The sequence below is a fragment of the Sus scrofa genome, chromosome 7 (genome assembly GCF_054392235.1).
Source record: "Sus scrofa isolate SSC_HxYL_T2T_F1_AM1 chromosome 7, Sscrofa_HxYL_maternal_Yorkshire_Landrace_v2.0, whole genome shotgun sequence".
Lineage (NCBI taxonomy): Eukaryota > Metazoa > Chordata > Mammalia > Artiodactyla > Suidae > Sus > Sus scrofa.
In genome coordinates, this window is record NC_139389.1 from 109229009 (window position 1) to 109515225 (window position 286217).

Sequence of the window (286217 nt, forward strand, 5' to 3'; positions counted from 1 at the left end):
GAGCAAAAGAAAAGGACCTTCTAGGACCTAAATTATCTGTGTGGTCAGAGGGACCAGGCAGCTCCTTTCCTACTGTGAGGCTCTGGCCACGGAAGCAGACTTTTCTTCTGGCCTCAGGCTGCTCCCCTGGTCGCTCTCCAGCTCTCTCCAGGGGTGGCTGCTCTGGAAGAGGAGGTGGACCTCCATGCGGGTAATTTTGGAAGCGGAGAGCCTTGGAGATGCTACAAGGGCTGGGCTAGTGTCCCTGAGGCTGTGTCAGAGCCTGACGAAGGGGAAGGGGTGCTCATCTCAGCTTTCAGCCCCCCAGAGGCCACGGCTCAGAAGCGGTGCCGCCCAGGAATGAAGAAGCAGGAGAGAAAGTGCGTTTCTTCCGCCAAGTGTGGGTTCCCTGGGGCTGGCCCACGCCCACCCTGTGATCACCAGCCAGAAGCACCTTCTGACCAGAAAGTCCTGGGGGCCTGGGGGTAGGGGGCGGGCCTCGGTGAACAGCCCACTGGGGGCAGCTGCCTTGGCAGGGCCACCCCGCCCCACCCCACCCTATCCACCCGCTGGACGGGCCATGGCTTCCCTCCAAAGCCTGAGGTGGGCCCCTGGCCCCTGGCCTCTGTGACTTCGTCCTGAGCAGCCTGCAGGGAGAGAGAATGGGGACTCCCCTTCCCACAACACGACATAAAACAAACACACCAGAGGCTTAAGGGAGTCGGACAGTGTGCAGTTTGGACCAAAAAAGAAAAAAAACATCTTCTTTTCTTTCTCATTTCATGCCAAGGTGCTCAGGAGGAAGACAGAGGAAGACGGGAGATAAAAGGAGCAAGAAATCAGTTAACAAACACCTGTCAATCCCTGCCCTCAGCAGCCAGAGCGGGCTGGAGAGCTGCAGTTCAGGCGCTGGGGCCAGGAGGTGTGGAATCTGGGCGCCCCCGTTCAGTTGGGGTCTAGAGGGCCAGGCACGGGGTGGGGTGTAAGGTGGCCCTGTGGGGAGAGGAAGGGGACCATGCTCTTTTTTTTTTTTTTTTTTTTTTTTTTCGCTTTTTAGGGCCATACCACAGCATAGGGAGGTTTCCAGGCTAGGGGTCAAAGCAGAGCTGCAGGGGCTGGCCTACACCACAGCCTCAGCAACTTGGGATCCGAGCTGCGTCTGCGACCTACACCACAGCTCACAGCAACGCTGGATCCGCAACCCACTGAGCAAGGCCAGGGATCGAACCCGCAACCTCATGGTTCCTAGTCGGATTTGTTTCCGCGGTGCCACAACGGGAACTCCGGGACCATGTTCTTGAATTTGAGAGTGTTTGGGGTTGACCGGGGTCAGGTGCCCCCAAGTTTGGGGCCAAGGCTCCATCTTAGGAAACCCTCTTTCTGGGAGGCATGGGCCTCAGGGTGGTGCCTAAAGCAGCTGGAAGAAGAAGGCCAGGGAAGGGCAGGGGCAGGCTGGAGCCGGGCCATGGGCAGCCTTGCGGCCCACGGTTCCTTTTTGTCCCGTACTGCTCCCATTCCCGCTGTTGCCCTCTGCTCTCGTGGTCACACTCACTCCCCTGGAAAGCCGCTTCCAGACTAGAGTACTTTATTCAAGAGAATCTGGCTTGGCGGTCAGACGGCCTCGCGGGGACAGCTTGCTCCATGACCAGCCTGGGCCCTCTCTGCCTGCGTCCCCGAGAGGGGCAGGTGGGGATGCCTTGGCATAAAGAGCAATGTCCCAGCACAAGCGGTGGTAAGATATGAGGCGAGACCTAGGGGACAAGGAGTGGCAAAGGCCCCCAGGCAACCACTGGTCTCCAGAGCTGAACATCCTGTCTCCAGGGCGCGGGGCTGCTGCTTGCCCGCCCTCCCGGCAGGGGCCACGGCGGCCAGAGAAGGCTCCTCCACCCTCATCCCGGCAGGGAGCTCCCCAGGCAAGGGCTGCTGGTCCCGGCAGAGCCCAAGGCCCTGGGGACAGGTGGCATGTCCCCCCCGTCCCTCCCTCTCCAGCACCCTGGAGACCCTCAGGCCTCTGGGGTGTGACACGCCCCTCACAAAGCCACAAGTCTTGCTTCTTCCCCAGATGACGCACGCGTGGATCTGTCTTCTTTCTTTCTCTCACGTTCTGTTTAAGGCACTGAATTCCTGAGGGTCCTGTCCCTTCCTGCCCCTCATCTTGAAGGGAGTGAGTCATTCAGCAGGGATACACTTGGCTAATAAATAGAGGGCAGGTGCCAGCAGGGAGGTAACTGAGAGTGTAACGGTAATAAATACACGAGCCGGGCGTGGGGTCTCCGTCTCTCTCCTCCGAGGGGCTGGTTACCTCCGGGGAACAGTATCACCGCACCTGCCAGAGACCAAACACAGAAAGGGGGTGTTAGCCCAGTGTCGAGGGTGGGGGCCCTCCTATGGGAGGGGTACAAACCCAGAGGGGAAGCTTGGACAGGGAGCACAGGAAGATGGCAGCGGGCCTGGTCTCTGCTTGCACGAGGCCAAGAAGAAGCTGGGAGCTACCCTGCACCAAGCACTTACCCAGCCCTGCGCTAAGCCCTCTCGTTGACCCTTACCAGCCTCCCAGGAGAAGGGCACTGTTACTATCACCCTTTTGCCAAAGAGGAAAGTTGAGGCTCAGAGCGGTTAAGAAACTGGCCCAAAGTCACACAGCTAGTCAATGACAGAGCCAGCTTTGAACCCAGGCTGGCTCCACGCACCACTGCCTCTGGTTACTGAGGGACAGCAGTCTTCAAACGAGGAGGTGGGAACCCCTAGATGTACCTGAAGACTGTCCCAGGGGTGTGTGAGGATTGCTGGTCACAAAGGGATATCATGCGTTTGCAGCCGTCACACGGACTCGGCCTGAAGCCCGTGGGAGGGCTCTGCTTCCCTGCGGTCTGCCCCACCTGAGGTCTGCCTCCCTCCTGCTGTTCCCACCTGCTCTTCTCCCTTAGAAAGGCAGGAAGCATCTAGTCCATTCCCAATCCTGTTAAGGTACTTTGCCCCAAGGTAAAAAGGGTTGGGGGGAGGCCCCCAATAAGAGAACAATTGGGGGCATTGGTGTAGGCATTGAGAAAGGAAGTATGTGCGTGACTGGGTAACCAAGCCTTTTGCAAGGCAGGTGGTTTCCAAGTCTGCTCTCAGCAAAAGTGAAGAACGGCTTAACCAAATTGTCAGCTAATAGGTCACGAGAAGTCATTTTTGTAGCAGAATCACCTTGAGGTTTTTGGCAAATAACTTGGAAGGAGTTCAAGCGATTGAATGACATACGGTCCCATCTGCTTATTCATGCGAACGTGGTTTCGCAACCTTTGCTTCTACTTAAAAAATGCTGAACAGGAATGGAACTCTGTTGAATCCTGTCTCAATCTGGCAGGAAGTAAGATTCAATACCGGGTTCATTAACTAATTGAGAAGAATGGCTAAGCCCGCCTCATTGAGGTGTCTTCCCTATAAGATTGACTGCACTCTTGGGATTAGCAGTTAATAAAATACGGTGTGTCTGTGCTGTTGTGATCAGATGGTACTCCTAATAATTACTGTGATCATTCATTCCACGAGAAAATTTACTTTGGGGTCTTCCGCTCACAGGAAATTGAAGATAATTCAAACTTATATACCACGGTTGTGGCGGATACATCTGACAAGGTGATACATAAAAGACTTTTGAATATTAAAAAAAATATTACATTAGGCTGAATCCTGTGGGGAAAGTAAAATGAAAGACAAGTTCAAGGAAAAAAGAAGCAATGGAAATATGCAATTATTAAAGGAGAGTTCATCCTCTTTTTGCTATTGCTGTTGTTCATTTTTTAAAAACTGGATGATGATAAGTATTAACTTAGGATGCCTTATTCCAAAGGGATACATCTGGAGAGTGATGTAATGGCTTTCTATTAAAATATTAATATTTTTAATAGGCCAGAAATTATATCCTTTGCAACTATTTATAACATTGGTGAAAATTTTAATTTTTTCTTTCTTTTTACTTTTTATTTTTTTGCTTTTTAGGGCTGCACTCGTGGCACATGGAAGTTCCCAGGCTAGGGGCTGCATTGGAGCCACAGCCACAGCAACGTGGGATCTGGGCCAAATCTGCGACCTACACCACAGCTCACGGCAATGCTGGATCCTTGACCCACTGAGTGAGGCCAGGAATCGAACCTGCATCCCCATGTAGACTAATTGGGTTTGTTAACCCCTGAGCCACGACGGGAACTCTGAAAAAGTTTAATGTCAACTTAAAAATGAACAAAGGAGCACATGGGTTTTTGAAGTTCTTTCAAGAGATTCCCGAATGGGACGAATGAAACGTTTGAAGACTGCTGCCTCCAGATAGAGGACCGGCACCCTCTCTCTCTGGGCTGCCTGGTGGGGGAACCCTGCACTGACTACACTGCCAGCCCCCTTGCCCCCCAGTTGCTGCTTGGGCCCAGGGAGAAACAAGGGCCAGGAGCCTGTGGGGGCCCAACCTCCTCAGCCTCCCCATCATCAGGGAGGAGGTGGAAGTCTCCCGTGTGGGCTCAGGGGTCACAACCCCATCCCACAGCGGGAGATGCTTTCCCGCGTCCTGCTGCTGGGAGGAGGCGGGCCCTGAAGGAGAAGCGCTGTGTGACTGAGTTACTGCGCAGGGGAATATTTTTACTATTTACTCTCCCAGATTTGGGGTTTCCCTCCTCAAATCCTTGACTCCCAGGACGCAGGCCTGGACTCCAGCCTAGGCCTCCAGATGTGACGCCAAGTGGGCAGGTAACTCGGAGAAGGAAAGGGAAGCGAGTGGACCCCCAGGCCCAGGAAGGTGGAAGAAACACTGGCCTGGGAGCCAATGGGGGCTGCACCTTCCCCAGGGCCGACAGGAAATGGCTCTGGCTAAGTTTTCAGCTGCTAGGCATTTTCTTTTCTTTTCTTTTCTTTCTTTCTTTTTTTATTTTTTTTTTTAAGGCTGCACCTGTGGCATATAGAAGTTCCTGGGCTAGGGGTCGAATTGGACCCCTACTCCACAGCCATAGCCACGCAGGATCCAAGCCGCGTCTGCGACCTACACCACAGCTCACGGCAATGCCGGATCCTTAACCCACTGAGCAGGGCCAAGGATCGGATCTGCATCCTCATGGATACTAGTCAGGTTCTTAGCCCACTGAACTCCTGTTGGACTATTTATCGCTAGAATGTAAGCACTGAAAGAGCGAGAATCTTGTTGGTTTGCCCACTGAAGTACCTGGCACATAGGAAGTACCTGGAAAATGTTTGTAGAACGACTGAATGCTTGAGGGACCCCCTGACTGCTCATTCTACACAGAGAAAAACTGGGCTCAGAGAGGTGACATGACTTGCTCAAGGCCACACAGAGACTTAGAGCTAAGCCAGGACAAGGACCGAGGCTTCCTGATTCTTGTCCTGGGTCACCTGAGGCTTCCTAGGCCCTAGAATCTCTAGGTGTGCAGCTCGCTGTTCTGGCCCCCACGACTGCCCCAGCCTGGCTCTGCCCCTGCCCGACCACTGGTCCCTGCCAGCAGGGCAGGGCTCCCCTCTGGCCCAGCCTCCTTGCCATCCCTGGGCCCCCGCGCACTCACAGGTGGCAGTCTGTGTGTCTCTGCTTCTCTCTCTTCCTCTTCCCCCTGCCCTTGGGTCTCCTCCTGCAATAAGCCAAAAGCGTCAGGACAGAGTGGCTGGGGGCCCCCATGCTAGGACAGGGGCTGGCAGGCCCGAGAACAGCCCGGTGCCCCAGCCAGGCCACTTACCTTTCTGGCTTCATCTTCTCCCGCAGAGGTCTGGGAAAACAGAGATAAGGGCAGGGGAGAGTCAGAAAAGCAGCAGTGGGGGCTGCCTGGCCCCCCCATCTCCCCTCTGACCTCGCTAGTGCCGATCCTGTAGTTGGCATTGAAGCCACTAGGGGGTAGCATGGAGCCAGTGAGGGAGCGATGCCCAGAAGTCTGGGGCCTGGGGCTCCCACTCTAGGCTCTGGTGACCCCATGCAGAGAGGTGTGAATGCCCTCTTGGGGTCCTCTCCACACCCTCTGCTCTACTCTCCCTCTTGGCGTCAAATCAGGGGACTGACTCTCCTTTCTGCCACCTTTCTTGTTTCACTCTCTTCCCTTGTGCCTGCTCTTCCTTCCAGAATGCCCTCTGGGAGTCTCCTCAGACCATGAAAGAGGGGCAAGGCCACCTGTCAGGGCACAGCTGCACCCCCATCCTGGAGATGTGTGACGCTGCAGGCAACAGCAAGGGGCTCAGGTGAGGAGTGGGGTGAAGGGAGGGGAGCACAGGCCCCACAGTCGCCAAGCTTGTCCTGGCTCTGCCTCTCAGGGCTGTGGCTGTTGACCCCGAGAGAGGAGAAAGGTAGCCCTGTTGCCCAGCCCTCTGAAAGGGGACGGAGCCTCAGTCTTCCCTGGGAACCAGGGTGAGGGCATGGGGCAGTGTGGTGCAGTCAGCTTTAGGGCTGGGGGGAGCCAGGATACGGTACCAGCCCTTCCTGAAACTGCCTGGTCCTGTCTCTGCCATCTGGGACCAGTCAGAGACACTCTAGGGCCCTCAGTCTCCTCATCTACCTGCCCTAATAGACCAACTGTGAGGGCAAAGGTGATGTGGGAGGTGAAAGGTCATTGTCCAGTACTGTGTCTGAAAGGGTTCATTACTGAACTATTGTTACACGGCTAAGGACAGACAGGAGGAAACAGACTGAGGCAGGGCCTCTAACAGTGGTACAGGTCCACGAGGGGTGGCCAGTGTCCTGGACTCTAGGCAGGACCAAGGCCAGGGCAGTCTGGGACTCCTGAAGAGTGAGGCCATGGCCATGACAGGGAGCAGGAAAGGGGCAGGCTTAGGAGTCAGACAGGCTGGGGTTGACTCACTAGCTGTGACAAATCACAGAATCACACCGAGCCTCGGTTTCCTCATCCGCACAATGGGACGCCAATAGTACCTACCTCCTGGGGTTGTTATGAGAGCAGGGACCTGGTGTGTCTTGCTCACTACTGTACCCAGGCATCTGGGACAGTGCCTAGCATACAGTAGGTGCTCCATAGATGTTTGTTAAATAAATGAGAAAACACATTCAAGTGCCTCAAGGCACAGAGTAGGTGCCCCATAAATGGAGATCCTCCCCTCTTCCTGCCCCCCGATAGGGCTTGGGACCTCTGGCCTGGCGCCTCCATCCATGGCTGAGGGGCACCAGGAGAGCACCTGAGCCCATTTTTCTCTTCCCTGAGCCTGGTTGGCAGTGCTGGCCCTGCTGCTCCCGGTAACTAACGTGCAGAGTGCCTTGGGCACCCACAGCAAGACTGGTGCCAATGAGAGGCTCTGCCAGGCAGGGGTGTGACTTGAAAGAAAGCCAGGGCCTTCTTCCCTCTGTCCCTTTCCTCCCACCCAGGCTTGTCGTCTTGTGCTTCTCAGCCCAGCTACCCCTCCTGTAGGCACCAGCCTGGCCTACAACTAAATCCAGGCACCTCTGCTAGGGCTGTGGCAGCCACCTCCTGCTCAGGGTCGGAGAGGGTGGGCCCCGAGCCCCCTGCAAGTCTGGGAGGGACCCCAGCTCCCTTTGTCCCTGTGGCTTCTTGGCAGCTGTGCTCCAGCTGCTGGGACCACTTCCCGGGGCAAAACCAGCTGCTGGGGAGACACAAGGCAACTGCCCCTGGCCCCCGGTCTCCCTGGCCTGCCTCAGCCAGGAAGGAAGTGTGGCCTGAAGCAGGAATGGGCAGCCCCTGGGCTGAAGCTGCCAAGTGCGTGGGGACTGTCCCTGCCACACCCCAGGACCCACCTGCACTCGCAGCGCACGTGCTGAGAGAATGTCAGCTCCACGTAGGAGGGCCGGTCCCCAGAGCGGATCTTCAGGAGCTGCGGGGAGAGAAAGGTTGGCCGCCTGAATTGGGGGGTGGCCCGTGGGTTCCCAATACTCCCTCTACCCTCCTCTGGGGAAGCACCGGACTCCCTATTTCCCACCAGACTTTGAACTGCACACCCTCATCCCGCTTTGAGGGCGAACAGCCCTCCCAGCTGCAGATGGACCTCCCCTTTCTCTCCCTTCCCCGGGGCCACCGCATTGCAATAGTGTAGCCACGGGAGCCCACGCTCTGGAGGCAGTAAGACCTCTGTTCAAATCTTGACCCTTCGACCTGCTGAGCAAGTGAAATAAGATCCTGCACCTCGAGTTCCTCATCTGTGAAATGGGACTATCACTTGGCTCCAGGGCTGAGTGCCGAGGTAACAATACGAAGCACTAGCACAGTGCTTGGCATTACTCGACAAGGACTCAAAACCCCATTGTGTGTGCTGGTGTGTAAGCGAAGCTCAGGAGGACACCGAGTGTTCCTGGTATAAACAAGGACTTCTCTTTTATTTTTGGCCATGCCCATGGCATGTGGAAGCTCCCACACCAGGGATCTAATCCGAGCCATAGTAGGGACCCAAGCCCCAACAGGGACAACCACTGGGCCACGAGGGAACTCCTAAAGAGGGACTCCTGGAATCTGAACGGATTTCTTTTCCAACCTCAACCAGGTATCCCAGCATCTCAGGAAGGAGGGGCCCTGTGGTTAAGAGCATGGACCTGTGACCCTGGCCCGCCCTCCTTCCCTCCCCAGGCCCCCTCTTGGGGCAGGTTCGGTGGCCTTCTGAGCAGGGTGTGGACGTCAGGGCCCAGGGAGGAGAGCCTCGCTACCTGCATGGTGACATTGACCGTCTCCACGGGCACACAGTGCAGGTTCTCGTCGCCACAGCAGCCGGTGCAGCGCAGCAGGGAGACGCAGGACGGGCTGAACATGTGCTCCACCTCACTGGGGTACACAGACACGATGTCCACCAGCCTCTCCAGCGCCCGGCAGTAGCTGCGGCCCCACACCTCCTGGAAGGGCACCACTGCGAGGAGACACACAGAGGGCGAGGTTAGGCCAGGAGGGGCCCTGATCCTTGAAGCCCCAGGCCCGGCTCCCCAGGACCTGCAGGGGCCTTCCAGGTTCTGCCCACATGCCCTCCTCCAGGAAGCCCCCAGCCGCTGTGAACTCCCTCTGTTCTGAACTCCTGATGTGATCCCTCTGGGACAACAGCTGGCCCTTTAGCTCATCTGCTGATGAAAATCCCAGCGGAATAGAATTCCTCAGTGTCTTGAACTCTCGGCTCTACTCTCTGCCATGGTGCCTTGGAGCTGCGAGGAGCGTGCCCTGGCAGCTCCCCAGGCCCTCTGGATCTTTATCAGGCCCCACCTGGTGCTTCCTTGGTCCTGGGGACTTGGCAGAAAACAGGCAGTTCTGCAAGTTCTGCAAGATGGTCTAGCAGAGTCCCACTGGCGGGGTTGGCCTTTCACTTGGTCCTTCTCTCCTGCCCCACTCTGGGCCAACTCCTCTGCCTGGTGGCCAAGACAGGCAGCCAGCAATGTGCCCCGCTGCCGCGCTCCATTTTGGTCGGACTACCCTTGCACGAGCTCGGGCCGCACCACCGTGATGCCCAATTTTGGTCCACAATCCTGGCCCCCTTCTCATTTCTAACCAAATAAAGCCCACCCCCCCACTTCTCAAGGCCCATCTCCCTGACTCCCCCCCGAAGCCTTCTCCTACTTGTCCAGTGTGAACAGATGTTCCTCCTTTGAGCATAACTCAGCCCCAAGGGCCGCCTTATCTCCATCACTGGTGGCTCTTATCGCCTTTACAAGCAAGTTGAGTCTCCTTGAAGACAGGGATCCAAGCACCCAGTAAACACAGGCTGAGCGATTACTGATTGGTTGGATGATGGTTCACTGAAGATTATCAGGGACATCCCCGACCCCCACCAGGTCCTGGTGGTCGTGACTGGGATATTTTGGGGGCTGGTCTGGAGTCTCTCAAAAAACACTGCTCCTTCACTGGAGGGACCGGAGCCTGGCCCCAAACAGGCTCACAGGAAGTCAGGAGACAGAGCCGGGAGACCTGGCTGCTAACCCTAGCCGGGCACTGGCTGTGTGACCTTGGGGAGGTCACTGCACCTTTCCGGGTATATCAGTTTCCTTAGCTGGGGGAATGAGAAGCAGGTTGGGATAGAAGAGCTCTCCCAGCTCGGACAGCCAGCCTATGATTCCAGGCATGCAGCCCAGCCCAGCCTTGAGACGGCGGGCAGAGACACATTTCCAGTCATGGGTCATCCTGCCCTGCGTCTGATGGCTGTTCTCAGCTGGCGGGGGAGGACAGGGAAGCTGGGCCACCTGGGGACCCTGCCGCCTCTGCCCCCGAGCACTGGCCTCTCCTGACAGCCCCTGGCTTCCTTCCCTGGCCTTCCTAGGAGGTGGCTGGGGCCGAAGTCCATTCCACTGAGCCTACGAGGACGTGAGTCTCCGGGTAATCTCAGAGGAAACATAAACTTCAGCCCTAGCAGAGGCCCTTGGGAAAGGCTGCAAGCGGGTGAAAAACACCCGAGAGGCGGTGTGTCCACGTGGAGCTGGCTGCAGCGGCCACAGAGCAATAAACCACGCTTATCTGGGCGTCTGAGGCTCCATTCTGCCCCGTCTGCTTAGGGGGCACGAGGGCTGGGCCCGGGGATGGGAGGGGGACAAGAGGTCTCCCTGGTCCTCCCTCTCCGGGCCCTGGCTCAGCCTTGCTGGACCCCAAGTGGGAAGCAAGGCCCTCTCCCCACAGGCGGCCCAGAGCCCCAGGGAGGCTGGCTTCCGCATGGAGAGGCCGGAGGAGAGCGGCCCTCTCGTAACTGAACTGAGTGCGTGTTCAGTCTAAACTCTCCACGAGCACGATGTAACTCTGAACGTTTCATCTCCGCCTTCGAAAACATAAACAGCGGAAGACGAGCCAGCTGCCAAGGTGCCATAGAAGGATCAGGCTGCTGCCTGGGGTGCAGCCATGTGAGAGCGGGACAGCGGCAGAGAAAGGACAGCCCAGTCCCCTCCCCTCCTCCAGGCCAACTCCCACCCGGCTGGGCTGTGGGGCCTCGGCCAGGTTCAGCGCAGCTGGCAGGGCCGCCTCGGAGGCAGAAAAAAGGATTCCTTCCCCCACACACCCACCATGTGGACTGATGCGTCAACAGGCCCCGGGCTCCAGGGCCCGGAGGTTTGCCCCTTTCTGGGCCACGTGGCCGGGCAGTGTGGGGGAGAGGGCTGAGATGGAGGAGGGCTGGGCCTGCCTCACCTGGCAGCCACCGGGAAAGAGGGCAGCTCCTCCCTGGGGGCTGTTGTCTGGGCGTGTTGGGGAAACAAAGGGGACCAGGTGAAAGGCCTACTGCAGGGGCACCGTGACCCGACCGCTCCCAGATGCAGGCTGAGCCCCTCGGCAAAGAGCTCCGCTCAGCTGCTCCTGAGAGAGCACTTCCTCTGGCCCCAGACCTGCTCGGAGGCCCGGGCTTGGGGACAGGAATGGGAAGCTGTGGCCCAGGCAGGCGCCTGGCTGCTGCTCCTGGGGCTGCTCTCAGCTCCCTTGCCAGCCCTGCGGGTGAGCCTCCTTGTCCGGCTCCAGCTGCCTACTACCCAGGATGAAGGAGACCCCAGGAAGGAAATGTTTTATCCTGAAAGCCAGCACCTGGGGAGGCCAGGGACGAGGGACGGGGCTGGGCAGAGCCGTTGGCCACCAGCCTGAGCCCAGCAGGTGTGTGCTCTGCAGTCCCTGGCAGGGCACCTAGCCAGCCTGCCCCAAGGGACAGCCTGCTCATGCCTGCTCAGCTGCGAGACGTGGGGAGGCTCAGAGCCATGCCCGCCGGCTCTGCCACATGCACTGAGGGGTGTCCGGGGCTTTGGGCCACCCCAAGGGCCTCACTGAGGCTCAGGGCTCTCATGCATAAAGCGAGGAGAATACAAGTGCCTTCCTAGTCTACAGCCTGTGGTCGGCACAGAGTTATAGTAAATGCCCGATACTACTGCCATCGTCATTGTGATAGTAAAAATCAGTGTCTGTGGATGCAAAGTACAGACCATGCTGTCTCTTGTCTGGTGTTAGGAGGGGATGGCATTTTCAGGATTCTGATAACTGGGGTCCAAATCTCTTCCCCTGGTCATGATATGGGTTCCCTAAATGATCAGGATGACAGGTGAGCCTCCCTAATGAATCAGCACCTCCAAGCCTTCTCACTCAGCACCCCAGGATATATATGCTCCTGTGTCCTCTCCGTGGAGTCAGAGAATCCTACAATCTGAGAAAAAGAACCTTCGATATCATGTAGTCTAATGCTCCCATTTACCGATGAGGAAATGGAGGCTCAGACTTTTGGGTAGCTGTTGTCTGAAATATACTAAAAAGTATACTAAAAATATACTAAAAACATCAAAAAGGCCATGGGGTGGGCATAGGTGATGGGTCCCTCCCCAAAACCCAAAGAGCATATTGTGCCCGTCCCAGAAGGCCCAGCAGAGGGAGAGAGAGGGTGTCAGTGAAGTCAAGGATGGCTGCTGTCCCCACCTTCTCAGGGCCCAAGGGGCCTGGGCCTCAGCCTGGAGAGGCTGGCTACCAGGCAGCAGGGGAAGGGTGTTCCCAGCTCGCAGAGGCTACCACGAGTGTGCGTGCGCACGTCCCTACATGCTCCCTTTCTTCCGTGGGAAGTGGTGTGTGGCCTGGCTGCACGTCTCGTAGAGGCAGGGAGGGAGGAGCAAGGCAGGGGGGCCTGGCACGGGCCTCCTGCCTTCTGCACTTTTGTCTCTTTGGCAAATGTCTCACCCTTTGAAGATTCCCTCTTGATGCAACCGCGGGGTGGGGGGGCGAGGGAGGGTGCGACTCATTATGTCTGTTTGTAATCAATGGAAAGGCCGGGTCAGATCCCTGCAGCTCCTCCAGGGCTGGGTTGCTGGGAAGGTTCTCTGGCCCCTCCCTGCTCCTCTTGACTGCTTGCCCACTGCATCCACATCTCCTGGACCCCCAGTCTGGTCCTTGGCACTCACTGCCTGCGCTGCTCTCCAGTATCACATCTGTCCCCTCACATTACATGCTGGGAAGGGGCTCTGAGCCAACCTGACGAGCCCTGGGTACATGAGGCCCAGCCCTGCTGTGCCCGGTGACCCTGGCCCAGGACTATACCTCTCTAAGCCTCTGGGTCTCAATGTGGGACCAGCTTTGTCTGAGTTCCAGGGCATCAGCCAGCTTGCCGACTTTCCCCAGCTTGACATCAGGCTGCACGCACCCTTCATGCCATCCTTTCCAAGCCTCTGCAGAGGCCTGGGGGATGAGGGCCCTGTGAGCTTGTGTACCAACCACTCCCCCCCATGCACCTTCCACCCCAGCAGGCTTACCTTCCACCTCCGATGAGCTGTTCCCAGCAGACAAGGCCCACTGCTGCGGACAGAAAGGTGCAGAGATGAGGGGACCACCTTGGCTGCACACTGGGGCCCAGTGGAAGAGCATAGAGGCTCCTCTGTGCCGCTTCCCACCCGCTGCCCCCACTCTCCATCCCATCTCGGAGCTGGCTCCTCCGGGTGGGTCCTACCGCTGTCTCTGGCCTCAGTTTCCTCATCTGCAAAGGCTAGGAGGCCGGAAGCTTTTGGAGACACTTTGCCTGCTGTGTCCCAAAGATCTCGGGATTCTTTGGGGTCTCCCTTCTACCCCGCCCCCAGGCAGCCCTGCTGGGCCCTGTGCAGCCTGCCTTGGCTGGGTGCCAGAGCCCAGGGGGCGGTGATCAGCTGGTGGGAGCCGAGGCGCTGGAGCCGGTGGCGCCATGAGCCAGTGTGCCGGTAAAGTTACACCTCTGACCAGCCCTGCAGCAGGCAGGCGGGAGGCGGTGGTAGGGCTCTTCCGCCCCCGAGGGACAGCCCGGCCCACCCACTTCTGGGCTGGGGCTGGGGACTCCCAGGGCAGCAGGACATCACAGTGGGAAGGGAGCTCATTGGCTTTGTCAGGATTTCACTGCCCAAGCTGGCTCATGGCCAGACTCACCCAGCTCCTGGGAAAAGGGCCCTGCTCACTTCCCCAGGCCCTGCACTCAGGACCTCCGGCTGCCCACCCGGGAAAGAGGGCACAGTGGGACCCTTGTCTCGCCCCCAGCCCACCCAGGAGTCCTGGGCTCAACCCAGAGCCCTGGTGGGGCAGGGCCCAGCTTTCCCACCACTGGCCTCTTCAGTCAGCTTCCTCTCCATCAGGCCAGGTCAGAGGTCCTGGGGGCGCCTGCCTGGTCATGGGGCCTCGACCCTGACCACAAGGCCAGGGACCCGCCTGGGATTAGTGGAGAGATGCTTTTAGCAAAGCCACCAGGGCTCCAGGGGCCAGACAGGAAACCTCCCTCCCTTCCCTGTGGCTTCCCTGCCCCCGCCAAGACAGACCCCAAAGCTGGAGTCTGAGACAGCGCAGCCTGAGGTCTCTTCCCAGGGGACACGGTCCAGCCTGGCTCCTAGGAAGGGTATGGACATCCCTGGAGGTGCCGCTCCCGGGAGAGGGTCTGCGATTTCAGAGTCCCCTGTTCCCAGTACTGGGAGTGGGAAGATCAGGGAAGCCAGGCTGGGGATGGGGGTCTTACCTGGGGGGGCACAGCCGGCAGTGCCAGCCCAGCCAGAAGCTGCAGGAAGCAAGTGAAGAGCCTCATGGCAGGCATCTGCTCAGACGTACCAAGCCAGGGGGCTCCAAGGGAAAACCACCATGCTCTTCCCCCCGGGGAGGCCCCCGGCCCAAGAGGACAGGAGCTGAATGGGGGGCTGGGTGCCCCCCTCACTGCTGCCCCGAGGTCCCCGTCGGTGGGCTGAGCATCCTCTGGAAGCCCTGAGGATTCTGGAGCCCGTAGGTAAGGCTGCGGCTGGGGAACCTGACGCGGAGCGCCGGGCAAGGCCGGGCGGTGTGGGGCAGGCGAGTCCCTGGGGAGGGTCCGTCGGGCGCCCAGCGCGACCCCAGATCCTCTCGTAGCTGGCCCGCGAAGATGCAGTTTCCTCCTCAGACAGCAGCTCCCTTCTGGGACTGAAGCTTGTCGGCGGCTGGGTTTCAGGGGCCGCGAATGGGGCGGGGCTGCAGGCCCGCCCCGCCCACCGCCCAGACCCAAGTCCCTGGGAGCCGCCGAACGGAGCGCCGAGCGGAGCCTGCGGGCTGCCGCCGGGCGGGGAGAACCTGAGCGCGGCCGGCCCGCAGTGCGTGGAAGGGGCGCTCCCGACGCGGACCTCCTGGCTGCCGGAGCCTGCTGCCCGGGGCGCCGGCTGACCCGGGCAGCACCCAGTGCGGGCCGCGGAGAGGGCTCCGCGGCTCCGCTCCCGCGCTTCCAGGCCGGCCACCTTGCATGGGGGGCAGCCAGGTGTGGAGCCCACGCCTGCCAACAGGGCTCCTGACGTTAGCGGATTCTGCGGAGACTGCAGACCCAGCCTCCCCAGGGCAGCAGCGATTTGGTCTGGCCCTTCCCGTGCCACCTTATGCCATCCCCATAATCCTCAAGGGCGAAAGAATTAGAAACCCTATTTTACAGATGAAGAAACTGACGTTCTGAGAGGGCCTCTGCCTGGTGCACATTTATGTGTACTCTTGAAAAGTGTGTGTGTGTGTGTGCGCACGTGTGTGTGACTAATGGAGACAAAACCCAAGGCATGTGGCTGTCTCTTCAGCCCATCCACCATCCTCCTAGCCGTGCACTTGGACCGCCCGCAGCCCAGCTGCGGGCACCTGGCGGAGGCTTCGGCACCATTTCCTCTTGTGGGAAGCCAGTTTCCCAGGCCCTGCCTGCAAGCCTGCCACATGTGGGTTGGAGTGTGGCCTAGAGCAGCATTTCCTCCTGGTCCCAGGAGGAGGAGGAAGTGCTCCAAGGCTGCGGGGTCTGCCGACAGGGGTCTGGGTGCGCGAACGCGCGTGTCTCTGTGCATGTGTGAGGGCATTGATGTGTAGCCGTGGCGATCCATGCGTGCTGTCCGCCTCTGTGTTGTCTGAGTGTCTGTGTGCCTCTGCTGTGTGTGCAAATGTCGCCTGTGTGAGGGTCTTGGTATCTCTGTATGCCTGTGTGATTACATATGTATGTGTCCGCTTTTTTCTGCTGTGTTTGGAAGTGTGTCTGAATGTGCATTTCGGTGGGCCGGTGAGTTTGTATGCCTGCCTGTGCCTTTGTGTGTGTCTTTGTGTGTGAGTAGCTCAGCCGGCTTCTGTGTGTGCCTGCACATCTCTCCGTGTATTCGTGTGTGCCTTCCATGATCCTGGAGCGTCATTCATCCCCATCACCACCCCCTCGCCACAGTTTTCTGGCTACAAGAACCTGGCAGGATTCCGGGTCATGGGTTGGCCTGGGCCTGGGGCTGGTGGGTGGCTCTGGGAGAGGAGGGAGGCCTGAGAGGCAGTCCCTACAGCTCACATTCCAGCCAGGAAAACGGAGGCCAGGGCAGCCCCGGCTCTCACCCCAGTGACCTCTGAGTCTGCTGCCTGCCCGCCCACCCACGCGGGGCTGCTGGGCTGCCGGAGGCACTGCCTCCTGCCTGGCGGGCCCCAAGCCCGGAGGTCCAGCAGCCCGGAGCCAGTCACCAGCCAGCTAAGTGGGGGTACAAAGAACTTTCTGACAAGCTCCAGCATGCTAGGGCTCAGGGAACAGACAGATTCCTTCCTGGGCCCAAGGTCTTGGTGGAGGATATCTGGGCATCACTGTGCACGTGTATGGGGGTGAGTAGGTGTGTGTTTGTGCATATCTGGACCAGGGATGCTTGCCCGCAATATCTGCATATACATATGCAAGTGTTTTGGTGTGTCTTTCTTTTGGATTTGGATTTGTGAATGTGGGCATGGGTGTGTTTTGTGCATGCGTGTGTGTATTTAGGGATCTGTATTGCATATGCTTGTCTATGACTCAGTGCTTTGAGCACCTCTGCTGGGCACCTTTGCCTATAACTGTGCATGTATAAGAGTGCTGAACTGTGCACGTGTGTGTGTGTATGTGTGTGTGTGTGTGTGTGTGTGTTTGTATTCATTCATTTGCTCTTTCATTCAGCTTGTATTGCTTCGGGCCTACTATGCTCCGGGCACCTGGCAGGTGGTGTAGAGGTTCCCTTGAAGTTTATGGGGGTGGGGCGGGGGGTGGGGGAGGTACTGATGGCTAGGGATGCTGGAGTTCCCTTTCTACTCTCCAGGGTGAGCTCCACGCCTGGGCAGCATCTGGAGTTCCTGCAAGCGCACCTCGGTCTTCTTGTCACTAAACCGGAGACCATGTTCTTCTAAACCTGGCTTCTTGGGCTGTGAGATGAATTGGTGTGGGGGCAGGGGGGACCAGTCAGACTTCCAAATGCCCATGGGTCAGAGAGAGGTTCCCTCTTGCTTCCAGGCCAGGGCAGGGTGCTGGGGGCTCTGCTCCCCTGGACAGTTGTCCTTCCTAGCTGTATTACTTCCAGTAACTTCTTTGACTTCTCAGAGCCTGGACTTCTTCCACCTAAAATGGGAATAATAACAGTGCTTACCTCATGGGTGAGGACGGCTAGAGCCCTTGGGGTACAGGAAATGGTAGCTGTCAGGCATGCTTTCTAAGTCAACTTTTGATTCTTATTAGAGATAGAAAAACACTACCGAGTTGAGTCCTCATCCCGATGAGACAGAAAATGAAGAATTTTATGCTTCTGCCAATTGCAGAGGAGCAAAACAATGCAGGGATTTGCACATGGGAGCGCACATGCACACACACACACACGCACACATTCTCACCATCACCATCCAGGTGACCAGTCCCCAGCTGACCGTGAGGCCTTCTGAGTGGATACAGGTGCTGAGCAGATCCGCTGGTACCATCAGTGTTCGCAGCTCAACCTCTAGCTGTGTATCACTGCAATCATTCATTGTTGTTTCAGGGAGAGAGGTAATGTTTTTCTGAGTGCTTCGTATGTTTCAAGCAGTGTGCCTGGCACGCTAAATGCCTCAAATCATTGAATTCTCATAACTACCATTTCACAGATGGGACCATGGAGGCCCAGGGAGTTTAAATAGTTGGCCCACAGTCATTTAGCTGCCAAGGGAAGAACAGAGGTGGGGATCAGGCTTAGGTCTCTGTCCAGACTCTTCGCAGGGAGCACAAGCGCTCTCTGCCAAGCAGATGGCAAATACCTTGAAGGTAGAGATGATGTCCCAGACCTTTCCTGATGCCCCCTTTGCTGGAGCAGAGTGGCTGGTGGCAGCCTCTGAAGGTCAGTGTGTAGGAGGGAGAAGCGCTCCTTCCAGGCCTGGGGCTGACCCTGTCACAAGAGCCAGGCAAATGCAGGTAAACACAAGGGTCTAGGCCACAGAAACATCGACTGGACTGTGACAACAGTCACCCCAAGCAGCCGCAGGTTCTACATCTGCATGCCAGGCTACCTCGCAAGGCTGCCCCAAAACACAAGTCTCCCCACACCTTGCACTGGTCACGGCCTTAGCCTGAAATACCTGCCTCGGACCATTCCAATTTCTTGGCTTTTGCCTTCCTGACTTATTTTTGCATTTTCATAGTCTGGCTTCTTCATCGTCTTAAACCTCTGTCCCTATTGTGATCTCGTCCTTCTCCCTCGATGACGCTGAGCATCGGCCTCTGAAGCGGTGTCTCAGGTGGCCCTAGGGCAACATACTCCCTCTGACCCTGTCCCTGAGCCCCAGACCTGGGTGTGGCCAGGTGATAAGCAGAGCATCCAAAGGACTAGGCCCTCCTGCCTCCTGGCTGGTACCGGGCAGCTCAGGCCAAAGCCTTTCCAACTTTATAGGCTGGACGTGCCGGAGCCACGGCGAGCTAGCCAGAGTCACCAGCAAGAAGATGCTTGGCTGGCCTCTGTGCCTCTTCTTGCCTCCCGGCCTGGGATTTCCTGTGGACCCAGCCCAGTCTCAACCCTGAGCCCCCTTCCTTTTCTCCAAGCACCTTGTCCAGGCTCCAGAGCTTTCCTGGCCTCCACCACTGCACAAGAGGCTCCTCATCCAGGCCCCCTCCGCATGTGGCATTTCCCTCAGCATCAGCACGGCCCAGCTGCTGGTCTGTCTTCCCTCAGCCTGTGATCTGAGAGGGGGCAGACCCTCGCTCACCCTTGGATCCCCAACACCTTGTGCAGTGCCCGGCACACAGCAGGGGCTTACTTGCTGTTTGTTGAGTTGGGCCCATCCTCGGAGCCCTCTCTCCTCCCCCCACAGGGAAAACGTTCCACGCTTGCTCATTCCTTAGGCAAATGTCCATCGGCCTTCTGAGGGAGCCCTCCTAGACGCCGTGCTCAAGACAACTTGGGTGGGCCTCACTGGTGGGGGGGTCAGTGTGGGAGATCAACCTCCTGTTACTGTGTAATCATGCCCTGGGTTGGTCACCATCGTCCCACCAGCCCCCAGGGGACAAGGCTCATGCCTCGGGCTGGAGACCAGAACCTGGTGGGAGGCCCAGGGTGGGGCTGACTTGGAAGGGAGACAAGAGCCGAGCCCACGGGAGATCAAGTGGTTCCCAGGGGTGGGAACAAGATGGCGCCCACCACAACGCTGCCAACGAGGGAAGCCAGGCGAGGTGCCCAAGGCCTTGTCCCCAGTCCTTTGGGGCGACATGTCATCACCAAAGGACTGGAAACCTGTACTTTGGGAACTTGGCAGCCAGGCCTGGGTTTTTCGTGTTTTCTGTAATTATTTCCCTTTTGTTCTCCCTTGGTATTTAGGAAAGCCCTTTGTGAAAATGCCAGCTGGTCTCAGCTGGGCTAAGCAGAATGACAAAGGGGTACTCTGTGCCTGCTTGGCCCTCTGCTTTAATGGAGGGACCTAGCTTAGTGGTGGCAGCAAAGTCAAGGAGTACCAGAACAGGGCTGCTCTGGGGCCACAGCCAGCACCGTGTGTCCAGCAGCCTCCTTGACCCGGAACTTCCTTCCAGGCTCTTCCAGGCTCTAGCCTAGGCTTTATTAAAACCAGAGGAGCTGGAGCGGCCGGTCACGGCTGCCCGAGGGAAGGCGTTGGTTCAGATCCCAATGTGCCCAAAGCTCTCGAGAAATCAGAGGCCAGGCACCTGCTGTGCTCCGGCCACCCCATGAGGGGCCGTCCTCCCCAGCTGGGGATCCTTGGCAAGCTGCTGGCCAGGAGTCAGGCCCATGAGCTGGCACCACAGCTGCCTCCCCTCCCTGCCCTCACAACTCAGGGCCCTTGCTAAGCCTTGGTCCCCTGCCTGCCCGCTGCTCACCAGAATGGACACAGCGGGTCCCTTCCCAACTGCTGAGACCCTCCACAGCCTGTTTCCCGTGACTACACCCCCCTTCCCCTCCCGGCCCCTCCTCACTTTCCCATTATGTCCCTCAGCTGCCCTGGTGAGGGGCCAGGCAGAGCATCCTCCTCAGGAACAATCTCCCCTTTCTCTCTGTTGTGTAAGTGATACACGAGGAGAGGAAGCAATTTGTAACTAATCGGCTGTGATGTGGAACAGAGCTTTCTGAGAACTGGAGAGCCGGCGACAGCTCGGGGCTGTCCGGCCTCTGCAAGAGCTGGGCAGCTGGGGACGGCAGGTCAGCCTTCTCCTCCCCCACTCCACCCAGGAGGCCTGAGGGATGAGGGCGGGCGGGAGCTCCCGCCCATGGAGTGCCTCTGGTGTGCCAGGCCAGCAGCAGAAGGGAGAGGGTTGGGCAAGGACCGGCGGAGCCTGTGCAAGGAGGCAGCATCAGACAGCGACTAAGTGCCTGTCTCTTTCTAGCTGTGCGACCTGAGGCAAGTCTCGCCAGCTTTCTAGCCCCATCTCAGAGACTGCTTCTGTGGTTTGAGAAAGTGGAAGCTGATCACACAGCACAGGGTCGTGTACACTGCGAGGGGTCCAGCGGTCATGGTCATTTCCTGGGGAGAGGGGAAAGAGGTGGCCGGAGCATCCCTATTACACTTCTCTCTCCGTGGTCACCAGGTCCATGGTCACCATGGTCACCGTGGATGGCAGGAAAGCCACCCCACAGGAGGCAGGGCTTCTGGGTTATTCCTCTGCCCTGAGGGCTGGAGCTGACCTCAGAGACCTCCTTCTCATAGAGTAGGAAAGGAGGGAGAGGAGGGAGGAAGGAGGGTCCCTGCACCCACCGGGCCTCTCCTCTGTGCCATTCAGCAAAGGGGACAGAGGTGCTCCCAGCTTGGAGACAATCACAGACAACCATTGGAAGCTGCAAAGTGCCACGAGAGCATAAAGCGTAGGGACGGGGAGGAGGAGGCTGGGGTGTGTGTGTGTGTGTGCAGGGATGGGGGTCAAAACTGACTTTGAAGTGTCTATGCGAGGGGAAGGGAGAGGGGCCCCAGAACCAGGGCCTTGGGAAAGGAGGTCTTAACGCCCCAGCTGTGTCCCCAAGGTGACACTATGACAAAAAGTCTTCTGCAGGGACTCCCCCAAAGAGAAAAAAAGTCATGCCTGCTTTCTGGGGAGTTACTGAAGGACTCCCGTGAGCACCTGGCCGTGGCGGGGGAACTTGGGGTGAAGGAGAAGGAAACAAAAGCCCCATTCCTGCCCCTCACCCTCAGCTCCATGTTCGGAGTCTGGGGAAGCAGCCAGCCTGTCCTCCGCTGGGCCTCCCCAAGCTGGCAGGGGACGAAGGACCTGGAATCTCGGCTCAGCGCTCTCCCACTGTCAGGAGCCCAGGGGCGGCGAGGGGCTTCTGTTCCCATCAGGAGTGACGCTGTCTCTGTTATGGGTCGAAAGGTTAGTGGAGACAGAATAGACTAAACATCTCATAATTGGAACGGCGTGGATCTGGGTGAGCATGGCTGCGAGGACTTGTATCTGTTCCATTTTAATGTCATCCCTTGGAGTGTTAGGCCCTGGTCAAGCTGTCATTCTGTACTTCAGAGGGAGGGAGCCAGGCCGCTGAATTGGCAGGACTCTGAGCTACAATGAGGGGAGGAGCAGCTGCACCTCCTGTGAGTCCTTCGCTCACTCGGCCCCACTCAGTGCTGGCCCCTGGGCTCACTGCTCAGGACACCAAGATAGCGATGGCACTGGAGCAGCTTCTGGTCCAGCCAGAAAGCCTTAATGCCTTCTTCATACCATCCATGCAAAACAAAGGCCTCCAGGGCCTCTGCTGCAGACCATGGAAGATGTGGGTGAGTAGCGCTGAACCTTGGAATGCTCTCCTCTTGAGAGCATTCAGTCGTGTGAGAGGGTGTTCCAGAGACTTCCAGGAGATCCGCAGAGGAGGCAGGAAGGCTTTGGATGGAGAAGGTAATGCTTGCGCAGCCTCTCACAAGATGAATGGAAGTTTATTAGGAATCAAAGAGCAGAAAGAGCCCTGCAGTCAAGGGGGGGAGCTTGGTGAGGCATGGATGATTTAAAGGACATAGAGGAATCTGGTGGGGCTGGAATGTGTGTAGGATGAGGAGGTGTGCAGCTGTGCTTGGGATACAAGGCTGGGAAGGAAGGTTGGAGTCAGATTGTGAAGAGCTTTGAAGGCCACACTGAGAGTCTATAGTTTATGCCAAGGGCTCCAGGGAGCCATTGCAGGTTCTTGAGCAAGAGAGTGATATGGCCAGAGGTGGAGGGTTTGTCTGGAAGCAGGAAGACCAGGTCTGTGCTTATCCTGGAACCGAGAGTAGCCTGAATCAGGACAGTGGCTGTGTGAGAGAACAGGATGGGACCCAATGCCACCCAGATAAGAGTTTATTTCTCAGCTGTCTTGGGAGCTGTCTATGACCTTATGACTAACTTCTGGGCAATCCTTGCCCCTTCTTACTTCTCAGAGTTTTAAGTGTAAATGAATGTTTGGGGTTTGATCTCGGAACGTCTTCTTGAAGGAAGGAGCATGTCTTCTCTACCTGCCAAGCTGTTACCTGGAACTCAAATATGATGGTAGGAGCTCTTGCAGTCATCTTGGACCATGAGGATGAGTTGGAAAAAAACTGGATCCCTGAACACTTTGCAAGATCTTCATACCAGCCCTGGCTTAGTTACATCCGAAATTATTTTACGTGAGTAGAAAATAAATTTCCATCTTGTTTAAGTCACCATTATGTTGGAGTTCTCTGTTAGCACATGTTAATACATGTTGCCTTATAAAGGTGAGAAAATGATTCCCGCAGTTCTGCATTTTACAGAAAAAAAGGCTGCATTCTTCCACGGCTTATCCTGAACAGTGAGTCAGAGCACTGCTTCCTGGGGAGAACGGGTGCTCTCCCATCCCCTCTCCGTTCAAAGCAGGCATGGGGAGGCCACGGTTAAGGATACAGATGTGGCCCAGCTGAGCCTCCTCCCCAGCCGCATCCCTCTTTTCCCAGTTCTCATCTTCTCCCAGAGAGCACAGGAAGGAAACTGTTGGGGGCAAGGGGTGCAGAGGGGAGCCAGATTTGTTCCTCTTATGGTTGGATTCCCAGGGGTGGAGGAGACAGAAAGTCTAGCGGAGGCTTCAACAGACAGACAGCGGACCTCCAGCTGTCCCCTCGGGCCCCAGGCTCTCCTAGGAGTCAAAGAACACTTGGCTGCTTCTCCAAAGAGCCTCCTCTCTCTCCAGCTCCCCTCATCTTAGAGAACAGGGGCCTCAAATCTATAGCCCAGGAGACTCTAAGGGGCAGAACTGCCTTGGGTATTATGGGGAGGAGGTGGGAGATGGGAGCAGAGGTGGAGCTGGTGGCTGCACTTTTCCTTTCTGACTTTCCATCTCTAGCGTTAGATCAGGGCAGCTTGTGTGTGTGTGTGTGTGTGTGTGTGTGTGGAGTGGGTGGGGGGGTCGTCCAGTTCTCCCCCGTCATGGGAATCAAATGCTCCAGATAACATCATATACCATGAATCACTTCCCTGTCTTTCTTCCAGGAACTTGCAGGAGTCCTCTGGAGCCCACATTTCCTGAGCACTTGCTATGTGTCAGGACTCACGTTCACTCCATCCTCATAATGTCTGAGAGTTGGCATCGCCCCGTGTTAGCAAGGAGACCGATGAGGCATCGACAGGTTTGGTAACTTGCTGCAGCTCAGCCAGCCAGTGAGTCGTCATGTGATACTAGACATTGGACTCCAAAGACCAGGCTTTTGTGCTGGACAGCGCTGGGGAGCCCCAGGGGCAGGGGACTATGCTTGAAGTCACAGAGGGCAGTTTCTAGGTCGTCGAGACCTAGATCAGGTTGTGAAGCAGGGTCCTTGACATCCTCCCTTTCCAGCCCTCCTGCTTCTCACCCCATCTTACCACCCTCTTTCCCTCCAGCCTGGTTCTCACTTCTCTGGATGCAAAAGACTTTGAGTAACACTGGATTTGTGGCTTGACCAATAATAATATTAATGAACTTTACGGAGATGTCTTGATTTCAACCCCCTTTCACATACTTACGGGGCTGAAAACACCTCCTGAGGCAGTCGGACGAGGAGATGGAAAGGACTCATCCAGGGCCGCAGAGCTGTGACTGTAAGGGCAGGACTAGAACTCATTTTCCCAGCTCCCACTAGGTACCTGGAATGTAGCAAATACCGTGTGTCACATGGAGCCTGACCTCTGACCTCAGGCCTGTTAGCACTTTTTGTCTGTCCTGTTCCAGGTCCCGTACTGGGTCCCACGAGGGGAGATTCCAAGACCTAGGACATTCGGCGCCCCTGAGATGTGCAAAACTTGGCAGTACTAGGAAGAAAAGCTGAGGAGTCACCCTTAAGATCAGAGCCAGTAAAGACAGCGGGTGGGGGGGGGCGATTCTCAGAAGAGTCAGTTGGAGAGATGGCTCCCCGAGAGGGTGTCTGCATCCCTCTGGGGACCAAGAACCTTCATAACTGGGCGCTTCCGTCACAGCTCAGTGGTTAACGAACCTGACTAGCATCCCTGAGGATGCACGTTCGATCCCTGGCCTTGCTCAGTGGGTTAAGGATCTGGTGTTGCACGCAACTTGGATATGGCATTGTTGTAGCTGCAGCATAGGCCGGTGGCTACAGCTCCAATTGGACCCCTAGCCTGGGAACCTCCATATGCTGCAGGTGCGACCCTAAAAAGACAAAAAAAAAAAAAAAAAAAACCTTCATAACCATACGCCACATTCATGGAGCTTATCATAACCTCATACTACCCATACTGTTGTTTTTTGTTTAGATTTTTTTACCTTAAAAATATTTTTTCTTTTTTTAAATCACTTAATGAACTTTATTACATGTATAGGTGTACAACAGTCATCACAACCAAATTTTACAGCATTTCCATACCAAACCAAAACTACTTTTAAAGGAAACTTTATATCACTGCCTTAAATAGCAAAGTCACTGTAAAAATAAATTAAATTATAGCTCGATATTGCCAGTGACAACTCTGAGCCTGAAGTCTGCTTTTTTGTTGCTGTTGTTGAAAAGGACATTTAGCAACTGTTATGAAGTGTTAGAGACACATCAGCCCCTAACTGAGGCTTTCTCTTTAACTCATTAGAAGGATGGAAGAAAGATTGGAAAGGGGACCATTTTCTCACTCCATGATTCAATATTATTCAAGGCTAGCTCAAGTCATCTCAAACATACGCCAAATCATCTCATATGCTGTCCATACTTTGAGAACCAGTGGCATAGAAAAATGAGCATTCTAATCCCACAGTCAGGGCAGGTGTCATGTCTGGGGAGCAGACCCTCGCTGGTGAACCCCAGTGGGCAAAACGGAAACATCAAGTCATTTTCTCTCTGACAAAGAACAAAAAGGGGAGATCCTGCTGTGGCGCAATGGGATCGGCAAGGTCGTGGGAGTGCTGGGACGAGGGTTCCATCCCTGGCCTAACACAGTGGGTTGAGGGTCCTGTGTTGCCACAGCTGCGGCTTAGGTCTAGACTGCAGCTCAGATCTGATCCCTGGCCAGGCAGCACCTATGCCACAGGGCAGTCAAAATAGAAAACAAACAAACAAACAAAACAGAATTCTCATGGCAGCTCTTCAGGTTAAGAATCTGATTAGTATCCATGAGCATGTGGGTTAACCCCTGGCTTCAGTGGGTTAAGGATCTGGCATTGCCATGAGCTATGGTGTAGGTCACAGATGCAGCTCAGATCCTGTGTTGCTGTGGCTGTGGTGTAGGCCGGCAGCTGCAGCTCTGATTTGCCCCTAGCCTGGGAACCCCCATATGCAGCCAATGCAGCCCTAAAAAAAAAAAAAGGATAGGCAGGCATCTCAGTTTTGGTACATCCTTTTGCAACTTGCAGAGAGCTTTTTTTTTTTTTTTTCAGGCACATGAGGCCACAGCCTTGGGTAGCCCCCTCTATTATGGCTGAGAAAATTCACATAGAGAAGGTCACAGAGCCCACCCAAGGCCATCCAGCAGGTAACCCCCCAAATTACTGAGCAAATGCTTCATGGTTCTCTTTAACCACCCCATTCCCAGGTAGGAGAACACAGCACCACTTTGTATGGGAAACCTGACCTATGCTGCAGCAAACCCAGACCCTCAGGCTGGACCTAGAAGAAGAGCTTCTGGAAGCTCCCGGATTACCATCCTGGGCATCTGATCTCTGACCTGAAACTGGATTCACCTTGCCCTGGGGGGGTTTCTCTCTACCTGATTCCCACTGCTCCCCCTCTCTTGGTCCCAGTGGGTACTCACCGGCAAGGAGGGCAAAGGAGTTACAAACCCCGAGGGAAGGGGATTGGATCACTGTCCAGAGACTGAGATGTCTGTCAAGGGCCTGGGGTGGGGGCTTCGTTCCCCGCCTGCACCAGCCTCCACATGTGCGGCTCATCTGCAAGCCTCCCACCTGGGCTTCCTCCTACACTTTTCAGCCTCTTCCTAGTTCAGGTCCAAAGATCTCCATTCCTGGACTTCCTTTGCGGTGCAGCAGGTTAAGGATCTGGTGTTGTCACTACAGCAGCGTGGGCGGCTGCTGTGGCGGAAGTTTGGTCCCTGGTCTAGGAACCTCCATAGGATGCGGGTGTGGCCAAAAAAAAAAGAACTCCATTCCCAAGCTTCTGCCTGGCCAGGCCTCAGCTTGGGTCTGGCTCTTGCACCAAGGGACATACTTTTCATAACTGGTCTCTACAATCCTTTGCCTTCCATTGAGACTCACGTCTTGCATTCAGGGTGTCACCTAGAAGTATAAACAATTTGTTTGAATTACACAATACACACAATCAAAAAAAAAAAAAAAAAAAAAAAAGAAGAAGAGTTCCCGTCGCGGCTCAGCGGAAATGAATCTGACTGGTATCCATAAGGATGCAGGTTTGATCCCTGGTCTCACTCAGTGGGTAAAGGATCTGGCGTGAGCTGTGGTGTAGTCACAGATGCAGCTTGGATCCACCATTGCTGTGGCTGTGGCATAGGCTGGCGGAGACAGCTCTGATTCAACCCCTAGCCTGGGTTTGGCCCCCCCAAAAAAGCAATAAATAAAAAAATATGTGAGAAGATGTGCATAAGCGATATGCAAATACTCCTCCATTGTATGTAAGGGACTTGAGCATCTGCAGGGTGTTCTGGAACCGATCCCTGGCAAATACTGAGGGACGACTATATATCCATTGTAGAAGATATGAATTAGCATCAACAATGAAATAAAAATCACCCAACCTTGTCACCTAGAGAAAAACTCTAATAATATTTTGTTTTATTTCCTTCTAGATTTCTTTTCTTTTTTTTGCTTTTTAGGGCCACGCCTGCTGCATATGGAAGTTCCCAGGCTAGGGGTTGAACTGGAGCTACAGCTGCAGGTGTACACCACGGCCACAGAAACACCAGATCCAAGTCTCATCTGCAACCTACACCACAGCTCACAGCAACACCAGATCCTTAACTCACTGAGCGAGGCCAGGGATCAAACTCTTGTCTTCATGGATACTAATCGGGTTAGTTTCCGCTGAGTCACAATGGGAACGCCTAGATTTCTTTTTTTCTATGTATGCATTTTTTTCTATCTTTTTTTCTTACAAAAACAACCTCGTACCTGGACATGTGCTCTGCTCCAATGTTATTGAAATTGCAATGACCAGGGAGTGTTTATTAGCTGTGAGAAGATACCAATAAAAATGTTAAAAGTTAGGTAATATAAAAATGAGTGTGAAGAAGAAAATTGTTCCTGAGGAATCAACTAATGTCATTGCTCCTTTAAAAACATTATATTTCCAATTCCAATGAAATCATGCAGTTAGAAATTTTTAAATGGCATCATACCATTTGTAGCATGCTCTTCTTCATTGTATCATATTTTGGTAATGTTTTTCATGTTAGGAGTAAAAATTATACCACCTTGCTGCTCAAAGTGTGGTCCAGGGAAGAGCAGCATCAACATCCCTGAGGAGCTTGATGGAAATGCGGAATTTTAGGTATCACCTCAGACTGTTGAATCAAAATCTTCATTTTAACAGGATCCCAGGGATATTCTTTTGCACATTAAAGTTTGAGAGTGCTGCTATTTGGCGTCTTTTTTTTTTTTTATGACCGCACCCGTGGCATGTGGAAGGTCCCTGGTCAGGGACTGAATATAAGACGTGGCTGCAAGCTATACCAATGGTTTTACCCAGTGCCCTGGGCCGGGGACTGAACCCAAGCCTCTGCAGCAACCCAAGCTTCTGCAGGCGTATTTTTTTTTTTGTCTTTTTTGTCTTATTAGGGCCGCACCTGCAGCATATGGAGGTTGCCAGGCTAGGGGCCTAATCAGAGCTGTAGCCGCTGGCCTAGGCCAGAGCCACAGCAACTCCGGATCCGAGCCTCATCTGCCACCTACACCACAGCTCACAGCAACGCCGGATCCTTAACCCACTGAGCGAGGCCAGGGTTCGAACCTGCAACCTCATGGTTCCTAGTAGGATTCATTTTCACTGTACCACGATGGGAACTCCCTGCAGTCATATTCTTAACCCACTGTGCCACAGTAGGAAGTTCTATGTGGCAACATTTTTAATGGCTGTAGTCCTAGGGAAGACCTCACTGCAGAGTTAATTTTTCTTTTCAAATCCACCTACAACTGGGCATTTAGGTTTTTTCTAATATTTTCTCCATTATTAACAGTGTTGCCTCTCTATGCATATTTGTTGCTTGCGTCCCTTAAGTTCCAAGAAGCAGAATTTCTGGGCCAAAGGCTTTTCATGTTTATTGTCAACTTTGCTACAGGAAAGCTGTTCCATCCCACCTTGCAAGGTCCAGAACAATGACGTCCCCACACCCTGGCAGTCCTTAGTATCTCCATTTGTTTACATCTTGGTATCAGATCTGGGAAAATTGTGTCTCAGGTTGGTTCTGGATACATTTCACCTGTTCCCGGGTAGCTGAGATGAACATTTCTCCCAATGAGTCCTGGACATTTGCATTTGTTCTGGCAAAGTGTCAGCTGGGGTCTTTTATACCCCCAAGCCCACCGAGATAGTGAGAGATGTTGCCAGTGAGGGCTGTAGGGACCATGGCCCGAGTCCAGTCTTGGCACAGAGTCCCATGTGGAAACTCCTATTGCGGCTGCCGGAGGGCACAGTGGGCTGGATCCAAACTCCAACTCTGCCTGGCCTGCTTGTGGGGCCCCAGCCTTGTTCTATGTCCAGACCCCAGAGCAAATGCCCAGCCAAGTCCCCACCTCCTGGCCTGGTGGGGGCTGGGGGCCGGCTGCCACCCAGGATGGTGCTCTCAGGCCTGGCTGAACACCCTGTGGTTCCCCAGGCAGGCAGGCCTGCCAGGTGTGCTGGGGGAGCCGGCGACAAGGACAATTCAGGGAAGTGACCCTGCCTGTTGCTGAGCGCCTGCCCCAGCAAGCATTGTGAGCCGCCCACTGGCCACAGTGGCTGAAGCTGCTGACGGTGGCAGCAGGAAATGGCGCTTACTCAGCCCTGGCTGCACGTTTACTGTCTCCCTCCACCCAGCCTTCCTCCCAGGCCCTGTCTGCACAGCCAGCAGCTGGGGGAAGCAGTGCACAGGGAGGAAACAGGAGGGACCACCCTCCACATCCCCTGCAAGGCTGCACCTGCGCCCTGCCACCTGTTGCCTGGCTGGGCACAAGGCCTGCATGGGGCAGGGTGTCTGTGACCAGCAAGGCACGGGGTGGGACACGGGGTGGCTCCTGGCCTCAGGGCAGTCAAGCTTGGAGTGGGACCCCAAGTTGACATTTACTGAATACACCACTCACTCCCCACAGCCACTGGCACGTATGTATTAATAACTCCCTCTGACAAACAGGGAAATCAAGTCTCAGAAAATAAGCGTAATTAGTAGTCTAACCTAGAGCCTGATTGTTGGGTGTCAGGAACTCTGCTGGACATTTTGACTCTTTCTAACCTCACAAGAATAGGGGAGTTCTCATCGTGGCTCAGTGGTTAATGAATCTGACTAGGAACCATGAGGTTGCAGGTTCGAACCCTGGCCTCGCTCAGTGGGTTAAGGATCCGGCGTTGCTGTGAGCTGTGGTGTAGGTTGCAGATGCGGCTTGGATCCTGCGTTGCTGCAGCTCTGGCGTAGGCTGGCAGCTACAGCTCTGATTCGACCCCTAGCCTGGGAACCTCCATATGGCGCGGGAGTGGCCCTAGAAAAGGCAAAAAGACCGAAAAAAAAAAAAAAAAAAAAAAAGAATCTCGGCAGGATAGCAGAGCCACTTTCAGCTGAGGGAACTAAGGCAGGGAGTGGTAAAGGTACTTACTCTCGGTCATTTAGCCTGTGAGGGGAAGATCTAAGTGTCTCATTCCAAGGCTCCTGCTCTGAACCTGGCAACCCCGGCCCAGCTGGGGACCCTTCGGGTACCCCAGACCTGGCCCTAGATTAGCAGGGGAGAGGAGCCCGCCCACTCCCTCATTAGACTGTCTAAGCACTGACCCCGCCCAACCCAGGAGCAGCCAAGCTGACCCTCTTGCAGTGGGAGTCACCTGAGCCCAGGACTCTGTATCACCACGCTCTTCTGTGTCTCCTGTGACCATGTGTCCTCAGGGACTGTCCCAGGGGCTGGGTCCTCTGGCTGTCTCTATCCTGCTGCTTGACCCTGCCTCTGGCTTCCTCTGGCTCTTTTTTCTTAGATGGGCAAGGAGCAGAGATGGAATATGCCTGGAATGTGGCAGATCAACTGTGGCACCAGATGCCATGGGCAGCAGAAAAGTGTCTCCTGGCTGGGAGCTGAATGGATGGAGGATAAGGCAGAGGGAAGGGAGCGAGGAGCCTATTAAGGGGCTGGGGGTCTGGGGTGGGGGTGCAGGTGTCTAGAGGATAAGAGGCGCCTGCTCCCCAGAACTAGGGAGGGTGCAGTAGCCCTTCTCCCTGACACATCCAGCCTCCTGACACCTTTCACAGTGGGGCGGTGGCCACAGGCTGCCCCGAGGGCTACAGCAGCTGTTGCTGCTGATGCAAGCTCTTGGCTGCGGGAGGTTGGGAGGGCCGGCAGGAAGGAGGGAGTTATTCTCAGAGTGAGGGTCTCTGCGTAAGCCTGTTGACAAGCCTTCAGATCTGCAAGATGGGACACCAGGTTCTCAACCACATTCACTTCTGTCCCAAGTGAGGCTCAAGGCCAGGCCTCCAGGCCTCTGGCAATCAGGGTGGGGTCCAAACACCAGCTGTCAGGACTAGCCGTATCTCTTAGGAAATGCACAGAAAATTCCAGAGCCTGCAGCCCAGGGGACCAGAGGCTCAGAAGTAAATGGCAATGAGCAAGCCCACGTGCGGACCAAGGGGAGCCCCATGGGGTCAGGACCAGAAAGAGTCCCAACTTGGCCCAACAGCTTCCTTCCAGCCCTTGCCTCTTCCCAGCAATGTCTCCTGGGTCTGGCCTAAGTTAGACTTCAGCCATACTGGCTGGCCTCCAGATGGATTTGGGTCAGACAGCTGGGATGTGGTGTTTCCCGCTCTGAAGAGATGGAGGCTGGACATGGGGCCATGGTGGGGCTGGAGCCCGAAAGGCTGGGCCCCTCGGCCATGGATCTCTGATGGTGGGGTCACAGGTGGGTAGAGGTTGGCCAGCATGTCCTCAGTGAGGTTCCCCAGGGAGGGGATGTGTCAAAGGATCTGGGCCAAGTCATCCCCATACCTTCACCCTGAGAGCTGAGTGGTCCCTTGGGACGGCCAGCCAGCGGGCCCTAAAGGCTCGTCCCGTGTCCTCACCCCGTGGCTCTTGCTCGCTCAGGAGCAGAGTTCCGCTCTTCTCTGAGGTTGAGTCAGCCTGCTCCAAGGTAGCATCAGGCACTATTTATGGGCCTTATTTTGCACGTCCTGGTGGACTTGGTCATAGCTGTCTGGACTTCTGATTCCAGCATAGATGCTGTGTTCGGCTCCTCAAGACAACCTGTGCTTGTCTCTATGTGGCATATGTGAATAATAACACAGCCTTTCCATGCACCCTCCAGCTGCCAGCTTCAGCTCTGGGCCTTCTTCCTGTCCTTCCTTGTCTGGGTGACTGCTCTCCATCCTTGGAGGCCCGTGTCAGGTGTGAAGCTGTTCCCACTCCTCCCCATCGGTTCCAGGCATAATTTCCCCACTCTGGGCTCTCACAGCACAAAACGCTAAGTGAACGAAGCTTCCCAAGGAGCCATTCTGATCTCGACACTCTCCAGCTCAAACATGTTCCATGGCTCCCGTTGCACAAAGCCTTTTGCTCCCTTTGGCTGCATCAGCCTCTAGGACCCGATCAAGCCTTGCCCCAAACTTGGCCTGAAACTCCCCCTCGCTACTGCCTGCTCAGCCCAGTTCCTCTTCTTGGAACTCACACCGCCATGCCTACCTATTGAAATTCTCTCCACTCTGCAAGGTCTGGGGTCTCCTGGTGCCCTGGGAAGCTGATGGCTCTCAAAAGGGCATGAGAGAAACTTCCTTTGGGGGCCCAGGCTTCCTCTTCTACCCCCTTCCATGGTCTCCAGAGCCAATGGGTTTTGGTTGGTTGTTTATTTGCTTTGTCTTTTTAGGGCCGAACCCACGGCATATGGAGGTTCCCAGGCTATGGGTTGAATCAGAGCTGCAGCCACAGCCACAGCCACACCAGATCCAAGAATGTCTGTGACTTATACTGCAGCTCACGGCAACGCCAGATCCTTAATGCACTGAGCAGGTCCAGGGTTTGAACCTGCATCCTCATGGATAACAGTTGTGTTCATTACTGCTGAGCTACAATGGGAAATCCTTTTTTTTTTTTTTTGGTATTTTGTGGCCACACCTCAGAGCCAATAGCTTTTGAACAACTTCCACCATATATTCCAAAATTTGAAGCAGCAGCTGAAAACCTTCCATTAATGTCCCATGTGAGTACTCATGAGGCGTGTCATTGTATGCAGATGAATTCACATAAGGCCATGGGAAGACACAAGGCAGCACGGCTCAGGGAGCTACGTGTGGATTTGGAAATGTGTGGGAATGAATATGCCTCTGCGTGTGCAAATGTGTGTGCACATGAGCCTGTGCTGGCCACCCTGTACTCATGGGCCAGAGCATGGGCTTTGTGCACGTGCATGTGCAGAAGGCCTGTAGATGCAGGAGAATCTGTGCGCACAGGTGTGGGTGTCCTGGCGTGCTTCTCTGTGCTCTGCCCATGAGTAGGGAAGGCCAAGGCCACTGAGTCTGCCTTCTACGCACCCCACCCCCACCCCACCCCGACCTCCAGGGGCAAGAGGAGAGGCTGTGTCCTGACTTCTGACAGAGATAAATGAAGCATTCCTGTGCAGTTGCCCAGCTGTGGCAATGCGCAGCTGTGAGTGGCAGGGGTCTGGCCTCACGGTGACCTGGCCCCTGGCCTCCAGCCCTCAGGAACCCCTGTCTCCCACAAAGCTGGTAACCAGGACTAGGAAGGCTTAGGATGGGTCCAGCAGGAGGTAATGGCTCTGTCCTTGTCCCTGGCAACACGACCCCCCGCCACCGGGCCTGTGAGGAGCTGCATATATTGGATACTGGCCTTGGGGATGGTGACAGGGCCAGCATACCCAGAGAATGCCAGGGCTTTGGTCCTCTTTCCTTTGGGGAGTAAACTCTGGGGAAAAACAAAGCAGCAGGTTAATGCCGAGGGAAGGTCGATTTCTGTGAATGTACTTTAGGTGGAACAGGGAGGCACAGGCTTCAAGTGTAGCCAGGAAGCTTAGGCTAGGCCAAAGGAGGGAGCATCCTTTGTTGACTAAGGCCACAAAATCTACGAGTGCAAAGATGCCCCAGATAGGATCCATGTCCAGCCACGGGGTCGGGGAGAGGGTCACAGGCAGGAGACCGTCTGGCCGGGGTGTCCTCTACATCTTGGAGGGGGCCCGGAGGGGAGTCTGGGGAGAGGATCAGCCAGGCGCACTTCTGGACACTGCTCCCAAGGTCCCTCCCTCCACGCCTCCTGCCAAAACCTTCTTATCCTCCATTTCCTGCCGCCCTCCTCTCACCTCCAAGTGGCTGCCCCAGCCTTGCCCCCAAAGTGGCTTCCTCACGCCCTCCCTGCTGCTCCAGAATTCAGGAAAGAAGCCACAGATTCTCCCAGCAGACCACCCCCAAAGGCCCAGCCCAGCCCCGCCTGGTCCCTGAAGTCCAGCCCTGGGCCTCCCACCCATAGGAATGGTGCTTCAAGGCCCAAACTGGGAGGTGTGCCCAGGGAGGACTGGGAGAGGGCAGGCCTTGGTGGGCACAGTCGCCCACCGGGGTGGTCCTGAGGGAGCCAAGGCTGAAGGAACGTGAGAGTGAGCCCTGCGGCCGCCACCTCTGTGCTGGGTCACCCTCCTCTGAAGGACTTTGGGGCCCCTGCCTTGCCTTTCCTGGTGGCTTCCTCTTGCTCCCGAGGGAGTGGCTGTGGGAGAGGACATGCAGAGGTGCTGGGAGAGGGTGTGGAGGAAGGGCGGGTGCCCCCTAGGCTTTGGGCTCCCCCTTCCTCCTCCTGGAGCTCTGGTGCTTTCCCTGGGAGGTCTGACCTAAACGAGCCCGGGGACATGGAGGAGGCCATTAATCATCATTATTTATTATTCCTTATGTAATGGGTGTTATGAAACATGGGATCTTGTACCAGGCACAACTGGGAATATGCGAAGGAGAGTCACCAGTCACCAGTCAGAGCTTCCCATTGGATCACCAGGTAGGCCTGGAGCACTGGACAACCTGTGAACCAGCCTGAAAGGAGGGACGCGGGCTGGACTGGGCTCGGGGAGGCGGTGGGTTGGCCTGCTGTGATTGCCGGCTACTTCTTGGAGCCTCGAGGTAGAAAGGGAGCTGGGTTTGGGGCCCCCTGCACCACGCAGGCCCAGATCAGCACTGGCTCCAGGGTGGCCTGGGTCACAGCTGGAGTTGTCACAATATTGACCCAGGAGGAGATAACATCCAAAGGGCTTGGAGTCCCAGTCGGACAAGGAGGGGGATGTCGCCGGAAAAGATCCCTGGCCCCCAGGGGGATCAAACTAAATGGGGCTTTAGTAGGTCTCTTCCAGCTCAGATTTCATGGGTAATTGGAAGCAGGTCTTGAGCTGAGCAGAGTGGGCTGGCCCAGTGGCCTGCGAGTGAGCGGGTGCCGCCTCCATGTCACCCCACACATCCCACTGAGGCCTCACTGGGGGCTTCTGGACTCCTTTTACTCTGCTTCGGAAGTGCTGCTGTTTTAACCCCTTCAGGGAAAGAAGGTGGATAATAAGTGGGAGTCAGAGTTAGCTTGGTGGGGGGTGGAAGAGGCATGTCCTGAGCCAGGCATACACCAGGCCTTCGTCCATCATTCATTCATTCAACAAATGTACATTAATATTGAAAGTTAGCAATAGCCCTTCAAGATAGAAGCCTTACCTCTTTTTTTTTTTTTTTTTTTTTTTTTTGCTTTTTAGCGTCGCATGTGTGGCATATGGAAGCTCCCAGGCTAGGGGTTGAAATTGGAGCTGTAGCTGCCGGCCTATACCACAGGCAAGGCAATGTGGGATCCTTAACCCACTGAGGGAGGCCAGGGATCGAACCTGCATCCTCAGGGATACTAGTTGGGTTTGTAACCTGCTGAGCCACAGTGGGAACTTCCCCCTACATTTTTTTTTAATGACAAAAGAGGTACATACTTGTTAAAATAAAATTCAAGCAATATCAAGGCATATTAAGTAAAAAGTAAAAGCAAGCACTCCTGGGGTAACCTGTCTTCAATGCATTCAGTGCTACCTCCTGCTGTTTTCATCCGACAATGCATCATTAATATCCTTCCGAGGCAGTAAGTAGAATGTGGAGATTCCTCACTCCCATTTATTTATGTAGTTATTTATTTTACCTTCCAATTCATTTTTATCAAGGTAAACTATACATAACATAAAGTGTATCCTTTTAACCACTTTTTAAAAGTGTACTTCAGAGCCGTTAAGCGCACTCCTATGGTTGTATAACCCTCACCATTATCCACCCTCCTCAGTTGTAAAACACACGCCACAGCCGCGCAACTTCCTTCTTTTCATTAACCCTGCTTTTGTAACATACTGTGCTTTGGATGCCACAAAAGGTTCAGAAAGTGGGATGAGTGAAGTAGATCCTTCACCGTCCCATTAACGGAATTTTAAAGTTACATGCGCTTCGCCCTCCAGCCTTTTAGGGCAGCAATAACCAAATGGTAACCGTAGCAACACCCACACCTCCCCAAGAATGCAGCCACCAAGTCCCCAACGACAGCTGTCCTTTCCCTTCCTCCTGCAAAGTGAGCAGCAGGAGCTGAGCTCTTTATCCTGCATTGCAGGCTGGAGGTGATAAAGACAGCTGAACTCTCAGCATTCCTTCTCCACCTCCTCGGGTTCGGTTCCTGCATCCTCCACACGCCCAGAACCCAGGCCTTCTGGCTCACTCCCATTTTAAAGATGAGAAAACTGAGGCTCAGAAATATTTAATGGCTGTCCTAGGCTTCACAGCCAGGCCTTATTCTCACCCTGCCACACCTTCCAGTTCCTTCCCTGCACAGGGCAGGTATGACAGAGAAGAGAACCTGGAAACCCCCTGAGGGAGGGTTGGGATGGGAGAGAGGGGCTGCAGAACAAGAAGGAGCAGCAGGCTAGGAGGGGTACAGGGTCTGTTTGAAGTGCCGTGGGGCCCTCCTCCCACGCCCTCTAGGAGCCCATGTTGTACTCATGCCCCGGGGCCCGTGGCCCTGGAGGTCTGGGCTGGGCAAGGCTGGCAGCTGGCAGTGTGGAGGTTTTCAAACCAAACCTAGTAAGAGGGAAGTAAGGATTGCATTTCAGCCCCCAGGATGTCTGGGGCACGAATATTCTAGGCCTTGAGGGGCATTTCTCCCTTGACACCATTGGTGGGTGTGGGCCACTGCCCCTGCCCACTAGTGCCAACCTGACAGTCTCAGTTCTCCCTCTAGGGCTCCAGCTACCTGGGGGGAGGGGGTCACCCCTTATCCCAGCCAAGGCCCTATGGCCAGGACCAGGTCCTACTCACAGTCGGCTTGGGGCATCCTTTTGGGGAGGGGACAGGCAGGTGAGAGGCCAGCCCAGCCTGTGCCTCAGCCTGAAGTATAAATAAGACAGGCTCTGGAAAGGTCGTGACCCAGAGGCCTCCACACCAGATACCTAGCTGTCTGCCTCCCTGCCTGGGACCTCCAAGGGAGGGAGCTGGGAAGCTGACAGAACACAGAGAATGGACAGGAAAGGAACTCCCCGGTGTTCTTTCAGGACAGCACACGTGCTCTCCCCCACCACACGCGTGCATGTCCACACTCCTGCACATGCATACTAATGCAGGAAGGGAGACCTTGGTCGAAATGTAGCCCAACTGTCCATCATAGTGGCTTAAGGGGTGCTGCCTGCAGAAGCAGGGCAGGGACGGGTGGCCTGGAGGGCTCTCTGCGACTGAGACTGTCTGCAAAACTGACCCCACAAGGACCACCTGGACCTGGAAGGGGATCATAGAGATTCTCCCACAAGGCATTCAGGCCAAGCGGGGAAGAAGAAACTGATCCCCCACACACACTTTGCCAACATCCTTGGCAAACCTACTTTCCGTGCCAGGCACCATGCTGGGCCTGGGAGTACAGAATGCACCTGCAAGGCTCGCCTTGCACCAGGCACCCCTGGGCATATGGGAACGAGCATCTTTACCAGCAAGAGATCCCTCCACTTGGGGCTGGCTGAGCGGTCACTGGGGGGCTGCTGAGTGGTCTTTGGCTAAGCTGAGGCCATACCTCAGAGGAAGACTCTCACCCTGGACCCTGCCCCCAATGAAGGCCCAGGTAAAAAGAGCCCCAAAAGATCCATGTCTACTTCCCTCCCTGCCCACAACCCACCCATGCCCACAGTTCTGGTCTTGGCAGGGGGCCCTGGAAGGAAAATCACTGAGGAGGATTGAGTGTCAATTCACAAACTAATCTGATCAGCGCAAACAGCTATAGCACATGCTGTTCCCTGCTCCGCGGCGCTCTCCCCTGCCCCACAGACCCTGGCTGGCAGGCCCGGCCCCTGCCTGGCTGCGAGGCCAATTACAGCGGCCCTTAATCACCACGGTGGCGGCGGCAGCGTTAACAACTGTCTGCCCATCAGTCTCCTTCCCCGGGCGTCGCAGAGGGGATGACCCCTCGCAGCTCTCCTCCAAGGAGCAGCAGCGTGAAACTAGATCCCAACAACAAGCCAGTGGCAGCCGGCCAGGGTAACGCCTGGCTCCTCCCGCTGCCTGCTGGTCTCCTGCGTGTTTGCCTGGCTGCTCCTGGCCCTGGGGTGGAGGGCCCACGCGACAGGCCCGGGGACTGCGCATCTCCCGAGCACTAACGCCATTGCTCCCTCCCAGCCCCAGTGCTGCTGGGGAGGCAGGAGCTCTCTGCCAGCCAGTGGAAATTAGGTGCCCGGACATTGAGGTCTGCTTGGCATTTCCTGTGTTGGCTTTGGCTGGTGAGGCCAGGCCAGTGGGCCGCCCTCTTGACCCGAGCCGAGTCAAACCAGAACGTCCGGGACTCTAGAGCCCACTGACTTCTGCTCTGCGCCCCACAGGGAGTCCTGTTCCGGAAAAAAAGCTCACCCCTCCCAGCCCGGGTTCCCACTAAACTGCCTTCCCTTGCCTTGTAGGGTGCTGTGAGTGCCAGAGGCCTGGCCAGCCCCCAGCCCGGCTCATCTCGATGCATGTTCCTCAGGCTCAGGAATGGAGCCCATGGAATTTGCGGATCTCTGAGCCTCCCGGTGTCTTCAGGATGTGGCAAGGTCTCTCCGCTTGCAGGCCCCCAAGGCCGGGGTTCAGTGAAGGGGTGGCTCTGAGCTCCTCTGATCTCCTGCTCCTATCCGTCTGTGGAATAGTTTCCTTAGTGCAAGGCTCGTCCTTTGGACCCCAAGGAGCCACAGGCAGGGAGGATCCTCCGTGTGTCAGCAGCCGGGTTCAGCTTGGGAACCTGCAGGAGCTCCCATGCCCAGCCCTGGAAGAGCCAGCCTCACCTGTGGCCTTCAGCACTGCTGGCTCCGGTTACTCAGCCCGTGTTTTCTTTGGCTCTGGATCTCTGGGACACCAGATTGGCCAGAACAAGACAACTTTGTGATACTTAATTTCCCAAAGAGCAGAGTCTGCAACACAATCAGGCTGTTTGTGTGCTGTGCGGTCCCCAGCCACTCCCTCCCCAGTTGCCCCCATCTCTGCCCCACCTGGGGCCCCTGGGGGCGCAGAGCACTCTTCATTCCCAGTGGCCAGTGGTCTAGGATTTGACCAGGCTGGGCAGAGAGGGCAGAGCCAAATCCCACCGCATAGATGATCACTGATAGATAGCCCTTCCTCCTCTCCTCCTTGGGGTGCTAGAGGAGCCCCTGTGAGAAGAAGCCGGAATAGTCTAGAGCACAGGCTGTAGAGCTAGAGACACCTGAGTAGAAATCTCCGCTCTACTACACACCGGCTGTGTGCTTTGAACAAGGTACCAAAGGGCTGTGGAACTCAGATGCCTTGTCAGGAAAATGAAGACAACAGAGGTAGCTATGTTGCCTAGGGTCTGTGCGGGGAGTCAATGGGCCTTGCCTACAGCTAATCCCTCAATAAATGGCTATTCTTTTGTGTGTGTGTGTTTGTGTCTTTTTAGGGCCAGGAGTCAAATCAGAGCTGTAGCCCCTGGCCTTCACCACAGCTCACAGCAACACCAGATCCTTAACCCACTGAGCAAAGCCAGGGATTGAACCCGCCTCCTCATGGATACTAGTCGGGATCATTACCACTGAGCCAAACAGGAACTTCCAAGAAGAACATCTTTGCAGAAATTTTTCTGGGCCCTCCTGTCGCCCTTGCCTGACCTCTGACATTTCAGATTATTTCCCAAGGGCGAGTACCAGAAGCAGAATTGCTCATGATGGTGATAAACACTCCTTGGTCTTCTTGATAAATATCATCCCAAACTTTCCAGAAAAATCATGTCTGTGGCTCCTCCCAGGAGCAGCATAGGAAATCCAGAGGCTTTTCCTTCCTTCACCACACATTTAGCAAATTGCTGAGCGCTCATGTGCCTGGTCCTGAGGAGCCAAGGACGCCTGTGCTAGCCCTTCTCTTCCCCTGGAGAAAGGTGGAGGCCTCCACTGGCAGGGATTCAACCATTTTTGAGGGTCCTCGAGACCACACTATCCTGGTGGGCTGGTCTCTCCAGTCAGGATGACAAGTCCTTGATGGCCATGGGGCAGAGCAGTTCAAGAGAGTGCCAGCCTGGGCCTGGAGCCGACTCAGGGAGACTGCAGTGCAGTCAGCCTGGAAGCAAAGAAGCAACTATGGGGAAGAGGTGTGGGGTCTCCACCCTAGGTGTGACCTAACCTTGGCCCAGGACCAATGAGCAGACCCCTTGGTGACTCAGCCTTGCAAAAAAAAATAGCCACTTATTGGAGTTCCCGTCATGGCTCAGGGGAAACGAATCTGTCTAGCATCCATGAGGACGCAGGTTCTATCCCTGGCCTTGCTCATTGGGTTATGTTATGCATATTGCACCATAAGTTTTTTTTAAAAAGAGATCATAAGGAAATATATCAAAATGCTCAGGCATTGCCATGAGCTGCAGTGTAAGGTCGCAGCGCGGCTCGGATCCTGCGTTGCTGTGGCTGTGGTGTAGACTGGCAGCTACCGCTCTGATTTGACCCCTACTCTGGGAACTTCCAGTAAAGTACAAACAAACAAAAAACAAAGATGGTCTTCTCAGTGTCACTTATAATAGCAAGCAAACAAAAACACAAACAGAGAAGATCCTTCACGATCCAGTGGCAGGAGACTGGTTAAGCGTATTATGCGACATCATCCACATAAGGAATTAAGGAGTGAGCACTACAAACTATACTAGGAAAATAGCTGATTTTTGAAAATGTTTAATTAAATTTTTCATTAAAGTATAAGTTGCTTTGTTGTGCCAATGTACAATGTTGTGCCAATTTCTTCTGTACAGCAAAGTGACTCAGACATACATATATATATACGTTCTTTTTTTTTTTTTTATATTATTTTCCATCATGGTCTATCCCAGGAGATTGGATGTAGTTCCCTGTGCTAGACAGGCAGACCTTATTGTTTATCCATTCTAAATGTAATAGTTTGCATCTTTAGGAAAAAATTTTAAGGACATGGCAACATCTGGGTTAAAAAAACAGGATATCTAACTGCTGACAAAGTATTATCTTAACTATGTGAAAAATCGGTGATGAATGGATAAACACAACATAAACTATTTTATTATTATTGCTTTATAAGTAAGTTGTCACTTTCCTTACCTTTTATTTATTTATTTTTTATTTTTGGCCATGCCTGGAAGTTCCTGGGCCAGGGATCAAACCTATGCCACAGCAACAACCTGGGCTGCTGCAGTGATGCCACAGACTTCACTTATTGCACCACAAGGGAACTCCAAATATTTATTATTATTATTATTATTATTATTATTATTCCGCCTTAAAAAGTAATGAATTCTGACATACAATGTGGATGAACCTTGAGGACATTATGCTCACTGAAATGAGCCAGACAGAAAAGGACAATTACTGTGTGATTTATAGGAGGCACCTAGAGTAGTCGAACGCTTAGAGACAGAAAGACTGCGGGGGAGTCGAGAGTTATTGTTTAATGGGTACAGAGTTTCAGTGTAGGAAGATGAAAGATTCTGGAGATGGCGATGGCTGCCTAAAATATGAATAGACATTTAAAAATGGATATACTCTTTAAAATGGTTAAAACGGTAAATTTTATGTTATGCATATTTTACCATAGTATTTTTAAAAAGGAGATCATAAGGAAATATATCAAAATGTTCTTAATGAATATTTTTGAGTGAGGGGATTAAGGGTGATCTTTTTCGTTTCTGACATTTTGCCCCTAGTAAATGAGATTTTTTTTGTTTGTTGTTTGCTTTAAGGAAGCTTGCTCCAGCATCTCCCAGATGTGTGTGGGGGTGGGGGCAGGGGGAGAGGCTTAGTCCAGCTGCAGTTGGAAATGAGGGGAGAAGCACAGCCTGCTGGGGAAGGGCTGGCTCAGAGAAGGCCTGGGGTCCTCTAAGCTCTCACTCCCGCCCGCCCCCGTCCCTCCTCCCCACGTCCTGCTGGCCTTTTCCTCTGCCTTCCCTCCACACTCCTTACCCGGGGGCCTCTCTGTAGGAACAGCACAGTCACTAGCCCGAAGGGGCTGTCCCAGCTCTAGCGGGAATGTGGGCTCAGGGCTTTCTCAGATGGTCAGTACCCACGACGTCTTCCCCCGCTGCTGCTCCGCCCCAGCCCAGCTGCAAAAACAACAGCCCATACCCAAAGTCCTGTTATTGCAGCCCGGAGCAGAGCCTCAGTGTGCAGCGGAAGGAGTGGGGACGGGGCCTGCAAGCCCTAAAGGGACTTAGGGAGGTTGGAGGGTCCCCTCCCACTCTCCTGGGGAAATCTGGCTCCAAGGTGTGGGGGGAAAGGGCTCTGGGAGGCCTGGGGGACTAAGGGCCAACTCTGCCAGTGGCCTCCCTGGCTCCCTGGGGACTGTGGGGGGTGGTGGCGGAGTGGGGGGAGGAAGTCAAGCCACTTGGGAACCAGCTGAGCCAAGCCGTGGGCAGGAGGCGGCACCACCGTGGCTCCCAGGCAGGCCAGGGCCAAGGCTTTCCCACGGGGTGCGACTGGCCACTGGGCTCCATGGTGCCATCACCCCAGGCTGGGAGCTGTGAGCCCTGGGAGGTCTCCATGCAGCCTTCCCTTCACAGGGGAGACGCTGGCAGGGAGAGTCCCCTGTTCAAGCCCCAGCGCCTTCGGGGATGTGCAGGGCACCCTAGCAAGGCCAGGTCACAGCTCTCAGAGGCCCGTCACTCAGCCTTCTCAGCCTCGGCTCCAGTCTCATCCATCAGCTCCTTACTCCATGGGACAGGATAGGGACACAGAGCTTATAGCCCCAAGATCCTGAAGACCTCAGAGGCTGGTGGGAGCCTGGCCCACTTGACCCCTAAAGACCATTCCTCCCACCCTAAGATAAAGGCTATAGATGCTGTGAAGTCAGGAGGCACTGTGGAAGTCTCTGGAGACAGACAAACCTGGGCAGAACCTAAGCTCTGCTTCATTGGCTACATGCCTGGGCATATCACTTAACCTCTCAGAGCCTTGGCTCCTTCCACCATAAAATGTAGAAGTTAACCTTTATCTTGTAGAGTCTTGGAAGGGTTGGCACAATGTAGGTGCTTACTAAGTGGAGGACACTGTAATTCTTACTACTCAAGCACCAAGAAGTGAAATTAGCTGACATTAGAAAGAACTTTCTTAGGCTAGGGGTCCAGTCGGAGCTGTAGCCGCCAGCCTACACCAGAGCCACAGTAACATGGGATCCAAGCATCTGCAACTTACACCGCAGCTCACAGCAACGCCGGATCCTTAACCCACTGAGCAAGGCCAGGGATCGAACCCGAAACCTCATGGTTCCTAGTTGGATTCGTTAACCACTGAGCCATGACGGGAACTCGTAGAAAGAACTTTCTGATCTCAGTGCTCAGCTCAGTTCCCCCCACCAGCCATGTTCTGCACAATGTAGACAGCATGCTGAAGCTCCCCCACCTTTCCTTTTTCCACTCTGGTCAGGAACCAGTTAATCAACTAACCTCTGCAGTTAGACAATGACTGTCTGTTGTTAAAGATGTTTCTGGCCACAGGCCTCAAACCAGGGACAGACACCATTCCAAGGGAAGAAGAAGGGGAGCCAGATGGAAGAGGTTGGGTCTTGGGCCTCTGGGAGCCATCAGTAGCCTCTGCCTGCAGATTGGCTGCTGAGTGTCAGTTATGCACCGAGAGTGGCAGGAAGCTGCTGGGACCCAGTACCTAGGATTCCTGACTGGGCTGCACCACCATGCAAGGTCTGTAGCTGCTCTGAAATGCTCTCAGGTAGTTGCCCTGCCTGATTCATTCTTAAAAGAGAGGAGTTGCAGAAATAAAAGCTAGCACTATTTTTATCTGGACTATCTGGTCTTCAAAGTTACAACCAGATCTTTATTTAAGTACATTAGAATCACCTTTCACGGAGATTTAAAAAATTCTCTTGATTACGTAATGGGTATCCGACCTAGTGCTTTAAAGATCAATAGTAGTATAATGTCTCTAAATCTTTAAGGTCATTACCATTTATCAAATGTCGCTATTACTGTCATCTCCACTGACAGATAATATCCCCAAGTTTAGGAGGGGCAGAACTAAGATCTAAACTGAGATTCCAAACCCAAGCATTTAAACAGTTAAAGCTTCCATTACACTGCCACCATAGTTAAGAGGATAACTGTGGGCCTTGGTCTTCACATTTTCCCCCCAGAATCACAGACTATCTGTTTTTGTTTACCTATGTGCTTGGTACAATTCTCACTTAGGATGGACCCATCAATTGTGGAATAACTGATCTCTTGACCAGAATCAGCCCACTACATAGAGCTCTTTAGAGACCAAGAGAGATAAGGAATATGAGTATCTTTTTTTGGGGGGGGGGGTCTTTTTGCCTTTTCTAAGGCCGCTCCCGTGGCATATGGAGGTTTCCAGGCTATGAGTCTAATCGGAGCTGTTATTGCCAGCCCACCCCACAGCCACAGCAACTCGGGATCTGAACTGTGTCTGCAACCTACACCACAGCTCACAGCAATGCCGGATCCTTAACCACTGAGCAAGGCCAGGGATCGAACCCACACCCTCATGGTTCCTAGTCGGATTTGTTAACCACTGAGCCACAAGGGGAACTCCAGGAATATAAATATCTTTAACTAAAAGGCAAAGTCCTCTAAGTGTAAGGGATGATGTTGTTTGTTATTATTGAGTCTCCCCTACTCTAAGGGGCATAACAAGGGCTGTTTCCAAGATGCACTATGGTGCTCGGGATAAAGCTCAATAACTGTCTGTTGCATATCGAACACGCACTGTGAAGAGCAACTGTTAATACCTAATCCTAACAGTGTAGTATGTTTTTCTAATCACATGCCCTGAGACCACTCCTGTGTCTGTCATTAGAATTTCCCTCCAAATTCCCAGCAATTAACCACGTTTAAGTGGCAGAGAATCTCAAGAATAGAGCCAGCTTCCATGGAAATATAAATTTGCATTTAGACCAACATTAGCTTCTAGTCTAGCAGAGGCATCAAATGATAACAAACTCCTACGCTGGCTAAGAATAGGGTTGGACCCCTGAGAGGACAAAGGAGAAACTTAGTCAAAGTCCTAGCAACTCAAAAAGTTATGCCAAAGGGGAATTTGGTGAGAAGCCCAAGGGTGGCTCTACCTTCAGGTCTGGCTAGATGTAAGGGACATCAGCTCCTGTGCACTTTCCCCTCTCACTCTCGGACTTGGTTCTGCTGACTTCTGCTTCTCCTGGAGCAGCTGCCTGACTTTCTCCTGCAGACATGCTTTCTCCCTGAGGCAGGAAAGCTGGCCACTGATCATCCCAAGCCAAGCAGATGAGGAGAGAAACCTGTTCTCTTTCAGGGTCTGTACAGCAAATCAGAGGGAAGCATTGAGTGGCTTTGCATCACCCGGCAGCGTGGAAGTGGGTGACTGACTAGACCTGGGTGGTGTGTCATCCCTGTGGTGAGCGGCTATGTTGGGCACCACCGGAGGCCCTGGGATTGACAGTTCCACCTGAATGACATGGGATGAGGAGGGGCAGTTCCTGAAGGAAAGGGGGTGCGGGGCAGACAAAAACAACAGGTGTCCACCACAATAGCACTTGTTCTCAGGTTGCATAGAGACATGACTTATCCACCAAAACAATCAGAGAAGGATAAAAACAGTAGTGCATTCACATACCCAAGCATTGAGTCAAAGCCCTTCAGGAAAAGGAAGTGATCTGATGGCCTAAAGGAGATTCTTTAGAACTGGAGGAGAAAGACAAACATTCTGGTCAGCCTAGCGCCCCTAGTTGAGATTTATCATCATAATCACCTGATTCTCCAAATTAGAAACTGTGATTTGATCACTATTCAGCCAATTAGTCAGAACATTTGAAACTGGGATACTTTGGAAGAATCTGGAAGATTTGGTCAACATAATCATGCTCCTGGTTGGGAGAGTGGGCCTGATGAAGGGCTTCTTTTTCTTGTAACTTCTCTTTCTAATTTTAAATGGGATGTGTTTACTGTAGACAGTTTGGAAAATACAGAAGAGTGCCCAAATGGAAATAAAAATCATTCCTATACTTGGCAGGACCAGGTGTGACCGCAAGTGGTAGAAACCCCGTGATAACAATGACCTAATGGGATTGTAATGATCATTGTACAACTACAGGTGTGATAAATTTATTGAGTAATAATAAAAAAAAATAAAAAAACAAAACAAAAAACAATGACTTAAACAACAGAAACCCCAAGACAACAAGGGCTTAAACAAGACTGAAGTTAATTTTGCTTCCAGCTAGATGAAGTCATGGGAGTTCTGCTCCGCAGAGGCCTCAGGGTGGCTAGACCCTTCCAGCTCACTACTCTGTGATCCCTGCAATGAGGCCTGCATCCTCATCATCTAAGCGGGCACAGCAGAAAGGCAGCAAGGAAGAGAAAAAGATAAAGGTGCCAAGGACCCGTGCCAGCTATCTCCTAGGGAAGGTTCTCAGAAATAGCAACACAACATGTCCAGACCGTCTCCTCTGTAAGAACATTGTCACATGGCCACATCTACATGCTGAGGAGACTGGGAAATGTAGTCTTTTTTTCTGGGTGGCTATTTGCCCAGGTTAAACTCTGATACTATAGAAGAGTGGCTTTTGAGGAAATTAGGGATCTCTGATAAACCTGTAATCATGCCACCCAGAGATAACCACTATTATTAACACTTTGGTATGTGTCATTCACACACACATTCAAACATACATACATACACACATACCTGTTCATAGAAAAACAGATATAGGCATATGTAGATATGCAGATAAAGAAATACGGAATATATGTGTGTGTGTCTGTATGTGGGTATATATGTATATTTTTATATAATAATATATTTGAAAAACATATATAAATATTTTATTGTATTACATTTTTTGCTTTTAAGGGTCACACCCACAGCATACAAAAATTCCCAGGCTAGGGGTTGAATCAAAGCTGAGGCTGCCAGCCTAGCACAGCCACAGCAATGCCAGATCCAAGCCATATCTGTGACCTACACCACAGCTCATGGCAACACTGGATCCTTAATCCACTGAGCAGGGCCCAGGATTGAACCCACGTCCTCATGGATACTAGAAGGGTTCTTAACCCACTGAGCCACAAGGGGAACTCCTAAATATTTTAAATGAAATTAGGGTCCCACCAAATACACTGTTTTCACCCTGCCCTTTTTTTTTTTTTTTTTTTTTTTTTTTATGGCCGCACCCACCACTTCTGGAAATTCCTGCGCTAGGGACTGAATCCAAGCTTCAGCTGTGACTTACGCCATGGGTGTGGCAATGCCAGATCCTTAACCCAATGAGCCAGGCAGGGGATTGAACTTGAGCCTCCACAGCCAGCTGGGCTTCTGTAGTTGGATTCTTAACCCACCGAGCCACAACAGGAACTCCTCACCCTGCTTTTTTGAAAAACTGCACACCTTAAAATCATTTATTATCTATTTTAGAATGAGCCATTTAACAATCAGAGTACTGTATGCTTTATGATTTTCTTTTAAGTAGATATTTTTATTTTATAAATCCTCATTTATGAAGTTTTAATTTATTTACTTTGAAACAACTAGGAACGTACATCAAAGCCCAAGCATTCTTCCCCGCCTCCTCCAATGGTTACAACTGTGATACAAGATCAAAAACAAGATATTGATGGAGTTCCCGTGTGGCTCAGTGGTTAACGAATCCGACTAGGAACCATGAGGGTGTGGATTCGATCCCTGGCCTTGTTCAGCGGGTTAAGGATCTGGCGTTGCTGTGAGCTGTGTTGTAGGTTGCAGACTCGGCTCAGATCCCCTGTTGCTGTGGCTCTGGCGTAGGCCGGAGGCTACAGCTCCGATTGGATCCCTAGCCTGGGAACCTCCATACGCTGAGGGAGCGGCCCTAGAAATGGCAAAAAGACAAAAAAAAAACCCAAGATATCAACATTGGTACAGTCCATAGAACTTATTTAGACTTCACTGGTTAAACACGGCCTCCCGTGTAGCTTGCATAACCATTACCACAATCAAGAAACTCAACTCTACTATCCTTTGTGTCACTCCTTTATAGCCATACCCACCCCATTCCCTAACCATCCCTAATTCCTGGCAACTAGGAATCCATTCTTATCTCCATAATTATGTTACTACATGAACGTTACACAAATGGAATTAGACAATACGTATACTTTTGAGACAGGCTTTTTTCTTTTTTTTTATTAATAATTTTTTTAATTTTCCCACTGTACAGCAAGGGGGTCAGGTTATCCTTACATGTATACATTACAATTACATTTTTCCCCCCACCCTTTCTTCTGTTGCAACATGAGTATCTAGACAAAGTTCTCAATGCTATTCAGCAGGATCTTGTAAATCTATTCTAAGTTGGAGACAGGCTTTTTTCACTCTGCGTAATTTCCTTGAGGCTCATCTCATGGTTGCCTATACCAATAGTTTGTTCCTTTTTATTGCTCAGCTGTATTCCATGGTGTGCATGTACCACATTTTGTTTAAACATTAACCAACAGGAGAACATCTGGGTAGTTTTCAGTTCAGGGCTATTATGAAAAGCTGCTATGAATATTCATGTACAAGTTCCTATTTGGACTTAAGTACTCATTTCTCTGGGATAAATGACCAAGAGTGCAATTCTTCCTAGGGTAATTATAAGTCCATTTTCAGTTTTGAAAAGAACTGCCAAATTATTTTCCAGAATGACTGTATGCAATCTGCTTTTTTTTTTTTTTTTTTTTTTTTGGCCGCTCCTCAGCATATGGAGTTCCCCAGACGCTGCCAACCCCACTGCACCACATCGGGAAGTCCACAATCTGCTTTTTAAACTTAACAATTGTTGTCAACAATTCTCCTTATCGTTAAGCACTTCCTAGGTCTAAATGATATTTAATATCTTATTCCCAAACATGATATTCCACAGTATGATTGTACTATATAAATTCTGAGTTTTAGAAATATTTCTTTTTTGTGTGTTATAAATAACAAAGTGGAAAATACTGTAGATGATTTTTTTGCCTATTGATGATTATTTCCTTACGATAAATTTCTAGACATAGACATGCTGGTTTAAAGGGTATGAATGAAAAGTAAAAATGAAAAGTCTTTCACTTTTTTTTCCCCAAATTGTTCTATTAAAGGTTTCAATTTATAATTCTATAGCAATATATGAGAATCTGGAGAAGTTTCTAAAAATACCAATATTTTAACACAAATTGCAGTCAAATAGTATCCTTAATATATAAATTTATAGATTTTATAGTCAACTAGAAAAAATAAATATCCAGGATCAAGATGCTTTGGGCTGTAGATGACAGAAAATTCCAATTAAAATTACATAAACAATAGAGAAATTTATCACTTCATATAATAAGAAGCCTAAAGGTAGGGCAACTTATGAATTTATTGATTTCATACAACTTTAAAAAAAAAAAAAGGCACCAGAGTACACAGACTAGCAGTGTACTCTCTAAAGTTAGATTGTTGGGTTTATACCCAAGCCCCTCCATTTACTGAGTGTGTGACATTGTACAAGTTACTTATCGTATTTATAAACCTTGAGTTCTTCTTTAAACATGTTTATATTGATAGTATCTATCTCATAAGATTGTCTTAAGGATGAAGAGTTAATATATGTAAAATATCCATTAAGCCATGATATTTCGAGAGCCTAGGTTCTGTCTGTTTTTCTGTTCTGGAATCCTCAGTGTGTTAACATTAACTTCAGTCTTGAGACCTCATGGTCACAGGATAGCTACCGTAACTCTGGGAATCTTATCCAAGAAGACCAGAAATAGAAGAGACTAAGTAGTCTTCTCTGTTTCTTTCTTAAGAACAGGGAAACTTTCCAGGAAGTCCCACATTTCCTCACATCCCAATGCCTAGAAAATGGGTTACCCTATGCTAATCTTTAAAAAAAAAAAAAGGAGAATGGAATTACTATGATTGTCTTAGACCAATCAGGATTTATTCATAAGCCAAAACTACCACCCCTGTAAATCAAACAAAATCAGTTCTTTTTAACAAGGAAAAGAAAATGGATATTGAATGAACAACCAGAATGTCTGCTATACATTGTATTAGAAAAATGGGCAAACCACAGGCACCAGCAATTCATAAGAAATGCAAACAGTAAGGAGTTCCCGTTGTGGTGCAGTGGTTAACGAATGTGACTAGGAACCAGGAGGTTGCAGGTTTGATCCCTGGCCTTGCTCAGTGGGTTAAGGATCCGGCGTTGCCATGAGTTGTGGTGTAGGTCGCAGACCTGGCTCAGATCCCGCGTTGCTGTGGCTCTGGTGTAGGCTGGCAGCTACAGCTCCAATTGGACCCCTAGCCTGGGAACCTCCATACGCTGAGGGAGCGGCCCTAGAAAAGGCAAAAAGACAAAAAAAAAAAAAAAATGCAAACAGTAAACAAACATGAAAAAAAAATGCTATCCTGATGAATAAGAAAAGAAATGCAAATTAAAGGGAGTTTCTGTATTTTCTCTATTAATTTAGCAGTGATGAAAAAGATAATCATCTATAACAACAACAAATATATAAGGTGCCCAGGAATAAATTTTATATACAAGATGTGCAAGACCTAAATGGAGAAAATTATAAAATTTTACTGACCAACATTGAATATCTAAATAAATGGACATATATACCACGTCCATGGATGGTAAGACTCAGTATCATAAAGATGTCAATTGTCCTTAAATTTAGAGATTTAAAGCACTGCCAATCAAAATCTCAATAGGGTGAAATTTTTTTTGAGAAACACTTTCTTTCTTTTTTTTTTTTTTTTTGGTCTTTTTGCTATTTCTTGGGCCACTCCCGCGGCATATGGAGGTTCCCAGGCTAGGGGTCAAATCGGAGCTGTAGCCACTGGCCTACGCCAGAGCCACAGCAACGCAGGATCCAAGCCAGGTCTGCGACCTACACCACAGCTCACAGCAACGCCGGATTGTTAACCCACTGAGCAAGGGCAGGGACCCAACCCGAAACCTCATGGTTCCTAGTCAGATTCGTTAACCACTGCGCCACGATTGGAACTCCAGAAACAGTTTATTTCTAAAATACATATGAAAGAGCAAAGGCTCAAAACTAGTCAAGATACTCTTAAAGAAAAGAATAAGGTATGGGAATTTTCCTTACCAGATGGTAAGACTTTTTAAAAAAATAAGACAATAGTAATTAAGATAATACAATATTACTTCAGAGATAAACAAAATAGAGGGAAACAGACTCACACAATATAGAAACTTCACATATTACAATGGTAGCACTGAAAGTCACTGGAAAAAGAGTGGAAAAATAGAATAAAATTGGATTCCCACCTCTCACCCTGTACAGAAAGTAATTCAAAATTATGTGTAAAGGCAAAATTATAAATTATTCAGAAGAAAATACAGGAGATTATTAGGGAAGGATTTTCTAAATAAAACACAAAAAGGATGGAGTTCCTGTTGTGGCTCTGCAGATGCAAATCTGACTAGTATCCACGAGGACATGGGTTCAATCCCTGGCCTTGATCAGTGGATTAAGGATCCAGCATTGAGCTGTGGTGTAGGTCACAGATGCAGCTTGGATCCCATGTTGCTGTGATGATATAGGCCAGTGGATACAGGCTACAGCTGATTTGACCCCTAGCCTGTCCATATGCCATGGCCCTAAAAAGACAAAAACAAACAAACAAACAAAAACACAAAAAGGAGTTCCCTTGTAGCACAGCAGGTTAAGGATCCAGCATTGCTGCTGTAGTGGCTCAGGTTGCTGTTGTGGCACAGGTTGGATCCCTGGCCCTGGAACTTTCACATGCCATAGGTGTGGCCAACAAACAAATAAATAAAATACAAAAAGCATTAACTATAAAAGACAAGGTTGATCATTTTAACCATTATTAAAGTGAAGAACTCTGATTGTGGGAATTCCCGTCCTGGCTCAGCGGTAACAAACCTGACTAGTATCCATGAGGATCCAGGTTTAATCCCTGGCCTCACTCGGTGGGTTAAGGATCCCTCATTGCCCTGAATGAGGTCACAGATGCAGCTCAGATCCAGGAATGCTGTGGCTATGATATAGGCGGGCAGCTATAGCTCCAATTAGACCCCTAGCCTGAGAATTTCCATATGCCATGGGTGCAGCCCTAAAAAGATAAAAAAACAAACAAAAAAAGACTCTGTTCAAAGACATCTCAAAGTTTATAAAAAGACAAGCCATAAACTAAGATAAAAATTAGTATTCAGAATATATAAAGAATTCTTATAAATCTATTAGAAAAAAATGTTAAACCAAAAAAAGTAGGTGAAAACCCCAAAGGAGAAAAAAAACACATGTCCAATAAATATGTGAAAAAAATGAACAACTTCATTACTGATCAGGAAAAGAAATTAATATTCCAATGATACGTCCCTTTAAAAACACCTGATTCTACCCCCCCGCCAATAGTTGATAATACCAAGTATTGGTAAGGAGGTAGATCAGCTAGAACTCTTTAAGCCTTATTGGAGGTAGCGTATATTGACTTAACCACTTTGGAATACTAGCACTATTTGTAAAGCTGAATATTCACATAGCCTATGACCCAGCTGTTCCTCTTGTAGGTATGCCAAGATATACACAGGAATATTTATAGTTGATTCTCCCATCCCCAAAAAGATTGGAAACAACCCAAATATCTGTTGAAGGAAAATGAATACATAAATTTTGGTACAGTCACATGATGGAACATTATGCAGCAGTGCAAACAAGAGAACCACAGATACATGTAACAACATGGATGAATTTTAGAAATGTCATACTGAGTAAAAAAGCAATTTGTAGAAGATAACATTATAATACCATTTGTAAAAACTCCAAAACAAGCAAAATTAAACAGTATGTTGTTTAGGGATTGTAAATATACAATAAATTATTTTTATAAAGTAAACAAATATCAATCAAAATTTAGTTGAGCGGTTATACTTGGGTGCGGTATAAGGCAGGGAAATAGGGTTGGAAAAGAGCACACACACTGACATGATGGTATTGGCAGGATTTGGGCTTTTTTTTCAATATCATTTTTTTTTAATTGTGGCAAAATACACAAAACATAAAATTTACCATTTTAACCCTTTTAAGTGTGCAGTTGTGTTGTAAATATAAATGCACATCCATCATCCATTTCTAGAATTCATCTTGTAAAATTGAAACTCTGTACATTGAAAAATAAGTAACCACTCTCTCAATTCCCACCATGGCTCAGTGGCTAACGAACCCAACTAGAATCCATGAGGATGTAGGTTCAATCCCTGGCCTTCCTCAGTGAGTTAAGGATCTGGTATTGCCATGAGCTGTAGTATAGGTCACAGACGTGGCTCGGATCTGGTGTTTCTCTGGCTGTGGTGTGGGCTGGTGGCTACAGCTCTGACTGGACCCCTAGCCTGGGAACCTCTATATACTATGGGTACAGCCCTAAAAAGACAAAAATAAATAAATAAATAAATAAATAACCCCTCTCTCTAGCCCCTGACAAACACTATTCTACTTTCTGTGTCTATGAATTTGAGATTTTTGCTTTAAAGCTGACAGATGGGTTCATTCTGTTGTCATGCTTCATAACTTGCATATATATATATATAATATACACAGATGCACATATATTTTCTTTTGTATGTATAAAACAGTACGTACCTTATTTTTCAATGGCTTTACACCTGGAAAAATAATGACAATATAAAAAATTGGCCAGAACATGACAAATGCTAACAAGAATGTAAATTGATACAATTTTTAGAATATTTTAAACACACAGTAAAAGTGACAAATATTTTATGGCTTTGGGGAGCTACTGTGTTTTCAATTTTGGTTCCTGATTATTCACTGATAGTATATAGAAATATGATTGATTTTTGTGTGTTGACTTTGTATCCTTGCTAAATTCACTTATAAACTTATAAATAAGGTTAGTGTTTGTTACTATTGTTGAATCTTTGGTTTTTTGTTTTGTTTTGTTTTTTTTCTTATTAGGGCGGAACCCACGGCATTTGGAGATTCCCAGGCTAGGGGCTGAATCAGAGCTGTAGCTGCCAGTCTATGCCACATCCACACAGGATCCGAGCCGCGTCTGTGACCTACACCAGAGCTCATAGCAACATCAGATCCTTAAACCAGAACCCACTGATCGAGGCCAGGGGTCAAACCTGAAACCTCATGGTTCCTAGTGGGATTCATTTCCACTGAGCCACGGGAACTCCAAATCTTTGGGATTTTTAAAATGTAGACAATGATGTTTTCTGTGAATATAAGGACAGTTTTCTTTCCAGTCTGTATGTTCTAAAATTTTCTTTTTCTTGCCTCATTGAACTGGCTAGAACTTTGAGTATAATGTTAAATAGGAGCAGTGAGAGTGAACATTCTTGCCTTGTTCCTTGATCGTAGAGAGAGAAAGCAGTCTTTCTCCACAGAGTATGATGTTAGGAGTAGGATTCTACAGGCGCCCTTACCATACTAAAAAAACTTCCCTTCTATTCCTAGTTTTCTGAGGTTTGTTTTTGTTTTAAATTCTGTTGAATGTTTTCAAATGTTTCTTGTATCAATTGATATGATCATGTGATTTTACTTTTTAGAAATGTTAATAGTTTCTCAAATTGATTTTCAAATATTGAAACAGCTTTGCATTCCAGGTTTAAATTCTACTTGATAATTATACATCAATCTTTTATGTATTGATGGATCTGGTTTGCTAATAATTTGTTGCAGATCTTTGTATCTGCATTCATGACGGACATTGGTCTGTAATTTTCTTTTGTTGTACTATCTTTCTCTGATTTTTGTCTGGATATATTTTTTGGGAGGGCAATTTGTCACCTGTAACAAACGTCTTAGAAATGTGTGTGTCTGTGATGATCACTGTACAACTGTAAATGTAATAAAATTCATTAATTAAAAAAAGAAATGTGTGTGCCTAAGGATTCTACTTCTAAGAATTTAAGGAAATAACTGGCGATTCTCATTATACACAGACTTTAGGTTGGGATACACCTGGATTTAAATACGAACACATTCTCTTACTAATCACTTAAATTCTGTGGGTCTGTTCCTAACCTGTAAAATGAGGATAAGAGGACCTACCTCACAGAGAGGCATTAGATGAGACAATTCACAGTGTCCAACATCTAACTAGCTTTAGAGCCACCTAGTAAATAGTGGCTCTTGGTGTTATGTTATACCCTCCAGCCTCTGTAGTCTGTCCAGACAGAAGGACATTATTTTTGTTCCCAAATTGGCTCCCACTTTGAATCTTCTTATTGGTGGGTATTCGATCTCCTCATCCCTAATTACTGCCTTGTATAAGGCGCGCTTGACGTTTGGAATGCACAGGCAATAGATTCAGGGAGCTGAATCTATTCAAGAGACACAGGGGCGAAGGAACCAGTATCATGTCATACATACAACAGCATTATAATGGAGCGTCTGCCCGAGGGGAAGAGAGCCCTGGACGCGCCTCTGAGCGTCTGTGTCAGGAGGCTGGGAGGTCGCTGGAGCTGAGGGAGCGGAAAAGAGGGCGGCAACTTTTCCAGAGTAGCCTCGGGTCGTGGTGCTGGACGCACAGACTGGCTGTTTCCACAGCAACGGGACTAGCTACCCTCTCGGGAGGCCTCACGGGTCAGCCTTGCTCAGCGTCTAAGTAACCGGGAAAAGCCACTTCCGTTCCTTCAACCTCCCAAGAGCGCGGACGCTTGGCTGTAACCGAATAAATCAAGCTCCAAGTCTCTGATTGGCTCAGGCAGGTGAAGTGGGCGGAGGTGGCAGCGAGGGGCGTGGTCCTGCAGTCTCCCACGCCAGAGTTAGTCCCTCAAAGCGGAAGTCGACCTCTTCTGCCCCGGAAGTGCAAGTTCGGAGGTCTTGCAGGTGGGGATTCCGCCGGCAAGGCGGCTGCTTTCGAGATGCCAGGGGCTGCCGCCAAGAGCTCGGAGTTGTCCGAGAGGATCGAGAGTTTCGTGGAGGCACTGAAACGGGGCAGCGGGCGGCACAGCTCTGAGGACATGGCCCGGGAGACCCTGGGACTGCTGCGCCGGATCATCACGGACTACCGCTGGAGCAACGCAGGTGAGGCAGACCTAGCTCCATCGCCTCCCTCGCACCTTTCTGTTCCCGATCCCCCGGCGGAAGGTCTCCTTGGTCCCACCACATGCTTGCCTCGTTCACCCTCTCTCTTTGGACTGCAGGGGAGCTGATGGAACTGATCCGCAGAGAAGGCCGGAGGATGACGGCCGCGCAGCCCTCAGAGACCACCGTGGGCAACATGGTGCGGAGAGTGCTCAGGATCATCCGGGAGGAGTATGGCAGGTCAGGCCCGCGTCCTGGGCTGGGGTTGGTCCCAGTAACGCTTTTTGCACGGGCCCCTCTCCTTGCTTGGAGCCTTTGTTGGAGCGGAGCAGCTGTTGTTACCTAAACGATCACACCTCTTCCCCACCTTCCTCTTTGGGTCTTGTTGCCTCCATAGACTCCATGGACGCAGCGACGAAAGCGATCAGCAGGAGTCCCTGCACAAACTCTTGACGTCCGGGGGCCTGAGCGAGGATTTCCGCTCTCATTATGCTGAACTCCAGTCCAACATCATTGAGGCAATTAATGAGCTGCTTGTGGAACTGGGTGAGTCCTGATCCCTACATGGACAGGACAGGTTGCAGACAAATGAGGGAACAAAAGACCCCGGAAGCTGTTCATCAGCAGAGGTGGGAGATAACCAGTCTTCTGATTCTCAGAAGTTTGCTCTCATCCTGGTTAGGAAGGGTTGGAGCTGGTGGCAGGACTGAGATAACCTTTTATACACTTCCTTACCATCTAACCCTTTATTGGCTGCAAATCCACTGTAGCAGAGACTCAATTTGGGAAGAGCTTTATTTTTATTTTAAAGAAAATGAACCCCCTAAAACCACAGTTGATAGACCCTCCTTCACTAAACGTGCTCTTGAATTTTTACACGTATACACATACATACAGGCCACCTCCATCCCCCTGTTTTCGCGACCCAGGATAACTGCAGATATTCATTACAATCAGCGTTCCCAGGGGAGGACCGAGCCGGGTCTGTTTGTGCATTGAGCTGCTGCTTCCAAATTCCTCTCCTGTTTTTCTTCTGTGGCTTTCCTTTCAGGTGGGCCATCTTTTGGAGGAGGAGTTCTTTTGGGGGGAAGCTCTATTCACTCTCAGCACTTCAGAATTTCCAATTAGGACCATTTCTTGCCTAAATACATCCTCTTCAAAGTCAGTTGCAAAGAAAGGGCTGGTGTTAGGGTGAGGCAGGAGTGAGGGGAGTAAGTGGTTGAGTAGGAGGACTGCCCGGCAAGACAAAAGGCTGAGCCCTTAGGAGGCAGAAGATCCTGAAGATCGGGGCTTTTAAGAAAGTGTGACATTTCGTATTAAGTCCATCGACCTTGTGTTCCCAGGGTCTGCTCGGTGGGAAATCTATGAAGGGCACACATCCCTGTGTTCTGTCATGTCTGTCCATGTTGTAGCAAGGCAGTCTCATATTTTCCTTGCAAAACTGGCTTCTTGCAGAAGGGACAACCGAGAACATTGCAGCCCAGGCCCTGGAACACATCCACTCCAATGAGGTGATCATGACCATTGGCTTCTCCCGAACAGTAGAGGCCTTCCTCAAAGAGGCAGCCCGAAAGAGGAAATTCCATGTCATTGTGGCAGAGTGTGCTCCTTTCTGTCAGGTATGGGGACTGCTGGAGTTGCTAAGAAAAATGTAAAATAAGGAGGGAATAAAGGAGGGGCCGGTGGGCTTTGAATCTTTGAATTGATAAGCAAGATGTAAATTGAGAAGAAAGAGTAAAACATTTAAGGGAATTTTCAAGTTGTTCATCCTGTGAACATTCTTAAACATTGGCTTAAGAAAGTTGGGTGGGAGTTCCCTGGTGGTGCAGTGGATTCAGGATCTGATGTTGTCACTGCTGTGGTTTGGATCACTGCTGTGGCGAGGGTTCAATCCCTGACCCAGGAACTTCCCCATGCTGTGGGTATAGGCAAAAAAAGAAGAAAGAAAGTTGGGTGAACTGCTAGGCCCAAGGAAAGATAAATATTGATTCTTTTATGAATCAGAATAGGGTAAATTACCTTGGGGATGACTGATTCTTGGTCTGACTTCATTCAATTTTTAGGTTAATAATAGTTCTCAAAAAAGGAAATATGTAAGGGTGCAGGACATTGTACAATAATCAGCCAGAAGCTATCTTGTCAGCTCTGCCTGATTATGCAAGCAAGTCATATTTCCAGTTTTGTGGCTGTTCTAGTGCCGTTCCAGTATAATAATAAACATTTATTAGCTTCCTCTGGGCTTCCTGCTGCTTCCTAGAGAATACCTATCAAATGAGTTAGTGATCTGTTGGAAACGGTGTGTTGGATGTGCCCAGTGTCACAGAATCTCCCAGGTCCAGTTATAGTCGAGAGTGCTTTCACTCTCACTCTTCCTCCCAGCATCAGCCCTTCTCTCCCATTGCAGGGTCATGAGATGGCGGTCAATTTGTCCAAAGCAGGTATTGAGACAACTGTCATGACTGATGCTGCCATTTTTGCTGTTATGTCAAGAGTCAATAAGGTGGGTGTATTTGGGTTATATTATGTCAAATTCATGAAGATTATACTACTTCTAAAATACTCATATCTCCCTCCTCCCATAATATCCATGAGAAGTGAAGGAAGTTTCTAGCACCTTTTGAAAATACATACTTGGGATTTTTTAATCTATTAACTGATTCTCCCCCCCTTTATCTAAATCACTGTTCCTCATTTGGAGGAGCCTCATTCGGGTTACAGCATAGAAAAGAATGAACTGGGACTCAGCCAAGTGTGTCAGCTGCTGGTAGAGGGCTGCCCACTTCTACTCAGAGAGCTTGGTATTGGTGGATGGTGAATGAGAGGCTCCCTGCTTCTCAGGAGGTGTAACAGATTTCCAGGAGAGGCAGGGCTAAGAGCAGTAGTATTGCACTTTCCTTCCTGTATTCCATTCATTCTTTCCTTGGAAACCCACGTTTATGCTAGAACTTACAGTCTGAGCCTAGAATCCCTTTCCTTTTACTGGTGCGTGACCCCCCAGGACACCAAGACTGTTGACTGAGCATTTTGGCTCTGATTAAGGCTCTGGTCCCAGAAGGGCTCACACATTTCTTTCTGTCCCAAAGGTGATCATTGGCACAAAGACCATCCTGGCCAATGGTGCTCTGAGAGCTGTGACAGGAACACATACTTTAGCACTGGCAGCAAAACACCATTCCACCCCACTCATCGTCTGTGCTCCTATGTTCAAACTTTCCCCACAGGTACGTGTGTCTGTCTCCAGCTGCTCTCTACTCTTGTCTCTAGCCAATAAAAGGAAGTTAAAGTGTAGCCTTGAACTTGGGGCCTTCAACCTTCGCACTCTGGGGCTTCTCTTTATCTGCATTTACTCGGTGGATTATAGCTAGTGGAGGATGGAAAAAAACACAGAAATCTCGATCCAGGAAAAGCCATTGATAGTTACAACTTGTCAGCTTCAGGAAGTCAAAATTGTAAGGTCAGGACAGTGTGTAGGTGGAAAAGCCCCCTTGTTTACATTGCCACCACTCCCTGTCACCCCAACCATTTCTGAAAATGCCAAGCAAGTTGAAACCGGAAACATAGAATTGGTTTTATTTGTCATCATTCCAAAGGACTGTCCTCAGTAGTCTAGATAAAAGCAGTTACTAAATGAAGAGCCATTTCACCAGGGATAGAAACTATTTGTTTTAAAAATATCAATCTGTGTATAAATGTCTATTTTTATTTATTTGTTTGTTTATTCATTTGGCATGTGGAAGTTCCCAGGCCAGGAATCAAACCCACACTATAGCAGTTACAGTACAGGATCCTTAATTGCTAGGCCACCAGGGAACTTCTCTACTTTTTTAAATTGAGGTGAAATTCACATAACACACAATTTAACCATTTTAAAATACACAGTTCAGTGGCATTTACTGCATTCACAGCATTGTGCAACTCTCACTCCCTAGTTTTAGAACTTTTTCATCACCCCAGAAAAACACTGTGGACTGACTCAGAAATCACTCGCTATTCCCTTACCTCCTTGCTTCCTAGTAATTGCTAATGTGCTTTCTGTCTCTATGGATTTGCCTATTTTTAATATCACATAAAAGGAGTCATACAATAAATCAACTATATACTCCAATAGAATTAAATTTTTTTTAAAAAGGAGTCATACAGTATGGACTCTTTTGTTTCTGATTTCTTTCACCTGGCATAATGTTTTCAGAGTTTATCCAAGGTGTAGAACAGTACTTTGTTCCTTTTGATGGCTAAGTAATATTCCATTTTATGGATATACCACAGTTTATTTATTTGTTCATCTGCTGATGAATATCTAGGTTATTTTTAGCATCTGGCTTTTGTGAATAATGCTGCTATAAGCCTTTGTGCAGAAGTGTCTATAGAGGTATGTGTTTTATTTCTGTAGGGTATATACCTAGAAGTGGAATTGTTCGATCTCTATTTTTTTTTTTTTTTCTGTTTTTTTCTTTTCCAGTTCCCCAATGAAGAAGATTCATTTCACAAATTTGTGGCCCCTGAAGAAGTCTTGCCTTTCACAGAAGGTAACGGAAGTTACTTGAATGTGTGCGTGCACAGGCACTTGTGTGTTTTGGTTTCAGTTTTGGTTTTGATGGTCAGTGGGATTGAATGCTGTCAGGTTGTATTTTTCTATTACCATACTTCTTGTGGGAAATGTTCTCTTTAGCAGCTTAGAGTGCATGAGATATATCTATATACATTTTTTTCTGAAACTAATATATTTTAGCACAGGTATCAGGACCATGGTGGGTTGGGTCACCCAGCACTGACTGGGTTTGCTTTGCAAGTCCTTTGAGACACAGGCAATAGCCCAGTGGGAAAATGTACTTGTTTTTGGTTGCTGCAGGGAGTCATTTTGGTGACGTGACAGCCAAAGGAAGTAGGTTCTGAAATGTTCCTACCTGTAGAGCTTATTTGTAGCCTGGACACCTTTGTGTGTTTGGGTCCTTTCTCTGGCTTTTTCTGAAGGCAGCAGCTTTGCTCAGTGAGCCTGCTGCCTCTTCAGCAGTAAGCATGGTCTTCAACACTCTCTAGGAGCAAAACATAGTACTTGGGGTGCTGATTCTTCTTGGAAATTGAATAACTTCACCATGTAGTCAACCATTCATTCTTTCAAGAAATATTTATGACTCTTGAGCACCTACTGTGTATCCAGCACTATTCCAGGCTCTAGTAATGTGACAGTGAACATGGCAGATAGGCCCTGTTCCCCTGGAGTTTATATTATGTTGCCAAAGATGGGCAAGAATACTCAGGTCATGGGATGTTTTAGGAAGAAAATGAATAGAATGGATGTGATGGAAAGTGACTAGGAGGCTGCTTTCGACCGGAGAAGACATTTCAGCTGAGTCCTGAAGGAGTAGAATTTGCCATGTGAAGATCAAGGAAAGAGTTTTCCAGGTGTTGGTGCAAAGGGCCTGAGTTAGGCACATGCTTAGCCAGTTGGAAAAGGATGGCTTTGTGGCTGGAGAGCAAGAGAGAAAGGGATCCGAATTATAATTAGTGTCGTGCGGTGGGGAGGGCTAGAGGTTGAAGGTGGCATCCCACATTTGAATTTTATTCTAAGGGCCCCAGAAAGGCATTGGAGAGTTTTAAGCATGGGGCGGATCATGACCCGAAGTCATCGTTTCTGGTTTGCAGCTTGCCGCCGCTTCCCTTCCTTGGGGTAGCAAGAACACCTGCATTACTGAGCTTAGAATCTTTAAGATACCTCATTCTAGAGCAGGATCCTTGGTTTTATCCGTAGCTCCTGTGATTGCCTTTCAGGGGACATTCTGGAGAAGGTCAGTGTTCACTGCCCCGTGTTTGACTACGTCCCCCCAGAGCTCATTACCCTCTTTATCTCCAACATTGGGGGGAATGCGCCGTCCTACATCTACCGCCTGATGAGTGAACTCTACCATCCCGACGATCACGTGCTATGACCAGCGCTCGTCCTAAGCAGAAGCTGCTTAGGCAAACACACAATGGAAAGGAGACTCCGGTGCTACGGCTGGAACGCATCTTCCTTGTCATGGGGGAGTGAGCTAGAGTCAACCTGAGAAAACTTGATACTGTTTCCTGCCATTTTAGTCATCCCGTAACCAGGGCCCACATCCAGGACTGTTTTGCCTTTCGGCTCTTAACAGAGCAGCAGGGCTTGACCTATTGATTTTGGAGCCTCTTACTGACTCGAGGCGTCTGTTTCAGGAACTTAAACTTTCCGGCTCAGTGGAGTGTTACATATAACACTGAAGACCTTGCTGGGCTGCAGGTTTTTGCTCACAACTGACCACCACACCTTTTCCGAGGCTGTGCCAATAAAAGCTGCTCGAAGGCTCCTGAGTTGGTTTATTTATTTTTCTGCTCTGACTGAACTGCCTGGAACAGCAGCAGAGCCCTTTGGTGTTTTCATAGAGGGCAGTAATTAGAGATAACAGCCTAAAAGAGAAATGCAGACAAAGTATTTGTAGTTTTCTTTATAGTTCACTGGACGTAGTCTCAAACAACTTGTGAGTAATCTAAGACAGTGATTGCAAAATCACCGATCATCAGGAGTTCCCATTGTGGTTCAGCGGAAATGAATCTGACTAGTATCTGTGAGAATGCAGGTGCGATCCCTGGCCTTGCTCAGTGGGTTAAGGATCTGGCATTGCTGTGAGCTGTGGTGTAGATTGCAGACACAGCTCGGATCTGGCATGGCTGTGGCGTAGGCCAGCAGCTACAGCTCTGATTTGACCCCTAGCCTGGGAACTTCCAAAGGCTGCAAGTTTGGCCCTAAAAAGACAAAAAACAAAAACAAAACGAAGTCACTGAACATTAGAATCATCTGGGAGCTTGAAAAAATATACACTCTTGGGCTCCATCCCAGACCTACTGCATCTAATCTCTGGGATGGCACCTGGGAATCTACTTAAAGTCCCCAGAAAAGGATCCTCATGTTCTGTTAATAGGATTGTAAATTGGAACAGCCTTTTCTAGGGCAGTTTTGAAACTTCACTTCTAGAATTATTTTTACAAGCCCACAAAGATATATTATAGACCGTGTCCATTGTAGCAGCTATAATGTCACAGCCTAAGTTCCAGCAATATAGCATTTTGTATCCTGTTAGCTAAAAATAGGAGAGGTTTTAAGTAAGTACACTTGTTATTTCCGTACTGTGAAACATTATGTATACGCTGCAGTGGAGGTTTCAAAATGTAGCTTGAGGGCATTTGAACTGGTTCATCCAATATTTAATTTGAATTATTTACACATTAAATTTAGATTTCTTGCTTCGGAAGATTTGGCAACTCTGGGCCTACATTCCAAATGGCAACAGTTGGCTATAGTTGGGTAGCTTCTAATTCCATTAAATGGAAAACCTCCAGTTTTCTGCAGTTCCACTCAGTTGAACTCATTTACGTTGTCTGCCTAACCCTTTTAGGCATTTGAGTTGTGACCTGTGTGTTAATGACGGGGCGAGATTTGTAAACAAGTCTATTTTATATTCTGTTTACGAATCCCAGAAACAAGCTGGGGAAAAAAACCAAGCTGCAACGTGTATGATATGACCTTGACTCACTTCATTAAAACAAAATATATGCATGCCTAGGATAAAAGTCTGGAAGAATAACACCAAAACTGGCAAGCAGGAAGACATTTTCTAATCTTATTTCGTGTGTTTGTATGTTGTTTCCATGTTTTTATGAGTACTGCTTTAGTACTTAATGGTTTCAAAAAGTCTTCCCAGGTCATCTAGAGGGTCTGCCACTTTGGGGAAGTTTGGTCCAAAGCATAGGTTCAAGCTCCACTGAGTGTGCAGGACAAGCCCCTGGGATGCTTGTCTCAAAGCCAGCCTCTTGCAGAAATGTCTATAAGGAAGCACCAGGAATCTGCATATTTAACAAGCATCCCAAGGGATTTTTTTTGGCGACCGGAGTTGGGGCGGTGGGGTTGTGGCCATGCCCACAGCACAGAGAAGTTCCCAGCCAGGGATTGAACCTGTGTCACGGCAGTGGTGACGGTGACGCTGGATCCTTAACCTGCTGAGCCACCAGGGTACTCCCCAAGGGACTTAAACAGGTGATTTGATAACCATGTTTTGGTAACACTGGCCACAGGTAAGCTATGGGGGAAAGGCCTCTACTCTCTGATACCTACTTGATGTGGATAGCTCTCTGCTTACCTCTCTTGTGTTCCCCGAGAGAGGGACAAAACAGGGATCGAAGAGGGTGAGTCTAAAGGACTGACCTAAAAGCTTTCTGACTCAGAAGTCACTCAGGGTCTCTGTCAGTTATTTCCTAAAGCATCTAAGACCCTACACTTTCTCACTGAAGTGGCTTATAGCTACCAATTTCTGGCAGTTGGCTCTTCTGAAGGCACAAGTTCTAACGGCAGTTTACTCGGGAACAATCGTGTGTTCTGGAGTAAGAGCGGCAGTGAATCAAGGAACTTAAATCTGTTTCTGGCACCAAAAATGCTTTATGATACTTGTCCTTTGTGCATCTTAGTCTCTGGATCTAAAATTAGCACCAGCATCCCTCCTGGGCATAACTGGAGCTGGACGTAGGTTAGAAGGGTAGAGGCTCTCTCTCTGGTCATCTCTTGCAGTGCCTAGAAGAGAACTGCTCAAGTGTGTGTTCTTAAAACTCTTTTAGGACCTCAATTAAGTAAATCCCACAAAGCTATTTATATGCCTCGTTTTTCTGTTCCCCTCTCTCCCTTTTCCTGTTTGAGGAAGCATAAATATTGGAAAGAACCTGATCTAACAGGGAAAGGCTAAGGAGCTTGTGTCAGCTTATTACCTATCAGCCTTTGTTTGGGCTTACCTCCCGCCCCTGCCTTAACGGCAGAACCCAGAAGCTCATAAGAAACCGTTATAGCTTGGAGAGAATTAATAGAGGAGTCCATGGATGTGAAAGCCTTCCTGAATATGCTTAGCAAACCAAGTTAGATCACTTACTCAATACAGTTTGTAAAGACACTTTTTCCCACGGTTTCTATCTTCCAATTTGGATGGAGGGCAGGAAAGGCACAATTCTTGGAACTGAAATAAGGAACAGAAATTCCTAATTTGGCCTCTTAAGAGAAGTCCCTGAAAAACACTCTACCAAGGAAAACGTAAGTGTAAAGTGATACCTCAAAGAAAGAAATGCTGGTCCTCATGTTTCACAGATGTGCTTCAAAGCCATTGCTCAGAGGAGTCCGTAGCAGCAGCCTCTGGGTCAATGAAGCCTGCCAGTCTCACCATTGAGCTCCATGACTCTAGTACCACATCTGTAGAACCCTGTACATCAGAACTGCTTTGCCTTAAAGATGGCACCAGGTGGTCATGTAATTATTGTAAAGGCCCCACACTATCCACCTGTCCTCACAAAAACTCCCTCTGCAATGCACACCTAGTTGACAAAAAGGAGCTATTTTGAAATGTGGCTTGGAAGTGTTTTGTATCTGGCCTACTTTGCTTTGAATTATTCTTTCATTCACCAAATGGTTATTCCAGGATGTTGTGCAATGGCTGAGCAGTGACTATTAATAAAGAAGCTATAGTCTAAGCTTTCAGTCTCCCACGACGCACCACGGAGTGCTGCCTTCAAGCCCAATTACACTTGAAGTGATTGCCTGATGTTTATATTAAATACTGTGCTGACAAGAAGGAGCCTTTCAGTAGTGTTTTTGCAGGCATGTTAGTTACATTTAGAATTAAGACCTGCCTAGAGAAGGAAGCTACTTAAAATATTGGACAAGATTCCAAAGATTCATAATTTATACGTAAAATTCTGCAGTTTAGTACAAAAGAGGTGATGAAATACTTAATGACAAACTAATAGCGGTAGCTAGCTCCAAACTCCTTTTTTAAAAAAATCATGATTGGATACTCTTTACTCTTGAAGTAGATAAGAGCAGGCTATTTACGCAGGCAGGTTGTACAAGGAAGTGCAGCCAAATCCAGCTTCTTCACACCGCTGCTTGAGTCACGCTAGCTTACTGGCTCGACAGATTCCAGTGTGTAAGACACTCAGATTCCCACAGACTATGGTCAGGTTGCCTGAACATCATCAGATGTTTCTGGATAAGACTGAGTGCTCTGCGACAAATAGACATGAAGTGAAAATCATCCAAGGGCTTGAAAAATCCTAAACCATAGGATAACTTTTTTCTTTATCTCAGTTTCTGCTGCAGTACATTTAGAAGGAACTCTAAATGTTACTGAAAAATAAATGGAGGGATAGAAGGAAGGAAGGGTCTCTTTGGTGCTGATTATCCAAATTTTTGGTTTACTAGGCTTCCTTTTCCTCTCTTCTGAGCCCACTTTTGCCACCTCATTGCTGAGCAATTTGGGCTGGGAAAGGGTGAAAGTAGGCATGATCCATAGTGGCAAGTGTACCAGGCAGTGGTCATTGTTGGCGAGCTTGTATAAAGGGTTTTGATGGAAGGGGTGGACTTCAGGTGGAAAACAGGTAGGGAGGGTCTGGTTCTTTGTGTCAGAAATTGCTCTTCATTCAGATGTGCCCATGCTGGCCTCCACCTGAAGCTTTGGCTGAGTTTGGCTGTCACTGCTGTCTAGGAACTGAGGGGCTGCATCGGTTCGTAGTTGGCATGGCTTCCTTAGCCCCTACACATCTCTAGAACTTGGCCTTGGGCCCCCTCCTGCTCTCACCTGTTCTGGTTGCCTTGCCCTATCCACCGTCTGTTAGGCTCAGATCCCAGCTTTTCACTTGTGTCTGACCTTTTGCCTCGCTCTGATGTCTGACTGCTAGACCCTTTCCATTCTCGTAGAGTTCCGGATCCCTGGCTGGGTTCTGAACCTTGCCCTGGCCCCCTCCTCTGGCTCTTCTAGCCTCTTCTCCAAGCTCTGCCTTTAGCTTTTTGATACTAGCTCCTGTTGTCATCTGTAGTCTTCATTCTGACAGTAGAATTATCTCCTTTTATTTCAGTAATAGACACCGCTCTAACTCAGAGCGATCCCTGATCCTAGAGGAAGTTACCATAGGCAATCATCAGTTTCCTTGTTTCTCTCCTCGCCTGAAGCTTAGCTTCTTTCCTTTCTTTCTCTCCCTCCCTCCCTCCCTTATTTCCTTTCTCTTTTAAAAGGGCCACACATGCAGCATATGCAAGTTCCCAGGCTAGAGGCTGAGTTTGAACTGCCAGCCTATACCACAGCCATGGCAACACCAGATCGGAGCCATGCCTGCGGCCTACACCACAGCTCATGGCAATGCTGGGTCCTTAACTCACTGAGCAAGACAAGGATCAAACTCGAGTCCTCATGGGTACTGGTCAGGTTCGTTACTGCTGAACCATAATGGGAACTCTAAGCTTAGATTCTTGAAGGTATTAACCTTTATTTTTCAATACAATTCTGATGAGTTTTACTGAAAAAGGAACTCTTTAAGAATGACTTCATTGGAAGTTCCTTTTGTGGCTCAGCGGTTAATGATACCGACTAGGATCCATAAGGATGTGGGTTCGATCCCTGGCCTTGCTCAGTGGATTAAGGATCCAGTGTTGCCATGAGGGAAAAAAAAAAAATGGCTTCATTGCTCCCTTCTTAAGTTTTACTCTGAAGTTAGCAAATCCTCCACCAGCTAGAATCGAATAAAGTTGAACCACTAAGCTTACAAACTGACAAATCCCTAATGAATTAAAAATCTATCCGGCAGTGTGGGGGAATAATGGGAAGGAGCACGCAATGGGAAGTGGCACAGACCTGGGTCTGAATTCTGGCTCTCAGCAAACCAGCTAACATCTCTGAGGGACTTTGTAGTCTCACTGCAAGGGAGAGATACTAGCTTCTTGAGAGGACTGTTGTAGGGATAAGAGATAGTACACACAAAGCATTTGGTTTATAGTGAGCCCTCAGCAAATGGTCGTTATTAGTGTTCTCGGAGCCAGAAAATTTGGATACCTACCACCCTCTGCTTTACTTATTAGCTGTGTGATCTTAGATCACTTAAGATTTTTCATCCTTAGTTTCTCACCTTGTAAAAAGGGGAGAATAATACCACCTTATCTCAGGAGTTGCCAAGAAATTAATAAAGTGAGGCATGCAAAAATTATTTGTAAACCTTAAGACACCACACAGGTGTTAATGATCACCATGATGTATTCAAAAGTTAAATGTACCTTTGCTCGTACAGCACCTGAGTTAAAAAACAAAACAGGCAATAGAAATAATGTTAAATATTTTTGGCTAATTGATTGGTTTTATGCTGATGCATGCTACTGAGTTTATAAATTATTAAGACAGGATAATTATCTCTTGCATTGCTAGAGTCAGGCCGGGTAGGAAGATTTTTGGAGACCTTTTTCTAATCCTCTGCTCTTCTAGAGAACATAGGCACAACCTTATGAAAGTGCACCCCATCATCCTAATATAAAAGGGATCATAACACTTTAATCCCACAAAATCAGTCTGATGTAAAAAGATTTAAAAATTCCCAGGACAGCTGGCCTGCACGGCGCTCTGGAGGACAGAGGCAGAGGTCCCGAGGCCCGGGCACCCCACTGGGCCTGGAGGCAGAGCCCTGGAAAACATCCTCCTTTCTAAGGGCATATCTCCTAGTCTGTGAAACCATTTATATGTATTTAGAAGAATAAAGGCCATTTTTGGACAGTGGTGCCTATTTTTCAGGGTTCCAATTACGTAATCCTACAAGGACCCCCTTGAAAACCACTGAAGGCTTTTCCTGAACCTTCTGTGAGGCACACGCTAATGAATGCACTCCTTCATTGCTCCTCTAAGACTCACTGCAGGGCTGCTCGCAAATGAACTTTTCTTCCATGAGCACAAATTTGCTTCCTGTATTGAAAAACAAAGAAAATCATTCCATTGGCTACAAAGGCCAGTGTGAGCAGGCTGGTCAGTAAATATAAAAAAGTGGAAATTCTCATTGCAACATCTTTCTCATTGTATGGCATCCCAGTTGCAATAAACATTACCAGCTGGTTTTTTGCTTTTTTTCCCCCCTTTTATAAGACTTTAATCTCTTGAGTCTTATTAACCAGAAGTCATCTAAAAAGGTGGGGGAAGGGTTCCTGCTGTGGCTCAGCAGTTTAAGAATCCGACTGGTATCCATGAGCCCCATGAGGCTATTTCTGGTCTCACTCAGTAGGGTTTAAGATCGGGTGTTGCCACAAGCCGAGGTGTAGTTTACAGATGAAGCTTGGACCCGGTATTGCTGTGGCTGTGGTGTAGGCCTGCAGTTCCAATTCCACCCCTTGCAGGGGAACTTCCATATTCTGCGAGTATGGCTGTTAAAAAATAAAATAAAAAGATGGGGGAGGAGTTCCTGTTGTGGAGCAGCAGAAATGAATCCAACTAGGAACCATGAGATTGTGGGTTCGATCCCTGGCTACACTCAGTGGGTTAAGGATCCGGTGTTGCTGTGATCTGTGGTGTAGGTTGCAGACACGGCTCAGATCCTGCATTGCTGTGGCTGTGGTGTAGGCCAGCAGCTGTAGCTCCGATTCCACCCCTAGCCTGGGAACCTCCATGTGCCGCAGGTTCGGTGCTAAAAGAAAAAAAAAAAAAAAAAAAGATAGGGGAAGTGCAGATTAAGAGTGGCTTAACAAGGGACTTCCTCCACCAAAAAAAAAAAAAAAAGAACAACAAAAGTTCCCACTGTGGCACAATGGGATCAGCAGCATCTAAAAAAGGAAAAAGAAAAAAAAAGAGTGGCTTAACAAGCATTTGCAGAAAGGATCACTGCTGGTCCCAAATGAAATTATGAGGCCATTAAATAGGCATAAAAGCAAGATAGAATTTGAAAGGACCAAAATAACACGTCTCCTGAAAAAGAGTAGAGAACATATGTGGGTAGATTAAAAGAATAAATGGTGCTTTTTCTTTTCTTTTTTTTTTTTTTTGTCTTTTTGCCTTTTCTTGGGACGCTTCCTCGGCATATGGAGGTTCCCAGGCTAGGGGTTGAATCGGAGCTGTAGCCACTGGCCTACGCCAGAGCTCCTAAAAAGAGTCCTGTCATGGTTCAGCGGTTAACGAATCCAACTAGGAATCATGAGGTTGCGGGTTCGGTCCCTGCCCCTTGCTCAGTGGGTTAATGATCCGGCGTTGCCGTGAGCTGTGGTGTAGGTTGCAGACGCGGCTCGGATCCCGCGTTGCTGTGGCTCTGGCGTAGGCCAGTGGCTACAGCTCCGATTCAGCCCCTAGCCTGGGAACCTCCATATGCCGAGGGAGCGGCCCAAGAAATGGCAACAACAACAACAACAACAGACAAAAAGACAAAAAAAAAAAAAAAAAAAAAAAAAAAAAGAAAAGAAAATTGCTTTCACATAAAGATACTTTTTAAGCACACACACAAAAAAATTCCATGATGGAAGATAAGGGAATGTATATATATGATGACTGGGTCACTTTGCTGAACAGCAGAAACTGGCACAACATTGTAAATCAATTATAATTTAATAAAAAAATTTTTAAATTTAGAGATCTGAGTTCATTTAAAAGTATCTACGTTTTAAATCTTTAAAAAGACAAATCACTTAAGATTTTAAATCTTTAAATAAAAAGTATTTCGGACCTGACTGATGCTCTCATGTCCGTATTCTAGTTAGTTTTTAATAATTTCATTTTCTATTATTTTAAACTTGAACTGTATTAGCATAGACCACTAATAATAATAAAATTGGTTATTGTTTAAAATTTTTTTTCTAAAACAAGCTCATAGTACTTTCACCATTTTACTGGTTTGCGATATGAATAATATAGGCCTCTGAAAGGGGGTTTTATTTTGTCTTACATCCTTTTATTTATTATATATATGCACATATGTTTTATGCACAGTAATTGGTTCTATCAGATAATCATACCAAGACATTCTACTGGCATTCTTCCCCAGAACAGATTCAGGTGAACTGAGATATTTGTGCACTTCATGGACTAGCAAAACTTGATTGCAGTTTTGAGGTCATACAACAATTCAAAATACACATGAACTGGGTTAAGGTGATAAACGTGGGCTGAAAGAAAGCACACGATTCACAATTAAACTATGTTTTGCTTGCATTTGAGGCACACGATGAACAGTAAGTAGGTATATCTCATAGCTCTTTTACGGTGGGGGGAGGGGAGCAAACAGCTGATACTACCTGGCAGAGGCTTCGCCGAGAATTCCTTTCTTCTCCATCTCTGCCTTCTTGGGTTCCTGCTTCCCTGTGTCATCAGCCAGGGCAGCCTGGACTGCACCCTCCACCAGCAAGGAACAGTGCAGCCGCAGGAGGAAGCCAGAGTTCCTTGGCTGTGTTCCTGTGCTTGATGGTCTAACTAACCTTCCTCTACCGTTTTCCCTTTTACCTACTCGATAGCAAACCAGCTGGAGGCAACTGCAGAACCACAGCCAAATCTTTTTTTTTTTTTTTTTTTGCCATTTCTTGGGCCGCTCCCGCGGCATATGGAGATTCCCAGGCTAGGGGTCGAATCGGAGCTGTAGCCACCGGCCTACGCCAGAGCCACAGCAACACAGGATCCAAGCCATGTCTGCAACCTACACCACAGCTCATGGCAACGCCGGATCATTAACCTACTGAGCAAGGTCAGGGACCGAACCCGCAACCTCATGGTTCCTAGTCGGATTCGTTAACCACTGCGCCACGACGGGAACTCCCCACAGCCAAATCTTAAACCTGACGTCCACAATCCTCCTCTTTTCATCCCCTTGGACCTGTAACTGCATTATGTCACCACAGGCTGGAGCCCCCACTAATTCAGTTCCAACATTTTTAGACTTCTTGTTAAGGGACCTGTTTCTAGAATTTTCATATGATCAACAAGCTTATGGCTGAGCGTGGCCAGGGCTCCCTCATGGGCAGGTGGAGGGCCCATACCCACCTGGGAGCCCACGCTGCTGCCTGCTTGAAAAGTTTTAAGGAAACAAAAAACTAGGAACAGGACTTCATAAGTTTTCTCTATCCCATCCTTGTCCTTGTTTCTCCTTATCATTCATTTTTATCCCTAAAATAATCTAACCTCAGGCCTGGTAGAAGGCTGCAGGGAATGTTTTAAGAGAGGGTGGAGAATTTTTAAGACTGAGATGCGGAGTGTACAGCAGCAGCAGAGGGAAGTGGAGGAGCCCAGAGCGGAAGAAGGGGCTGAGGGCGACAGGCTAGGAAGGCAGGCCCAATTCCTGGGAGCTCAGCATCAGGTACATCACTTCAGTGCAAATGTTGAGGCTCAAAAAAACTGCAAAACAATACCAAAAAACCCCCATCCCACCCACCCCCAAAATCCCACAAATGAACCAACCAGGCAATTAATCATTAAATTTTATCCCCAAGTAAGCTACAAAAAGTAGAGCAACCTCCAGTGTCCATGGATGCCAACTGTCTTGAGGCTTGGATTCCATCTGGTTACTCAACTTAAGGGGTCATGAGAGCAGCCGGCTATGGGGATGGGTGCACAGGGCCTGGGTGGTGCCTGCAGCTCAGGCTCTCTGCTCAGAGGCCTTCAGTCAACATCCCTTTGGTTCCTTAACGACAACAATCTATTCTCATGGAGGCTCACAAGGAGGCAGGGATGCCTGCAGGCTTTGCCTTGTATCAGATCCTTCTGCTTTTCCAAAGAGATGCCAGGCCTGGGTCATTCTGCGAAGTTTAGCAAGATTGGGTTTAATCTATGGGACGAAAGAGAGTAACTCCAATTAGCAGTATGAAAAGCCAAGCAGCATATAAGTATTTCCTAAATGTGGCCATTCAAATCAGTTTCAATTTCTAATTTCTGGATTTGGAACAGATTACAGATTTCCTTAGGATAAGTGGGACTGAAAACTGTAAGTCTAGAGCCCTAACCCTTTAGGAGTGAGGACAAAACTTTTTTTTTTTTTTTCATTTTTTCATTATCATATGAAAGAAAACCTTTTCTTGGTCACACCCACAGCACATGGAATTTCCTGGGGCCAGGGATCAAACCTGAGCCAAAGCATCAACCCAAGTCACTGCAGTGACAGTGCAGGATCCTTAAACCTCTGTGCCCCAAGAGAACTCCAAAACAAAAAGTTCTCAATGTTGTAAAATCTGCTAGATGAGTCAGAAAACATGAGTACCTGAAAACTCCTTGTAAGAAAAGACTAAAGCCCTTAGCAGGCAGGGTGACTAAAGGGAAGGCTTTTGGAAAGCAGCAACACCGACATTCCTATTATGCTCTCATGTTCTGTTTCATGTAAGATTATAACAAGGATAGAAAATGTTCTTTAATTTAAACCACTCGAAGCCTTTATTGCATTATCCACATCATTGTTCCTTGACTGCTGAGTAATCAGGGCCAAAGCATAATGTGAAAATCTCCTAAGCTTGGTTCCCTGCCCGATGATCCTCAAATCATTACTCTAGAGAATCTTGGCGATGGCTACCATTTCCAGCAAGTACTACCAAGCAACTGGCTGTTGAGGCTGTATTTGCCAGCAGTGAATTTGCTGTGCTTCTACCAACTTTCTGTAGCCCCAGAGAGAACTTCTGCATCTTATCAAACCTAGAGCTTGTAGGCAACAGGTGTTCAGGACACATCAGTCCGTTTGTGTGTTAAGCTTAAAAATACAAAGCCGGAGTTCCCGTCATGGCGCAGTGGTTAACGAATCCGACTAGGAACCATGAGGTTGCGGGTTCGATCCCTGCCCTTGCTCAGTGGGTTAACAATCCGGCGTTGCCGTGAGCTGTGGTGTAGGTTGCAGACGAGGCTTGGATCCGGCGTTGCTGTGGCTGTGGTGTAGGCCGGTGGCTGCAGCTCCGATTGGACCCCTAGCCTGGGAACCTCCATATGCCGCGGGAGCAGCCCAAGAAAAGACAAAAAAAAAAAAAAAAAAAAAATACAAAGCCATGATGTGTCTAATGAGACATCTGAATTTGAGCTAGAAGACGAAACGGTGAGACTTTATATAAAACTTCCAAGGCATAGTTTCCAAAACTTGTATTTGGGAAAGGATTAAGACAGATGACATTTGGCTGTCAAAGGAGCTGTTAGTCATTACTGTACCTGCTTTTCTTGCTCCAGGTGGTCAACGTCAGCTAACGGTAGCATGGAGGGCCTGCCATGAGCACACTGGAATGGCAGCTGGCACCAGGACAGAGCTTCAATAAGGCGACAGCTCTCCTCTAGGCTCAGACTGTCATTAAACTTAATGGCCCCTAAAAAAAAGAAACAAGAGGGCATGTGTACGGTGGGAAACCAATGCTGACCCTGGGTCAGGGCCAAATATCCGAGAAGAGAAAGGTAGTTCTTAGGCTTCTTTTATGTGACTTTAATTCTGCTTGAAGTTGGCTTTAGGACTGACCTGCCTCTCAGCTTTTCCTTATGCAATGGTTGTCTTTCTAATCCCTATAGCAGACATTCCTTAACTTGTTAGAATTTTGTTTTCAGAGTTTTTTTTTAAATGAAACATGAGCAGTATTTTTGCCTACCTCTTAGGTTTGTGAAATTGAGGTCATCTTTCATCCAGAGCCATTTTATCACCAAGACTTCTATTTCCCTGCAATGTCCGTTTCATTTGCTGCTTTCTTCTGTTTCGGTCATCATCTTTCTAAACTTTCATATTGTCAGAACCTGCCTTTCTGCATATATTAACTCACTCAGTCAACAAATATTAAGTCTCTACTCTGTGTTGGAGCTATGCCAGGCAGTGAATGAGATGGATGCTCTCCACCCACATGGAGCTTACAGTCTAATAGTTGAGACGAACATTACCCAAATAATTACACGGTGATTTAATTATAAGTACTATCAAATATCAAATAATATACAATTGGAAGACCAAACACAGTTTAGGAGGATCAGGAAAGGCTTTCCGACAGAATGATATTTAATCTGAGACCTTAGGTTAAGAAAAACATGGCTAATAGAAGAAGGGAATGAGCAGAAAGGCATTTCAGACAGAGGAAAAAGCAAGTACGGAGTTTAGCACACAAGCCCAAGACCAAGGGGGCAGGCTGGGCCATGAAGGGCGAGGTGGGGAGTGATGTGAGAAGACACTGGAGAGGCAGGCAGGGGCCAGACCATGACGACCCCTGCAGGCCAGGGGAAAGAAGGAAAAAAATGTTTATCCTGAGAGCAGGGGGTAGGCATTGCCATGTGTGTTTCAGAAAAAGGACGCGCTCAGAGGAATGTTTGAAAACGATTTCTCTGGATGCTGAAGGAAGAACCACTGGAAGGGGAGCCAGAATAGATGTGGGGAGACTGAGGAAAAGGACTCCGAAGTGGCAAGAACGAGGGAGGCGGCAGTAGGAACAGACCACACCAGAGACATTTAAGATACAGTTTGAAGGCAGAGGTGATGAAATTTGGGAATGGATTAGCGAGGAGGAGTAAAGATAAGATAAAGGAGTGAAGGAGTGTGTGATATTTGCAGAAGACAAACTAATGAGGGGCTGAGGTTACAGAGCCAGAAAAGACAAGAAGGAAGAGAGAAGGTTAGGTTAATGGAGGAATATCGCATGGAGGGGGGATGTCAGTGAAGTGGAGACCCCAGTGTGGTCAAATGATAGTTGCAGGGGACTCTGGAGCTATCACGATCCCAAAGAAGTTCCTCCAGTGCCATTTTCTGTATTGTATCACATGACTCTACTCAAGAACCCTCAATGATTCTTGCTTTCTGTATAACATCTAAAGGTTTTGTGGTGAACTTCTGGGAATCTATGCTTCCTTACCTTCCTTACCAGCCTAATTTCTTGCTCTTCTTTGCTGCTCCTTATGTAACTAATTTGTTTCTGTCTTTAGATCCCTGCACAGGCTCTTTATTTTTTTGTCTTTTTGCCTTTTTTTTTTTTTTTTCCTAGGGCTGCTCCCTCGGCATATAGAGGTTCCCAGGCTAGGGATCTAATTGGAGCTGTAGCCACCGGCCTATGCCACAGCCACAGCAATGAGCCTCATCTTTGACGTATAGCACAGCTCAGGGCAACGCTGGATCCTTAACCCACTGAGCAAGGCCAGGGATTGAACCCCCAACCCCATGGTTCCTAGTCGGATTCGTTAACCACTGCACCACAACGGGAACTCCCCACAGGCTATTTCTTTCCCATGTGGTAAATTTTCTCATCCTTCCTCTGAATCCATGTCCTTCAGCTTATTCAAAACTTCACTCAAAATGCCTCTCTTCTAGGAGTTATTCCTCCACTCCTATCACTCAGTCTGCATTATAATCAAATGTATATGCTTGTATTCTGCTTTGTAATTTTTCAGTGTTCATTTTTAGTGTATTCGGTTTCTTGATCTAAACCGTACCCTCCAAGAGACTGGTAGTACCGTGCCTTCTACTTCTTTTGGAGCTGCTGCACCCTGCCAGTGCTTAGCATGCAGGGTCCTCAATGGCTGGTGTGTTGAGAGTCTTACCATGGCAGGCTTGGGATGCCAACACCTTCTGGACAGTCAGTGGCAAAGTACCTTGGATGCCTCCTGTGGTCTGGAGTAGCTAATACATAAACACATTATTAATGAAAAAGCAAACGGGACAATGAAGGCTTTTATGCGTGGTGCCTCTGTGTGAAACCTCAAAATAAGAGAAAAGCTCACCTCCACTTGTTCTCGAATAAATTCCTACAAAGAGAAAAGGAAAACAGGCATTAATCTACTGTTATAACTGCCCTCTGATAATTTACAAAATATTCCAAGTTTCTTCTTTAAAATATGCTTCTTAAGAGAGTTCCAGCAATACAGCACTTGGGTACAAATCATGTATTTGTTGTAAGGCACGCTGAATATAAAATACCAGGATAACTGAAAGAACTCTTGCTGAACAGAGAATATATTTAGCTACTGAAGTTTCCTCTAGAGAAGCTCATCAACGCATGAGATTATGTAACTGGCGGCCTTAATGACTCAACTAAATATCAGGGAGGTTTCTCACTAAGAAGCTGTCTGTTTGTATTTTATAACCTTAGCCAGAACACATGTAATACTGCACAAAAACAGCATAAATACACAACAACCATCACTTGCGTAAATATCATAAACAGAAGCAGTCACTTAGTTCCTGCAGGCCTTTTTTTTTTTTTTTTAGTGACAATTCCCTTCAAGTCAAAAAGCTTATTCTCTGAGGCACTTTGTTGAGACATTTTTTCCTCCTTTGCGTATCTCTGTCCCTAGGGTAGCCTTTTCAATAGTTATATTTCTGCAGATTTTTTTTTTTTTTTTGCTTTTTAGGGCCTCACTTGAGGCATATGGAGGTTCCCAGACTAGGGGTCGAATCAGAGCTATAGCTGCTGCCTGTGCCACAGCCACAGCAATAGCAACGCAGGATCCAAGCTGCATCTGCGACCTACGCCACAGCTCACAGCAATGCTGGACTGCTGACCCACTGAGCAAGGCCAGGGATCGAACCCACATCCTCATGGATACTAGTCAGATTTGTTTTTGCTGTGCCATGAAGGGAACTCCTTCCTGCAGATGTTAATATTTACAAAAGAACTAAAGAAATTTAAAGCAGACACTATTTCATGCTGCTAATTTGTTTGACCTCTGGAGGTTAAAAATTGTTTTGAGATATGGCACATTTAATCATTTCTTTATAAGAAAACAGGATTTCTTTACTTCTGGGAATCTCTCTGTGTAAGTTAGTTTCCTAAGATTGCGACATGATAGACTTCTTTTTAAACCGGACTCTGAAAATTCCCTCCCATCCCTCATTTACACGCTAGTCCACCATACTTATAAGTGAGCACAGTCACCAAAAGCTAGGGGGTAGATACTATATTTTTTAAGTTGTATTTTCCCAAACAAACCTAAACAGAAAGACATCTCAGAATACCTGACCCACTAACGAAGTTTAGTGTAGGTAGAGATCAAACCTAACTTCTTTGCTGTTCTCTCTTGTGCTCATTGTCTGGGACTTGTAAAACATCAGTCTGTAAGCCTGGAGAAAGGGAGACCCATTTATTCTCTGTTCATTTCATTTCTTTTCTTTCTTTCTTTTTTTTTTTTTTTGTCTTTTTGCCTTTTTCTAGGGCCACTCCCGCGGCATATGGAGGTTCCCAGGCTAGGGGTCTAATCGGAGCTGTAGCTGTCAGCCTAGGCCAGAGCCACAGCAACTCCGGATCCGAGCCTCATCTGCCACCTACACCCCAGCTCATGGCAACACCGGATCCTTAACCCACTGAGTGAGGCCAGGGATCAAACCTGCAACCTCATGGTTCCTAGTTGGATTCGTTAACCACTGAGCCATGACGGGAACTCCTCATTTCATATTTCAATCATTCAATTAATGCTTGATAACTTAATATTAATGCTCATTCATTAGGCTGGAGGACAGAACCTTATAGAAAGATGTCTTAGTGATCTTTCAACTGCTAGGATCCAAGTAACTACCTCTTCTTCAAGATGCCAGAACTGTTCCGGCTGCCCTCAGAATCAACAAAATCTCTCCTGATCAGCCTGACTTAACATAATCAAGATTTTCTGAAACCTTAAGTCTTGTTTCAATTTGAGGTAAACTTCTTACCAGTAGGCTTTGAAGTCACTTTAGGAAAAGTTTTCATTATAATTTTCTGGTTAAATACTTAAGGATTGAATTACAATAAAAGATTCTAACAGATCCTATCTTTTGGATTTAAGACAATTTAAAGGAGGAGGCTTGGAGAAAATAAGCCCTGTTGGGAAAAGAGAGCACAGCTGAAAGCCAAGCAGAGGTGGTCTGATCAAAGCCATGTATATTGGTAGTTCCCTAAAGACAGGATCTGCTTCAAGTCTCTGATATTTGTTATTCTGTCTAGAATGACCTTCTCCCCTCTTCTGTACCTAATAGGCTCCTACTGTTCTACAAGACTTTTCCTTAAAAAAAAAAAAAAAAAAAAATAGCTTTTCTGTGACGGTTTTCTTGACCTTCATTCTCCTAGGCACAGTAAACATTCTGCGTTTCCATAATACTTTGTTTTATTTGTTTGTTTTTGTCTCTTTAGGGCCTCACCTGCAGCATATGGAGGTTCCCAGGGCAAGTGGTCGAATCGGAGCTGTAGCTGCCAGCCGATGCCACAGCGACACTGGATCCAAGCTGTGTCTGCAACCTACACCACAGGTCATGGCAATGCCAGATCCCTTACCCAATGAGTGAGGCCAGGGATTAAACCCACATCCTCATGGATACTAGTCGGGTTCATTACTGCTGAGCCATGACGGGAACTCCCATAACACCTCTACCGGCCAAATTTCACTGTAGTATAACTATTTAAATGGGCTTCTTCCTCACCTCGAGCTAATTCATCTTTTAATCTCTAGCACATGGCACTCAGCAGGTATTTCACAAATGCTTGCTGAATAAAAGGTGAATATGGAGAATTTCTAAACAAACTAGGAGGTTATTAGCACTCAGCAGTTTTCTCAGCATCTGCAGCTGTGTCTTACCTCCACAATGCTCTTGGTCACAGTAGATCTTCCTCTTCGAAGTTCATTGGCTTCTCTTTCTACAAAACAGAGTGGAACTTTTCCTACAAGGACCAGACGATCGCTAGTGTCTGGAAATATAATTTCAAGGCCCAGATCTTCCAGATTTTTGTGGTAACACCTGAAGAGATAACCTCAAATGTAAAAAAAACTACTTTATTCACATTTCAGTATTGGTTCCAAATACTTGATAGTTTCTCAAAAGCTGCCCCAAGCTTTGAAAATTGTACTGTTTTTCTCACATTATGATTGTTTGTTTAGGATTTTAGTATCAATTTCCTCCCTGAATTATAGTAACATTCATTTTTTTTTTTTTTCCACTGAGAGAATCAATTTGTTTCTGTGTCTTGTTCCTAAATTTTCATTCTTCACTGAGAAATCGCTAACTTCTTGCTGGCACTTATAGAAGTTTGGCAAAAGTAAAAGGACTGAGAATGTTTTGAATCAGCATTAAAGCCAGGAGGTAATTAACAGCCCCAGGAACTGAGAAGTCCTGATGAACGGGATGTAAATAAATGGATCTGCCTCTAATATAAATTATGCCCCAGGGAAAAAGATGTATTGGCAGTGGCATATTCCCAAACCTTAAATAAATTCAGAGACAATTCTCTTTTTCATTTTCAATAATTTGTGCTGCCCCTCCCCCAAAGGGGATACATCCTATCTTGTGACTCACTACATGATTTGCCCCTTCCTTGTGGCCCAGTGTTTTACTTTCTTCCCAGTATGATTATGGTAGTGAAAACTAAGAATCTAGAATGCACCAAGGCAAGGCAGAATGGAAGCAATTACTGCAGCAACCCTGCTTTCAGAAACAGCACGGCATAAATACAGACTGTTCCAAGAAATGCTAAGAGGATTCTAAGCCAACTGCTGGAAAAAATTATCAGGGAAATGCTATCCTATACTCAACAGCTGTGATATAGTGGAAAGATCAACATTTAGAGTCAGAAGACCTGCATCTGAGTGCCTGCTCTACCTCTTAATATTTGTTATGACCTTGAACAAGTCATATAATCTCTTGGTCTCAGTGCCTCATCCGAACAAAGGAACAACAGTTATGCTCACACCTCACAGAATTATTGTGCAAATGTACATTAGCAACATCACATCCTCGTGGTGGCACTAACCGTAAGAGTCTCCTTTGTTCCTCAGTCACTGGTATCTCTAGCGGAGGATTTACAGTGGAAGACAATAATTTTTTCCGACCAGAGCCTTGTGCCTGTTGCTTCTCATAGGAATCTATTGAGAGAAAGTTGAATGGGTTAAGGGCAGGAGGTGAAGTCTTCTAGATTCAGATAAAAATGAAGACACAGTCATGGAATTATTACAGTGCTTAGCGGTGTTCAGTTCAATGTTCAATTTTTGGCTTTGAATTTCCATTAAAGTCAGACTAATAACTATCTAGTTTGTTTATTCATTTTAGCAGTATTTTCTTTTTCTTTTTTTTTTTTTTTTTGTCTTTTTGCCTTTTCTGGGGCCACTCCCGTGGCATATGGAGGTTCCCAGGCTAGGGGTCGAATCAGAGCTGTAGCCACCAGCCTACACCACAGCCACAGCAACACGGGATCTGAGCTGCGTCTGCGACCTACACCACAGCTCACGGCAATGCCAGATCCTCAACCCACTGAGCAAGGCCAGGGATCGAACCTGCAACCCTATGGTTCCTAGTCGGATTCATTAACTACTGCGCCACCACAGGAAATCCTAGCAGTATTTTCTTAAATAAGAAATATAAGACTTAAATCTTACATTCAAATGAACAAATGCAATGTTCCTACAGATAGGCGACAGATGTAGTATCAGTAACAAAGGCTGACTATGGTGGATTACTGGGGAGATACGAGGGGTTTACTACACAACCCAATGGCTCAAGAAGCCTTCCCCATTCCTTTAGAGGGATTTCCCAGTCTCTGAAGAAAACTGGTCAGTACTGTTCTCAAATGGCCCAGGGCCTATAGCAAGGAAGCTTTTCTAACCCTGCTTTTACTGTATCTTTCCCAACTTATTTTACAAGGAAAAATGAGGACGGAAGTAACATCATTGCCATTCTACTGCTATACCTCCCTAGGTCCTCACCTAACTCTTTAACATTCCAGGGTTTTGTTATTTTTATTTTTTATTATTTGACCACAGGAATAAAGATTTTTCTTGGCATTTTACATCTTGGGGAAACACTACCTCATGATGAGAAAAAAAGGGTGGCAAAGGTTAAAAAGCACACATTGACTTTGGAAGAATACATAATGAATTAGTGATACAGGTTACCTCTGGGGAGAGAAACTGGGTGGGATGAAGGACAAAGGTAGAAAGGAGACTTTATTATATTCTTCTGCACCTTTCCGATTGGAACCGATTTGATTATACTACCTATTCAAAAACAATTACATTTTAAGATAAAAACAAAAATGTTGGGCCTTCTGAGGTACTGGTGGTCTCTACTTGATGAACTGTGAAGAAGGGAGATCCCACGGGCATACTGTCGTAATAAAGTAGCCTGATCCTTAGGGCTGATGATAAATAGATGGCAAATATGCCTCTGCCCACATAAGTAAGGCCCATGTGTTTGAATGAGTAAAGTGAATTACTGTGTACTTTCAGTTATAAAAGAACCTGAGCCAGCAGACTCCAGCTTAATTTTTTCATTAATTTTTTAAAACTATAATTAATCTTTTTTCTCAATAGTCACAGTTGGAAAAACTCCTTCAGGTACATTAATTCTGCCGGGGAGTCTCCAAGCTTTCCTAGACCTCAGGAGATTCTTACCAGCAATCAGCTGCTCCAGGCGGATGCGCTCATGGGCGGCGTGCTGGTCCACTAAGACTAGCAGGTTTCCACCTAGAAGACCAGCAAGGAGGACCAGGATTTCAAATTCTCAGCTCAAGATTAAAATAATCATGTTGTGGTGAGGGAGCAAAAGGTTAATTCAAACTATTTAACAACATGAGCTAAGAGAAGCACACAAACTGAAGAGTCACAACTATTTCTTTTGTTTCCTAAAAAGTTGAAACTATAGGAAAAACTACAACAAATGTATCCCCTGATGAAAAACTCATTAGTTCATTAGTATTTCATTTCTTTTTTTCTTTTCTTTTTTTTTTTTTTTTGCCATTTCTTGGGCCGCTCCCGCGGCATATGGAGTTTTCCCAGGCTAGGGGTCTAATCAGAGCTGTAGCTGCCAGCCTTCGCCAGACCACAGCAACGCAGGATCTGAGCCGCGTCTGCGACCTATACCACAGCTCACGGCAACGCCGGATTGTTAACCCACTGAGCAAGGCCAGGGATCGAACCCACAACCTCATGGTTCCTAGTCGGATTCATTAACCACTGAGCCACGATGGGAACTAGTATTTCATTTCTAAAACAAGGTGAAAACCCCACATTCTTAATGTTTATATCCTGATTTTGCTTTATTAATTCAACTTTGATACCATGAAGGTTCATTAAACCACACATTTTATAATCAGCTGACTTTGATTCACAAGCTACTCTGAAACCCATGAAGACTGTAATTGTATTACACTTTAGATCAGAGGTCAGCACTCTTTTTCTGTCAAAGGCCAGGCAGTAAATGATTTAGGCTGTTGGGACACATGGTTTCTGTCACAACTATTCAATTACTCATTCTTAATCATGGACAGTATGTGAGTGTTGTAGCTGTGTTCCAATGAAACTTTACTTACAGACACCAAAATATTAATTTCATGTAATTTTAATCTCCCAAGAAATATTATCTTCCTTTGCCTTTTGTTCAACTATTTTAAAATGTAGTATACCTGAAACTAAGGTAACATTGTAAATCAACTATATATCAATTTAAAAAAAGAGTAAAAACCATTCTTATCTCCCTGACTGTACAAAAACCAGTGATGGCTACTAGATCTGGCCCTAGGTCATAGTTTGCCATGCTTTAGACTCAAGCTTCCCAAACTCTGATGAGCAGACAGTCACCTAGGGATCTTGATAATTTTTTTTGGCAGCGCCTGCAACATGTGGAATTTTCCAGGCCAGAGATCAAACCTGCACCACAGCAGCAACCCAAGCCATAGCAGTGACAAGGTTGGATCCTTAACCCACTGCCACCAGGAAACTCCTATTGATCTTATTAGATTCAGATTCTGATTCAGTAGATTAGGGATGAGACACAAGATTGTGCAATTCTCACAAACTCCTGGGTGACATTATTTACAGACCATGATTTTGAGTAGCAAGGCTATAAACTCTCAAGTGTGAAAGAGAAGCAGAATGTCCTGACCCCAAAGCCAAACCTATCAGGAAATCTCTTTCTCACTGACAGGATGACTGATTCTCAATTATATTATTACATATTTTTAGCTTATAACTTTAATATTTTTGGCCAAAGAATTGACATTTATTGTTATTGATTATACTGAAATAAAAGTTCTCCTCTTGAATTTGATCAAAATAGATAATGCCTGTTGTTCCTATTTCTACTAAAGATTAAAAAGCTGTTTCTATGACACCATCAAATTCATGGCATGAGAGCTTCAGACTTAAAAATGGATTATAATTTTTCTGACAGCATGTGTAACCACAGAACAGGCCCCAAAATGCTGAATTTTAAACTCCTTTGAGGTTAGGAGGAGTTGCAGCTGGTTGTGATGAATACCGAACATCCTGTATCGGGCAAAACAATGGAATAAATAATAAATTATGAGGGAGTAACCTCAAACTTGAAACTAGAGCCAATGTGAATTACCAAGAGTTAGGAATCCTAAGAAATCAATCCTGCACCTGATTCTAGAGGATTATATAATCCATAACAAAGTTCATGATGTTGTCCATTCCTTGAATGAAGCAGAATATATGAAAGTAATTTACTCATGTCAGGGCTGTATTTTTGATATTTCAAAACAACACATAGAAACTTCATAAGGGCGAGGATTTTTGTTATGTTCCCAGCATGCACCAGGCACATAACAGGTGCTCAAAAAATATTGCTGAATAAATACTTATGCTATCCTAGTTTTAGCTTAACATTCATAGCTTATTCTTTATGCTATCATAACTGAACAGTTATATTTTTTGTAGGTGGAAACATGCCATAAAAAGTGCTATTAGATGGCATTAATTTCACCATAATTTAAATCAGTAATATATTTGTCCATTACAAAAATATGTACAAACATTAAGTCAATTATAGGAATAGATTGCTTTTGGTATTCAAGAGTAACAAAAACATATCTTGACTTAGAAAAGTGCTTTTATCTAAAAATCTCCTTGGTGGCAGCTAACCAACAGAGTGACAATCTAGAATATCGAGAAATTTAAATATGTCCCCTCTATTTCTCTGAACATCTGCAGATCTTGTGGCTATTCTCATCTCAGATGCCATTAGTGAGATTTTGGTATTAAACAATAAAGAATTCCAGGTAAATACAATTTTAGGAACAAATCTATTTGTTTTCTGGAAATAGTAAAACTACCAAAATTTGACCTTCATGAATTATACTTCTGTGATAATTATGATAGAACTTTGCCTTTGATCCATTATGACATTTACAAAATAAACTTACATTGTAAACAGGATAAAAGGGCATATTTTGAAAATCAAAGAAGATGAACGGCTTTCAGATTTCAGAGGCTCTGAAGGTCTACAATGCACATCTACAATGGGGATCCAAGTCCCTCAGTGATGCTCAGGGCTCTCAGCCATCTGGCCTTTTCCAGGCCTGACAGGATCAAGCATCCCTTGTAAATGGTTCAAGAGTCTCCCAGTTTAAAAAATAAAATTAGGAGTTCCCGTGTGGCTCAGTGGTTAATGAATCTGACTAGGAACTGTGAGGTTGCAGGTTCAATCCCTGGCCTTGCTCAGTTGGTTAAGGATCCGGCATTGCCATGAGCTGTGGTGTAGGTTGTAGATGTGGCTCAGATCCCACATTACTGTGGCTCTGTGTAGGTCGGCAGCTATAGCTCCGATTAGACTCCTAGCCTGGGAACCTCCATATGCTGAGGGAGAAAAGGCAAAAAGACAAAAATAAAATTAAATTAAATTAAAAAAAAAAAAACCTTCTTACACCATCACCCTCCTGTAGTCCCTTTTCCATGTCACAGATTTCTGAGCCTGTCCACCTGTCTACCTGTCCTGTTGGGGGCTGTCATCCCACCCTGTCTCTTCTCTGAAACACCTCTTATTTGCTGAAGTTCCTGACCTCCACTGTTGGGAAATCCAAGGGATGTTTTTGGTCCTCATCTCACTTAACCACTCGGCAGCATTTTGTACAAAGTCTTGGCTTTGCAACACAGCCTTTGCCTGTGTTCTTCCTATTTTTCTGTTCCTTCACAGTCTCTCTTGCTGATTCACCCTTTTCTACCCAGCTATTAAATGGTGGAATTAGTCTAAATTCAGAATTTCTCTTCTTCTCATCCACGACTTCAAAGACCAACGTTATGCTGACCACTCAGATTTAGATCTCTATATCAGAATGTTTCTCGAGTCCTAACCTGTAATATCCAACCCATTCTTGACACTTCTTGAACATTTCAAAGGGATTTCAGACTGAACTCATGATTTTCACCCTCCCTGCCTGCTTCTCTTCCAACCTGGTCCTGCAACATTGTCCACTCAGTAACAGAGGTCAAAAAAAACCAGAAGTCATCTTTGATATACCTTCCCCACATCCACTCCACCAACAAGTCCTGTTGACTTTATCTCCTAAATATCTTTCTCCCTAGGCCACTCTGGTCCCCTCTAGTTATCATTTCTTAGATATGGCAATATCCTCCTAACAGTCTCTCTGCAGTTACTAGGACTCCACCTCCACGCCCGATCCATGCTCCACACTGCTGCCAGAGCAGAATTTTCAAAATGCAAATGTGATGTGACAAGTGCCACTATGAAAACAAACATTAAAAAAGAAAACAAAAAGCTTTCATGGAGTTCCCACTGTGGCTCAGCGGTAACGAACCCAACTAGGAACCATGAGGATATGGGTTCGATCCCTGGCCCACTTCAGTGGGTTAAGGATCTGGCGTTTCTGTGAGCTGCAGTGTAGGTCACAGACACAGCTCAGATCTGGCATTGCTGTGGCTGTGGTGTAGGCCAGTAACTACGGTTCTGATTTGACCCCTAGCCTGTGAACTTCCACATGCCCAGAAAACTTTCAGTTGTTTCCAACTGAACCTACCTCTACTCTAGCCTGGTCTCCTTGCTCTCACACAGGAAGGGCTTGCCCTGCTTCCTCTCACTGAAGGAGAGGAAGGCATAAACTGCATGTTACTGCCGCTGCCCAGAATATCCCTCCCTCCCCTTTACCTAGTTCAACACTTCAGATCTCACTTTACCAAGAAAATCTTCCCTAACCTCGCTACTCAATCAAATCTCCCAAAGCAGATTCTTACAGCCTCTCGTCTTTCTCCTCCATAACACTAGAGTTAAAATTTTAACGTTTGTGTAATTATCTGCTCTCTTGCATGTATTTTTTTCTGAACATTGTATTCTGAGCAGTCCCTGGCGTGCAGTAGGCACTCAGTCAATATTTGTTGAATGAGTTAATATTATTATTTACAAACTATTGTTTTATTAAAGCAGGTCACCAAGAGATTACATGTAACTCTTGGTAAACCTTACATAAGGAGTTCCCGTCGTGGCACAGTGGTTAACGAATCCGACTAGGAACCATGAGGTTGCGGGTTCGGTCCCTGCCCTTGCTCAGTGGGTTAACGATCCGGCGTTGCCGTGAGCTGTGGTGTAGGTTGCAGACGCGGCTCGGATCCCGCGTTGCTGTGGCTCTGGCGTAGGCTGGTGGCTACAGCTCCGATTCAACCCCTAGCCTGGGAACCTCCATATGCTGCGGGAGCGGCCCAAGAAATAGCAACAACAACAGCAACAAAAGACAAAAGACAAAAAAAAAAAACAAAACAAAACAAAAACAAAAACCTTACGTAAGAGTTCATTACGTAAAATTTCTATTATTATAAAAGGAACATATTAAGACATTATTAAAAAGTCAAACAATATAAAATATTTTAAAGAGTAAAAGATCAAATTTCCCCTCTGCCACTTCCATTCTTACTCCCACTATTATTAACCACTAATAATAATTTAACAGGCATCATATGTGTGTATGTATATAAAACTTTATTATAATATCAATATTTAAATATAAATAAATGTATTTTATTTAAAAAATTTTTTTTTACCGGCTGCATCCATGGCATACAGAAGTTCCTGGGCCGAGGACTGAAGCTGCACCACAGCTGTGACAACACCAGATTCTTAACCTGCTGAGCCACAAGGGAACTCCAAAACTAAATGTAAATTAAAAACTGTTGTTTCATAATATTAATTTAGATTGGTTTTCCCTAATCTGTAAAAATCATTGAAATTGTATTTATAAAAAAAATAAATAACCTTAAAAGGAAGCTTGCAGAAGACCAGCTGATTATTGAGGCTCCATTCTTACCTGCTTCACCATCCTCTTCAGTCTTAGTGCTCATTAAACAGGCAATAAACTTGTTATCCACTTGCTGGAGAACCTGTCATACATTCAAATAAGTGGTATAACACTAAATAAAAATTAACAAAGGCTTATCTATATATAGAGAGACAAAGCTATACTTAATTTAAAGTCAGTTGCTCTATAACATTCATATCCAAGACTGAGGACAAGGGCTGATTAACCTGAGGGAGTCATTAGGAAGAATAAAAGAATGGGCAAGAAGAGTGATCAGTGATCAGAAGACAAAAGGAGAGACTACAAGAGAACCAAATGAGGCATCTAGGAGGGTTATGCTAATAAAACTTCTGAGGAGCCTTGAAATGTTCCCAACAGAATGTTTTTTTTTTTTTTTTTTTTTTTTTTGCTTTTTAGGGCCACACCCAAAGCATAAGGAGGAGGCTCCCAGGCTAGGGGTCAAATAGCTACAGCTGCCGACCTACACCACAGCTCACGGCAATGCCAGATCCTTAACCCAGGGATCGAACCCTCAACCTCATGGTTACTAGTCGGATTTGTTTCCACTGCACCACAATGGGAACTTCAGGCTGACTCATTAATGGGTAATATGACCAGAGAAAACTTTTTTCCTCTTTTCCTTTTTTTTTTTTTTAAAGCCACCTGCCTACACTGCAGCCACAGCAACTCCAGATCTGAGCCTCATCTGCGACTTATGCTGCAGTTCACAGCAACACCGTATCCTCAACCTACTGAGGGAGGCCAGGGATCAAACCTACATCCTCATAGATACTAGTTGGGTTTGTTACTGCTGAGCCACAATGAGAACTCCTAGAGAATTATTAGTATGACCAGAGACTGCTAACAAATAGGGCTGGAAAGAAAACTGAGAAGTGTATGCAAAAGCAAGGAAAACCATCTTGGAGGAGTTAGTCCTTCATTAAAGCAGTAAATTAAAAGCGACCAGTGGCTTTAGACCTTGGTGGTTCCTCTCTAGCTAGATCAGTCTAAGCTCCAAATTTGTTTCCATACTGCAATCAGGGAGACAGAGAGAGCCTTAGTGGTGTAGAGAGAGGGCAAACTAGAAGAGCAGATGAGACAAACGGTCCTTTCAATTAATGGAACTCCTCAATCTGGGGTCTCTAAGCTGTGCCATCTAAAGCCTCATACAATACAGGATCATTTTAAAAGGGACACTATTGCACATTTAAGGACAATGTCTCTAACGTATTCAGTTGACTTATAAATTATTGTCAAAATGTAATCTTTGAAACCATGAGCTTGAATCCACAATTCATTCCTCCAGACTTGCTCACACCATTAAGGACGTTTTTTTCTTTGTATTTATAATTAGTCCTTTGCATTTTCTCCTGATGATAAAAGTTACAGCAAGATTTAAAAACAAACAAACCAACAAAAAATAGCATGGGCCTTGACCAGAGTGATCTATGTCATCAAACAATTTCACAAGAGTTAGTCTAGCTTAGGTCTTATATATACATATCTTAATGAGATTTCAAAGTCAATCTTTTACCTGCATTGAATGAATCATTTCTTTGGTAAAACGATAAGGATACAAGATGTTGTGAATTTTAACTGCTAGGCTCTCAGCCTGGCCACTGCTTACGTCAACAGCAACCTAGAAAGACCCAGCACAAACATAATTTACATTGTAATCTTTTATGTCTGCAGAAATGTTTTACCAAAGATCTCAAAGTGCTTTAAAAACATTCATTTTCACAGAACATATTAGAGGTGGGTTGAATTCAGGGAACTTATAAAAATTCAAAAGGCTCTATGAGTTATTACTCAAATAATTATTTTTGTTTATAAGCAAAATTACTGACAGAATAACAACTTCCTGTGCTCCCTGGGCAAGTCTTTGAAGACAATTTAACTGATGAATCAGTAATCAAATGCTCATCTACTCTACACCCTCATTACAACACACAAAGCACATTCTGTGATAACTCACTGAGGAGAGAACAGACACTTGGGTCCAATGATGAACTGTTCCTCCAGAAGATTCACTGCTTCATCTTAAGATAATGCTTTTTATTACCACCACCCTAAATTCTTTGCCAAAGCTGCAAGGCAGGATTTCTGAGAGTGGTAAACACAGTGATTGCACATGTCTAGTCCAAAGCTTCCAAAATGCTATGAGTTCTGATTCCTCCTCTCTACATTTAATATTCATTTCCAGCTAAATTATTTGGAAACATGCTCACTTTCTATTCATAATTACAAATCAATATAGTCATTCATGCCCATACTCAATTTAAATGAAATTCAAAATTTTAAAGAACAAGCGAACCTACCTCTGGATAACGGGCAAATACTGGATTTTCCCATTCTGAGAACAAAGACTGAAGTGATTCGTGACCAAAAGCATCACCCCCAGTATCTAGGGCAAAAGGGGATATGTTGACATCAAGAGCCTGGGAAGAGGGTGAATGGCATCTCATGCACCCTCAAGACCAAAGATCAGACACATTGTTCCAATATGCTACAAATGCACAGTGTTGCCTGTATCTCTAGATTGTTTTGATCTGTTACTTTTTAAACTAGAATCAATGACTGTATCTTCTGGCATTATCTGCTTCTTCTCTAAGCTATTTTCAAGAGATATTTCAGAATACAAGTCCAGAAGAAACTGGACTGGGTTCAAATTAGCAGCCTTACTTCCTTTAGGTAAAAATATACATTATCAATTTTTAGAAACAAAGAAAAGAAAAATAATAAATGTCTGTAGCTTTTTCTGAAGATAAGAATTTTGCTTATATAAATTGACTGCAAAATGGAGTCAACTCCGATCTTTAAAAATAAGAAGTATTTTCTTAATCACAAGACACCACAGACTGTGCCTAATCACCCAGTATTGACCCCGTCTGGAAAAGTAATTTCTGATCTAAATGCATGCACTGAATGACTTAGTTCTGCTGTTCAGCGAGACCGTGGGGACGTCCTGGTTCCAGGAAGGCACAGCTGGCACTGATCAAGCTTAATAATACACCCTGCTTTGTTTTCTTTGCGCTGGGTGGCACAGTTTGTACTAGGTGTCCCAAGAGGCTCCATTAATGCCCTACCTCTGTTATTCTGTCTCATCACTGTCCTCTCTTCCCGAGCTCTAGGGAGGAAAGGAAGAACAAGGTCGCTTCTAAAAGGATGACACCTGTACTGAGATCCTAAATATAAAAAAGAAAAACCTAGACATTTGAACTCAAAAAACAAATGATTACAAAATTAAGTTACACGAAAATCTCTTTCTGTACCAATTAAGACATGAGGCAGACTACTAAACAAACACTAGACTGAGTCAGATATTCTTTAATGAAATTTTTCTAACTTAGGAATTAGTATTAATGCTCAGTCCTTTTATCTATACCAGACAGAATGAGGACCTAAAACAGATCCCCATTTTACATGTCTCTTATCCACAACATATGTGTGTCCCCAGTATTATAACATTTATCTCATCATATTATAATTATGTTTAGATGGCTTTCCTCCCTAATAGACTGTGGACTCCTGAAAGCAAAGCCAATTAATTGGCAATGTGGCAGCCCCAAGGAGAGTGTGAATGATCAACAAATGAGTGAGAGTGAATGAACAGACAAGTGGAGAAAAGTTTTCAGGAGTTCCCATCATGGCGCAGTGGAACCATGAGGTTGTGGGTTTGATCCCTGGCCTCGCTCAGTGGGTTGAAGATCTGGCATTGCCGTAAGCCGTGGTGTGGGTCACAGACACAACTCGGATCCCCACTTGCTATGGCTGTGGCCAGCAGCTGTAGCTCCAATTAGACCCCTAGTCTGGGAACCTCCATATGCCATGGGTGCACCCCTGAAAAGCAAAAAAAAAAAGGGAGAGAAAGAGAGAAGTTTTCAATTTAAATTCCAAAGTCCAATAAGATCTGGCCTAAATTCTACCCTCACTTCTGAAGGATGATCAGATTTGAGTTTTAGACAGTTTTGAACAAGGGCAAAACATGATGAAACTTATTTCCAAAAAATCTGTTGGACAACTGTGCCCAGTCTCTTGAATTAGAACACGATGGAAGATAGTATTAAAAAAACAAAAACAAAAACAAAAAACAAAACTTGGAGTTCCCATTGTGGTTCAGGGGTAATGAACCCAACTAGTATCTATGAGGATGTGGGTTTGATCCCTGGCCCTGCTCAGTGGGTTAAGGATCTAGTGTTGCCGTGAGCTGTGGTGTAGGTCACAGATGTGGCTTGGATCCCGTGTCACTATGGCTGTGGTGTGGGCCGGCAGCTGTAGCTCCGATTTGACCCCTAGCCCAGGACCCGTAGCCTGGGAACTTCCATATGCTGTGGGTGCAGCCTGGGGGAAAAAAAAAAAATGAAAAAAAAAAATCTGTTGGACAAAAATTGGAGAGGGATTAATTCAGAGCGATAAAATTAAAGTGTGAGGTGAAATAAGGTTGTGTGAAGTAATATAAAGGACAGAGTTCAAGACATTTTAAAGAAAAAAACTACCAGGGCTTGGAGACTTGACACTACTCCTTAAAATTACCTTTACAGATCCTCTCTCTCTCTCTCTCTCTCTCTCTCTTTTTTTTAACAGATCCTCTCTTTTGTGCAATAAAAGTAAACTTACTTCTTAACAGTTCTTACGTGGCATTTTATGTGTGGTTCAACAATGTCCTGATTGGCCTGCTACACATGAGCCATTTCCAGAAAGGAAGCCTTCCCTATGAATGGAGGCTGCTCAGGGGCCATCTTTTCTTAGAACTAGTTTCTAGACCCCAATACTCTATTTTTCATTATGAATCTCTGACTTAACATGACCCTCAAAAGTTCACTAGAAGAACTTGCTGATCTAAAAGTTACGTGGGCTGAAGCATTTTAAGCATCTAAATTTATTTAACAAGAGCAGATGCTTATGCTGAGCATGGCAGCCCAGATTTCCACCCCCCTTGTTTTAGCAACAACCATCTCAGTTTAATGTAATCGTTATTTTTTGTCACCATATCAGAAGCAGCTGCATTTCCGGAAGATGAGGTGCCAGGGCCTTAGATTTACCTTTCATAAACATTCAGTATGAGTCAGGAAATAAAAACTACATATGGTGAAAAACACAAGTGTCTTTAAGAGCCACCTGATAGTCTCAGGAGCATTATTGAAAGGAAAGAGTTTTCTCCTATTTAATACTTTGAAAGTTACTGCAGTGATTATTTTCTTTTTTACAAGGAGAAAAAAAAACTGGAAAATTGAAAAATAAAAGTCTTACTTAACTTTAAATACATCAGACTCCTGCTAAAGATATTTATCCCAAGGAAAAAATTATAAGATAATTTGCAATTACCTTCTTACAATTTACATTCTTTTGCAACATTCAGGACTTTTAATACAGATGCACATTTAATGTTTATCCTCCTGATGCAAAACCAAGATTACTGCCAGATGGAAATCAGCTCTACCATCTCCCAACATCTGGCTCTCAACACACTGCCAAAACAATGTCACTTTTAATGCTGACTTAGACCTGGAAACTCAGAGTCCTAGCCTAGGCTCTGATGTGGCCTTTTGGTCCCATCTAAAAGCCACACTATTGTCGTGCTGAATAACAGCCACTTACACAAATCAAGAGTATTAGCATATGTACATATAGTACATATAAAGTATATTTGAAAAGTATGTTTATAAAAATACACACTTAACCTATATTCCAAAGATTTATGATCAAGTCCTATTTTCTTAAAAAAAAAAAAGTTCATAAATATAGTATTGTCCTGGGCCATAGATTTTACTGGGAAATCTAGGATGATGACAGGATCATTCTGGCCATTAACCTGGGAGCTGCATAGAGCAATTTCTAGAAAAATACCACACTGGCATTGCAGGTGCCTTTAAAGACAAATTTCTAGGAGAGTTGTGTGTTTGGGACAGAGGGGAAAGTGGGGAAGGGAAGCACTGTGGATCTTCTCAACTATCAATGGCACCATTTTCATTAAAAACTCTCGCCCTCTTGTATATACACACCCCCAGAGATGCCATACATACACTTACATTTTATGTTGTTCTTTCATGGTATTTCTAGATTTAAATAGTGCTGGACCTGAATAATCTTCATATACCATAAAACCTGTTTTATTAATTAAACTTCAAAATGTTCTATCTTCTGAGATCATCTCTTTGAACAATGACTACTATGCCTACCTTCAAAACCATTCATGCCAGTTACCATTTACTTACCATTCTCAAGTAGAACATCCACAGCCATAGTTGTCAGGTCTTTAGTACAAGCAGCCCGAACGTCCTCAGTAGGAGCAACGAATGTGCTCAGTCCGGTGAGCTTGTTGATGTAAACCATTCTTCCCAAGGCGCCATCGAAATGTTGCTGCCAATCCAAAGAACACGGGTTGGAGTCTTCATTTTCACAATCAGTTTTTGCTAAAGATTCCTCACTCTGAACACAAGTTCCACTTTGGTCAGCTGTGGAATCTTCTACATGACTCATTAACATTCTCTTTGGAGAGTCGAGACTTCCAATCTGTTGTTCTGAAGCTCTAAGAACATCTGCATCCTTACTGATAACTGTAGAATTGTCAGAGGGCAATACCAAAGGCGTTTCTGACATCACAGAGGGCTCTGTGGTACTGTTGTTAGAATGCATCTCACTGTCTTTATTGAAGGGACTACTCTGTGTGATAGAGTTTGACATTGGCTGGATGCCACTTTCTGGTTTTTCATGTTCATTTTTAAATAACTTACCAGAATCTAGGGTTAACGCACTGTACAAGCCACTGTCTTGCCTACTGGAACCTGACTGTGGACATTCGTCACAATGACCCATCATCTCCATTGTTTGAGTCTCTCTTTCAGAACCCTTCAATCTGGATAATTTAGAGGCTAGTGATTCAGGTGACTTCTCAACATCCAAAGGCTTTCTGTTAAAATGAGATAACTCATTTAGAGTTATAGGGCTCTCTCTTAAGCAAGGCATCTGTTGTTCCAAACAGTCTTCTTCCTTGGAGAATGGAAACTTTTCTGAATAAAACATGTGACTTGCTGGTTGACAACTACTCCTTGAATCATTATGTTTCAAGGTAGTGATTTTACAAATACCAGAGTTATCTAAGTGGTTTTCGTCTTTCCATGGAATGTCAGGTTCACCCTGGGGACTGAGATTGGTAGTGATTTCTAAAGTATTATTTTCCTCTACTTCTGTACTCAGAGGATTTTTAACTTTCCCATATTGCCTCTTAAACTTCTCTAAAGATCCTAGTTGTGAACTTAAGCTTAGCTTCTTATGAGCTATAGGTTTGGTGGATCCAATCAATTTATCTGTTCTCTTACTACTATTCGAAACTTGTCTACCCCAAGAGAAAGATGACGTGTCAGGTAATAAGCAACCTGTGTGTGGTTTTTTACTACCTTCCTGGAAAACGGAAAATTTTTTATAAGTTGCTATAGGTTTATTCTCTAGCCCATGACTTATATTTGCTCTACATAATTTTTTGTTGGGCAGCTGAGCAAATTCTTTACTTAAAGTGCTGGTTAAGTCTTTAATGTTTGGAATCTCAACTGAATGACATGTTCTACTTCCAAATGTTTCTTTGGCACTCACAGGACCAGGTTGAACACGGTTCTTAAATAAATGCTCTGTTTTGGTTGATTTAGTTTGCTCATTTTGTACCACGTGAGTTATGAAGCCAGTGGAACATAAGTTAACTTGTCCGTAACTAAAAACATTTATCCGTCCACAATTACTAGGTTCTTTTTTTCTTTCCTCTTCCTTTCTCGGAGTGCCATTTGCTCCCAATAATGTCTCAAAAGGCAGAGGCTGGCATTCCATTTCAGTAGCATCTTTAAATCTCTCTAGTTGATTCTGAATTCTATTACTTTTCAGGATGTTGGCATTTGTGTCATTCGCAGTAGTACTTACTTTCTGTATTTCTGAGTTGTCTCCACTCCGCTCAAAGTGATGTGTTTGAAAAGGGCTTGCAAACATTTCTGAACTGGTTCCACATGGATTTTCTGAAGAGTTAAGTTCCAAGCAAGATTTTTTATCTTTCTCATTCTCTCCTGGTTCTGATGCTTCAACTGTCTCTTGTTCTAAGATCCTTGACTCTGAGCAAGCACTATCTTCATTTTGTAAAGATGACTCTGTCATTTTACTATGGGCTAGTCCACTGGATTCAAAAGTATACAAAAATGAATCATTTGTCTTTTTTCTGATAGCTTCTGAATCCCTAGAATTCTGTGTGTTTATGTTTTCTACAGTAGCTTTTCTTTTCACAGCTTTTGATTGCAAATTAAACATTTCATATGAATCCAAAATATTATTACATGCTTCCTGGAAATTGACCTGGTCATACTTCTCATCAGAGGACACTTGCTTCTGAAGAGTGGTGCTAAATAAACTAAAATCATTATCTTCACTAAATTCCTTTATGTCCTCATTTGATAATTCCACAAATAATTTTTCTTTCTTTAAAAACATTTTTACTCCTTCTTGAATGCAAACCAAAAGAGTATCCCAGTTCTGAAACTCAATCAGTGTTTTTGCCGGTTCCAGGCACACGTCATACTCACAAAACTGGCACTGCATATTAATGACATATATACCATGGAGTTCTGGGTTAGGCCGAGGCCGAGGACCACAATTCATTTGCCTACTGGCAGAGCCGTTCTTTGGCTTGCATATAATACTTTCTTTCCTTAGTAAAAAGTCAATGAGTTTATGCAACTTTGTCCTTAAAATGAGCCTCTTGTTCACAAACAAAAACTGCATATTCTTATTATAATGTGCTTCAGCGCTAATAAAGCCATTAAGCTCAAACTCCTTATATTTAAAATTGATCTCTCTTAACTTTTGGGACTTACCTAGTCCATAAATTTGACAAAATCGGGAACATATGTCTTTAGTTTTAGGGAGCTGAAGAACCATGGAACCAGAAACATCATTTCTCAAAGAGAAAGAAACGGAAGGGTGCATGAGTGAGAGTGCTTCTACCCTCTGCCTAACCTTCTCAAATTCCAGTCTAGGATCCATGCATTTCCTCCTTACAGGTAACTGATAAAATAGGTTATATACTGTAACTGTTGTCCCAGCACTTGGCCTAGTCAAGTCAGCTTCACAAGCTTTTAGGGCTTTTCCATTTTGAAACAGTTTCACAAAAGTTTTCATTGACTTGTTTCTCCTGGATGAAATTTCCACAGCACTGGCCATGTCAGCGATACTGGCCAAGGCCTCCCCTCGGAAACCATAAAACCTTGGGTTCTCCAAGTCCTGTATGGAGTTGCATTTACTAGTGAAATAACGATTTCCCACCTTGTCTACATCTTCACTCCCCATTCCAATTCCATTGTCTATCACTTGAACTTGAAAGGTTTCCATGTTCACCCTGACAGCCACACATTTTGCTTCTGCATCGATACTGTTGAGGGCAAGCTCCTCAACACACTGACCTAAGGAGCATATAGCCAAACCAGAACGCAATCTGGCTTGTACTTCAACTGACAAGCACTTGATCATGGCAGGCAGAAAGCCGGTAAGAATGCCAGGCACTGGATCCCTTTCAGACTGGAAATAATTGCCTATGGGAGAAAACAACAACAACACACACAGAGAGACAAATTAAAGCTTCAGAGTGACATGACATCACCCATTTCTCTCAAGCATTATAGAGAAATATTTGAGGTAAATGAAGTCTCTTATTAAATCACATTGTAAAACAAAACAAATTACGGCTCCAATCTCTCGACAGATCACACAGCTCATGTTCGATACAGCAGGTTTAATAGCAAAACACCGAACACTATAACGGCATCCGTAATTTCACAATTTTTATTGCTCCTCTCTAAATCCCTTATGCCCTAAAGTGAAATCATAATTATGCTTGAGGCTGACCCCTGAAGACAGTGTTCAAATTCTAATCACTTCACCAAAAACAGATGCCTAAACTCCGCTAAGAAACGTTAGTTAGAAATTACTCATGAAAATGTCCAAGCTAGCTTCATAACATTTATACACAATAACTATGACTTTTAGAAAAAACTTACAATGAAGTGTTAAGACACTCTAATAAGTAAGATGTAAGAACAGAAAGAAATTAAATTAAATTGTTATATCAAGAAGAAATGGGTAATAAGATTAATAATAATTACTAATATTATTATTGGTTAAATGTAATTATCTCACCGGAAAGAGACTAATAATGGGAAAGGATAGGGCAGGAAAATTCATTTTCATTATAATCCTTTCTGTACCATTTGACTTTTAAATCTTGTTCATGAATTAATTTGATAAGTTTTCAGAAGGTCCCTACTATTACTTTGTATTAATATTCTTTGGTCTTTACAGATGGCTTCAAACTATCGTGGCAATAATAATGATGGCAGGAGTCTGTCTGAACTTCAAGTTTTCTTGCAGGTAAAAAACAAAAACAATATTATAGTGCAATTAAAGGTCTTCATAGCTGAGGGGAGCATGGGCTGGACATCTCGCAACTTGTAAGGATAGTTTTACAAACCCGGGAAAATCAAAGTTATAATTGCGGACCTAATTTCTTTCTTTCTTTCTTTTTTTTTTTTTTTTTTTTTTTTTTTTGTCTTATCTAGTGGTACCCGCGGCATGTGGAGATTCCCAGGCTACGGGTCTAACCGGAGCTGTAGCCGCTGGCTTATACCACAGACACAGGCACACGGGATCCGAGCCGCGTCTGCCATCTACACCACAGGTCACGGCAACACCAGATCCTTAACCCACTGAGCAAGGCCAGGGATCGAACCCGCAATCTCATAGGTCCTAGTCGGATTCGCTAACCACTGAGCCACGACGGGAACTCCCGGGAGCTGATGATTTCTAAGATAATGAACTTTGCAGCCAGCAAAAAACGAGAGGTGAACGTTTAATAAGCATTCCAATGGGTACCCAGCTAAGGGATTTCCTGATTGCATCCCAGTCCTGAGACAAATGGTACGATTCGATCCGGGTTTTGAACTAAGAACACTGGGGGAGCAGGGCTGCGGCCACAGACCCCGCCGCCAAGCTCAGGCTCCACCCCGTCCCCTCCCCCAGCCAGCAACCCGAAACCCCCGCCTGCCCAGGTTTGGGCTCCCTGCTGAAGGCAGGCCGAGGCCTCCCGGAGCCCTTGCGCAGCGGCTCGGTAAAGCTGGCTCGCAGCGGTCGCAACGGCCCTTCTGGTGTCTAGAAGAGCTCCCAGAATCATCTTTTCGTCGCGTGCTTTCCCCCAAGTCACCTCGAATCGCATTTCACCAACTCCCACATACCAACCGCCTCAGACGCCAGACGCGCGCACGTTGGTGCGCGAGGCTCGTGCGCGCGAGGTTCATGCACGCGCGAGCCCGCGAGCATGCGCTTCTGAGCCTTCCCACCAAGAACACGCTTTCGTCCCTGACACCCCAATGCGCATGCGCACTAGGTATTGCCGGCTTGGGAATTCAGAAGTGCCAAGGTCTTTTCTGACAGCGCAGGTTCTCAGTTTTTATCCTGTTTCAGCACGGTGTTAAAAACTGTTTCTTGCAATTTTTACTTTTGTTTTTTCCTCTTTCCCCTTCTTTCATTTCTCCTTTGCACGTACTACTATTTAATTTAATGTATATTTTATTTGCTTATCTTGTGTCCTCTCTCACTAGAAATGTTAAGTTGTATGACGGTAGGGATTTTGTCTGTTTTTGTTTGCTGCTGTATCCCCATGGCAAGAACAGTGCCAGGCTTGTGTTAGGCACGCAATGAAGTTCAGAGCCTTCCATCTTAGAGATTTATAGCATTTCAGAGCTGGAAAAATCAGAGAAACTATTTCCAGCTCAATTCTTAATTTATACGTGAGGACTTTTTTGGTATTGTCCCCAAATCGCTCTTTTCTAAAGGAATGAGTATGAAAGGACATTGAGTTTTGAGAAAAATAGGTGTTTTGAGAATTGTTAACCAACTTTGTTTTTGCTTTGTCTCGTTTTCTTTTTTTGTCTTTTTAGGGCTGCACCTGTGGCATATGAAGTCCCCAGGCTAGGGGTCTAATCCGAGCAGCACTTGATGGCTTACACCACAGTCACAGCAACTCTAGATCCCAGCCACGTCTATGACCTACACCACAGCCCATCGCAATGTCCGATCCTTAACCCACTGAGCAAGGCCAGGGATTGAACCCATGTCCTCATGGATACTAGCAGGGTTCACTGATGAGCCACTATGGGAACTCCTGCTTTGTCTCATATTCATTGAAAGCTTATATTTTTAAAAATTGGAAATTTATGACAAAATTGTCAAACCCAGTAAGCATTTGATACATACTTTTTTAATGGCTAACCAAACCAAATCAGGAGATATTTATATCTGATGAAGCGAAATGCTTATTGCCTTATTAGTTTAAGGCTGCCATGATGAAATAGCAGACTGAGTGGTTTAAGCAACAGAAATTAATTTTGTCATAGTTCTGGAGGCTAGAAATCTACAATTAAGATATTGAAATGATGTCTTCTGTTGCCTCTCTCCTTGGCTGGTAAATCAATGTCTTCTTCTGCCTTCACATGTTCTTTCTTCTGTGCACACACATCTGTGTCCAAATTTCCTCTTCTTATAAGGACACTCTCTGGCATATTGGATTAGGGCCCACCCTAATGACCTCATTCAACCTTAATTACCTCTATAAAGGCCCTATCTCTAAATGCAGTCACAGTTCTGGAGTTCCCATCGTGGCGCAGTGGTTAACGAATCTGACTAGGAACCATGAGGTTGCGGGTTCGATCCCTGGCCTTGCTCAGTGGGTTAAGGGTCCGGCGTTGCCGTGGGCTGTGGTGAAGGTTGCAGACGCGGCTTGGATCCCGCGTTGCTGTGGCTCAGGCGTAGGCCGGTGGCTACAACTCCGATTTGACCCCTAGCATGGGAACCTCCATATGCCGCGGGAGAGGCCCTGGAAAAGGCAAAAAGACAAAAAAAAAAAGAAAGAAAGAAAGAAAAGAAAAGAAATGAATCCGACTAGGAACCATGAGGTTTCAGGTGCAATCCCTGGCCTCGCTCAGTGGGTGCTCAGTGGGTTAAGGATCTGGCATTGCCATGAGCTGTGGTGTAGGTCGCAGACAAGGCTTGGATCTGGCGTTGCTGTGGCTGTGGTGTAGGCTGGCAGCTACAGCTGAGATTGGACCCCTAGCCTGGGAACCTCCACATGCCAGGGGTGTGGCCTTAAAAAGACAAAAGACAAAACAAACAAACAAAAAACAAAAACAAAAAAAGCCCCCCTGGAGTTCCCGTCGTGGCTCAGTGGTTAACGAATCGGACTAGGAACCATGAGGTTGCGGGTTCAATCCCGGGCCTCGCTCAGTGGGTTAAGGTTCTGGCATTGCCATGAGCTGTGGTGTAGTTCAAAGACGTGGCTCGGATCCTGTGTTGCTGTGGCTGTGGTGTAGGCCGGCGGCTACAGCTCCGATTAGACCCCTAGCCTGGGAACCTCCATATGCAGCGGGAGCAGCCCTAGAAAAGGCAAAAAGACAAGAAAAAAAAAAAAAAAAAAAAAAAAAAGCCCCTAAATGCAGTTGCATTCTAAGATAATGGGAGTTAGGACCCTGGGGGGGGGGTAACCCAACATAATTTAGCCCATAACATCAATTAATGGGAATTGCTTGCTCAAAGGACAAGAATGACAGCAGAAACTAGAAAAATGAAAAACAATTAGTCCAAAATATCATTTGAATAGCTAACAGATTGAACTTATGGTATTTGTTCTTATTAGCTATGCAATTTCCTGAAGACAATTTCATGGAAACTATTTAAAAGAAATGATTAAAAGTAACTGGTAACTTTTTCTTTCCAACTTCTTTAAATTACTTCAAAGTTCTCTTCTCTGAGTAAATGCTTCTTATTTTGCCCAAAATGAAGTTCACCAGAGAAAATAAGTATCCTACACAGAATGTCCTGTGTGTTTATTGATTAGAATTGTGTACAGTTGTAATCCTTCCATCATACACATAATATACAGTAACTATCAAATATCTGACACTAAAATAACTTACTGACAAATTCTAATACTGAAACAGAAGCATTCTATCTCTATTAACAATAAGAAAACAAAACCACTGAGTATCTTGGAAAATTTAAATTCAGATCATTATTTCACAATTTGAAAATCTGAGTAATCCAACTTTGAGATGACTTTCTCGTTGTTGAAGCTTGCTCTGTCGATGTGCGATTTGGGACTTCCCCTTGTCTCAAGCCATTCCTGCATATGACGTACTTTGGAAGTGGGACCTTGCAGTTGTCCCTGCACTGTGCCCTGGTCAGTGTTCTGGACCCAGCCTACTAATCCAAGCTTTTTACCCTCAGCCTAAAGGAAAGAAAAAGACAAGAGAGAAATCCAGTGAGACTGAACAAAACAAAGTGAGACTAAAATCTCTTGCCAGAATCTTGGCCTAGCATCAAGCCACTGAAACTAATTTGATATTGTCCAGAACAGTCAAAACAGAACTACACCAGGGAGAATCTCACTGCTGATCTTAACATGAAGTGTTGGCCACTTGACTCCATTACCTTCTTCCACCCTATAAAACCCAGGCACCAGATTTTTTCACTGTGTAGTCAATTTGGTTAAATACTAAAGACTTAAGACCAAAGCAGATATTTTCAATGATTCCCTAAGGCTGACTGTTGTTAGGATACTGGACTATATCTTGTTCCTTTTCCTTCTCCTAATCAAGAATCTACTGGGCATACTAAATAGAAAGAGCATGAAGTTATCTGATCCTCTCTTGCTCTTTAAGCAGAACCATACCTAAGCAAATCCAGATGATTAAGTGTCTATTATATCTTTAAAGATCATTAGAGAGTATTTCACAATTTCCTGGGCAACTAATTCCATTGTTCTCACTGTAGAGAAACTCTCTAATCTTTATGTTTCATCCCAAGCTCACTTTCTGTCATCCTCCTGGAGAATAAAAAAACAGCTGGTATCAGCTTCCGAATACCAAAGTTTCATGAAACTACATTAATAGTGGTTTTCACTTGACTTTCTCCTCTTCTAAGTAACCACAATGCCTTTAATGTTGAATAAGCTTATGAAAACTATCTAATCATTGTACTTGCTCTCTTCTTAGCCTTTCTAATGTTCTTTCCTTTAAATCATTAACCATGAACTGATTGAAAACTGGGGAAAAGTAGTAATGTTTTAGAGGCAATTTTATTTTTGTAAAAATTTCCAAATAAGAATATTAAAAGTTATTGATTGTTAAATTTTATTTAAATAGAAGGGGTTGGATTACAAAAGAAAATGGGAGTTAACATGATTGCATGTCCAAATGCCAGACGAGTGATCTAGTGAATGTGGGAAATTGCTGGAGTTGGCCAAAGAAAATGTTATGCATAGCAAAACTATGTTTGATGAGGAACTGAAGGATCCATCAAACGGGTTATGTTCAAAGCAAAGATATGTTTGCATATGAACAAAAGGGACTTTGGTCAAATAAATAACAGTTTAAAGGATACAGAGGAAATTAAGGAATAAAAATAAGAGATAGCTACAGCATGCATTGTGTTAAAGATTTTGGCATTAAAAAGGAATGCAGACAGGAGTTCCCGTTATGGCTCAGTGGGTTAAGAATGCAACTAGTATCCTGAGGATGCGGGTTCTCTGCAGCTGCTCTGATTGGACCCCTAGCCTGGGAACTTTCATGTGCCTCAGGTGTGGCACTAAAAAAATAAAAAATAAAGAGGAATGCAGAGAGTGGATTTTGAGTAAGACTCCACATCCATTTGCTTTGTGTAATGATGATACTCTTCTACTCCAAATTAACCTGAGGGATGGGATATCCCTAGTTCTTAGTTACCTTATATGGTAATTAGCTAATAAGAATGATGGTGTTGGAGTTCCCGTCGTGGCTCAGTGGTTAATGAATCCGACTAGGAACCATGAGGTTATGGGTTCGATCCCTGGCCTCGCTCAGTGGGTTAAGGATCCGGCGTTGCCGTGAGCTGTGGTGTAGGTCGCAGATGCAGCTCAGATCCTGCGTTGCTGTGGCTCTGCAGTAGGCCAGCAGCTACAGCTCCAATTAGACCCCTAGCCTGGGAACCTCCATATGCCACAGGTGTGGCCCTAAAAAGACCAAACAAACAAACAAACAAACAAAAAAACTGATGGTGTTGAGTTTTGAGCAGGAGGTTATCTCATTCAAATACATTTTAAATTGCCATATAATTTATTTAAACACTTGAGCATGAACAAAACACTCCCAACTTTGACTGGTGATAAGAATGAGAATTTCTTATGGGTTTTATTTGTGCACTCCATTCTGTTCTTATTTTTTAAATGACAGAATAATGTTGCTGAGTCATGCCCAGTTTTGGATATGTCTGAACAAGTAAGCAGTATTTTCTCCTAAGAAAATTCCAAAAAGCTAATTCTCCCTCATAACCATATTTCTGCTTGGAGAGTCATCTGGAAACATTTTAAGGAATATAATCACCAACTCTAGTCTCAATCTAAAAAGAAAGTCCCCTCAAACTAATTACCTAGACTTCTACCTTAGGAAACTAGAAAAAGAGAAGCAAACTAAACCCAAAACAAGCAGAAAAAAGGAAATAATAAATATTAAAGCAGGAGATAATAAAAAGGAGATGGGGAAAAAAAGTGAAAAAAAGGAAACCAATGGTTGCTTCTTTGAAAAGATCAACAAAATCGTCAACACTAAGCTAGCCTAATTAATGAAAAAAGAAAGCTCAAATTACTAAAATCAGAAATAAAAGAGGAAGTTCCCCTGTGGCACAGTGGGTTAAGGATCTGATGTTGCACAGCTGTGGCACAGAGTGCAGCTGTGGCTTGGGTTCAAGCCCTGGCCCAGGAACTTCCACATGTCACAGGAGCAGCCAAAAAATAAAAAAGGAAAGAAATGAAAGAGGGGACATTACCACCAACCTTACAAGAATAAAAAGGATAATAATAAGAAAAATAAAAAGGAATACTATGAACAATTGTATTCCAACAAATTAGATAATTTAAAGGGGAAGATAACTAGAAACTCAAAAACTATAGAAATCAAATCAAGAAGAAATAGAGGAGTTCCCGTCGTGGCGCAGTGGTTAACGAATCCGACTAGGAACCATGAGGTTGGGGGTTTGGTCCCTGCCCTTGCTCAATGGGTTAACAATCCGGCATTGCCCTGAGTTGTGGTGTAGGTTGCAGACACTGCTTGGATCCTGCGTTGCTGTGGCTCTGGCATAGGCTGGCGGCTACAGCTCCGATTTGACCCCTAGCCTGGGAACCTCCATATGCCACGGGAGCGGCCCAAGAAATAGCAAAAAAAACAAAAACAAAAACAAAAAAAAAAAAAAAAAAGAAGAAGAAATAGAAAATCTGATAGACCTATCAAGAGATTGATTAGTAGACAAAAACTTCCTGCAAAGAAAAGCTGAGAACTAGATGGCTTTGCAGGTGAATTCTACCAAATCTATTTATTTATTTATTTTAAATCTACTTGATAAAAATTTCTACTTTATTTTATTTTTTGCTTTTTAGGGCTTCACCCTTGGCATATGGAAATTCGCAGGCTAGGGGTCGAATCAGAGCTGTAGCTGCCAGCCTACACCACAGCCACAGCAATGAGGGTTTTAAGGCGCATCTGTGATCCACACCACAGCTCGTGCAATGCAGGATCCCTAACCTGCTGAACGAGGCCAGGGATCAAACCCAGGTCCTCATGGATATTAGTGGGATTCATTTTAACAGGGACTCTATCTACAAAATAGTTAAAGTAAAAGCTTTCACCAAGGCTTCACAAACTCTTCTAAAAGACAAAAGCGGAGGAAACATTCCCCAAATCATTCTATTAGGCCAGGATTGTTTTCATGTCAAAAAAAGACAAAAGATACCACAGGAAAAAAAAACTGCAGAGGAATATCCCTCATGAACACAAAGTGAAACAATAAAATATGAGCAAACCAAATCCAGCAACATATAAAAAAGATTCTACATCATGAACAATTGAAATTTATTCTTAGAATGCAATGATCCAACATACAAAACAATACAGCCTTGGACGTATTGCAGGTGCAGTTCCAAACCACTGCAATAAAGTGACTCACACAAACTTTTTGGGTTCCCAGGGCGTAAAAGACCTATATTTAGATTATACCGTAGTCTATTAAGTGTGACATAGCAATGTGTCTTGAAAAACCAATGTATATACCTTAATTAAAAAATAAAAAACAAACAAAAACATGATAGTAACATCAAAGATCACTGAGTGCAGATAACCATAACAAAAATAATGATGATGAAAAAGCTTGAAATAGTGTGAGAATTACCAAAATGTGACACAGGCACAAAGTGAGCAAATGCTGTTGGGCAAATGGCACAGAGACAATTGCTTGATCCAAGGTTGCCACAAACCTTCAGTTTATTAAAAAAAAAAAAAAAAAAAAACTTTACCTGTGAAGTACAATAAAATAAGGTATGCCCATACACCATATAAACATCATACTAATAAATAAAGCAAGATGAAGAGTTCTATCACAACAAAATCAACGTACTTAAGGTCACTGAACTGCACATTTAAAATGGTTAAAAAGGCAAACTTTATTTTTTAAATTTAAGAAATTTAAAAAAATTTTTTTCCTTTTTGGAGTTCCTGTCGTAGCGCAGTGGAAATGAATCCAACTAGGACCCATAAGGATCCGGCATTACCGTGAGCTGTGCTGTGGGTCCCAGACTCAGCTTGGATCTGATGTTGCTGTGGCTGTGGGGTAGGCCGGCAGCTGTAGCTGTGACTGGACCCCTAGCCTGGGAACCTATATATGCTGCAGGTGTGGCCCTAAAAAGCAAAAATAAATAAATAAATAAATACAATTTAAAAAAATTTTTTTCCTTTTTAGGGCCACATATGCAGCATATGGAAGTTCCCAGGCTAGGGGTCGAAATCAGAGCTGCAGCTGCCAGCCTACACTACAGCCACAGCAATGCCAGATCCTTAACCCACTGAGGGAGGCCAAGGATCAAACCTGCATCCTCATGGAAACTAGTCGGGTTTCTTACCACTGAACCACAATGGAAACTCCAAAATGGCAAATTTTAGATTATGTATATTTTACCACAAGTTTATTTAAAAAGTGTGTTATATAGTTTCCAAATATTTGGGGATTTTCCAGTTATCTGGTTTTTTTGTTTGTTTTTGTCTTTTTTTTGCCATTTCTTGGGCCGCTCTAGCGGCATATAGAGGTTCCCAGGCTAGGAACCTGGGAGCTATAGCCACCTGCCTACGCCAGAGCCACAGCAACATGGGGAACCGAGCCGTGTCTGCAACCTACACCACAGCTCACGGCAACTCGAATCCTCAACTCAACCCACTGAGCAAGGTCAGGGATCGAACCCGCAACCTCATGGTTCCTAGTCAGATTCGTTAATCACTGCACCACGATGGCAACTCCTATCTTTCTGTTTTTGATGGCAGTTTAGTCTCATTAAAGGGGAACATGCTTTATAGGACTTAAATCCTTTTTTTTTTTTTGACTACACCCACAGCATACAGAAGTTCCCAGGCCAGGGATCAAACCCACACTACAGCAGTGACCAGAGCCACAGCAGTGACAATGACAGATCCTTAACCCAGTGAGCCACCAGGGAACCCCATGGACTTATATCCTTTTAAATTCATTGATACCTCAAATCAAAACAAAAAAACAAAACACACCCACCAGTACAGCTATAATAAAAAAGGCGGACAATAACAACTGTTGACAAGGATATGGAGAAATTGAAATTCTCATACATTAATTGTAGGAGTGTAAGATGGTGTAGCTACTTTGAAAAGTAGTTTGGCAGTTCCTTAAGAACTTATACGTGGAGTTACCATGTGACCCAGCAATGCACTCCTAGGTGTGTGTGTGTATCAAGGGAATTGAAAACAATGTTTACATAAAAACAGCTACATAAACATTCACAGCATTATTCATAATAGCTAAAAGGTGGAAACAATCTAAATGTCTATGAATTGATGATTGGATATATACAGTGTGGTATATCCATATAATGCAATATTACTCAGCCATAAAAAGGAATGAAGTACTAGTATCAGCTACAATATGGATAAATCTTGAAAACACATCAAGTGAAAGAAACCAAACTCAAAAGGCCACAAAATGCGTAATTCCATTTACTTTAAATGTCCAGAATAGGTAAATTCATAGAGATAGTAATGAGGTTAGTAGTTGCCAGGGGCTGGGAGGATGAAGAATGTGCTAATGAACATGGGGTTTCTTTTTGGGGTGATGAAGTGTTCTGGAATTAGTGTGCATCTTTAGGAATATACTAAAATCCACTGTATTATACACTTAAAGAGGGTAAATTTTATGGAATGTGAATTATAGTCCAATTTTTTTAAAAAGTCCCTCTGAGGGAGTTCTCTGATGGCCTAGTGGGTTAAAGCTCCTGTGTTTTCACCACTATGGCTTGGGTTGCTGCTGTGGCGTAAGTTCAACCCTTGGCCTGGGAATTGCCACATGCTGCAGGTGTGGCAAAAAGAAAAAAAAGAGAGAGAGAGAGAGAGAACCTGAAATAAACATTGCAACTCTCATTTTTTTAAAAAGTCCCTTTGGGTATTCTCATCACTCATTTTAGTAGTGATGGAATTTAATTAATAGGCTAGATGATATTAACATGTAAACAGAGGGTAGCAAAACAAAATAACTGTTAAAGTGAACATATATATTTAAATGATTATAAGTAGTCAAGAATAAACTACAAGGAGGTCCCATGTGGCTCAGTGGATTAAGAATCTGGTGTTGTAAATGCAGTGGATTGATGCTATGTTGTGGGTTCGATCCCTGACCCAGGAACTTACACATGCTGCTGACATGGCAAAAAAAAAAAAAAAAAAAGATAAACCACAAATCTAATAATTACAAAAAAGACTGACATTTCCCCTGCAGTTTTCCAAACAAATATTTGTGTTTTTTTTGTTTTTTTTTTTTTTTTATTTTATTTTATTTATTTATTTATTTATTTTTGTCTTTTTGGTCTCTTGTTGTTGTTGTTGTTGTTGCTATTTCTTGGGCCGCTCCCGCGGCATACGGAGGTTCCCAGGCTAGGGGTTGAATCGGAGCTGTAGCCACCGGCCTACGCCAGAGCCACAGCAACGTGGGATCCGAGCCGCGTCTGCAACCTACACCACAGCTCACGGCAACGCCGGATCGTTAACCCACTGAGCAAGGGCAGGGACCGAACCCGCAACCTCATGGTTCCTAGTCGGATTCGTTAACCACTGCACCATGACGGGAACTCCCAAACAAATATTTGTTTTTCTGAATTCTTTTATTCTCTTTAATTTGAAGGGTGGAAGGTGCAGTAGAGAAAGAGGGGCTATACTGCCAACTGGTCTTTTTCCCTCAACAACTTTAATTAATCTTTGAAGCTGTCACCTCCATTTACTAAATCACAGGAACTTATCCTACATAATTGGTAGCAAAACTAATTGGAATATAGCTCTTGCTATGACTTTCTAATTTTTTTTTTTTTCCCCAACAGGCACTTTTTTCTTTTCTTTCTTTTTTTTTTTGTCTTTTTGACTTTTCTAGGACCACTACCATGGCATAGGGAGGTTCCCAGGCGAGGGGTCGAATCAGAGATGTAGCCACCGGCCTAAGCCAGAGCCACAGCAACACGGGATCCGAGCCTCATCTGCAACCTACACCACAGCTCACGGCAACACCGGTTCCTTAACCCACTGAGCAAGACTAGGGATAGAACTGGCATCCTCATGGTTCCTAGTCGGATTCCTTAACCACTGCACCACAATGGGAACTCCCAATAGGCGCTTTGAATGTGAGTATGAACCAGGAAGAAATGACTTGCAAGTAATTGGAAAGAGAAATAATGGCATTTAACATTCATGTTTCAAAGATTCGGGGTTGAATTTTAAGTACCACAGTCTTAGGAACGTGACACTTGGTAAGTTCTGCAGTGTTAACTCATTAACTTAGGGTTAGAAATTCCTTGGGAAGGCAACAGCCTGACTGATAACCAACCCCGTATAGAAGACAGAAAGCAAACTGAGATGGCATCTGTGTGTGCATACTGAGGGAAGATTAGTGCCGTTAAGGCAGAGGTGGTCAATAGTTTGTTCATGGCCTCAACTAGTCCCTGATACTCTCATAGGAACACCAGGGTCCATGTTCAATGTTACCATTACTTATCCTACAACAGACAAAGCATTTTCATTAGAAAAGCTACACCTGGAAAATGTGCTCATTCTTAAAGTTAAAATGGGAGTTCCCGTCGTGGCTCAGCGGTTAACAAACCAGACTAGTATCCATGAGGACACAGGTTCAATCCCCGGCCTTACTCAGTGGGTTAAGGACCCGGTGTTGCTGTGAGCTGTGGTGTAGGCTGAAGACATTGCTGTGGGTGTAGCTGTGGCTGGCAGCTATAGCTCTGATTCGACCCTCAGCCTGGGAACTTCCATATGCCTCCGATATAGCCCTAAAAAGACTAAATAAATAAATAAAACAAAAGCTAAAATGAGTAGAGAGGAATCAAATGGGAGAAGGTTGAAGAGGGAAACAGGTCTGAAGAGAATGCACCAGCTACAAAGGAGGCAATTGCATAAATGTTATGAATTCATCTAAATGCCATCTCTTTAATCAATGCTAACTTTCCTACAGGAACGGTGACTTGGTTTGATGATGCCACAACAGAGAGAACTGCGGAAGCCTTCCATTTCCCTTTGGAAAAGAAGCTCATCCATATATGTCTCGGTACTCAAGTAACACTGTTAGAAAAGACCAGTAACAGCAGAGGAATCTTACCCGGCGTTTTGCCCACTGCAAAGTATTTTTATAGCCACTGCTCTATATACCAACGCTTTGCCAAGCAGCTACCAAATAGCCAGCTTCTCCCAATGCATATTTGTCAGGAACATGTCTCTTGTCACCATGCTCATAACCTAGGGATGTCCCCTTGCTCATTACCTAAGGATGTCCCCAAAGCCTGTAGGTCACATACCTGAGTGTACTTGCGGAAAAACACTCCTTGCACCTTTCCAAAAACTTCATAATCCACTGATATCAAGGTGTCCCCTTCTGCCATGCTCATGCTCAAACCTGCCAGAGACCAGGAAAGTAAGAAAGTAAAGGATTGGAGTTCCCGTCGTGGCGCAGTGGTTAACGAATCCAACTAAGAACCATGAGGTTGCGGGTTCGGTCCCTGCCCTTGCTCACTGGGTTAACGATCCGGCGTTGCCGTGAGCTGTAGTGTAGGTTGCAGACGCGGCTCGGATCCCGCGTTGCTGTGGCTCTGGCGTAGGCCGGTGTCTGCAGCTCCGATTCAACCCCTAGCCTGGGAACCTCCATATGCCGCGGGAGCGGCCCAAGAAATAGCAAAAAAAGACAAAAAAAAGAAAGTAAAGGATTCATTCATTATCCTATTCCAGGGCCTCCAATCCTGAGGCAGAAAGGGTCACATCCGTACCTCTCCATTCTTAACCACTGCGACCTCTTCCTGACCATAAGATGCCCGAACCTCAGAATAAGTAAACGATTATGTGTATGTGCGGGTGTGTGAAGTAACAGGAAGACACCTGGGCAAGGGAGCTTCGGGTCGTGACTGCCCACAGAGGCCTCTTTTGGGGCAATTACCTGTTTATCCAATTACCTCCCTACACCCATCCCCGGTCCCTCTACATCCTTCCCTCTTCCCACGGTCCTGGCTTCCACGCGGCCGCCAGAATCCCCTCCGACTAACATTTTAAGGTTAACTGAGCTGATGGGCACGCCCCGGGGCCCGGTCGCAGGCTCGCTCACCCTTCTCGTCCACTTCTCCAGCGGCCTGGACTATCCCAGAGACCACCAGGCCAACGGTACCCCAGCGGCGTAACCGCCGCGCCCGGAAGCTTAGAATGCAGATCCTCCTTCGCTATCTCCCATGCCCATCAACTCCTGCGACCAATCATAGACCGCGGGCTCGACCCAGAGCCCGCCCAGAGGGTGGGATTACTGGACGCGGTCATCTGGTAGCCTCAGAGCGTCGGATTGGGGGTATCTGTCTGGGGGATCTGTCTAGGGTCTCTGCCACGATTCTACAGATGGAGTTCTCACTCCACCTCGCTCACTAAGCGCACCCCTTGTTTCATTTTCTCACGGGGAGAAAGAAATAGACGAAGAAGCACTTGAGATAAATCCAGTTATTCTCTATTTACTGAGAGCATCTGTGTGCCAGGCACAATTCTAGGTTTTAGACACATGTTAGTGAACATAAAAAGATCCCTGGTCTGCAGGAGCTTAAATTATGGAGATAGAGACATCATAAACAAACAAACAAAAAAATATTAAATATATGACATACAACTTTTCTGACCTTTTTCTCAGTTCTTGAATTCTGGGTCATGCCTAAATCTGGAATTGGTAGCAGCAGAGGTTAGTGTGTAGGAGGTTCTAGTGATTTCTTCCTCTGTGATTCTGGAGGCTTCCCACTAGTGTCTGCCTTACTAAGAAAACTCCCAACAGTGCTTATATAAAGCAGTCAATCAATCACAAGGGAAATAATCCAGGGCTCCAGAATCAACTTGAATCAGTCAGTCTAGGCCAAATGACCAAGTTGCATAAATTTCTTTTGGCAGAGGGAATAGTCAAGAAGAGATGCAGGTGGTGATTGTTAAAAGTAAGGTCACCTTGCAGGCACTTCAATTCAGATGCCCTTATGATTAAGAATATGTACAAAGTGGTACAACCACTACAGAGAAGTGTATGGAGGTTGCTTAAAAAACTAAATGTAGAACTACCATATGACAGCAATCCCACTCCTGGGCTATTTCCAGACAAAACTATAATTCAAAAAGATACATGCACCCCAATGTTCAATGCAACACTATTTACAATAGCCAAGACAAGGAAACAACCTAAATGTCAATTCGCAGAAGAATGGATAAGTGGTACATATATTCAAAGGAATATTACTCAGCAATGAAAAAAATGAAATGATACCATTTGCAGCAATGTGGATGGACCTAGAGCTTATCATTCTGAGTGAAGTAAGTCAAACAAAGAAAATAAAATATGCTATCACTTATATGTAGAATCTTAAAAAAACCCGATACAAATGAACTTATTTACAAAACAGAAGCAGACTCACAGACTTTAAAAACAAACTTATAGTTATCGAAGGGAAAATATTGAGAGGGGCAAGTTAGAAGTTTGGGATTAATATATAAACACTACTATATATGAGAGATAATCAAGGAGTTCCCACTGTGGCACAGTGGGTTAAAAATCTGACTGTAGCAGCTCAGGTTGCTGCAGAGGCTCAGGATTGATCTCCCAGCACAGTGGGTTAGAGGGTCCAGTATTGCTGCAGCTGTGGCTTGGATTCAATTCCTGACCCAGGAAGTTCCACATGCTGTGGGTGCAGCCATAAAAAAAGAGAGAGAGAGAGAGAATCAACAAGGACCTACTGTATAGCACAGGGAACTCTACTCAATATTCTGTATTAACCTATATGGAAAAGGAATCTGAAAAAGAATGGATACATGTATATCTATGGCTGAATCACTTTGTGGTATAACTGAAACTTAATATTGTAAATCAACTATACTCAAATATAAAGTAAAAGTTAAATTGAAAAAATAAAAAAATTTAAAAAGAAGTGGTGTATGAACAAAAACTGTAGTGTTTATTGCTCCTCTTTGGATTGCTTGTGTATATTACATCTCTTTATAACATAAGACTCTGTATGTGAATATGCCTGGTTGGCAGACTTGGCAAGGTGAGATGTCAATGGAATCTCACCTTTACAACGGAAACCATGGAGATTCATTATTCCACTATTTCCCGACTACAAAGTGAGGATCCAGATCCTGGAGAATCATATAACTCAGTGCTGGCATGGGGTGGGAGTGGGAGTGGGGTGGGAAGCTTGGTTGAATGTGATGCTTGGCAATGTTTGAAAATGATGCAGAACAGAGTACCTGGCTGATGTTCTTTCTCTAAAATTTATTTTCTAAGAACTAGTTTCTCTGTAGAATTAACCTACTGAGTACCTACTATGTATGGGACACCATAGGATATACAAAGATGAAGTTATATAATCTTTGTCCTCGAAGAGCTTTTTATTTAGTGTAAGGGAGAAATATGCATGCAAATAATGACAATAAATGCACAACAGGCTAATTCAACTCCATGAGCATTCACTGAGAGCTCATCACAAGCCAGCCCTGTGCCATAACAAGGACAGAAAATATTATGAGAGCACAAAGGAGCAAAGAGATTCATTCTGACTGAGAAGATTGGGAAAGTGTTCTTGGAGGAAACAGTATATTACCCAGGGTTACACAACCACAAACAGTAAGTGAGGGAGCTGGGATTTAATTCCAGGCAGTCTGAGTCCAGAGCCTACTCCCATGAATGCTATGCTCTACCACCTGCCAGTACATGGACCTTGGAGTAAGGCGGTACCACTGAGGTATGAAAGTGCAAGTAATCACGTGCGGACGGACCAGGGATTCTCAACCCTGGCTGCACATTAGAACTTCGGGGGAAGCTTTTCAAAATACAGATATCCAGGCTTCATCCCCAGAAATTGCTTTCCCTGTAGTTCTAAAGCATAGCCAGGGCGGAGATCCTCAGGGCTAGATTCTGGGTAGGCAAGGCTGGAGAGGCGGGCTGGACCTAACCTGGAAAGTTGAAATACCATGCTAAATTACACATTTCAAGTTTATTCTTTAGGTAGAGAAGAAGCCATTGGAGTAGGAGAATGACAGGATCGACAGCAGTTTTGGGTTTTTTGTTTTTTGTCTTTTTAGCGCCGCACCTGCGGGGCACATGGAGATTCCCAGGTTAGGGTCTAATCTGAGTTACAGCTGCCGACCTACACCACAGCCACAGCAACACCAGAACCTTAACCCGCTGAGCGAGGCCAGGGATTGAACCTGCAACCTCACGGTTCCTAGTTGGATTGTTTCCACTGTGCCACGACAGGAACTCCAGGATCAACAGTATTTAGGATAATTAATTATTCTAGCAGCAGCATGAAGGATGGGCTTGGGGAGCAGATGAACAGCAGTTAGAAGAGTGGTGCTGTCCCAATGAGAAGTGAGGAAGGACTCACCTAGGGCAGCAGAAGTGTAAAGGAAGGGACGCATATAAGAGACATTGCAGAGTAAATTCAACAGAGCCTGCTGACCAGTTAGAGAGAAGCGATGACCAAGAGGGAGGAGTGGAAGATGACTGTTGACTTCAGCATGAGCGGGAACGCTGGAGAAGTGGATTGGGGGAATGGGGAGGTGATCGTGAGTTTACTTTTTGTCATATTGAGTTTGAAGTTCCTGAGAAATATTCATGTGGAGGTGCTACATGGGCATTTGGAAATCTGAGTCTGTAACTAAGCAGAGAGAACGAAGCTAGAGAGCAATTAAACATAGGTGAGATTTGAAATTTGAGTATCTGGTTGAAATCATTAAGGAAGAGAATGTCTGAAACTGCATTTATATGAGAAATAAGAGGGCTTGTTTTGGAGAAGACCTACATTGAGGGGCAGGTGAAGAAATACGTAAATGTAAGGGACACGAAAGAAGATGGAGCAAGGACATGAAAGAAGCAACCAAGATGGCACACAGGAGCAAGTGAGAAGAGAGTTCCAGTGAAGAGAAACATCAGTAATGTCAAATGAGTAAGCTGAAGAAATAGCAGCTTTTGTTTTTGGGTCAGTGGAAGGTCACTGGTAGCCTGGTGGTTAAATAAAGTGGAGAGGGGGGAGCCAGACCACAATGGACTAAGCAATGAGGGAGCATCAAGGCAGCAAATGAAAAACTTTCTATCAAGAATCTAATTTTTCTATTAAAAATCTTTTCTATTAAGAGAAAGGAATGGAATCCTCAGGTGAGAGTTCAGGTCAAGGGAAATGAGGTTAGTTTTGCAGCGGAAAGTTAAGCATATTTTAAAACCCAAAGAGAAGCAGTGTATGGATAGATACAATCTGAAGTCAAGGTGTAGGGGTAAAGTGAGTCAATGCCTGGAGGGTACTTTAAGGGACTAATTCAAGAGAACTCATGAAGGAGTTCCCCTCCTGGCTCAGTAGTAATGAAGCCGACTAGTATCCATATGGATGCGGGTTCGATCCCTGGCCTCACTCAGTGGGTTAAGAATCTGGCGTTGCTGTGAGCTGTGGTGTAGGTCGCAGACGTAGCTCAGATCAGATCCCGCGTTGCTGTGGCTGTTGCGGAGGCCAGCAGCTACAACTCTGACTTGACCCCTAGCCTGGGAACAGCCATGTGCTGCGTATGCAGCCCTAAAAAGACAAAACAAAACAAAACAAAAGAGAGAGAGAGACTTCATGGAAAGACAAAAGATTCTTCTTCCTCAGAAACAGGAGCGAAAGAAGTTAAAATGGAGGGAGGCACCCTGGGAAATTCGGCCAGACTGGAGGGGAGCTTAGGGAGTTGATGACAGACAAGCCCCATGCTGAGATAATTAGGGCCTTGAGAAGAGTGGGAAATGTCTGGAAATGCATACATAGAGAAGGCAGTGGAGAGTCAATTAGAAAAGAAAACAAGGCATAAAAGTACTGCCCTTGGAGTGCCACCAAGGAATTTCTTCGTAACATGTAAAAACTGTAATATGACATATTAAAGTATTAACACCGACCACTGCTGTCCGTATTGTTCTCCATGGGCATGAATCTTTTAAGCAGTTACAGGGAAAAAAGTAAGCTGCTTGTTCCAAGTAGCTTACACAAATGAATTGAAGCATAAAGACAAACAAACCTTCTTCTGATGTTAACAAGTTACAGAGCATCTTTAGTGTTGAAACCAGGTTATATTGAGTATTTTGGATCTGGTAGTTAACTTTATTATCATTACACTTGGTTGAGTCACTCTTTGGCCGCAAGAAGAGAGGATCAGAGTTACCACGTGAGAGTAAAACATTATATCCAAATAATTAGATTGGCTACGAAAACGTCCCCGGAAAGATACTGCAAAAGACACCGCGTAGCAAAACCTAGCCGATTTGCTAAAATTTGACGCAAGCTCCAAACTATTTGCAAGGAAAGCCATGGACAGTATACAGCCGTACCTGGGGCCCGTACAAAGCAGCCGAGCGTGCTAAGAAAAGCTATCAGTATGCCCACGGCGGCTAAGAGGGCGGACACCGGAATCCTGCGGCAGGTCTTGAGGACACATCTAAGGCGCTCCATCTTTTGCCAGAGAAGGACACACCCCAGGACCTGAAAGCATCGCTCTGAGAAAAAAAAAAAAATACAAGCCCTTTGATGGAGCCCCAGAAAAGCCTCTCCCACCCTCTTCTCCCGTTCCCTAAGGGCAGGGCTGGACGGAGCTGCAGAGTTGGTGGGACACCGGGTCAAATGACACTCGTGTTGACCGCGCCCGCGACCGGGCGACTCCCGGGTGTGCGGACTGCGGCTGCGCACGCTTCTCCGGTGGAATTCGGGGCGTGGCGGGACTGGGTGCGCATGCGCTTCGGTCTCCAGGCAACAGGAATAACAGAGGCCCGCCAACAGCGCCTGCACGGCGGCGGGCGGTTGGGAGGGTGGTGTGTGGTCTGGAAAACTAAATTCTGGGGTTTCCCCTGAGCAGGAGCCGTCTGCTAGAACAGGTACGCGGAAGGGCGGGAAGATATGGGGTCAGCACCTCGACCTCCCAAGGGCCCGAGAGACTGAAGAGCGAGCACTTGTCCCTAAAGCAGAGTTTCCAGTGGGGCTACCCGGCTGACCCTCCAGGACAGAACAGGACTTATGCGTTCCGGATATGAACCCCGCCAGATCAGGTGTTCTCCGCCTCTCAGGTTACCGACCTTCCGCCATCTGCGCTGCGAGGACACCTTGCGAGAGGGTTTGCCAGCCAGGCACTTGCTGCAGGCCTTGAGCCGGCTCTCTGCACTTTGGGGTCCAGCACGGTTCCAGCAGGCGGGAAGTCCTGAGAGCAGTTTGTGCCAGTTGCTTACCAACAGGCTGAAGTTTTCTACCTGTAAAATGGTGGAGCGGGACTTGGAGTCCTAAGGTCCCTAAGTTCCAGCCATCTAACTCTTAAGTGAACCCCTCAGTTTACTGGTGAAGAAACTGGAGCCGGCGAGGGGATGCTGCTTGTCCTGACTGAAAACTGACTTTCAGCCCAATAGCTCATTCCGCCTGCTACGGAGTATACTGTGTAAGCAGGAGCATCACTATGTATGATATATATAAAGGAAAGCTAGGTGGCAGGAACACCTGTATCACATTCCCTTTTTCTATCCTTAGGACCTAATAAGCACCCATAGGACATAATAAGCGCTTATCAAATGCTAGACCTAGCAGCACTGTCCCTAAAAAGTCTAAGGGAAACTGTGGGTAAGACAAGTGTAGAAATAGTTTACTTTCACAGCTGAGATGAACCTCAGACAAACTCCTCACATATGTCTGGTTTAAATCTCCCCTAGGCTTCTGTCCAAGCCCTGAATGGCTGGCCTCCAGTTGGCACTGACTCTGCCTGTGGGCATTATGTTCCCATATAATAAAAGGGAAGCTCCAGAGCTCCATTCAGTTAAGCAAGATCCCTATGAAAAAGGTGACTCTTCCCAGCGGTCTTCTATGGGGCACCTGAGGAATAATTTCCAGCAGGAGCTTTTGAGCAACAAAGAGCTGACACTAGATAAGCTCTACACTCACCCCAAATGGAACACCAGCATGAAAGCCTGGAGCTGCTCCTATCCCCACTGTGCTGAAATAAGCCAGCAAGATTCGAGAAAAGGTTTGTTTTACTCATCAGGCCCTCAATCCCAGTATCCCAAAGCAAATATCCAGGAATTCATCCCCTTTACAAAGAAGCGAGTTGGGGTGGACCGAGCATACCCACTGAAACCTGTGTTTCACCGGAAGTCCCGTAGTACAGGTGAGGCTGGCACTGATGGGGACCAGAATGTCTCTCTAAGATCCCATCAGCCAAGAAAGCTCTCATACAGCAGTTTTGGTTCAAGGAACTGGGTGAATTCATCTGTGGTTGGTTCCGTTGCTGCCACTCAGGAGGAGAGGGTTGTGGCAAACCCCAGCAGGATGGAATGGATGCAGATCCAAAGACTAGAAGCTGCAGGGGAGAGTTTAGAGGAGGAAATCCGAAGAAAAGAGACTCTCCTGAGGGAAAAGCTGAAGAAGACAGAGGAGGAACTCAGAAGGATCCAGAAGAAGAAAGAACAGGCTGAAGAAAATGAAAAAAGAGAGCTACAGAGGAGAATGGCACTACCCAGGAGGAGAGTTAAAGGCAAGAGTAACACCTCACACAAACCTATCTTCTCCCCAGAATTCAAGTCTGCGGAGGTCTTCAGTAGAGATGTAGGAGACGATGAAACTTGGGGACGGTCTCAAGAAAATTCTAGTCCATTCCAGTTCTCTGATCATGGAATTCAGAAGCTCAAAAGGGAAGGACTGATGGCAAGCAATAACCAAATCCGAGACCGAGTCTCAGGGCCGCTGAAGGAGAAGTTTTCTCAGGCTTCAGAAATGCCACCCAGTGCTTTGCAGAGATCTACCTGCCATTCTAGCTTGTCTAGGGCCCCAGACTCCTTGGGTTCCAGCTGTTCCACTGAAGAGCCAGAACTGGGTGCGTGCAGCCACTGTGGACGGAAATTTCTCTTGCTCAGACTTGAGAGACACTCCAATGTCTGCAGCAGGATGCGGGGTTCCAAGAGGAAAGTCTTTGACTCCTCCAGGGCCCGGGCTAAGGGCACAGAACTAGAGCAGTACTTGAACTGGAAGGGATCGGCCTCAGTCAAGGTAACAAGGGCCTTTAATGATTTGCCTTTGAATGGGGGTGTGAGCCTGTTATATCCTCATCTGTTTTCTTTAGAAAAATGTCATGTGTCATGCGTCATGTGGGGAGAAAGCGAGAATTAACATTTATTGATTACTACTGTGTGCCAGTCACTGTGATATTGTCACCACAACCCTGGGAAGATTTCAGTATCTCTTTATCAGTTTCAAAATTTAGTCTCAGGTTAACTTGTCTGAGTTCACAAATAGCTTTTAATGGCAGAGTCAGCATGTAAATCTGGGTCAGAATGACTCCAAAATGTAGAATTAAAAAATATGTCCTTTTGATTATAAAAGTAGTAAACATTTTAGAAAATTTAAGACATGAAAAATATAAAGAAAAAAATTATGCAGTGTTTCAGCACTCCCAGAGAATTCCTCACACTTTGCAATATACCCTGCCACCTCCCAAGATTAGGACCTGTTACCACTCCTAGAACTATACTTTTTCAATTAACTTTGATGAAACTTCTTAGTAAATATATGAGGTACCATTAAGTTTGGGACTCTTTTTCTCCCCATTTCGAGTGTCAACACCTTAAAGGTAGAGGACTTTATTTTGGGTTAACATTTCTAGCTATGGAAAAACTAGATTGTAAAAAGTAAGGACTTGGAGACACTTTCATAAGTTTGGGGGAACTTCATAGGCACATTTGGACAGTCATGTCTGGAGATGGTTGTCTGAAGAATAAGCCTACCATTCTGTTAAGGTAATATGCCACTTGGGTTGTACATGAGTGTTTCTCAAAGTGTGACATGCTGACAAACATTTCTCATCTTAGTAACTTAAGGTGTATTAGAAAAATATTGCGTAGTAAGCCCTTGATTTCCAGGAACCATGAATTTAAAGAAAAACTATAATGGGGGATAAAGTGAGAGTGGTATGCAAATGATTAAAGTGTGGGAAAGCCTAGACCACGTAATCTCGAAGCCCCATCCAGTTTTAGAGTTTCATAAACTACCAGAGCGTTATTCTTTTTTTTTTTTTTTTTTTGTGCTTTTTAGGGCCGCACCCAAAGCATATGGAGGTTCCCAGGCTAGGGGTTGAATCGGAGCTACAGCTGCCAGTCACGGCCACAGACACAGCAACTCGGGATCCCAGCCCAACCTTGTGGTTCCTAGTCAGATTGTTTCTGCTGCGCCATGACCGGAACTCCGAGAGTGTTCTATTTTCCTTTCTTTCCAACCCTCCCACAGCTATGCTAGCACCTCTGGTCTGTTAGCACTTTACAGGTTATGTGTGTATTTGCAGGGCCTTTAAAAACTCACATTTATGTGATGGCTGTTAGGAGAAGTCCTTTGCAGTTATATTTCTTTGCGTACAATATGGGGGAATAACTACAAGAAAGTCCCTTCCATGGTCAGCGATGATCTCCATGAAATCCAGTTTCCAACATTTTGCTTTTGCAGATAATGTGATCACCAGTTCCTGTTCTTTCCTGTTTTCTTTCTGGTCGACCCAATAATCTACTGGAGTATTCTTTGTCCCACTACAGTGATTTATTTCTGGCCAGAACCTAAAAGACGCTTGTATTTCTTAAATTTCCAAATATAGTAGCAGTGGAACAAAAGAATTGGATTCCTGAGGTCAGATGCCCCAGCTTTGCCGAAACATGTCAGCAAAGCTAAGGACACCAAGGCAGAAAGGATCTGGACTGAGATGCACTCTCCTCCTTGGAATGTCCCAAGTCTTATTCCAAAGCTTTGCACCTTTGGAAGCTGAGTGTCTCTCTGTCACTCCTTCAGTGTACCCAGAAGAACAGGTGATTGTTCTTATTTCCTTTAAGATTCATGTAACTTCCAGCAGACTGGTACTCTCTACTGGACCTTAGGCATTTGAGCGCAGACTTACATCTTCGTGCTTTGTGATGAATAAGTGTTAGTTTAATAAATTTCAATACAATGAAGAATTAAAGGTGTTCCCATTGTGGAGCAGGGGAAAGGAATCTGACTGAGAACCATGAGGTTGCAGGTTCGATCCCTGGCCTCACTCAGTGGGTTAAGGATCCAGTGTTGCTGTGAGCTGTGGTGTAGGTCGCAGATGTGGCTTGGATCTGGCATTGCTGTGGCTGTGGCGTAGGTGGTGGCTACAGCTCTGATTTGACCCCTAGCCTGGGAACCTCCATATGCCCGTGGGTGCGGCCCTAAAAAGACAAAAAGATTAAAAAAAAAAAAGGATTAAAGAATAAGTATCATATATAGGTGAGGAAATTCCCCCTAATTCAAGTCTCAAGGTTCCTAACACTCTGGTTCTCTTGCTTTGTCTGTTTCAGTAAGATTCTCCTGATGGATCCTTCCTTTTCCTTTGGTAAAAATCTCTTCCTACATTTATCATCATGCAGCTACCTGCTTTCTTTCTTTTTCCTTCTTTTTAAGGTTAACTTTATCTTCATCTAAATAACATTTGGATACATTAACAAGTCATGTAGTACTTAGTGGTCTATCAGCAGTGTTCTGCCCCATCCCCTCTGACCCCTCATCCAGCCCCCAGGAGTAGCCTTCAGGTCTGACTCTTCTGGTATGCATTTCCATGTTTCTAAATAATATGCTTATTTTTTTGTGTTAGCAGTTTTGCACATTGTCTGTACAAACTGACTTCCTCTTATGGATGCTGTGGGTTTATAGCCCCTCCTCCCACTTTTCTCGTTCTCCTATATCCCACCGTAGTGGAATCACAGTTTTAGTAGTCACGTTACATCATAACCATATAAGTTTTTTTCACTGTGGAGTGAAACAGGTTCTGCCCCACCCATACTTAATAACTGACTTGTTTTTATTTGCTTGTTTTCCTACATACCTCTTCTGATTTTTTTTCCCCTAAATGCTCTGTCTGATCTTAGGTACCTGTTAAAGTTTTTGTAAATGCTCAAACATCTCTCATATTCTTTCAGGTGGTTTTTTTTTTTTTTTGGCTGCTCCTGGTGGATGTGGAAGCTTCCGAGCCAGGGATCAAACCCTCCTCATAGCAGTGATCTGAGCCACAGCAGTGAAAATGCTGGATCCTTAACCACTAGACTAGGGAACTCCTACAACTAGCTTTTTAGCATCCAATGTGCCATTTTGTTTTCTGCTCTATTACGTGAAATCTCTTTTTTTTCTTGCTTTTTTTTTTTAGGGCCTCACCTGTGGCATATGGAAGTTCTCAGGCTAGGGGTCAAATTGGAGCTACAGCTGCTGGCCTATGTCACAGCCACAGCAATTCGGGATCCTAGCTGCATCTTTGACCTATACCACAGCTCACTGCAATGCTGGATCCTTAGCCCGCTGAGCGAGGCCAGGGATCGAACTTGCATCCTCATAGCGAGGCCAGGGATCGAACTTTCATCCTCATGTTTCCGCTGAGCAACAACAGGAACTCCCTTTTTATTATTTTTATAGTTGATTTACAAAAATCTTTTTTTTTTTTTTAAAGCTTACAGGATACTCTGTCTTTATTCTGAGATTCTACAGTGACTATGTCAGATTGTGGGTAGGCCATTTCAATCAAGGGAGTGATCTTTAATTCTAGAAATGTTTATTGTCTTATTTCTTTAATAATTTCTTCCTTGTGCTGTTTTTTTGTTTTGTTTTGTTTTTGTTTTTTGAACTCCTATTGAGTCAAATGTTGGACTTACTGGATTTTCTAATCTTTCCTATTTTCCATCTTGATCCTTTTTTCCATTCTGGATAATTTTTCTGACACTATTTACAACATTTTTTATTTCTATTTTTACTTTTAGCTATTGCAGTATTTATAAAAGTTCTTTCTCATTCCTTTTTCACAGTATATATATTGTTTTTGTTTCATTAGACACACTCTTCAAATACTCTGTTATTGATATTACGTTTTTTTTGGTCTGCTACTTGCCTTGTTGCTGCTTCCTGAGTGTGTGTGCATGTGCATTCTCATGTACTTGTTTTGATCTTTCCCTTGTTAGAGTTTTACTCAAATATCTGGGTATCCTTGACTGTCCATTCATATTTAAGCTCAGGTGGGGCTTGTTGACTGAGGGTTTTCATCTTAAGGTTATCAAACTGTGAGGTTTTTTTTTTTTTGTTTTTTGTTTTTGTCTTTTTGCCTTTTCTAGGGCCACTTCCCGTGGCATATGGAGTTTCCCAGGCTAAGGGTCCAATCAGAGCTGTAGCTGCTGGCCTATGCTAGAGCCATAGCAATGCGGGATCCGAGCTGCATCTGCTACCTACACCACAGCTCATGGCAACGCTGGATCCTTAACCCACTGAGCAATGCCAGGGATCGAACCCACAATCCCATGGTTCCTAGTCGGACTTGCCAACCACTGTGCCACGATGGGAACTCCAAACTGTGAGCCTTTTAATTGGGGTACCTCAGAGTCAGCATCTGATGGCTTTCTCTCAACTGCTTAGTGCATCCAGAGAACTCTTGTCTCCTGTGAGGGTGCTGAGTGGGATAAGGAGGCTGACAGTTAATTCCATAATTCATCATGTATGCTTGTCCTTAATCCCCATTTTCAGGGGTGCCTGCTGTGGTGCAGCAGGTTAAGGATCTGGCACTGCCTGGGGAACTTTCATGTGCTGTGGGTGTGTCACACCCGGCTCCCTGAAAAAAAAATCTCCATTTTTCAGCTCCTAGATTAACCCCGTTCTCCACTGTGCCTGGATGTGCTGAGTCTGAAACCTGTTTGGTTCAGTTCCTCCCGAGGGAGTTCTGGGAGGACTGGACACCTGGATGTGGAAGGTGGGAGAGGAGCCCTGCAGGCCAGCCTCTTCTCAGCCCTGCCCCTCCCCTCTTCCCACCACCTCTGTTTCTAAGCACTGAACCTCTCAGGGGTTCTGCTGGGAAGACCAGCTTGCCTCTCAGGACTTTGAAGGCCCTTAGTTTACGTGTCTCCACTCTGGCAAGTCAGTTATCCTTGTTGCTCCTTTCCTGTTTTCTTTGACCTTGTGTCTTAACATCCTTTTTTTTTAGGGCAGCATATGGAAGTTCCTGGGCTAGGCATCCAATCGGAGCTGCAGCCGCCAGCCTACACCACAGCCACAGCAACGCAAGATCCGAGCCGCATCTGTGACCTACACCACAGCTCACACAACACCAGATCCTTAACCCACTGAGTGAGGCCAGGGATCGAACCTGCACCCTCATGGATCCTAGTGGGGTTCATTAATTATTGAGCCATGACGATGATGGGAATTCCCCTTCCGGTCATTCTAACGGAGACTTAGGAAGAGGATGAGATAGACACCAAGTTAAATGATTCTCTTCCTTCAACTCAGGCTGAACCTCCTCGGAAGAGCAACTGGAGACAGAAGCATGAATCTTTCATCCGTACCCTCCGTCAGGCTCGGCAGATACAACATGTAATTGCCAAAGGGGGAAACCCCTCAGACCTGCCTCCCATCCTGCCTGCAGAAAATCCAGACTACATTCAGTGTCCTCACTGTAGCCGCCACTTTGCTCCTAAGGTGGCTGAGCGGCACATTCCCAAGTGTAAGACCATCAAGAGCCGTCCTCCGCCTCCAAGGAAGTATGACAGTTGAGCAGACAACAGTGGAAACCTCCTCTGTAGTCCAGAAGGCTCTGCTTCTCTGAAGCAGTAAATGGGAGTAGAATAATTTGATGCAGAGCAGAAAGACCTGAACTGTTATATTTCTGAGATCTGCCTGCAGAGCTGAAATCAGTGAGGAGAGATCATTGCCAAGCAGCAGGAGGCAGAAGGAAGCCTTGGCTTCCCACTAAATCATCACCTCAGGCTAGTATGCCTGATGTCCTTGCCCTGGGAACTGATGGATGAAGACACGTAAGAGCAGCCAGTAGGCAACATTAAAGCTCTCTTCTTCAAAGCCTGACTTGTGGTTTGTGCTAGTGAAGTGTCTGCATTTGCTTTTTTTTTTTTTTTTTTTGAGGGTCAGACCCACAGCATATGTAAGTTCCCAGGCCAGGGATTGAATCAGAGCCTCAGTTACAACCTATGTCACAGCAGCAGCAATGCTGGATTCTTAACCCACTGTGCCACAGCAGGAACTCCCTGCTGTGTCTTCTTGCCACGGCTCTGCATGTATGCTTGTGGTTCCTGTTAACTCTTCTTGTTCTTGCAAGAATTTGGCTCGTTAGAATGAACTGGTATCAGAGGACCATGGTATCTCTTATAAAAAAACAAAACAAAACGCTTTTGTTGTAAGGCAAATTACCTCCCTGGTACATGGTCCTGGCCAAGTCAGTATAATTTTGGAAGGTCAGGGCGCCAGTATGTCCTAAAGCCTCCCCATGGTATACTGTGTACTAAAGGGAACCTAATCTTTGTGTACTTTCAGGGTAGGGATGGGAAAAGCACACCATGTCTCTGCAGTTTTTTCCCAAAGGATTTCATATGTTTAAAAAAAAAAAAAAAAAAAAAGGAAGAACTTCAGTTTCAGCTACTTCTAGCATTCTGCTCTCAAATCAGATGACTTTTTAAATGAGGCAGCAAAATGTACCATCCAAGCAAAATGGGACATGGCAGTGTCACATGTTTCTGCTGATGATACCATGGTAAACTTTTATTTTAGAAAGTAAACTCTGAAAGGAAAGAAAGGTACCAGATCTTTAAAATTTTCTTTAGGCAGAATCATGTCTACTGCAAGTAACATTCCTAATGAGGCCAACAATAAATGGGTCTTGGTACTTTAAACAAATAATAAAAGGAGTGAGTCCTAAGACTTGTTAGATGGGAGAAGTGATAAGGGAAATGTCTGTTGAGGGTAGTATCAGTTCCGGTGGGATGAAGCTTGCAGAACAGATCTGAAATACTAGTAAGATTTATTGTCCTGAGAGCATCAATGAAATTGTTAGTTTAAAATACTGGAGAAAAAACACCCAACCTGGCCTGGGCAAAGGGGATTGGGCAGACCACAAAACCACACTTACCAAACTACAGATGGCCACTCTTGTTCCATTTCTTCTGCAGCTTCTGCTGAGTGGCTGAACTAATAGATCAGACCAATCTGCTATGTAAGTTTAAGGCTTTAGCTGTGATACTGCTAGACACTAGACTGAAAAAAAAAATCATGTTTAAAAACCAGCATACCTGCTTTATGCTCTTCTTAGCTGTTAGAAAAAGAATTATTACATAATGGGCCTTTTGGTTGGCCATTTGAAGAAAGCTTGCAGAGACACTGATTTTTTTTTTTTTTTCTTTTTAGGACTATACCTGCAGTATATGGAAGTTTCCAGGCCAGGTGTTGAATTGGAGCTACAGCTGCCAACCTACACCACAGCTCACAGCAACACCAGATCCTTAACCCACTTAGTGAGGCCAGGGATCAAACCTGCATCCTCATGGTTACTCATTGGGTTTGTCACCACTGAGCCACAATGGGAACTCCCAAGACAATGGATTTTTAACCCAATTATCCATTCCCCAATCAAGTTTAATGAGGTACCCACTCTAAGTTTCACACTTGATGGTAAAAGCAATAGCTGACTAGAAGGAGCAGTGGCCAAGGTCACAAAGTGATAGCCTGTGGACTTCTTTGCCCCACAGATATTGTTTTATTTGATTGACAAAGCATTAAACATATATGGAGCTAAAAGTTTTGGAAACCCTGGACCTGCAGCCCTACAGAGTACCAACTGAGTGGGGGTCAGAATCAGTTGTTCCTTCCACATGGGGTGGAGCACACAGAACACCACATCCCTGCCTGGCCTGCTTCACTTATTTGCTTTGTCTGCCTGGTTTGGAACTCCTGGATGATGTTATAAAGGACACAGACCAGGGCGCTCCAGGGAGAACAAATGTGTGTGGGGGGAGTGCTTTCTATAGACATAGGAAGGATTATTCTTATGCTGCTAGAGAAATAAATCAATGCCATGGTGTTCCCTTTGACCTCAACATGCCTGGAGGGTATCAAGAATATCTATTAGCCTTTTAAATTTAGCTTTATTGGACCCGTGGGAAGAAGTAAGAACCCCCTTTTTTTTTTTTTTTTTTTTTTTTTTGTCTTTTTAGGGCTGCCCCAGTAGTACATGGAGATTCCCAGGCTAGGGGTCCAATTGGAGCTATAGCTGGTGGCCTACACCAGAGCCACAGCAATTTGGGATCCGAGCCCTGTGACCTACACCACAGCTCACAGCAGCGCTGGATCCTTAACCCAGTGAGCAAGGTCACAGATCGAACCCTTGTCCTCATGGGTGCTAGTCGGGTTCGTTAACCGCTGAGCCACGACGGGAACTCCTAGAACCCCTTTTCTATCTAAGAGCCCCCTTTCCTTTTCTATCTAAGTCTCTTCCTGGATAGTAGACAATGAGAGAGGATAAATAAATGCTGCTTGTTAATGTCCATGTGTTATACTACTTTAACCAAAAAACTTTAGTGCAATTAGATGCTATAAATTCTAAAGTTCAAAAGGTTAAGCAATGGGAAAAATCTCATGGTGAAACCCACTTCATTGAAAGGTATTCATAGACACGCTGAGACAGTATTTCTTAAGAGCAGTGTATTGAATGCAGCAGAGCACCGTTGGCCAACATTTGCTGTAGGTCATCAATTTATCACTTTTCACAACTACACAGGAGGAAGCAGAGATGTGATATAGTGTTTTTCTCCCTAACATTCATGATCTGGGAGGTTTAGTCATCAGCATGTTTATTTCCATAGTTAATCATTGAAGCAATAAATGATGCTTGGCTTTCTGGTACGAAGGGACATGTTTTGTAGTCCTGACTACAAGCCCACTCTGCCCTGACACTATCATGAATAATACTTCTTTGGAGGCCCAGGGACGCTCATTTAAAAGCATTTATTTACAATACATTCTTGCTCCAGAGTTGTTCTACTATGAATGTTTCCAAAAATATGGCAAAACCAAATGAAATGTGAGTTTAAGGCTGTTCTTGCTTTAAACTATAGTGAAATGTTCTGCCAAGTTGTAACTTGGCTGTGCTATGCCAGGGAGACCAAATACAGTTCAACCTTTTCAAGGGAAAACAGTTTTACAAACATAAACTGGCATTATCACTTGAAAAAACCCACTGTGACTGAGGAGACGAGTACGAGACACGACTCTTCCTCTTTTAATGGCTCATTTTCTTCTCCCTCTGCAGTTTAAGCAAAATATTTTAGACGTTTGGGGGGAAATAAAGTTGTAGCAGCAAAAATGATTGTTAGCAAGAAAAGGTGGAAAGAAGCAAAGATTATTTCTAGGCAAATATCCCTTGCACTGTTTCTGTTATAAGACCACCTATTTATTTATATAAAGACTCACTGAATCGAAGATTCCTGAAGGCCTAGAGTCTGCGTGTTTTCTCCCCAGTGACTAAGGTCCATGCATAGGCTCACTGAGGCATACAACTGACTGAGAGTTTAAATGTTTATTTAAAACAGAAATGCCAAACCACTCCACCCTCAACCTTTCAAACATGTGGCTAACAATAAGCTAATTCTTTAGCAACAATGCCAGAGTAGAGGAGCGTCAGGTTATACTATAACTCAAAAGCAATACTACGGGAAAACTTCAAACACCTAGCACTACATAAAGAAGAAAATTACGACACAATTGAGAGTTAGCTCAGAACACCATTCAAAGACATTTCTGCTGCCTCACTTTTCACTTTTAATCTGATGCATGGCTGCCACCTTTGAACTGGTTTCTGTTTGCATAGCTTTTTGGTGGGAAAAATTCATATGGTTGTCCCAGGCACAATTTGAGAAAGTGCAAATTGTCTCTAAGGCACAGAACTTAAGATTCTCAGCCAGATTAACCGCAAACCTAGACTTCCTAAGGGAACATGCTAGAGAAACGACCCCAGTGTTCCACTTCTAGAGTAACTCCCCTCCAGAGCAAGAGCCAGGCTCTCACCCTCCCTTCAGTGCTCACTTCCATCCCGCGATCTCAGCAACATGCCCATGTTCCTTGTTCCCTGGCAGAAGCAATACTCATGATTCACACCCAAACTGACCCTGCCTCTCAGGCCTGCTGAGATGGTGAGCATGAAGGATACAGAACATGAAAGGCCAGTCAGTCCTTTAAAAAAAAAAAAAAAAAAAATCAAAGTTTCATTTACATGATGAACCAAAATCCATTGTTAGGGTTTATAGCAAACCCCCAAGTCCCCTGAACTTGTAACTTTAGTCCAAGGTTGGCCCCTTCCCTTATTTTAAGAAAAGGCTTCAGTGATTACATTAGTACCATTGTACTAGGCTTCCCAGAATTGAGAAAACAATGGGAATATCAAACCAAAGACGGTCCCATTGAATAGAGTTGCCCATCCCCAGCTGTAGGGTTTTCTTGGAGCAGCAACCTTTACATAACCAATTTTACCGAAGTGGCAAAACTTCCATGGCACAGGTCCTTCCAAAATATTACACAGATATCAAACATTCATTTTTTTTGGTTAAGGAAAATGAAACAAAAATTAATTTAGCTCCTTCTAGGGAGGCAGGATGTGAGACTCATCAAGGCAGCTCCTGCGACCCCAAATACTAAGGCCCAGGAGAAACACAAAGCTCACATCCTTAAGTAAGATCATCAAACCTTTCTAGGATACTCTTTCTCCTTGGGAAAACTAGCTTGCTCCTGTCTACAAGGACATGAAGACACAGGGATTAGAAGGGAGTTTTCAGCCAAATTCCTCTCACTTGGCAGGTTCCTCCTGTTCTGTTACGCTTCAGGGACTATCAGGTCTCGGTGCTGGCTTTGGGCCACTCAAGTAGGAAAGATGATAGAGATTCACTGATACGGCTTCATAAAACATCAAAAGGGGGAAAATACTGACTAGACATACAGAAATAGAGTGGTTGGGGCTGCTGATGTCAGGATTAGAACCCTAAGAGCCACGAAGGCAGAGGCAGAAGAAGCCTTCTCAGGGGCAGAAGACTCAGTCACTCTAGGTCCTCTCGAAGGTACCAAGTAGAGGCAGCTGAAGGAGGATCGCCCCTCACAGTTTCTCCTCTGAAGTCCATTCCTACTGCCCTAAGGACTCAGTTCTCTCCGAGATGCCTCATCTCAGAGGAATCTTTCAAAGCTAGGAAGTCCCACCCTGCACTGGCCACAGCCTGACACTCCTGCTGTGAGATGAGGAGGGGCCTGCCCTTCTTTCTCTACTCAATGAAGAAGTTTCACTCAACCCTCAGAGGAAAAGCAATCTAAGCCCACTGTTCCTCCTAAAGCATTTAGCTGCACAAAGTAATTGAACTTCCTGAAAACAAGCCCAAGACTGACTCCACCGGGACATACTTTCCTGGACTCAGGCTCCTGAGAAGGCTTAGAATACTTCACCATTCTCCAGATGAACCTGGTTGGGCCACATCTGGTTCCAGCCCACTCCAGCTTTACACTTGAACCTCCTCCACCCAGAGGTGCAATGACTCGTGCTGAATTTCCAAGGCAGCTTCCAATTAATGGTGAAAATGATAAATGAGATATAAGCTGCTACCAGCAAAATTAAGGTGAGCATTGTGTCTCCTCTTCAAAGGTGGAAATCACCAGATGTGGTACAGAGCTGCTGTTGCTATGGCAGTCACTGAGGACCAAGCCAGGGCCATGGGGCCCTTCCATTTTCCAACACAAAACCACTCCTAGATCCTATCTAATAGGCAACGCTACTCTCCAAGTGTACATGGAAAGTGCTTCAGAGCCTCCGCCTTGCGCTCCTTGTCTGCAAGTGAACAAAGCCAGGAAAGCGCTCTCTGCATTCAGTAAGTGTGCTGTGAAGGTCTCTGGATCCAAGGTTCCTGGAGGCTATACAGGCTCAGGAGACTAGAGGCTGGGTCGACAGGAGTCTGTTCCCAGAAGGCACCAGGAATCTGAATCTAAGTCAGGCTTTGGATCCATTTCCATCTCTTCCTTTGCTGTCTGAGTTCCTTTGGAATGCATCCCGACCTGTCCAGATAAAACACAGTTCCACGTTAACAATACCCACCTAAGTTAGAGCAGTTCAGGACTGGATTTTCCTTTCTTTAAATTCTTTTCTTTGCTTTTTACAGCTGCACCTGCAGCATATGGAAGTTCCCAGGCTAGGGGCTGAAGTGGAGCTGCAGATGCTGGCCTATGCCACAGCTATAGCAACGCTGGATCTGAGCCACATCTGTGACATATGCAGCATCTTGTAGCAATGCTGGGTCCTTAACCCAATGAGCAAGGCCAGGGATTGAACCTGCATCCTCATGGCCCCCATGCCGGTTCTTAACCTGCTGAGCCATAAGGGGGACTCCAGGACTAGACTTTCAATGCCAACCTCTAAGAATGTGTAGCCACAGTTTTATAAGAAGCTTATAACACTACCTTAATAACAGGACTTAGGTAAGTCCTCACCTGTACATTTGCTGCAGGTAAGGTGACCAACTGTTCTGGATTTCTCAGGACTATAGGATTTTCTGGGAGGCAGAACTCTCTTTTAAAACCCAAACAGCCCTAGGCAAAATAATCCTGTCTGCTTCAGCTGACAATCACCTCATGCTTACCTCAAGTGTATATATTACTTTTCGAAGTACTTTCGCAGGCATTATTTCATCTAATCCACACAAGGTGGGTGCTACTATTTTCTTTTTTTAGGTGAAAACTAGGGCTCACAGAAACATTATTTGTCCAAATACATAAAGCTGGTAAATGGCAAAGCCAAGGGTGGACAGTATTTCCCTATCCTAGTTCACTCTATATAGAGTAATACTGTGGCCCTTTAGAAACAATGCAAGCAGCATCACTGCTGAAGCATTTTTACTAAAACGTTTGACTTCAATCTAATCAAGCTTAAGTCTAACTTCCAGTTTACAGAAATGACAGGGTGACAAAAGAACAGGTTAAGCAATGTCTCAAGGAAATAAAACAAATTCAGACTGTAGGACATTCTGTTAAGCAACTGACCTGGCTTCTTTAAGCCAATGCCATGAAAAATTTTTTTAAGAAAGGAGGAGTGGTGGAGTTCCCGTTGTGGCGCAGTGGTTAACGAATCCGACTAGGAACCATGAGGTTGCGGGTTCGGTCCCTGCCCTTGCTCAGTGGGTTAACAATCCGGCGTTGCCTCGAGCTGTGGTGTAGGTTGCATATGTGGCTCAGATCCTGTGTTGCTGTGGCTCTGGCATAGGCTGGCAGCTGCAGCTCCGATTAGACCCCTAGCCTGGGAACCTCCATATGCCACGGCAGCAGCCCAAGAAATAGCAAAAAAAAAAAAAAAAAAAAAAAAAAAAAAAAAAAAAAAAGAAAGAAAGGAGGAGTGGTGGTGGTGGTAGAGGCAAATGTTCTAGATTAAAACCAAACCAAACCAAACCAAACAAAAACACGAGAGATAGAACAATGTAACAAGGAGTTCTTGACAGGTTTCTGGTCTGATGAAAAAGTTATTAAGGGAATTCCCGTCATGGCTCAGCAGAAACAAATCTGACTAGCATCCGTGAGAACATAGGTTTGATCCCTGGCCTTGCTCAGTGGGTTAAGGATCCGGTGTTGCCGTGAGCTGTGGTGTAGGTCACAGACATGGCTTGGATTTGGCATTGCTGTGGCTGTGGCATACACTAGCAGCTATTCAGCCCCTAGCTGGGAACCTCCATATGCCGTGGGTGAGGCCCTAAAAAAAAAAAGACCAAAAAAAAAAAAAAAAAAAGCTATAAAGGACATGTTTGTGGGAAAATTTGAGTATCGACTGGGTACTAGATGAGAATTGAGAATATTAGTGTTATTTGTGTTGTAATAATCGTACTGTGATAATCCTAGAGAATGAATGTCTTATTTTTTCTCCCTTTTTTTCACCCTTTTTTTGGCTGCCCTCCAATATGTGGAGCTCCCTGGCCAGGGATCAGATCTATGCCACAATTGTGGCAATGCTGGATCCTTAACCCAGTGTGCCGTGCCAGAGATCAAACCTGCATCTCAGTGCTCCAGAGACATTGCTCTGAGGCTGATCCTGTTGCGCCACAGAGAGAACTTCAATTGTCTTTATTTTTGGATATGTGTAATAAAGCATTTAGAGAGGCTCTTTCATAATTTACTTGAAAATGGTTTAGCAAGAAAGGAAAGAGAAAAAAATACACACACAAATACCTCACCCATCATTTAAATAACGCAGATATATACCTACACATATTTTAAGCATACACATACATACATACACACACACGCACACATGAACCAAATACAGCAACTGTTAACCTAGATGGTGGATCTATTGGTGTTTGCTGAATTGTAATGTTTAAAGTTTTTCATAGTAAGTAAAAGAAAAAACAAAGGTAACAAACAGAAGTTAGGTGATGAAAATGATTCAATCCAGGTGCCTAACAAGGCCCAAGGCTTCTGGAATTAATTACAAAAGTTAGATCATCAAACAGTAAGTACTTGCAAGGAATAAGTCTATTTCAGTCCTTGGTGTTTTGTTTCTGTGATTCTTCAAAAGAGAATTAGAAATTGAATTATTCTTTTAGTGCTCTCACCTGCTGCCCTCCTTCTAATTTCTTGTTCAGCTTCTGCAGTTGGGTAAAAATCTGAAGGTTTTCTTGCTGGAGCTTCTGTTGTTCAGCCAGACACTTCAACACCAAACCTTGCAATCTCTCAACCTCCACCTGCAGAGCGCTGCATGCACAGGCAGGAGTGGTCAAAGGTGTTCCCTTCCCAGTGCATGCTCCTGTTCCTCCTGCATTCAGCCGAGGTGGCTAAGAGAGAGGTGAGAAGGGTCATAGGAGGTTCTTCCAGATGCTACGGCTCCCCAGTCCAAATGTCCTCTAAGTGCTGTCAGATTTTACTTTTAAATTAACAAGATAAAACACATATGCACATGAAGTAAACGCAAAAGAAACAGAAAACTGTTGGGATTACAACAGAACCTGGCTCTAACTTAACAGAGCAAGAGAACTCCCAGTGCCTCAGTCTCCATTATGGTAAGGATAAAGAATAATCATCTATTTTGGAGGAATCTGAGAAAAATTTTAGTCACTGGTATCTTCCTATTTAAAATGCTGAAGTAGGGGAAAGCCCAATTTGATTGGAATAAATCTTTCTGATCACAGTGAGGATAATGTGATTCAAAGTGTCCATATTCATGAAATGTGGATCACACCTTAGAAGAGATTTGAGAGGTGTTCATTAAACAAGATTGCCAAAACAATTCAAGGCTAACTGGAGTTCCCACTATGACTCAGCAGGTAACAAACCCAACTAGTATCCACGAGGATGCAGATTCAATCCCTGCCCTCGCTTAGTGGATCCTCAGTTTCCTTGAGCTGTGGTGTGGGTTGAAGACATGGCTCAGATCCCAAGTTTTGCTGTGGCTATGGCGTAGGCCGGCAGCTGCAGCTCTGATTCAACCCCTAGCCTAGGAACTTCTATATGCCATCGGTGCGGCCATAAAAGCCAAAAAAAAAAAAAAAAAAAAAAAAAAAGTGGCTAATTGACAGAGGAATTTATTTTATTTATTTATTTTTTTAGGGCCACACCTGTGACATAGAGAAGTTCCCAGGCTATGGGTCGAATCGGAGCTGAAGTGCCAGCCTATGCCATAGCCACAGCAACTCGGGATCCGAATCTCATCTGAGACCTACTACGCTGCAGCTCATGCAGCGATGCCAGGGATCGAACCCATGTTCTCATGGATTCCCACTGAGCCACAATGGGAACTCCCTGACACAGAAATTTAAATTTAGTTTATCTTGAAGTCTCAAAGGTTTTATTTCCTCTTATAGGAAGCTTTTCAATTACCCTAGCCTGGTTTTTTCTCCCTTCTTCTACTGTACTTTGTTTATAGCAAGGGTCAACAAATGATAGCCCATGGGCCAAATCCAGCCTATTGCCAATTTTTGTAAATAAAGCTTTATTGGAACATCAGCATGCCCATTCAATATGTATTACCTATGACTGCTTTTGTGCTACAATGTTAGTGCTGAGTTGGTTGCAAGAGATGTATGATCCTCAAAGCCTGAAATAATTACTATGTAGCCCTTTAGAAAAAGTTTGTTTAACCCTTGGTTTACAGTTTTATTCAGATATTTAGCATAATTTGATTTCTACCAAAGTTAGATATACATGTGTTGCTCCTCACTACACTACAAGTATAATTGCTTACTTAATTAAGATAATCACCAGAGTTCCTGTCATGGCTCAGCGGAAACGAATCTGACTAGTATCCGTGAGGATACAGGTTTGATTCCCCGGCCTTGCTCAGTGGGTTAAGGATCCAGCATTGCCACAAGCTGTGGTATAGGTCGAAGTCAGGGCTCGGATCTGGCATGGCTGTGGCGTAGTCCAGTGGCTACAGCTCCGATTTGACCCCTAGCCTGGGAACCTCCATATGCCATGGGTGGGTGCACGCTAAAAGATTAAAAAAAAAAAGAATCACCAACCTACCCTAGCAGTGTCATGAAAAATTGTACTTGAATTTTGGCATTTCAATCTTGGTACTTCTGAGGTAGAGAGAAAAGAAAGACAATCACATGGTGTAGAAAGGTGTGTACCTATCACAAATGTAAAAGAATAAATACTTTTCCACAGAAAGCAGCTTGGCCTTGGGTAGAGGTTTTAGGCATTACTGAACAGACAGTATGAGTCGATGCAGGGCAACTGGGAAACCAATGAAGCTAGAGGAGGAGACAGGGAGGCCTGGAGGACTGGGCAGAGCTAGTAGCCAGTTTACCTAGTTGTGATTTAAAGGTAAAAACTCAGTTACCCAAGCTCCTGCTGGGGGCCTGTATTCCAAAGGAGCTTCAGGGGCCACCTTGAATCCTTGCAGCTCTTCGTAGGGCAGAGTATCTTTCTCAGATTCTGAAAAAGCTGCACTTAGGGGAGACGGGCTGTCAGGCATAGGGATGAATTCTGCATTTTCCAGCTCCTATGTATAAGAAAGAATCTCATCAGTTCTATGTAAGACATTTATATATAGCTATAGCCTTCACTCTGTTGTGACATCAGCACCCTCTAGTGGGACAGGACAGTTGTGGCTACAACACAACTCACCCTACCTGTCAACATCGGGCCATCCCTTCCTCAGAGGAGTAAATTCAAACTCAAAAACAGTCTAGAGTGTCTGGTCTGTTTCCGCAACATACTTAGTCTTCACAGGCTATTCAGTTAAATTAGGAAGCTCCAAGGTGATGCTACTGAGACCAACTGCCAGGCTGTTAAAGGCGGAGGCTGAAGCTTTAGATAGAACTCTGTGCTGCTTTCTCCATTCATATTCCTAAGGAGCTATCAAATTTAATCTTATTATAGAGGGACATTAAACCTATGAGTTTTTTTTTTTTTTTTGGTAAAAAATTTTAAATTTCTCTAAATGTTAACTGTAGAAAATACGAAAATACAAAGGAAAATGATAAAAATCCCAGTAATTACATTACTCACAGACAACTGCTGTTAAAATGATCAGTATATAGCCTTCGTGGTAAATATTCCTCTATGCACTGCATATTTTCTAAAACAATAGGTCATGCTGCACAGGTATTCCATCCTTTTCTATACAGCCATATGTTGTAACCACCTTTCCATACAAATACACTCCAACATTTTTACTGTCTGTACTTCAACACTCATAAAGCATTTCTCTACTGTACGGGATTCCAATTCCCCAATATTTTACTTCTATGAACCACAGTACAAAATCTCTATAAGCTTGATCCTTGCACGCATGCATGACAAAAACTGCCTTCAAGAAAGGTTGCGTTAATTTCCATTCATTTAAGTAACATGAACATCTTATATCTTTTCTTGTCAGGAAGAAAAAGGATTAGAGATTAGGTGATTTCGGTTCAGGCTGAAATCAGAAACCTAGATGCCTGCTGCAAAGCACTTGAACAGGACATGGGAAACAGAAGATCCTTTCTAGTCCCTGCAAAGGTAATTCTACGGAAGGAATTACCTTTCGAAGCCAGCCAGGACAGGAGCTGCTGGCCCCACTACTGATCCTCATGGCCTCTGTGGGACTGACTAAACCTTCCATTCCTCGGTCTGCTTCCATTGTTCCTCGGAAGCCTCCACTTGGATCAGGAGTTTCAGATTCCTGCCGACTGTCCTCCTCTTCTCCACCGCCACCGCCACCACCACCACCACCACCACCGCCTGGGCTAGAGCTCTGAACCACTGACAGACACACGGCACAAAAACAGAGATTTACTGAGCAGCAAGGAAAACTTACCATCTGAGAGCCCCACTGGCCCCTGGGGAGGTTCCTACAGTGGCATGAAGTGCAATAGCAACAGGGTCAGTCAAGTACTTGGGATTAAATTTTGAATTTTTACACAAGGTATTGTACATCAATACCTTTATAACAATACTCACTCCTACTTCCCAAACTTGCTTATCTTACGTCCACAGCAGATTAACAAGGTTCTACAGCATTACTGAATACTCATCCCAACCACTGCGTCCACCCCTGAATGGATGTATCAACTCCACCGTCCTTCAAACATTCATCTTGTATACAAAGTTCTTCTACATTTAAGCCAAAACACCTCTTAAAAGTTGCCAAATATGCTCACCATTAACTCCTTTTCTGGGGAAACACCCAAACGGAGAAGTCTCAACTATTAAATTCATTAAATTCTTTTTTTTTTTTTTAAAAAGATCATTTTATTTATTTATTTATTTTTTGGGTCTTTTTGCCTTTTCTAGGGCCACTTCCCACGGCATATGGAGGTTCCCAGACTAGGGGTCTAATTGGAGCTGTAGCCGCCGGCCTATGCCAGAGCCACAGCAACTTGGGATCCGAGCCGTGTCTGCGACCTACACCACAGCTCACGGCAACGCCGGATCGTTAACCCACTGAGCAAGGGCAGGGACCGAACCCGCAACCTCATGGTTCCTAGTCGGATTCGTTAACCACTGCGCTGCGACGGGAACTCCCATTAAATTCTTTAATGACTATTTGTAAGAACTTTAAAAATATGATGGCTGGCTCTTTTAATATCATGCAGCATATTCCAAGTTACCTTTAATGAAAGTGAGCTGATGTGCAGTCAGGAAATGAAACTGAATTTTAACATTGGCCAAAAAAAAAAAAAAAAAAGTGTGTATATATATATATATATATATATATATATATATATATATGTATATTTAACTAAGAAGTAATTTGCCAAAGCATAAAAAAAAAAGAAAAGAAAGAATTGCATGGTGTACAGTGTATTGGCTTGAGGACTGATGGTGCCACACTGGGATCCTACCAAAGCAGCAGAACTATAGATGCCAAAATAAGCTCTGAAGCTTGCTTTTTTGTTTTAAATGCCTTCTACAAATTATGTTACATTTAACATATACATTGACTATTTTTAACATATGAGTAAGTACAGATGCCTAACAAAATCAACATATATGAATCTACTATGTGAAAGTACAATTACTTTCTAATATGAGAGCCACTAGCCATACATGGCTATTTAAATTTAAATAAAATTTAAAAATCAGTTCCTTAGTTACAAGAGCCACTTCTCAAGTGTTCAACAGCCACTTGTGGCTGGTGGCTATTATACTGGACAGCACAGATATAGAACGTTACCAACGCTGCAGAAAAAGCTATGGGACAGTGCTGACCTAGGATATTACCTATTATTGCTTTGTCTGCCTTGCAAAGTTCTTCCTCTGGCCTCCTACCCAGATGGAACTACTCTGATTTATTGTGTGTTTTCAATGTTTCTTAAAAATTTTTTTATCACATATTTATGTATCTTTAAGCAAAATATATTTTGCTTATTTTTGAACTTTATAAAAGGGCATTTAGTCTGCTGCAACCTGCTTTTCACATTTCACACTATGGAAATATTTATAGATGATGTACTTCCTCCCCCACCCCTTCCTTCCTTTCTTTCTACAGCTGCACTATAGCATATGAAAGTTCTTGAGCTAGGGGTTGAATTGGAGCTGCAGATGCTGGCCTACACTACAGCAACGCCAGATCCGAGCTGTGTCTGTGACCAATGCCACCGCTTGTGGTGATACTGGATCCTTAATCCATTGAGCAATGCCAGGGATCGAACCCACATCCTCACGGATACTATGTTGAGTTCTTTTTTTTTTTTTTTGTCTTTTTTTTTGCTATTTCTTGGGCCGCTCCCGTGGCATATGGAGGTTTCCAGGCTCGGGGTCGAATCGGAGCTGTAGTCTCCGGCCTACGCCAGAGCCACAGCAACGCAGGATCCGAGCCGCATCTGCAACCTACACCACAGCTCATGGCAACGCCGGATCGTTAACCCACTGAGCAAGCACAGGGACCGAACCCGCAACCTCATGGTTCCTAGTCGGATTCGTTAACCACTGCGCCACGACGGGAACTCCCTATGTTGAGTTCTTAATCAGCTTAGCCACAACAAGAACTCCAGATGATGCCCATTTTAACTCACAATATCCCACTAGATGGTTATAACACATTCAACCAGTAAATATTTACTGAGCACTTGCCATTTCCCAGGCTCTCTTCTAGATAATGTGGATAAAGTTAATGAATAAAAAAGACAGAAATCCCTGCCCTTATAGTTTACATTTTCCAGACAATGGACATGTGCTTTTAATCTTATGTTTTTCCTTAATAGGTGCTTTCAGCAAAACAAAGTTGTAATATACCAGCTATACTTAGAAAAGAGGTATTTTATCATTTAACAGATATTAATATGCACAAATAGATATTGAGCAATGGATTACTAAAGGATACTAATAAAAGGCATGATGTGTGTGTGTGTGTGTGTGTAAACTAGAGTTTGACAAGTCTAGATCAGATTTCCAACGGTCTTTCTGGAGAATAAATTTGCTTTCATTCTGGTTCTTCAACTGTTTTCACTCCATAAAATATCAGCATCCATTTCTGTCACATCAAAAACTGTAGGTACTCTAGGAGTTCCCGTTATGACTCAGTGGTTAACGAATCCGACTAGGAACCATGGGGTTGTGGGTTCGATCCCTGGCCTTGCTCAGTGGGTTAAGGATCCGGCGTTGCCGTGAGCTGTGGTGTAGGCCGGCGGCTACAGCTCCGAATCGACCCCTAGCCTGAGAACCTCCATATGCTGAGGGAGTGGCCCAAGAAATGGCAAAAAAGACAAAACAAACAAACAAACAAACAAACAAACTATAGGTACTCTAGCAAATAGAAAATCAAAAGGAACACAGATTTGATTTCCTGACATGGTCCCAAACAACTGAGAACCATGAAGAGAGCAGCCAAAGTATTAGAGGGCTTTGGGCTGATTTTCCTAACCATATTTAAAGTTTAGCCAGCTTTTAATTCTGAGGGCCTGTTTAGAAGGACTATTTCTATAGATTGGAATACCCCTGGGTATATCATGGACGTAAAGGATAGACAGAACCCATAGCAGCCTAGCATTTTAAGGACAGGAACAGTAGTACATAAGTAATATTACAATTTGGGGCAAGCCACTTAATTACCTCCATATGCAAGTGGCAAAGATGTACTCTCCCTCTGACCGTGATGTAAAAGTCGTAACTTACTGTGAAACCTACCAAAACATGATCCTCCCTCTTTATTGTTGTATTCCTCATTTCCCAAAGATATTTCCTGTTTCCTTTTTTGGGAGACTGCCCAGAATTCAATCCAAAGACTCACACCTCAGAAAACTACTGGTACCTGAGACATTGTTACTTACCAGTTCCAATGGATAAGCCACTGCTATTGGAACGGATGGTCTTAGAATTCAATACTTTCTCTGAGGAAAAATGTTCAATAGGTAAGTGTTGTTTACAGCTAGAGACAGGAAAAATCAGAAGACTAGGACAGGGAGTTAATCTAGGAGATGACTGCTATCCCTCACACCAGATATGATTACAGCTTTAGATATAAATATTATATCTAAAGCCAAGCACTACTGGCTACTTTAACTATATTCACTATGTAAAGTAGCAATTCATCTTAACTACTAATATCTCTGGAATCACTTGGGAAACCTTAGAAAGTAATAATGCCGAGATCCCACCCCAAAGGTTCTGATTTAACTAGTCAGGGCAATGGGATTCCTAAAGACTCCTCAAAGGATTCTAATGTGCAGCCAAGGTGGTAAATCACTGACCTAAAGAATAAACTTGTAAACCTTCACATAGGCCTTTATAATTTAGTTCATAACAGAGGAATTTCTATACAGAAAGTAGTTATAATTTAGTTTCTTTTTAAAGGTATACTAAATGTTTCTCAAAAAAGCATGAGCACATTTCAACTAATTAGTGGACAGCTAGAAGTAACAAATTCTATGGCAGGGTGGGCAAAGCCCAAGGTTACCCTGAGATGGCTGATAACAAAGCTCAGGAAAGGACAATGTTCTGTTCCTACCACTAGATATGGTACAACTGACCAAAGACTTCCAGAGTTGCTTCTTTTTTTCTTCAGGACACTTCTGTTTGCAAGAATGTAACCATCAGTAACTTAGATGCAGGTCTATCTTCTGTCAAAGCCAACCCAACCCACACATATGGAACCCTTACCAACAATGAGAATGGTGTGCCAGCCACGGCAAGATAAGTCCGGGACGTGATGCAGAGATCCAAAGATAGGCCGAGGCCAGGAAGTGCAGATATCAGAGCCATGCGGTCTCTCTGTGGGGGTCATTGCTAGGCGACCATTACCGCCATTGCCCCAGGCAAAAATGTGATTATCTAGACAAAAAAAAATTAAATTAAACAACAGATAGTTTAAGAGAACAGCTTCCCAACTCTTTTGAGTCCCTCACATTTATGCCCTAGAGCTAGAATGATTTTCTACCATGCACAAAACAAGGGAAAGCTAGTTGTTCCCTTACATAAAACCTAACAATTCCTGATTGTCACCCAGGTAAAAATGACCACTGCTCCTACAAAATACCATCCATCCATTCACACATTTGACATTATTGAGCATTCATTCATTTTGGTCATCAAATGTCTACTTCATGACAGGCACTGCTTGAGGTGCTAGAAAGAGAGCAATGAACAAAACAAAGTAGCTGCCTTGCGGTACTGACATTCTAGAGGGGAGAGATTGATAAATAAATTACTTCTGGTAGTGGTAAGTGCTTTGAAGGAAGATAAAAGGTAAAGAAAAGTGGTAATAAAGAACAATAGTGGGGTATCATTATTTTAGATAGGGTAGTCAGAGAAGCACTTTTGATACTTGAGCAGAGACCTGACTACAGTGAGAGAGAACAGGTGGATATTTAGGGGAAGAGCTTTCCAGGCAGAGAGAAGAGCAAGTACTAAGGGCCTGTGTAGGTCATGTAAGTGTCACGAACACAGATCAAGAAGTCTCCTGTGGTGTTCCTGTTGTGGCTCAGCAGGTTAAGAATCTGACTAGTATCCATGCGGACGCAGGTTCAATCCCTGGCCTTGCTCAGTGGATTAAAGGATCTGGCATTGCCGTGAACTGTGGTGTAGGTCGCAGATGTGGCTTGGATTCCATGTTGCTGTGGCTGTGGTGTAGGCCGGCAGCTGCAGCTCCAATTTGACCCCTGGCCTGGGATCTTCCACATGTCGCAGTGTGGTCTTAAAAAAGAAGAAAAAGAAAAGAAGTCTCCTGTAGCTGGAGTTAAGTAAAGGAGGGGACAGTGGTCACTGAAGAGGTCAGGACATAGGAAGTACCTGAAGTCTGTGTCAACGCAGACGATTGCAATGACTTTGGTTTTACTGACTGAGACAGGAAACCATTAGAGATTCTGAACAGTAAGTATTTAAAAAGATCCCTCAGGCTGCCATGAGGAGAACTGATTACAGGGGACCAAGGGTGGAAGCATGGAGACCAGCTGTAGTACTGAAGATGATAAAAAGTGGCTGGATATATTCTGAAGATAATCTATAGAACTTGCTAATGGATGGGATGTGGGGTGTAGAATAGAGCTACCATATACTGAGATAGGAAGGCCACAGGAGGAACAGGTTTGAACAGAAAATCAGAAAGTAGATTTTGAATAGACTAAATTTGCTTGAGATGCCCATTACAAATCAGGACTTTTTTTTTTTGGTCTAGGGCTGTACCTGCGGCATATGGAAGTTCCCAGGCTAGGGATCAAATTGGAGCTTCAGCTGCCAGCCACAGCCACATGAGATTCAAGCCACATCTGCAACCTACACCACAGCTCATGGCAACACCAGACACTTAACCCACTAAGCGGGGCCAGTGATCGAACCCATGTCCCCATGGATACTAGTCAGGTTTGTAACCCGCTTAGCCACAGTGGGAACTCCAGCACATTTTTTTAATGAAAAGGGGGTGCTATTAATGATTAAGCCACAATAATAGGCACAATTTAGAATGATCTGGGAAGACCAGGCTATAAAGCCACCTTAACTTGAGACATCCAAGTCAAGGGACTGACTGTTGAATAAGCGAGTCTGGAAGTCGGGTAAGGTAATATAAAGCTCTCAGTTTACAGGAGGATTTAAGGTAATGAGTTCACTTAGAAAGTGAAGAGAGACGGTGGAGAGCCCTGGACACTGCTCTCATGGCACTGAGCCTATCTGCCTGTACTAATCTGTATATGTGTATGTCCCCACTACCCTACTAGACTGTGAGTGCCCTGAGGACAGTGCTTTCTGACACACACCCACCTTTTTAACTGAAGTGTAGTAGTTTGTATCTCTTAATCCCATACCCCTATCCTGCCCCTCTCACTGGTAACCACTAGTTGTTCTCTATATTTGTGAGTCTCTTTCTATTTTGTTACATTCACTCATTTGTTGCACTTTTTAGATTTCACATATAAGTGATAACAAAGTATTTGTCTCTGACTTATTTCGTTAAACATAACATCCTCTAGGGTCCATCTACACTGTTGAAAATGGCAGAATTTCATTCTTTCATGGCTGAGCAATATCCTATTGTATATATACATCATTTTTATTCATCTGTTTATGAACACTTAGGGTGCTTCTATATCTTGGCTATTACACAGTAAAAAGTGCTGGTATGAACACTGGGGTGCATGTTATGGAAAGGAATTCCTAGATCATATAGTAATTCTATTTTTACTGAGACTCACTCTTATATTCCCAGAGCCTAAAAGAGAACCTGGAGGAGACACTCAGTTTATGTTTGCCATATGAATGAGGCACACGGTTCAGAGGAGTAGAGGAACATGTATCAGGAGGTACATGTCACAGAATCTAATTCTACACGTGTTGGGAAGTCCAACTTCAGAAGTATACAGATCTTGAAAACCACACACTGAACTACCACATGACTCAGCGATTCCATTCTTGGGCATATATCTGGACAAAAACTTTCCTTGAAAAAGACACATACACCCGCATGTTCACCGCAGCACTATACACAATAGCCAAGGCATGGAAAAAACCCAAATGTCCATCGACAGATGATTAGATTAGGAAGATGTGGTATATATGCACAATGTAATACTACTCAGCCATAAAAAAAGAACGAAATAATGCCATTTGTAGCAATACGGATGGAACTAGAGACTCTCATACTGAGTGAAGTAAGTCAGAAAGAGAAAGACAAATATCATATGATATCACTTATATCTGGAATCTAATATATGGCACAAATGAACCTTTCCACAGAAAAGAAAATCAGGGACTTGGAGAATAGACTTGTGGTTGCCAAGGGAGAGGGGGAGGGAGTGGGATGGACTGGGAGTCTGGGGTTAATAGATGCAAACTATTGCATTTGGAGTGGATTAGCAATGAGATCCTGCTGTGTAGCACTGGGAAATATGTCTAGTCACTGATGATGGAGCACGATGATATGAGAAAATAGAATGTGTACATGCATGTGTAACTGGGACACCATGCTGTACGGCAGAAAAAAAAAATTGTATTGGGGAATTAACATCAAAAAAAAAAAAAAAGGAGTTCCCGTCATGGCGCAGTGGTTAACGAATCCGACTAGGAACCATGAGGTTGTGGGTTCGGTCCTTGCCCTTGCTCAGTGGGTTGAGGAGCCGGCGTTGCTGTGAGCTGTGGTGTAGGTCGCAGACATGGCTTGGATCCTGCGTTGCTGTGGCTCTGGCGTAGGCTGACAGCTACAGCTCCGATTAGACCCCTAGCCTGGGAACCTCCATATGCCTCGAGAGCGGCCCAAGAAATGGCAAAAAAAAAAAAAAAAACAAAAACAACAACAACAAAAAAAGAAGTATATAGATCTATTGAGAAAACATTACCTCTTTGAGGCCCTCTTAGGAAGTGCTGCTGAACTTATGCACTACATTTAATTCTCAATGACATCCTGATTCTGTCTTTCTAGGTGACATTTCCATTTATCTAGCCTGAACTAACCAGTCTGTTTCCTAAAACCACTTGTTTTGGGACAAAAAGGGAAGGTTACTGTGCCACTCTGAAGGCTGGTTCACTTAAATACAGTAACAGATCATTTATCTGACACCATCCCTGGACCTCTCCCATTCTTGTATATAATATGCACAGACCAAAAGAAAACTACTTGCCAGAGCAGGAGCAATAACAAAAAAAAACCCAAATGAGTCAAAAGGAGATGAAATGTGATTCGGTGTTTACCAGTTACAAAGAAAGAAGTGGATACAAAAATAAAGAAAAAAGTCTAGAAGGTGATACAGGAAGAGAGAAAAAAAAGGAAAGAGAAGAAAAGGGGGAAGGGAGTGAAGGCTAGCAGCAAAGAAGGTGATACAGGAAGAGGAAAAAAAAAAAAAAGGAAGCAGAAGAAAGGGGGAAGGGAGTGAAGGCTAGCAGTAAAGAAGTAACAGAAGTAGGAAGATGCTGAGAAGAAATAGCTCGAGAGAGAGAAGAAAATTCCATTGGACCAATATAGAAAACCAAGACACCTGGTGTATGCCCTCAAGCTTAGCAGCCCCTAAGGACGTCACTGCAGTGCAACTGACTCCAACAAAGCGGCCAGATTAAACTATGTTGTTCCCAGCCACCCGGCCAACATTTATTGGAACCAACATGGTGCTAGGCAAGAGGTGTGTGTGTGTGTGTGTGTGTGTGTGTGTGCACGTGTATTTAATAATTCTTAAAACACTGCACCAAAAAAGTTAAAGAAAAAAAAGTAGGAACTTAGAGTACTAACTTGCCATTATCTAGAAATCTGTCCTTTTTACAACTGTCATGTTGGACACATGAAAAGTTAATGAAACTCCATATGCTCCATAAAAACTGGCCACCGATTTAACACAAATAAAAAAGTAAACATACAGGGAATCCCTGGTGGTACAACAGGTTAAGGATCAGGCATTGGCACTGCTGCAGTGCAAGTTTGATGCCTGGCCTAGAAACTTCCGCACGCTGAGAGCTCCGTCAAAAAGAAAAAAAAAAAGTAAACATATGATCCAACTATACAAATAACCAGTCCACCTCTTTCACAACCAAAAGTTAAAGCATAACCATCTGTCCAGAAATTTTGAAATAATGTGCACAGACTCACCATCAGTGGCAGCAATGGTAAACTCATCACCGCAGGAGACCCTGATCACTTGCTTCCCACCCAGGGGTCCCCCCAACAGGTTGATTCCTAGACGCTTCTTATAATTCCCAACGCCCAGCTGTCCACACTTGTTGCAGCCAAAGGTCAGCAGCCGGCCTCGCTCTGAGACAGAAGCAAAAATAATCAGGTACAAACAGGTCATGAAACAGAGGGAAAATGCAGCCAATGCAGAGCCTCACAGACTAGCTTCTGGTTGTTAAAGAGTATATAACTAGAAAGCTAGCCACACAATCCTGGGCCTAGGACAGCTAGGGTATGGAGAACTATGACCATTTAGATTGAGGAAGAGATTCGATGTTAGATATTCTATTTTAAATGTGGAAAATGAGTATTATGTAACTTAGAAAACTTACAGATGGTGCTGATTAGAGATAGTAGTCGTCAGGAATTATAGTTGTGGTGTTCTCATTAAGGGATGTTTGATTATGCATTTATAATGATTACCAACAAAACATTTACTTGAATGCCCAGTCTGTTAATGAGATAATACTGGATGAAAGAGGGAAATCAGGAGAATACACATGTAGTTAAGAAGAGCTACTACTTGATAGAATAAAAGAGCCTGAAATACTAAGACCTGCATACACAGTTTAAATCAACTCACCATCAATAGCAGCAGTGTGAGTCTTGCCTGGGGCAACTGTACGGATCTTATAAAAGGACAACTGTTTAGCCAAGGTAAAGGAGGTTGTGTAGGGAACTTCATGGTATGCCTGGAATAAGGTAAAACACAAAGCAAAAACTCTTAAGGTAAAAAATGGAAGGGAAAGAGGCTGAAAATGCTGTTATGGGGACAAGAAGGCCTTCCAAGAAAATCACGTTACTAAGAAGGTGCCAGAGTAGCTTTTCATCTCCAATAGAATAAAAGAAGAAACTCAATATGTAATCAAGAAAATCTAATTAATATGAGGTGTTCTGACAATAAAAGTTTTAGATTCCTAAATCAGATTATGTAAAACACAAGCTCTCCATTCCAGAAGGCATCTGTATAAAGATGGAATCATTGACATTTGTCCTGGTTATACGCTCTGCATAGCTAACAAAAACATCTTGAAGACTCTCTCCAGTCCATAAAGCAATCAGTCTACTGCGATCTAATTTGACTATAATGTGTTCTTGACTTATTAAAACCCATGTTTCCTTTAGATTAGCATAAAAATAAGTGTTCTCATGTAAGCTTAAAATTTCACAACAAATACAGTGTTGTAACAAACACAAATCAAGTAATGATAATTCTGAACATGACTTTTCAAACTACACAGACACCCTCCCCAGACTTGCTCCAAATTTGTCCTTAGGAGTTCCCAGTGTGGCTCAGCGTGTTAAGAATCTGACTAGCATCTGTGAGGATGTGGGTTCAATCCCTGGCCTCGATCTCTGAGTTAAGGATCTGAAGTTGCTGTGAGCTGCACTGTAGGCTGCAGATGCAGCTTGGATCCAGTGTTGCTGTGGCTGTAGCTATGGCATGAGCTGGCAGCTGTAGCTCCAATTTGACCCCTAGCCTGGGAACTTCCATATGCTACAGGTGTGGCCATAAAAAGCAAAAAAAATAAATAAAATAAAATAAAAATAAAAAAATACTCTTGCCATTTCATAATCTACTTTATTTTTTTTTAATTATTATTTTATTTATTTATTTTTTTTGTCTTTTTGCCATTTCTTGGGCCACTCCCACGGCACATGGGGGTTTAATCGGAGCTGTAGCCACTGGCCTATGCCAGAGCTACAGCAACACGGGATCCGAGCCGAGTCTGCAACCTACACCACAGCTCACGGCAACGCCGGATTGTTAACCCACTGAGCAAGGGCAGGGACCGAACCCGCAACCTCATGGTTCCTAGTCGGATTCGTTAACCATTGCGCCACGACGGGAACTCCTACTTTAGAGACTGCTCAAAAATTAATTCTTATCAGAGTTCCCATTGTGGCACAGAGAAAACAAATCCAACTAGGAGCCATGAGGCTGAGGGTTCGATCCCTGGCCTTGCTCAGTGGGTTAAGGATCTGGCGTTACCGTAAGCTGTGGTGTAGGTTGCAGACTCGGCTTGGATCTGGCATTGCTGTGGCTGTGGCTGGCAGCTGTAGCTCCAATTAGACCCCTAGCCTGGTAATCTCCATATGCTTTGGGTGTGGCCCTAAAAAGAAAAAAACAAAAAACAAAAAAAAACCTAATTCTCATCTTTTCCATATGCTTTGGGTGCGGCCCTAAAAAGAAAAAAAAAAAATTAATTCTTATCTTTTCCATTGAGTCAGTAAACTTTTGTCTCCATTTGGAGTTCCTGTCATAGCTTAGCGGTTAACAAACCTGACTGGCATCCATGAGGATGCAGGTTCAATCCCTGGCCTTGCTCAGTGGGTTAAGGATCTGGGGTTGCTGTGAGCTGTGGTGTAGGTTTCAGATGCAGCTTGGATCCCGTGTTGCTGTGGCCCTGGTGTAGGCTGGCGGCTACAGCTCTGACTGGACCCCTAGCCTGAGAACCTGCATATGCTGCAGGTGTGGCCCTAAAAAAAGAAAGACAAACACACACACACACACAAATAAAAAAACCTTTTGTCTCAATTTGATTCTTTACAAAATAATGAAAACTCATCATACTAACACAAAGAGGAGACTAGGACTTAGTATCAGTAGTGATTTTTTTTTTTTTTTTTTTTTTTGCCTTTTTAGGGCAGCCCCTGTGGCATATGGAGGTTCCCAGGCTAGGGTCGAATTAGAACTGCAGCGGCCAGCCTATACCATAGCCACAGTAACTTGGGATCTGAGCCACATCTGCGACCTACACCACAGCTCACGGCAACGCTGGATCCTTAATAAACTGAGCAAGGCCAGGGATCGAACCTGAATCCTCATGGATCCTAGTTGGGTTCGTTAACCGCTGAACCATGAAGGGAACTCCTCAGGGGTGAATTTTGTGACATCCTTGAAGGAGGTGAATGGTAATTTGGTAGTTCTGTATAGAATCAGTAATTTGAGAGCAATAAATCTAAAAAACTCTCCAGGGAGTTTTCATAATGTTAGTTCTCTTGTACCTGTTTCAGTGATAAGGTAGAATATGAATTCCATTACTTGACTGTAATTTATTTATTGATGTATAACAAACCGCAGAGTATTGTACACCCTGACACATTTTTCTATAGATATATACATGTAAAACTACCACCCACAGCAAGATACAGACCCTTCCCATCACTCCAGGACCCTTCCTGCCCTTTCTGCTAATACCGATGCTCCTACTCCCAAAAGTAATCACTATTTTGACCTCTGCCATCGTAAGGTAATTTTGCCTATTCTTAAACTTCATATAATGGGGATCATATAGTATGCACTCTTTGGAGGCTGGCTTCTTTTTTTCTTGGCCACACCTGCAGCACGTGGAAGTTCCCGGGCCAGGGATCAAACTCATGCCACAGCAACTGCTACAGTGACAACACCAGGTCCTTAACCTGTTGTACCACAAGAGAACTCCGTGGCTGGCTTCTTTTGCTGAACACAATGGCTGTGAATCCTTACTTTATTCTTAAGTCAAATTCCATGGTCACAAATAATAGCATTCCCAAAGAAATTCCAACCCAGAGAAGTTCTGCTAGGTATTTAGGATACCAAAGGCGGTACTCACTTCATGGTTGATGATTCCAGACATGCACTGATTCAGACCCAGTTTGTTGAACTCATTGAGTCCACAGGCCAGCACTTTGCCTGACTGGGTCAGCAGAAATGTCCCATCACAGCCACACTGAACAGCAACAATAATCAAGGCTTTGGGAACATCCACCTAAAAGAAAAAAAAATCCCCCAAACGTAACCTGTAATACGAAAACCCCCTCAAATTCTTTCAAAAGCAACATTCTGCACTTAGCAGAATGACTTCAGGGAAGCAAAGGTTGCCCTATTCCTGCCTAGCAGCTTAGAGAGGATACTATTTTCAACAAGGAGCCCAGGATATTTTTTGGATGCACCCATGGCTTGCAGAAGTTCCTGGGCCAGGGATCAAACCTGCTTCACAGCTGTAAACAGAACCAGAACTAGTGACAACGTTAGATCCTTAACCCGCTGAGTCATGAACTCCATCAGGTTTTATAATAAAGTAAAAGAAGGCAATCCTAGGTTAGCTAAACAGCTCCTGTTAAAGTTTGTTTTAGCAACAGGTCCTACTTAGGAAGACCTCTCGGAAAACAGCAGAAAAGAAGCAGCTTTGATCCATTACTGATTTTGTCCTCTGAGATGGAATACCCCATGACAGCTACAGAAAAAACTCAGTAGCCTTGTGGGGGCCCAGTCTGGTCACACTGTAAGTGAGATGACTGAGGTAGCAGCCACAACTGTCGAAGGCTCACACCCCCCTGTAGCTAGCTAGATAGGGCTGAAGAATGACGGGGGGTGGGGTGGGGGGGCATGATGGATGTCTGTGAAACCTGAAAACTCAAACCGTCTACTAGCCTTTTCAGAAGAGGAACAGCCATAAATCCTACTGAGTAAGAATGATCCCACAAATATATAAGTTAATTTAAAAAATGTAAATAAACATTGTTAGCAGTGAATGCTGTCATCAATTACAATCAACCCTCCAGTGGGTGAGCCCAAGTCCTAGGGTGGATGTGTGAGAGATGTGACTGTGCTCTCCCTCAGCTGGTTTCGGCTCCTGGGGCAGCTCTTACACTTGCCGTGCTGAGAGGAACTGCATATTACGTTTTGTGTAACAGGCCCCCCTAAATACAAACAGCTGTATCATCTGGTGTCCAACCGGAATGAAGAGGAGAAAATGGCTGTGCTGGGTGAAGGGACAGTACATCTTTCCAAGGAATTTTCTGGGATGTATTTAGCTTGATGTGACTTTTTCACTGTACATGCTGATTTTGGTGCTGATCCTCAAACAAGATGTGACTCCAGAGTGTCCACAGTGGCTGTATCTTCTTTCTCAACTTTTTATGATTTAGTCAGATGATAAGACTGCACAGTGCTAAATTAGGAATCCTGGATTGGCAGTCTCCCAGACAGGAAATATTACAGGCATAAACACCTTGACCATGAGGAGTCAAGGAAAGAGGACATATTACTGAAGTCTGTGTGATCTAGACAGGCATTACAAAGAAGCTGCCTCTGATTTTACCTTTTGTGGTGTATAATAATCCTCTTCTGAATCCAAACCCAGTCGTCCTGAGACACACATAAGAAAGAAAATCATTAAAATAAGGGCTTCCTTCCCCAAGAAAATGTGCTCTAAGATTCTCTTTTATAGAATTAACACTTGTCAAGTAGAGGCTGCATTATGTGTTAGAGGCACGGACGCCTGAAGTCAGGTTGTGCGCCTGGGAATGAGTGGACAGACACAAGGCTCCACCTACCATATTCACCACAGCCCCAGGAGTAGACTTCTTTATTTCGTGTCAAAACTACCACATGATTATCTCCACAGGAGACCTGCTCCACTGGATTGTTCGAGAAGAAGTTCAGCTGCATGGGCTCTAACACTTCAGGGCCAGCAACCTTGTCCACCCCCATGCAGCCATAATAGTCAGATCCAAAGGCATAGAGCTGACCTTCATCTGTGAAAGGAAGGAAAGCAGTACCCAATAAGGAACGCTGTCTAATCAGAGAGCTGGGCAGGGCTGGAAAGAGGTGACCTCAGCCAATGATCCTCATATGGGATGATGTTATCAGAGAAATCCAATAGACTGTGGAAGTCGATAGAGTTGTTTGTATTTGGGAGTCACGTATATTATCACAGTAACAGTTTAAAAAAAGGTGGTAGGATTATCATGTTAAAATGGCTTAAATTTTTACTGGGGCCATCTCTATTTTATAAAGAAAAAGGGGAGCACCAAGGAACCATAAAGTAAAGGCAAGACCAAAACTAAATTTTAGCTCCTGATTCTTGATTTAGTGTTATCTACACCTAAGTAGTGAGGTTTTCTCCCCCTAACTAGGACATACAACATATTTCTCCTAATTCCGCCTCTTCTGTGTTTTCCACCCACCTTCTCCTTGCTCATCACTCTATACTACAGCAGGTTGGGCATCTTGTTATTAATGTGTATATTTTCTCACTGTCTTTGGTTCTTTGGAGACCATCTTTTGTTGTAAAACCTCAACTAAAACTGTATATCCCACATTAAATGCACCTGAATGCTTTCTGCTGATGGCTTACCTGTCACACAGACAGTGAAATCATCACCACAAGACACCTGACGGATAGCTTTGCCTTGCAACTTTTCCACATGCTTCGGCTGTCGGTAGGAAGCTTTGTCTCCATGACCCAGCTGACCATGGAGTTTAGTACCCCCTTGCATGTTCTGTGAAATAAATAGGTCTTGTAAAGTTTCAACTTTTCATGTCAAAGCTAATCTTTAATATCCCTTCTTATTAAGAAAAAGAGTAGGGAAAAAATCAGCTGGAAATTTAGAAATGAAAAAGATTAAACCTTTTAATGGTAGGTAGTAAAAAAACTCCTGCCACAGGTAAAGATTTTTAAAGTATCCAGACTGATATCCATCAGACCTTAAAAGGATGCATTTCCGGAGTTCCTGTTGTGGCTCAGCGGTTAATGAACCTGACTAGCATCCATGAGGATGCGGGTTCGACCTCTGGCCTCACTCCATGGGTTAAGGATCCAGCGTTGATGTGAGCTGTGGCACAGGTTGCAGATGCGGCTCGGATCCCGAATTTCTGTGGCTGTGGCGTAGGCCAGCAGCTACAGCTTCAATCGGACCCCTAGTCTGGGAACCTCCATGTGCGGCCCTAAAAAGACAGAAAGACAAAAAAAAAAAAAAAAAAAAAGGATATATTTCCAATTTTGTCTTTCTCCTTCAAGTCTAAGGTGAACCACCTATTTAATTATGGGTAATGGTGAAAAAATTCTTTATATAGTCTAATTTTATTTTATTTATTTACTTATTTTTTGTCTTTTTGCTATTTCTTGGGCCGCTCCCGCGGCATATGGAGGTTCCCAAGCTAGGGGTCCAATCAGAGCTGCAGCCACTGGCCTATGCCAGAGCCACAGCAACATGGAGCTGCATCTGCGACCTACATCACAGCTCATGGCAACGCCGGATCGTTAACCCACTGAGCAAGGGCAGGGACCGAACCCGCAACGTCATGGTTCCTAGTCAGATTTGTTAACCACTGCGCCACGACGGGAACTCCTGATTTTTTTTTTTTTTTTTTTTTGTCTTTTTTTTTTTTTTTTTTTGTCTTTTTGTCTTGTTGTTGTTGTTGTTGTTGCTATTTCTTGGGCCACTCCCGCAGCATATGGAGGTTCCCAGGCTAGGGGTTGAATCGGAGCTGTAGCCACCGGCCTACGCCAGAGCCACAGCAACGTGGGATCCGAGCCGCGTCTGCAACCTACACCACAGCTCACGGCAACGCCGGATCGTTAACCCACTGAGCAAGGGCAGGGACCGAACCCGCAACCTCATGGTTCCTAGTCGGATTCGTTAACCACTGCGCCACGACGGGAACTCCTGATTTTTTTTTAAATAGGAGTAGAGCTTCTTGGAAATCCTTATAAAAATTTTACAAATTCTGGTCACAGTTTCCTTGAAACAGGAAACAGTTATAATGGAATCTGGCTATATCAAAGAAGCTGCTAGAGGAGTTCCTGTTGTGGCTCAGCAGGTTAAGAACCCAACTAGTACCCATGAGGATGCAGGTTCGATCCCTGGCCTTGCTCACTGGGTTAAGGATCCAGCATTGCTCCAAACGGTGATGTAGGCCACAGATGCAGCTCGGATCTGGCATTGCTGTGGCTGTGGTATAGGCTGGCAGCTGCAGCTCTGACTCAAGCCCTAGCTTGGGAACTTCCATGTGCCACAGGTGTGGCCCTAAAACAACAACAACAACAAAAAAAAAGCGAGTGATTGAAGGGTGGGGGTGGGGGATGCCATAAAGCACTGAGAATAGTCCTAAGTGACTTTTCAACAGTTTTCTAGAGAAAGTACTCTTCCCATTCCATAACTTAACTCTAAGTCCTTATTAAAATTTTTTTTTAATTTTTTTTAACAAATTGAGCATGTGCTTTATTGGGTTGACCTCTTTAGGTTAAACTCCTTTATTTTTTTAATTTTTAAATTTTTTTTTTTATCTTTTCAGGGCTGCACCTGCATCCTGGAGGTTTCCAGGCTAGGCGTCAAATCGGAGCAGTAGCCTCCAGCCTACACCACAACCACAGCAATACAGGATCTGAGCCTTGTCTTCAACCTATATATACCACAGCTCACAGCAATGCCGGATCCTTAACCCACTGAGTGAGGCCAGGGATCAAACCTGCGTCCTCACGGATGCTAGTCAGGTTTGTTTCCACCGAGCCACCAAGGGAATTCCTTCAAATGTTTTTTTAAGACATTAGTTTCACTCCACCTCTGGCAGCCCCCTAGAAGCTAGTTCTGTAAGCAAGATGCTTTTAGGAAATAACAGCAAGTTAACACTCTATAGCAGAGGCCAAATCACTCATTCTCCCTCTCAAGAATCAATAGTTGAGTGTCTACCGCTGTTGCACACTAGGAATAAAGCCCATTCTCATGGAGAAATTGTCTGAAACCACTGGAAAAAAATGAGCTCCCTCAGAAGAGTGGGAAGGAAAAGCAGCCTGAAGTGAGCCACAGCCTCTAAAGAACTTAGCTTTCACTTACCACCCAGGTGTAGAGTTCCTTCTCCACTGTGACCACAGCAAAGTGGGTATTCCCTGCACACACCTGCCGGGCACTACAGCCACTCTTGATGACATCCAGTTTCTGGGGAGTGGATTTCCCACCACCCCAAACATAGACTTCACTGGTTCGGGATGTTACCACAGCAATGGGTGTTTCAGTCACAGTGCTTGACCTGCCAACAACCCCCAGAACAAAGGCACATTTAACATAAAAATTGTATCAAAGAAAAATGTTTCCAGTCTGTTCCCTGAGAAGAACTGCCAATTATGGTATGAGAAACTATGTTCTTTCTCGACAACTTATTTCAACCCTCTATCATAGCAGGCTTTGCAATTCCTGCCTCAGGGCTTCATCATAGCCTGGCCAGCTCAGATTCCAGTCTGATCCATAACACCTACACTTTTCAACTTTGCAACATTCATCATGGTAATGATGTCCACTTTAGCATGAGGGTGAAATTACAGCTTTCTTTTTCTCCAAAATGACTATCTGACATTTAAGCAGATGTTGGCTTCTGAAAGGATGCCAAAGGCTACTTGCTAGGATCAAACAATGTCCAAACCCAAGGAAGAAAGACCCCCTGGTGGTAATTTAAGGTAAATTACTTTCCAAGAGTCTTGAGCATTACCTTGGTCTCTTTGTAGGTGCATTAAGCAGTGTGACTTTTTCTTCCATCTCTCTAACGAAAGAAAAGCAAAAATACATGAGAAAAAAATAATCGGTTTCTATATTAAAGGTCTCTCTAATACCTTTCACAGATTTAATCTTCTATAAACCATATTCCTCCTCCAACGTTACAATACTTTTAGGAAAGTACTTTGATACAACTAAGTTACATAGGCCTTGCATTAGTTAAGGACAAGAGGGCCAGCAGTCTGGGGCCATTTGCCTTCTGTCTCTGAGAAATGTTCCAGGCTGGAACAGAGAGCCTTGAGAACTTCTGATGCGCATTTTAGGAACAGACTAACACCTCTATCTAGTCCGCCCACTGAGTCCCTAAACTCAACATCTCTAAAACTCAGTTTATTATCTATCTGTCATACAGCTTTTCTTTCTGACTCTCCTAATTCTATAACTGGTACCCTCTGTTCTCCCAGTGAACTAGGCTTAAAATGAAAACTTCAGTGACCTTGGACTTAGCCATCTCCCTTTCTTCCATATTCAGGTTCTACAGATCTCACTTATACAATGCGCTTTATTCTCATCTCTCCTTCCCCGTCTCACCACCTTAGTTCTGGGCGGCTTTACTTCCGACCTGGCCTGTGGTAGCACCTAATTAGTCGCACCACAGTTCCAATTTATTTTATCAGTCTTTTAGTGATTTAACACTGATACTAGCATTGCTAAATAACTCTTCCTAAGGCATGTCTCTCATCACATGAACTGACTTTTCCTAAATATCCAACACATCTGTACTGTTTTATTTCTTTTTTTTTTTTTTTAGGGCAGCACCGATGGCATGTGAACGTTCCAAGGCTAGGGGTCGAATTGGAGCTGCAGCTGTTGCCTGCACCACAGCCACAGCAACGCCTGATCTGAGCCACGTCTGCAAACTACACCACAGCTTGCAGCAACACCGGATCCTTAATCCAATGAGCGAGGCCAGGAATTGAACCTGCGTCCTCATGGATACTAGTTGGGTTCATAAACCATGAGCCACAATGGGAACTCTAGCATTTCAGTATTTTTTTTTTTTTTTTTTTTGTCTTTTTGTCTTTTGTTGTTGTTGCTATTTCTTGGGCCGCTCCCGTGGCATATGGAGGTTCCCAGGCTAGGGGTTGAATCGGAGCTGTAGCCACCGGCCTACGCCAGAGCCACAGCAACGCGGGATCCGAGCCGCGTCTGCAACCTTCACCACAGCTCACGGCAACGCCGGATCGTTAACCCACTGAGCAAGGGCAGGGACCGAACCCGCAACCTCATGGTTCCTAGTCGGATTCGTTAACCACTGCGCCACGACGGGAACTCCTCAGTATTTTTTTGAAAGTACCTGAGGTGTTGCTATTGAGAGCACCAGGTCTAGAACCACTAATCCAGCCAAAAAAGACTTAGTACTTCCTGAATATTTCTACAATTTCCTGCATCTGTGCTTTACCTGGAAAACTCTGTCCTATGTTTTTCCATCAAAGAACAAAATTCTAACAAAGTATACATGTTAATCTCCAATTATCTCAATAAAAACTACAATTAAAAACTATCAATGGGAGTTCCCGTCGTGGCACAGTGGTTAACGAATCCGACTAGGAACCATGAGGTTGCGGGTTCGATCCCTGCCCTTGCTCAGTGGGTTAACGATCTGGCTTTGCCGTGAGCTGTGGTGTAGGTTGCAGACGCGGCTCGGATCCCTCGTTGCTGTGGCTCTGGCATAGGCCGGTGGCTACAGCTCCGATTCAACCCCTAGCCTGGGAACCTCCATATGTCGCGGGAGCGGCCCAAGAAATAGCAACAACAACAACAACAAAAAGACAAAAGACAAAAGACAAAAAAAAAAAAAAAAAAAAAAAAAACTATCAATGGAAATATTTAAAGGAGAGATTTAAATAGTAATATATTTTTGGAAAATAAGCCAGATAAAGAACTTAAATATGCTTAACCAGGCCTTAAAGGGTGATATTGTCTGAACATTCATAGATCATAAAGTGAAGGTCACAGGGCTGTATCTGGAGTATTACACGTAATTCTAGATGCTAAAACACTGGCTAAAGATCAACTAGAGAGGAATTCCCTAGTGGCCTAGCAGTTAAGGATCTGGTGTTGTCACTGCTGTGGCAAAGGTCTGACTTCCACATGCCATGGGCACAGCCAAAAAAAAAAAAAAAAAAAGAAAGAAAGATCAACTAGATAATCAGAAAAGATTAATTTAATACAACAGAATAAAAAGCACTAACCAAAGAGCAGAAATTATGGAATTAGGTATATACATTATGCAACTAAAGGCGAGACCTGAAAAACTACATGGTTTTAATATTGGGATGATATAGAAACAAAGAAATGGTAGGGGAGGAAGAAGGGTAATAAGGCAAAAACAGTGAAACAGGATGAAATAGCGACTGAAACAATTTAGAAGGACAAAGAACATGTCATCTTCTGTGTTATGATTTGAAGCCTCCTACCAAAAGGAGGGATAAAGGACATTCTTCCTACCTCTAGAGAATTCTAAGGCTGCATAAATCTCAGGAAATAACCAGTCAGGAATTAATTAAGCTCAACTACTGGAAATGGGCAGAAGATACCTGAAGCAGACTCCTCCAACTGCAACCTACCACCTTAAACAATGCACTAAAAATTAAAGGTACTATCCAACAACTGTTGAGCACCTTGTGCCAAGCCCTGGGCTGAGTACTTTATATGCATTATCTCCTTTAATCCTCACCCTACCTTACTTCAGAGGTGAAAACTAAGGGACAGAGATATTAAATAACTTGACAAAGGTAATGACAGAACTCAGACATAAACATAAGGATGTCTGAGTCCAGAGCCCTTCTCTCTTAATTCTTATACTCTAATGCCTCAACTCTAGATTAGAACTCACAGATGAGCGAGTGAGGGTTTAGGGTCTCATCAGTACAAACTTAGAATGAAACAGTACAGGCTAAGGAGATGAGAGTCAAGAGCTACATGAAGCAATGAAAGCAGAGATGCTGGTAGAAAATAGCACCAGAGTGGCCAGGCCAGGAAACACCACCTTCTCTTTGTGGTACTCTGATCAGGCCTCTAACAGTCAGCCAACCATCTACAGAAAGACAAAGAAATGACTTCTTTGTTCTTTACCTTCTGCGTTTTCTGAGAAGGGGGCGATCTAGAAGTTCATCTGCAGTGGGTCTCTGCTCAGGATCCTAAAAAGTACCAGAGCTGAGTTTTATTTTGGTTACTTATTTATTTTTTTTGTCTTTTCTAGGGCCGCACCCAAGGCATATGAAGGTTCCCAGGCTAGGGGTTGAATTGAAGCTGTAACCGCTGGCCTGCGCCAGAGCCACAGCAACGCCAGATCCGAGACTCATCTGCAATCTACACCACAGCTCACCAAAACACCGGATCCTTAACCCACTGAGCGGGGCCAGGGATCGAACCTGCAATCTCATGGCTCCTAGTCAGATTTGTTACTCACTGAGCCACAATGGGAACTCTGAGTTGAGTTTTAATTTAAAGGAAATGGACAGAGTTCCCGTTGTGGAGCAGTGTAAACGAATCCAACTAGGAACCATGAGATTTCGGGTCTGATCCCTGGCCTCGCTCAGTGGGTTAACGATCTAATGTTGCTGTGAGCTGTGGTGTAGGTTGCGGATGCAGCTTGGATCCTGCGTTGTTGTGGCTGTGGTGTAGGCCGGCAGCTGTAGTTCTGATTAGACCCCTAGTCTGGGAACCTCCAGGTGCAGCCCTAAAAAGCAAAAAATAAAATTAAATCTAAAAAAATAAAAAAATAAAGGAAATGGGCAAGATGAAATCAAAAGAGGGATTTTTTTTTTTTTTTTTTTTTTTTGTCTTTTTGCCTTTTTTAGGGCCACTCCCGCAGCATATGGAGGTTCCCAGGCTAGGGGTCTATCGGAGCCGTACCTGCCGGCCTACGCCAGAGCCACAGCAATGCGGGATCCAAGCCACATCTTCGACCCACACCACAGCTCACAGCAACGCCAGATCCCTAACCCACAGAGCAAGGCCAGGGATCGAACCCGCAACCTCATGGTTCCTAGTCGGATTCATTAACCACTGAGCCACGATGGGAACTCCCCAAAAGAGGGATTTTGCTTCCTCTCAAGACCACTATTTATCATCCTTTTTTTCTGAAAAAACACAATTTCTTATGTCACGTTCTTTGCTTCATGCTTAGCATCTCATTATCACCAACTTATACGCGAATAAAAACACACCTTCCTCACTTGTTCTAAAGGCAAGGCAGTGGTTCTAAATTTTAATATATACAGCAAATAAGAATCTCCTGGAGTGATTTCTATGCTTTATCCACAGAGATTCTGATCCAGGTGGTCTGGTGTGGGGCCTAGGAATCTTCATTTTCCTGTAAAATTCCCCTCATCCCCAGGTGATTCTAATGCCTATGGTTCTTTGACCACTGGTGAACAATACTACCTAGTGCTACACTGCAAGGCAACTGTGAGATTTAGAACTATACACATTAGGAATTCTAAATTATCTCTGTTATTTCATAAAGTCAATTTATAAGAATTAATCTTGATCATGAAAAATGGAACACAATTTAGATGGTAAAATCATTTCATAAATCTGTAAATTAAATCTGTTGGCTAAAAAAACAAACAAAAAAACAGGAGTTCCTATTGGGGCTCAGGTTACAAACCTGGTTAGTATCCATGAGGATGTGGGTTTGATCCCTGGCCTTGCTCGGTGGGTTAAGGGTCCAGCATTGCTGTGAGCTGTGGTGTAGTCTGTAGACTCGCATTGGATCCTGGGTTGCTGTGGCTGTGGCGTAGGCCAGCAGCTGCAGCTCTGATTCAATCCCTAGCGTGGGAGCTTCCATATGCCATGGATGCAGTCCTAAAAAGCAAAACAAACAAACAAACCAAACAAAAACAAAACCCCAAAACCCAAAGAATTTGTTAGCTGAAGCACACAACTATCATGAATTAGCAGTTATCCTGCATACAGCCTAGGGAAGTGGATGTGGTTTTGTGTAGATTCATCTATACCATACTGCAAACACTAGGCTAGAAGGGTAAAACAATGAATGGAAACCAGTATGCATGCTTACCTGGTCAAGGCATGCATGGACCATCTGGATCAGTTCCAAAGAGTACTGTCTAGAATCAACTTCCATGGCCCGGATTCCTTGTACAATCTTCACACATAAGTTGAGTGGATTCTATAAGAAAATGATTATTAGACAAAAAAAAAAAAAAGAAAAGAAAAAGAAAAAACTACTGGACTTGCTGTAGTGGCACAGGGGAAATGAATCCAACTAGGAACCATGAGGTTTTGGGTTGAATCCCTGGCCTTGCTCAGTGGGTTAAAGATCCGGCTTTGCCATGAACTGTGGTGTAGGTCGCAGACTCGGCTTGGATCTGGCATTGCTGTGGCTCTGGCGTAGGCTGGCGGCAACAGTGCCACTTAGACCCCTAGCCTGGGAACCTTCATGTGCTGCGGGTATGGCCCTAAAAAAAAGACAAAAGACAAAAGAAACAAACAAAAAAAGAAAATGATTATTGTATTGTCCTTGGTTATATAAAGATGATATAATCTACCAGTAGGGATTCTGAGATGTCTTCAACTGTTATTTAAAGTAGTGGGAGGAGGAGTTTCCGTTGTGGCCCAGTGGAAACAAATACAACTGGTATCCATGAGGATGCGGGTTCGATCCCTGGCCTCGCTCAGTGAGTTAAGGATCCAGTGTTGCTGTGAGCTGTGGTGTAGACCAGCAGCTGTAGCACTGATTCGACCCCTAGCCTGGGAACTTCCATATGCTGCAGGTGTGGACCTAAAAAGCTAAATAAATAAATAAATAAAAATAAAGAAGTAGCAGGAGTTCCTTTGTGGCTCAGCAGGTTAAGGACCTGGCATCGTCACTGCTGTGGCATGGATTCAATCCCTGGCCCGGGAATTTCTGCATGCCATGGGTGCAGCCCAAAAATGAATTAATAAATTAATTTTTAAAAATAAGTGGCAATAGTTCTGAAACAGGTCTGACTTCTTTTCATAACTATTACTACATGTCAGCAAGAAACAGGGATGTACTACTACCATGAGAGAAAATAAAGCCAACTGGTCAGCAGCGAGGTATGACTATGTGGGCAACAGAATAATAGTTAAGGGTATGTTATTATCTGATCCTTCAAATGAATTCCAAGAAAAAAGAAAGCAAGGTTAGCTGTGCTTCTTGGCTTTAAGTATCTACTTTGACAACTAATTTGCCTCCTAACTTATATATTCTAATAGTGATTATATAGGTGATACTGTGCTACGATAGACAAGACAATAAATAATAAGTTGATAATGATAATAAATTATAATAATGCTACCACCACTTTTACTGAGAGACCACTATGTAACATAAGCTGCACATATAATTTGTTTTTTTTGCTACGCCTGCAGCATGTAGAAGTTCCTAAGCCAGAGACTGAATCTGTGCCACAGTAGCAACCCAAGCCACTGCAGTGACAACACCAAGACCCTTAAACCACTGCACAAGGGAACTCCACATATGATGGTTTTTAACCCTTGCAAACACCACACAAGATTATCATTACCAATTCAGAGATGTAAAGTAACTTATGCAAGATTACACAGACAATAAAAAATGGAGCCGTAATTCCAACCAAAGTCTATCTAACTACAAAACTCATTTTCCTTCTACTATATTATTTAAGAAAATTGGAAAAACTTTAGGTCTCATTAAAGTCCAATTAGTTTTACATTATCTTACATTTGCATTTTCCATATACATTAGCAGAGAATCTATAACAAGGATCAAGTGATTTGATCCTTGTTATAGAGGATCAAAGAGATGAAGTGACTTGCTTAAGTTCTCACATCTGGTTTGTAAAGGATATTGGATGTGAATCACTTTTGCTACTCAAATTGCGGTCCATGGACTAGCAGCATCAGCATCATCTGGAAGTTTGTTAGAAATGCAAAGTATCAGGCCTGGCTCCAGACACACTAAAATAGTCTGCATTTTAACAAGACGCCAAGGTGATTTCCAATGCATATTAAAGCTTGAGAAGGAATCCGACCAGGAACTGGACTTTACTTAAGAAGAAAAGAAAAGAGACTTAACGGGATCTGTTGTCTACAAAACAGTAACAATCTTTTAATAAGAGTCAGTGTGTATGTAATTTTTCATAAAAAAGATCAAAATAATAAGTATTATATAATTTGCCTTAGCTTTAAAAAAAAAGTAGAAGCATGAGAAATGAAATGGCTTATCCCAACTGCTGCATCACAGAGTCAATCCTAGAGCCAGTTTAAAAATTATAGTCAACAGGAGTTCCTTTCATGGCTCAGTGGTTAACGAATCCGACTAGGAACCATGAGGTTTCGGGTTTGATCCCTGGCCTCACACTGTGGGTTAAGGACCTGGCGTTGTCATGAGCTGTGGTGTAGGCTGCAGATGCGGCTCAGATCCCAAGTTGCTCTGGCATAGGCTGGTGACTACAGCTCCCCTAGCCTGGGAACCTCCATATGCGGCAGGTACGGCCCTAGAAAAGACAAAAAGTCAAAAAAAAAAATTACAGTCAATGGATTTAAGTACCATGCTCAAACTACTTGATATGATTATTTTAATGGGTAATTCAAAGTGGAGATAAATCTAGTCTATAGCATTTCAATAATGCACTACTAAGCCAGTGCCTGAATACTGGTTATTTTTGCCTACAGCTGATCTCTGTTGAAGAAATCAGAAGCTCAGGGATAAATGAAGTTGATTCTCTTAACCAAGTCATACCATTCGCAAGGACAATATAGGAATAATACATTAACTTACTGTAGCATCGAATGTTCTCTTTAGCGTAAGCAGTTCGAAAATGACACAGCCTACCGCCCAGATATCGGACTTGAAATTGTATTTTACTCCTTGGCAGAGCTCTGGAGACATGTAATATGGAGTTCCCACAAGCTGAACAACAAAGAAAATAATCACAGAATAACTTCTTCTGAGGTAACTTAACTGTATTAGTATTTCAAAACCAAATTGAATTTCCTAGGAATTACTGATAACAACTATAAAACATTCATCAGCATATCCCAAAATGTTTATGAGATGATGCCACCACGGAGAGAAATCTTATTCGTCAGATCTTTGGGGCAAATTATAAAAGGCCAATCTCTGTGGTAAAGGCCTGTGGCAATTTGCGAGAGGAAGAAGAGCTCTGTGGTTTGTGGATCACAGAGGCTTTAGGCATTCAAGGCCACTGAAGACTTCAGAGATAAAGCATTCTTGGTAAAAGCTCACCAATGGAAAAAAACAAAAAAACTGGTAGTGGAGATGGTAACTGAATAAAGGGGTTAAAAGTCATAACTGAAACTCATAGTAGTGAAACTTTGTAAACAGCTTAATTTAACATTTGTCATATCAATACTGTTAGTGAACTACTTTCAAATTTAAAAAGATTTTCTGGAGTTCCCCGGTGGCTCAATGGGTTAAGGATATGGCATTATCATTGCTGAGGCTCAGGCCTCTGCTGTGGCACGGGTTCAACTCCTGGACCAGGAACTTCCACATGCTATGGGTACAGCCAAAAAAAAAAATTTTTTTTTTTTAAATTAAAAAAAAGGGAGTTCCCGTCATGGCGCAGAGGAAATGAATCCAATTAGGAACCATGAAGCCTAATTGGATTTGATCCCTGGCCTCACTCAATGGGTTAAGGATCCAGCATTGCCGTGAGCTGTATTTGTGTGCTGTGGGGTAGGTCGGCGGCTGTAGCTGCAATTGGACCCCTAGCCTGGGAAACTCCATGTGCCATGGGTGTGGTCCTAAAAATAAATAAATAAATAAAAAAATAAAGATCTGCGTTCAAGAATGTGTTTGGGAATAAAAAAATGTCCTGAATGGAGCTCATGTCTCTCCAAAGATTAGAGACAATGAGTACCCTATTATTCAGAGGTAATAAAACTGATAGCCATCTTTAAGTCAGCAAAGCAAAGCAATTTTTCAGATGGCTTATACAGCATTTATAAGTTTTCATATCACTCCTCCTTTGCATTTAAATGGCTGAAAAAAAGTTAAATCTTGGTTTTTATCAGAATACTCTTGAAGGGAAAAATCCAGGCAAGGACATGACTACTTCCTCAGAAGCTCAATATGGCCCCATCATACAAGCACAATGGGTCCCAGAAGCAAACTCCCAACCTGGCTATCCGTATTCTTGGATATCTCTAAATTGCTGGCAGGCATATCTCAACATTATCAAAAGAAACATCAACAGGACAAAATTAACTCATATTTTCAAGTTCTTTTAAAGACAGAGCACCGTAAAAACCAGAAGAGTAATAATTGGGTTTTATAAGTCTTAAAAGGATCAGATCATTGTCCTTAAAGATCCGTTTGTGTTGGAGTTCCCGTCGTGGCGCAGTGGTTAACGAATCCGACTAGGAACCATGAGGTTGCGGGTTCGGTCCCTGCCCTTGCTCAGTGGGTTAACGATCCGGCGTTGCCGTGAGCTGTGGTGTAGGTTGCAGACGCGGCTCGGATCCCGCGTTGCTGTGGCTCTGGCGTAGGCCAGTGGCTACAGCTCCGATTCGACCCCTAGCCTGGGAACCTCCATATGCCGCGGGAGCGGCCCAAGAAATAGCAAAAAGACAAAAAAAAAAAAAAAAAAGATCCGTTTGTGTCTACTCTTTACCAAAGGTCTTTCATAGGATCAGGTGAGAAGGGAGCCCTGTGGTTCAGACTGCATGTGATATTAAAGAGCAAACTGTTCCCTGGGCATCAGCCTTTATTTGTAATACAGGACTTCTGAACTAGAGAAATTCAAAGGAAACACAACAGAGAAGTCCAACATCCTAAGCTTGAACATTAAATAAGAGATAAAGTGAAATCTACTAAAGATCCTAGGCTAGAAAAAAAGATGAAGCATTTTACTGCTTTCAGAAAAGTCTTTAGTCAGTGCTGGAAAGGGCAATGATGTCAGAACTGTTACATGGACAATGACTAAAAAAAAAAAAAATTAGGGATGTAAATGCCTGTTAGTGAGTCTTGGAAAAAGACTCCTGAAGACCTGCTTTGTAAGTATGGGGAACTTGTAAGAATACTGAGAAAAGTATGCAAGATTTAAGGGGTAAATTTATATCTCATGGGGCAGGAAAGGAAAAGAAAAAAAATTAAGTCAAGAGCAACACATACTTACCGTCTCAGCCATAGAATACTCAGAATTAAGTTTCTTTGCTAAGCCATAATCCCCAAGTTTTATCAGGTTTGCTTTGGTCAGAAAAATATTTAATGTCTTTATATCTCTGAAAAAAAAAAAGATTCTATATATCAAACCCATATACTCACCCTTTCTGCCTAAGATTAGTACAAAATAAAAAAGAATGTTATCACTGCTCACACTGTTATGGGATCCCAAAGAATGGTATCACTTTCTCACATACTTTAATACTGAAAAGGGGACTTGGGGGAGTGAGGGCACAGAATTAAATCCAACCTCCAGGGCTGCATAGAACAGGCATGTCCCCCAAACCAATGAAGGCAATAGGAAAAGTTGAGAGGGTCAGATAAAAAAACAAAAACAATGCCCTAGGTAATCATAACTCCTATAAGGTACACTGTCTGTACAATTACCACTTATGCCTTGAATTAAGTGATATCAGGGCATTTGACCACTTAGTTGTTGTCAAAGGTTGAAATCTGTTAAGGCAAGAGAAGACTGCACATCCCAACAGCAAAATGATCAGGCTATGTAGATCACCTTAATAAAATCACTGGCTATTTTTCTAAAGATGAACTGACCGTAAGTAACACAAACTGTGCCTGGTTTACACTCTGACTTCCTTTACTGAAAGATGTGAAAAAACTAGAACAATGTTCTTTGTTAATTTCTGAAAAGAAAATAACAATATACAACTGTAGCCACTCAATATCTATCAAGAAATGTATGTTAACCAAATGGACAAACCAACAACAAAAAAAGAAATACTAATGTATTAACAATTATTTCTAGCAATGGTCCATGACTCACTTAAGGATATAACAATATGGAAATGTTCTTATAAGGGTTCTCTCCTATAGCTAGAAATGCATAGAAAGCTGTCCCCTCAGCCTCCTTCCAAAGATGTGGGAAAACTGCATAATTAATTGTACAAAATGAATAAGTTTTTACTTACATTAAAAGACTTAATTATAAAAGTAAAAACAATTGCCAATTATTGCTCAGAGAAAACATTTACTGTGAATTCCAACTAATCTAATACCACTTTTACAGTGGCTTCCAAGCTTAACTGATGAATTAATGAACTCATCTCTAAAATATTTCTTTAAGACGGGAGTTCCTGTCGTGGCTCAGTGGTAACAAAACCAACTAGTATCCATGAGGACCTGGGTTTGATCCCTGGCCTTGCTCAGAGGGTTAAGGATCCAGCATTGCTGTGAGCTGTGGTGTAGGCTGGCAGCTGCAGCTCTGATTCAACCCCTAGCCAGGGAACTTCCATATGCCTTGGGTGCGGCCCTAAAAAAAGCAACCCCCCCAAAAAAAATTTTTCTTTAGGAGATGACTGAGCAGTACCTAGCTATTGAGGAGATTCTTCCTAGATCACAAACACAGTTTAACTTCAGGAAGTGAAGATAATGCCCTTCATTACTCACTCTTTCCTTCCTAAATTATATCAACGGAAGAGCCTTGACTGCTTAATCAAGAAAATAATAGTGCTGACAGGAGGTGCCCAAGGTGGGGGTTGGATGGGTGAAATGGAATCCATCCCATATTATTTCACTCTTACCTATGAAGGATTCCAGCTTTATGGATACAGCTCACTGCTGAAACAATCTGAAATAGGTACCACACTACCATCTGCGGAGAAAAAATAAATTATATTTGGACTGGAAACAAACAAACTTCCATTTAAATACATACACATACATACACACTTGAACACACAAAACAAAGGAAACTGCAATCAGAGGTTATGATTCAACATGACTTGACATTTCTTGCTTGTAGGTTGAGTAGGCAAAGAAAAGAGATAGGGGTAAAAAAAAAAAGAAAGAAAGCAGATCATCATAAAATAGTTCCAATGTTGTTATAAAATATAGTATGGTGAAGCAGACTTGTGGAAAGAAATCCAGGAAGAATGCAAAGGTATAGAAAACTGGGCATACCAGTATGCAGTAATAGAACCGGGAAAGAAAGCCCATAGAGAATCATGATGTTGAGGTAAACCGTTTAGGAAGCAGCTAAAGACAGCTTCCTTGTTAGAGGTTTCCTTTCTCATGAATATCAACCAGGGCCTGGAAGGAGTCTGAACAAAAGGAAAAAAAACACTCTTCATTGTTGGAAGAGTATAAATACAGAACTAGAATGCAAGAATCACAATACTACAATTCTAGCTTCCTTCCACAGAAATGTGAGTTACCTCTTCCTCAAACAACTTGTCCTTTTGACGAAGGATTTTGTCATAAAGGTTACCTCCTGCAATTAAACAAGAAACAGGTTTGAATTAATTAATAGAGATCAAAGGTACTATGGTTTTAACAGGTGACACAGGAAGCGAAGGATTTTGCTTCTGCTCCAAAGGAAATCCATTCTTCCCTCTTGCCTCTTTACATGGATACAAAACTCTTCCCATCTGTCAAAGCCTATATCTGAAATATTCTTCAAAAATTCCCCTCCCTGGAGTTCCTGTCGTGGCTCAGCGGAAACAAATCTGACTAGCATCCATGACGAGGCAGGTTCGATCCCTGGCCTCACTCAGTGGGTTAAGGATCCAGCATTGCTGTGGGCTGTGGTGTTGGCCAGCAGGTACAGCTCCAATTTGACCCCTAGCCTAGGAACCTCTATATGCCACGGGTGCAGCCCTAAAAAGCCAAAAAGCCAAAAAGCAAAAAAAAAAAAAAAAAAGTAGATTAGAGCTATATTTAAGTTATATGGGAAACAAATATTAAAATGATTAAAAAAAAAAAAAAAGGATTCCCCTCCCTAACAGAAGAGACTCAAAAAAACAAAAACTGAAAAACAGGAAGTATGGCATTTTTAGAAAAGATGAGAGTAAAGACCATTTCTATAGTACCCTAATTAGCGAAATTACTTTGAAAGTCTTCAAAATCAGATGATTTTCTTTTTTCAGAACTCCCTTTAAAGGAATCTGCAATGTTTTGGTCACATCTCTCTCATTTGACTATTAGAACCTGCCAGGTACTCCTGTGATGGGATGTTTTGTATATACAGGTGTATATATCACCTTCTTTTTCTTTCCATTTCATATTGAAAAGGTTTCCCAAAATTTAGGGTAGACTCTAGATTGTTTCCAGTCTTGACCCCCTTTACTAACTCCTTGCTGCAGAGTAAGTCTGATTTTGCTTCTCCTCTCATTATAAAGTAATACAGACCGCAAATGATGATGACTCACTGTATTTCCTACCTGCAACTATAACTTACACTGTAGTCCTGGCTAAGTTTCACAACTTCTTTGCTTCTGCAATTTAGTAACTCTGTGTTTCAATAAATGTACTATTTGTTCTAGTTCCTCCTAACCACAAAGGAAGTTAACTACTAGAGGCTTTTGCTACTTCAAAAATCGCTAATATAATCTCACATATTTAGGGTTGATCAGAACAAGGAACAATCATGATATCCAAGAAGCTAGTAAGAAAGTTAGAAATCTAGGAGCTTTCTCTTAGAGATTTTTTTTTTTGGCCACACCTGTCACAGGTGGAAGTTCCTGGGTCAGGGATTGAACCTGTACCACAGCAGGGACCTAATTTGCTGTAGTGACAAGGGTGGATCCTTAACCCACTGTGTCACAAGGGAACTCCTCTCTTAGAGATTTAAGTGAAGAATATGCTGGAACCTCTCTAACATGCAGCTCAAGAAAGGGCTTTCAGGGTTCTCTGTGTAGTAAGAAGGATAAGAGCTAGCACAGTAATTACTAAAAATTTGCTACATATCAAGCACTATGCTAGGGGCTTTACACATTCATTTAATACAACCCTATGAGCTTAACTACTGCTTATCTGCAATCTCACTTAAGATAAGAAAACTGAGGCACAGAGAAGTTAGGCTGCTTGTGCAAGATTATAGAGCTAAAAAGTAGTGGAGCTTGGGATATGGGTTCAGGGTCTATTTTTTTTTAACAACTAGGCTAGACTGCTCTTTTACAAGCAAAAGGGCTCAAAGAAATCAGAGACCAGATAAGGCCATGCTTTGCTATATATCATTTTCAGTCAGCTATGATCTTTGGACCACTTTTCAATACGACAGCTTTAGCTGAAGCCAAGATAAATAAATATCAGCTATAAGATTTCATTAAATATTACATCACTCAGTGCCAAACCATGCTATGTCTCTAACGCCTGACTAATGTCATTTCGTGAAAAAAACCTTGGAAAATGAATGTAAAATTTAACTGATCAAATAATATGACGATGGAATTATAATCACAAAGGAGAATTTAGGTATTCAGGGGAAAATCCCTCCCTTCATTTTGTAGATCACTTCAAAACACTGCAGGGCCTGAACTAGTTCTCTTAAACTCTAGAAATCCATCTAGTTTTTTTTTTTTTTTTTTAATCACTGTATATGCACCTTCTTTTTCTTTCCCCCTCAAGGTAAGTATAAGCACAAGAATGTCTAGCTGGAAGAAGTCCCACTGAGTTCTACCTTACCATTACAATACTCCAGCTCAATCAGCAGGGTGGTATTGTCCAGGAAGTGATTGTAGTAGGCAATAATATTGTCATGCTGCAGCAACGCCAGAATAACGATCTCATTCAAGGCATCACGACGTTCCTTCTCAGACAGTCGGGTCAAATCAACTTCCTTCCACACGACCAATGAGTCATCCTACAACACAGTAATAGAGGTATCGTGCTTTCCTCTTGCCTGGCAGAGAATGACTCCATACCCGGATCTGTAAGCCTAGAAAGAGAACTTCCTAGATGGGCAGAGACTGACTCCTTTTCTGCCTTTAAACAAAACATGAACAGACTTGAAAGGTTCTGCATAAAATTAAGTATCATAACACTGCAGGACTGGGAAAAGCATTATGATGCTGTTACAGGTTTTTACACCTAATTTACATGATGTCAATTTCAGGTAAAAACATGGGTTGGAGGCAGATCTCAAAGATTCTATTGAGGGACATTAAGACAGACTGCTAGTCATGATTAGGACAGTAATATGGCTAGAGTATTGGGGGAACAGAGAACTGGAGAGTGGTTATCCATAGCTGACCACTGTTTCTTGTAAAATGGAAATATTAAAGTTGCCTCTAATTTTATAAATTTAGATTTCTCTAGTGATTTTCATTTATCCTTTCTGGATTAAGAACAGTCACGTCTGGGAGTTCCCATCATGGCGCAGTGGAAACGAATCCGACTAGGAACCATGAGGTGGCAGGTTCCATCCCTGACCTTGCTCAGTGGATTAAGGATCCGGTGTTGCCGTGAGCTGTGCTGCAGATCGCAGTCTCAGCTAAGATCTGGTGTCGCTGTGGCTGTGGTGTAGGCCAGTGGCTACAGCTCTGATTAGACCTCTAGCCTGGGAACCTCCATATGCCACAGGTTCAGCCCTAAAAAGACAAAAAAAAAAAAAAAAAGAAAGAAAGAAAAGAAAAAAAAGAATAAATCATGTTTAAGGATTTTTAGTGCACTTCCCTCACTCTGATTTTGCAACTGTTTCTCTGTCACTTTTCTCATTCTATGTCTTCCTCTACTCAGGAAAACTTACCTGCAGCTGCTAATGTCTGCTCTCTTTCATACTGTCTTTTACTGATACTGCTCCCCAGCCCAGGAGCATCCTACCTAAATAACCATGCATATCCTTTAGACTGGCTCTACTGGGCCTTTAGAACTTCTGAGGAGGGAGTTCCCATCATGGCAGAAACGAACCCGACTCGTACCAATGAAGATGTGGGTTTGATCGCTGGCCTTACTCAGTGGGTTTGGGACATGGAACTGCCATGAGCTGCGAGGTAGGTCACAGATGCAGCTCAGATCCTGAGTTGCTGTGGCTGTGGTGTACGCCTGCAGCTGTAGCTCTGATTTGACCCCTAGCCTTGGAACTTCCATATGCGGCTAGTGCAGCCCTTAAAAAGAAAAATAACAACAACAACAAACCAAAAAAACCTTTTGAGGAAGATGGATAAACCTTCTACTGTGCATTTATTCAATGCAACCATTCCCTTAATTTTTAGTGCTCATACACTGAAATATTTGTCCATTCTTTTTTATTTATGTACATGTATAACTTATATGTTATTTGCTAAAGAACAAATCTAACTGGTCTTCCCACTGAAATATAAGCTTCTTGAGGGAAAGGGCTGCTTCAAGTTAATCCTTTATACTCAGAGATGTAATAAATATTTGGTGTTACAGATAATACTATATAGTTTTGGGGAAGTGTAATATAATTTAAAATAATTTCAGAATCAAGTTCAACATGATAATAATGGAAAGGCATGGACAAGAAGATGTGAAACTCTGTCCCAGCCCAGGATTTGCTTCTAATTAAAAGTGGCAAGTTACACAAATATACTGTCTTAGTTGCTTTAACTATAAAATAGGAATATTAATGCTCATCTCTTCTTTCTCATAGTGCATTTGGAAAACCGAATTTTAACAGTAACTCTATATATTAATTTTGCAACCACTTCTCTCCTCCTCCATCTTTTAGCCTTAAAAGTATGCTAGCTTGGAACACAAAACAGCACTGCAGATAATCATCTTCAGCAACCCCATAAGGTTCTGATTGATGCTTAACTATTCCAAGACTACAGTTTTAAGCCTTTAGTGATCAAATCGAGTTTATGGTTAGCTTTTGGAAGGAGAGTCACCACTACAGGGTTTTAATCAGTACACATTCTGAATCTGAGGATCAATAATCCACGAATCTCTTCAATGGATGTGTATATGTGTAATAATGGATTGGTGGGAGGCAATGTTTACATTAGATTCTCAAAGAAGTCCTTATCCCTGGCAAAGTTAAGAACTAATGGCTTAGAATACACCAAAAAAAAAAAAAAAAAAAAAAAAAATCCCATGCATAAACGCTGCTGGATGAGGAAGAAACCGACACAAGACAATCTTCCCAGCGACATTCGAGAAAAATCTCGAACTCAATGTTCACATCTAAACTCAAAGCTATGGCAAAGATAGCGGGGTTGACATGGATGTGGGAAATTTGAAGCTATCCCCTCCTCTCCACCCCGACCTTGGAGAGCTGTACAGAATGAGAGGGGAAGGAAGTTTTGACGAGATCTAACACTCGTATACCATTTTAATATACAATTTGGAAAGAATCCCCGTTCGATTCTCAAAACAACCTTAAAAAAATAAACATTACTTTTAAGGCAGATAGTTACCACTAACTCCAACTTACAGATGGGGAAACTAAGGCTTAGAGAAGGTTCAATGACTTGCGTTTAAGAAAAAAAAAAAATGACCAGTTAGTAAAACCAGCGATCCAACCAACTCTGAGGGCAAGTGAGGTGGCCGAGTGGTGAGGACCCCGAGACACATAACTGCGGGCGCCCTGACACTAAGTAAGGACGAGGCGCGGGGAGAGCCGGGCCGCGCAGGCGGGACGGGGGCGGCTACCTCGGTGCGGCGGTACAGCGTGGCTTCCCCGAAGGCGCCGCGTCCCAGGACGCGGATGGGGATGTAGTGCAGCTCCTCCTGCTCCGCCGCGCCGCCGCCGGCTCGCGGCCCCGGACCCGCGTTGGGCCCCGGGCCCGCGTCCCCGCCACCCCCCGACTCGCTCCCAAAGTCCGAGTTGAGGGAATCGCAGTGTCGCTCGTACTCGCCCAGCACCGACATGGCGGCGGCGGCGGCGGCGGCGGGACCGGCCTGCGTGTCCCCGGCGGTGCTGGCGGCGCTGCGCCGCTCCCGCTTCAGACACCGACCCGCGGCTTCGCCAGCCCCGCCACCCCGCGAGGCTCCATGGTGGCTCCTTCCCCCCTGACCCGGAAGCAGCTGCGGGTGCTTCCGGCCCGGCGGGGGTTTCCTCCGCCTTCGCCCGCCAGCTCGCTTAGCCTCGGGGCCAAGACTTCTCTCCTTCCCGGTTGTGAGGAAAACGAGGCCTCGGGCGGAGTTGGTAGCACTTCGTGGGGGCTGCATGGAGCCAAAGGGCTCTGGCAGGGGCAGGGACATCACCGACCGGTCTAAAGACCCCTCGGCTGAGCCCTGGCCAGGTCCCCAGACAGTTTTGAGGTGCAAAGGTTGTTCAGTCTCATCTTGGCCACAGACCTATTTCAACGGCAGTGGCTGGGGAAGCAGTCTCTTTCAACGTCAGATAGCGCCCTTTGTTTAGAAAGAGGTTATAGTAAAGACACACGAAGAGTAAAGATAAGCAGAAATACTTGCCCCCCCACCCCCACCCCACCCTGTCATCTCAGTCAGTGCACCGGTTACTTCTTCCAGAACTACCCTGGGTCCTTCCCTTTTCCACACAATTCTAGGTGTTTTAAGTCAACTATCATGACAATCTCCCCCTCTTTTTCAGATTTCACATTCTTCCATGTCTTTAAAAATCTTTGCCCATCTAGTCCCGCGATTCTTCGAACACCAGGTGCAAGATACTGCATTTGGAGGTGGGGATCTGCAAAGAGATGCTTCCTGCTCTCAAGTCACTAAGAAAATTGTGATAGAGTGGAAACATGTTCCATCCGTTTTGTGACCGTGGGCAAGTTACATCTCCAAGGTTGTCTTTCAGTCGTAAAGTTGTGGGACTATGAGGTTGTCTTTCAATTGTAAGGTTGTGGCAATATGACCTACAGAGGTAACAGCTAACATTTATTATGTTCCTGGCACTATGCTAAAGGTTTTTGTTGTTGTTGTTGTTGTTTTTGTTTTTGCCATTTCTTGGGCTGCTCCCGTGGCATATGGAGGTTCCCAGGCTTGGGGTTCAATCTGAGCTGCAGCCGCTGGCCTACGTCAGAGCCACAGCAACGCGGGATCCGAACCGAGTCTGTAACCTACACCACAGCTCACGGCAAAGCCGGATCCTTGACCCACTGAGCAAGGCCAGGGATCGAACCCAAAACCTCATGGTTCCTAGTCTGATTCGTTAACCACTGAGCCACGACGGGAACTCTGCTAAAGGTTTTCTTTTCATGTATCATCCCATTTAATCCTCGTAGCATACAGAAGGAACTGAGAGGGGTTAAGTAACCTGCTGTGTTACACAGCTAGTGAGGGAGCCAAAGCCAGCAACATGGCAGTGGAAAATTGGAGATTTTTAAGCAGGGGAGTGTATTATTTTTGTGACTATATGTCCCGGTTTGCTGGGGCAAGTCACAATTTGTACCTTTTCCTCTAGCATAATAGTCTCCTTTTGCTCACGTGCCCAGCTCAGACAATAAACAATATGGTTACTTTATATAATACCAAAGCTATATTTTACCAAGAACTCTGATGGCAAAATGAAAGACAAAGACTGGAGGCCAGAAGACAGGCACTGAGGTACTATCAGTGTGAATGGAGATGGGGCCCAATTTAAGAAATCCGAACTGAGGGAGTTCCTGCTGTGGCAAGCAATTAAAGGATCTGGCATTGTCTCTGAGGTGGATCCTGTCGCTGCGGAGATGTGGGTTCAATCCCCAGCATCCCCTGGTGCAGTGGGTTAAGGATCTGGCATTGCTGCAGCTGTGGCAAAGATTAAAGCTGCAGCTCAGATTTGATTCCTGGCCTGGAAACTTTCATATGCTGCAGTTGTGGCCAAAAAAGGAAAAAAAGATGAAGAAAGCCATCTGAAGAACATTTAGAACCCTACGATCAGCTAGGTATAGTTGGTGAGGCAAATCTGTGTCCAGGAGACTCACATCTAGCTTTTAAGTGGGTGGATAGTGCCAGCAGGTATAGGAGGAAGAGAATTGGTGGAATGGGGTAAAGGGTGTCACATTCCTCTGACCTCTCCAAAAAAAAAATTTTTTTTAAGAGTTCACCAACATTCCTTTTTAAAATACGATATCCGGCACTCTGCATAACATTCCACATGGGGTCTGAATAGGAGAGTACAAGGGACTTCTGTCTTCCTTGATCTGGATTCATTTTTTCTCTTAGTGTACCAGACGTCATTATGGTCTGCTTTTATACTTACTTATATTTAACCAAACTTCTCTTTTTCACACCCAATCTGATCCAAAATAACACAGTTTTCCCACCAGATTACATTACTCCTTATTTCCTTCACAATACTTATCTATAAAATTGATGTCTTGTTTATATTTACTTTATTATCTCCATTCATTAGAATAAAGCTCCATGAGAAACTGGATTTTGCCCTCTTGTTCACAACTATATAACACTGGTGCCTAGAAAAGTGCTTGATATTATAGGCTTAAAAATTATTTGTTGGAGTTCCCATTGTGGCGCAGTGGTTAACAAATCCAAGTGGGAACCATGAGGTTGTGGGTTCGATCCCTGGCCTTGCTCAGTGGGTTGAGGATCCGGCATTGCCGTGAGCTGTGGTGTAGGTCGCAGACACGGCTCAGATCCCATATTGCTGTGGCTCTGGCATAGGCCGGTGGCTATGGCTCTGATTTGACACCTAGCTTGGGAACCTCCACATGCCTTGGGAGCGGCCCTAGAAAAGGCAAAAAGACAAAAAAAAAAAAAAAAAAAAAAAAAAAAAAAAAAAATTATTTGTTGAGAGAGCATCAGGTTGTTATTCTTTTATGTATATAACATTTTAAAAATGTAAATGTAAGACTGACTGAGGAGTTCCTGTCGTGGCTCGGTGGTTGACGAATCCGACTAGGAACCATGAGGTTGCAGGTTCGATCCCTGGCCTTGCTCAGTGGGTTAAGGATCTGGCATTGCCGTGAACTGTGGTGTAGTTCGGAGACATGGCTTGGATCCTGTGTTGCTGTGGCTGTGGTGTAGGCTGGCCGCCACAGCTCGGATTCGACCCCCAGTCTGGGAACCTCCATGTGCCGTGGGAGCGGCCCTAGAAAAGGCAAAAAGATTAAAAAAAAAAAAAAAAAGACTGACTGATAACCCCCATTAAATATTATTTTGTTGGTTTCATTCTAGGTTTCTAGCTTTTACAGATAGTTTTGAATTTTCAACTCATTCATTCAACACTTGAGTAGCAACTTGTGCCAGGTGCTGAGTTACAACCGAGAACAAAATAAACATAGTTCTTCTTACTCTCCTGGAACCTATAGTCTAACAGACTAACCAGGCAATTACAGCCGTGTTTAAGTGCTATGATAAAGAAAGTACAATCTTTTAGAAAGGCATTTTAGAGGGGCAACTTCCCAAGGCAAACTAGCTAAGTTAGTGAAGGCTTCCTAAAGGAATATCCAAAATGTTAAGTCAGTGATGACTAAAGAAAGTAGGGAGATCATGCTGGATAGAGGCCATTCTATTTCCTCCTATTAACTAGAAGGCACTTTGAGGATAGGTACTGCTTATTTGTCTGGGTCTACACCAGAGTTTAGTTCAGCATATTAAACAGAACAGATCATCAATAAATGTTTTTTTGTCTTTTTGCCTTTTCTAGGACCACTCCCGCGGCGTGTGGAGGTTCCCAGGCTAGAGGTCAGATCAGTTGCAGCTGCCGGCCTACACCACAGCCACAGCAACGCATTATCTTCTGCGACTTACACCACAGCTCACAGTAACGGCTAGATCCTTAACCCACTGAGTAAGGCCAGGGATCGAACCGGCAACCTCATGGTTCCTACTCGCATTTGTTAACCACTGAGCCATGACAGGAACTCCAATAAATGTTTTTTTGAGTTGAATGGAAGAAACAATTAAAACCAGAAGTGCTGGAGTTCCCTTGGGTGCAGCAAGTTAAGGATCCAGCATTCTTAGTGCAGTGGCTTGGGTTGCTGCTGCAGTGCAGTTTCAATCCCTAGCCCAGGAACCTACATGTGCTGTGGGCGTAGCTGAAAAAATAAAGTGCCTTTGGTAAAAAAACAGACTGTTCCCATTTCATTTTTAACAAATGAGGAGTTTGGATGCTATAGAGTGACTGGTAACATTAAAGAAATTACCAGAGTACTAAGCAAAGGCTATAGCGTTCACTATCCAATACGGTGGCCACTAGCTACATGAAACTATTGAGCACTTGAATTATTGTAGCTAATCTGAATGGAGATGTAGCTATAAAATGTACACCGGATTTCAAAGATTTTATGTGCAAACAAGAATGTAAGGTATCAATGACTTGAGAGTCATTTTTACATTGACTACATGCTGAAATTCCATTTTGGATATATTAAATGTATTATTTAAGAATAATTTCATTGGTTCCTTTTTACTTTTTAATGTGGCACTAGAAAAAATTATATTATTCATGGGGCTCATATCATGTGAGGTAAACCACAGTAGCAGCCTGAATAGATAATAATACGCAAAACATGTACAACTGTTTAACATGTATTTGATACTGCTGAGACAAACCTAAATTCTTATATTTTGCTGAATTCATTATTTATATTCACATTGGTGAGAAATGTTATTTTTGATGTTAAAATATTTATACTCAAATGTTGGGAACGACTACTTTATAGATTACAAATTCACTGAGATATTAACTATTTTGGGGAGGAATGGAGGTAGACAGTAAATAAGAGGCCACTTAGTCAATGTACAAAAAGCCCTACAGGTCACTCTTAGAAAGAAGCTTTATGGAAAATGTTCAAGTGCAAGTAAAAAGGAGAAATTGGCCTTTACCTGCTGGAGTGGGGTTTTGCATAGATGCGATGGGACAAAAAAGAAAGTCCCTAGGGAATCTAAATTAGGAGGGATATTTTAAGAATGGAGGGAAAGGGAGAAGCCTCTCTGTAATTCCAATAGCAGTTTCCAAAAGAGAGAAGCTGCAAAGAATTCCTGACTTACAGAATCCTATTTAGCCTTTCTGAAGATGTGTAATTAAGTATTATCACTTTTATATTCACATTATATATAGTTTATACCTTTATACGTAAAGTATAAACTTTTACTAGCTCACATAAACTCATCTGGAGTAAATCATGGACATTTTTTTCCCTCTACTTTGTCACATATAACTTACCATACTTTATTATTATTATTATTATTTTGTCTTTTGTCTTTTTAGGGCTGCACCTGGGGCATGTGGAGGTTCCCAGGCTAGGGGTTGAATCAGATCCTTCACCCAATGAGTGAGGCCAGGGATCGAACCTGCAACCTCGTGGTTCCTAGTTAGGTTCGTTAACCACTGAGCCACGATGGGAACTCCTAATTTGCCATCCTTTAAAACTGAGGAACACAGAAGAATTATTCCCAATCCAGGCAGAGATACTCAAGAGTAACAGAAAAATACGCCTAAAATGGTTTCTGCTAGCTTTTATTTGAGAAAATTTACACAAAAATCCCCAATCCAACACTTACAAGTCAATCTGTATAAATCCCACATGCCTCTTTCCATTAAACAAACAGAAAAATGGCTTATGACAGGGGTTTATGACAATAGTATAACAAAGTTTACTTAAACTGTGTTATTCTCATCAATAATTTACAGACTGTGTTAAATAACAGGTTCAAAAACAGAGGAAAGCAGATAACATCCTTGTTTTCAAAGCTGATTTGCTCTTACACCAGTCCTGTCAAAGACAAAAAAATTTTACTTTCCAGATAAAATCAAGGAGTAATATCAATGAAATTGTAAACCAAAAGCACAAATGTCCAAGTTAGTAGTTTCAGCATGAGTAAAAGAAAGGACATGAAAGAATTTGTTTCACAAAGTCACACTTGGGAACAAAACATCAGCAAAATAAAATATTCTCCTCTCCTCTATTTTTTTTTTTATTTGACATTTTGTCAGAACAGAAGATTATAACCAACTGAGTAGCTTTCATTGCTTCTAAAAAGGGGAAAGGCACCAGTCAGAAATATGAAAGAGTATCTTGTTAGGCTAACCATACATAACAGAATTTCACCTTTAAGTGCCTAAAGATAGAGAGCTTAACTCACAGATTTGGTTATTCTCTTCCCCACTTGGATGTATTCTCTGTTGTTTATTATATGTAATACCACAGACAGACTCTCAATACATCTGCTGCCCTTTATGGTGAGGATTTGGCGGCCAGGTTCTTGGAAGCAGTAGTTATCATTTCTTAACAGCAGATGGCAATGTTGCGCAAATTAATGAAACCACTTTTATGCCACACCAGAGGACTTCATACAGGGAGTCAAAAGAAGAGGGCAGGGGGGAAGCCTTTGGGTTCACAGTAGCTGGAACATTAACAGAACAGCCTGTGATTTTAACAACATAACTCGGTCCCTCCTCCCAACCTCTGTACCTTATCCAGGTCATCACAGCAGTGTGCTCTATTAAATTCCAACATGCTGCTGCTTCTCTGAAAGCTGCAAGGCCTAAGTCCTGTAATTCTTGCTATGGCCATTAGACAAGCCCTATAATGGTCAGCAGGGTTAAAAAAGAGATTACAGAAAGGATAAACTCCCACCCACTTTACTAGGAGAAGTGGGGAAAATTTCAAGTGATGTATTTTTCACAATTGTTTATGAACATGGTCATTTACTAATATTTACATTAGTATTGGCCTTTAGGCATTTTATTCCCACAGCGATTCTTAGCTTTGTTTTTACAACGTATATTTTCAAGTATTTACTCTATTCATGATCCTTCCACATGTGTTATTTCTTAATATCTTAATTCTCTAGATGGAACATGTAAGAATAGAAGTCAGTGACTTGCCATGTAAGACTTGGTAAATTTTACTTATTTTTTCTTCTGTATATTTTAAAAATTTAAGCAACCACATTGACAAATGACTTATATCTAGGACATATAAGGACTTCTCGAACACAATAGTATAAATCAACTATATGTCAATTTTAAAAAAAACCCTCAATAATAAAAAGAACACACACAATCTAATCATAAAATGGGCAAAGGAACAGATATTTCATTGAGGAAGATATACAGATGGCAAATAAACACATGAAAAGATATTCAACATCATTAGCTATTAGGAAAATGCAAATTAAAAGCACAATGAAGTATCATTACACTCATCTCTCAAAATGACTAAAAAATAAAAAACAATAATTTAGCAAATACTGATGAAGATGTGGAGAAAATGGATTGGACACAGATGGCTGATGGGGATGCAAAACAAGAATCACTGAAAAAAGAGCAGGACGGTTTCTTACAAAAATAAACATGTGTTTCCCATACAACCCAGCAACTGCTCTCTTGGGGACTTAGCTCAAAGAAATGAAAATTCATGTTCACATAAAGACCTGCACATGAATGTTCACAGCAGCTGTATTAATCATGACCCCAAACTGAAAACGAACCCGATGTCCTTCAATGGATGAATAGCCAAACTGTGGTACATCCACACCATGAAATATTACTGAGCAAGAAAGAGGAAAAACTATTGACATGCAACAACCTGGATGGATTTCTAAAGCATTATGCTGAGTGAAAAAAGTCAATCCCAAAAAGTTACATTCTTTATGATTCCATTTATATCACATTGCTGAAAGGACAAAATTAGAGAGATGGTGAATAGATCAGTGGCTACCAGAGGTTGGGGCTTGAAGGTAAGCAAGGAGGTGACTGTGAGTATAAAAGGGTAGCAAAAGAGATGTGATGGAGCAGTTCTGCATCCTGTGGTCACATGAATCTACACATGTGATAAAGCTGCATGGGACTAAACACACATCAATACACAAAAAGGAAAAAGGTCAAGCAGTTGAGCACAAATATTTTAATTCTCTAAAATGTAATTTTCTTTAAGAGTTATCTACAGTTCAAAGCTCATTTCTATCAGGTGTCACATCCATCGCCCTTTATAAGAGACATAAAATGATGAAAGGGTATCATCAGAAGCTACCTAAACATTTCAGCTAAGGGTCAAGAGAAAGTTAAAGGTTGCCACAGAGAAACCCAAAGAGACAATCAAAGAGACAATCAGAATGAAACAAGTTCAACATGGTCACACAAATCTTGGTAAAGGAACTAGAGTGGAAGCCCAAGCTGGTGAGTAAGTGGGAGAAGGAAAGAAAACATGGTTTACACAGATCATTTGAGGAAACCCAGTACACATGCTGGCTTTGGCATTATCTAGGTAACCCCTATTTTTTGTTGTAGGTGACTCTAGTAATAGTCCTACTGTTGCAAAACCAGTCCAAATCCTACCAAGTTAAAAAAAAGTCCATCTTTAACATGTTGGGTGTAGGTGGTAACCCACATCCACCCACATCCTCCCACACCAAAAGAGACCAGTTCTGGCAAGAAAGCTCCAACGTGCCTTGATGGTGCTGTTGGTAGGATGCCTTAAGCCAGGCACGTCCCAGCGATGTTCTGCTGGCTAAGATACAAGTGGGAGGAGACTGGGCTTTATTACTCAATCAACTTCTTGGCTTTGAAGAAACGACGCAGGTAGAAGACCTGCCAGGTGGCTAGTCCAATGAGGCAGAACATTGAAAAGATGCTGAAGTACAGGACCCGAGTGTTTGTGGATTCTAAAAAAAAAAAACAAAGGCAGTGTAAATGTAATGAAGTAAGGCTTCGCAGGCTAAACAATGGCCAGCGGGAAAGAGCCAGTTAATTAGCTTCACTCTGTTCTCAGGGCTTACAGTAGGATTTCAGATAGTTTTTTCTTAAATTTTCATTATTCTATATATAAATGTTAAAAATTACAAAGATTAGTACTATCAATTTTTTTTTGCTTTTTAGGGTTGCACCCATGGCATATGGAGGTTCCCAGTCTAGGGGTCCAACTGGAGCTTCTGCTGCCAGCCTACACCATAGCCATGGCAATGCAGGATCCGAGCCACCTCTGCTACCTATACCACAGCTCATGGCAATGCAGGATCCTTAACTCACTGAGAGAGGCCAGGGATTGAATCCACAACCTCTTGGTTCCTAGTTGGATTCGTTTCCGCTGCGCCATGATGGGAACTACTAGTACCATCAGTTTGATACTATAAGCTGACTGAGAATATGGTCAACTGCTTATCACAGAAAAAAAATAAACCTATTTCCTTAAAAACCTAACAAGGCTCTCAATAGCAACAAAACTGTAGCAACAACAGCACTGAGGTAAGCAATTATCCGTCCATACTGCCCCCGTTGGCAAAGCTGAGAAAAGGGTATTCCAGAATTTGAATCTGGTATTTGGGGATCTGTCTCCTTTACAGCACTTATTGAGAAACAGCTGCCTTCCCCTCACCATTGGTATCACGCATCTCTTCCTCTCGCTTCTTCATATAGGCAAAATCATTAACAATAGACTCTGAAAGGTCTTCTAGGCGTCGTAGCTCCACCTCCAAAGGTTTGAGCTTCTCAACTTTTGCAATCTGGAAAAGAAAGGAATTATGAAGCCACTCTGAAAAAATTGCTCCAGTCAAGAACACAATGTCAAAAAAATAAAAAATAAAAATAAAACACACACACATGCAACATGTAACAGAGGAATATCTTCAAAAGATTCACCAAACTTAAAATCTCTTCTCTCATTCTAACACATTTAAAATTTAGGGAGTTCTGGAGTTCCCATCGTGGCACAGCGCAAACAAATCCAACTAGGAACCATGAGGTTTCAGGTTCGATCCCTGGCCTTGCTCAGTGGGTCAAGGATCTGGCACTGCTTTGAGCTATGGTGTAGGTCAAAGATGCGGCTCAGATCTGACATTGCTGTGGCTGTGGTATATAGGCCGGCAGCTGTAGCTGTGACTGGACCCCTAGTCTGGGAACCTCCATGTGCCACAGGTGCGGCCTAAAAAAAAAAAAAAGGCAAAATAATAATAATAATAATAAAACTTAGGGAGTTCCCACTGTGGCACAACAGGATTGATAATGTCTCTGGAGTGCTGGGAAACAGGTTCAATCACCTACCTGGCACAGTGGGTCAAGGATCTGGCATTGCCAAAGTCACAGTGTAGGCTGCGGCTGTGGCTCAGATCTGATCCTTGGCCCAGGAACTCCATATGCCACGGGGCAGCCCCCCCAAAAAAATTCCCTTCCCTACTATGTTTCCATCTCAGACTTTTTTTTTTTCCCCCATCTCAGAAGCACTATAATATGGTAGCCTATAAGATGTACTATTTCTCCAAGATTTCTGAGTTTAATAAAACACTTTATTTTGTCCTTCCACTTATGTATAAGGAATAAGTAGTATTATTAGCATAAGCATAATTAAGATTCATAGTATTAGTCAAATGTAGTCTTAAGAAGAAAGCATACCAAATTCCCAATAGAGAATAGGAGTTCCCTTGGTGCAGTGGGTTAAGAATCCAGTATTGTCATTGCAGTGGCTTGGGTCACTGCTATGGCCTAGGTTCAACCCCTTGCCTGGAAACTTCCATAGGCCACAGGTCCAGCCAAAAATAAATAAGTAAATGAAAAATAAAAAATTCCCAAAAGGGAATATAAAGGAATGAGAAACTACATATAATTATAGCATTAAGATAATAACTCAAACTGCAAAATGAGAGAATTGTGGTTTGCTGATTTAAATCATCAGAACTCGGAGTTCCTGTCGTGACTCAGTGGTTAATGAATCCGACTAGGAACCATGAGGTTGTGGGTTCGATCCCTGGCCTTGCTCAGTGGGTTAAGGATATGGCGTTACTGTGAGCTGTGGTGTAGGCCGGCGGCTACAGCTCCGATTAGACCCCTAGCCTGGGAACCTCCATATGCTGCAGGTGTGGCCCTAGAAAAGACAAAAAGACAAAAATTAAGAACAAAACCAAAAAAACATCAGAGCTCAAGAGCCCAGATGAATCCTAGGTCCAATACTAAAAATAAAAATTTGCATCTTGTCATTTAATTACATAGCCATTTATCACAAGAAATCTCCAAGGACTTCCCTGTGTGCTACAGAATGAATTGCGTAAAAATAAATTGTCTTCTTTTTCAACGCAGACCTCTGTGAAACCTCCAAGAGTATTTATTTAGCACCTAAAGGCATATGATATATGACCATAGAGAGGATTTCATTATTCTATTTGTTTTTATCAACCTTAGATTATGATTTGTGGTTTTTTTCCTTTTTACAGCTGTACCTACGGCATACAGAAGTTAATGGGCCAGGGGTCAAACTGGAGCTGCAGCTGAGGCCTCCATCACAGCCACCCCAAAACCAGATGTGAGCCGCATCTATGACCTACGCTGCAGCTACGGCAGCTACGGCAGCTACTGGCCATGCTGGATGCTTAATCCACTGAGCCAGGGCAAAGATCAAACCTGCATCCTCAAGGATACTAGTTGGGTTCCTAACCAGCTAAGCCACAATGGGAATTTCATGATTTGCTTTAAAATGGAAATAAACAACCAGAGCTTTCCATATCTTAAAAACTCATATACTAGTTGCTCCTAATTTTTTTTCCACAGAGAATTCTTGAAAAAATGTTTCTCTATCTGTTAACTCCTTATTTATCATACATTCCCTACAGAACTCCCTGCTTTTTCTTTTCTTTTGTCTAATTTACCTTCCTTGTTCTTCTTCTCTGTTAAATGTTAACAACAGTTAACATGGAATGAATGAGAGCAGTTTGAGGGTGTTCTTGTGATCTCTTGCTGAACTATATATTCTTCATTGAACATAATACGAAGAATAATACAAAGTTATTTAAAATAAAACTAGAAAGTGTTGTTAAGACAGGGATATAAACACTGAGATTATATTTAAGGTACCTAAAATATGGTGATGGATTTGCAATGATCAGTCTAAGTTTTGTTTCACTGGATACCTTTTCTTACAATTTTAAAATGTTGGATAGAGTTAATGGTATGACTCACAGCTGCAGAACAGAATAAAGCTAACTGGGTACAAGAATTGCCCAATGCTTAGTTAGTTACTACACTGAGCTTAACTCTCCTAGCTAAATGCCCAAATGCCAGGTTTTGCCATTAATCTAGAATATATATTTGTTAGTTGATTCCATATGAAGGAGCAGAGCAAAGAAAGTCCCCAGGAAAAAGATACAAGAGATATATAATAAGCTGAACCTTAGGCTGTTCAACATTTCCCCTCCTCATATATACTTTCCCCTCCGAAGCTTCCTGTGTGAAATAGTTTAAAGCCAACAGTATGATACACCTTTAGAGATAGGTGATTTAAAGCTCCCTAAACAGAAACTGGAAGGGAAACTATGGTTGTACTTCTGCAGCTGAAAAAAAAAAAAAATTGTATATGTATATACATGTGTGTGTACCTATGTATGTGTATATATATGTGTACATATGCATATGTATATATTTTGCTTTTTAGGGCTGCACCTGCAGCATATGGACATTCCCAGGCTAGGGGATGAATCAGAGCTACAGCTGCCAGCCTACGCCACAGCCACAGCAATACGGGATCCCAGCCGAATCTGCAACCTACATCACAGCTCACGGCAGTGCCGGATCCCAACCCACTGAGCAAGGCCAGGGATCAAACCCACATCCTCATGGAGACCAGTTGGGTTCTTAAGCTGCTGAGCCATGATGGGAACCCCACTACCTTTATTCTTGACATTAGTTTAAAATCTAGCAAACTTAAAGAATTGCAGAAAGACTAAAACAATAATGAAAACCAACCTGCTATTTCAGTTATCCAACACATCCTGGATACTCAGTGGTATGTAACAAAAATCGTGAATGAATGTATTTCTACATTTAATCTAAACCTATATATCAAAACAAATGTATTTTTTTCAACATTTTAAGACCCTAACAATGCTTTTTGAGTGCTTATTAAGTGCAAAGCACCAAGGTAAATTAGTATGTCCTCTACTCCTACGAAGCTCACAGTCCCAGTAGAGAGGCTCATGTAAAGAGCTGTAACCATAATATAAAGCATTATGTATTAACTTCTACAACTAAGGTACACATTAGGAGTTCCTGTTGTGGCTCAGCAGTAATGAACCCAACTAGTCTCCACGAGGATGTGGGTTCTATGCCTTGCCTCGCTCAGTGGGTTAAGGATCTGATGTTGCTGTGGTGTAGGCTGGCAGCTATAGCTCTGATTCAACCCCTAGCCCAGGAACTTTCATATGCTGTGAATGCAGCCCTAAAAAGACACACACACACACACACACACACACACACACACACAGCCCAGGAACTTTCATATGCTGTGACTGCAGCCCTAAAAAGACACACACACACACAGCCCAGGAACTTTCATGTGCTGTGAATGCAGCCCTAAAAAGACACACACACACACACACACACACACACACACACACACACACACACACACACACACACAGAGCCCAGGAACTTTCATATGCTGTGACTGCAGCCCTAAAAAGACACACACACACACAGCCCAGGAACTTTCATGTGCTGTGAATGCAGCCCTAAAAAGACACACACACACACAAAAGGTACACATTAAAATTGGAATGTAACAAAAGTAGCACGAGATTAATTATGGTTAGAAGGAGAAAATGGGTGAGCTGGGTCTCACACATTGTATAGGATTTAAAGAGATAAGACAGATATTTAATGCTGAGGGGATCCTATAAACCAAAACATGGAGGGAGGAAAGTGCAGGCCCTGTTTAGGAGGCCATGAATAGTCTGGTTATAAGCAGGCTGGTGTATGTGTGTGTGTGTGTGTGAGTACATACTCACATGTGTGCACTTGCACACTTACTTGCTTGGGGGTGGGTGGTAGGTAATAGCAAATATAAGGCAAAAAAGTTAGGCTGGAACTAAACTGAGGAAGAGGATGAAGAAGGTAGTATAATGAACTAGACCTATTAGTATATATCCAGACTGTGATCCATATTTTATATCCTCTACTCTCACTAATCCTCTAAACCCTATATAGAGTAAATAATATTACTCCTAAATTTCTCAGATGAAGAAATTAAGGCTCAGAGTGTTAGATAACTTGCCCGAGGTCTCAGAGCTTGGTGGAGCAGGGATTGCAATGCAAGTCTGAGTTTACGTTTTATTCTGTGGGTATAAAAATTAGGTGAAGAAAGCCAGATGACTACACTAAGTTTTTTCTGGATCAAAGGTAAAGTTAATGATATATATGAGGCTGCAAGGATCTGGGTAAGTTGTCTAGTTTATCAATCAAACTTCTAGGTTCCATACTGCTATTACTCTAATTTTTAGAGACTAATAGAGTAAAATTTAAAAACAAATTAGCCATGTATTTTCAGGTAGGCGCTCTTCACTTGCCTAGGATGAAGCATTCGAAGACTTTATATCGTAGGCAGTATAAAAAGCTAACAAGAAAACTTCTATCAGCATTCCTACTGACTACTATTCACTACTCTAAACATCTGATTTAATGTTCAAAGTGTCTGTAAGAATGCAAGATTATACATGTTTCATGAAGGCAGGCCATTATTCTTCTAGTCTACTTTTCTCTTCCATGGCTAGAAGGATGACTTGTGTTTTGCCAACAGTTTGATCAAAGCAAAGCCTATCTGACAATGAGCACCACAGGTTCCCCACTAGGAGGCAGCATTCCCCTTGTGGGCTGCATTTAGCCATTCAGTAGGCAAAGAATGTCAAGAGCCTTCATTTTACAAATGAGGAAACTGTCGATTCCATAAAGTTACTTAGTCCTTTGGGTGGAAGACCAAGACTAGCAGAACCATGGTCTCTTGACTACCTAATCCAGGGTCACCGAAGCATTTATTCAGCATCAAAACTTCAAAGCTCTGCTGTAAAATGCAAGCAAAAACAAATCTGACTTTCAAAAGCATGCACACTCAAAGGTAGCCAAATCCTACTGATCTTCCCAGCCTTAACCATGAAGTCTCCTTTAACTACTCCTGTCCACATTGATTCCCTCGTTCCCAAAGGCCTAAGACATGCAGACTGTGCCACACAGCTAACACTCAATTACATATTGTCACAGTCACACTGTTTTGCTTTTATCCTTTCCCCCCACACTAGTTTGGATCTTGAATTCAACAGAATTAAAACGATGTATATTTTGTATAGTCCCACATGCCTGACACACGGTACACACACTCGTCACAGACCCGTTATGTCCATTCTACGCCTTCTTCAAAGGAGCCAACTTTCTCATAGCAGAGAGTAAGGGTTGCGGGTGCCCTGTATGTTAGGAGCACTCCCTGTATGTTAGGAGCACTCTGCAACTACTTTCACTCAGCATTCTTTTTCACAAGGCCCACGACCTAGGAGAAAGTTTTCTCTACCACAGTAACTATCACGCTCATCTGTAGCAGCAGCAGGTACTGTTTGGAAAGCTTGCCCTGCACATCTACAACACCTCCAAAATAACTGTACAATTACTCTTCTTAAACCATATCCAAATCTGCCATTCTTCTCCTGATGCCATGAATCTAAAGAGTTCAGAGTTATATGGAATTGTACACAGGAAAGGTGTTAGATCTGAAAAACTGCTTCTTAAAACATACATGCGAAACCAAGCCCCTTAGAGAATCGCTACTAGATCCTTTGCCCTGGGGAACACTAAGAAACTCAAGAGAAGCTTCTTGAGCTAAGCCAGATTCGGTCAAATTACTCTGTTATCTCCATGCTCTGTTCTGCAGCCCCTGTGAACTGTCGAAGCACAGCAATAAAAGTGAAGACCACTAACACAATCAAGATAATGAAGACAGACCTACATCCAAAGACAAGTCTACTTATGGGGGGGCAGGGGGCCACGTGCGAATCACAGGCGTCTTCACAGAGGGTCAAAAGGTCAACTATGTGCAAAATAAGTCCAGATAATACTGCCAATCTTAGGGCTAAACGAATGAAATTTAGCAAGATCCTATTTACTCTGTCATAGCCACTTGGCAGTTTCCAGAAAGGGAGGAGAAAGGAGCTAAAATCTACTGAACTGATCACCTATGTGTCAGATGGCTTACCCATGTTATTTCATTTAACCCACGTCAATAAAGGAATTTTTGATCTCGTATATAGAAACAGAGTTCTTCCTTCCTGAGGGTATTCAGAGAAACAGAACTCTTGAAAAGTCTTCAGCTGTCGTTCAAACAAGGGCAACTGTGTTTTTGGTGTGTATGTTAGTAGCAAATAGCAGACTAATGGCACCCCTAGGCAAAACAGGATTTCAGTTGTGCTGAAAATGCTGCCATCCAAGCCAAGAGGGGATACACATAGCCCAAGAGCCTGCACATATGTCAGACAACTCCTTCTGGTGGGGTAATAATTGCTTTCATTCCCACAACTGTAAGATTAGACAGTAAGTCCCTGAAGACAGCTGTTCTAGTTCAGAGACCAGAAACGAAAAAGAAATGGCTTAATTCACATACTGATTCTACAGAGATGTTCCCCTCTGAGGGGCAAATGATAGTGGCGAAAGGTCTTAAAATACAACAGAGAGAACCAAGAGTGCTTTATGTCTCAGGACATAAACATTCTTTCTCTTTAAAAATTTCAAACTACAAAAAAGACTATGCTTCTCATCACAAAATAACAACCGTTCTGCCTTTAAATAAGATCACCTTACATTCTGTACTGTTTTTATAGAAGTTACAGGCATTAACTAATCCTCCATAACAACTTAGTAGGTAGCGTAGTGCTCTGCCCAGCTATTAAGACACTGATTACTACTGAATTTTTTTTTTTTTTTTGCTTTTTAGGGCTGTACCCGCAACATATGGAGGTTCCCAGGCTAGGGGTCTAACTGGCGCTGTAGCCGCCGGCCCTAGCCACAGCCACAGCCACACCATATCCGAGCCTCGTCTGCAACTTACACCACAGCTCACGGCAACAACGGATCCTAAACCTGCTGAGTGAGGCCAGGGATCGAACCTGCAACCTCACGGTTCCTAGTCGGATTCGTTTCTGCTGCACCACAACGGGAACTCCACTACTGAATTTTAAAGGACCACGTGGGATTTTAGAATTATGAAGTCCGCAAATGTGAGGAGAGAGATGCTGAATGAGAAAAAAATTAAAAGAAACGTACCACTTTCCTGAATTTAAATACCGACACAGAAGGGCTCCATCCTCTGGAGATAAAGGCTCTCCTTTGCCTCAAGGGCCTGAAACTAAATGCTTCGAAACCTCTACTTATGCTCAGTGCTCTCTGGTAATTAACCAAGGAACAAGTGCTTTCTATTATTCATGTTCTTGTCATAGGCATTAGCCCAGAGACAAGTAACAGATATTTTTTTTAAAAAAATTTTAGGTAGTTCCCGTTGTGGTGCAGCAGAAACGAATCTGACTAGGAACCATGAGGTTGTGGGTTTGATCCCTTGCTTCTCTTATCAGGCTAAGGATGTGGCGTTGCCATGAGCTGTGGTATAGGTCACAGAGGTGGCTCAGATCCCACACTGCTGTGGCTGTGGCGTAGGCCAGCAGCTGTAGCTCCGATTTGACCCCCAGCCTGGGAATGTCCGTATGCTACAGATGCAGCCCTAAAAAGTGGGGGAAAAAATTTACTATAGGTGATTTACAATGTTCTGCCAATTTTTGAGCAAGGTTAAGGGAACCTAGCCACAGACTGAGAAAAGGGCTGGGTTTTGGCCTATGTCAAAACCACTTCCTTTCTGCCTCAGTTTGATCTGCTTTTTTGGGGGGTGGGGGAATGGGGAGGTAGGTCACTGAAGAAAGTATTGGGAGGAGTTTCTTGGTTAAGAAAAAGACTTTAGAGCTGTGTTGTAACCATGTGCGTAAAGAAAGGCTTAGGACGCGACAGACTTCCGAAGCAGGAAGCAGGCAAAGGAAGCACTGTGGTTTCCTTTCTGCTAGGGATTCCCCTCCTGGGTTAAGTAAAAGGTCAGGAAAAATAAAGGACTTTTCCCAGTGTTAACAAAGTCCAAGGATGATGGCAATTCCAGGAGGTATAGGTTCTAAAATGCTATCTGACAGCCCACATCATTCTATATGTAAACTCACCATAATACCATCTATTTTAGAGAAGAACAAACTATGTCTAATATAAACCAAGTGTCCTGTTATTTAATATATAACACCTACTGATGGCCATCATATTAGAGGGGAAAAGTCACAAAAGGCAAAATTCCACATAAAAGCAACTCAATGAATGCTTGCCTAGAGAATTGTCTGAGGTGGATGATACAGCAGCAGTACTCAAAAACTGAAAATCATTTCACCTACTCTTCTACTTCATAATAATATAACATTTTTCTTAGTGTTTTAGACCTTACAACAGCACTTTAACATATTATATTGTTTAAATATAATCAGGATTCTCCTGAATCATAAACACTTAAAAGGATTTTTCGATTTACTCCTAAATTCATCAGACAAAGAGGCTCTTGCTTTAACTCTTTTAACTAAACTATCCTGAAGCCAGAAACAAGCAAGAGTCTCCACTAGGAACTGTCTTCCACTCACAGCTCCATCAATTGCTCCTGTTTCCTGCCTACAAATAACTCAGTCTAGTTTTGTTCAACTGAACCCATGAACTAGGAAAAAGAGGCAAGACCTGGAGAGCTGCAATTATTGCAGTACTACTTCCTGTTGAAGAAGCAGCCAGTGGCTTCCAGTCTTCTTCCATTTTAGGATATTTCCCTTCTAAGTTCTGACCAAAGATAGAACAATTTCTCCCGCTCCATCATTTCTAGAGAATTTGCTTAAATCACTTAAAGCAACTTTCCTTTGTTTATTCAGTTTACCTTCTTCAAAAGCCATTTGTATTTCCTACACCCCATCTTTTCTTCATGCCTTCGGGTACTGTTGTAGAAAGACTCTGATCTGGGTAAAAACATGCTAATCTTTCTATAAAGATCAATCCTCCAATCTTAAATAGTTCTTGTGGTTTTTCAAAGGTGCTCTTCATTTGAAGAGCCTTTTTTGTGCTGCCTCCAGAGTCTCTCATGAAAGGGATAGGAAGGGCTCAGTCCCCCTTCCCCTTATTCTATGCACACTTCCACCTTCCTACCACCCAAATAAAGGTCTGTTTTTGTTCTCTACGATACTTCTGGTTAGCAAAAATCCTAATCTCGGAGTTCCTGCTGTGGCGCAGTGGAAGCAAATCTGACTAGGAACCATGAGGTGGGTTCGATCCCTGGCCTCACTTGGTGGGCTAGGGATCTAGCGTTGCCATGAGCTGTGGTGTAGGTCACAGATGTGGCTCAGATCTGGCGTTGCTGTGGCTGTGGGGTAGGCTGGCAGCTGTATCTCAGATTCAATCCTTAGCATGGGAACGTCCATTCGCCGAGGGTAAAAAAGCAAAACAAAAACAAAGCAAAACAAAACACACCTAATCTCTTGCAGTTTTTCTTCCATCTTGCTCTCTTTCTGAAAAATTTGAAATTGAAATTATTTTAACTAAAAGCTACTTTTGACTACTACATTTCTCAAAGACAGCACAGTTGTTCAAGTCTAAATAGCAATGAATCCATGCCCTAGTTTTATACATAGCTGTCACTCTGGGAATAAAAGCCATAGGGATTAAAACCAAATCACTTCTCTTAACCTTGAACATTAACATATAAATGAATTCCGGCTTTAAAAAATTACAACTATATATCTGGTTTCTGTCTCAAGAGCACTAATAGCATATACTTAAGTGTTTCATCATACCAACATTTCTATGGGACAGTTGGTCCAGTCACTTGGCTGACAGCACAGCCAGAATTATTGTTCAAGGCTGTTAACATAACTTTTTATATCAAGCTGGTTGTCACATGACTGCTGAGAAAACCACAGCCTTCTGGGCAAAGCACAGCCTGCTGGCCTGACTAGGTCACAGAAACCTCACAGACCAGCATGCTGCTGCCTCTACTGGCTGTTACAGCAGGACATACCTCTTCGTAATTTTTTGCCTCCACTCCATGCTTCATGTCTAGGATCACGAGTTGGTCAGGTATCCGCCCTGTTCCTGAGAAAGAAATCAAAGGATTCATTGTGCGGAATATTTAAAATTCCGGGAAATCACCCACCCACCCTCTCTCTCCCTCCCTAACCCCTACCCTCTCAATAGAGGGAAATAGCCTCAACTCCTCCCCCTACTCAGCTGCAGAAAATTCCTGGCTCTGGCTAAAAATCACAAGCATTCCAGACAAAGCCTCTATCTGTGAGGGGGGCCAGAAAGCAACGAGAACACGCTGCTGGCAAACATCTCTGAGGGAGCAGCACACAAGATATGTAGTTGGCACCACAGAGGAATAGAACCAGAGAAGAGAAAACACACTGGCTTATTGGATTAGGAAATAAAACTCCAAAGTCAAAACATCATACAACTGACTGGCATACAAACCCGGAGGTAGTGGGCACCAGCTTAGGCCGAAAAGTACATTTCCACATCTAAAAAGGCTGACCCATGAAATTCTGAGAGAAGGATTACTGCATACACGCTAAGCCTGAATTTACTTAATACAAATACAAGTACTGAAAAGACCACAGCATTTATCTAATATTTTATAGGACTAAAGTATTTTGGTCAATGTAAGGCCATTTCAATAAGTAAACAAAATGTTATAGAACTAGTCCCACAAAACCCTTACAAGAGAAGAGCCCAAGAAGAAACTTGACAAAAAGAGTACAGTTCTTGGAGATACTTCTTAAAAGAGGAATGTTAATTTGGGATAGTAGGATCAACAGAGCAATGTTCATATTAGAAAAGGCAATCTGCCTTTTTTGGGGGGGTGGATCTTTTTAGGGGCACACCCATGGCATATGGAAGTTCCCAGGCTGGGGCTGAATCAGGGCTGCTGCTGGCCTATGCCACAGTCACAGCAACGCCAAATACGAGATGGGTCTGCATCCTACACCACAGCTCACACTAACACCAGATACTTAACCCATTGAGCAAGGCCAGGGATTGAACCTGCATCCTCATGGATACTAGTTGGGTGCGTTACCACTGAGCCACCACAGGAACTCTAGGAAAAAGTAATCTGATTCAGCTTGATCAGAAAGAATTCTAATCTTAAATCATCAAGTGGGAGTAAAGGGACTGGAGTGGTTCAAAAGAGCCCCAGAAAATTGCTCAGTCCCAATTCCCTGGAATTTACCCGATTACTTATAAATTTCAAAACTGCCTGCATGAAATTAGGAGTTTTGGAAACGGTGCCACTTAAGCACTTGGGTTCCTAAGACCATAAGCCAGAGAATGCACTGAACACTGAGAGACACTGGAGATTTTCTGAGATGGACTGAAGCCAAATCAATAACTACTCATTTAGAGCTCACTAGGAACTAGAACTGTGCTAGATATTTCAATCTCTGCCTTCAAATAATACAATGGGCATCTAATACATAAATATGCATAACAGCTACAGTGAAAATGCAAAGCAGTATAAAACTTTAAGGGTAAAAAAAAAAAAAAAGGTTCAGATAATCCCAGCTATGAAGCAAAAGTTAGAGGAGGTGAGAGATTAGTTGTGGACAGACTTTACTCAAGAGGTAGCACCTGAAGGCAGACAAGGTATGGTAGGCAGAAGGAAACACATGAGCAAAGACTTACTGAAAGGAGTGTGTGGCATGTTTAAAAGACAGTAAAGAAATCCTTCTTGGAGTTCCTGTCATGGCTCATCGGTTAGCAAACCTGACTAGCATCCATGAGGACACAGGTTCGATCCCTGGCCTCTCTCAGTGGGTTAAGGATCCAGCATTGCTGTGAGCTGTGGTGTAGGTTGCAGACACAGTTCGGATCTGGCGTGGCTGTGGCTGTGGTATGGGCTGGCGGCTACAGCTCCAATTAGACTCCTAGCCTGGGAACTTCCATATGCCATGGGTGTGGACCTAAAAAGACAAAAAAAGACCAAAAAAAAAAAAAAAAAAAAGAAAGAAATTCTTCTGGATAGACTAGAAAGATAAATTTGAGAGCAATAAAATAAGAAAGAACAGTAGGATCAAGAAATTAAGACAAGTCACAGATAGCTTCTGAGCACTGAACCAATGTTTCCCAAAGAAAACAAAAAACGACACCCAGAGAGTTCTCTTCTCCCAAATCCAATGTGCAGTGCTGATCATAACATCGCCCATAAGAGATTCAATACAAAAATTTTGATTCTCCTTCCTCATTTAAAAAACTGTGAAATCCAAGCAGCTCACAGCTCCACCTGGTCCAAACAGATTCTTCCCACTGTCTGTTCACCACAGCACAGCTTCAGCATTATTCAAACACGAGTGAAACCACAAAACCACAGACCACCTGAGTCCAGACCATATAGTCTCTTGCACAGAAGAGACAGCCCATCCCATTGGTTGGTATCGTGGCCCTCAAGGGTTTCCTTTGTAAAAAGATGTTTTAGTAATTTCTCTCCGCATTTGCCTGGCAATGTTTTAAAAGGTCCTCCAAAGACTACAAGGTATAAGGTCTTCTTATCAGAATAAAGAGAGAATACAAACTAAAAATTGAGTGCTGACTATTTCTGTGTGTGTATACAAACATTTATACATGTGTATACACATACATACAAATATATACACACTTTTTTTTTTTTTTTTTTGCTTTTCAGGGCCACACCTGTGACGCATAGAAGCTCCCAGGCTAGGAGTCGAATTGGACCTGTAGCTGCTGTCCTACACTATAGCGATAGCACGCCAGACCCAGACTGCATCCTCGACCTACACCAGCTCATGGCAATGCCAGATCTTTAACCGCACTGAGCGAGGCCAGGGATCAAACCCACATCCTCATGGATACCAGTTGAGTTTGTCACAGCTGAGCCACGACGGGAACTCCTTATACACACATTTTAATACCAGTTCCTGAGCAATTACATGGATAGTACCAGCACAAAAGATACTCATGGCTCGGCAGGTTAAGTATCTAGCATCGTCACTGCCATGGCTGTGATACACACACACACACACGTATATATGCCAATCAGTAAGTGATGCACTATTCAGAGGAAACCACACTGACCTCCTTGCTGTTTCTGAGACACGCTCAGCATCTTGAGGCATTTGCTTTTTCTCCAAAGCCCTCATTACCACTGGACTTATACTTGTCTACTGTCTGTTTGCTCCAATGAAAATGTAAGCTCCATTGAGAGCACAGACTTCTGTTTTATTCACTGCTATAATATCCTCAACACCAAGAACAGTGCTAGATGAATCAACTGATGGAGATATTGAGCAGACTAGAATGGTTGAGAAATGTATGGATATGGGAATATACATATATGGGAAGAGAGCGTTTTGTTTTAGCAAATGAATAAATGCGACATGTTTAGAGGATGGGGCAGAATGGCTGGGGCCTGATGAGCAGTGGAAGATATGGTTGGATGGAGCAAGAGTATAAAGACTACTAAATGCATGATGCCTAAAGTCCCTTCCAGTTAGAAAATTCTGTGATTCTGGGATTCATTCTATCGAACAGGAATATTTCTACCCCAAGGAAGGTGGGGCAGTGCGTTAAGGATACGGCATTGCCATGGCTGGGTCGTAGGCCATAGCTGCAGCTCAGGTTTGATCCCTGGCCCAGGAACTTCCATATGCTGTGGGTATAGCTGAAAAAGGGGAGGGATAGGATAGGAAGGGAAAGCTGAAAAACGACAGACATGATAAAAGATGTGTTTTAGGAGATAAACGTGATAGCAATATTTGAACATATTAAAAGCAGGGATATCAGAAGCTTAATGACACCATCCATGATTTAAGATTAGAATTCAGATTTGTGTGGTGACAGATACAGGAGGTATTTTGAAAGAAGTACCAGCATAACTTAATGAGAGGCTGGAAAAGACAAACACCAGTAATTTCAAAAACATTAGCCCGAGTAATTGGGGAGGTGGTGGTAATACTGATGAGTGAAGGGAACTAATTTGAAAGAGAAGATCATGGATACAGTCTTAGATGCCTGAGTTCTGAAGTAAGAACGCACAACTATATGGAAATGTCTAGAATACCGCTGAGATATCCAGGTACTGGCAGGAGTGAGGGAGGCAGAAAAGTATCGGTCATGAAATCACTATTAAAGCCCTTAATTTTCTATTTTTAATCTGTTATTCCATTTACTTCATGAGACCTCCTTTAGCTTTTAGGCTAAATTGACTCATTTTAGATCATGGGGTCAATTCTTGTTTTTTTAAAGGTCACATTTGTGGCATATGGAAGTTCCCCAGCTAGGGGTCGAATCAGAGCCATGGCTGCTGGCCTACACCACAGCCACAGCAACGCCAGATCTGAGCCACGTCTGCGACTTACACCACAGCTCAGGGCAACGCCGGATCCTTAACCCACCAAGTGAGGCCACGGATTGAACCTGCATCTTCATGGATACTAGTCGGGTTTGTTACTGCTGAGCCATGATGGGAACTCCATGGGGTCAATTCTTGGTTAACTGTCAAAAGCAGCTAGTTCACCTGTTATTCCTGGGAATCTACTGGTGTCATCAGCAAAAGTGCTTGCTCTTCTAGGATTGCTATGTTCTGAATATTCTATAAATGTAAAACTGCCAGGATTCCTTTTGCTACCTACCATACAGAGAAAGCCTAAGAATAAAATCAGATGGAGGCAAAAAAAGAGGGTGGGGCATCTCTAAAAACGAGGTAAGGTTCCAATGATATTGCTAAAAACCCTAAGATCCAGCTGTACCTGAAGTCAGCCCTAAACTGTAAACTTCCTGGTTCAGAATCACACTTTCTCTTCATCCTCTTTAGCAAGTTTGAGTTATGTTTTTGTGTCCTGTAGCCCCAAACCATCCCAACTAAATATAACAGGTATAAATGCATGGATTAGAATCTCGTGTCCTTGAAGCTGAAGAATAAGGAGTGGAAAGGTACCTACCACTGAGCCAGAAGCCATCAGGTAATCAGCCTAAAAATTACTACGGGCTCTTGGCCTTGAGATGCACAGAAGATGCCACAGCAAGATATTAGGACTAGGAAATAGCAAATGCCTTGGAGACCAAAACTGTCTCTGGGCGCTCCTCACTGGTGAGGATATCTACACTCTTCTCTGAGTGTGTGACTTTGACTTCTGCCACTACTTTTTTGTTCTTTTTGCATACACTGTGCTTCCAATCAACTGTGCTTGCTTTACAAAAAAAAACCCCAAAACAAACAAAAAAACCCCCAAATACCTTGCTGTATGTTATTTGTCAGGGAGACCCTACTTCTAATCTCCAAGAAAACATGTCACTAGCATATAAATGCGCTATTTTTAGCATCTATACCAAATTAACTCTACCATTCAGGCCAAGTATAACATAGCACGCAAAAGACGCCTGCTCCTGCACATGAAGAACTCTACTGACGAGCCAACTTTCACTGACAAGTGTGTGCACCCCAGCAAATGGAGTTTTCACTTCCACTTTCCATCCAGTGCAGGAGAGAAAGTTCATGCTCTAACCTGCTTAGAAGATGATGCTTAATTCAGGGAGAACACTCTGATTTACTTACCCTTGCTCTCAAAACACACTTCAAACATGTCATAATCTTCAGTGGTAAAGGCAAACTTCCCCTTGGTTGCATCCTCCTTGGAGTACAGAATATGGCCAGCAGAATCTGTTATCTAAAATTTAAAAAAGTTAAGTAAGAATAGGCAGCAATAATAAATAGCAGTAATAGTAAGCCAGGATCTCCTGCCACGAACGACATTGATCGTTCATTATTTTGTCAAGCATTTAAGGTCCCTGGATCTGCACCGGTCACTAGGGAAACAAGGAAGTGTAAGATGGTTCCTTCAAAGGGCTTAAGAGCATAAATGAGGAGAAGAATAAGAAATGGGACAACTTTGCTGCAGTGTAGAGAGTGCACTGCTAAAGGCATGCTCAGGTGTCACCAGATTATGGAGGGTCACAGAGTGTATCGTGAAGGAGGAGACTCAAAAGCCAAGTCCTGAAGGATGAGCTGCAATCAAGGGACGAATAGGGGTAAAGAATAGCGGTAAAGAAGAAAGCAAATGTGAAGGCTGGGTCCAGAAAAACACAAAGCAAACAAACAAAAAAAGAGGGTACTATCATAACACTAATAGCTAACATTTATTAAGCGCTAACTGTTGAGTGCTATGCCAAGTGCTTTACATGCATTTTTTTTTTTTTTTGGTCTTTTGTCCTTTTAAGGCCACACCCGCAGCTTACGGAGGTTCCCAGGTTAGGGGTCTAATCAGGGCTGTTGCTGCCAGCCTACGCCAGAGCCACAGCAACACTAGATCTGAGCCATGTCTGCAACCTACACCACAGCTCATGGCAGTGCTGGATCCTTAACCCACTGAGCGAGGTCAGGGATTGAACCTGCAACCTGACGGTTCCTAGTCAGATTCGTTTCTGCTGCACCACGACAGGAACTCCTACATGCAATTTTTAATTTAATCTTCACTTTAACCCTATAGGTAAGAAGTATTATTCCTCCCATGTTCCACAGGAGGAAACTAAGGCACAGAGCGGTTAAGTGACTGGATCATGTAGAACCACGACATCATGCTAAGGAGTTTATTTTGTACAAAGTGGGAAGGCGACGAAGAATTTGAAATGAGGTGATGTGATTCAATTTGCAGTTTGGAAAGATGCATCTGATAACACTGTGATGATAGACTTAATTAAGAGGGACAAACTAGAGATAAGATGGGCTAGGACACTATTCCAATACTCCAGGTTAGACATGATGAAGGCTTTGGATATGAACAGAAGGGGTCAGATTTGAGGGATTTTAAAATGGGAAAGCCCACAAGAAAAGACCAAAAAGTGAATGCCCACAAGGATCGAGTAAGCAGCATAACCAAGTCTAATGGGCCAGTACAAGTCCACAGGGTGTGGAGAACAATGCGGTGAAACAGGGAAGATAGGAGTGTCTCAAGGGAGAAACCAATTACTACCTACCATGGCATGTCAGGTTTTTAGATCATCCAATTTCCTAAAAGAACCTAAAAGTTTTAACTTTTATTTGAAATCTTCTAGTTTTAAAATCCTTGCAACCAATCCCAACATTTGAAAAACTATCTCAAGGCCAAACAAAAGATGTCTAGGAGCTCCTGCTGTGGCTCAGAGGGAACGAATCTGACTTAGTATCCACAAGGATGAAGGTTTGATCCCTGGCCTCGCTCAGTGGGTAAAGGATCTGGAGTTGCCGTGAGCTGTGGTGTAGGCTGAAGACACGGCTCGGATCTGGTGCTGCTGTGGCTGTGGTGTAGGCCAGTAGCTACAGTTCTGATTTGACCCCTAGCCTGGTAACCTCCGTATGCCGAAGGTGCGGCCCTAAAAAGACAAAAAAAAAAAAAAAAAAAAAAAAATGTCTACAGAACAACTTCTTCTGGGCCACCAATATCTGACCTCTGCACAAGACAGGAAGAAAGACTAAAATCATATAGAAGAACTGCTGGAGAGCACTGAGGTCTCACCTGAGATCAGGGACCATGGACTTCTAGTGGTCACACCTAGCAGCCAAGATATAGGAGCAAAGAAAAGTAGTAAGTGATTTAGGTCTGGGGTTTTGCACCTGAGTGGTTTGGAAGAATAAAGGGAGTAAGGGGAGTTCCTGCTGTGGCACAGTAGGTTAAAGGATCCAGCATTGCCACAGCCACGGTGTTATGTTGCAGCTGCAGCTTGGATTCAATCCCTGGCCCAGGAACTTTCATATGCTACAGGTGCAGCCATAAAAAAAGGAAAGATTCTTTTAAAAAGGGATTAAAGAATTATTTTATAAACTTTACCTACGCAGTCTTTAATCCTCACAACAATCCTGGAGAAGCCAGTCTTATTATCCCCATTTTATTGATGCAAAAATGTAGTAATCCATCCATTACCACAGAGTTAAAAACTGTGTGTGTGGATTTGAAGATAGGGTCTAAAACCCATGTTCTTTCCACATTCCATCTTGCCTCCCCACAAAAAGAATGGCTGAAAGAAATGGAATGCACAGAAGCCAAGAAAGACTAACAGAATCTGATGGATTCTTTGGGTCAATGCAAGTCAGACAGCCTGAGAGTCCTCCTGAGTGGGGACAGAGCAGTGTTCAGTCTGCGTTCTCTACCTTAGAGGGATTAGCAGGCAGCCACAAGGTAGAGGTCTTGAAGTTAGCAATAAATAAAACAATTTGCACGGGAACGCTTAGCCCTGAAGACTCCTAAAGGCCTCTTTTTATGGGATATTTTTCCTGAATTACCAACTAAAAGAAAAAGCAAAACAAAGGACTACTTGAGAACTTTATTATAGGGCAAAAATGTCTGGGAACTAATCATTAAATCCCAAAGTACTGTGTAGTCACCAGGGTAGTGCCATTCTTTCTTCAGAACCTGCTCACCATCAGATACTCACACTTCCCCATTCCCTAGCCCCCCAAAGACAATGATAATTCTTAAGAGCAAACAGGAAGTCAAACATCAGGAATAACAAATTTTCATATTCTAAGCTTATCTAAAAACTCTAATTTGGATTTGGCTCCTATGAATAAAGTTGTAAAGATGTAGAATTTCTCCAAGGCATAGGTGGATAAAAATAAGCTTCCAGATTTGCTCATTGTATTAGTTTAATTCTTAAGGGAGAAGGAAAGGATTAAATGAAAGCAGCAGAGGATATCAGGAAATAAGCACCAAGGGTACAGCATGGAACAGTCATCCCAGATGTCATCATGCCCAAGGTCAAGGAAGGAAAGAGGCCAGGTCACTGGCCTATGACAAACAACCAAACTTATTCAGGCTTACAAGATTTGGCACACATTTGCCTAACCAACTTGTTTCCTAGAAGAATTGCTTATGATCTCTTTGTATTCTCTTAAGATCTCAAGAGTTTAAAAAAAAAAAATTATTTATTTAAGGGCAGGAGTCTCTTTAGATGATAAAGGAGCCTAGAAACAGGTCAGAAAAGACTTATTAAGGCACTGGCAAAAATCCTTCATTGAGTACTTTGCAAAATGAATTAAGAAATCTGCCATGTTCTTCTGAAAGACTCAGATACAACCCCCCCCCCAATTGGTATTGAGTGGTATAAAATTTGTTTAAATTGTTTTCCACATTATACTGAGGAACTACAACTATGGCAGAATACCTGTGTTGTTGATTCTATGACATCTGAGAATGTTATTAACCATTCAAATGCTTTACAAGAGGCTGAAGGCAAAGAATCTCTCACTGTCTGTGCCTTTTATTAGCATGAAATCTACCTCCTAGAAATTGTGATAATATCACAATTCCCTCAGTAGAGGGAAACGTGGAGATGTTATTTCTATACTCCTTATGATATTCAGTTGACACAGCTATATAAGAGCATATATCCAGATATGTGGAAATTTAGGCAGACCACTTGACAACTTAACCTTGATGTTATGCTCTTAGAGACTGTTGAGCATTCTAACAGATCCTAGAGTTTTTCTGAAAATCAGTACATTTCCCATGTAGTTCATTACTTTGCAGCTATTTAGGAGCCAAGCCATTGATCTTAAGAAGAAGAACAACAAAAAAATCACATGCCCAGCATAATTACATAAATCAGCAGGTAGCTAAATTTAGGGAACAGAAAACTAGGCCAATCTCAGTGATTAGCCAGAACTGGCAAAGTCTAACAGGCTGAAATGATGGTTTTAAATTTCTTTAATTAAAATGCTCTGATTATAGATCACCTTAAAAGGTTATCTGGTGGAGTTCCCGTTATGGCTCAGTGGTAATGAACCCAACTAGTAACTATGGGGACCTGGATTCAATCCCTTGCCTCGATCAGTGGATTGAGGATCTGGCCTGGGCCGTAAACTGAGGTGTACGATGCAGACACGGCTCGGTCCCTGAGTTGCTGTGGCTGTAGTGTAGGCTGGCAGATGCAGCTCCGATTCAACCCCCCTAGCCTGGGAACTTCTATACGCTGTGGGTGAGGCCCTAAAAAAGCAGAAAAAAAAAAAAACAAAAAAAAAAACACCTGGTTTCTCAAAAATTGAGATTTTCTTTTTTCCTCTTAAATTCTACTGAGAACTACCTTGGTAATATGATAAATAACTGCCACTTTTATCTACTCTAACAGCAAGCCCTCAAAGGATTCCTGCCTTCCCTTTTAACCATAAAAAACAAGGAGTTCCCACAGTGGCTCAGCAGAAACAAATCCGACTAGGAACCATGAGGCTGTGGGTTCGATCCCTGGCCTCGCTCAGTGGGTTAAAGATCCAGCGTTGCTGTGAGCTGTGGTGTAGGTCGAAGACGCGGCTGGAATCTAGCATTGGTGTGGCTGTGCTGTAGGCCAGCAGCTGTAGCTCCAATTAGACCCCTAGCCTGGGAACCTCCATATGCAGCAGATGTGGCCCTAAAAAGCAAAGCAAAACAAAACATAAAAAAAGCCCAATAAAAAACACTTATAAAATTTACTGTAAAGTTCTTAATTAAACAAAGGTAATATTAAGCCATAAAATCTGCCCATATGACATCAAGGAATGGGAAGTAATAAAGATTTGTTTCTAGATAACACCTTCTGAAGAAAAGCAAAGTTCACAACTTATAAAGTAGTAAAGTGTTAATTGTATATGCACAGTAGCTGATGTCAAGAATATGTGAATACTTGCACTGAAACTGTCAGATAAGTGAGATTACAGGTCCGCTGGGAAAAAGAGACATTTAGAATTGGATTTTCTTGGACTATTCTAGGCAGCATCCAAAAAACATGATCTTTTTTTTTTTTTTTGGTCTTTTGTCTTTTTAGGATTGCACCGGGGGCATATGGAGGTTCCCAGGCTAGGGGTCCAATTGGAGCTGCTGCTGCCAGCCTACACCATGGCCATAGCAACACCATTTCCGAGCCGCGTCTGCAACCTACACCACAGCCCACAGCAATGCCGGATCCTTAACCCACTGAGCGAGGCAAGGATGGAACCCGCAACCTCATGGCTCCTAGCCGGATTCATTTCCCCTGTGCCACGACGGGAACACCCGAAAAACATGATCTCAAGCAGCTTCTGCTCCTGAAGCCTGCCCCTCTTCCTTTACCAAACATTCAATACCCCCTCTACTTCAAAAGGATCTTTTAAGTAGCTTAGGCCCAAATACTAGGTAAACAGCAATTAGGAATTAAAGAAGAGAGTTCACCTGGAGGAAGAAACAACCAGGCACTAGCAAACACTTGAACTGAGCAAATGATATCTGCACAACAAATTTGGCTCTCAGTTTTCTGGAAGCCAAGATTAAGAAACAAGTTGGGTTACACATCATTTGTTTTCTGATGAAAGCTTGCAAATTTATCTTCGGAGATAGTTTTCCTGGAACTAAACAAGAAGAACCATTTATCAGGAAGGTCCTTGTGAAAGAATGGTGACCAATAGCAGTCTCTCCACTAGCAACCATGGCCTTGCTAAAGATACAAATACAGTTCAAATGAATGCTTTTAGTGACCCACTGCAGAAGCAGGAACTGAAGGAAGTGGATGAGAGCTCCCGTGTCCCAGGCCTTTGCCCTTTAGCACCACTACTTCTCTCCCCATCCTGCCTCCTCTAGCTGCTCAGGGAATTCCTAGCCTTCCTCTAAAGTTGCAAGAAGGCTGAGACTACTTCCACTTGCTACCACCACGAGTATGTTTGGAAAAAAAAGCATCAGGAAAAGATGTTTTAAAAATAATACCATCAGGGAGTTGCTGCTGTGGCGTCAAGAATCTGAATGCAAAGGCTCAGGTTGCTGCAGAGGTGCAGGTTTGCTCACAGCATAGTGGGTTAAAGGGTTTGCAGCTGGGGCTCAGATTCAGTTCCTGGACTGAGAACTTCCATATGCCACAGGTGTGGCCATAAAATGAAAATAATAATAACAACAACAACAATAATATCCACCCAGATCCTGGTTTCTAATACCACTCTCCAATAAAAGGAACCAGGGCTCCTTGGAGAAAGGGCTGATCCTAGGACTGGGGCAAGAAATATACAAGATGAGCCTGGAGCACCTTGTAGTATGAGACAGTAGTGCTGAAAAACAAAACAAGACAAAAAATAAGAATGGGTTATGTCAAAGGGACACAGGAGCCAAGTGAAAGAGCTCCAAAGAGGCAAAGCTGAAACAATTTGAACAATGAATTAAAGTAGTACTGGATTATAATCCAAAGTATAAAATAAATACCCACAAGTCCATACCGGTATAAATAATTAAACAAACGGGGGCAAAGAGACAAATCTCTTATGCAGAAGGCTCTCAAGTAATTTATGCAGAAGTAGCAGCCTCAAGGAGGTCAAGAATTAACTCCCCACGCCTTAAATGTGGGCTGTACAGAGTGATTTCCTTCCAAAGTACTCAACATAGAAAGAGGGAAAAAAGTACTTTACAGTGAAGAAACCTGATAAACACTACCTCAGCCCGATGACCAAGGTCAATGCAAGTGCTAATTCATGCTGTCAGTATGCTCCTTTGGCATGGTATGATGAAAATGACACTTGGAGTTCCTGTCGCGATGCAATGGTTAACGAATCCAACTAGGAACCATGAGTGTGCAGGTTCAATCCCTGGCCTTGCTCAGTGGGTTAAGGATCTGGCATTGCCGTGAGCTGTGGTGTAGGTCACAGACTTGGCTCGGATCCCATGTTGCCGTGGCTGTGGTGTGGGCTGGTGGCTACAGCTCCAATTAGACCCCTAGCCTGGGAACCTCCAGACGCTGCGGGTGCGGCCGTAGACAAGGCAAAAAGATAAAAAAAAAAAAAAAAAAAAGGAAACAACACTTTACCTCTGTAGTCTTTTTTGCCAAAACCCATAATCCCCATCGGATCATGGAAAACATCAGACAAATCCCAACAGAAAGGCAGCCTACAAAATACTTGACCAGTTCTCCTCAAAACTCAAACGGTTCTCAAAAATAGGGAAAGTGTCACACTGGTTCACTCATGGTGACGAATGTGCCACAGAGATGTAAGATGTTAACAACAGGGGAATGATGTGGGCTATATGGGAACTGTACTATCTTTACTACTTTTCTGTATATCTAAAACTGTTCTAAAATAAAAACTTTATTTAAAAAACACTATGCAGATGGATAAAGTCAAACGTACACACAACCCTCCAGATCCTCAAGAAATGTACAGTCATCAAAGCCAAGCAAGCAAATAAGCATTTTTACACACTTTCCATGTTGTAAATACAAATAGTTAATTTGGACAAGTCTATAGCTAGGCCTATAAAAGGAGAGATTACCCACGAGGGAGGTGGCACGTCTGTGTCTTTCTACAGGCACAGGTCTCACAGTGCTTTTACTTGCTGTATCAGCTCCATACCCCACCAGTGCAATGTGATAAAAACCGAGAGCCAAATCCACATCTTTCCAGGTGTGCCACCACAGCAGCAGTGGTCAATCAGCCTGGGGCTTTGGTGCAGTTGGTGAAACTCTGAAGAAGTAATTTCCTTCAAATAGGCTCCTACCTGCACTCCATCCTCCTCAGGTTTATGATCAGTCTGTGGTATAACACTGAGTATACAATGTGCACATATTATTTTAAGGACAACCATCAACTATGTAGTTCCTGAATGACTAACTCAGGAATTAAGACAGAGCAAGTCTGTCGCAGAAGCTCTATACACTGAATAAAAATAACCCAACAGAAACACCTATCATTTTCTCCATGTGAGAGACAGTACAGCATACTCGTGAGACTGAAGGCTCTAGAGTCAGACCTCTAGCTGGAAAGCCCTGGTAATGTTCCTTAACCTCTCTGTGCCCCATATGTAAAGTAAGGACCAGAGTATGTACTTCATGAGGTTGATTCGAGGATTGAATTTAACATAAGCAAAGCGCCTGGAACAGGGTTTGGCATCTGGCAAGCCCTCAGTAAGTGTTACGATCACTGCTGTTGTTACTGCTAGCATTGCTGTTGTCATAACTGCTTGTTAGTGGTAACTCAGAACTCCGGAACATTTAGTCACTAAGCATACCTCCAATCTAAAAGCGCTAAAGGATGGCAAACTAGATAAAGCAGTCTACGCTAACTAAACCCACGGATGACAAGGGCCTAAATGATTCCTGCATGCAAAAGGAAAAGACAGATAAGCCTCAAGGAAGCAGCCGTAGGATTCAGAAACAGAGGGATACAGAATGCCTCACAAAGCAGGCATCCAATGAATTGTTTTAACTGCTAACAGGGGGTAGTAAGAAATACGAGGTGACTTTAGCATGTCCTGCATGGGTTTTACTTCATAAGTAATAAACTACATGAAAGACCCAACAACATTAGGTGTGGGAGGTGGGAAAAGAAAAAAGAAGACTGTGGGTGCACATAGAATGATCATGGTTGCAGGTATCTACACTTCTTAGGTAAGAGTTCACAATGAATCTTAAGCTGTGAGGTCTACTACTCTAAGACTAAAAAAAAAAAGAACTCCAAATCACTGAAGATGCTGTAGTTTTAGACTAGAATAATAGTATTGGAAATTCCTTTTTTTTTTTTTTTTTTTTTGCTTTTTATCTTTTAGGGTCACATCCATGGCATATGGAGGTTCCCGGGCTAGAGGTCGAATTGGAGCTACACCTGCCGGCCAACACCACAGCCACAGTAACGCCAGATCCAAGCCTCGTCTGTGACCTACACCACAGTTCATGGCCACATTGGATCCTTAACCCACCGAGTGAGGCCAGGGATGGAACCGGTGTTCTCATAGATACTAGTCAGATTCGTTTCTCTGAGCCATGACGGGAACTCCTGGAAATACTTTCAAAAGGCTACCACAAGCCCCCACTGTCCTCAGACATGAAGAACATGGACAACTCTGATAGCCTAGAAGCTACATTTAATCGCCATAAAACAAATTTACCCTGATCTTTCAAACAAGAGCCAAGTACTGAGTCTACCAATGGCACCCCTGGAATCAGGGAATTATATCTAGATTTCACCCAGAACGAAGTCAAACTCAGAAAAGCCCTAAGCAGCAATTAGCAACACTAAATTCTTTCAAATTTCCAACATAATTCAGCAATGGCATAGCATAGCACAGAAGTCCTGATTAAGGAGGCTTGTAGAAATGTTGAAAACTAGACATGGAAAATTTCCAGGCACTGGTATGATAATGGATAGATGCTCTCTTCCTGCTTCTATCAGCATTTACTACATTAACTCGACAAAGCCAATGCGTCACACTTGACTGGGGGGCAAGAGTGAGGGAATTTCGGCGGGGGGGGGGAGGTGAGGAGGAGAAAGCTGGAGAAAGAGAGGGAGGAAGGGAGGGGAATGAGAAGGAAAGACCAGTTGCTGCTCTAACAATACTACTGCGGGGGTGAAGCCAGATCAAATGTTTTTTTTCATACTGTTCCAAAGTTATTTACGGTAAAAAACCTCCAGCGTGACCCTTTTAGACACAAACAAAGCCTTGTTCTTTCTTAACAACTAGTCCCTTGATTTCCCACACGTTGTGTTGAACAATGAGGTTGGGGGCACAGGATAAAGCAGATGACATCAACCTCCCTCAAGTCGTAGGCTTGTTTGGGAGCCCAAATTCTGGTCTGTGGCCAGCTGGCTGATTACACAGAGGGCTCTACTGTCCAGGCAGCCAGGCTGCATATGTACATGGGGGCCAGGGCTCACAATCAACCACCAGTCAGCAAATCACACAGGAAACAGCACAGAAGTCACTGTACCCCACTAGACTACCTTCATAAATCTGTCCCCTTTTCCTAGAAACTAGACTCAGTCTTCAGAAGTCATCATAAAAATATGGTATAACAATTTCAAATTCTAAGCAGCCCTGTTCTCTAGATCAGCTGAAAATAGAGAAGGCTGTGGACAACTGCTGAACAAGAGAGATTTAAATAAAGTAACATACTGTTTAACTTTTCTGGAGAAGGAAACATATGGTCAGGTTTTAATTTAAAGCTAGAAATTTGTATACAATACAAAAATAAACCAGATGTTAGTATTATTAAATTTCCATGTATCCAACCATTAGTATATTATTAAATCATCAGTACATTAGATGTGTTAAACCACCTATTTACTGACCTGTTTCTAACCCACTGGACAAGAGTCCACATCAAATGTAAATTTGAAAATGGGATATTTTTCTTAATAGAAAAAGATCAGCCCTCAATACACCAACAGCAATCATGAGCTAAGTATAAGAGCTCCAAACAAAATTGATCGAAACTATAGTGTGCACGCATGTGTACACACACACACACAATCTTTTAATATAGCTTTTAGTGGGGAAAAAAAATATAAGCCAATGGTTTCCCAACTGCCAAAATATTTCTTGATGATTTTGAGGCTTAACACGTGATAGGCCTATGACTCAAGGCTGAACTCTTCAAATGATCTGTTTGGCTTTCTCATCTGTAAGCTAGCTGGGAAACACAGGGACCATAACTGAGTGTAATATCCAAATAACAAATAATCCCATTTAGCAAAATGAATTATTAATTAGCAATAGCACTCTTGCAAAATGACAATGAAAAAAAAGTTAAACCAATTAGATGATTTCATTACCATCAGACTTTTCTTTTCTTTCTGGGGATGATAATGGCATCTCCTCACAACTGCTTTTTTTCTTTCTGTAATATTTCCAAAAGCTAAATCATCCTTAGCAATATCTCATCCCCCAAAATTAATTCATCCTCCAATTTTCACTATTAACAAGCATTCTAAATAATAAATGGTACTGGAGTCCATTAAACTATTATGGTATCATCTAGTCTTTATAAAAATGTGGTTTTTCACAGATTCTGAGTCCCTACAACAGGCTTTTATTATAGGCCTAAAGTAATGAGGAAACATCTATATTCACTATGGATGATTAATTGATATGCCCTGCTTCAATTCTGTGCAGCAGTCTTTTTTCTTTTTTCAGGCCTGCACCTATGGCATATGGAAGTTCCCAGGCTAGGGGTCCAACCAGAGCAGCAGTTGCCAGCCTACAACGCAACCACAGCAACCCAGAATCTGAGCCTCGTCTGTGACCTACACCACAGCTCGTGGCAACACTGGATCCCCCACCCACTGAGCAAGGCCAGGGACTGAACCGGCATCCACATGGATACCAGTCAGATTCATTACCGCTGAGCCGAAACAGGAACTCCATAAAATATAGGACATTCTTTAAGGACTACCGACCAACAATACAATTGGAGGCATATAAAAAAGGGGGAGGAGGGAAAGAATGGACTGCTCTAGATTATAAAGAGACTTGAGAGATGCAACTTAATTTTAAATAGATATTTTTGAGACAAGTGGAGAAATCTGAATATGAAGTGGGTATCATTAGATGACATTAAGGAATTACTGCTAATTTTTCGAGGTATGATTATAGCCACAGAACACTGTGATTAAATTCACATTTTTAAAAGAAAGTCAGGCTGAAGTATGCAGGACTGAAATACCATGACATCTAGGATTTACTTTAAAACCAAATGAGAAGAAAGAGGCAGTTAAGATGAAATAAGTGTGGCAAGATTCTAAAAACCAGGAGCTTTCACATCAAAATCAGGATTTCTGGGAGTTCCCAGTGTGGCTCAGTAGAAACAAATCTGACTAGTATTGGTGAGGACCCAAGTTCGATCCCTGGCCTCTCTCAGTGGGTTAAGGATTCAGTGTTGCTGTGAGCTGTGCTGTAGGTCCCAGACATGGCTCAGATCTGATGTTGCTGTGGCTGTGGTGTAGGCCAGCAGCTGCAGCTCTGATTCAACCCCTAGCCTGGGAACTTCCATATGCTGCGGTGTGGCCCTGAAAAGACAAAAACAAACAAACAAAAAACAGGATTTCTGGTTTTTTGAAAAATCAGATATGGCAACAAGGCCCACATAAAGAGATGAGTACTAACTACTTCAAATTGAGTTTTCACAACTTCCAATTATCCCCCATTTATCATCACTGCTGTCTGTCTGTCTTTCTCTCTCTCTCTCTTCTTTTTAGAGCTGTATGCACGGCATATGCCAAGTTCCCAGGCTAGGGGTCAAATCTGAGCTAGAGCTGCCAACCTACACCACAGCTCACGGCAATGCCAGATCCATAACTCACTGAGCAAGGCCAGGGACTGAACCTGAGTCCTCATGGATACTAGTCAGGTTTGTTAACCGCTGAGCCAAGAAGAGAACTCCCACTCCTGCTGTTTTTCTTATAGCTGGCCCAAATCATTCATTTATGTTACCGACTTAGCATTTGAGTTAAGGCCCCAGGAGTAGTCCAATTAAGCTGGTTGGTAGCAGAAGAAAAGAGCAGACATAACTGATGGCAAAATGCCTGCAATGCAGGTGCACAGACTTCTGCTGCTTAAGTCCTTCAGCAGCCTCGGATACAGACGTAACACCCATAAGACCATGCTACACTATGTGCTCCCTGTATTAAGAGCTTCCTGGAAGCAAGGTGGTATGTTTGACATTCTGAAAAATATGAACATGAATAAAATTCTTGCCCTCAGGATACTAATGGTCTAATAAGGAAGACAAGATACAAGTAATTACAATTTAAGATGAAAATATGTTGAGTTTAGGGTACTGTTCAGGATGGCGCATATGTAAAATGCAAAGCGGGGAGCGGCAAAGCAGTTACAGTTTCAGGAACAGATAATGAGCACTACAGAGTATACCGGGAAATCTATTTATTTTTTTTTTTTTGCTTTTTATTTAGGGCCACATCTGTGGCATATGGAGGTTCTCAGGCTAGGGATCAAATAACATATGCTGCTGGCCTATGCCACAGCCACAACAATGGATCTGAGCCACGTCTGCAACCTACACCACAGCTCACAGCAATCCTGGATCCCCAACCCACTGAGTGAGGCCAAGGATCGAACCTGCATCCTCATGGATACTAGTGGATTGTTTCCACTGCGCCACAACGGGAACTCCTATTGAGAAATTTAAACTTTACCAGATAAGGAATAGTGAGCCTCTGGAAGGTTTTAAAATGTAAGTACAAATCAGAGGGGGCAACACGAGAGATGAGAATAAAGTCTCTTTCACTGCTAAAATTCTCTGATCCTATGCACTACATACATAGAATCGAGCCAGAAGCGTGATCCCCAAATTGTTGCACCTAAGCCTCTAAAATCACGCCATCATGGTTTTCTTGGCTAGACAGAAATAAAAGCCTCAGTCATTATGCAACAGTCCTATAATTTTTCATCTCTCAAAGTTTAAGTAAGAAATTGCATCTATTATGACTATTGCATTCCAATACCTTAAGCTTTTTTTTTTTTAGCTTCTTAGGGCTGCACCTGCTGCATATGGAGGTTCCCAAGCTAGGGGTCTAATTGGAGCCACAGCTGCCGGCCTAAGCCACATCAAATCCGAGCCACATCTGCGACCTATACCATCGCTCACAGCAACTCCAGATCCTTAACCCACTGAGCAAGGCCAGGTATCGAACCACAACCTCATGGTTCCTAGTCAGATTCATTTCCGTTGCGCCACGATGGGAATTCCTCCAATACTTTAAGCTTATGTACTTAAAGCTCTATTAAAACGTAAAAATGTTTCTTCCTATTTAGTTCAAGACCCGTACTGTTAAAAACAAACAAAAAAAAACCCCATATGGGGTTCCCTTGTGGCACAGCTGGTTAAGGATCCAGCTGTTGTCACTGCAGTGGCTCTGTTACAGCTTTGTCTGGAGGGTTTGATCCCTGGCCCAGAAACTTCCACATGCCCCAGCAGGCCAAACAAACAAAACCCCCACATGCTTACTGCAAATGAATAAAACCACCTAAAACAAAACCCAATCTTAAGAGATATCAAATCATGTTAAGGTTTCAAAGAGGAGGCCTGGTCATTCTAACTGCAATATGGGACCAAAGTGACATAATTGGTAATAGCTGTCCAAGAGTATAGTTAAAATTTACACAAAACTTGGCCAAGTCCAGATTCTGGGGTACGGGAAAGAAAAGTACAAGAGACTGAGACCATTTCGTGACCAATAATGGACTTGAATCAATCACAGGAATTACAAATAAAAGGCAAGGAGAGTCTAAGATTGCAGCACTTTTCCGTCACTTTACTCAACTCCTAAACTAAGAATCACCAGTTTGTTCTCCAACTTCTGAGCCTCAATTGTGTAAAATGAGGTCAATAGTACCTACTACACAGGGTAATGTACGAACTAAATGTATGTACAGTACAGAACCTGACACACGGCTAATGCTCAAGAAATAACAGCTTTTACTATTCACAGCTCGCTTAAATGCTTCCATTATTTTCCTGCAGGTATCAATGTGTCTTAGGATGCTGGTCCCCACAAACACTCGGCATCCATAGATTTCTTTGGAGAACCAAGTTACAGTTCAAGGTACTTAAGACCAAAACAGGTATAGGGCCACGACAACGACCCAAAGTCGAAGCCACTGCAGCTCAACTGTCACCACATCCGCCAAGGCCTGGCGGCCCTTCAATGGGTTCCCGGCTTTGGCGCCCAGCCCCGCCCAGCGAACGCCAACGAGGAGGATGAGGGGGCGGTCTCGGCGGCTCGCCCCGAGCGCTCGGGGAGGCCAGGCCGCCCTCCAGACCTCAATCTGCAAGACTCCCCAGGTTCTCCGCCACCGCGCCGACGCCTGTGGTGTATCCTCCCCGCCCCTCGCCCCCGACGGTCGCACCTTGAGGTGGGTGCGCGGGCCGCCAGCGCCCCCAGACTGGTCGGTGATCTCGTACGCGCCCGTCACCAGCAGGTCCTTGTGGATCTCCTCGCGGAGGCACTTGCGGGAATTAACGGGCAGATGGAAGGAGATCGTGAGGACGGAGCTGGGGCCGAGCAGGAATAAAAGCAGCAACGCTAGCGGGCAAGGGCCACGCAGGGCTTGTGGATCAGACAAGCCAGACATGGTGCCGGAGACTGTTCACCACCGTGGGCCTGTATCGCGCCGGAACCGGGAGGGCCCACGTAACTCACCTCTGACCTTTCAATACTGCCGGCGCCATTTTGGAGGCTGGCAAATAGATTAAAAATGTACAGTAAGTCTTTTAAAGGGAAGTGGGGATATGATAACATATCGTACTCACAGATTAACGTGGTTAAATGAGATTTCCCAGACGTTTCCCCGAAAAGTTTCGTTTTTGTTAAGCTCAGTCAGCCATAGCAAGTATGGGCAGCCCTGGAAGTAATTCTCCTTTAAATTCCGGAAGTAGTGCCCTGAAGTTTTAATGGTCTGTGATACCATAGCAACTAAGCCCCAATAGGAAACAGCCACAATGCCAATTGCTGGGCCCGCCTTCCGACCTCCGGAGAGCACCCGGAGGGGGCGGAGATGCAGGCAGAGTAGGTGCCGTCCCAGTGACGTGGTGACCGTTGGGACTTTGAGCGCTCGAGAGGAAGACCTCAAGAGGCCGAGGAAAATTTGCAATCTGGCTATTAAGCGAGCAGGAGCCAGAACCTCAGAGAAGGAGTAGAGGTCGCCTGGTGAATGTGAGCTGGAACCGTCCAGTTCATGCCCCTGAGCTGGGGTATTTGGGCTGGAGTAACTGATTTCTGAATATGCATCTTATGTAACAGACATTAAGCACCTACTATGCTAGGTGGTATTCAAACTAAATTTGGATTCTGTATTTAAATTGAATAAAACACGCTTTTAGTCCAGTGTTGGAGATGGACCTAATGTGTTTTACCAGATAAGCATTGTCCAGGGAAGCCAAGTATTGATGTGTTTTAAATGTTTAAAACACTTTAGGGATCAAATTGGCAAGTCCGTAGTAAGGAAACCTACATGGTAATCATGCATGCTTTTGTTTAACAAATATTTATTGACTACCTACTATGTGCCAGACACTATCCCATGCATGCCTACTGACATGTTTATTGAGTCAACAAACCATTAGGGGGATGCTATAAAATATTCAGAGCTGAAGAAAGTAGGAAGTTGAAAAAGTACTCATCAGCCTATGTTTAGAATTATCTACTTTGATTCATGTTTATTGAGCATCTACAGAAATACCAAGAAGATGGACTGTATGCTTTTAACAAATTAAACAGTTGTTCTGTGTTTATAACTCCTTTCAGACTATTTCCTGGAACTGAAATCCCACAAACAAAACAAGAACAAACAAAAGAGCTGTAAAGCATTTTAAAATTTGACAAATGTCATATAATAATTATTTTATGAGGTGTCCACTTAGGAACATTTAGTTTGACTATTTTATCCCTCATCTAAGATACCGATGGTAATTTATTCAGAACACCCTGGTAATTTGCATTGGCCATTAGCTTTTTCCCTGGGGAGGGTGGGGGGAGGATCAATACCAAGCAGTTATCTAATTCCCTGTTTACTCTCAGTCCTGAGGCTTTGCCGACCATCAGCAAGAGATTTGCAAACCCATGAAATACCTGTGTGGTTTTTACCTTTAAATTACTTTTTTTTTTTTTTTTTTTTTTAGGGCCACACCCAGGGCATATGGAAGTTCCCAGGCTACGGGTGAATTGGAGCTACAGCTGTTGGCTTACGCCACAGCCACAGCAACGCCAGATCCAGATCCGAGGCAACCTACACCACAGCTCAGGGCAACATTGGATCCTTAACCCACTGAGCAAGGCCAGAGATCCAACACGCATCCTCGTGGATTCTAGTCAGGTTTGTTTACCATTGAGCCACGAGGGGAACTCCTAAATTTCTATTTTATATTTAAATGACAGCTTATATGTTTTAAAATATTTTCACATATATTAGTTATCTCATTTGGCATTTTCAAAAACCATGTGATGTAGGCTGGGCAAATCTGTTCATTTTACAGATGAGGAGAAGTTCTGAGAGGCCAAAGAACTTTCATACCCAAAGTCCCATAGTTTAAAAGTGACAAAGTCGGTCTAAGGGCCTGAGCCTTCTTCAGAAAGGCACTATTATTTTATAAGTGAAGAAACAGAAAAATTGAGTTACTTTCCTAAATTACAGCTCTCAGGTCCTGATCCTGTGTCCTCACTTACCCTGGCCTGCAGCTCTTTCCTTTCCCCCTTCCTTCCTTCTGTTTTTCTTCTTAGTACTCACCACTGTCTAAGCCTCATGCATTTTACTTACACACTTATTAATCTGTCTCCCTGACTGGGATTTCTTTTTTGTGAGGGACAGGGATTTTTGTCTGTTTTGTTCACTGCTTTATCTTCTAAATCTAAAATAGTGCCTGGTGCTTAGAAGGCACAATAAATAATGGTTCAATGAATGCAAGAATAATTCCTTAGCTCCTAACAAAGTCTAATAGTAAAATTCTTCTGTTATTCCTTTGCTGTTTTCACACAAATTTATTTAACCCACAATGTATCCAAAGTGTAGGTACTATTTCATTTTCACCAACAATATGCAAATCTTTATTTTTTGTCTTTTTAGGGCTGCATCCATGGCATATGGAGGTACCCAGGCTAGGGGTCCAATTGGAGCTGTAGCCACCGGCTTAAACCACAGCTCACGGCAACGCCGGATCCTTAACTCACTGAGTGAGGCCAGGTATTGAACCCACATCCTCATGGATACTAGTGGTGTTCGTTAACTGCTGAGCCACGATGGGAATGCCACAAATCTTTTTTTTAAATTGAAAAATGGGAGTTCCTGTTGCAGCGCAGCCGAAACAAATCCGACTAGGAAATATGAGGTTGCAGGTTCCATCCCTAGCCTCGCTCAGTGGGTTCAATGAGCAGTGAGCTGTGGTGTAGGTAGCAGACATGTCTCAGATCTAGCGTTGCTGTGGCTTTGGCATAGGCCGGTGGCTACAGCTCCGATTAGACCCCTAGCCTGGGAAGCTCCATATACCGAGAGTGCGGCCCTAAAAGGACAAAGGGCAGAAAAAAAAAAAAAAAATTGAAAAGTGTGTCCTTATTTCTATATAAGGACATACACATACAAAAATCTCCCCTCTAGGTTGTAGTACTAGAGGGCAGAGTAGATCCTAGCAACTAGAATTTTTCCTGTCTTTTTAGGGCCACACTCATGGAAGTTTCCAGGCCAGAGGTTGAATTGGAGCTGCAGCCACCGGCCTACACCGCAGTCCCAGCAACACTAGATCCGAGCCGTGTCTGTGACCTACACCACAGCTCACAGCATCACTGGATCCTTAACCCACTGAGCAAGGCCAGGGATCAAACCTGTGTCCTCATGGATACTCATCAGATTCATTTCCCAGGAACTCCCAAAATAGAATTCTTAAACTCTGCATCTGCATTAAACAAGGTACCATTTGAAATCTGGAGAAAAGGCCTCATTCTGAATTGGAGAGCGAATGGAAAGTATCCTGCAACTAGAGAAGTTGTTTTTTCCTGGACTGTCTTCTGCCATCTCATCATCCTGAAGCTCCCCCGGCCTGACCTACCTAAGATTCCTGGAGCCTCTGGAGGTGAAGAGATGTTACCAGGACACACCCTTTACCCAGTCTCTCCCTAAGCCACAGGTTTCCCAACACACCTCACTCCAGACAGTGAATCAGGAGCTCTTATTGAACATCTGCATTTGTAATAAACTTGCTGGGCAGTCCTGTGGTTGGGAGGCCTTGGAAGCACTTCAGCCCTCCCGATACCTCCTTTAAGCAGCCTAATCCCCAGGTGTGGCTTGAGGCTCCCCAGCTCCAACGCAAAAGCAGTCAAGGATTTCTAACTTCAGTGTCCCTGCCCATTCTTGTGTACAGTCCCACCCCCACTCACAGTGTGTATTTAAATAGCTAAAACAAGATGGGTTCTGTGAAGATACAAAAGACCCTTTGGGAAAGCAGTTTAGTAATATTTGTCATGCGTCACACTCTTTGAGCCAGAGAGTGATGCCAAAGACCTTTTCTATGGGTCCTCTGAGTTCTGGCGTCCCCCAGGAGCTGGTCCTGGAACCTCTGTGCTGCACTCTGGGTGATCTCATCCAGTCTATGACTTTAAATGCATCCATGGACCCAAAACTCCCAAATGTGAATCTCCAACCCTGACCTCTCCCCTAAACTCCAGGGTCTATATCAGGCTCCCTACTTGACATCTCCCCTTGGATGACTAATAGACAACTCATACTTAACTCTTGATTTCCTCTTTCCCCCCAGCCCCCAAATCTGCTTCTTCCCCATCTCAGCAAAGGACACCACCTGCGACTTCTTCAATGAGCCCATCCCTGTTTCCTCTTTCTCTTACCCCCACCCCACACAGAGCCAGTTCACCAGCCAGTCCTACCAGTTTTGTGTCCTAAATATATGCCAATCGGTTTGTACTTCACTCTAAGCCAGGGGCAGGCAAACTACGGCTTAGCTGGGCAGGCCAAATCTGGCAGACAGCCTCCTATTTTTGTATCATCCAAGAGCTAAGAATGGTTTCTACATTTGTAGAGAGTTGTTGAAGAAAAAAGAGGATGGGGAGGTGGCGGGGGAGAAGAGTATGTGACAGAGAGCTTAGTGGCTCACAAAACCTAACATATTTACTATCTGAGCCTTTACAGAAAAGCTTGCTTCTCTCACCTAAGTTTTCCTCTCTCACTAAGACATAAGTCTCCTGACTATTGTCTCTGCTTCCATTCTTGCACCTCTATAATCATGCTCCTTAATACACCTCAAGTGATTTTCTTAAAATGTGTAAATCCACCAGAATTAAGCCCAAATACCTTACCACAGCCCCCAAACCTATGTGGGCCAATTCCAGCCTACCTTTCTAATATCATCTTTTTTTTTTTTTTTTTTTTTCCCTTTTTACAGACTTGCCTGTGGCATATGGAAGTTCCTGGGCTAGGGGTTAAATCAGAGCTGCGGCTGCAGGCCTACACCACAGCCATAGCCACACCACATCTGAGCCACATTTGTGACCTGTGCCACAGCTTGCCACAATGGTGGATTCTTAACACACTGAGCGAGGTCAGGGATCAAAGCTGCATCTTCACAGAGATTATGTCGGGTCCTTAACCTGTTGAGCCACAATGGGAACTCCTCTCTAATCTCACCTTACCCAATAATCACTTCCTCCCATCACTCATCCATTCATTCTCCTATAGTCATTTGGCTTTCCAAGCAGTTTAAGCTTCTACCTGGAGCTCTCTTCTTGACATCTTGTCCTGTGGACTCTGGACTCTGCAGGCTGCTCCTGATGTTTAGGTCCCAACTCCAACATCACATCCCAGAGAGCCCACCTTACATAAGTCACCCATGTGATCCGGTTTAATTATCTATAGAGTATTTGCCACTATTTGAGAGCATCTTGTTATTTCTTTCTTTTCCTGTTTTAAAATTTATTACCACCTGGGGTTCCCTTTCTGGCTCAGCATTTAACAAACTGAACTAGGATCCATGAGGATGTGGGTTCTATCCTTGGCCTCGCTCAGTGGATTAAGGATCTGGTGTCACTGTGAGCTGAGGTGCTGTTCGCAGGTGTGGCTCAGATCCCGAGTTGCCATGGCTGTGGTGTAGGCCATCAGCTATAGCTCTGATTTGACCCCTATTCTGGGAACTTCCATATGCTGCAGGTTCAGCCCTAAAAAGCAAAAAGCAAAAAAATAAAAAATAAAATAAATTATCCCTCAACCCAACTGGAACTTAAGGTTTAAGAAAGCAAGGTGTGAGGCCAGGCACAATATTCTGTACATACTGGGTGGTCAACAAATACTTGCTGAATGAATGAATGAAATAATATAATGTAAAGCATTTAGCACATCAACATAGAGCAGTTGCTCAATACATGCTAGTTCCTCTAGCTAGTGTTTTAATTACCATTTTTCATATGGAGAAGCTGAGGTCCAACATTGTGTAGTGACTTGCTTCAAGCCATACAATGAGTCATTGTTAGAGCTGAGAATAGAAATGAGAGTTCCTAACTGCAGACAGACTTTCAGACGTAACTGTCATTACACTTGACAAAAGATGATATTTATTATTTAGTTCCCACTCTATTAAGAAGTTTTAGATTCATCCATGTACTCTTTTCTACCCTTGCTTGTATTCGTAATACAACTTTTGTGGGGTTTAAGTAAATTTCAGTCTTTCAGAACATCCATGAAGATATTAATAGTTAATGCAAAACCTGTGGCATCTATTAGCATCTCCCCTCAATTCACTTTGCTTGAAAAAAAAAAAATCAAGATTTATCTTCCTCTCCATATTTCCATGATGCTGAATTTTTATCTTCCTAGGTGGGAAGTATAAACTCCTCACCAACTCTTCATCACAATGCCCTCCAGCAGTGATGTCTATAGTATTTTGCTGAGTTAAACTAGCAGGACTTGGCCTTTATGTTACAGCTTATAAATAAATCCTTTTTGCCAGGATCAAAGTTCTTCTAGTGATGTATGTGAGCTGAGAGCACTAAGAAGTATGGATTTAACAAAAAAATTTTAGGAAGAATTCTAGAAATGATGCAAGCAAAAGATACAAAGTGTGTTCCCAACGAAGTTTCAGAAAACATAAGAACCACCACCACTATCTACATGCCTTGGGAGCAAACCAAAGCTGAAAAGAACAGGAATAGAAGAGAGGTGTCCCTTCTGCCCCATCAGCACTGTTTGCATATGAAGAACCTTGGCCCTAGAGCCTAGGGCAGGGAAATGAAGTCCTGGAGGCCAGGAAGGTAGAATCCTAAGGCAGGAATGAGATGAGAATAAATCCACTGGATCAGTTGAATTGGAGGGACCAAGGGACAAAAAAGAAGAGCTGTGAAGGTGAGACTCTAGGGAGAAGGAAGTAGGGTCAGGGAGGTAAGATGGGAACCACAGGGGCCTCTGTTTACCTTATGTGTGTAGCCACTTATGCTTCAGAGAAGAAGAAAACTATTGAGAAAGAAAGCTACAAATGTAGAAATTTCTCAGTGCTTTGTGAAATAGCCCTGGAGTGGAGGCCTTCCAAAGGGGGATTAATAAAGTATCAAGTGGCACCTACTCCAAACCCCTGGACATAGCCATGCCTGAAGCCTGTACACATGCAGATCTTAAGAGCACTTGGAATTACTTCAAAAGTGATCTAAGACCTTAAAGCTGGGTGATCTAGAGAAGATGACTATACTGTTTTTGGCCTTCACTCCTGGTTCTGAGAAAATTTTGTTTGCTCTCCAATGCATTTTCCCAGATAGGCCACTCAGCGTTCTGTATCTTATGTCCACCATCACCAGCTGTCTCTGAAATCCATGAAAACTCATTCTCCTTCAACAAAACCTCCATCTTGTGAACAATATGGACCATACAGATGGAAAATGGCCATAGGCTGTGGGCACCTTGGTAAAGCCTATGTGACTTTCCCTTTATTCTTTATTTGAATCACCTCTGCACACTGGAATCACCTAGCCACCATTTATTTATTTGATTTATTATTATTATATTTTGGGTTTTTTAGGGCCATACCCTCAGCATAAGAAGTTCCCAGGCTAATGGGCAAATTGGAGCTGTAGATGCCAGCCTATGCCACAGCCACAGCAATTAGGGATATGAACCCCACCTGTGACCTACACCGCAGCTCATGGCAACTCCAGATCCTTAACCCACTAAGCGAGGCCAGAGATCCAACCCATGTCCACATGGATACTAGTCAGGTTCCTTACTACTGAGCCATGATGGGAATTTCTAGCCACCTTTTAAAAACTACCAATACCTAGGACCCACCTAGGATCCAGCACAGACCACTGAAAACAGAATATCTGGGTACATTCCAGGGAATAGCATGTTTCAGTGGTTCCCTACCTTTTGCTGTGTGCTGGAACCCCCTGGGGATCTTTAATAAATATTGATGCCTGACTCCACACCCCACCCCACCCTGTGCATTCTGGTGCAAATGATATGCAGGCAACCTTGGCATTAGGATTTTGAGGGCTGAACTCGCAGCATATGGAGGTCCCCAGGCTAAGGGGTCGAATGGGAGCGCTAGCTGCTGGCCTATGCCACAGCCACAGCAATGCCAGATCCAAGTCACATCTGCAACCTACACCATAGCTCATGGCAACACCGGATCCTTAACCCACTGCATGGGGCCAGGAATTGAACCTGAGCCCTCATGGATGCTAGTCAGATTCATTTCTGCTGAGCCATGATGGGAACTCCCCGGCACTGGAATTTTTAAAAACTTGCCTATGATCCAATATGCATCCAGGGTTGAAAACGAATGGCTCCATCGAACCCTTGGCTATTCCTTTTTCAGCAGCTAACCTTTCCACACCTTCCAAGGAGCATGCTCTCAATAACTATTTCTCAGTCTGGTTTACATCCCTGATTTCTCCTCCGAAAGCACTGCTCCTTGCTCCTAGAACTTGACACGAAATCAGACCTCTGGTAAGGAGAACACCTGGAACCCCAGCTTAGGGACAAGGTTCATTCCTGGACCAACCACGTGCTGCCAGCTCAAATGTTAGGCAAGGAGCAGGAATGGGAAGCAAGGGCTGCAGATGAGGAGGAAGCTCTCTCCGCAGGCACATGAAGGAGGCTTCTTCTTTCTTGCAGATCATTGTGGCACGTGGACAAAGGAAGTATTAATAACCTTCCTAAAGAGGTACTTCTCCAAGATTTGGTGTTTCACAGACCACAGCCAGTGCTGTCAGTTCTACAGATGGCCAACTTCCACATTTTGGATAGTGGCTTCTGAAGATAGTTCAACTTGCATCCCTAAAGCAGAAGACCCAGCCATGGGGAAGGGAACCCTCAGAGTCTCCAAGCCAGAGGTCAAAAGCCACTACCCATGTATTGATCAGGGGCAAGAAGACTGACCATCAAGCTGAATCGTCAGAGAGAGTTGACTCTGGAGTGAAATTAAAGTAACAACATTACAGCATTATAATACCCAGGGCGTCACAGCAAGCCCACACTGAGAGCTGTGTACTGGGCAACCCACAGGAGATGTGTGCTCTAAACAGGGGCTCTGGCTCTGCCCTGTCACCCACTCACTGGGTGACCTTGGGCTGGAAATTAGGCCATCTGGATATTGACTTCCTCCTTTGTAAAATGTGAAGCCAGAGGCTGAGGACCAAGCCTTCCTTTGACTTATAAGCCTGCATCCAAAACAAAGTCGTAGGCTCGCAAAGGTGATGGTTCTATAGCATTCACAGCTGACCTTCCTTCCTGCCTGGTGTCCTGGCTGGGGGTTCAGGACCTCCACAGCTCAGCATCGAACTGCAAAAACCTCTCCAGGGCAAATGGTGTGATTGGGATGAAAGCCTTTGTCTGAGTGTCCCAGTGCTGCCATAGTGCGTGACCACAAGCTTGGTGGCTTAAAACAACAAAAATGTATTCTCCCATAGTTTTGGAGGCCCAAAGTCTGAAATCAGGATAACAACTGGGATGTGCTTCATCTGAGGTCTCTTTTCTTGCCCCTTCCAGCTTCTGGTGGCTGCAGGGATTCCTTGGCTTGTGGCAGCATCATTCCAATCTCTGTCTGTCTTCATACGCACTTCCTTTCTGTATGTCTCCTCTGTCTCTCTCTTTCTTTTTTTTCTTTTTTTCTTTTTTTTTGCTTTTTAGAGTTGCACCCACGGCATATGGAGGTTCCCAGGCTAGGGGTCGAATTGGAGCTACAGCTGCTGGCCTATGCCACAACCACAGCAACTCAGGATCTGAGCCGCCTCTTTGACCTACTCCACAGCTCACGGCAACGGTGGATTCTTAACCCACTGAGCAAGGCCAGGGATTGAACCCGAAACCTCATAGTTACTAGTTGGGTTTGTTAACCACTGAGCCACAATGGAAACTCCTCTCTCTTTTTTTCTTTTTTGGCCACCCCACCTTGGAAGTTCCCAGGCCAGGGATCAAATTTCAGTGGCCACAGCTACAGTAACACTGGATCCTTAACTCACTGCACCAGACCAGATATCAAATTGGTGTTTCCACAGAGCCAAGCCAGATCATTAACCCACTGCACCACTGCGGTGTCTCTTCTAAGGACCCTTGTTATTAGATACACCCACATAATCCAGGAGGATCTCACCTCAAGATCCTTAACTTAACTACATGGGCAGAGATCCTGTTACCAATTACAGTCACACAGGTTCCAGGGATTTCCACATCAACATATCTTTTGGGGGACACAGTTCCACCTGATATAGCCCCCAAATGGAGAAGGATAGAAGGCGGGACAAAATCCTATCCATTCTTAAAGCCCAGGTCATCATTTTGCAGCATCTATGACTATTGAATCATTATGTTGTACACCTGAAACTAATATAATGTATATGTCAGTTATACCTCAGTTAAAAAGAAAAGCCCAGGAGTTCCTGTTGTGGCGCAGCGGAAACAAATCCAACTAGGAAACGTGAAGTTGCGAGTCCGATCCCTGGCCTCGCTCAGTGGGTTAAGGATCCCGTGTTGCTGTGGTGTAGCTCACAGACATGACTTGGATCTGGTGTTGCTGTGGCTGTGGCATAGCTTGGCAGCTGTAGCTCCGATTTGAGTCCTAGCTTGAGAACCGCCATATGCCGCAGGTGCGGCCCTAAAAAGCAAAAAATAGATAGATAGATAAATAAATAAATAAATAAATAAATAAATAAAAAGCAAAGCCCAGGTTACATGCCAGCTTATCCAGGAGAACTTGCCATTTCACAGCACCCAGATCTTATCCCCATGGGGCCATCTAGTTAGTCTTGTGCTGTGTTCCCCTCCTGCCTCTAGACCACCTGCATCAGAATCACCTATGGAGCTGGTTAAAAATACAAATTTCTGGAGTTCCTGCCATGGCATAATGGGATCAGCAGTGTCTTGGGAGTGCTGGGGCGCAGGTTTGATCCCTGGCCTGGCACAGTGTGTTAAGGAGCCGCGTTGCCGAAGCTTCGACTTGGGTCACGACTGTGGCCCAGATCTGATCTCTAGCCCAGGAACGCCATATGCCTCGGGAGTCCAAAAAAGAAAAGAAAAGAAAAGAAAGAAAGAAAGAAAGAAAGAAAGAAAGAAAGAAAGAAAGAAAGAAAAATTTCTGGGAGTTCCCTGGTGGCCTAGTGGTTAAGGATCTGGCTTTGTTACTGTGGTGGCGTGGGTTCCATTCCTGGCCCAGGAACTTCCACCTGCTGCAGGCATGGCTAACACCCCACCCAAACAAAAAACACAAACTTCTGTCCTCTCTGCTCCAGTCCTACCACTGTTACTGCTGCCAGAGTCAGGCTTTCAGAGTGTGGGACCTCAACATGTTTTTTATTTTATTTTATTTTATTTATTTATTTTGATAGGCAAGAAATAGATTTATTAGGATGCTTGTGAGAGATACAAGTGGGCAGGCAAGGAATCTCTGCCCCAAGGATCCAGTGGGCTATAGTTTAATCATCCAAAGTGAGTGGGTGTCGGAAAAGACCGCCTCTTTCTATTTTATTTTATTTATTTTTTCATTTTAGGGCCACGCCTGCAGCATATGCAAGTTCCCAGGCTAGGGGCTGAATTGGAGCTGTAGCTGCCAGCCTATGCCACAGCCACAGACACTCAGGATCCGAGCCAAGTCTGTGACCTACACCACAGCTCACAGCAATGCTGAATCCTTAACCCACTGAGAGAGGTCTGGGATCGAACCCGCATCCTCATGGATACTAGTTGGGTCTGTAACCTGCTGAGCCACAGCGGGACCTCTTCGGCATTCCGATGTACATTTGGACCATCACCTTGGGAGATTCTGCTGCAGCAGAAGCTTGAGAAGCCCCATGCCATGCTGTGTACTCGTGCCCAGTTCTCTGCTGTATCTCTAGATGTATTACATGTGTTTGAGCTGATGAGAGACAAGAGGGAAGTGTGTGGTCCTGGGGTCAGAGTGCCTGCGTTCTGTTATCCACTAACTGTGTGATTTTAGGCTAGTTACCTAAACCCTCTGTGCTTCTGCTTCCTTGAGTAAATGAGGGAAATGATTGTGCCTACCTCTTAAGACTGTGGTGAGGATTAAATGAAATAAAATCTTCAAACCGTTGAAAAGAGCGTCTAGCATGTAGCATACACTCAGTAAATTAAGCTGTCACGAAACGAGAACAGGCTGAAACTGAACAGACTGGCAGTGGCTGATTATTTCAGTTTTCCTAGATCCCTCCATCCAGGAACACACCCCATTATCACCAATTATTGCTAATGTTTATTGAATCTTTGTCTTTTCTGGGCACTGTGCCAAGCTCAGTATGTGCTTTATCTCATTTCACCCTCGCAGCAATGGTACGAGACAGTGGTATTATCTCCCATTTTATGGATGTGGAAACTGAGGGTCAGGCAGGTTCAGGAACTTGTCTGATGTCCCAGAGTCAGTGCACAGTGAGGTCGCGTGGTTAGTATCAGCTTAGGTCGGGCTCCGACCACTACCCTGCCCTGCTATGATCCCACTGAAGCTTTTCCCTGTGCCCTCACCCGGCCCAGCTGTCTCCATTAACCAGCTTCCCCACATCAAGCTCCACCTTTTCTGATCCCTCCAAACCATGCTTTTCCATGCTTTGCCTCCTTGGTCTGGGACCCTCCAAGAAAAAGTCCTCTTCTCAGAGGGGTTGGAATCAAACTGTATTTCTCCTCCACCTTCCTGGAGTGCTCCTTCAAATCCTAAATCGCCTCCAGTGTCGCTCAAACCCAAAGCCCTGGCCCCACACACAGTCACCCTCGTTAGTTTCGCCCTCAACCCCGGGGTGGCCCTGGTATCCACAGAGAGCTTGCCCGCCTCTTCCTTCCCTGGCTCGGTAGCTCCTTCGGGTGGAGGGAACCTGTAGGCCTGGACGTCGGGGAAGGAAAGCCAGTCAGCCTTCCAAGCACAGCTCCCACCCTCCACTAAATCCCTCCTCCCGCCTCCCTTCAGCCACTGCCAGGGAGGGGCCTCTCACCCTGCCCCCCTCTGCTGCCCACCCTCCGACTTCTTGTCCCTGGCCCAGGGCCACCCTCAGGCGTAGAGGCTTTATCACTACACAAACACTTCCTCTTTCCCCCAATACCATTTCTCATACAATAGCTTATCAGGGTAAACTTCCTGCAACAATTTACTGAGCAAACACTGCCTCTGCCCTATGCTAAGGCTTATAGGGGAACCCCAGCCTGGTCTCCACCTTGAGAAGCCTTGTTATTATTATTATTATTATTATTGCTTTTTAGGACCACACCCAAGGCATACGGATGTTCCCAGGCTAGGGTAGAATCAGAGCTACAGCTGCCGGCCTACACCGCAGCCACAGCAACACAGGATCTGAGCTGCATCTGTGACCTACACCACAGCTCATGGAAACGCTGGATCCTGGCCCACTGAATGAGGCCAGGGATCGAAACTGCCTCCTCATGGATACTAGTCAGGTTTGTTTCCACTGCACCACGATGGAAAGTCCTTTGAGGAGCCTTGAATCTGGTCAAAAAGCACACCCAGGAGGATCAGGTGCCCCAGTGCTTTGTGGCCCAGCACGCCTGGGTTCTAATCCCATCTCTGCTCCGTACTATCTTTCTGCGCCCTGGAGCAAGTGACTTACCCTTTTTGATCCTGAGTTTTCTTAGCTGTGAAATGGGAATCATTCTGCCCAGGTTGGCTGGGAATAAACTAAGACCCACATATAGCTGGCAGAGCCCCTGATAATGATGTTAGCATCTGAGTTCCCAGGGGAGGCGAGGGAGGGTCTTCAGGAGCTGGAGGAGGCTTCTTTCAGGTGGGAGAGGACCATGGTTAAAGACTGAGTTCTGCCTTGAAAGCAAAACACCATCAAGAAAGGCTTCTTGGGAGTTCCCGTCATGGCTCAGTGGTTAACGAATCCGACTAGGAACTACGAGGTTTTGGGTTCGATCCCTGGCCTCACTCATCAGGTTAAGGGTTCTGCGTTGCCGTGAGCTGTGGTGGAGGTTGCAGACGCAGCTCCGATCCCATGTTGCTGTGGCTATGGTGTAGGCCGGCAGCTACAGCTCCAATTAGACCCCTAGCCTGGGAACCTCCATATAACACGAGTGCGGCCCTAGAAAAGACAAAAAAAAAAAAAAAAAAAAAAAAAAGAAAGAAAAGAAAAAAGAAAGGCTCCTTGGAGTTACTTTGTGGCTCAGCGGGTTAAGGATCTGGTGGCTCTTTTCACTGCTGTGTGATGGGTTCAAGCCCTGACCCAGGAACTTCCATGTGCTGTGAGTGTGGCCAAAAAAAAAAAAAAAAGAATGGCTTCTTTTTCTCTTGCCCCTGCTCTTTTGAGGTCCAGAGTAGGTGTGGTGCTATCTTTCAGGTTTCATTTGAGTGGTCCCTGCATACAGGGCAGCCAATGAGTCCACAAGGATGCATTAGTAACTCACTTGTTGGGGGACAGATGGAATGTAGAACAAAGGCCCTCAGTTTACCATGGGGTCGTGGCAGTGGTTGGTCATAACATGTCCACATTCAACAGTAAGAGAACATCATAGGATAGGATAAGCTGATTTACTAGGTGAGTGTTAACTCTGTGGGCACAGTCTACACGGGAGAGCTCACCGGAGGCCTGGAGTGGTTAGGAAATTTCTCATGGCTGAGGAATCAGTATGCAACATCACAGCAACCCAGGCAAAGCAACTGGCTACATGTCCAAACACAGGAGTGAGGAGTTCCCTGGTGGCCTAGTGGTTAAGGATTCAGCATTGTCACTGCTATGGCTTGGGTTTCATCCCTGGCCTGGGACCTTCTGCATGCCAAGGTTGCAGCCAAAAAACAAGTTCAAAACACAGGAGTGAAAGGAGTTTCCTTCCTACCCCCACTCCATCAAAACATGCAAGCAAAATGGACAACCTTTCAAACTCAAAGTTTGGTGTTTTTTTTTTCTTAATACTTTAGAGTTTCTTTGGGCTCTGGACTGGGTTTGTCATGGAAACATGGTTGAAAAAGAGGAGAGAGGGCCCAGAAGAAGCTAAGCCTTGGTAGAGGGCACCCAGGGGACAGGGCTCCTACAGTGATGGGCAGTGGGCAGCAGGAATTGGAGAGCTGGCTCCCGGCCTCAAACTGGGTGACATGGCTGATTATCCCTCTACTGAAGGAAGACGGTAGAAAAGGACACCAAGGAGTTCCCATCGTGGTGCCGTGGTTAACGAATCCGACTAGGAACCATGAGGTTGCAGGTTCCATCCCTGGCCTTGCTCAGTGGGTTAAGGATCTGGTGTTACCGTGAGCTGTGGTGTAGGTTGCAGACGCAGCTGCATTGCTGGGGCTCTGGCCTAGGCCAGCAGCTAGAGCTCCAATTAGACCCCTAGCCTGGGAACCTCCATATGCCATGGGTGCAGCCCTCGAAAAAGACCAAAAAAAAAAAGGACACCAAGAGGAAGTGGTGGACGAAGACTGAGCTGTGGTGAGAAGCCAACTGGGTTTTCATTAAGCCCCAGGATCTGATCGGCCGTGAGAACTTGGCCAAGTTGCTTTACTGCTTTGAGTAAAGTTGCCCAATCCCTCAAGGAGAGCAGCATCTGCTCCATGGAGCTTTTGTGAGGACTGTAAATTACAGAACACCAAGGCTGCCAGAATGTAGTTGATCAAGTTCCCCCTTCTCAAGCTTCTAGGAATGCCCCAAAAATACAAGACAGACTATATTTAGTGCCTGGCTCCCTCCTCCGCCCACCCATGGTTCAGTTAGAATTAAACTACTTATGCTAAAGCCCCTTCCTGTTCTCACATTCTCTGGTAGCTCGTGAGGACTGGGTGGGAGAGGACAGGCAGCAATTCATCTCCTGGGGACGTGTTGGCCTCTGCTGCCCCAAGGCTTGGCTCTGAGCAGCCCACCCAGTGGCCCTGGATGCAAGAACCTCGTAGATGAGGCCTGCAGCGGTGAGAGGGCTGCCCCAAAGCTGACAGCTTCTCCTTCCCTAGCCTGGGTTCCTGTGTCTGGAGTCCTCCACTCCCTTTGCCACAATTCACCTTGGGTGATGGTGGGTGTGACAATGGGGGTGAAGGTGGGGGTTGGCACTGTAATTGTAGTAGAAGAAAGAGCTGCTGGCTGGCCCCACAGCGGTGGGTGTACAGGGAAGCCACCCAGAGGCTGATTTTAGTCCACTCTGAAAAAGAACACTGAAGTAATGGGATGTCCAACACTGGAAAGCTATCTCTGGCGGCAGTCAGAGCTTGCACCCTGGAGAGTTCACCCAGACCTAAGGATTCTCAACTCTCAAGGGAGTTTGTTTTTTATTTTTTTAATTTTTAAATTTTTAAAAATTTTTGGTCTTTTTTGTCTTTTTAGGACTGCACCCCTGGCATATGGAGGTTCCCAGGGTAGGGGGCCAACTGGAGCTGTTGCTGCCAGCCTACACCAGAGCCACAGCAATGCCAGATCCAAGCCTCGTCTTCGACCTACACCACAGCTCATGGCAACGTCGAATCCTTAACCCTCTGAGCGAGGCCAGAGCTCCTCCGCCCTCGTCTCCTTCTCTGGGCATCCAGGTGTCAGGTGTGCTGTGTTGTGGACTTGCTTCCATCCTGGCCTCTTGTAGTTCACTGAGACATCAGAGACACTGAGTAGCCAGTGATCCTTTTTTTTCTTTTTACTGCCATACCTGTGGCACATGGAAGTTCTTAGGCCAGAGGTCAAATGGGAGCTGCAGCTCCCAGCCTACACTACAGCCATAGCAACACCCTATCTGAGGTGCATCGGTGACCTATGCCAAAGGTTGCAGCAAGGGCGGATCCTTAACCCACTGAGAGAGGCCAGGGATCGAACCCACATCCTCATGGAGGCAACGTTGGGTCCTTAACCCACTGAGCTACAGAAGGATACTTTTTACACAGATCTGAGCTCATCCTTTTCCAGCTTCAACATTTCTGCCCTCTGCCTGGGGTTCTCTTGCCTAACTTCTGGTGGGCTCCTCCTCGTCCTCTGGATCTCACAGGCCTCCTCTTCAGAGAAGCCTTCCTTACTTGCCTGGTCTGCATGGCACGCTTGCCCGTCCTTATCACATAACCCCCTCCTAGATAGTAAGACCCATGAGAACAGGAAACTTGTCTAACTGGTTTAATCACAGTGCCTGGCACAAATGGATTCTCAAGAGCTATTTGTTAAACAAATGAATGACTATGTGCATAGGATATGTTGCTGTATTAAAATCACGTGTGTTGGGAGTTCCCCTCTTGGCGCAGTGGTTAACGAATCCGACTAGGAACCATGAGGTTGCGGGTTCGATCCCTGGCCTCACTCAGTGGGTTAAGGATCTGGCGTTGCTGTGAGCTGTGGTGTAGGTCGAAGATGTGGCTCGGATCCCACATTGCTATGGTGTAGGCCGGGGTCCATGAGCTGTGGTGTAGTTCGCAGACACGACTTGGATCTGGTGTTGCTTGCTGTGGCTGTGGCTGGTGGCTGTAGCTCCAATTCGATCCCTAGCCTGGGAATCTCCATATGCCATGAGTGTGGTCCTAAAAGGCAAAAAAAAAAAAAGGAAAAAAAAAGAATTTGCATTCCTTTCCCTTAGTTAAAAAAAAAAAAAAATTAGGAGTTCCCTGGTGACCCAGTAGGTTAGGTATCTAGTGGTGTTGCTATGGTGCGGGTTCGATCCCTAGCCTGGGAATTTCCACATGCCACAGGCATGGCCAAAACAATTATAATCTTTTTTTTTTTTTTTTGTCTTTTTAGGGTCCCACCTGTGGTATATGGCTAGGGGTTGAATCAGAGCTGTAGCTGCTGGCCTACACCACAGCCACAACAACATGGGATCCGAGCTGTGTATGTGACCTACACCACAACTCACAGAAACGCTGGATCCTTAGTCCAATGAACAAGGCCAGGGATTGAACCCGAGCCCGATGACGTCCTGAGGGTGCAAATAACCTTCCTGAACGTCCAAATGCATAATCCAGAGGTTTATAATATGTAAATCTGGGGGCTTTTGGCTTCATTGAGCAGAGCTGAGCCGTCTCTCTTAAACTTCCAAATCTAATTTCTAGCCAAAGGAAGAGAATATACCCTTTAGAACTTACTTTTAAAAGTACCTGTAGTGGTTGGAATTCCCCTGTTGCGCAGAGGGTTGCATATCTGGCCTTGTCACTGGAGTGGCCAGGGTTGCTGCCGTGGTACAGGGTCCAATCTCTGGCCTGGGAACTTCTACATGCCAAGGGCGCAGCCAAAAAAAAAAATCCCTAGTGGGAATTCCCTGGTGACCTAATGGTTAGGACTCAGAGCATTCACTGCTGCAGCGTGGGTTCAATCCCACGTCAAGCCGCTGTACGCTCTGGCAAACAAACGAACAAACAAAAATCCCTAGAATTTGTTTGATACCCAGATTCTCTGTAATCTTAGTCTGGGAACCATTTCTGCTCTGAGCCACAGGATACTTTTTCTTATTTTTAATGTCAGAGCTGGTTCTTAATTACATCTGATGGAAATACATCAAGCCATCTGGCATGGGACAGAAATGAGTTAGACCTCCTCCTTGCCCATAAAATGCAAACAGTCTAATGGCTAGCTCCCAGGGGCTTAAGCTTAGTTAGGGAAGGGCCATCAAGTGAGATATAAACACAATGTGGAGAATCTGTAACACAGGAGTTCCCTGGTAGCCTAATGGGTTAAGGATCTGGTATTGTCTCTGCTCTGTCCTGGGTGGCATGAGTTCCATCCCTGGCCTGGAAATTTCTGCATGCTGTTGTCGTGGCCCAATAAATAAATAAATAAATAAATAAATAAGAATCTGTAACACAGGATGAGAAGTTTGCATGCTTCATTCTGCAGATGATGGAGAGCTGTATCAGTTAGCGCTCTTTAGTTTGGGAAGATAGGAGTCAATTCTAGGTTAGCTGAAATGAGAAAGAGGGTCATTTGTCAGAGGGATATTGGGAAGTTGACAGAAGTGAAGAAAGACCTGACTAGTGAGAGAGGCTCACCAGAGGATGAATTCATAACTCAACATCAAATCTCTCATTCCTGTATCCCCATTCAGAGTTCAAATTCCCAGAGTTCCCATTGTAGCTCAGTGGTAATGAACCTGACTAGTACCCATAAAGATGTGGGTTCAATCCCTGGCCTTGCTGAATGGGTTAAGGATCCAGCATTGCTGTGAGTTGTGGTGTATGTTGCAGATGCGTCTCAGATCCTGCAGTTGCTGTGGCTGTGGTATAGGCTGGCAGCTGCAGCTGCAATTCGACCCCTAGCCTAGGAAATTCCATATGCCGTGGATGGGGTCCTAAAAAAGCAAAAAACCCAAAAAACCCCCAAAATAAAAAAAACAAAGAATTCAGATTTCCAGGAGAGCGTCTGATTGGCTTATCTTGGGTCATGTGCCCATCGCAGAGGCTCTGGGATTGACTGTTCTGCAGAATCCTGCAGAACACGGAAAAGGAGACAGTTCTCAAAGGAAGAGTTGCTGGCTAGACAGGCAAGACATGCTGGGTCTTGCAGTCACTGGATGCTTCTGAGCACAGAAATAATATGATTAACTTAGATCACATGCCACTATGTGCTTGAGTCAATAGATTTGTTTGATCCTTATACCAGCTCAGTAATGAGGGCACATTTATTAACTTTTCTTTTCTTTCTTTTCTTTTTTTTTTTTAAAGGACTGCACCCGCAGTATATGGAGGTTCCCAGACTAAAGGTCTAATCGGAGCTACAGCTGCTGGCCTATGCCAGAACCATAGCAACTCGGGATCTGAGCCGCGTCTGCGACTTATACCACAGCTCACAGCAACGCCAGATGGTTAACCCCACTGAGCAAGGGCAGGGACCGAACCCGCAACCTCATGGTTCCTACCCGGATTCGTTTCTGCCGTGCCATGACAGGAACTCCTATTAACTCTTCTTTTTAACCCCTATTTTTAAAGGAGGAAAAGTGAAGTTTTAAAAGGTTACATGACTTTTCCCAAGAGGAAAAGCTCTTTGGAGACAGTAAATAACTATTTCTCTTTACTGTATGATTTTCCTGTTTTGTAGAATCATTGGTTTGGCTCTAAAGTGTTTAAAGATAAGAAAGGAGCAGGAGATGGGTTATCAAGCTGTTGATGTCAACCAACGTGGAACAAGTGAACCTGGCTGGGCCTGTGAGGAACGAAAGGAAGCAATAAGACATGAATCACGAGGGCTCAAAAAGTAGTTTGAAAACTTGACGGAACAACAGAACTGTCAGGGCAGGGAGTTCCCGCTGTGGCTCAGCAATAACAAACCTGAATCCTTGAGAACTTGGGTTCGATCCCTGGCCCTGCCCTGAGCTCTGGGGTAGGTCCCAGACTAGGCTCGGATCTGGCATTGCTGTGGCTGTGGCGTAGGCTGGCAGCGCAGCCCTGATTCAACACCTTACCTGGGAACGTCCCTACGCCTCAGGTGCGGCCCTAAAAAGAAAAGGGGGGAGTTCCCGTTGTGGCGCAGTGGTTAGCGAATCCGACTAGGAACCACGAGTTTGCGGGTTCGATCCCAGCCCTTGCTCAGTGGGTTAATGATCGGGCATTGCCGTGAGCTGTGGCGTAGGTCGCAGACGCGGCTCGGATCCTGCGTTGCTGTGGCTCTGGCGTAGGCTGGCGGCTACAGCTCCGATTAGACCGCTAGCCTGGGAACCTCCATATGCCGTGGGAGCAGCCCAAGAAATGGCAAAAAGACGAAAAAAAAAAAAAAAAAAAGAAAAGGGGAAAAAGAAAAAGAACTGCGTCAGGGCAGTTTGTGAAAAACACCAATCCCAAGAGTCCATTTCTGACCTGAACCACAATACTCTCTGGGTGGTGACTGGAGATGGACAATTTTAAAGCACACACCCATCCTGTGGTAGCAATCATTTTGCAATACATAAGAATATAAATCTACTCTTGTACACCTTCAACGTACACAATGTTATATGTCAATTATATCGCAATAAAGCTTGAAAAAAATTTTAAACACACGCCCATCCCCCATGCAGGTGATTCTTGTGCGGTCAGCGGGCCACTGGTTGATAGACTGGCATATGGAACTCATTGACCTATCAGACCCTTTTTTGTAAATGTCCTCTAGTCCAGTTTCCTGTCTTATCTCTCTGCTGTTGCAGTTAAGCTTTATCAAAGTATAGGTTTGGAGTAGTTGCAATTTGTACTCATTACATTTAGTGTCATATATCTGCAGTATCTCTCCTAAGGTCTGGGAGATGAAAACAGACAGAGAGGTAGGGTGGCTCCTGGCTGTTCCCTTATTTTGTTAGAGCGTCTGGGGTTCGTGGCTTTTGACAGGGACTCTTGGGAGATGACTTTGCCAGCTTTCCCCTCGAGAATAATCCTGGGTTCTTACCCTCCTTTGCTGTAGTAAGTCTCCATAAGCAACACACCCAAGGCTGGTATTTCTGAACTTATGGCTCTGTGCTGAATACATGCTGTTCCTGGAGACGGGCTCATTCTGCAGTTTCTCCTCCCCACCCCACCCTTTGGTCCCACTAATGGGCTGATCCAGCCCTGGCACGTGATAACCCGAAGGTTCTGGGTGTTCTCTCTGCGACATTCCAGAGAAGTATAGACTTTAGTCGCATCTGGAGTTAAGAAAGAGTGGTAATCTTTGGAATGGGGTCTGGTACAGGTGGGCGAACAGGATTTATGGCTCAAGTTTCTTCCCCTCATTCATGGAGTGAGGGGACTCACACAAATACGTCACTAGGAAATAAGTATATAAATCAACATGTTCATTTAGGAAATTGTTTTCCAAACCTCAGTCACTTGAATACCAGCTCCACGGTTCCTGCCAAATCTGTGTCCCATCTATCTGTTATTTACCTCATGTTTTTCATTACATTAATTAACATGTTTTGCTGGAGGACTCATACCCCACGCTAACCTTCTCAAAAACAGTAATATTTATGAGGTCACGGATTCATGAGATCAGGTCTGATATGCTACCAGTCAATTTTCTTCTAGAACATATTAAAATCAATATGCATTTATTAAAACTGTGTAAATGTTCACCCATGTTCTATCTAAAATCCTCCCATAGAGGGAGGTATGTATATCATTGAAGGTATACGCATCACACCTTCGGAACATTAGGCTAGAAAAGCTTATGGCTAAGAGGCACGAAGTTCTAGATCACTCAGAGTACCACAGTTTGGCTATCAACTCTGAGAATATTTTTTTGAGAGTTCATTCAGTGAAAAACTATGCTTTTATAGCCTCTTACTGAAGAAGTTCAAGTTCAGAGCAAGAAGTAGAAGCCACTCAAGGTATTTTAAGCAAGAAGAAAATTATAATTGTCAGAAAGCTTGGAGGACTGAGCTCCATTTTGTTTTTTGATTTTTTGCTTTTTAGGGCCAAACCCGTGGCATATGGAGGTTCCCAGCCTAGGGGTTGAATCGGAGCTGCCAGCGGCTGGCCAACACCACAGCCACAGCAATGCAAGATTCCAGCCATGTCTGTGGCCTACACCACGGCTCATGGCAACACCGGATTCTCAACCCACTGAGTGAGGCCAGGGATCGAACCCGCATCCTCATGGTTTCTAGTCGGATTCGTTAACCACTGCACCACGACGGGAACTCCTGGGCTCCTTTTGGAATGAAAACCAGAAAGCACTATAGAACTAAACTGCCAGGGGAACTGCAACTCCTCCATAAGCAGGAAGCTACTAATGAGACTGCGTGATTTAAGAATTCATCACCATGGCTATATCCTGGGATCAGGTACCACCTCTGCCCCCTCTGCCACAAGTTCCTCTTGACGTCATGGGTCTGGAAATTGAACACTGGACTGCTGCTGTAGATGTCCACGTGGCTTTGACATTGCCTGTCAGCAGACATAACCAAAGCATCAGAAAGGTGCCCCCTGACTCTCTTATGCCATTTAAATGTCTCATGAGTGCTTTTAATTGGTGAAGCCTAATTTGCATCATCCAGAACCCCAGCCACAAGGGATTCTCAGCAACATAGTTTATAGCTCTCTAGCTTTTAAGAGGGCCCAGTAAAAAGGGAGACTGAATGCTGAAAGCTACTTAATCTCATCTGATATATTGCCTGTCAGTGGTAATACTCTGCTGCTGATTCCCCGTGAAGTAAAGAATCATTAAGCCAAAGAGAAAAAAACAAGATCAAAGCAGGTTCTTAACAAACAGTTTCTCTTTGTGAAGTGTGTGTGTGTGTGTGTGTGTGTGTGTGTATGTGTGTAAAGGTGTGTTTGTGTAATCGGAAAGTATACACCTGCAAACATACTTCCCTCGTCACTGCACCACAGGGAGCCAGCATTGTTCAGCAGAGGCTTGTGTCGCTGCAGTGGCACGGTTCGATCCCTGGCCTGGGAACTTCGACAGGCTTCGGGCTCGGCAAAAGCAAACCAACAAAAACCCCAACCAAAAAACTCCCGTACTGGCTAAGTTGATAAAAGTGACCTTGGTAGCACACATCGGCATGCCATGCCTCAAACCTCAGTGGTATGGACAGGGAAGTCCAGTAATAGCCCTTGTCCGAGGCCTTTTATCCGTTGGCCTTAAAAGCCAGCCTGATCTGCGACAGTATCCTCTCCAGTCAGAAAGTTCTAGTAACTGACAAGAAGCCCTCAAACTGTCTATGCTCCTTTTTGCCTTTCTTGTCAACAGGGCCATGCTTGGAAAGCCGGTTTTTCCTCTTCTCCATGTTCTTGAATCTTCATCTTCCTTCAAGGTCCAATTCTGTGCTTCTTCCCTCTCACTCTCTGCACCCTCTTTAGTAAAAACTGTTCCCCTCACCTGGGACCTGGTGTCAGGTCTTCCTTTCCTGTAACTTGCTAGGGGAGGGGCTCCAGCCCTGTGTGCCCCCTTTCCTGGGCACTCCCCCCAGAATGTGAAGTCGGAAGAAGGAAACCTGCTTCACCCTCACTCCCCTGGAAAGACAAAGGCTTAGGAAAAAGGGTCCTGAGTTCAGGGTCTGGTGACACCAAAGCTTTAGTCAAATCATCCACCGTGCAAAAAAAAATCTGGGAGTTCTTCTCATGGCTCTGTGGGTTAACCTAACTAGGAACCATGAGGTTGCGGGTTTGATCCCTGGCCTTGCTCAGTGGGTTAAGGATCCAGCATTGCCCTGAGCTGTGCTGTAGGTCACAGACGTGGTGTTGCTGTGGCTGTGGAATAGGCCGGCAGCTACAGCTCTGATTAGACCCCTAGCCTGGGAACCTCCATATGCCAAGAGTGCAGCCCTAAAAAGATAAAAAACAAAAAAAAAAAAAGAAAGAAAGAAAATCTGGAGCTGGGGAAAATGAGATTGCTCTGGGGTACATATAGTTTCTGGAGGCATGAGCCTGCTGTGTCACCCCTTGCCTGGCAAAGCAACAAAGCTATTCTTTTCTCCTTCATCCTCACACCAAAATTGCTCTGTGTATGATAAAGGGAGGAATGGAGCTGACTTCTGAGCATCAGGAAGAGGTGAAGTAGCGCAGGATGGGGAAGTTGGAGAGAGGAGAGAGGGGAGAGAAGCAGTCATCACAAAGGGAGTTCCCGTCATGGCTCAGTGGTAACAAACCCGACCAGTATCCATGGGGATTCGGGTTGATCCCAGGCCTCCCTCAGCGGGTTAAGGATCCAATATCCCAGTGAGGTGTGGTATAGGTCACAGATGTGGCTCAGATATGGTGTGGCTGTGGCTGTGGTGTAGGCTGGCAGCTGCAGCTCTGATTCAACCCCTAGCCTGGGAAATTTCATGTGTCGCGGGTGCGGCCCTAAATGAAAAAATCATCACGAAGGATCTCTAAGGAGAGAGATGCTTATACTCTCAGGGGACCCTAAGGTGCCTCTCTCACACCTTGCTAAGGTCTGCTGCTTCCACCACAGCCATAGTGAGTGGCTTTGGGGGCCAGGACGGAAATGAGACTGAGCTCCTGATCTGGGCTGTCATGGAACAGAACAGAGACCCTGCGTGGGAACGGCAAGAAGATTCACAGCCTGACCTAATTCAGAGGAAGAAGCTTGGCTCCAGAAGTAATCATGATCACCAGAATCCCACAAGAGCTCAGATAAACCTCAGGGGTCATCTGTGTGCCATCTCTGGCTGTGTGTATTCAGATCATTGGCATGAGGGCACGCCTCCTGGGGACTCATGAGAATGCAGACTCCACTTCTTCTGTCCTCACTGTAAGCCTCATGTGGAACCGAAGCCTGCCAATTAGGATTCCCAAACGCCGTCTGATTCCTAGCTCCTGGCAGCAGAATTTCTAAAATGGTCCCTGACCCCCACCCCCACTCCCACCCCCACAGCTCGCCTAACCCCAGAACCTTTGCATATATGATGACATATGAGTCCCATGAGGATGGTATGTTATAGGGCACAGTTGACCTTAAGGGAGGGAGATTATCCAGGTGGGCCTGATCTAATCACACAGCCCTTTAGAAGCAGAGAGCTTTGCAGAGGGCAGCAGAAGAAGTTGGAGATTCAGAGCATGAGGGGGATTTGAGACATCATTGTTTTTTGTTTGTTTAAATGGCTGCACCCACAGTGTATGAAAGTTGCTGGGCCAGGGACTTACACCACAGCTCTGGCAATGCTGGATTTTTTTTTTTTTTTTTTTTGGCTTTTAAGGCTGCCCCCGAAGCATATGGAGGTTCCCAGGCTAGGGGTCAAATCAGAACTGTAGCCCCTGGCCTACACCACAGCCACAGCAACACCAGATCTGAGCCATGTCTGTGATCCTTAACCCACAGAATGAAGCCAGAGATCGAACCTGCCTCCCATGGATGCTAGTCAAATTCATTTCATTTTTTTTAAAGGGCTGTACCCAAGGCGTATGGGGGCTCTCAGGCTAGGGGTCCAATCGGAGCTGTAGCCACAGGCTTACGCACAGCTACAGCCACACCAATGCCAGATCCTAGGCGTGTCTGCTACTACACCACAGCTCACGGCAACGCCGGATCCTTAACCCACTGACCGAAGTCAGAGATTGAACCGCAAACCTCATGGTTGCTAGTCACATTCGTTTCTGCTGTGCCACAACGGGAACTCTGAATTCCTAGATCTTTTAACCCACTGTGCCAGGCCAGGGATTGAACCTACTCCTCTGCAGCAACCGGAGCCACTGCAGGCAGATTCTTAACCTGCTGCCACATAGGAAGTCCTTGATACATTGTTGACAGCTTTGAAGATATAAGGGCCACTTGAAAGAGAATGTGGGTGGCGTCTAGGAACAGAAAGTGATGGACCCTGACTGGAAGCCAGCAAGGAAATAGAAACCTCAGTTCCATAGCCACAAGGAACTGGACTTTGCCAATATCTGGATGAATTTCCAACCGAGTTCCTCTCCAGGGCTTCCAAATAAGGGTCCAGGCTGGTCGATACCTTGACTTCAGCCTTGTGAGAACCTAAGCAGAGAGCCCAAGTGAGCCTGCTGGACTTCTGATGTACAGAACTGTCAGCTAATATGTGGCTTTCATTTTAAACCACTAAGTTTGTGGTGATTTGTTATGTAGAAACAAAAAACGAATACACCATCTCTCCCCTGCCTAATGTTGACCTCAGCATTGCCTTCTGGCCCTGTGGGACTCATATATCCTTTTATTACAGGATGCTTTGGTTGGGACTCCTCCTCTTAGCCCTTCGATATGTGTCAGGCTCTACTGATCCTATCTGAACACAGGCCTAGTCTCCCTTGGACTGTTCCATCTGGAGCATCCTTGATGTATCCTGCAAGGCCCCTCTGGTGTATTGTGCATCTTTCCCCTCCAATTGTTTGGGGAATTACAACATTTAAGTGACCTGGACTGGAGTCCCGTATCTAATGGGACCATGGTATTTATGGCCCATATCCCCAGTCCCTTGCGGGGTGCCTAGTGTGTAGGTGGTGCTCAATAACATGTGTTGATGATGCTGATGATTACAGAGAGAAGGAACTCTCTGGATCATCCGCGTCATGTATTCCCAGTGTTGGCATTTGATGCTCTAGCTGTGTTGCCCTCTGTGCAATTCCTAAGAGATGCCATCGTCTCTCTTGTTTCTGAGTTCCTCCAACCCTACCCTGCTTTTCCTCCACCCTCACCCCTCCCCTCCTTCCCCCTTTGAACTGGCTAAATCTTCTCATTCTTCAGTGCTCAGCTTAAATATGACATTTCCTTTGTAATTGTAGTTGTCATTTGGCTTGTCTGGAATCCCTACGAGGTGGATGGTATGGTTTATGATGGTGAGATATGCTTCCTTTTTTCCTTTGAGACTCCAGCAGCTTTACAGGGCCGGTTTTCAATAAACATCTGTGGAAGGGCTATGCATCTTCATCCCCTGGGAATCCTCTGAAAGTGCAGACTCTGGAGTTCCCATCATGCCTCAGCGGTTAAGGAACCCAACTAGTATCCATGAGGATGCGGGTTTGATCCCTGGCCTCACTCAGTAGGTTAGTGATCTGGTGTTGCTATGGCTGTGGTGCAGGCCAGCAGCTATAGGTCTGATTCGACCCCCTAGCTGGGAACCTCATATATGCTGAGGATGAGGCCCTAAAAAGACAAAAAAAAAAAAGGGGTGCAGATTCTGACTCTTAGATCTGGGTGGGGCCTGAGAGTCTGTACGTCTCACAAGCTCCAGGGGATGCTGATGCTTCTGGTCCCTGGGCCACACTTTCAGTAGCAAGGTAAGAGGATAGACACTCCCACCCCTACCCCACCGTGGCATAAAGTCTGCATTTCAGAGAAGGCAAACAATGTTTAGGGTGCAAATAATGGCCAGAAGACAAAATTTCCCCTGTCATTGCTAAGCCGGCTGACTCATTTACCAAGATGAAGCTAATAACCTTGGCCTTATTAACAACCGAACTAACTGCCACAAACCAATAAATAACATTTGGCTGATTTGCATTTCAAAATTGTTTCCTTCCCTTCTTCACACCCTACAGCAGGTGCTAATGAACCATGAAATGTCTGAAGCATTGGCAGCGAGGAGGAAAGGAAGTAGAGATGACCCATGTCTGACGAATAATGATCCTCAAAAATCGAGAGCTACAAAATGCACCGTGGTACGCTGGATTGGATCCTGGAACAGAAAAAGGATATTAGCAGAAAAACTGGTCAAATCAGAACAAAGAAGGGAGTTTAGTTAATAATAATGTACCAACGTCGGTTTCTTAGTTTTGCCAAATGTATTCGGAGGAGAAACTGGGTAAGGGGGTATTTGGAAAGTCTCTGTATTATCTTTGCAACTTTTCTGTAAATCAAAATTATTCAAAAATTAAAAGTTTGTTAAAGGAATCAGGCGCTAGACTCTATGAGTTTTCTTCACTTTGTGTGATGGTATTACAAGGCTCTGAACATGTAAAACAATTGCCATTGACTTAAGAAGAAAAAATTGGAACTATGCGTTAATGGGAAGAAACGTCTACAAATGAAAACTCAGTAGCAGTCAAGGAAGGAGTTAGAGGATGGCTGGTCCCAAGGTCATACCTGCAAGGTAGCAGACCAGTGATAACCACACTCCAAATCGCTTTGTCATGTAGCACGATTCCAAGATATCCTGACTGCTATTTGCTCTGGGAACATATAGTCAGCATATCAGGAATTTCTTCCATTCTTGAGAATCTCTTCATTCGATACTCAGGATTCAGGGTTTCTTTTGTTTGTTTTTATTATATTATTTTATTAAGATTTATACTGATACTTATATTTATTTTATTATAATTTATATTTATTGTATTAAGATAACAATATTATCTTAAAGACTTGGTCATGGGAATTCCCATCGTGGCTCAGCGGAAATGAATCTGACTAGTATCCATGAGGTTGCAGGTTCGATCCCTGGCCTCCCTCAGTGGGTTAAGGATATGGCACTGCCATGAGCTGTGGTGTAGGTCACAGATGCGGCTTGGATCCCATGTTGCTGTGGCTGTGGTGTAGGCTGGCAGCTGTAGCTCCATTTAGACCCCTAGCCTGGGAACCTCTGCACATTGTGAGTGAGTCCCTAAAAAGACAAAAAGAAAATAAATAAATAAATAAATAAAAACATTACAAAGGGGATTTCATTTTGATTTCCCAGAATGGGAACCAAGGTATGAAGACTGCATCCATGGCACATGGAAGTTCGCAGGCTAGGGGTCCAATCAGAGCTACAGCTGCCGGCCTACGCCAGAGCCACAGCAAGGCAAGATCCAAGCCACGTCTGCAACCTACACCACAGCTCATGGCAATGCCGGATCCTTAATCCACTGAGTAAGGCCAGGGATTGAACCCGCAACCTCATGGTTCCTAGTTGGATTCGCTTCTGCTGTACCACAACAGGAACTCTTTTGCAGATTCTTAAGAATTATTTGTTGGATGGTAAAAGAGGTGAAGTGAAACTTGAATTTGAAACTAGCATTTGAAATGAAACTTGCCTGAAAAAACACATGCTTTTCTGAGGATATTTCATTATGTAAATATATCTGTTTGATGGAACTTGATGGAACTCACAAAGCCTTCAGGTCTTATGAAAAATCGTCAGGCTTTTTCCAACTCTGGTGAATTCATGGAAAGCCACGAAGCTCTTATAAACTACTATGGAAAGTATAGCTTTAACTAAAAGTGTATGGAGCGAATGTGCTCTGCTCGCAGGGGTTGCTCCCTGGGTCCCGCATGGAGGTCTGGCGTCTGGGCTGGCCACAGAGATATGGTCAGAGGCTGCGCGGTCTAAGGTTTATGTACGTATTGCTCTGTATGTCCTGCAGAACCTGATTCCCTCAGGAAGCTGCTCCTGTCCCACTCCAATGTGTGGGGACGGAACTCACAGGCCGTCTGTCTCCCTGGTAGGCCTGTGGCTCCTGCCAGCCAATCAGAACCTTCTCTGTGGTTATAGCACAGAGCTGCTGGAGACGGGCCTGGGTCTTTTAGAGCATGGAATTGGGAGGGGTGACTCAAGGGCAGCTGTCAGCCTCTTTCCCTGCCACAGGGAGAAGATCTTCAGAAGCATAGAGGGGCCTCAGTCAAGATATAGAAATGGAGAGAGAAAGAGAAACCTAAAACCCATGGCTAAGGGTCTGGATCCAGCTGCATTTTAGGCCACCTCATCCCCCTGCCCTTCTCAATTAGGAGAACCAATAAATGACCTTTTTTTCTTAGGCTGATTTGGGTTTTTGTCGGTTGCCATGGAGAGCTCTATAATCCTGGAGAAAAATGTGCAATTTCCTTCCCACACTTAATGGGGACTCGTGCTGGTTCAGCCCGGGAAAGCATTCTGCGGGCCTCTGCTTGGATAAGGTGCAGTGGCAGAGAAGGCCAGCTGCCCTCCCCAAACTCAGCCTCTCCCTTCCATTGCAGACACTCATTTGGGGGCGGTACCTCACCCCCAGACTGCACTTCCCATCCTCTTACATTAGGTGGGAACTCATGGCATGCTCTCACCAAGGGAATGTGAGTGGAAACGACACGTGTCAATTCCAGGCTGAAAGGCAGCGAAGAAGGAGGGGTCCCTCACCATTCTCTCCTTTTTGCTGCCCATTAGCTGGACACAGAGGATTCTGAGGAGCCTGGATCCTGCCTTCAGGCCACGAAAACTCTCATTTGGCTGTTGTGGGAGAGAGAAGTAAATGTTTTCGCCTTAGGCCACTGAAATGTTGGGGATTTTTTTGTTAAAGCAGCTAACACTACACTGACTAACACATTTCCAAGAGCTGGAGCTGGGTTCAGGGGAAGATTTCTTTTTAGGGCCCAACCTGCAGCATCTGGAAGTTCCCAGACTGCAGGTTGAATCAGAACTGCAGCTGCTAGTCTATACCACAGCCACAGCAAGACTGGATCCAAGCCACATCTGCCAGCTATGCCGCGGCTCACAGGAACGCTGGATCCTTAACTCATTGAGTGGGGCCAAGGATTGAACCCACATTCTCATGGATACTAGTTGGGCTCTTAACCCACTAAGCCGCAATGGGAACTCCCCAGTGGAAGATTTTGTAAGTAGGAAGAGTTACAAGCAAAGCTTAAGAGAAAGAAGCTTAGGGAGTTCCCATTGTGACGCAGCAGAAATGAATTTCACTGGTATCCATGCAGGTGCGGGTTCAACCCCTGGCCTTGCTCAGTGGGTCAAAAATCCTGCATTATCGTGAGCTGTGGTGCAGCTCACAGACTTGGCTTGGATCCTGTGTTGCTGTGGCTGTGGCGAACGCCAGCACCTGCAGCTCCAATTCAGCCCCTAGCCTGGGAACTTCCATATTCCCTTCCAAAAAAAAAGGGAGAGAGAGAGAGAAAGCTCAGAATTGAAGCAGGTACTGAACTCTATGGTCAAGTCCAAGGGATGATTTCAGGGATGGAAACAGGAGATAGTCAGAGGGTCAACAACTGGGAGTGGGGGGGCCTTAAAGAAGTAGTGAGTGAGAAATCAGAGCGGGACAGATACGAAGCAAACCACACGAGGTGCCTCTGGCTTGGTTTTTGTAGCCACCAACAGCATGGGACATGGGTGGGTCTTCCTGGTTTAGAGGGATAGAGGCAGGGGGGGCAGGAAGCACAGGTAGCCTGAGGGAATGGTGCCAGGTGCTGGACCAGGGGGATGAGTCAAATCCACAAACAGGAAATCAGCCATGACATCAGAACCTCCATGTCTTGGAAACATGTTGGGGTGTAGAACAGGAAGGAGGTGAAGGCAAGTGGTCTAGAACTAATGACCAAGGTATTTTGCAGGCCTCCTTCTCTGTGAAGTTGTGGGATGGGCCTGGTAATTAAAGTAAAGGGAGGTCGCGGGCCAGGTGGGACTGGGGCCAGGGAAGAGCACATGGCTTGTCCGAAAGGGGCAGATGCTGCTCAGCTCCTGTGGCTCATTGCCATGTGGACATGCAACCCTAATGTCTTCAGATCCTCCAATTTTTCAAGAAAAGCAGGAAATCCGGAATTTTTTTTTTTTTTTTAAGGGGGATGAAATCTAATTTTTAAATGCTGGCCACTAATTCAAAATTTTGAAAAACACTCTGTAGGCCAAAGAAAACACATTCACAGGCTGAACTGGCTCACAGGCTGCCAGCTTTTGGCCTCTGGCTTAAAGGAAATGGGCAGAAACAGAAACATGTAAAAAAAAACAAAAACAGAAAACATGAAAATCATTCATAATTTCCCGATTTCCAAACACCATAAGATACTACTGGAAAAAGAGCTTTGGGACAACCACTCACAAAACCACAATATGTTTGGTCTTCAGAAAAGCTCTGGGCTTCTGGAAGTTGTCAGAGAGGTACCTTGTAGTTCCCCATATCTTTTGCAGTTTCCTCAAAGTCGGATCTATAGCTTTTGATGGAGTGAGTTAATTTTCTTTCATCTTTCTTTCAGGTACATCACGGTTTTTTGTTTGTTTGTCTGAGGGTTTTTTTTTGGGGGGGGGGGTTGTACATCATTTTTTTAGGTTTACTTTCTTTTCTGAAAGGCCATCGACTCTATCTTGACAGCTGAGTTTCAGTAAAAGCAATGCCTGGAGTGAAGGCAATTTAGAGAAATGGTACTTCAGCCAAATAAGAGTTTGGCTAACGAAACTTTATGATAGGAAATGCTTGCAGGCCAAAACTCTCAAAAAGTGATCAAAGGTTTTCAAAGACTGGATCAAACTCATTCAGTTTGTTAACCTTAGCCTGTGTCTGAGCCAGGGTCATGCCTAGAGGATGTGGCGAATACAGGATCTGATTTTTAAAAATATGGTTTCTTAGAGGATACGTATCTACATGACTGGCTGCTGAGCGCCTCATTTTTGGTGCCCCAATTTAGTATCTAGCTTAAGGTTTGGCGCATCACAACCGTTCGCTTTGCCCAGGACTGAGATGTTTCCTGGGATGTAGGACTTTCAAGTAACGAAACTGGGATAGTCTTGGGCAAACCAGGGCAGCTGGTCACCCTATATCCCAGTGTTCTTGGGGTTCATGATATAAAGTTTTGGTACCTTTTGACTGGCCCTTTAAAAAAAAAAAACCAAAAAAACTCTCGCTCCTCCACTATAACAGTGCTGTGCTCTCTTGAGTTTCTTCCTATTTCTCTAATTGCTCTTACTCATCCATCTCCTTTGCTGCTTTCTCTTCCTCCTCCTACCCCTCAACCAGGAATTGCACCTCAAGGTCCAGCCCTTGGGCTTCTGTTCTATTTTCTGCCCGTCTCTGTGGACTCATCTTTATGTGGAAGATTTCCACATTTAGAACTTGAGCTCATATTCCTACCTGAGATCCAACCCTCCAGCTCCAAAAATTTCATGAACATTTTCCACTGGGATGTGCTTGATCATCTGATGCTGAGTCATTATCTTCCAGCCTAATCCAACTCCCACTCACTCACCTAGTATTCTTTTCCTTTAGAAGCAAGAGCATATTTTCAAACCTTCAGTCTCAGCTCTAGAGATGCTAATCCTAAATTAGCATCCATGCATTGTACTATGTATCCACAGCAGCTACCATACTGTAGGGCACATGGGAAGAAGTCTAGTCGTGGTGAGTCAAATCAGATCTTGGGAAAGGAGTCTAAGGAGAAGGATATATAACAGCATCCTACTAAAAGGCTCAAGATACCTACGGAAGTACCCAAGATTCCCAGGGAGAAACTAAGCAAACATCTGGCAAATGTGATCCCTGCAAACATAGTTAATCCAAATCTTTGCTGGAACAACTTCGACCTCAGACATTTGACCACCAACCTACAAGTTAAGTGCTATTAAACTTACAGGTCACTTTGTATTATATATATATATATACATATAGTATTATATATATAGTATATATATTGTATTTTATATATATAGTATATATATTGTATTATATATAGTATATATAGTATTATATATATATATTTTTTATATATATATAGTATTTTTGTCCTTTTTAGGGCCCCACCTGCAGCATATGGAAATTTCCAGGCTAGGGATCTAATCGGAGCTACAGCTGCTGGCCTACGCCAGAGACACAGCAATGCCAGATTCGAGCCATGTCTGCAACCTACACCACAGCTCATGGCAACACTGGATCCCCAACCCACTGAACGAGGCCAGGGATTGAACCCGCAACCTCATGGTTCCTATCCGGATTCATTTCCGCTGTGCCACGACTCCTACGCTAATATATTTTTTAAGGGCGGTCAAGAATATTTCCAAGATTGCAATTATAATCATTGACATGACAAATAAGGATTCTATTCTTTTGCTTTATTTCCTGGGTTTCTGACAAAGAAGTCTAGCTTTAATTATCAAATGCTCAGAACAGTGTAAGCTAGTGCCTTACCCTGCCCTTTCCCATATTATTTTTATTTCTTAAAAAAAAAAAAAAAAAAGAGTTCCTGTTGTGGCTCAGCAGTAACTAACCCAGCTAGTACCCATGAGGACATGAGGTCAATCCCTGGCCTCGTTCAGTGGGTTAAGGATCCGGCATTGCTGTGAGCTGTGGTGTAGGTCACAGATGCAGCTTGGATCCTGAGTTGCTGTGGCTGTGGTGTAGGCTGGCAGCTGCAGCTCTGATTCAACCCCTGGCCTGGGAACTTCCATGTGCTGTGGGTGAGGCCCTCAAAAGACCTAAATAAATAAATAAAGATAAGTATTTAAGACAATCACGTCTTTAAAACACACTTTTGAAATAGAGCTATACCATGTTTTAAGGAGGGTCAGTAGCTTGGAAACATTTATCTTCAGGAAAACCCTTCTCCCAGTGGGGTTTCCTTTTCAGATGTCCCGAAGTCTGGGGATCCCCCAGAGCCCTTTTTCTTTGTTTCTATAAAGCAAAGAACACCCCTTGGACCTGAGTTTCCCAACCTCAGCACTATTGACATTTGGGGCTGGATAAGTCTTTGATGGGGGAGGGTGCTATTCTGTGCATTCTGAGATGCTTCCAGATCTCAGGCTGTACTTGTGTGAGCGCGCATGTGCCAAATGTCTCCCCAGGGGCAAGTTGTCCATGGTTGAGAATCACTCTACTTGATTCTTTCTTAATTTTTTTTGGTCTTTTTGCCATTTCTTGGGCCGCTCCAGCGGCATATGGAGGTTCCCAGGCTAGGGGTCTAATCAGAGCTGTAGCCACCGGCCTATACCACAGCCACAGCAACGTGGGATCCGAGCCGCATCTGCAACCTACACCACAGCTCACAGCAATGCCAGATCCTTAATCCACTGAGCAAGGCCAGGGATTGAAGCTGCGACCTGGTGGTTCCTAGTCGGATTCGTTAACCTCTGAGCCACGACGGCAACTCCCCTTTACTTGATTCTTTGACTCAGAACTGAAAGGGGGTCTATTTACCTGCACTCCTGCAATGTCTCTTTGAGTGTCTCCGGGCCAGGCCTCAGCCAGCTGCATTCCCAGAGCTGGGAGGAGAGGATTACCTGTGGGCAAGACTCAAGGCTGGACCTGGCAGCCATGTCAATCTAGGAGGCTCTCCTTGGACCCATTACCTTATCTGAGCAAATCCTCCTTTGGAAGATCACCCCAATCAGTGTACCCCTAGGATAATTTGCGTTTTCTTAGGGGGCTGGGATGGATGGGGGTGCTGGAGAAGGGCTGGGATCTGAGGCGTCATCAAATGGGGGGCCTGAGTCAGCAGAGCTGCTCTGGGCCACGGGGATTTCCAGGGGGAACTGTGTGGACAGAATTCCCCCTGGATGATGGTCTAGACAGGGCTCACCCTTCCCTCTCTCTGCTCACCAGGGGCTTCTGCTTCCCCTTTAGGAAGAGGAAACACCCTGGCTGTTTATTTTGAGGCCGAGGATCTGCTGTGAATAAGCCTCAGGATGGGCAGCAGAACAAGTCCTCCTGCACGTGGGGCATTTCAGGAAACAGACAGCCCTTGCCACAGAGCTCCGGGGGGACCATTGATCCATTAGGAAAATAAAGGAAGAACGATGCCTGAGATTAAGTCCAATAAATAAGAAAAAGTGATTTAAAGCACATAGATTTCTTGCTAATATTCCCAAATCTTAAAACCAATCTGGAGTTCCCATTGTGGCTCGGTGGGTTAAGAACCCAACATAGTGTCCACAAGGATGTGGGTTTGATCCCTGGCTTCCCTCAGTGGGTTAAGGATACAGCACTGCGGCAAGCTGCAGCACAGGTCACACATGTGGCTCAGATCTGGCATTGCTGTGACTGGCAATGCCACACAGGCTGACATAGGCTGGCAGCTGCAGTTCTGATTCGACCCCTAACCTGGGAACTTCCATATGCCACAGGTGTGGCCCTAAAAAGAAAAAAAAAATCTATTTATTGAAAAATGCAATCCCAAAGTCATTGACAGCCATTATTGAAATACCTCCCATGTGCAAATTAACATAAAGAGATGGACTCATATTATATGTACTATTACATAATATTTTTTTCTCACCTAAAAACACTTCTACTGGGGAGTTCCCTGGTGGTCTAAGTATTAGGACTCAGTGTTTTCACCACTGCAGCTTGGGTTCAATCCCTGATCTGGCAACTGAGATCCCACATCACGCTGTTGCACGCTGTGGCCAAAAGAAAGAAAGAAAAAAGAAAAAAGTGTCTTTTAAACACTATTTCGAGTTGCTAATTATGTATACTTTCTATGTACGAAGATGCCATAACTATTTTAAGTAAAATCTATACCTAAGCATTTTAGTTGTTCAGCCATTCCAAAGTATACCTGCAGCAAACATATTTGTATATACATTTTTAGGCTTTTGCCAACTGCCTTCTCTGACATTTTTAACTTGTTTTCTTTCTTCTTTTTTCCTCCTCCCTTCTTTTTCCAGCACCCTCCTCCACCCAAATGAATGCTGACAGCATGGTATACATTTTTCTACACATTTCTCTAGACCCAAACAATGATGTACAGCCTATACACACATAATTTACCTGCTTATGAGTAATGGAATGCGGCTCTTGATAAGAAACCCTCTGTTTCTATCCAGAGGCTCTTTTCTAGATGGAACACCGATGCGATCAGGAGATCTGAGAACCTACTCTTTCCTTATCACCTGCTGCTGCTTAGAGGCCTTCGGTAGAAGCCGTAACCTCCTCAGACTTTTAGTTTCCCTGCCGAAGCGACGGGAACTGCTGCTGCTCAATTTACTTCCCAGGATTAATCTGAGCAAAACTCTTAAGAATAGAAAATAAGGAGTTCCCGTCATGGCACAGTGGTTAACAATTCTGACTAGGAACCATGAAGTTGCAGGTTCGATCCCTGGCCTTGCTCAGTGGGTTGAGGATCTGGCGTTGCCTTGAGCTGTGGTGTAGGTCGCAGACGAGGCTCAGATCCTGCATTGCTGTGGCTGTGGTGTAGGCCGGCAGCTACAGCTCCAATTCGACCCCTAGCGTGGGAACCTCCATATGCCCCAGGAGCGGCGCTAGAAAAGACAAAAAAAAAAAAAAAAAAAAAGAATAGAAAATAAGCCTTGAGAGTTCCCTGGTGGCTCTGCTGGTTAAGGATCCAATTGTCACTGATTGTCACTGATTATCACTGCTGTGGGGTGTGTTCAGTCCTTGGTCTGGGAACTTTCCCATGCTGCAGGCATGGCCAAAACATCCCCCCTCCAACCCCAAACCTTTACTTGGTAGCTGTTGGAGGCTAAGACACACAGTGTGCTTTATTTGCTGTTTTTAAATTAATTAATTAATTATTATTCTTTTCTTTTTAGGGCCGCACTTGAGGCATATGGATGTTCCCAGGCTAGGGGTCTAATTGGAGCTGTATCCGCAGGCCTACGCCAGAGCCACAGCAAAGCCAGATCTGAGTCAGGTCTGCGACCTACGTCACAGCTTACAGCAACGCTGGATCCTTAACCCACTGAACAAGGCCAGGCATTGAACTCAAGTCCTCATGGATACCAGTCAGGTTTGTCACTGCTGAGCCACAATGGGAACTCCTAATGTATATCTCTTTAGTCTTTCTATGCATATACATACAGATAAAATATGACATATGTGCATGTCACCTCACCTCATACATATAAAACTCAAAAAAAAAAAAAAAAGATTTAGCACTTGTGTTCTGTGGGGAGATGTGGGAGGTGGGAGGTGCTCTCTTGGAAGCCCTGGGGGTTGCTCAAGGGTTCTAGTTCTGGGATGTCTAGAAGCATTTCCAGTAAAGGCAAGTGGAAGCAAATTCGTGGGGCCTTTTGTGCTCATTGAGTCATTGGTGGGGGGAGGGAGCCTGAGCAGAGAACAGTGAATCCCTGGGGGTCCTTTGACCCTGTGTCCCACACAGGACAGGGGAGCAGAGTATACAGTCCCCCTCTCCTATCCTCCCTCTCATTCTTATCCCTCTAGGGGGAGTCCAGGTCCCCCAGAAGTTCTGGGTCTCACTCATCCGAGGAAAACTCAGCCCTGGGGCCAAGATTTCCCGCTGCTTGTTCCAGCCCTTCCTACTGGAAGCGCCAAATTGGCAAGAATTACCCAAGATGTGAATGGATGAATTGGTTCTCCCTGGGAATTGTGACACTCCCAGAGGAGGGCGGGACGTACACCCACTCCCCAGATGGCCCCTCGGACAGACTGCGGCTGGTGGGTGGAGGGCGTGTTGGGGGAGGGGCTGGTGGGTGGAGGGCGTGTTGGGGGAGGGGCGGAGGAGACGAGCTCTCATTCATTGTGCCTCGACTCTGTGCCAGACACTGCTGGCTCTTTACATATTTCCTTTTCCTTTTGTTTGTCTTTTTAGGGCTGTACCCTCTGCATATGGAGGTTCCCAGGCTAGGGGTCAAATCGGAACTGCAGCTGCCAGCCTACACCACAGCCACAGCAACGTGGGATCTGAGCTGCCTCTGCGACCTACACTCCAGGAATGAAACCTGCATCCTCAGGGATACTAGTCAGGTTTGTTACCACTGAGCCACAGGGGAACTCCCATACTTTCTTCTTTAACCTTCAAAAGAAACCCTCAAGATGGTATCATCATGCCCACTTGACGGAAGAGGAAACTGAGGCTGATGCCGAAGCCTCTAAGCCTCCTGTGAGCTTAGCTGACTCCACCTGGTGTCATGTATGAACACACTGCTGTTCACTCGCTGGCTGATACTTCCTGGTCACCTCCTCCCCGCCCCGGATGCCTCCCTCTTTTGTAAGAGTGACCTTTCTCCTCCTCCCAGGAATATCCCTGACTCTTCTCTCACCTCTGCATCCAGGCCCCAAGTAGGTCCTCTGGGCTCTGGCTCCAAAGCATCTCCTGTCACAGTCACTGTCACAGTCAAAACAATCTTATTTTTGGGGGGGTGGGGCACACCGGCGGCATATGGAGATTCCATGCCAGGGGTTGAATTGGAGCTGTAGCCGCTGGCCTATGCCACAACCACAGCAATGTCAGATCCTCAGATCCAAGCTGCGTCTGCAACCTACACTGTAGCTCACAGAAACGCCGGATCCTTAACCACTGAACGATGCCAGGGATCGAACCTGCATCCTCATGGATGCTAGTCAGATTTGTTTCCACTGAGCCATAATGGGAACTCTACGATCTTTTATTTTATTTTTATTTTTTTCGTCACACCTGCTGCATATGGAATTCCAGGCGGGTGGTCGAATCCCAACGGCAGTTTGACCTAAACTGCAGCTGCGGCAATGCTGAATCCTTAACCTACTGCACTGGACCAGGAATGGAACGTGCACCCTAGCAGAGATCCAAGCTGCTTCAGCTGGGTTCTTAACCCACTGCACCACATCGAGAACTCCCAAAATGATCTTTTAAACAGATTATATCAGCCAGTCTCAAATAGATTCCCTACAAACCTTCAATAAAACCCCAGACTCCTCGCCTTGGCTTGTAAAAGAAAAAATGTAGCCTGCTTGCTGCTGCTGCTTTTCCCAGCCTCTTTGTTTCAGCCACACTGCCATTTCCCCATTCCTCCAGCAGCCTGGCCGGCTCCCTCCTCAGGGACACTACAGCTGCTTTTCTTCACATCTCGACCTCTGGCTCTTTCTCCCCTCAGCTACTCATGTGGCTGTTTCTTTCTTGTCATTCAGAACTTGGTTAAATGTCACCTCCTCTGAGAGGTTTTCCCCAACCACCTGTTCCAAGTAGCTACTTAATCACCTGCTATCACACTGCCCTTTTTTTTTTTTTGGGTCTTTTCTAGGTCCACACCCGCCGCATATGGAGGTTCCCAGGCTAAGGGTCAAATCAGAGATACAGATACCAGCCTACGCCAGAGCCACTACAATGTGGGATCTGAGCTGCATCTGCAGCCTACACCACAGCTCATGGCAACGCTGGATCCTTAACCCACTGAGTGAGGCCAGGAATCCAACTTCAACCTCATGGTTCTTAGTCAGATTCCCTAACCACTGAGCCACGACAGGAACTCCCACCCTGTCCTCTTTTAATGATCTGCATAGTGCTTATGACTGTAGGGCAATTTTAAAATGTTCATTCATTTGTTCATTCCCTGTGTCCTCCCACTAGAACTCACTCCAGTGCCATCAGTGCCTGGCATATACTGGCTGCTCAGTAAGTCTTTGTTCAAGGAATCTGTGAATGAATGAAAGAAGCTTTCCTCTAATTAATTAGTTCAATTACCATTTATCATCTATTAGAGGCCAGATACTAAGTAAAGGGTTACGTGAAAAATAAAGGTGAGCAAGACACATCGACTCTCAGGAAATGTTTGATTTATGATGTCTTTTAATAATCTGGGGGGTGGAGAAGAGAGAAGAGATGAACCAAAGCTGGTTAAGTGTTGATGACTGTTGAGGCAGCATGATGGGAAAAGGGGGGAGTTATTATTCTCTTGACTTTTGTGTATATTGGAAAATGTCCAAAATAAGAAAGGTTTTGCTTCATTTTGTTTTTAGGGCCATAGGTGAGGCATATGGGAGTTCCCAGGCTAGGGGTCAAATTGGAGCTACAGCTGCTGGCCTACACCACAACCACAGCAACATAGCAACCAAGCCATGTCTACAACCTACACCACAGTTCACGGGCAACGCCGGATCCTTAATGCACTGAACAAGGCCTTGGGTCGAACCCAAATCCTCATGGATACTGGTCAGATTCTTTTCCTCTGTTCCACAACAGGAAGTCCCTGTTTTGTTTTTTTTAAAGAAACTTAGGATCAAGAATGGGAGAAGTGGAGTTCCCATTGCGGCTCAGTGGGTTAAGACCCCAACTAGTATCCGTGAGGATGCAGGTTGGATCCCTGGCCTTGCTCAGTGGGTTAAAGGATCTGGTGGTGCCACAAGCTGCTGTGTAGGTTGCAGATGTGGCTTGAATCTGGTGTTGCTGTGGCTGTGGTGTAGGCCAGCAGCTATAGCTCCAAATCCACTCCTAGCCTGGGAACCTCCATATTGCAGCAGCAAGTTCAGCCCTAAACACACACACACACACAAAGAATGGAAGAACTGTACACAAATAACTTTGCTGCAGACTGCTGAGAATTAGATAAATGAAGGAGCTCGTGAGAGGATAAACACTTTTGATAATGACAGAGCATCAGGCCCTGTGCTAAGTATAGTGATACACGTGATACATGCGGGGCCCACTTTCACGCAGCGTTCAATCTGGCCCATAGATGTAGTGACAGGAGCCGCAAAAAAGGGTAAACCCCACGTGTGGGGAGAGTGCGTAACAGAGAACACAAACTTGGTCTGGGATTCAGGAAATTGAGGGCAGGAATGGCCTTCTGGGAGGAGGGAACAGCTTGTGCAATGGCTCAGCAGCATGAGAAAGCATGGCTCATCCCAGGACCAGCAAAAGCTGGCATTCCAGGGCAGACAGAGCAAGGAGGAAAATGGAAGGAGGAAAGGTTGGGCCAGTGAACAGGGGCCAGAACAGGGATACCAAGGGTCCTGTTGAACCTTTGGCACTTTATCCTCCACTGCTCAAGGAGGAGCAGAAAGGTTTCTTGCAACAGGTGAACTATGGACGAGACTTTGAAGGTTGGGGACAATTGCAACGTGCAAAGGTGGCCCCAAAAGGCACTCCTGGTGAAGGTAAGAGCATGAACTCTGATCTGGAGGGTAAGAGTTCAGGGTATTAAGGAAAGAGTGGGTGGCCTGGCCTGGGAGGGGCACAGGTGCGTGCAGGGGTGTAGAGGGCAATCAGCCTAGACAGGAAGGTCAGAGACAAGCGCCAGATGTGGTACACAAAGGAGTTTGGACTTTATTCCTCAGACAATGGGGAGCCATGGCAGATTTTTTGATTATCAGACAGGTATGATCAGGAGTTCCCATCATGGTGTGGCGGAAATGAATCCGACTAGGAACCATGAGGTTTCAGGTTCAATCCCTGGCCTCGCTCAGTGGGTTGAGGATCCTGTATTGCTGTGCGCTGTGGGTTAGGTCGCAGATGCGGCTCAGATCTGGCACTGCTCTGGCTGTGATGTAGGCCGGCAGCTACAGCTCTGATTAGACCCCTAGCCTGGGAATCTCCATATGCCATGGGTGTGGCCCTAAAAAGACAAAAGACAAGACAAAAAAAAAAAAAAAAAAAGCAGGCTGATATGATCAGAGCTGCTCTTGGAAAGGATGGATTTGACAGGGAAAGCAGGTGGGAGATTACTGGTGTGAGAGACACTGTGGGTCTGATTTTAACACTTTTATTGAGCACATACTATGTTCCAGGCATTAAATTGAAAGCTGAGGTGCAAAGAGGGCAAAAGAACTGCCTCTGTCCTGCCCCACAGAGCTCATAGTCAGGTAAAGTGACAATGATAACATGTAATGACATAGTGACATCACCAGAATGTTGCAGGAACCCTTAAGAAAGGAGGCCACTGAACTCTGCCTGAAGTGGGTCAGTGGTCAGGAAAGGCTCTCAGAATGACATGAAGCCTCATTGAGCCTTTCTAGAGGAATAAGTTACAGTAAAAGTGTGGAGAGCCATGTTTCAGGTGGCAGTAGCAGCACAGCTTGGAGGTTTGAGAGCAGAATGACTGCAGAGTTGGGCTGAGGATGGGGAAGCTGCTGATGCTGGGTCTGGAGAGAAGGCCAAGGAGATAAGTGGGAGACAGATCCAGGGCTTTGCACAGAAACTAGTTTGTTTCTTATCATTAAAGGAATGGAAATATATTATCCCAAATTTGTCCCTTTGTTTCAGAAGCCCTGGGAGGGGGGCAGTAATTCCTCCCTACAGTTGCTGCCTCATTGATATCTTAACATTCTCATTGTCTTTTCAGTTGACAACTTTAGTCTTAGTAAAAACAATCTGAAGTTAACCTTAAGTCTTTTTTTTTTTTTTTTTTCTTTTTTGGGCTGCATCCATGGCATATGGAAGTTCCCAGGCTAGGGGTTGAATCAGAGCTATAGCCTCCGGTCTACGGTCTACACCATAGCCACAGCAACACTGGATCTGTGACTTACATGGCAATGTCTGATCCTTAACCCACTGAGTGAGGCCAGGGATCGAACCCAATGGATACTAGTCAGTTTGTTACCACTGAGCCACAACAGAAACTCCTAATCTTAAATTTTAAATGAGCTTGGTTAGACTTGCTGATGTGATTTCAGTTTCCTAGCTGGACCCTGACAGAGTAGGGTTGAGGGATTTCAAAGGGAGATTTACATTTTAGAAATATTTCTCTAGGGGCAATTATGGAGCGTGAAGTCTGGAGACAGGGAACCCATTCCAGCAGGGGAGAGAGATTTAGGCTGCAGAATGCAGATGGAAAAGAGGGGATGCATGGAGTTCCCGTAGTGGCTCAGTGGGTTAAGGATCTGATGTTTCTGTGAGGATGCTGGTTTGATCCCTGGCCTTGCTCACTGAGTTAAGGATCCAGCATTGCTGCAAGCTGTGGCAGAGGTCACAGATGAGGCTTGGATCCGGTTTTACCCTGGTTGTGGTGTAGGCTCCAGCGGCAGCTCGGATTCAACCCCTGGCCTGGGAACTTCCTTTTGCTGCAGGTGCGGCTATTAAAAGAAAGAAAAGAGGAGTTCTCATCCCAGCTCAGCAAAAACGAATCTGATTAGCCTCCATGAGGACACAGTTTGATCGCTGGCCTTGCTCAGTGGGTTAAGGATCTGGCATTGCGTGAGCTGTGGTATAGGTTGCAGATGTAGCTTGGGTCTGAAGTTGCTATGGCTGTGGTGTAGGCTGGTGGCTACAGCTCCAATTTGACCCCTAGCCTGGGAACCTCCATATGTCACGGGTGCAGTCCTAAAAACGACCAAAAAAAAAAAAAAGGAAAGAAAGAAAGAAAGAAAAAGGGATGCAGTCAAGGGAGACTAAGGAAACAGAATTAAGAGACCATGGAGATTAATTAGGAGGTCTGCTTAAATTCCTGGGTTTGTGGTGTGCCATTTACTGGGGCATGCAATATGGAAGAGTTTGGTCAGTGGTGAGAAGATTGATTCTGAGGGGCTGTGGAACCACGTGGCAGAAATGTTCTGAGACCGAGGTCTATACAGCTCTGTCATCAGGAGAGGAGCCTGAGCTTAACAGACAGATTAAAAATCAAGGCATGGCACAGCTGAAGTCCTGGATGGGATCACACAGGGAGCGTGTGGAGGAGGATGAGAGAAGAGGGCTGAGGGTGGAACCCCTGGAATCCCAGAGTTCCTGTCCTGGTGCAGTGGAAACGAATCTGACTAGGAACCATGAGGTTGTGGGTTCGATCCCAGGCCTCACTCAGTGGGTTAAGGATCTGGCATTGCCGTGAGCTGTGGTGTAGGTCGCAGACGCAGCACAGATCCCATGTTGCTGGGGCTGTGGTGTAGGCCAGCAGCTGTAGCTCCAATTATACCCCTAGCCTGGGAACCTCCATATGCCGCGGGTGTGGCCCTAAAAATCAAGGGGAAAAAAAAAAAGGAACCCTTGGAATCCCAACACCTGGGAGATAAACTAAGGAAGAGGAACCCACAGAAAATCCTGAAGAGAAGCCTGGGAACTACAAAGATGATAGAAGGAGGACTAGGTGGGACGCACTCAAGGAAGATGGAGCCTGGGCACCCAAAGGAGGTTGGCTTGGCAAGGAGTGTATGTTACTGGTACACAGCACACATGCATTTGTAAAGTAATTCCTTCCCTTACATTTGGAATATTAAGCAGAAAGTTTCTCCCATGGCGACCTGGCCCAACCCTTCACCATTGTCCATGTGCGTCAGGAGAAGCCACCTGGCAGGAAGGAGCCAGGTGGAGCAGAAAGACTTACAGTCAATAACCAGTGATAAGGCCAACTGTGTGGCAATATCAAATAATCAAGAACCAGTCATCCCAGGTAGCCGGTAGTGGGCAACTGTCTTTAGCCGGGAGATGAGGAAGGGGTGGAGGGGTGTCCCAGATGCCTGGGAGGGGAAGTGGGAGGGGGCACACGTTTATGGAGTGGGCCTGGCGCTGCTGGGCTCTTTGCATGTTATCTCAACCTTCCCAGCAGCCCTGCCCCTTTCAGAGATAAGGAAGCTGAGGCTCAGAGAGGTTGAATAATGTGCCCGAGGTCACATAAGAGTTGAACCCAGCAGGCCAAAGCTTAGGCTGTATCAAAAATCAGCCCTTAGCCTCCAATTAAATCTATTTCCCGAGAGACCTGAAGGGCCACGTTCTCTAATTCTGGGGACACTGATAGAAACCTTCCTGTTGAGGTCTGAGCTGAATGATGGCTCAGCACCCGATCAGTGGCCCACAGTCTATGATTCCCATGCATGGTTCCCTGCTGGCACTTGCTTCCAAACCAGACTTCCGGTTTCATCATTCACACCTATTGTCTCACTCCTGGGTTTCTTGCCAAATGCCTTCCTTGCCACTCCCAGTTAGGGGGTGAGGTGACTGGAGAACAGGCTGAAATGCGGAGTCTGTCAGACCTACTTACCTTCCAGAGATTGTAAGGTCTAAGGAGCAACCAGCTGCTCTGGGGTCAGGCCTTCCACTTGGTTTTTGAGACCCTGCAAGACCCCTTTTGAGCTTGATTACCAGTCAAATAATGCTAGTAGCTAGAGGGCACGGGGTGATTTTCTGTGTGCCAAGTCGTGAGCTCTGTGCCTCACACACATTGTTTCACATAATCCCTAAAACAACCCCATGAGGTAAGTATGATTATTACACCCATTTTGCACGCAAGGCCACAGGCTCAGAGCAAGGTAGACACGCCCAGTGAGCATCAGGAATGTCTGAATCAAAGGCACAGAGAGGTACCTGCCATGCCACCCTCACTTCCTCTTCTGTCCCTGCCCCCAAGGCCCCTGGCTGAGATTCTCTCATCCATGAGAAATCCACCCCCCTTTTTTTTTCTAAGGCCAAGGAAACTCTGGCCAGGGATGCCAAGTGGTGGCAAAGGAAATGTGTGTCTTGGGTGTATCCAAAGTCCTGTCTGGGAGTTTTGCTCCAAATATCATTTTACACAGAGAGAAATAAAAATCAGAGTTCCTGTCGTGGCTCAGTGTTAACACACCCCACTAGTATCCGTGAGGACGTGGGTTTGATCCCTGGTCTGCTCAGTGGGTTAAGGATCCGGTGTTGCCATGAGCTGTGGTGTAGGTCGCAGATGCAGCTCGGATCTGGCATTGCTGTGGCTGTGGCGTAGGCTGGCGGCTACAACTCTGATTGGACTCCTAGCCTGGGAATCTCCATATGCCGAGGGTGAGGCCCTAAAAAAAAAAAAAAGAAAAAGCAATAAAAAGCTCTGTGCCCTGCTACAGGTATTTTATGTTATCAGTGGAGGCAACAAAGAAAGGATGTGTGTGCCTGCAGGTCTGTGTCTGCATGTGAACACATGTATATGAAGGTGGGGTAGAATTTAGGCAAACTAACCTCATGGAACCGTCCCCTGTTTCTTTGGTCATATGTGGCTGCACTTTCTAAACCAAAAGTTAGGGCACTGTGGTTTGGCCAGTATAATTGCCTCTGAGGGGAAAACACAGCACAATGAAACTGATCCCATCCACATGATATGCAGAGGCTGGTGGCTAACAGTTCAGCAAAGATGTTCTCGCATGTTTTGGTGGACGACCCACAGGCCTCTGGGGGAGACGCGATTTGGCTAAGAGTGGAGACCTGGACATGTAAGTATAGGCTCTCCAGCAGCTCACAGCGTATTAAGGATCACATGATTATCTGTGATTTTAAAGATGCTGTTAGTATTCCCGGAACATTCAAGAGAAACATTATAGCCTAAAGCTGGAGTGGAGATCTGAAATGATACCTTGTTTTAGGGGCTATTATGGGATGCATTCCATTAAAATTGAATCTATTTATATACATACAAAATGCCATGGAGAATTGAGCCAGCTCTGCCTACACGTGAGGTAAAAAAAGTTACCTCTACTTAAAGTACTCAGTAAGTGGAGAGAAAAGTGATTTGCTTTTTTTTTTGGCATGACATGAATTTAATGAACATGTATTACTTTCTACTTTTACTACCAATTGGCTTCCCAATACTGGGTACTAGCCCCAAAGAAGACTGGGTCTAGGATTGCATTGATAATGGGATTACAGATGTGCAGGGAATAATTATGATATGGCATGAGGAGGGTTATGATACTGGCAAGAAAATATGCTATGAAGTCCAGACAATGACTGATTCTTGGGAGGGGGCTGGTCTTAGCTGTCTACTGTCACACAACAAATCACCACACACTTAGTGGCTTAAAACAGCAAACATTTATAACTCACAGTTTCCATGTATCAGGAGTCCAGGCATCACTTAGCTGGGTACTCTGCTCAGGGTCTTACCAGGCTATAATTAAGATGTCTTTTAGGCTGTGTTCCTTCCTGGAGCTTGGGTCCCCTTCTCAGCTCACATGGTTGTTGGCAGAATTTAGTTCCTTGTGTCTGTATGATTGAAGTCCCTGTTTTCTTGGGAGTTGTTATTGAGGGCCATTCCCAGCAACCAGAAGCTGTCCTTACATCAAGGCCAACAGGAGAATCTCTCTGACTCCAGGGAGAGTTCAAATCCCCCTTTTGAAGGGCTCACCTAATTAGGTCACCTACCCAGGTTAATCTCTATTTTCATTAACTCAAAATCAACTGATTAGGGACCTTAATTACATCTGCAAAATCCCTTCTGTTGTAATCAAGGAGGTGCTATCACATCATCTTTATAGATCTTATCCACACTAAAGGGTATACAAAGGTACAGAAAGCATGTACACAGACAGCCAGAATCTTGGGGGTTATCTTAAAATTCTGTCTACCAAGGGTGGGGGAGGAAGAAGGAAGAGGCAAGTGCTGGGGTAGATAAACTTTGAACCGAATGATGAAGAATTAATTTGAGTGCTCCAGGCTGCCAAGGAAGAGAGAGGGTTGGGGAGGGAAGCAGGAAGGGTGGGAAGGGCATTATAGAAAGACAGAAGACCACAAACAAGGGTACAAGTGCATCAAGAAGCCTGTTTAGTGGCAGTGGACTTGTCCAGTGGGGCCACAGGTTGGGGGGGGTGGAGATTAAGAAAAGATAGACAGAGGAGTTCCCCTTGTGGTGCAGTGGAAACAAATCCAAGTAGTAACCATGAGGTTGTGGGTTCGATCCCTGGCCCTGCTCAGTGGGTTAAGGATCCAGTGTTGCTGAGAGCTATGGTTGCAGATGAAGCTTGGATTTGGTGATTCGACCCCTAGCCTGCTGCCAAGGGTACAGCCCTAAAAAGCAAGAAAAAAAAAAAAAAGCAAAGAAAAAGAAAAGGTAGACACAATGTTAAGTCATGAACACCCCGTTCTTTCAATAAGTTCTTGGCCTCAATTCCTGGTGACTGTACCGGGTAGGCTAGAGACAAAACTGTCAAACAACAAAAATTTCACTTTGAAGCTCCCTCCACTTGCATTTCTCCATCTCCCCCATCCCATCTCCTTTAGAAAACCCTTTCCCCAGAAGCCTCCCCACCCGACAGTGCATCACAGTTCTGTTGGTTTAACAGGATGAGTATCCACACTCTTCCTGGACCCTCACGCCCAGTTCTTACTGAGTCGGCTTTTGGACACTCCTTTTTTGTGCATGGAGAAGCCAAACAGTGGGGAGTCTGGAGATGTCTAGAAGAAGCCAAAGGTTCTAGTCAATCTACACCAAAATAAAGAGCTAAGAGAGAAGCTAGGAGAGGGAGAGAAATATCCACAAGGGCTGGTGCCTGGACGTTTTAAGGAATTTAGGAGAGACATGAGGCTTAAAGAGGCTATGTTTACTGATCAGATTCTTTTTTTCCCTCTCTCTTTCTCTCTTCTCAATATTTAGCTAAAAATAGGAATTAATTCAAAAACTAGTTTTTAATTAGTTTAGATTATTTCTCCTATATGTATGGTTTTGTTTTGTTTTGTTTTAGAAGATGATACTGTGCAGAGCCTGGGCCACATGGGAGCTCTAGGATTTATTGGGTTACGTTAAAAGGAAAGGGATCTAATAAATCATTGATACCTCCTTGTGAAATAGTTTCATATGTTATCACTCTCTGAAGTATTTACATAAAACAGAACTCCAAGAACAGAAACACCGCCCCCAACCTTAGAAATGAACGTGTACTAGTAGAATTTCAGAAGTAATTAGAACGATGACTCTTTTTTCAAAAGAAAAAAAAGCAAAAAGCAAACACACAGCCCAACCTCATTCTGTCTTATCTGCACTACCCATGTATTATCTCTGGTCTCTGGTTCCTGGGGTCAGCTTCCTCCCTCGGAGTTTATGTCTGGTACCCAATGATCAAGATAACAAACCTGTAACTATTTTTTGTTTGTTTGTTGGCTTGTTTTTTGTTTTGTTTTGTTTTTGAAAAAAAAAAATTTTTTTTTTGCTCTGCCTCCTCTCTGTCAGAAAAAGAAAACAAATCCCCCAACTGACTCAGCTGAACAGCATTTCCGCCTGCTACACCTGTGAGCAGCGATCAAAGTTTTGGACAAGGTCAAGGCCCTGAGGCTGTCAGAATAGCCAGCCAAATCCACCCAGCTTCATCCCTCTTCTTGATTTCCTTTTTTTTTTTTTTTTGCCATTTCTAGGGCCGCTTCCACGGCATATGAAGATTCCCAGGCTAGGTGTCTAATCGGAGCTGTAGCCACCGGCCTATGCCACAGCCACAGCAACATGGGATCCGAGCCGTGTCTGCAACCTACACCACAGCTCATGGCAACACCGGATTCTGAACCCACTGAGCAAGGCCAAGGATCGAACCCGAAACCTCATGGTTCCTAGTCGGATTCGTTAACCACTGTACCACGATGGGAACTCCCTTCTTCTTTTATTTCTTGGCACAAGCTTTTAATAATCCAGATTGTGTGTGATTGCTTGGACTTAAATAAACACAGTAGGATTTTGTTTTTGTTTGTTTGCTCTGAGGAAGGAGGTTGGAGTGTTGGGCATTCGGAGGAACCTTGATCCCATATAGGCCAAGAGAGGAGAGAAGCGATGTGGAAGGAAGTGAAGAGGAACAGTGGGGTAAAAAGGGGACTGATGTGGGAACTGACTTCCTCCCGAAAACTTGGAACAGGAGTTTTCGTCATGGCAGTGGAAACGAATCCGACTAGGAACCATAAGGTTGCAGGTTTGGTTCCTGGCCTCACTCAGTGGGTTATAAGGATCCAGTGTTGCCGTGAGCTGTGATGTACATTGCAGAAGCGCTCGGATCCTGTGCTGCTGTGGCTGTGGTGTAGGCTGGCAGCTGTAGCTCCGATCTGACCCCTGGCCTGGGAACCTCCATATGCCACGGGTGAGACCCTAAAAAGCAAAAAAAAAAAAAAAAAAAGAAAAAAGAAAAAGAAAAAGAAAAGCCTCTGGAACATCCTTCTCAAAGCCCAGTACAGCCAAGCTCCTTGCACTAGCTCTCGGCTCTTCCCTTGAAATGTTCTCCTCAGAGCAAGCCTCCACGTGGTGCACACCTACAGCCCATGCACAACAACACACACACACACACACACACACACACACACACACACACACACACCCCTCTCTGTGTTGTGACAGATTGGGCCTGAAGAAGCTGGCAGTCTGCACGGCCGATGGCAGTGTGGAACTGCTTCTCACTGTCTCCCTGGAGTCCCAGTGCAGACGCAGGTGCGCGTCAGTGCCTGCTCTAATTTTATCCCTGGTTGATGGAGGAGACTAACTGAGCAGCAGGGAGGCTGCTATTTTGGGTCTCTCTGTGGCTCTGGGTTATATAAAGCCTATTGCTCTGACCTGCATTGCTTTGTGGCTGTGCCTCACTCTTGCGCGTTCTGTCACAATATGTCATCAGTTTAGACATTCACACACACACCCCCGAGAGCTCCTGGGGAATGAGAAGGGAGGTCTGTGCTGGAGGAGTGTGTGTGTGTGTATGTGTGTGTGGTGTGCGCGTGTTCCTGCCAGCTCACTGGGACAGGAGGTCTGCTTATACTCCTGGGAGCGGGGATTGTACGTGAAGGAGGTTTGTTTTTGAAGGAAATGGAAAGATCTTTCTGATGGAGGAACGTGAGTGTGTGTGTTTGGGCTTTAGGACAGAGCGTGTTTGTGAGATGTTGTTTTGGGTCTGCTGTTGGCATGGCAATAAGAATAACATCTATTTCGGTAACTCTTTTCATTTTGAAGGAACCCAAGAGTTTCATAAATTATACACAAACGGCTCTGCCTCTGAACAGCAGGAATTTTTTCATCTGGAATTAGGAGCAAGCAGCCAGATGAACAAACGTGAAAGACTGAGTTTAGGGATGGCAGAAGATGGCACTTTCCATACCATTGGGTACCAATCTTACTGGGAAAATTTTCATTATCAATCCAAAAACCTCTATAGTGCCAGTCTTGGGGCTACTATGTAAAGATAGTTTCCTGCTAGTTGAGTCCTGCATGGTATCTAATTTATCTTTGTTTCTCCCTGTATTGAATCTTAATAAATATTTTGAAATATGTCAGTGTTGATGGACAAACATACATCAGAGTCTTAATATGACACAGATCGTTAGTCTATGGATTTGGAAGAACCCGTTATCCCAAAATATAAATTATCCACTGAGAACAAACCTAACAGAGCCTGATGAGCTCGCCAAGCAGGTGTTTATCCTGCCCCCCAACAGAAGCAGGGGACAGGTGACGTCCTGTGCTTGGTGAGCTGTGTCCCCCGCGTATAATCTCTGGGTATATTCTGACCGACATGACAGGACCCATAAGGCATCCACTCCCTCAGGGAGGGAAGATTTGGCACAGACACGGCTTGGCTCTTGGAGGACGCCAGAATGTGTGGCCTCGGGCTGGCGCTTCTGTTTCTGATTTGGGTTTCCCCGTCACCAGCGTGCAGCCACAGCAGGTGGGGCTCCCGTTTCTAGTCATGTGACTGAGGTGCTATTTCTTGGTTGCTCTTTGAAAGACCTTGGCGACCCTTCTCTTCCACTGGTCAAAGCCCTTCTGAGGGATTTTAGAAAGAAGGACTAGGGAGTTGTCCATGAAGAAAACTGGAAGAATCTGGAAGCCTGCTACCTAGGGCTGAAGGGAACGGAGTCCTCAGAGCCTTCCCAAGAAGGGAGCTGCTAAGGGAAGCAGGAAGGAGAACCTGACCAGAATCAAAGACAGGGCTTGCAGGGGCCGGATGGGGAAATGAAGCTAGGAATGGGGAAGGTTTAGATGAATCACTGTGTGTCTAGGTTAGTAATAATTGACTCGGACAGAATCTCACCACTCCCGTCCCCCCCGCCCCCTGCCAGCTGGGTGGGGGCAGGAGCTCACTACTCTGGCTCCTGGCTGGTCTCTTGGCTGCCTTCTAGCGCCCCCCACCCAACCCCCACACGGGTGTCAAAGTGACCTTTCTAAAGTGCAACTCTGGTCACCCAACTGCGTAAACCTCTTCAAAGGCTCTTTATTCCTCTCTCCGGAGAAAACCCAAATGCATGAGCATACAGACAAGGGTCTTTGTGACCTGGCTTATGTCTCCAGCTTAGGTCACACAGCAACCCTCTCAACCCTCCCGGCAGTGGTCCTCCTCCCACCCACCTCATTCCACTCCCTGACCCCTTAAACCTTCAACACCTCTAATCCCCCGAAGGTGCTTAGCCCTCTTGTCATCTATGTGTTAGCATGGACGGTTCCAACCACCTGGAATATCATTCTAGTCTCTCCCCCCCCCACCCCCATGCCCCCCCCCAAGCTTCCTTCACGCCTCAACTCAAGCATCACCTTCTCCAGGAACTTGTGTTAACCCCTCCGTGCCTGGATCAAGTGCTTCTCCTCTGGCGTCTGTTCTCACCTCTGCCCTCGTACTTAAATGCTCTGCAGTCTGTCTTGCCTAGACCCTGGGCGTCTCGAGGACACGGTCTCTGCAACTCCTATCCTGGCCACTGCTCAGTGTGCAACAGTGTTTGCTGAATGAATGAAGCCACATTTCAGAACTAAGACTTCCTCAAACCTCACAAGGGCTAGGGTTGGTGGGAAATGCTGATGAGTGGAAAAGTAAAGGCCAGGTCCCAGGAAGTTGATCATGAACAGTATCAGTGAGCCCGTGAGTTGTCTCTGCAGCCTAAGCCAGAGGCCTGTCCAGCCCCACTGCTGTACCAGGCAGGTAGCATTGCTGCTCGGCATACACAGTTAGTGTGAGGCTGGTGTCATCCTGATCAGCATCTCTCTCACGGTCTACATAAGGTCTGCCTTTTCCGCCCTCCCCTCGCCAGGCATCTGTGGGGTTGGGGGAGGAGACTCGCACCTCATTGACCCTCCCAGAGAAACACGGGCCTCCATCCACACCCTCCCCACGGTCATGCCAAGAAGTGCCAAGGCTCTTGTGATTCCGCCACAACCCTTAGAATCTCACGGCTCCCTCCCACTGGGCTGGTTGCTCCCTCTGCTCTGCCACACCCTGAAGAGGCTGGCCATGGGCACCGGAGTGAAGCCAGCTTGCCAAGCACTTCACACTTGACTGAATTAGATTACGCCCTGTCGGGTCAGGGAATTCAGCTCAGCAATTCTAGTGGTAGCTGACTCTCGGCATTTCTGAATAAATGGAGATAGGTTTGGAGGAGACCTCATACTATAAATCAGATCTCCAACGCACTGAGAGAGGCTCTTTAATGAAATCCCTGATTCAGCCTTCATGTAGGAAGTGCTTCTTTAAAAGATGGTTAATCACCACTTTATTCATCTCTTTTAATAGTTCCATTTTCATTTATTGGCAGTTATTAGAGTCTACTTTTTCTGTACTCTCCAGGCATCTCTGCCCCAAATATTTCCACTTGACACTGTGTTGGAAGCTGCCTACTGCTCTTCCAGAGGCAATTCTGCGGCTGCTTGTGCGCGTGCGCATGCGTGCTCGCGGGTTGTCCTGAGTCCTTTGTCCCTATTCTCAGAGTTGCCTCCTGATGATAGAATAATAATGATACGGACCCAGGAGGAAACTGGCGATGGGGCAGGTGGGAACATAAGCGGCATTTTCTTGGAAACTTTCAGAATTTTAAGCAGAGCCTTTTTTAGGCTCCTGAATCCTGACAGACACTCACCCTGCTGTGGCAGAGAGGGAGCAGAGAGAGCCTGCGTGAATGAGCCGGGGGAGTGGGGAGGAAAGGAGGGTGGTTGTGGGCATGCTCATAATTTTAGAACAGCTGCAGTGGTTAGAGGAGCTCCCCCTGAATGAGATGACGCTGGGCCACTTAGGGGAAAGGAAGAGAAAGATGATTCGGCAGCTGATGACAGTGACGCGAAGGAGAGGGGACTGGGTTTACACCGGGGGTGGGTATTAAAGGATTATATCTATTAAGCACAATAACCATCACCCAAGACAGGTATGTGCGTTAACTGCCAAGAAACCAATACGGAACTGGAACACCTTCCAGGGATGAAAACACATTGAAACAATGAATGCTGAGCTCAAAATGTAAGATCCTTTGAAATCGGTAGCACGTTTGGCCTTCTGGGGCATTTCGAGGGAGAAACTGTAGGAGGATCTCAGGTTTATCATTTATTTTGGTTTCTTTTTAAAAGTCACTTAACAGGGCTCTAGTGAAAGTACTATCGGAGTTACCGCCGTAGCGCAGAGACTAATCCGAAACAAATCCGACTAGGAATCATGAGGTTGTGGGTTCGATCTCTGGCCTCGATCAGTGGGTTAAGGATCTGGCGTTGCCGTGAGCTGTGGTGTAGGCTGCAGACACAGCTTGGATCCCGCGTTGCTGTGGCTGTGATGTAGGCCAGCGGCAACAGCTTCGATTAGACCCCTAGCCTGGGAACCTCCCCATATGCCGCAGGTGTGGCCCTAGAAAAGGCAAAAAGACAAAAGAAAAAAAAAATAAAGAAAAAATGGACTTAGGTGGTCTGATTCCAGATCCCAAACTTATAAGCACTTTTCTATACCACCTTTGTAGTAGCTCATGTGCCCTTTTAAAACTGATGATGGTATGTATGTGAGGCGTGTGTTTTACCTCAGTACATAAGAATCAGAGGAGCTATGTGGAAATCCTGCATGAATGACAGCATGACATCATTATTAATGAATGCTTATGGACCTAGGTCACGTCACCTTCAGGGCTTCGCAGCAACTCTACAGAAGACTCCGAGTGAATCTCATTTCTAGATGCCCTGCCCCAAAGCATTCGACAAGTGATCCCTTCATCTATTCATTTAATAAATGTTTATTGAGGAGTTCCCATTGTGGCTCAGTGGGTTAAGAACCCAACTGGTGTCCATAGGATGAAGGTTTGATTCCTGGCCTCGTTCAGTGGGTTAAGGATCTGGCATTGCTGCAAGTTGCTGCGTAGGTCTTGGATGTGGCTCGGATCTGGCGTTGCTGTGACTGTGGCGTAGATTGGCGGCCGTATCTCCAAATTCGACCCCTGCCCCGGGGACATCCATGTCCCAACAAAATAATAAATAAATAAGTAAATAAATGTTTCTTTTTTTTGGATAGGCAAGAAATAGATTTATTAAGTTAGGATGCTTGTGAGAGATGCAAGCGGGCAGGCAAGAAGGCTCTGCCTAAATAAATGTTTCTTGAGCACTGACTCTGCGGCAGGTATGCTGGGCACATTGTACTAGGTAGGCACTGGAAATAAAACTGGGAGTGGCACTGTCCTTGCCCTCAAAGAGCACATAGTACGTGGACATCTCTGAGCCAATGGCCAATGAATTAAAGGTGCAACAGTATCCTAACGGCTGATGACCATGTGTTGTCCATTTGTCGCTGGCCTCAGATGTCTGGATAATTCCTGTTTGCTGGAGGCCTTAGGGGAAGCTCAACCACCAGCTGAAAGGGCTGCCAGCCCTGGAAGTCCCTTGTGTCCAGCAATGTTTCCCCAGCCTTCTGCCAAGAACTTGACGTTCTCATCAGGGAACTGACACGGAGTAATGTCAAAGATAGTAGTTAAGGCAGATGACTGAGAACAGAATGTGTGACATGAACCCACTGCGGTTGAAATAAAGTATATAGAGTAAATACATAAAAAGCTTTAGGGCTAATTTCTAAGGAGCAGCTCGTGGACCTGAAAAATCCAGGGGCATCTGTGTCAGGTAAGGCTTGATCTAGGAGCTCTAGGATCCACCTATGAAGTGAGAGGTGGGATCCACTGCACTTAAAGAACAAGGATTGAGAGTGAGGAGGGGCGAGTTCCTGGAGGAAAATGAGGGTTCAGCTGCTGGGAGAAGCAGGAAAGAGTGCTGGGAGGCAAAAAGAAGTCCACCACATCAAATGAGAAAGAAGTACTATTCACCTCAATTGACTGGTTTCCTTGAAAGTTTCCTTGTCAATACCACTCCATCTAGACCCACCCCGGAGAGGTGCAAAGAAATGATGTACTTTCCTTATGCTTAGGTGAGAGCAGATTATAACACCTGTCTAGATTTGGAGCAGCCAGCCCTAGTGACCTGGAAATCATGACACTCATGCAACAAGGAATTGGTGAAAGTGAACGCTTGAATAGACAGACAGAAGGCCACACTCAAGGTGTCAAGAAACTATACCTGTCTCCTTGGGGGTGGCAGGTTTGTGACCACCTTTCAGATGCATAGACCATAAGCCCAGACTCTTGAATGCTCCCCCGGGGCAGGAAGGTAAAGCAAGTGCTTTGAGCTGGTGCCTGGAACCAAAGACATGTGAGCCCCTAAAGGGAGCAGCTATCACCTACTATCACTATTTTTCCCCCAAGAGAGGGGGAAAACTCAGATTGGATGTGTATGCACACACGTGTGAAATCTCTGTTTCTAAACATTGGCAACGAAACAAATTTCAAAATACACTATGTGGGGAGTTCCTGTCATGGTTCAGCAGAAATGAATCTGACTAGTATCCATGAGGATGTGGGTTCGATCCCTGGCCTATCTCGGCGGGTTAAGGATCCGGTGTTGCTGTGAGCTGTGGTGTAGGTCGTAGACGAAGCTCGGATCTGGCGTTGCTGGGGCTGTGGTGTAGGCTGGCAGCTGTAATTCCAATTAGACCCCTCGCCTGGGAACCTCCATATGCCATGGGTGTGGCCCTAAAAAGACAACAAAAAAACAAACAAACAGACAAGCCACTCTCCGTGGGCTGGAACAGAAGAATACACTCAGAGGTCAGAATCTGCCTGTGGACCCCTATATGTTGTCCTAGAGCGAATGAAAAATCCCTTCTCTGTTGATGTAACTCCAAATCTGTGTGTTAAATCTATGCCTAAATCAACAAACACCCAATGACAGCCCACTGCCCCAAGTTCAGCCCTTTCATCTACACTATCTAACCAGAATCTGAAAAACACCGTGTGGGCCACGAAAGGAGAGGGAACATCGGTGTGAAAACTGTACTTTCATTTCCTGGCGGGGGTGTGGTTAAATTCACAACTTCGCGGTGACACTAACCGTCGGAGGGTTTTAGATTCGATTTCCTGTTTCCTTTTCTTAATAAAGAAAGGAAAAGCGGGCCCCCGCAGCAACGGTAGGCTGAGTTCCATAGGAAGACACCACGGGGGTTCCGACTTGACCACAAGGAAAAACAAAACGTAACCCCCAAACCTGGTAAATAGCGATGTGCAGAACTGTGGGTCATGTGTTTGCTTAGGATTGTTCTCATCATGAGCAGCAAGGTTCCACTTCACACTCATTAGACTAGTGACCAAAGTTCTTTATGTTCTAGATGCTGGAACCCATTGCCCATGAAAAGTTTAGAAAATAATGGTGGCGATGAGGATTGTAGCAGCTACTGTGCACCGAGGACCGTAAGAGGTGCTTCACGTGTCTTAAACCCCACGTAACTTCTTCAAGAACTGTCCGCATTTTACAGATAGGAAACCTTGAAGGAGCCCCGGAGAAGTTAATTTGCCTACATCGCTCATAAGTGATGCAGCTGGAGTTTCGTTCTTTCATTCCTCGAATATTTATGGGTCACCTATGTATTGAGCCAGGCACGGCAAAAAGGTTTATGGTTGAAAGCAGCTAAGCTCAAAATGATCCTCACTTGCAGAAAATGACCTCTGCATAGAGATTACATTTAAAATATTTATCTGGAGATTTTTTTTTTTTCATTTATTCAGACACTTAGCATCTACTGTGTCCAGAGTTCTAGGCTGAGAGCTGGGGGATGCACTGATCCTGACTTTTGGAAGTTCGTAGTTTAGTTAGGAGGACAGAGCCTATGCAATAAAACAGTTGAATAATAATGTAAGATAATGTGTAACGAAGTGCTGAAGTAGATGGTCCAGAGGAAAAAACTTGGACGGATGAGAGACCCCTTTGGATCAGAATGTTTGGGAAGAAAGGGTCTTTGAGGGAAGGATAGAGGGGAGATGGCTACGGTAGGTATGCAGGAGAAAAGGGCAAAGCATAGGAGTTCCCGTCGTGGCTCAGCAGAAACAAATCTGACTAGTATCCATAAGAATGCAGGTTCCATCCCTGGCCTCACTCAGCGGGTTAAGGATCCGGCATTGCCAGGAGCTTTGTGTAGGTCACAGATGTGGCTCAGATCTGGTGTTGCTGTGGCTGTGGCATAGGCAGGCAGCTACAGCTCCAATTAGACCCCTAGCCTGGGAACCTCCATGTGCCGCGAGTGCGGCCCTAAAAAACAAAGGGCAAAGCGCAGCATAAGCAAAGGAAGAGAGATATGGTGATACTGCATAATCTGATGTGTAAGCACCTGGTTTGGGCAGTCACGTGATATGGTCTCGGGTGTGAAATCCAGACTTGACACCTTGCTACTTGTGTGATCCTCGATCTGTTCCTTGACATGTATTGAGCTTCAGTTCCCTCACCTGCCAAGTGAGCATCACAAATGAAGGGAGGCAGATACAGTCGTCCCTGGCAGCTACTATTCTGAGTATGGCCTCTTGGGTTGGGGGTACCTTGAGCTGTTCCATCCAAACAGTGGAGAGAGGTGTGTGGCCAATCTGAAACCATAACGTAAGAGACGAAAAGAGGACTGGAAACTCTATAGCCATGAACTAAAAGCAGCATGTAATCAGCCCCAGAATCGGATAACACAACCAAACCACAAATGTGCTGCTCAGGGCTTTCAAGTTCTACAGCAGGGCAAGACCTGCTGTAACTCACTTTGTGTGATGGAGGCAAACCACACTTTTTTTTTTTTTTTTTTTTCTTTTTCTCATCAGACTTCACAGGAAATATACTCCTTTGTTCAGATTTGAGATAAGGTACCCCTCCTCCTTGACTCTCCTTTGTGGCATTAACTCACCCATTAAGTGGCTCACTTTCTATCCTAGGCCCATATCATCAGCAGCTTATATTTAGTAGGCACGGGGGTTCGTAATGCCCTTATGTTAGAAGTTCAATCCATTAAGACATGGTTTGTAGTCCGACTGAGATGATAATCTAAGAAAAGGAAGGTAAGAGTCTCCGGGGGACACAGCCAAGGGGGTGGGGGGAGCAGATTTTTTAAAGGTTATTTTGCCGTCAGTAATCCCCTATATTGCTGTTGCTCAACAATTATTTTGGGTTTCACGGCTTTCAACCTTACCTCTGTGCCCAACAGTGAGGATCTATACCGAGGGGTTGACAAAGATTTCTCAGCAGCTGTTACAGATTAGTAGCTTTGGCTGCCTTCCCAAGTTGACCCATTAAAATTCTCAAGAAAATTGGCTTTAAGGAATTTCCCAAAGACCCCTGACCTAGTCTAATGGGATTTCTTCTTCATTCTAAGAGTGACCAGGGGTTTTCCTGTGGCGCTGCAGGTTAAGGATCCGACACTGTCCCTGAAGTGGTTTGGGTCATTCCAGTGGCACAGGTTTGATCCCTGGCAGGGAGAACTTCCACATGCTTCAGGTGCAGCCAAAAACAAAACAAAACAAAACAAACAAAAAACCCATTCCTAGATCTCTTCAGGAAGAACTACAAAAGGATTTATAGCAGTAGGACATGGGAGGAGGAGTATAAACAATAGCTCAGTAAATGATAGCTTAGAGCCAGATTGTCAACAAACATATATCCAGAGAAAGAAGCGTGGGGAGAACTAAGAAACTCTCACAGTAAAAAATGCCTGACATTGACTGAGCATTTCTCATGCATATACATTATCTCAGTGTCATCCTTAGAATACCATTGAGAAGGTTTTATTTATTTATTTGTCTTGTTGCCTTTTCTAGGTCTGCTCCTGTGGCATATGGAGGTTCCCAGGCTAGGTAGGGGTCTAATCGGAGCTGTAGCCGCCAGTCTACGCCAGAGCCACAGCAAGGCGGGATCCGAGCTGCATCTGCGACCCATACCACAGCTCATGGCAACACTGGATCCTTAACCCACTGAGCTAGGCCAGGGATCGAACCCTCAACCTCCTGGTTCCTAGTCGGATTTGTTAACCACTGAGCCACTACGAGACCTCCCGAGAAGGTATTATTATTGTGCCCATTTTACAGGAAAGGAAACCGAGGCAGAGAAAGATTAAATAATTTGGAAGAGAAATACTTTGCAAGTGAGTGAAATAGCTAGGATTAGAACCCAGAGAGTCTGGCTCCAGGGCTGATCTTATTAAACACTCCCGAGGTGCATATATTTTATTAGGAGGAGTGGAAAGAGAAGACATGCTATAAAAAGGCCAGGAATAGAAGGGTGCCTTGGGGGCTTTGGCTTTGGCCTGGCATGCTGCTGTCCCAGCTGTTGAACAGAACCCAAGCCCAGATGGACAGGGCATATTCAGACAAATACCCAGAAATATGACATAGTTTTGTATCTAGTCTCTGCCCTTATCCTCTTCTGTTCTTGTAGCGTCTGCCAGGTTCCAGCCCAGCTTTAGACTTTTACTGCGGGAATCTAGCTAGCCTAAGGGAATTACTGGAGCCCTCTCTGGCTCAGGGAGCTCAGGGGCCAGAAGCAGATGACATTTTTGGGGGCATGGACCAAGTGGCCCCAAGGATCCCCAGCAAATTAGACTTAGGGGCTTTGAACCTCCCAGTCCAACATGGAAATGTCTCAGGACTTCACCCTAGACGCTGAGGGCAGGACCTCCACTTTGCTGTGGGTGATAAAGAGCACAGTCTCGGAAGCCAGCCAGCACTGGCTTTGAATTGCACTCACTGCCTGTGCAAACCTGCGGAAGTTAACTTCTCTGCACTCACATTCTTTCGTCTGTCAAATGGGCATAATAATAGAACCCACTTTATGGGGTTGTTATAAGGATTCAATAAATGAATCCATATCAGCCACAGAAAGCAGGCTAAGCACTCAATAAATGTGGGCGATGGTAATTATCCACACCTTGTCTCCGCTGCAGAAGTAATTCTAACTGTCTTAAGCCCACAGTGCACGTTATCACATCCGGTAGGGAGCGGCCTGGTGAACAAAGCCTGTGGCCTTGCCAGGCCCTGCAGCCATGTGCTCGGGCTTCTCTTGAAGAGGAAATGGTTTCATCACCCACTGTCTAGGTCAGGGCCACTTTCTTCAGGGAAGGGCTCGGTGGCCTTGCCTGCTGGATATGCTTGGTTAGGCCCAGCACCCTAGCCTGGCTCTGCCAGCTCCTAGTCTACCTGCCCAGGAGAATGCTTTTTTATGCCAGGCCCCCTGGGGCAGGTGAGGTTCCCATGGAAGCCAGTGCATGTCTGAAGGTCCTTTTATTGACCTGGCTGGCTGATAATGGCTGTCACCTTCATCTAGGAAATGCCTGCGTTCAAGGAAAGGCTATTTGAGGGTCTGGGACAAGGGTAGTTTCTAGGCTTGGCAGAAAGGCCCTTTCAAGTGGACTTGGGAGCTTCAGATGTAAAGTGTGACGATCGGGGGGTTGGGGGGGAGGAATTCCCATGTGGCTCAGCAGTAACGTACCCGACTAGTATCCCTGAGGATCCAGGGTTTGATCCCTGGCCTTGCTCGGTGGGTTAAAGATCTAGCACTGCAGTGGCTGTGGTGTAGACCAGCAGCTCTGATTCGACCCCTAGCCGAGGAACTTCCATATGCCATGGGTGCAGCCCTGAAAAGCAAAAAATAAAATAAAAACTAAAAAAAATAAAAAAGGAATTCCTGTTGTGGCTCAGCGGAAATGAATCTGACTAGCATCCATGAGGACCCATGTTCAATACCTGGCTTCACTCAGTGGGTTAAGGATCTGGCATTGCAGTGAGCTGTGGTAAAGGTCACAGATGAGGCTCAGATCTTGAGTTGCTGTGGCTGTGGCATAGCCCAGAGGCTATGGCTCCAATTTGATCCCTAGCCTGGACACCTCCATACGCTGCAGGTGCAGCCCTAAAAAAAAAAAAAAAAAATAATAATAAAAAGGTGGGGGGCGGACCAGGGACTATGTCTATGTCTCATCTTCATGGATCTCTAGCCCTTGGCACGTGCTGGCTCTCTAGATATGGCACTACGTAGTGGTTGAGCACATGGGTTCCAGAGCCAGACTATCTGTGGTAGAATCCCGGTAGCTGGGTGACCTCTGGCAATTTCCTTAACTTTTCTGTGCCTCTGTTTCTCATGTGTAACAAAGAACAATAATAATAGTACTCACCTACTCACCTCTTTAGGTTGTTTTGAAGTTTAAATGAGTTTTCATAAAAATGCTTCAAACATGTACTCGGCATGTGATGCCCTAAGTGCTAGCTGTTATTTCCCACATACTAGGATTTTAGTTCTAAATAGAGGCTCAGATAAATAAGAGGGCAAATCCAGAGACTTCGTCTATTTGATCATAAAGTCTGCTCTTTTTGAATGCTACCACCTGTAGAAAAAGAATCCCTACTTTGAACCCCTTAAGAAACTCCAAATTTTAGAGTTCCTGCTGTGGCAAAGTGGGTTAGGAATCTGACTGCTGTGGTGAAGTGGGTTATAAATTTGACTGCAGTGGCTTGGGTCATCAAGGAGGTGTGTGGGTTTGATCCCTGGCCTGGGGCAGTAGGTTAAAGGATCTGGTATTGTCACAGCTGCAGCACAGACTGCAGCTGAGACACAGATTCAATCCCTGGCCCAGGAACTTGCATATGCCGTGGGTGCAGCCATTAAAAGAAAAGTCCAAGGAGTTCCTGTCGTGGTGCATGGGAAACGAATCTGACTAGGAACCATGAGGTTTTGGGTTCGATCCCTGGCCTCGCTCAGTAAGGATCCCGAGTTGCCGTGAGCTGTGGTGTAGGTCGCAGATGTGGTTCGGATCCTGCGTGGCTGTGGCTGTGGCTGTGGCTGTAGGGTAGGCTGGCAGCTGTAGATCCAATTCACCCCCGAGCCTGGGAACCTCCATATGTTGCAGGTGCTGCCCTGGGAAAAAAAAAGTCCAGATTTCAACTTCGGGAACACTGAGTCCTCCAAAATAGAACACAATCGTCAGATGTTGGATTCTTGTTTAAAATCCAGGAGTTAAGGTGCCCTATGGGCCCTGGGGACTTAGGGTAATCCAGCCCAATGGGACATGATCAACCATTCCTGGTCCGGGGTCTCAGGGTGGTGGAAGTCTGGTAAGCCTGCTCTTTGACCTGAATCTGGTTGACATTAGTAATACAGCCATAGGTGAAATGCCAGCCACACTTGGCCGGCCCATGAAGAGGAAATACTTCCCACACCTCACCTTTGCACACGGAAGGCCCCCAGGTAGAGGCATCCCTGCTGTAAGCCTCTGGCTTTAATGTCTGGGTGTGGCTACAGGAACCACCCAGCGCAAACTGGAGTGAACCTGCTGCCCTTTCCCTTCCCAGCTGCCAAGTCAAACAGAACAGGGAGAACACAAATAGAATCGTCACAATAAACCGGTTGTTGGAGCCAGACACAGGAGCACCCCCTCCCTGGCACGGCCGCCCCATTGGCGTGTCCAGACATGAGGTGCTCTGAGGGCTGAAGAAGGTGTGGCCCATGGGCATTCCTGCCCAGCAAGAAACCCTCGGGCCTGTCTGTATTCATGCCACCCACATGGATCCCTCCAGGAGCTGCTCGCCAAGGCGGGAGGGAGGAGGGTCTCCCCCAAGCCCCAGATCGCCAGGAAATGCCCTTCCCACCCACTCCTCTTGACTAATGCTGTCTGTCTTCAGACACTTTAAAATTCTCAAGGTATCTGAGGTTTGGAGGGATGCATGCCAGACGTGCTTCTCTGCAGGGTCAGGCCTGGGGGAGGGGAGAGGGGAAGAAGGAGGGGCCAAGCCAAAGTGACAGCTGCAGATCTGGGCTGTGTTCTCCAGGTAGCTGGGGAACTCGGGTGGTGCCCTCCCTAGCCTGGGGCAGGTCAGAGTCTCCCAGAACTCGCCCAAACCTTTTCTGCTGCGTGTGCTCTGGGGCATGTCTCTCTTTGCCTCTTGGATCTGGGGCCAGTGAGGAAATAGAGGTTAGTCCCAGGAGGCAGGGATGGATCCTTGTTCTTAACTTGGTGGTGTCAGTGCCTTTTCATGAAGTTCTGGCAGATCACGCAAAAGACCTTCATTCTTCCCTTTGCTTAAATTTTTTTTTTTTTTTTTTTGTAAAAAGAGGTTACTAGAGAGACCTCCTGTGGAAAGGTAAACGAGTGAAGTGACCCCACGTGGATGTTTTCTGTGAATTTCACCTTGTTATGAGGGTGTAGGAAGAGCAGATGCTCTGAAAGTGGACGCCTGGGTTGCAAGCCTAGCTCTGTTTTCCATCCTTGGGCAAGCTTCTTAACTGCTTGAGGCTCAATTTCTTTGGTTGTCAAAATGGGCACAAGAAGACCTAGTCTCTGGGGATATTGGAAGGATAAAATGAGATCACATACATGAAAGAAAAAACCATTCTGTATAGTCTGGCACATCAAAGGACTAGATCAGTGATTTTCTGGGTTCTTTATTGGCCTGAAGAATTGGAAGAGAGATCTAGAAAGAGATAGAATTATAGGAAACAAAATTGTCTTATTCAAAGTTAATTCTGAGTTCAAGGTAAGGAAGATAAGAAAGACTGTTACACCAATCTTTTTTTGGTCGCCGCCTGGGTCAAGGATTGAACTCGAGCCACAGCAGTGACAATGCTGGATCCTTAACTCCTTGAGCCACCAGGGAACTCCTCCACTTTTTTTTTTCCCTAGAGGGCAAGATAGGTTATTTATATGTCTAGGGATAAATCATATCAATGTGTTACTTTCCCATCTGAAACAAAACACAAACCACTTCATTCCCAGGCCCAAACTGATTTAATCTCAATCAGTATCATCTCATCAAGTCAAGCCTTCCCATTAAACTGAACTTGAGGTTTCTCCCTTTTTCATATGCTTTGTGCTCCAGGTGAAGTATTGAGGGGAAGGGAAAAGGGAACACAACTGATCGTTGAAAAGGTGTCTAGGTTCACACAAAAAAGTAGAAACTATCGTTACTTCCCTGAAAATGTCATAATTAGTAAACTGCAGCCTTGCCATGGTCTTTCTTTCTTTTTTTTTTTTTTCTTTTTTGGTCTTTTTAGAGCCACACCCGCAGCATTTGGAGGTTCCCGGGTTAGGGGTCCAATCGGAGCCTACGCCACAGCAATGTGGCATCTGAGCCATGTCTGACCTACATCACAGCTCGCGGCAACGCAGATCCTTAACCTACTGAATGAGGCCAGGGATCGAACCCTCGTCCTCATGGATTCTAGTCGGATTGGTTTCCGCTGAGTCACGACGGAAGCTCTGCCCATGGTCTTGTGATAAGCAGATTTCATGTGTGTCATGGATCTCAACTATTATTTGGGGATTTTTTTTTTTTTTTTTTTTTTAAGGACAGATAATGGCTTTGTTTAGCTCATTATGCCCTTCCTTCTGTGTTTGGCCTACATTTGCAGAAGGCTGACATCTTCTATTAAGTAAGGACCAGACAGGAAATATTATGGTGGAGATGGGTGGATGGGGCAAGGGTTTGGGGAGTGCTGGTCAACTGGGTACATCCCTGGGGAGTGGCAGCAGAGTGGGGAGGGAATTGAGGGAGAACTGTTTAGAGAAGGGTGTCAGGGAAGTGAGTAATAGGGAGGTCAGAGGATGGAGCAAGGGAATGTTGAAAGGGAACGGATATGCTCTGTGGGCAGGTAGTAAACTATCTGAATGGGAGGACAGGGAGGGCTAGCACCGAGCAACAGGGAGGGTACTCCGAGGTGCTGATGTGTCAGATGGAAAATGGGGTTGGATGTGTGTGGGTGGAAGAACAGAGGTACCCCAAACCAACTCCAGATGCCATTCATTTTAATGAAATCCTTCTTGTTAGGCTTCTGCCATCAGAAACGGATGCTATGCTCACCCCAGGGTTTATTTATTTATTTATATTTGGCCACTAATGCAAGCTGGCATGCATTAGGTTTCCGAGCCAGGGTTGGAACCTGCACCACAGCAGTGACAACACCAGATCCTTAGCCACCGGCTGGGCCACCAAGGAACTCCCCCTTCGGTTTATTTTTAATTCCAGAAAATAATACCCCCTTTGTTTTCCCTCAAAGACAAAAGACACAATTTAAATTCAGGTAAACTTGAAGATTACGATATTTGGAGTTCCTGCTGTGACGCAACAGGATCATTCGTGTCTCTGGAGCACTGCAGCGAAGGTTCGACCCCCACCCCGGCACAGTGGGTTAAGGTTCCCGCATTGCATTGCCGCAGCTGCTCTGTAAGTTGGGAACTCCATGAAAGAAAAGAAAAAAAAGAGGATTATGATATTTGAAAAAAATTCAAAGTTCTGGGCCCTTCCGCTGTGAGGCATCATTCCAATGTCACATTCTGCTTAGGGAGGTTGCCTTCACATGGTCAAGCCAACCTTTCACTCTTCTGTTGATTGACCTGGTTTGTTGATAATTTGTTACTGCAACCTTCCTGTAACTGTTTCTAGAGTTGTTTGAGGAAAAAGGAGACTGGCACACAGAGATTTCTCACACCCCACTAGCTTCTATAGTTAAGGCAAAATTAAGCAACGTAGACATCAAAGCTTCACTTCCTATTGATCTAGGTTTTTCAGGCCTCCCCATTTTTCAGTATCCTAGTCTCCAGGGGATTCTAAATTTTCTCTCCCTTTGAGAAGAACTCTTCTTGAACAGGCACCCCTCCCTCAAGTCTTCAACACAACTCTAAGGAAAGAATGTCTACAGTTCTGCTGCTTTTGAAGCATAAAAGAGAAACCCAAACTTCTTTGAGATTCCCCTCGATTTGGGAGTTTACTCCAAGAGTGGGAAATTTTTCCTCGCTAGGATTTGCTCCTGTCTCCTGGGCAAGGCAGTTTGTTCAGTGGTTGTTCTGTGGGCTGCTGTCTGGAGGAGACGGCGGTTCCGGAGGTCACCCTGACAATTATGGCCAAGTAAGGGTGGAGGGAGTGGTCTGGGTTTGGCTCTCAGTCTGCACTTACAGACGGCACGGAGAGATCTTGGCTCAGGACCTGGGGCTGAGGCGTGCTGGGACAGCCTAGGGGGTGTCCTGGCTTTCCAGGGGCTGGGGAACCCTCTCTAGCCCGGGGGCGGGAGACGCTATTCCAGAATCGGTTCTGCCTCTCCTGCCGCCTCAGCACTTTCTAATTCCAGCACCAAACAACAACAGCCCCAGATGCAGCCATAGCAACAGACCCCGCCCACTCGGCCTCGCTCCCGGCATGCAGCACGTGACGGCGACGCCTGCGTCGCTCCCTCCGCCCCTGGCGCGACGGGAGGGCGGGGAGAAGGGGGCTGGAAATGACGTTGACGCAGTCGTCTCCATGGATATAATGCATAGACGTCAACGTCGCCCAGTGTTTAGTGTGTAATGTTCCTCCGTCTCCATGGGAACGTCAGGCGGCCAAACACCGACCCCAGCAACAGGCTTCTAATTGGCCCGGAGCTTCCAAAGGCGGAGCTTTATCTCCCGCGCCAGCTCTACTGTGTTGCTGTTTTGGTTGTTTCTCTCCCACTTGTTTATTTCTCTAACAGATCTTAGAGGCTGAGGTCTGGATCTGTTGCCAAGGGTGCGATCCAGGAGAAAACGTGCTCAACGTGCAGCTTGCCCCTACAGATTACAGCCCAACAGATGACATGGTTCCCTTGTGACCAAGGCCCTTCTGGGAGTCACGGGCCTCCGCCAGGGCGCCAGTCACAGCCCAATACTTGATCTTTCACCCTCTGACCCCACCCCGCATCACATCAGAGACTATTACCCGCTCAGCCTCATCCCAGAGACTGCTTTGCCTTCATACACTTGTTTATGATCTCAAACCCAGAAGATGGCCTTTCATACCTAATGCCAGGATTCAGTGCTACTCCCCTCAGGATTTGGCTACATTTTTCTCTCTGGTCCTAATTCTGTTGAATGACATCATTTATCCGTATTCCCAACCATTGATACCCAGATTTCTTGTAGCCTGAGCAGATACCAAAAGATCCCCAAGGACATGGGTGGGTGCTTCTATTCCTGGGCTAGTAGAATCTTATATGCTTTTCTCCCTGCTCATTTTTATTCAAAACGGGGTGGGGTGGCACCTGACTTCTCCAAAAGAGATAGACATAAACTGAGGACAGAGATGGGGGAGTGGGTGGGGTAGAATTCTCGCCTTAAAATCCCAGACTTAGTGATATATATTACTAGTGTACTGATGGAGTTAAACATTCTGAGGCACAAATATCTCCAGAAATAGTTTTAACCTACCAAGTTAACATCTGGCAAGAGATAGTGATCTAGCCTCAGGGTTTTCAGTCAAGATATGCTCAAAAGAATGCCTTAAAATCTTAAGTTATGGTGTCAAATATAATAAATCTTCACCACCTCATGCACTTACAAGTCTGAAATGTTTCATAAAAGGTTTAGATGACCCGATAGTATATTTTCAAAACACACAGAGAGAAAGAGAGAGGGATGCTGATGCAAACCTCAAGTTAAGAACAAGAAAGTAAAATTATTCTTAGATCGGAATTGATAGAGAGTACAGAGGATATCTGTTCTCTCCATTCTAATCTTAACCTACTACCTCCTCTCCCCCTTTATCTACCCTGGTGAATAGCTTTGCTAACTGTCCTTCCCCTACCCCTAAGCCAGCCTCACAGCCTATAATTTCCTTCAGGAGATGTGAGCAAAATTAAATGAAATTGGGTGGCTGCTTAATGCAAATAGGACCAAAGGGCACACAGCTCTTTATCATAATGAACTTCATTCTGATTAAGTCACAGGAATCGCAAGTGCTTACTATTTACCCAGTAAATATGTTAAATTGCCAGGCAAGTCTCCTTCTTGTCCTGACACTGCCAGGGAATATTTGAAAGTCTGATATAAGATCATTTTTAAATGATCAAACACGGTTTTCTAGTTCTGTCTTCACCCTTTATGTTTCCAGGAATCAGTGTCTTGGTCTCCGAGAGCCACTATATCTGGGTTATACCAGAAGAGGAATAACGAAGCAATCTTTACATTGTACATTGAAAATGACCTGAAGGAGTTCCCCTCATGGAGCAGCAGAAACGAATCCGGCTAGGAACCATGAGGTTGTGGGTGCGATCCCTGGTCTCGCTCAGTGGGTTAAGAATCTGGTGTTGCTGTGTGCTGTGGTGTAGGTCACAGACGAGGCTCAGATCCTGTGTGGTTGTGGCTGTGGCTGTGGCATAGGCCGGCAGCTGTAGCTCCGATTTGACCCCTTACCTGGGAACCTCCATGTGCTGCGGGTGCAGCCTTAAAAAGTAAAAAAAAAAAAAAAAAAAAAAAAAAAAAAAAGATAAAAAAGAAAATGACCTGAAAAGTTAGGAGAGGTGGCTGAGGACATTTTCTCAGTATGGATGCAGAAGAGGGTAGAAGATGGAAGATGACAGAGTCTCTAAGTGCCTAGATTTGACTCCAGCACATGAACTGGATTTTATGATTCTGTCCATGGACATCAGTTAAAACCTCAGAGCTTCCATGTTTTTTTTCTGTCTCCCAGACTTGGTTCCTTTTTCCCTTTGTTTTTTTTGTTCTTTGGACATGACCTAACGTGGTTGTGGGCCATGGTGCGTGGCCTAGGGTTTTTGTTTGTTTGTTTGTTTTTTCTAGGGCTGCATTTGTGGCATATGGAGGTTCCCAGGCTAGGGGTCTAATCGGAGCTGTAGCCACCACCCTACAGCATAGCAACTCAGGATCGAAGCCTCGTCTGCGACCTACACCACAGCTCATGGCAACGCCAGATCCTTAATCCACTGAGCAACACCAGGGATCGAACCCAAAACCTTATGGTTCCTAGTTGGATTTGTTAACCACTGAGCCACGAACTCTGGGAGTTTTTAATCCAGGAAATACCAAATAGATAATAGTTTTGATGGTACCGAAAGCGGAGTTCGTTTCTTAGGCGCTCACACATACACGCGTGCACAGACTTTTCCTGCTCTGTGGTTTGGCTGAGTCGATCCATTCAGCTGACCGAGTTCAACCTAAGGACCATGACGTCCTGCTACGCTGCTGATTTCTTCAAACCACAAGACAATTAATCTCCCCAGCTTACTTCCTCATCCGTAAAATGGGGTCGGAGAACTCACTGACCCCACATGTTTGCTTTGACCTAAGAAGATTGTAATGATATAGTGAGAATTAGCACTGTGGAAATAAAACGGTATATACATGTTTGATTATTATTAATGAGTATAATTTCCCCCGACACCTCCTGCCTTAGTGCTGAGTGGAGCCTCCACCTACCAGGTTTCCACAGCATAGAGGCCTTGTCCCAGGCCGGGAGGAGTAAGAGCAATGGCCTACGTGGCATTCCAAGGTGCAGGTGCACACTGGATCTCTTCCACATCACAGCCATGCCTGAATTCAGCTCTTCGATTCACACTCAAGTCTGCCTGTTCTGAGTTGTAGAAAGGAAGATATGACTATCTCTCACCTCTTCAGACTGTTAGGAGGCTCACACTAGGTAATTCTTGTAAAAGAGCTTTGAAAACCAGAAAGCCAAAGAGTTTTTTGTTTTTTTCTTTTGCTTTCTTAGGGCCTCACCTGTGGCATATGGAGGTTCCCAGGCTAGGGGTCAAATGAGAGCTGCAGCTGCCGGCCACAGCCACAGCCACGCCAGATCTGAGCCGTGTCTGCGATTTCCACCGTAGCTCATGGCAACGCCGGATCCTTAACCCACTGAGGGAGGTCAGGGATCAAACCTGCCTCCTCATGGTTGCTTGTTGGATTCATTTCTGCTGCGCCAAAACGGGAAATCCAACAAAAGGTATTTTCAAGTTTATAGAAGTGTTATAAGATGAGGTGACCTGGAAATGGATCAGTGTCAAGGTGGGCTTGAGGATCGTAATTTACAGACAGGCCAAATGGATCCACATCTGTGTGATTCGATATGCCTTCTCTCAAGGCACGCACCCTCCCAGTCCCTCAGCGCGTCCATTTTCAGCACCATATGTCTCAGGTCTTAGTTTGGGAACAAACACAGATTCTTTTGAGTAGTACCCTCCTAAAGATGAACATAAATGAAGTGATCAGACATTTCCTCCTCAGGTGAGATAGTACCACACGGGAGCCCTGGGCTCTGGGGTGAGTCTGAGAAAGAGGATGCTGGGAGCCTAGAGAAGACTATTCTTCTTACTCAAAGTCAGCCATCGCCGTTGTGCAGGTTGCTGACCAAGGACCCTCAGAGCCCACCCAATGGGCCTGTGGCTCTATTAACACATTCAGGAGATGTCTCCCCGTCTTCACCCAAAGCCCTGGAAGGACACTGCTGGATGGTCACTCAGGGCTTCCCACACTGTTGGATATTGGGGGCCAGCAACATTTTTTAAAAGTTTGTGAACTGGAGTTCCTGTCGTGGGTCAGGG

At 45.2% G+C, this 286217-nt stretch overlaps 7 protein-coding genes and 2 long non-coding RNA genes across 67 annotated transcripts; 4 read left to right on the top strand and 5 right to left on the bottom strand.

The window, feature by feature from the left end:
* Positions 1-1547: 1547 nt before the first annotated feature.
* On the bottom strand, positions 1548-14779 carry PGF (placental growth factor). 2 transcript variants are annotated; one of them, XM_001925764.6, is made up of 7 exons: positions 14353-14779; positions 13136-13178; positions 8609-8805; positions 7709-7785; positions 5694-5723; positions 5526-5588; positions 1548-2305 (listed from the first exon to the last, which is right to left on the bottom strand). In XM_001925764.6, the coding sequence occupies exons 1-7, from the start codon at positions 14425-14427 to the stop codon at positions 2278-2280; spliced, it is 513 nt and encodes a 170-aa protein (XP_001925799.1). In that variant the 5' UTR covers positions 14428-14779; the 3' UTR covers positions 1548-2277. The 2 variants fall into 2 exon arrangements, with proteins under 2 accessions (XP_001925799.1, XP_003356799.1); XM_003356751.5 differs by lacking the exon at positions 5526-5588.
* Positions 14780-18508: 3729 nt separating this feature from the next.
* LOC146401847 (uncharacterized) lies at positions 18509-24982 on the top strand. Its single transcript, XR_014811153.1, has 3 exons — positions 18509-21821; positions 22455-22682; positions 23521-24982. It is a non-coding gene; the product is annotated as an uncharacterized LOC146401847 (long non-coding RNA).
* Positions 24983-55893: 30911 nt separating this feature from the next.
* Positions 55894-62450, top strand: EIF2B2 (eukaryotic translation initiation factor 2B subunit beta). 2 transcript variants are annotated; one of them, XM_003128668.5, is made up of 8 exons: positions 55894-56128; positions 56248-56368; positions 56526-56674; positions 57584-57747; positions 58533-58628; positions 59212-59349; positions 60588-60654; positions 61898-62450. In XM_003128668.5, exons 1-8 carry the CDS (start codon positions 55966-55968, stop codon positions 62053-62055), a joined length of 1056 nt encoding a protein of 351 aa, XP_003128716.3. In that variant the 5' UTR covers positions 55894-55965; the 3' UTR covers positions 62056-62450. The 2 variants fall into 2 exon arrangements, with proteins under 2 accessions (XP_003128716.3, XP_005656474.3); XM_005656417.4 differs by having other exon boundaries at positions 62321-62450.
* Positions 62451-72361: 9911 nt separating this feature from the next.
* Positions 72362-99348, bottom strand: MLH3 (mutL homolog 3). Of its 49 annotated transcripts, none has more exons than XM_084966310.1 (15): positions 99143-99336; positions 95793-97447; positions 94100-94244; positions 90971-91069; positions 90203-90288; positions 89419-89523; positions 87894-87966; positions 87631-87687; positions 82234-82305; positions 80598-80709; positions 79429-79588; positions 76606-76629; positions 76426-76504; positions 74077-74228; positions 72362-72721 (listed from the first exon to the last, which is right to left on the bottom strand). In XM_084966310.1, exons 1-15 carry the CDS (start codon positions 99225-99227, stop codon positions 72599-72601), a joined length of 3027 nt encoding a protein of 1008 aa, XP_084822436.1. In that variant the 5' UTR covers positions 99228-99336; the 3' UTR covers positions 72362-72598.
* Positions 98200-113501, top strand: LOC146401848 (uncharacterized). The gene is made up of 2 exons (XR_014811154.1): positions 98200-98282; positions 110508-113501. It is a non-coding gene; the product is annotated as an uncharacterized LOC146401848 (long non-coding RNA).
* Positions 101759-117244, bottom strand: ACYP1 (acylphosphatase 1). 3 transcript variants are annotated; one of them, NM_001190198.2, is made up of 3 exons: positions 116907-117244; positions 110848-110945; positions 101759-102189 (listed from the first exon to the last, which is right to left on the bottom strand). In NM_001190198.2, exons 1-3 carry the CDS (start codon positions 117025-117027, stop codon positions 101974-101976), a joined length of 435 nt encoding a protein of 144 aa, NP_001177127.1. In that variant the 5' UTR covers positions 117028-117244; the 3' UTR covers positions 101759-101973. The 3 variants fall into 3 exon arrangements, with proteins under 3 accessions (NP_001177127.1, NP_001177128.2, NP_001431241.1); NM_001190199.2 differs by lacking the exon at positions 116907-117244 and adding an exon at positions 111645-111733; NM_001444312.1 differs by lacking the exon at positions 116907-117244 and adding an exon at positions 111586-111733.
* Positions 117245-117319: 75 nt separating this feature from the next.
* Positions 117320-125430, top strand: ZC2HC1C (zinc finger C2HC-type containing 1C). 3 transcript variants are annotated; one of them, XM_084969754.1, is made up of 3 exons: positions 117320-117997; positions 118266-119595; positions 124864-125430. In XM_084969754.1, the coding sequence occupies exons 2-3, from the start codon at positions 118285-118287 to the stop codon at positions 125125-125127; spliced, it is 1575 nt and encodes a 524-aa protein (XP_084825880.1). In that variant the 5' UTR covers positions 117320-117997; positions 118266-118284; the 3' UTR covers positions 125128-125430. The 3 variants fall into 3 exon arrangements, with proteins under 3 accessions (XP_084825880.1, XP_001925998.1, XP_020955191.1); XM_001925963.5 differs by having other exon boundaries at positions 117320-117446; XM_021099532.2 differs by having other exon boundaries at positions 117320-119595.
* A 2616-nt stretch (positions 125431-128046) lies between these two features.
* NEK9 (NIMA related kinase 9) lies at positions 128047-174131 on the bottom strand. Of its 2 annotated transcripts, XM_003356752.5 has the most exons (22): positions 173775-174131; positions 170844-171021; positions 168596-168651; positions 167963-168033; positions 166375-166480; positions 164013-164144; positions 161286-161396; positions 159335-159399; positions 156192-156242; positions 155543-155735; positions 153064-153208; positions 152261-152461; positions 152026-152072; positions 150535-150690; positions 147522-147630; positions 146858-147019; positions 141955-142125; positions 141126-141185; positions 137396-137616; positions 136211-136372; positions 133986-134204; positions 128047-131445 (listed from the first exon to the last, which is right to left on the bottom strand). In XM_003356752.5, exons 1-22 carry the CDS (start codon positions 173991-173993, stop codon positions 131323-131325), a joined length of 2958 nt encoding a protein of 985 aa, XP_003356800.1. In that variant the 5' UTR covers positions 173994-174131; the 3' UTR covers positions 128047-131322. The 2 variants fall into 2 exon arrangements, 1 of the variants encoding a protein (XP_003356800.1); XR_014811106.1 differs by lacking the exons at positions 128047-131445; positions 133986-134204; positions 136211-136372; positions 137396-137616 and adding an exon at positions 138080-138198 and having other exon boundaries at positions 140505-141185.
* Positions 174132-179480: 5349 nt separating this feature from the next.
* TMED10 (transmembrane p24 trafficking protein 10) lies at positions 179481-214956 on the bottom strand. 4 transcript variants are annotated; one of them, XM_084969801.1, is made up of 5 exons: positions 214840-214956; positions 199397-199508; positions 193850-193923; positions 183356-183482; positions 179481-182645 (listed from the first exon to the last, which is right to left on the bottom strand). In XM_084969801.1, exons 2-5 carry the CDS (start codon positions 199422-199424, stop codon positions 182524-182526), a joined length of 351 nt encoding a protein of 116 aa, XP_084825927.1. In that variant the 5' UTR covers positions 199425-199508; positions 214840-214956; the 3' UTR covers positions 179481-182523. The 4 variants fall into 4 exon arrangements, with proteins under 4 accessions (XP_084825927.1, XP_001926746.1, XP_084825928.1 ...); XM_001926711.6 differs by lacking the exon at positions 214840-214956 and adding an exon at positions 214437-214697; XM_084969802.1 differs by lacking the exon at positions 214840-214956 and adding an exon at positions 201273-203835 and having other exon boundaries at positions 199397-200143.
* Positions 214957-286217: the final 71261 nt, after the last annotated feature.

Bases quoted from the DNA above. Each gene is read 5' to 3' on its own strand.
- PGF (XM_001925764.6), bottom strand. From the start codon at position 14,427: ATGCCTGCCATGAGGCTCTTCACTTGCTTCCTGCAGCTTCTGGCTGGG. The intron at 13,179-14,352 runs GTAAGACCCCCA...TTCTGTCCGCAG, and splicing joins TGCCGGCTGTGCCCCCCCAG to CAGTGGGCCTTGTCTGCTGG. The intron at 2,306-5,525 runs GTGAGTGCGCGG...GGTCTCTGGCAG, and splicing joins AGACACACAGACTGCCACCT to GTGCGGTGATACTGTTCCCC.
- EIF2B2 (XM_003128668.5), top strand. From the start codon at position 55,966: ATGCCAGGGGCTGCCGCCAAGAGCTCGGAGTTGTCCGAGAGGATCGAG. The intron at 58,629-59,211 runs GTGGGTGTATTT...TCTGTCCCAAAG, and splicing joins TTATGTCAAGAGTCAATAAG to GTGATCATTGGCACAAAGAC. The intron at 59,350-60,587 runs GTACGTGTGTCT...TTTCTTTTCCAG, and splicing joins TGTTCAAACTTTCCCCACAG to TTCCCCAATGAAGAAGATTC.
- MLH3 (XM_084966296.1), bottom strand. From the start codon at position 99,227: ATGCTCGCGGGCTCGCGCGTGCATGAACCTCGCGCGCACGAGCCTCGC. The intron at 97,448-99,142 runs GTATGTGGGAGT...TTTCTCCCATAG, and splicing joins TCTGGCGTCTGAGGCGGTTG to GCAATTATTTCCAGTCTGAA. The intron at 87,967-89,418 runs GTAAAAGATTGA...AATGTATGACAG, and splicing joins AAATGATTCATTCAATGCAG to GTTCTCCAGCAAGTGGATAA.
- ACYP1 (NM_001190198.2), bottom strand. From the start codon at position 117,027: ATGGAGCGCCTTAGATGTGTCCTCAAGACCTGCCGCAGGATTCCGGTG. The intron at 110,946-116,906 runs GTACGGCTGTAT...GGTCTCTGGCAG, and splicing joins CTGCTTTGTACGGGCCCCAG to GTTTGAGCATGAGCATGGCA. The intron at 102,190-110,847 runs GTATGTGACCTA...TCTTTCCTTTAG, and splicing joins TTTTCCGCAAGTACACTCAG to GCTGAGGGTAAAAAGCTTGG.
- ZC2HC1C (XM_021099532.2), top strand. From the start codon at position 118,285: ATGGCTGGCCTCCAGTTGGCACTGACTCTGCCTGTGGGCATTATGTTC. The intron at 119,596-124,863 runs GTAACAAGGGCC...CCTTCAACTCAG, and splicing joins AGGGATCGGCCTCAGTCAAG to GCTGAACCTCCTCGGAAGAG.
- NEK9 (XM_003356752.5), bottom strand. From the start codon at position 173,993: ATGTCGGTGCTGGGCGAGTACGAGCGACACTGCGATTCCCTCAACTCG. The intron at 168,034-168,595 runs GTAACTCACATT...TTTTCTCCGCAG, and splicing joins ACAAGTTGTTTGAGGAAGAG to ATGGTAGTGTGGTACCTATT. The intron at 150,691-152,025 runs GTAAAATCAGAG...TTTTTCTTTTAG, and splicing joins ATTATTATACACCACAAAAG to GTGGATGTTCCCAAAGCCTT.
- TMED10 (XM_001926711.6), bottom strand. From the start codon at position 214,661: ATGTCTGGCTTGTCTGATCCACAAGCCCTGCGTGGCCCTTGCCCGCTA. The intron at 193,924-199,396 runs GTAAGTAAATCA...TTTCTTTCTCAG, and splicing joins AGTGTGTTTTGAGAGCAAGG to GAACAGGGCGGATACCTGAC. The intron at 183,483-193,849 runs GTATGTCCTGCT...TTTCTTTTCCAG, and splicing joins AGGCAAAAAATTACGAAGAG to ATTGCAAAAGTTGAGAAGCT.